This window comes from Eleutherodactylus coqui, chromosome 12 (assembly GCF_035609145.1).
Source record: "Eleutherodactylus coqui strain aEleCoq1 chromosome 12, aEleCoq1.hap1, whole genome shotgun sequence".
Classification (NCBI taxonomy): Eukaryota; Metazoa; Chordata; class Amphibia; order Anura; family Eleutherodactylidae; genus Eleutherodactylus; species Eleutherodactylus coqui.
The window spans coordinates 94,519,632-94,737,409 of record NC_089848.1 but is presented as its reverse complement, the minus strand read 5'-3'; the positions used below and the strand labels follow the sequence as shown (position 1 = coordinate 94,737,409).

Genomic DNA, 217,778 nt, shown 5'->3' with positions numbered 1-217,778 from the left:
TAGATAGATAGATAGATAGATAGATAGATAGATAGATAGATAGATAGATAGGAGATAGACAGATATGAGATAGATAGATAGACAGATATGAGATACATATGAGATAGATAGATAGATAGATATGAGATACATAGAGATAGATAGATATGAGATATAGAGATAGAAAGATATGAGATAGATAGATAGATATGGGATATATAGATAGATATGAGATAGATAGATAGATAGATATGAGATAGATAGATAGATATGAGAGAGATAGATAGATAGATAGATATGAGATAGGTAGATAGATAGATAGATAGATAGGAGATAGATAGATAGATATAAGATAGATAGATAGATAGATATGAGATAGATAGATAGATAGATAGATAGGAGATAGACAGATATGAGATAGATAGATAGACAGATATGAGATACATATGAGATAGATAGATAGATATGAGATACATAGAGATAGATAGATATGAGATATAGAGATAGATAGATATGAGATAGATAGATAGATAGATATGAGATAGATAGATAGATAGATAGATAGATAGATATGAGATAGATAGATAGATAGATAGATAGATAGATAGATAGATAGATAGATAGATATGAGATAGATAGATAGATATGGGATATATAGATAGATAGATATGAGATAGATAGATAGATAGATACATAGATAGATAGATATGAGATACATAGAGATAGATAGATATGAGATAGATAGATAGATATGAGATAGATAGATAGATATGGGATATATAGATAGATAGATATGAGATAGATAGATAGATATGAGATAGATAGATAGATAGATAGATAGATATGAGATAGATAGATAGATATGAGATAGATAGATAGATAGATAGATAGATAGATAGGAGATAGACAGATATGAGATAGATAGATAGACAGATATGAGATACATATGAGATAGATAGATAGATAGATACATAGATAGATAGATATGAGATACATAGAGATAGATAGATATGAGATAGATAGATAGATAGATATGAGATAGATAGATAGATAGATAGATATGAGATAGATAGATAGATAGATAGATAGATATGAGATAGATAGATAGATAGATATGGGATATATAGATAGATAGATATGAGATAGATAGATAGATAGATAGATATGAGATAGATAGATAGATATGAGATAGATAGATAGATATGAGATAGATAGATAGATAGATAGATAGATATGAGATAGATAGATAGATAGATATGAGAGAGATAGATAGATATGAGATAGGTAGATAGAAGATAGATAGATAGATAGATAGATAGGAGATAGATAGATAGATAGATAGATAGATAGATAGATAGATAGATAGATAGATAGATAGGAGATAGATAGATATGCTGCATGCATTCTCTGTATAGTGCTAAGGAATACATTGACACTATATAAATAGCAAATAATGCATTCTATATACTATGTACAGTTCACAATATCTGTGAACATAACTGAAGGTACTGCAATAACTTTGGGTGGAAATATGTTATAAATCAGTAAATAGTGCATAATAACAGCCTTTAGCTGAGTCTGAAGAGCCACGTGAAGCATAGAGAGGAAGCATCAAGGTGGGAAATCAGAGCCAAATATTTGTTGTAACTTGATAAAAAGAAGGAAACGTAAAGTTCACTCTTGCTTCTCAATACAGAAACTGACATGTTCCAGCATGGGGGAGAAATGCATAAGCTTTGATGCTTGTGTGTCATTCTTTGTGTTACTGACTACATCAGGTATCTCTGGCTATATTCTGTGCTGGGAAAAAGAATCGGGTCCGGCAGTGGCAGACCGAGTTTCCTTGGAGAGCACAAAGGAGATGACTCTGAGATCCATCCTCTGTCTATACAGAACATGTGATGTCCACTTTTAATTGCATCATAATCAGTAATGTTTAATAGGTTATTTGTAATCAGTGTAGAAGAAATAGTCCATAGTGGTCAGTCATTGCCCTAAAATCACCTACAAATAGGATTGTCTTCTGCTGGACACTTGCGACCCATTATTGTAGTAGAGCCTGAGCCCCTGGATGGTCCTCTGGTGGTCTGGCAGGTCAGTCCAACCCTGAAGTCTTGTACTCAAATATAGTTACTGTAAGACTTAATCTGTATGAGTAATCATTTTCTTCTGTTTTGCCACCCATGATCATGCATTATGCAAATCAATTCACCAAGTTTGAGGGTCACTTTTGGTAAATTAAAGGAATTCTTTAACAAAACTTGCATATTTAAAGAAGCCAGCACAGTAATTAGAACAGTTACAGGATTAACCCTTTCCAATCCAATTTGTATCCTTGTTTTCCTAGGGGGCTTACTCTTTTTCTGCCGTTATACAACAGCGCTATCTGCTGGCTAAAGCCAGTACTACATGAGGTGACACGTTGGATAGGCTCCGACAGCAGAGAGGCTGGCAATATACAGTAAGAGAACCCCGGCAGATGTCTTCCAACGTCGGAGCCGTACAACCTTAAACTATAATGTCTTTAGAGGTCAGACAGTGGATTGGAAAGGGTTGATTTATCTCTAGCGTTATATTCATTTATTTAAATAAGTCCAAAATTCTTTGCCGAGTAACTTCACAAATTAACTTTCATAGAGGCCAGAGCACCATTTTTCTGATACAGAGATCTAAACCTGCTGCTATCCTTCCCACAGCCTTAGGGCTCTTTTTCACACAGCCATATGTGTTTTTATGTTTTCTCGGCCATACCGTAAAATTGCATCAGCGGACATTTTTCCGCACTCATGGCCAACGTTTTCTCGTCCTTTCACACGACCGGGAGTGACGATTTTAGCGAAATAATATGTTGCACCCCGGAAAACCCTCGCTCTGTCAAAATCCTCGGGGTGCCTTCCAATGCCTATATAGAGACAGCTCTAAGCTTTTTGCAGTGTTGGACGTTGCTGAAATGCCTCCCCCTCTCTTTTTTGCCAGCTTCTATAGAAGTCTATGGGCCGGCCAATATACACGACCATCTGAGGCATTGGTTTACAATGCATTCATTCACACGGGCGATTATGCGGCGCATAAAAATGTTGCACCATTAAAAAAAAAACATACACGACCGAAATCTGTGCCTGCTATTATACGCTGGGTAAAAAGATAGTTCTGGTTCTATCTTTCGACCGATATACACTGTCGGCTCCCATAGACTCCTATGGGAGCTGGGGAAAAAAAGAGAGGGGGAGGAAGTTTAGCAGCATCCAACGCTGCAAAAAGCTTACAGCTGCCTCTATCTAGGCATCTGAAGTCATTCCGAGGATTTATGCCGAGCGAGAAATTTCAGGGCTGTGACGTATTTTTTCGCTAAAACATCGCACACAGCCGTGTGAATGGATGAGAAAATACTAATTAGGCTTGGGACTTGATCACAAAAAATCGTCTATGCTTGCAAATTCACGACGAGTCCGAGCGAACGTAAAAACACATACGCTCGTGTGAACGTGCCCGTAGAGTTATATTAAGAAAAAGTCTGATTGCTTATAGCCACCACAAGGGGGAGCTCACTGCAGATTTATACATCTCCCAATAAAGCCCATGCAATGAATGAGGTCAAATTCGGAGAGGAAGGGGATGTTTGGTCTGATAGACGGAGAAGTCTTAGGGCCCTTTTACACAAAATGATTATCATTCAATTTATGTACTGGAGGGTGCAAAAGTGAACGATAATTGTTAAATCTAAGGGCACCTTCACACGGGAGTATTTGTACGTGTTTTTTCGTGTGCGATACACAGAGAATATAATCTATTGATTTCAATGGATTGATTTGCAATGGAATCCAATGCATCAGATGGTAGTGTATATCGGCTGGCCGTGGAAACGGACGCCGATATACGCTCTTGTGAATAAGCCCTCCACTTCCATTCAGTGAACTTTGTGAAAGCAAAAGGAGGAAAAAAAGTTGGGATGACTGTGGGGTTTTTTAAACACTAACATGATCTCTGTACAGGGACCCCTTAGAGGGCTTATTCACATGACTGCATGCGTTTTCACATTCGGCCGTACGACCTGAAAAATCGCATGAATGAAGAATACGCTGCAGTGTGGAAATCCCTTGGTCGGCAGAAGTCCTTGGAATGACTGCTAATCCTTAAATAGAGGCGGCTGTCTTTTTTTCCCAGTGTTGGACGCAGCTAAACTCCCTCCCTCTCATTTTTTTTTCAGCTTTCATTGAAGTCAATATGAGCATCTCACTTACCTTAGCAAAGATAGGTCAAGAAGACCTATCTTTTGACGCAGTGTGTAAAATCGCTGACCAAAATAGTCAGTATGTGCTATTCTTCCCGGTGTGAATACATTGGAATCCAGTGCTACACATGGTCGCTACTTAGAAGTGTATATACGTTTGTGTGGACATTGGTTAAACATGTGCAGGATATTTAAATGTAATTTGCAGTGAAATAAATGACATAAGTAGTCTACTGCTCCACCGCCGCTGATGACTTGTGGCCGGTAGAGCATGCACAGACTCCTAACAATTTGTTCCATTTGGAACAGGGAGGATTTGTCATTTAGTTGGTTGCTGCTGTCTGGAGCCATTAGGTGAGAGGCAGGGGATGAATTGGCAGGTCTGTGCAGTGGGACAAGCAATTAGGAAAGAATCTCCTCACATTCCAGGCTGAACTCCTGTGGAATGGATGTCATCACAGATCAGAGGTCACTGCCCCGAGTCTGCACTGCAAAACAAGGCTTTCAAAGTAGAGGTAGAAGCACAGAAAGAAAGAAATATAGATGATAGATAGATATGAGATAGATAGATAGATAGATAGAGAGATAGATAGATATGAGATAGATAGATAGATAGATAGATAGATAGATAGATAGATAGATAGATAGATAGGAAATAGATAGGAGATAGATAGATATGGGATAGATAGGAGATAGATAGATAGATAGATAGATAGATAGATAGATAGATAGATAGATAGATAGATAGGAGATAGATAGATAGGAGATAGATAGATAGGAGATAGATAGATAGATAGATATGAGATAGATAGATAGATAGATAGATAGATAGATAGATAGATAGATAGATAGGAGATAGATAGGAGATAGATAGATAGATAGATAGATATGAGATAGATAGATAGATAGATAGGAGATAGATGGATAGATAGGAGATAGATAGATATATAATAGATAGATAGTTTAATTAAAATTAAAAAGCAAGGCCACTTTCACACGGGCATCAGCGTTTTTACGTTCCAAACGTTTGTGCGCTTATTCAGATGGCCCTGGCCCGGTGCATATACGCCGAGCCCACAAGGCCGTTGGGCAGGGGGAGACAGTTGAGCTCTGCTAAGCTGTCTCCCCCTTCGCTCCCCCTCGTCGGCTCTAAGAAGGGGAGGAGGCAGGGCAGGAGCTAGTGTGCTTAGCAACTAGCTTCGCCCTCACCCTGCCCCTTCCCTTTGCAAACAGCTTGAAAAAGGCTAGAGAGGGGGAGAGAAGGGGGAGGGAGTTTAGCAGTCACGCCGCTAAACTCCCTCCCACCTTCCTTCTCCGGCAGCTGTTATTGGCTCCCAAGGAAGGCCGTATTCCAGACAGGAAAGATAGTTCCAGGACTATCTTTCCTGCCCTGCGTAAAAGAGCCTGGTGCTAAATTTGGCTGGTCAGGCGCTTTTACGCCGCGGGAATATGCCCATGTGATCTGATGCATTGGAATCCAATGCATCAGATGGTAACGTATATCGTCCGGCCATGAAAATGGCAGCCGATATGCAGTAATGTGAGTAAAGCCTTAGCACGAGTGCAATTGAGCACAACCAAACCTCAAATTAAACGACCACAGAACATCATACAGATGTAGTAAAGTTAACTTGATATTTAACAAATTAAGAAACGTTCTGTCGAAGTTTATTTGCAATTTGAATAGCTTTTCAATTTAAGATAACAATAGCTTTTCAACAGCTAAAGATGAGATAACTTGCCACAAAAAGTTTTCACAGTCAATTTAAACTTTGCTTCATGTTGAAGCTGTGATACAGACTGCAGCGGAGGCCATCACAGCGCCCCCCAGCCCCCAAAGACCCTATACTCACCTCCAGATCCGCTGCTTCGCTCCCGCATGACATTACCGGTGCGCATGCGCAGTACAGTGCATGACGCGCCGGCAGCGTCATATGACACAGCCAGCAGTGGGCGGGGCGCATATTCACGTTATACTTCAGCTGTGCTACTGCCGAAGTATAGCGTGACGGGCAGCTTCCATTGACTACAATGGAAGCCGTCTGCGAGTATTCCCGCGGCAAATAGGACATGCCTCGGGTAATTTCACGCAGCGGAATTCTGCAGCGTGTACATTAAGCTATCAGTTTCAATAAAATCTAATAACTGCGGTGCAACGCCGCGGATTTCCGTCGCATTTCAGCGGCGGAAATCCGGCTGTGGGAATTAGCCCTCAGGGCTTATTTAGACAGGCGTATATCGGTCAGGGTTTCATGCCCAGCCGATATACGCTGTCCCTCTCTGCAAGGGGAAAAGGCGGGCCTGGCCAGGAGCTAGTGCACTGAGCTTCCACCGCCTTTACGCCCCTCACCAGTGTTTGCAATGGGAACTTAGCTCCATCCCCATCCCACCCTTCCATTGCAAGCAGTGGCGAGGGCAAGAGAGGGGGACGGGGTCTCAGTGCACTAGCTCCCGGCCACACTGTGTGGAGCACCTTGTGGAGCTACATGAATCATCATCCTCCTGGATTTCTTACCTCCCCTGTGATGTTGTGAGGCGCTGCAGTCAGCTCATCAGTGTTCCTACAACACAATCTCTAAGTTGTGCTACTGGATTTATTTTATGAGCTTGGTTCTGGTGCTGTATTTATGTACTAAGCTTGGTTCTGACTTTATGTACTGAGCTTGATTGTGGTGCTGTATTTATGCACTGACCTTCGTTCTAGCACTTTATTTATGTACCAAGCTTGGTTCTGGTGCTGTGTTTATGTACTCAGCTTGGTTCTGGTTCTGTGTTTATGTACTGAGCTTGGTTGTGGTGCTGTATTTATATTATGACCTTGGTATGGTACAGTATTTATTCATCGAGCTGTTCTGGTGTTGGTATGCGGCTTTCTTTCTGCTTTCTGCACAAGCAGAACACAGGGAGACTGCTTATGATGGAGGGGTGTGCCAAAAGAAAATTATGCCGAAGTTGACATCTCACTTAGGGCCGGCACTGCAACAACATCAGACGGCATCTGGGACATGCTCAGTACATGGCTGAAGCCAAGGACAGTGCACTTTGCTTCCCTATGATGCCATGGAGCTGGTTTGCAATAGCATATCCTTGCCTGTGGAATGTCAATCAAGCCAGGAGGGTTGTGAATGTGCTTGATTAGGGATTGAAAATGTGATGACAGGCTCCCTGCAGAGGGTTTGCGCTAGCATAGATATTGGGGCATGCAATAAATGATCGGAGATGGTTCCAGACTCTGCAACTTCCACCAAGTCTTGAATGGAGTGGGTATGTTTGCTAGGAAAGCGCTGCACCAGTTTATGTCCTATTGGCTCCACTCTACTTTTTCAGGCAGTCACATGACCTAAATCAGTTAACCATGCGGCCTCTAAAGAAAGCTAAGCAAAGCCAATGGGAGATGATGTCGCTGGCATTTCAGTGATCAGCGGAGATCACGGTGGTAGTGTTACGATCGTGTGGGCAAACTAAGCACGGGGCTCACTCAATCGTGAGCAATGAGAAAGAGGTGGATACACAACTGTTTCAGACAAACTTGCCCTGTGCTACCGGGGAGAATGACATGGCCCTACCTAAGCGGGGACATCGCCTCAATAAAAGGGCGGCCCAGCGGTCTTCGGAACTGAGCCTTAACTGATCCTAGGAACCACGCCATAGAACAGGAGACATACACATACCACATAACAGGGACTGAACAACAGGACACATAGAGCAGAGAACACAGCATACAGCAGGCAATCCCCTTTAGCCTGCAGCACATATACACCCAGCTCATGTCAGTCTGAAGCTGGTCTTGTACTGTTTGGATGTATCTGTTATGTTCCCACTTAGATCTGTGTCCTGTCCTTTTGCAGCATTCTGTTTGAACTGTGTCTGGTTCTGCTGGACTGCTGGTTAAGTGTAGGGACTAGCACTATAACCAGGAGCCATGAAGTGGCCTGCTAGCTTCCATGTTTTGTACAAAATATCAACTAATACCTGGTATTTACATTCAGCTTATCATCTGTTACTAGTAGTTGTATTTTGGATGCTGTATGCTGTGTTCTCTGCTCTGTGTCCTGTTGTTCTGTCCCTGTTATGTGGTGTGTGTATGTCTCCTGTTCTGTGGCGTGGTTCCTAGAATCAGCTAGGGCCTAGTTCCGAAGACTGCTGTGCTGCCCTTTTATTGAGGCGATGTGCCCGCTTAGGTAGGGCCATGTCATTCTCCCCAGTAGCACAGGGCAAGTTTGTCTGAAACAGTTGTGCATCCACCTCTTTCTCATTGGTCACGATTGTGTGGGCCCCGTGCTTAGCTTGCCCACACGATCGTAACAGGTAGGGCCTCTAACAATTGCACATTGGTGGCATGTCCTACCAGTAACTCACTGATGTCTGTGCGGAGCCAACTCTTATAAAAGTTTTGATTTTATTTATTCTATAGCTGTCTGAAAATCCAGAATATTTCATCAGGTCCTATTGATACAAGATTATTTCTACTGTGTTAGTAAGGCCTCATTCACAAGAGCGTTTTTAAGTGGCTATTTAGCTGCGATAAGACGACGGCTGAAAATCGCAACGATCTGAGGCATTGGATTCCAATGCATTCATTCACATAGGCCGATTTTTCATGCTAGATAGATCTTGGCCTGTCTTTTGATTAAAAACGCTGGAGAATCCCGTAGACTTCTATGAGAGCTAAAAAAAAGAGAGGGGGAGAAAGTTTACCTGCATCTCAGGAAAGAAGACAGCTGCTCCATTTAAGCATTAGAAGTCATTTTGAGGATTTTTGCCAACTGACGGAATTCTGCGCTGCAGCGTATTTTTCACACAATACGTCCCCGTGTGAATGGACGAGAAAACACTAATTAATCTTAGACTCAATTGCGGCTATTCTTCATTGATGCAATTTCCTTCCGCGATGAGGCTGGCATAAGAATGCATCGCCCGTGTGAATGAGGCCTAATACTGTTATTCATAACATAGCAAATTCCCTCACTTTATTCCCTGTGGGGGTCATAATATCATTTCCCAAAACACTGGGACTTATTTTATAGATCGAATTAAAGGGGTTTACCAGGGAAATACTATTGATGACCTTTTAATGAGAACTGTGCCTGCAGTTACAAACTGTAGCCATTACACAGGAGTCGGAGCAGCAGCCTTCACTCTGTACCTGCAATAACAATGGCGCCTGATGAACTGATCAGCCGGCGCCTGATGAACTGATCGCCGGGGACCTCTTTAAGCTGAAAACAGATACAACAGGGAAGATTCCTACTGAATGACAACAAGCAGAGATCTTGAGAAACTGATACAGAATGCATAGTGGACAATTGTACAACTTTTTATCACACAAATAACTTTTATTTACTAAAACACTAATACCCTTATAAACCCACAGCACTAGAAGGTATGGTTGGCACGTGATAATTGGCGCTTTCATCTCTTTCGACATATCTACATCACTTAGTGGCCATTCCCAGTTGTAAAAATTTATACTCTTCTACACTCCCTGTACATCCATTTAACTTGCCGCCCACACAGAAAACACTCACCTATCCAAGCCCTACAGCAAAGAATTCATGTGAGCATAAGGATGGGACCCACCCGAAAGCATATTTTCCTTTCTTAGCTTCCCCTTCAATGTAATGAATTAATAATACCCATATTCACATTCCAATCCTGTTTACCTACTGCTAACACGAGGCACGGAGGAGCAAGAGAGAAGCAGAACTAGAACTAGATTTGTCTGCAGTGCAGGGATTGTCAGGGTTTTCGCACCTTATAAAGTTATGACACTAGGCCAGTGATGGCGAACCTTTTAGAGACCGAGTGCCTAAACTGCAACCCAAAACCCACTTATTTATCGCAAAGTGCAAACACAGCAGGGGGCGGGGCTTATCACGACATATGATTTTGCCTCCGTCATTATAAAAAGGACAGGGCTGCTTCAAAATAGACAGTGTGCAGATTTTGACTGTGGAAGTGCTGTGGAATTTGCCACGTAAATTTCCGCTGAGGACATTCTGCAGCATTTCCGCCACGTTAAAACATACCCCAGCAGTAATAGTGACCCCCACAGTGGCTTCGATAGTAATAGTGACCCCCACAGTGGCCTTAGTAGTGATAGTGACCCCAACAGTGGCCTCAGTAGTAATAGTAACCCCAACAGTGGCCTCAGCACTAATAGTGACCCCCACAATGGGTTCAGCAGTATTAGTGATCCACACAGTGGTCTCCACAGTAATAGTGATCCCTACAGTAGCCTCAGTAGTAATAGTGACCCCCACAGTGGTCTTACCAGTAATATTGACTCCACAGTAGCCTCAGCAATAATAGGGACCCCCACAGTGGCCTCAGTAGTAATAGTGACCCTCACAGTGGTCTCAACAGTAATAGTGACCTCCACAGTTGTCTCAGCAGTAATACTGACCTTCACAGTAGCATTAGCAGTAATAGTGACCCCCACATTGGCCTCAGTAGGAATAGTGACCCCCACAGTGACCTCAGAAGTAATAGTGACCCCCTCAGTAGTAATAATGACTTCCCCAGTAGCTCCAGTAGTAATAGTGATTCCCACAGTGGTTATAGTAGTAATAGTGTCCCCCACAGCAGCCTCAGCAGTAATAGTGACCAACCCCCCACAGTATCCTGAGTAGTAATAGTGACCCCCACAGTGGCCCCAGTAGTAATAGTGTTCCCCACAGTGGTCTCAGTGGTAATAGTGACCCCCACAGTGGTCTCAGCAGTAATAGTGCCCTCCACAGTTGCCTCAGCAATAATACTGACCTTCACAGTAGCCTTAGCAGTAATAGTGACCCCCACATTGGCCTCAGTAGGAATAGTGACCCCCACAGTGGCCTCAGAAGTAATAGTGACCCCCTCAGTAGTAATAATGACTTCCCCAGTAGCTCCAGTAGTAATAGTGATTCCCACAGTGGTTATAGTAGTAATAGTGTCCCCCACAGCAGCCTCAGCAGTAATAGTGACCCCCCCCCACAGTATCCTGAGTAGTAATAGTGACCCCCACAGTGGCCCCAGTAGTAATAGTGTTCCCCACAGTGGTCTCAGTGGTAATAGTGACCCCCACAGTGGTCTCCGTAGTGATAGTGACCCCCACAGTGGTCTCCGTAGTGATAGTGACCCCCACAGTGGTCTCAGCAGTAATAGTGACCCCACAGTGGCCTCAGCAGTAATAGTGACCCCCACCATGGCCTCAACAGTAATATTGACCCCCACAGCAGCCCCAGTAGTAATAGTGACCCCCACAGTAGCCCAAACAGTAATAGTGACCCCCACAGCAGCCCCAGCAGTAATAGCGACCCCCACCCACAGCAACCCCAGTAGTAATAGTGACCCCCACCCCTCCACCCCCACAGCAGCCCCAGTAGTAATAGTGACCCCCACCCCTCCCCCCAACAGCAGCCCCAGTAGTAATAGTGACCCCCACAGTAGCCCCAGCAGTAATAGTGACCCCCCATAGCGGCCCCAGCAGTAATAAACCCCCCTGAAGCAGTCCCGGTAGTAATAGTGACCCCCTCAGCGCCCCCAGTAGTAATAACATTACTAATAGTATCCACTATATCAGCCCCAGTAGTAATAGTGCCCACCTGAGACCCATATACTTACCCCCTCCTCTTCGTCAGCTCCTCTGCTCGGGGTTGCTGGTGCTGATTCCAGGTGCACACTGTGACGTAAGTTTGTGCGTCCAGATACCTCCTCCCCTCTGCTCTCGAGAAACCAAGGAGGAGGTGTCAGGGGAAGAGGATCCCGGGTGCACACTGACGTCACAGTGTGCCCCTGGGATCAGCGCCGCTGAGTGAATACCGGCAGGGGAGCCGTGGCACCCCGGATGGTATTGGCTACTGTGGTGAGCAGCCGCCAGCATCCGTACCAGCAGGGAGGGCTCTGCATGCCGCCTCTGGCACGCGTGCCATAGGTTAACCACCACTGCACTAGGATATCATTGTATGATTGGTGGAGGTCTCTACTTTGGGACAATACAATCTTGAGAGTGCACTTATTTATCATGCACACTGGAACCCTAACCACCCGCTGTGCAATGAACTGTAGAGCAGTCCTATTCAAGGAATGCGGCCGGCTGCAATTCCCTATATAGTTGGCTGGACGAGAGTGCAGCTGTGCAAGTATAAATTAGAAGGTGATGCAGCGCTGAATCAGTGCTGTGACCCCCTTCATTTTCGGAAAAGGTGGTGGTCTAAGAGGTTGGATCCCCACAATCATAAAGTTATTGCATATCCAAGCAATAGAAAAATTCCAACACACTGAGGCCTTATTCACACGACTGTATATACACCTCTATTTAGCTGTGTCCAAAAATCAGACAAAAATCATGACCATCTGAAGCATTGAATTCGAATGTATTGATTCAGATGAACGACTTTTGGCTGCGTAAGAAAAAAAAAAAAAAATTAAAAAAAAAAAAAAAAAAAAAAAAAAAATCGCACTGCAAAATGGCATATCAGCGACCGTTTTCGGTTGCCAATTTTATATGCTGGGTCCAAAGATAGGTCTTGCTCTACCTTTGGCCGAAATACGCTGGAAGCTCCCATAGACTTCTATAGGAGCTGAAAAAAAAGGGATGGGGAGGGAGTTTAGCTGGGTCCAACACTAGGAAAAGATTACAGTTGGCTCTATTGAAGCATTAGTAGTCACTCTGAGAATTTCTACCGGTCAGGGATTTCCGTGCTGCAGCCTCCCGTGTTAAAAGCAGAAAATACTCGGATAAAGATCGGGACTTGATCGCGGCTATTCTTTATTCATGCAATTTTACGGCACGTATCAGTGACTGCAAAAATGGATACGGTCATGGGAAAGAGCCCTGACACATATTCTTTCTTGTGAACCCATATGTTACGCACAGTCACCTCAACCATGGGCATAAGGCCGGGCTCACAGGAACGGGTCACATTCTGCATGTGGATATTCACAGTGGAAGACCTGCGATCCATCACGGAAAGTAATTGCAAATCGTCTCGGAAGACGGTATACGTGAATGATGCACAGCATATCATCCGCACAGAAGAAAACTCGCAAACAGGGAATGACATTAGAACTATTTCTAATCAAGATCTATTTATCTCGTCCTTCACATTTTTCCAAAAATGTCTGACAAAACAAGGGGTCATAGTTGATAGGTCACAAATTTGGAGCAAGTGCCTAGTGACAGGGGCTGTGCCTGTGTGTAGCCCATCAGAGTTAATATAATTCTCACCAAAAACTGATGTATAACACTAATGTATGCACACATGAGCGTAACATTTTTGTGGAATGAACGATTTTTTTTTTTTGCGCCCTCATTGGCGTATTTTACTGCATTGTTTCCAATGTTCATTTGCGCGGAGGGAAAAAAATGCACCGATTGAAATGGCTAATTAGCATAATATGTTCCAGATGTGTCCTTTTTCATCTGCAATTGCACAGTGTTTCACGCACCTCCTAGCATATTTTGCATGCATTTGCGTATCCTCATTGACTTCTACAGGAACGCTTGGTGCGCAAATGTGCAGGAAAATAAAGCATGTTGCGTTTTTTTTTTTTTGCATGACCGAAATGCGCAGGAAAAATAGACGTATGTGAATGAACCCATTGAAATGAATGGGTTCTATTCTTTACATATTGCATATGCGAATTTACTGTGCGCCAATATGCCCATGTGACGCCGGCCTAAGTAAACATCCTATAAAGTGTGTACACAGAAATTGCCTCTTTCTCCCATCAGCATTTGGCGATGCGATAGACTTTGAACTAGAAGGAATAATACGCCCATGTGTCTGATCCTGGGATCTGTGGCTTCATCTCTGCTTCCAGCTCTGTCACAATGACATGTCCCGCAGCCAAACATTTCCAAAAAAATAAGAACACGTCGCTGTTAATTGCAAGGCTCGGGCTGGTTGGAATCTAAGTCTCTTCCCTGGCAGGAGCGGCGTTTTTGCAAGTGATTTTTTTTTTTTCAGCTATAAATCTATTTTCTTTTAAAACCTCCTTAATGAATGCTTGGCTGAGACGCTGTAACTATTGGCTCCGAAAATGAAATGGAAAGAATAAAATATACTATAAAACTCTACGGAAATGGAAAAGCGGTCCTAGCAACCGCGACTTAAGAAGTAAAACTTGTTTTCATGGTGTTGCATTATTTTAAGGGGGACTTTTTATGCACAGAGGGTTTGATCAACCTAAATGAAGTGGCAGCTATCTGGCGAGGTTCCCGGTGCTGAGACAACAGCCATCTTTAAGGTCTCGGACATTCCAGGCGGCGTAGAGCAGATTATGAGACGAAAAGTTTTTGATTCTTGACGGGAAGTTCTTTGGTGGTGATTTTTGGGCCACCCCAATGGTTCAGTCATGTTCATCTTGTCAGGTTAGTATCTAATGGACGGTTTATAGCCCAGATAAGAAGATGTAAGTTAGTGGGCTTTTAATCATTTTTTTGTCCCATTAGCGGTCCTTTACTTTTAAACATGGTTTCAACTACAAGTTGGTCCAAAGGTATGGAGATACCTGAGTAAATGAAAAACAGTGGTTGAGAATGTTCTCCTGCATGTGGTATGTTGCTAAGGCCTTGTTCACACAAGTGCTGTTTTCGCACATTAGAGGCGCATGAAAAGAGCGCTTCTATAAGAACTAATGGTTTCCTATAGAAGCGTTCACATGAAGGAATTGTAAACGTGTTAAATACTCGCACCAGTCAAAGATAGGACATGCGTGGCTACAATACCCGCATATAACGTCTGTGCTGCAAGAAAAGATAGGACCTGACCTATCTTTGGTGCGAGTTGCACAGGAGTATCCATAGACTCCTATGAGAGCTGGAGTCTATGGAAACTCCTCTGGAGGAAAACAGCAGGTCATTTAAAACCCTTCTGCCCAGAAGCACATTTTAATGTCCCGCTGTAAACTCCTGTTAGTCTCTGCGGGGATGAGGGGACTCACCGAGGGTTCCCTTAATTCTTACAGGGACTAACAGGAATTTACAATGGGACATTTAAAATGTGCTTCTGGGCAGCACGTTTTAACTGTCCTGCTGTAAGCAGTGGAGTATTCCTCCAGCCGCGCTGATGGGTGATTCCCCAGTAGCGGGGGGGCATTAGGGGACTCCCTCCACCTCTCTCCCCAAGAGATTTCCCTATACGGAGATTGACATCACCCCACAGATAGAAATCCAAGAAGGTTAGATCTGATGAGCACGGGGGCACTACTACCAGAACACAACACCCAATCTACTTCCCCGGAAACTGCTGATCCAAAAATTCATGGATATCATGTCCATAATGGGAGGAGGGCAACATCCTGCTGGAAGAACACTGGGAATGTGCCATCTACGTTACACAATGACAGGAACACCTCGTCACATAACAATTGCAAATACTTGGCAGCAGTAAGGTTACTGTTAGAGTTGAGCGAACGTACTCTGTCGAGCTTGATGCTCGTTCAAGCATTAGCGTACTCGTGGTGCTAGTTATTCGAACGAGCTTTTGACTCCTCCCCGCTGTGACATGCCTGTTTTGGCCCCTCCCCACCGCGACACAGCGCGCGTCATTTGAAAATTTTTGGCCTGGCAGGAAGGGGAAGGGGAAGGGGAAGGGGAAGGGGAAGGAGAAGGAGAAGGGGGGGGGGAGAGAGAGAAAGAGAAACACGAACCAAGAAAAAAAAAAGCTCGGGACTCGGCGTTCCACATACAAAAATGCTCGAGTCTCCCATTGTAGTCAATGGGGTTCGTTACTCGAGTAAAGCTCTCGAATTTTACGAAAAGCTCGACTCGAATAACGCGGACCCGAGCATTTGGATGCTCGCTCATCTCTAGTTACTGTGAATATGCTATTTTCGGACCCCACACACCTCACCACACCACACCAAGACTGGTGTACTAATTTTCGTGGAGGAATCTGTCCAATGCAGGTTTCTATTGGACCAGTAGTAAAGGTTTAGTTTGTCGAAATTTGGCAAGCAATTTTAGCAACTGTGCCATGACGGATGGGTGGTCTGTTAGGGTGACGACAGTTGAAATCCACTGAAATTACTCAGGGTCTGCACTCCCTGGAGATCAGCACAATCTCTGTCCTCTTCTCACATGTTAATCTCACAGCCATATTTTTTTCTGTAAGGCCTTATTCACATGCGGCTATGTAGTCATGAAAAAAAATGTCTGAAAAAGAGGGAGAGGGAGGGAGTTTACCTGCACTTGGAGACAAAGACAGCTGGCTCTATTTAAGCATTAGAAGTCCTTCCAAGCAGGGGCGTAACTATAGAGGGTGCAGGGGATGCGGTTGCACCCGGGCCCAGGAGCCTTAGGGGGCCCATAAGGCCTCTCTTCCCCATATAGGGAGCCCAGTACTATGAATAAAGCAGGGGCCCTGTTACAGGTTTTGCATTGGGGCCCAGAAGCTTCAGGCTATGTCTCTGTGGAGCATGGTTTAGGTATGGGTACGGGTACAGATACAGATAGAGGGGGGGCCCAGCTCACTTTTTTGCATCAGGGCCCCTGAGCCTTTAGTTACGCCCCTGATTCCAAGGATTTCTCCTGAACAACGGAATTAGGTACTGCAGCGTATTTTTCACGCGATACTTCCATATGAATGGACTAGAAAACGCTAATTAATCTCAGGACTCAATCGTGGCTATTCTTCATCAATGCAATTTTCAGCCGCAATGCGGCTAGCGTTAAATCGCAACGCTCATGTGAATGCGGCCTAACAAAGAGAAAACTGATAATAATGTCGCGACTAAAGGCATGTCACATTTAAGCTCAGATTTGGATTCCTCATCAAATTGTCTATCACATATAGATGTCACATGCACCCTTTCCCATTTACAAAATATAAACTTGCTTCCAAGATGGTGGCTTTCAAAATGGCCACCGTGTTAGACAATGCCCATCCCAGAAAAGCTCCCTTCCACATAGCAATATGCCACACACAGAATGGTGTTCCCAACCACAATTTTCCATTTATTCAAGTGTTTCCATACCTTTTGACCATCCTGTACAAAAGTTGAGGTCACACTTGTCAACTTTTAGAAACTGCCATCAGGGAGATCAGAGACGGTGGTTCATAAAGCACGCCTCTAAGTTTTTAGCTGGCCATCCCCCTTTCCACAGAGCTCATCCCCCCTTTTTTCCATGACACATTCGCATTTACAGCTCACAACCTGTGAAGAAAGGGCGCTAAAAGGAAGGGGGTTCCTGTAGACTCCCCATTCCGCAGCTAAATCCACTTTTCTCAGTGTCAGCCCTTTGTGCCCCACTACTCCCTCTCTGAGCACACAGTTAATAGTTTTACACTTCCTCTGCCCACGCTGTGGTACCTTCAAAAGCACTTAAGTGAATCCTCCTCTTCTGTCTCCTCTGATGTTCTGAGATGCCAGAATAGAGGAGACAGAGAAAGGGGAAGAGACAGGATTGGGGAGGAGAATTCAACAAGCTTCGAGGAAGTGAAGCAACACAAAAACCAACTATCTGTCAACCTTAATTAGGGTGGATTGGCACATCTAGGAGGTTGGTTGCCCAAATCGCTTCCCCCATCTTAAATCCACTGGTGCCAACATCACCCTTGGTGTCCAGAAGACTTGCAAACTCTTCCAGGAGTACAGGAAGTCCCCCCTTTTTCCCAGAGAGTTGGCAAGTATGCCTAAGATATGGGCTATTGCGCTAGCAGATATTAATATTGGCCAGTCCTAAGGCTAAATATGGTTGGTTTCCTCCAATCTTGGCCCTTAGTGGAGGACTGAGGCGATCAATCCCAGCCACCCTTAAACTGGTAAATACACGGGCACAGCTTTTAAGGCCATATGATCATCATGACATATATGTATGTCATCGTGTGAGATCACACCCGCCGGTGACACACCTGTACTATATGTCATTCTGGGACTCAAAGAGCATATTTATGACATATTCACAGGATATACCATAAAGGTTGTATATGTAGGGTCCTACTTCTGGGTTATAAATAGAAAAAAGGGGGTCCCTTGATCTCCAAGCCATGGAGGCCGCATAAAGAAGAGGACTTAACAGAGAAATCAACGTGTATATGTGCAGCTCTTCAAATTGAAATCCACATCAAAATCCCCATTTATGTGAACATAATCTAAGTCGGCATAGCTATGCAAAAATATAATATATGACAGCATGGTGGCTCACTGGTAACTTTATTCATGCACTGCCAATGGAAGCAGAAAAGGACTAGGGTGAATGGCACCTGTCGGCCAGACATTAAAGAACCGATTGTTTGTTTGACAGCCTCACCCCAGATAGTGTATCACGCTCTACTTGTAATATATCAACTCTTAGTACATTTCTAGATTTGGATATAATCGTTCATTAAGGTTCATGCACACTGCAATATAATGGATCCTTGTTTTAAAAAATACGTAATCGAGTACCACCCATGGACTGCTATGAGTCCATAATGTACTTGTGTGCCAGATTTATACTGAGAAACATGGAAAACTGTTGCATGTTCGAACACAAGCCATACTATGGAGGAAGAAGCAACCTGGGAAGAAGGCACCATATGGCGGCATAAAGATTTACATGGACATGGGGAGATTGAATGTTCCAACATAAAGGCTCCATGCATACGGCTTAACTTTTTGCTTAGACACTTAAAAGGACTTGCTTTAGTACAGCGATTGATATCATATTACTGGGTCATGCCAACGACGTCTTAATGTTTCTCTATGGAAAAGAAAGTTGCAAGGAAGTTTTTACAAGGTCATGTGTAGATGTAAAATGGTGCATATATCATGAAGCACTGGCTACATACAAAAGAACACTTTATGATTTCCTGTCAAGCTCGCAGTAGAAATAGCCTCATAAATTGTGTATATTACTGCATTAATTTTACTATGTTTTCATGCTTGGTCGCAGTCAGATCTGTGTGTACACAGGTGGGGTACGCTCTACATCGCTGGTCCTACACTGTGGCTTTACTTTCCAACATCACATCTTAGACTCTCGCATTGCTTCTCGCCTATTGTGGCTATATATATATATATATACCCTGTTTCCCTGAAAATAAGACATACCCTGAAAATAAGATATAGCAGGATTTTTGAGGATGCAGAATGCTTTTTCAGTATTTTTGAGGATGCTTGAAGCCCTACTTGAAGCCCTACTTCAAAATTGAGCCCTATTTACAGTTAATAAAAAAGGACAATATAAATAGTGTCCAGGCAGCTGTACATGTAAAAAAGTACTATTGGAGCAAAAAATATAAGACACTGTCTTATTTTCGGGGAAACAGTATGTATGTATATATATATATATATATATATATATATAAAATTGCAATTATTACCAATATCGCTGGAAAAGACAATTATTGTTTGTCTATTACTGCATTCAGTACCCATGCAGATCTATAATATGTGATTAATGGTTACTAATAGTATACTCGCTAAGGCACATTACTCGAGCGAGTAGTGCCTTAGCCGAGTATCTCCCCGCTCATCTCTAAAGATTCGGGGGCCGGCGCGGGTGACAGGTGAGTTGCGGCGGGGAGAGAGGGAGAGAGAGATCTCCCCTGCGTTCCTCCCCGCCGCTCCCTGCCGGTCCCCAAATCTTTAGAGATGAGCGGGGAGATACTCGGCTAAGGCACTACTCGCTCGAGTAGTGTGCCTTAGCGAGTATACTCGCTCATCTCTAGTTACTAACGATGGACCAACCCTGTATAGTCTGATCCTGTAGTCATGTGCTACTTCCAGTGGTATAGCTATAGGGGTTTCAGTAAAAGTGCTGCATCAATGGGCCACTTTAAAGACCCAGCAACGTTTCGAGCAGACCGCGGTCGGCAGCCATGAAGAGCAATAGGGGAGGGGGCCAAAGCTGAACTTTTTGCACCTGGGCCTTTAGCTGGCTATTCCTATCATTCTGTTCATCATTGTTGCTAACCAACAAAGGGTTTCTTTGTAGTCGGTAGTCAGGGAGACATATAGGTCTGCATGGTTGCTGTATACACAAAACAGCAGGATATTCCTTTCCAGATTATTTGCAAAGTTGAAGCATTATTTATGTTTTGAGCATTAGAGAAACTGTTGCAAAAGTCAACGTAACCCTTCAAGATGATAAAGTCCGACCCTTACAACATTTATTCTTTTTTTCTATAAAAGTTTGAAAATTTGCTTAAAATTTTTCTGGGTCTTTGTTGATTAAATGCTACTGTTTTTGTTAATCCCTAAGGCCTGAATGTCCACGACACGCGCTGATTTTATGTAGGAAATCCTGCACGGAATCCAGCACTGCCTGTGCACAGTGAGCCCTGCTTACCTGCATTTCCCCAGCAGTGGCGTCCGCGCGGATCCCTCCACTTCCGGGTTTGCTGTACCGTGCATGGTCCTCACAGCTCGCTGTCGGACATGCGCAGTAAAGTTTTTTTCTTTTTAAATCTCCTCCTTTCCCACCGATCCTTACTGTGCACTTTTTGTCCATCGCTGAGTTCAGCTCAGCTTAAAATCCGTCGGGACTGATAAGAGGGACCGCAGGCTGAGTTCTCTGCGGACAACGCTGATAACATTCTTTCAACAGCTTTCCTGCTGAAGAACAATAGCGATATATTTAGAGAACCGACCACCTGCTGTTCTCTAAAGACATACAAATGGAGCTAGTTAGCTAGTAATGGGCTGATTAACCCATTAGTACCTAATGCAAAATGATTGCTCAAAACTGCCAGTTTCTGACGAATTTTTAGCGATCACCTGTGTGTGTAAATGGGGTTTTAGGCGTAAGTATTTATCGGGGATCCAAGGTGGATGGTATAAAAAGTTATGCTGAACACTAGAAATGTGTCACATTCAATGACGGCAGCCGACAGCTGAAAATGCACCATTTTCTCTCCACCTTCAGAAACACAGAGGCATTAAGAACTGCTGCAAATTTCAGGTTTCTCTATTTCTCACTTTTATTTTCATAACTGTTTCATGTCATTTTATTTTGTCTTTTTATTCTTTTTTTGTAAGCACTGCATTTTTGCTTTAAAGTCTAAAATCTTTGATAGCTGCGGACCTTGTGGCTCTGACCCTAACCCTCCGGTGGTGTTAAACCTTTAGGTGCTGAAGAGCAGTGTGGGTGTTTGCAGGTCCTTTGGTGTTCTTCCGGGGTGTTGGACAAAATAATGCCCAACTGTTTACGCCTTAAGACTGGATTCACATTTGTATTTGCGCCATGTTTTTGCACTTCGGGCGTCGCATATTTGCTTGCGCACAGTATGTTTACGATACTTTTTACGCGTGCAAGTCGTGCACAATTGAATGCAAAAAAAAAATACACCAATGCCCTCAGCCATTGAAATGGCTAATTAATTTAATGAGTTCAAGATGTGTTCTTTCCCTGCGCTACTGCACAGGAAAATAGCGCATGCTGTGCTACACCCCAGAGGGATGACCCCGGACACTTCACGACTGTGTAGAGCTGGGTGGGATAAGTGTTGGCTTGCCACAGCGCCACTTACCAGGGTCTGGTCCCTGAGGGATAACATGTAGCCAAGGCCAGAGCAGGATTGCAGGTCACCTTCGACACCTCTAGGATAGGGAATGACAATAAACAGGTTGATGGGGGTAGTAGTTAGCACTTGTGACGCCATCGTTCCCACACACCGGTATGCTATGCGGCAGAGAAACGACACAGAGACTTGTGTATCGTACCTTGGGTCCCCAGGAACGGTTAGGGCGTGATATAACTTTACTTGAAGAAATAAACTTTTACAAACAGGTATTCAAGGCAATGCAGGTACAACTCTCTTTAAGTGACAGCAGACTAGAGTTTAGAGGTAGGGAGGATGCACGGGATGAAAACCGGTTCTACAGTCCACATTATCTGTACATTACCGCCCCGGGACTGGGAGCACTCTAGAGGAGGAAGGGGGTAGGGGTCACTCCACAAACACTCGGGCAGACAATTATTTACATGAAGGCTTAAACAATATCACCCGCGTGGGTGTGTCTGTGTGTCTCAGTAGCGTACCTCTGTGCTGTGATCCTGACTCTGGACGGCTGCACAGGAAAAGCCTGTAGTATGAATTGGTACCTGTATGGTGGGTTCCTCTACACAGAACTATTGGGAATTGCTCTCGCTCTCTAGGATCTTGGGACTTACTCTATTCACATCCAGATTACAATCACTACGGGATATCTCTCCTCTTCCTCCATCTTCATCTACATGGAAGCTGAAGGTGCTTCCATGTGGCTCTGTGTTAGCACTCAGGTAGCCATCAAGATGAAACTCGAAGTGAAGACTCCCTTTCCCACTCTCTAGCACTCCTATTTATACCTTCACTTATACCACATGACATTACAGACTGTTACATTTACAGGCAGGCTATGATTTTATTAGAGTTAAAGGGGTTGTCCCGCGCCGAAACAGTTTTTTTTTTTTTTAAATAGCCCCTCCGTTCGGCGCGAGACAAACCCGATGCAGGGATAAAAAAAACCAAAAACGGGTAGTACTTACCCGAATCCCCGCGCTCCGGTGACTTCTTACTTACCTTGTGAAGATGGCCGCCGGGATCTTCACCCTCGGTGGACCGCAGGTCTTCTGTGCGGTCCATTGCCGATTCCAGCCTCCTGATTGGCTGGAATCGGCACACGTGACGGGGCGGAGCTACGAGGAGCCGCTCTCTGGCACGAGCGGCCCCATTCAGAAGGGAGAAGACCGGACTGCGCAAGCGCGTCTAATCGGGAGATTAGACGCTGAAGATTAGACGGCACCATGGAGACGGGGACGCTAGCAACGGAACAGGTAAGTGAATAACTTCTGATAACTTCTGTATGGCTCATAATTAATGCACAATGTGCATTAATATGGCCATACAGAAGTGTATAACCCCACTTTGTTTCGCGGGACAACCCCTTTAACCTCTCAAGTGCCGCAGCTGTGCAACACACACACTGGATATGACAAGACAAGCTTTGCACAGTGCATCTACATAGGACAAAGATGTATGACATTTATGGAGGGGACCAGGATGGTGTTCTGGGCCACTACATGCTGCGATTCTTTTGTGTGATGGAACTGCGCTCTCCAAATACATACATGGGAACGAACCCATTGAAATCAAAGGGTTCTATTTTCTGATTATTGCACATGACAATTTTTTATGCTCAAATACATTCGTATGACTCCGGCCTTACCTTTCTTTATGTTCTGATGCAGGTATATAATGGTTTCATTTCGTGCCGTGATAATCACAGCCGCATAACGAAACAAAATCATGTCTGTTTATTTAAGCCCTGACCGGATTCACATGGCCATATACATATTTGCACATGCATTTGCGGTTTTTGTGGATCGGGCATTGCGAATATGTGTGCAGCATAAGGTTTACTGTACTTTTTGCGCATGCAAGTCGGGCACATTTGTGTGTGGAAAAAAAACATGCACCGATGCCCTTAGCCTGTGAAACGGCCAACTAGTATAATGAGTCTATGGGAGCTGCCAGCATATTCTGGCCAAAAGATAGGGCAAGACCTATCTTTTCCCGTGATCCCAAAATTCGGCAGCATATGTGCCATCTTTTCCATCCATCTGATTTTATGTGGCTAAACATCGCCCATCTGAACGAATGCATTGGAATGCAATGCTTCACATGGTCGTGATTTTTGGCCAACATTTTATCATGGCTAAGTAGCCACGATAAAAGGCTCGGGTGAATAAGACCTTACTATGTGAGCTGCCATATAGTGCCTTTATACAGTCCGATCTTACATAAGAATTTTCCCCTCTAGAAATATTGCTTCTAAGGCCGCTTTCACACGGGATACAAAATCGCGCATTTTTTGCTTGTGATGCAACAGCACTACAAGTCGCATATATGTGAAGCCCATGCTTTCCAATGGGTTTCTTCATATTAGCAATATTTTGCTATATAGCAAAAAAAAAAACGTAGAATATTGCCGGAATATGCCATATTTTGTAGCCCATGTTTCCCTAAGGACACTTTCTTTGTGTTGCATAGCACGAAAACGTAGACTTCGTGTGGCACGATGCAGCTTTTACAGTAGGAAGTCCTACCGTTTGAGCCCTAAAATAAGCCCTATCTGCCTTTAAAAGCAAAAAAACCCAATACATCACCTATCAGGCGCTGTCGCCTCCGGCACACTTCTGGCACACTTGCTTGTAGTTTTCAGCCAACGATTCCTGGTCAGAGGTTTAAAAACCCCATCTCCAGCAAGCACTGGCTGTGATTGGCTGAGCTGTGGCACTCAAGAACCAATCACAGCCAGCACTTCCTGGAGGTGGTGTTTTTGAACCTCTGACCAGGAAGCGTTGGCTAAAAACTACAAGCAAGTGTGCTGGAGTTACGGAGAAGAAGTGCGCTGGAGTGGACAGCGCCTGATAGGCGATGTATTGTTTGGTTTTTTTTTTAGTAGGTAGGGCTTATTTTCAGAGTAGGGCTTATATTTCAAGCACTCCTGAAAATCCCAACAAAAGAGCGACACAAAATCGTGATATTGCCGTGACAAAATGCAGCGGCATCCCACTGGTTCCTGAGCAGAAGGAAAAAGAGGTACAGCAAGAAATGACTCTACCCACATAGAACAGAGCAGAGGAGAAAGAGGTACAGCAAGAAATGACTCTACCCACAAAGAACAGAGGTGAGGAGAAAGGGGTATGGCAAGAAATGACTCTACCCACAAAGAACAGAGCAGAGGAGAAAGAGGTACAGCAAGAAATGACTCTACCCACAAAGAACAGAGCAGAGGAGAAAGAGGTACAGCAAGAAATTACTCTACCCACATAGAACAAAGCAGAGGAGAAAGAGGTTCAGCAAGAAATGACTACCCACAAAGAACAGAGCAGAGGAGAAAGAGGTACAGCAAGAAATGACTACCCACAAAGAACAGAGCAGAGGAGAAAGAGGTACAGCAAGAAATGACTCTACCCACAAAGAATTGTGTAGTAAGCACACAGAGTCCTCTTGAATGGAGAAAAAGAAATTTAGTTGTGAAAAAGAAAAGGAGAGTGGTGGTTGTGGGGGATTCCCTATTGAGAGGAACAGAGGCCGCTGTGTGCAGACGTGACATCTCATGAGAGGTGTGCTGTTTTCCAGGTGCACAAATCAAAGATGTGTCTGATAGGCTGTCAAGACTCTTCAGTCCTACAAAACACAACCCATTCCTACTAATACATGTAGGGACAAATGACACTGCAAAAAAGGACCTTGCAACTATCTGCAGAGACTTTGAAGACCTCAGAAAGAAGGTGAAGGAAATAGGGTACATGTAGTCTTCAAATCCATCCTCCCAGTGGATGGCCATGGAATAAGAAGATAGAATAGGATTCTAGAGGTGAACAATTGGCTACATCGTTGGTGCCGTCAGCAAAGATTTGGATTTCTAGAGCATGGAGTGAATCCCCTATGTGATGGACTGCTTGCCAGAGATAGGTTGCGCTTTACAAAAACAGGTAGACCTATATTTAGTGGGCGCCTTGCTTCACTCATTAGGAGAGCTTTAAACTAGAACAATATGGGAAGGGAAGAGAAAAGCCAGGTAAAAATCTACAGCTAATTAATACATTTGAGAACCTCGCTATTAGAAGTTGAAAGAAAGAACAAAGACTGAAAATTCAGAAGGAAAGTAGAGGAGCAAGAGACACCGATCACAAACTAAAAGGTTTCTACACAAATGCACAGAGCATGGGAAACAAACAAGGAGAATTGGAGCTCCTAACACAGGAAGAGAAATATGTCATAGGCATCACGGAAACTTGGTGGAATGATACACATGATTGGAATACAAGGCTTGAAGGATACAACTTATTTATAAGAAACAGACCTAAAAAAAGGGGGAGGAGGTGTTGCGTTGTATTTTAGGAAAACATTAATCTCCACAGAGATTCCAGCTTCCGAGCATGGGAGTTCTGTAGAAACTGTTTGGGTAAGAATACAAGGAGAGAACAACAGAAAGGACACCATTGTAGGCATTTACTATAGGCCGCCTGGACAAACAGAAGACATGGATGAACTCTTTCTACATCAGATGGCCGAGCTCTCAAAAAAGCATGACAGTGATCATGGAAGATTTTACCTATCCAGCAATTTGTTGGGAATCTCTCTCAGATAAAAGTAATGGATCCAACAAATTCTTATCCACTCTTGCTGACAACTTTATCTTCCAAAAGGTAGAAAAGAAAACAAGAGGATCTGCTATCTTGAACCTAATTCTTATCAACATGGAGGAAATGGTTGAGGAAGTAAGAGCGGCTGGGACCTTAGGAGGCAGTGATCATGCTATCCTTGAATTTTGGATAAAAAGGGGAGGAAGACCTGAGAAAACTCAGAACACAAGGTTGGATTTCAGAAAGGCAGTTTTTACTGAACTCAGAAAGAGTAGGAAAAATCCAAAGGCTGGATGTTCTTAAGGACAGAAATGTCCAAAAAGGTTGGGAAATATTGCGAAATGAGATTCTCAAAGCACAATCATTAACAATCCCTAAAAGAAGGAAGAATGCGAAGCATTTAAAGAGACCAGAATGGATGAACACAGAACTTCAACACATTAAAAACAAAGAAAAATATGTTTATCAAATGGAAAGAGGGGGGATATCTAAAGAAGAATATAATGCGGTCTGCAGAAACTGTAGAGTAAGTGTCAGAAAAGCTAAAGCTGATAATGAATTGAGGCTTGCATCAAAAGCCAAAAGCAATAAAAAAGGATTTTGGGGGTACGTCAAAAGCAAAAGAAAAGTCAAAGATGCTATAGGATGCTTAGAAGATAAAAATGGTGAATTGGTTAAGAATGATGTTGAGAAGGCCGAACTTTTAAATTCCTATTTTGTATTGGTTTTCTCTCAGAAAGTAGATGGAACATCAACTGATCTTTGCTGTGCTATTGGGGGAATAAAGGAATGCAGGATATCTATAAGCTGAGAGATGGTGAGGGAACACTTAGCTAACTTAAATGAATTCAAGTCTCAAGGTCCAGATGAATTACATCCTAGGATACTAAAGGAAGCAGCAGAAATAATTGCTGAGCCACTCACCAAAATCTTTGAAAATTCCTGGAGAACCGGAGAAGTCCCAGAAGATTGCAAAAGGGCAAATGTTGTCCCTATCTTCAAAAAAGGGAAGAAGGTGGATCCATGAAACTACAGGCCTGTGAGCCTGACTTCTATACCGGGAAAGATCTTTGAACAAATTATTAAACAGCATGTATGCAAATACTTGGATAAAAATGGAGTAATTAACCATAATCAGCATGGGTGTTACGGTATCCTACCCGATGATACGCCAGCCTGGGTTGCCCTAGAACTTACCCACAACCCCTGTCCCTGCCTACTTGCCTCCACTCCTGGCTAACCCCAGGCGGGCAACTGGGCGGCGGTCCCTACACTCGCTATGGACTGAGGAGGGACTCTGGCGTATCAAGATGACACAGGGTAGGATACCGACAGGAAGGGCAGATGAATAAACCAACAGGAAATATAAACAGACCGAGGCAGATGGATAACCTGGCAGATAACGCAAACAAGCTGAAACACAGGAGACTGTCAGAGGCAGGAAGCAAACGCTCAGAACAGAAACCAATAACTGGCCGTGAATGGACCTCACTGCCAGCCTTATAAACAGAAGCCCCCGCCCAGGGGCGGAGAGGAGGAGACGACACCTCCCAGCAGAATCTCAAGACAGGGACTCGTGCATAGCTGCACTCACAGACGCCTGTGCACACGCCGCCGCCCGGACCCACGAGCGCGCGTACCGCGCCGACCAACCACCCACGGCCCCGGCAGCCGCCGCATGGTAACAATGGGTCTGTAACAAACAAGTCATGCCAGACAAATCTAATTTCCTTCTATGACAGAATCACTGATTGGGTTGATCAGGGAAATTAGGTGGATATAGTATATCTTGACTTTAGTAAAGCATTTGACAAAGTATCTCATACTATACTTCTTGAAAAAAAATGACCAAATATGGGATTGACAAGGCAACTGTTAGGTGGATTCACAACTGGCTGAGTGATCGTACTCAAAGAGTGGTCATAAATGGCTGCACATCCAAGTGGAAGAATGTATCAAGTGGGGTACCACAAAGGCTCTGTCCTCGGCCCAGTGGTGTTCAACATTTCATAAATGATCTGGAGGAGGGAATTGATGGAAAACTGATCAATTTGCAGATGACACAAAGGTAGGAAAGATAGCTAACACTAGGGAAGAGAGATAGAGAGTATTCAAAAAGATCTAGAAAAGCTTGAACAGTGGGCGGCAACTAACAGAATGGTATTTAACAAAGGGAAATGCAAAGTTCTACATCTGGGAAAGAAAAATGCGTATACAGAATGGGAGGAATTGGGCTATGCAGCAGCACATGTGCAAAAGATTTGGGTATACTAATAGATCATAGACTGAACAAGGGTCAACAATGTGATGCAGCAGCCAAAAATGCAAACACAATTCTGGGATGTATTAAGAAAAGCATAGAGTCTACATCAAGTGAGATAATAATTCCCCTCTACTCTTCCTTAGTCAGACCTCATCTGGAATACTGTGTCCAGTTCTGGGCACCCCAATTTAAAAAAGACAGACAAATTGGAGCAAGTTCAGAGAAGAGTTACCAAGATGGTGAGCGGTCTGCAAATGAGGAACGGTAAAAGGATCTGGGAATGTTTAGCTTGTAAAAAAGAAGGCTGAGAGGAGACTTAATAGCTGTCTACAAATATCTGAAGGGCCGTCACAGTGCAGAGGGATCAGCCCTATTCTCATTTGCACAAGGAAAGACTAAAAATAATGGGATGAAACTGAAAGGGAAGAGACACAGATTGGATATTAGAAAAAACCTTCTGACATTGAGGGTGATCAAGGAGTGGAACAGGTTACCACGGGAAGTGGTGAGTTCTCCTTTAATAGAAGTCTTCAAACAAAGGCTGGCCAAATATCTGTCTGGGATGATTTACTGATCTGGAGGTCCCTTCCAACTCTACCATTCTATGAGAACACAGCTGCGATACCGCTGTGATTTTCTCGTGGAGATATCGCTGTCACCCGTGTGAAAGTGGCCTTAAGCAGAATCTCTCTACGGCATTCCAATGCAGCAGGGCACAGTTTTGTTTCTGTAGGATTATGTAAGTAATTTACAATTGTCTGTGGTCTATTAATGGGAAAACATATGGGAAAAAGTTACACAGTGCATGAAACTTCATTAAAAACCCATCCAGAAATGGGATACTTTACAATATTCCTTAATTGACTTCCTGCTTGGAAGTGCTGAAAGATTAACTGTGGAATTAAAATGTTAATTCCACTCAGCGGGGACCACACTGCAAATTTCATCAGCTTTTCCAGGAGGAATGTAGCTAGTCTGCTGGCTAGGTTACACAGGTTTTGCTAATGATGATGGTTCTACAGAGATCTGCTATAATAATCTAGGGGAAAAAAGTAAATATAGGAATATTAATACTATATTCATCTGTTTATACCACGAATAGCCACTCAGAACTACAAGACTTTGCCGGGACATAGATTCTAATAGGTGTTGAAATTGTTCTACAGGAATATTGGCCCATGTGGACAGGAAGCTTCTTGCAACTGCTGAAAATTAGACAGGTCTTGATATGCTCTGAACAGCTGACAGGAAGGGTTCATCGATTCATGCTGCTTGTGCCAAATTCTGATGCTTCCATTAGCACAGTGCAACAGAAATCTGGATTCATCTTATCTGGTGATGTTTTTCCACTGCTTAGTAATCCAATTTCTGCACTCTTTTACCCACTGGAGTCTTATATTTCTATTTCTCTTAGTCCTCCCTCACACACGTTTTTTTTTTTACAGCGCTAAACGCTGTACAACGCTCCCATTCATTTCAATGGGGCTGCTCAGACAATCGTCAAACTGCAGCATTTCCAATGCTGCTCCTTGACAGCGATGCATGTTCTGTCTTTGCCCGTTTTCGGCCCTGCCTCGCCCATTGAAATGAATGGGCAGTGGTTTCAGCGCTGCTGAAAACACGGCACAACTTGGTGCCGCATTTTGGGCAGCGCTAAACGCCCTAGTTACACTACCTGAGGGGGGAAAAAATCCATACTCACCTGTCAGGTGCCGCCAGGGACTCTCCGGACCTCCGTGCAGGGTGTCGGGCACTTGTCAAGCTGGCAGAGGATCTTTTGCTAGTGACAGAGATTAGAAATCCCCGCCTCCAGCGAGATTGCTCTGATTGGCTGAGTGCTGCTGAGTGACAGCCTGCTCAGCTAATCACAGCCAAAGTTGGATGCTCCAATTAATTGCACCTGCCAGGGGAGTATGGATTTTTTTTTTGCAGCATCCTTGGCTGCCTTTTTAGCTGTGCTAAAAACGCAGCCAAAACACTGGCATAACTCATGCCAACGCTGCTGAAACCGGGCTGAAAAAAAATCAACACAGAGAATTTCTAATGACATTTTCTCTGTGTGATTGTAACATTTATATAAGTAAATCAAAACAATATCAGAGCAAAAGGATCATTTATTGTGGAAAACTGAATCCTTGAAGGGAGGTTCTAGTACCCTGTTGTACCGCCTCTAGCTTGGATACAAGATGTGATATAGGCGGGCATGGAGGCTCTATTACCCTGTTGTACCTCCTCTAGCTTGGATACAAGATGTAATATGGGCGGGCATGGAGGCTCTAGTACCCTGTTGTACCTCCTGTAGCCTGGATACAAGATGTAATACGTGCCAGCATGGTGGCTCTAGTACCCTGTTGTACCACCTCTAGCTTGTACACAAGATGTGATACGGATGGGCATGGAGGCTCTAGTACCCTGTTGTACCACCTCTAGCTTGTATACAAAATGTGATACGCGCCAGCATGGTGGCTCTAGTACCTTGTTGTACTGCCTCTTGCTTGGATACAAGATGTGATACCGGTGGGCATGGAGGCTCTAGTACCCTGTTGGTCCACCTCTAGCTTGGAAAAAAGATGTAACATGGGCTGGCATGGAGGCTGTACTACCTTGTTGGTCTGCCTCTAGCTTGGATAAAAGATGTGATACGGGCGGGCATGAGGGCTCTAGTACCCTGCTGCACTACCTCTAGCTTGGATGCAAGATGTGATACGGGCGGGCATTGAGGCTCTAGGGCTCTAGTACTCTGTTGTACCATCTCTAGCTTGGATACAAGATGTGATACTGGTGGGTATGAAAGCTCTAGTACCCTGTTTTACCACCTCTAGCTTCAATAAAACATGTGAAGAGGGCAGGCATGAAGGCCCTAATATCTTTTTGGGCCGCCCTTAGCTTGGATACAAAATGGGATACAGGTTGGCATGGAGGCTTACAGGTTTCATATGGTATTCTGCGACATATCGGTCCACATTTGCTGTAACTGAGCCTTTAGATCGTGCAAACTTGTAGGCTGTTGAAGTTGGTGTCCCAGATGGTTCCATACATGTTTTATTGGTGAAAAATCTGGCAACCGGACAGCCATGAAAATGTGGGGTATTGTTGTGGGGACATTCCTGTGACCCCCTTGGGTGTGCACCCAAGTATTATCCTGCTGGAGGATGCCTCTTGGAAGCCGTCATGAGAGGAACACATGTGGCTGCAGGATGTCCTGAACATATTGCTGAGCTGTCATTGCCCCTTGTATTGCTACTAGGGGTGACCAACTGTTGTATGTAATGCCCACACAGACAATCACACCAGCAGTGGGGGAAGTGTGCCACTCCACAGCAAAGGCAGGATGGAGGCACCCACCTCTAGGCCTCCAGACATGAACACGGCAGTCATCAGTGTCCAAACTAAACCTGGATTAGTCGCTGAAGAAAACACAGTTTCCACTCCGGAGCAGACTAGTTTTGTTGTTCATGACATCACTGTAAACAGAGGAGTACGTAGGTAGGTATCAAAGGCCATACATATAATGGGTGCTGTAAGACCAAATGTCCTTCAGCCAAGCCCTTAGAAAGGGTTCCGACAGATATGGGCCTGTGATGATGGTGCCACCTGTCGCTGGATGGCAGACAATGAAACAGTTGGAGCTGCTTGTGTTTGTCAGAGGATCAGATGATCCTCTTTGTTGGTGGTTTATCAAGGGCGTCCTGAGACCTGTCGCCTTGTGTGCCTCACAGATCCACTGGTCCCAACACCTCCTAACAGTTTGGCCAGAAAGCCCAGGTGGTGGGCAGTTCATGGATACTACCATCCAGCTTCTCACATCCCAATACTACGCCCCTCTTAAACTCTGTTAACTGGATGAAATCTCTTCTCTGCGTCGTAGAGGCGTCTAGTGGTCAACAAGCTTTACACAAGCGGAAGAAGACAAGGAGCCTCTGAGAGCCTTTTATAGGCCAAGGGGGGGAACCACTTTTAAGGTCTCAGGTGACAAGACCGTTCATCTAATCACACCACAACTCTAATCATTTGTATATCTGCCTGAGATGGAACTGCATGCCGAGTTTGGCAGTAAAACAATAACTCCTTCTAGGTGCTTGATTTTTATTTTTGACAAAGAGTGGATTTGGCCGCACTTTGGTTTACTGAGCACCGCCAGTTTGGCAGAGGGATCCTTGACTTCCTTCTTTGATCCCTTTCGCTATTTACACCCACACGATCCTCCTTTTCAGTGGATGGCTTTCCTCAATCACACCATACTTGGTATACTTTGCAGACCATTCCACAAGAAAATTTCACAAGGTTGGCAGTGTATGAAATCCTGGCCCCGGCTAGTCTGGCACCGATGACCAGGCCTCGTTTGAAGTCATTCAGATCGTTCAAATTTCTCATTCTAATGTAGATTCATATTGAAACTGAGCCACGAAAAACCTGCTCACTTGATTTTATGTTGGACTCCGGAGTCTGTGTCTAATTTCCATACCGGGAAGTTTCAATCTACAATGGGCCAGGGTCTCTAAGACGTTCAGTGTATATATGTACATATATATTTATACACTATATCACACTGTAACTCAGCCTGGCATTGAGCAGATGTCTACAGTAAACACCAATTAGAAACCACACGGAAGCTTAAATTTTAAGTTCCTAGTAATGGATGGAACTAGGAAAACATTTCTGTTTGAGGAAATATAAACTGGTTATACAGCATATCATCCAAGTTCTGGGGAATATTGCTCTGATCCAACCGAGAATTGTGCCTTTAAGCAATATTGACAAGAAGAACCATATAGTGCATTCACATATAGAGATACATTTTCTGGAAAATCGGCAATTAAACAATACTTTCCTTTCCTCAGGGTATCATTGGGTGGCATGGAGGATATCTGCTGATGAAATAATATCTTATGGCACAGACATAGCATGCCTCATCAGCTTCCTGCACGGGTTATTGAGAGGTGCAGGGGTGGATCCAGGCTTCTAGAGGTCCATAGATCAATGAATTGTATGTGTGTGTATAGTGTGTACTTTCGCCTCATTTCTGTTGAATGATGGATTGATGAAAAGCTCATATACAAGGCTATATCTTAAATATTACAAACAGTAGTATCAATATTCCGAGAGTCTCTCTAACATGTAAATTACAAATAATATAATCAAGCCATGCCCAAATAATAGTGACATATAGTGCCTAATACACTGAATGACTGCAGCATTAGGAACAGCTGTCATGTGCCATCTTGTGATCAGTAACGCGGTACCACGTGGTGGCAGCATCAATATCTGCTCTCAGATGATGCCGACCTCTCCTCTGTTCTGCACAGCAGAAGACAACATTTGGAAGTCATGGATAAACATGGTGACTTGAGTGACTCTATTGGTGCCAGAGGTGTGGTGCTAGTAGTTTTGAAACAGTCACACTTGTTGGCCGTTCCTGAACCGCGGTATCAAGAGTGTACCAAGACTGGTTGAACCATGGACAGACATCTGACATAAGATCACACAGCGGCAGGCCATGTGTGGTTGATCCTAGAGGCGAGCGTTGGGTGGCATGTCTAATATCTCAGCAACAACGTGCTACAGAATTTGAATCACCAAAAGTACATAGGATGAATGAGATGGGAATACCGCAGATTATGAAATGGCCGGGATGAGGGTAACAGCTGAGCTCAGTTTCAATAACTCCCACAGTTTGTATAACTTCTATTGACTTATATAAGAGTTACGGAAACAGTGTAGCTTAGTGGGGTTTGGCTCTTTTTGTCATTCCGACCTTCCCTGGCTGGTGCAGGTCCAAGAGGTGGGACCTGCACCTATCAGACTCTTATACCTGGAGAGAGTCCAGCACATCAAGAATCACACGAAAAAGCTTTATTATGCAAACAGTATAAACCATACGTAGGTCTTAAAAATAGTTTTGAACGATAGCTCTTATTCATGGCATGTTGTGTTCTGCGGATATGCTCTAAAAGCCTGAGATGGAAATACTCCTTTAAATATAGATCAAGACTAGAACTCCCAAATACAAATCCAGAATAGATAAGACCCCCAAAACCAATATGATCAGACACCCTAAAAAATGCAAATTTCAGACCTCCTAGATAAATAAGACCTCCCAACACAATAACTTAAGGGCTGATGCCCATGGCCAGGTGGGATTCTGCCTGTGAAATATTGCAGTGGAATCTGATCTGGCGCCCCCCCAGAGACCCTATAGTCACCTCTCCGGATCTGCGGCATGAGTCCTGGCTGGCGAGCCAGCGCACATGTGCAGTGCAGTGCATGACGCGCCGGCGCTGACGTGATTTCCCATGATACTTCTGCTGTGCTCAGAGTGGAGGTATCTCGGGATGGATGGCTTCCATTGACTGCAATGGAAGCCGTCCGTCCGTTTTTCCGCACAAATAAGAACGTGCTGCTATTCTCCCCCGCGAGCAGAAAATTGCAGTTGATTTCCGCTCATGGGCGGGGGAGAATCGATTACCACAGCATGTCTATGGACGTTTTTTGCTGCGGAATTTGCGGCGGGTGTCTGGCTGTGAATTCCGCAGCGATAATCCGCCTGTGGGCATTAGCCCTGATACAGACCAGACTCTGCAGATATTCACCTCTCCTCAGTCCAGCAGCTCACAATCCTCTTTACTTCCATTCGTAGGATGTTGCCCAGGAGTGAAGAAGACTACAGGAATGAGGAGAGATGAGTAATAGTTAGGATGTGGAACTCAGGAAACCTGCATACTCTCCCAGAAGTTCAGGAGGGCTTCCTTTTATTTTGGGAGTCTCCTGGACACTCTGGGAAATTAGGGAAAGACGACAAGTATGATTATCATCACTTCTGAGCTATTCATTCACTGGTATATTGTGGATATTTGCCTCGAAAGTGTAAATTGCAAAGCAGAACTCCTGCCAGCTTCTAACCACTGTTCAATAATAAGCGACATGTGCTAATAGGAGTTATTTATTAATAAGTGATAATAACGGTGATTAGATAATGTTCCGTTTGGCACATTGTAAAAGGGAAAATCAGATTGTGATGTACAATAACCACATTCATATAATGCCGATAAAACATTCATATAACAAACTGATTGTAATTTCAAATTAACGTTCCCTTAGTTTTTGCTTACAAGACAATATTTTTGGTTCATGGGCCCACGGCATTTTTTTTTACCAAAAAGCAGATTGCATCCAAGCAGAGGGTATGCAGATTACAAGACCAACAAGTGGGGACAAAAAGAATACCAAGGCAAAGACTATTGGTACCAATTGGTGTTTTACACAGTTGTGCAAACTGCATGTTATATCTGAACTGGACGCCAAAACACCTCGTCTGGATCAGATATAATAGTTGTCCAACGGATTGGATGTACAATGGGGAACCAAAATAAACAGGAATCTACTTCTGGTGGGTTGGACGTTACTAGTAGAGACCTCTGTTACTACTGCATTTCCCCGAAAATAAGACAGTGTCTTATATTAATTTTTGTTCAAAAAGGTTTAACTTTTTTACATGTATAGCTGCCTGGACACTATTTAAATTGACTTTTTAAATTAACTGTTAGCAGGGCTTAGTTTTGGAGTAGGGCTTATATTTCAAGCATCCTCAAAAAGCCTGAAACATCATTTTGCATCCTCAACAATTCTGGAAAATCACGCTATGTCTTATTTTCAGGGTATGTCTTATTTTCAGGGAAACAGGGTAGATGAATGTCTGCGGAACTTGTCTGGGGTGGAATGACAGGCGGCCTTGTTGGGAAAGGTTGCATTTGGCTCCAGTGATTTTGTTTCAATAAGTTGTTCAGTCTTTCGTCTATTTTGTGATGGCCGATTCATACGAACAACGTGCAGCTATGACATTTTGTTTTCTTTTACACTGCTTGAAGCACTTGTAAGAAAAAAAAAATTGCATGGAGCGAAACCGGTTGAATAAGGAGGGTGAAGCAAGGGTGTCATGACGTTTTTTTGTCAAATTGTTTAACACTCAGCACTGTGTGGGCAAACAGGTGACTGGTCCTTCGATCATGACAACGCACCTGCCCACATAGCGCTCGCTGAGCGTTAAGCAATTTTTTAACAAAATGCCATGACTCCCTTGCTTCACCCTCTGTATTCACCCGATCTCGCCCTGTGCAACTTTTTTTATTTGAGCAGCGAAAAAGGAAACAAAATTTCACAGCTGCACGTTGTCCGTACGTACAGGAATGTATGGCAGAAGTGAAGGTTCACCAAAGATAACCCCACTTATTCATCGCCATACTGGCCAATGTTCAAAAATGACATCCGGAAGACTCCTTGGAACTGCTACAGAAGTATAATGCATGTATTCTAAATGGGACTAATCCTAGTGCTGATCCATGGCACTTCACACTGCACATCCATGGCACAAAACCTTCAAATTTGTAGTAAAATACGCATTGGATTTGCAATATTTGAAATATGCAAGCCATTAGACGAAATCGCCCAACCCCTTACACGCCGTTTTGATGCTGAAATGAAATGGTTTTGTAGCTTAACATCCCGGTGATCAGGAAGAGACACCCCCTTGAAGAAAATATTCATTTGACACTTACAAAACAGACCCACTTGATTCAGAACTGCAGTAAGGGTATCCAGGAAAGGGAACTTAATGAATTTTATAATTATCTTTTAGAGCAAAGTGCTTGTCATATAGACAACGGGTGAATAACACTGTGACGGTCAGTTGCTAACCGTCCACCTCCATGAATCAGGATACTTTATGAGAATCCTAAGAGAGTTACCAGCTGTCAATAGGAGCTGACCAGGGTGCTGATCTACAGTACCACCTGCCCTGACACCACACACCTCATAGTGATCACCCTCCTTGTCATGTTTAGAACATGTTGCATTCAACCTAAGGGTCTTTTTACGCCAATGATTTATCCTTCGCATGAGTGAACAAAGTCAGAGGTCGCTCGTTCACTCAGGCAGCCTGTTTATATCATTGACTCGTTCAAACGAGGAATCGTTCAGTCGTTCCCATTCACTGTATAGGTGGCTGAGAAAAACTGAAGGATCGGTATTTCAACCGAACGATTAGTGAACGAGCCAACGATGACTTTTATGTCTGCATAAAATGAACAAAAAACAGTTCATTTTGACTTGTTTGAACTTTTTTTTTTTTTTAGCAATCATCGTTCGTGTAAAAGGGCCTTAAACCAAGACTAATTGTATGTTAAATAATACTTCAATATTAATGTAACATGATTCCAAGACTTCATTCTATTATATACCATAAGAAATGATTGGTTTACATCAGAGCTCGTTGAACTGTGATGCAGGCCTCGCCGCTGAGGAACCCCAAAGTTCTTAATAAGCTATGACATGCGCCCCAGATTCTGCATAAACATACAACTTGTTTGCCATATCATTCTATTCTTCTATTCCATGTTAGGTAATCTATCATAGGTTGTTTTATGCATGTAGATATTCACCTGCACAGGAAATCCAAGTTATGAGTGTCACAGTTCACCAGCCATATTGGATCAGGACCAGGGTGACATCATGGTGTCAGCCTGGGGTCACACGGTCCACGTGCAGGAGCATGCTCAGCGTCATTCCAGCTATAGACGCCGACATGAGCACTTCTCTGCTGGTCTGTGAATGGATTGGTTGGCTGGGAGGGGGTGTGTCTCAGCCAGCCAATCAGTGCCTTTTTGTACTAATTAATTCAAGCTCCTCCTAATAGAGGATGCCGGTTATACTTCTGGTCTGTAGGTGTTTCTGGTCAAGTCGGCAGCTCCTGTCCTGTTACACTGTCAGATAAGCTTGTTTGGTGAAAGGATATCTAGGGTGCTTAACAGCTATTGGCCCTTTTACACAGGATGTGTCGTCTAAATGACTGCATGAGTACTGACATCATCACTAAGGTCGTTAGTGCTCATGCAGAGCAATAAGCATCCTGTGTAAATGGCCCATATGTCTGACTAATTGCTACTTCTGCATTGGTATTCCATCTGGTTCATTGTGTTTAACATCTATACTGCATATATTGTTACTAATTGTAGCAAACATTATCCCTGTTTTCCAACTAGGGAGAGTCAGGGTCATTCCAGGTCTCTGATGTGGGGTCACCCTCAGCAGGGTGAGTGCTCCACTTTTAGGTAGGGTCTAATCACATTAGTAGATTAGGGTCAGATTTCCCATCTCCCCACTCTTTGGTATACTTATAAATATTTTGTGTTCTCTGCATTAGTATATTGTGTGCATATCTGTCATTTTAGAAAGACAAATTACATCTAATGTAGACGAGGTGTTTTGCATCTGGCTTGTACATAACAATGTGTATGCGGGAACATATTTGTTACAAAAGAGCATGGGGAAATGAGGATTGTAAAAACTAGGAGGCCCAGTGTCTGACTTTATGGCACTGTGGTTGGTATTGTTATGGTGGCACTGTGAGACCTAAGGAGTTATCAGCAACACACAACCCCCACAATATCTACATATCACACTCTTGGCATGGATGTTGATCATGGGTGTCCAGGTATCCTTAAGGTTTGGTTAGTGAGTTCCAGAAAAGGTTTGAGAAGCCCTGGAGCCCTGGTGCCCATCAATCAACAAAGTAGGCAGATACATGTAACACTGCTATAACAAAATGTGATTAAATATTACAGGGCTATACAAACAACCAATAATCATGGATGCTACTAGGCGGGTATTGTTTATTAGTATTACATTATGAAAAATAATATATATTACTTTAAGTCCTATAATTTTCCCAACCTAAGAACAGAATTAGTGAAAGATATCACTGGACTGTGCACAGCTCATGGCTCAAAGGGTGGTTTAAAAAAAAACAAAAAAAAACATTTGTATAGTGCCAACTTATTTTGCAGTGCTTTCAAGTAATTGATTTATCACCCCCACCAAGCTGGATAAACATTTTACCAACCAAGGCTGAGTCAATCTTGAGCTGTCTCCCTAAACCATGTGGGAATTGAACTCGCAACCTTCTGGTCATGAGCAAGAGCTTAGGACTGCATTTCTGCTGCCATAACACTCTGCGCCACACAGGGTTCTAAAGGAGTGTTCCTGGGAAATACATTGAGTCCTCAGTATAGGTCATCAATCGTTGATTGTCTGGGGTCTGCCACTCGGGACCCTGGCTGATCAGTTGATTGGGTGCCCACTGTCAGCGCTGCTGTGAACAAGTGTACAGAACAGAAGCTGATGCTCTGACCCCAGTGTAGTGTCCAATGCTTGTAATTGCAGGCGCAGTTCTCAATAAAATCAATGAGAGCCATACCTGCAGTTACAAGCAGCGGCCACTACACTGGGGTTGGAGCAGCAGCTTTCGCTACGTCCCATGTGTATTGTGCTATTGACAGCAGGTGCTAATCAGCCAGGGTCCTGAGTAGTGAACCCCAGCCAATCAACTATTGATGACCTTTCCTGAGGACAGGACATTAATAGTATTAACTTAAAAAACCTCTTGAGGCTTTCACAGGAACGTTGTTTTGACGCTGAGTAGGTGCTTCAAAAGAAATAAATAATTAATTAATTAAATAATTAAAAAAAAAAATAAATGAAAAATCGCATCTAAAAGAGCCCATGGTTTCCTTAAGATAAACAATTTTTTGATGCGCCAAAAAATTTTTTTTCGCACATCAAAAGAGTGCAATAGGCACATTTTTTTGACCCCGAGATTTCTCTCCATCAAAAGAAAGGACATGCCCTATCTTTTGACGGCACAGTACCACTGGCTCCCATAGACTCTTATGGGAGTCGGCTAGCAAAGGGAGGGGGTGGGGTGGAGTGGTGAGAGAGGAGAGCGGCATACTCGCTTGTAGCAGCCACGATGCGCTCGCGGCTGCTATTCGTTCACCCAATTTTACACTCAGATAGCCATGCTGTTTTAGCGCGGCTATCTGATTGTTAAAACGACACACAGAATGCGCTTCTATAGAAACTAATGGGTTACTATAGAAGCGTTCACATGGACAATTGTTAGGCACGCGGAATCCGCACATCTAAGAGAGATAGGACATGGAATGCAAACTCGCATGTCAGCTCCGAGGTGCGTGCAAACATAGGACCTGTCCTATCTTTGCTGTGTGCTTTCCATACACTCCCATGGGAGCTGGAAAACACGCAGCATGCACTTCGGATTGTGTGAACGGCCTATTTCAGAGTAGTTCGAATTAGCCCGTTCACGCGATCTTTAGAGCAGTGTAGCCGCAAGTTATGCACCCGGCTACACTGCGGGCGGACAGCGCCCGTGTGAAAGAGCTGAGGGCTTTTTCAGATGAGCGCATGTGCATATACACTCACCACTATGGAGCGTATTTGAGCATGAGCAAGTCCAAAGATTTTTTTTTTATACTGTTCAAGTGTACAAAAAACTGCAGAAAGCTATGTCCTGCCCTATCTCTTCTCATATGTATAAAAACTACATGCAGGAAAGATAGGGCAACGCCTGTTTTTTCTCGCGCATAGCAATATTGCGCAAGAATCATGCTAGGGAAAACTAAAGCATTGAAATCAATGGCTTCCTTTCGTCATGTTTTGATCATACCTGTAAAATGATCCGAAAACACAGCTATCTGTTTAAGCTTTTGGGCTGTATGTGGCCTGTGTATGATGCGCGTATGCTTAATACGCAGTGCTAAAAAACCATTGCTTTCAATTGGGCCATTCGATGGCTCACTATTGGGCATGTAATAGGCACCAATATAGGGTACGGGGATTCAAAATACGAATATTACATGCATATTTTTGATAGAATGCATATTACATTTGTAAAAAATACACGCGTAGTATGTGGGGCCCTTAAGCTTTCCTGACATATCTGTTTTATTACAGAGTTGTGTTTCCTATAACATCAATTCTGTAACATTTTTTCTTAGTGCTCTACATTGTGCCGTTCCTCTATTCTCTCCGGAAATAAGTAAAATTGACAACTGGGTGTTACCATTCCACTTTACAAATGGATGTGTCCCCAGACAGTTAGACACTATGCAATCAGTGCTGACTGCATCTTTTGACAATGGGAACGATAACAGCCAGTTGTCAATTTATTCATAAATTTCTGTGATGAATAACAGGAATGATACACTGCAGAATTCTATAAAAACACGATCCAAAATTGCTGTTTCATGGGGAATACAAGTATTTACTAAAACAAACACGTCAGAAGAGTTGACCGGACCGCCTTAAGCTGCTGCAGGCATCTGGATGTAACAAAACTAAGACACTGACTAGTATGGGAATGTGTTGTGAGCTGCGATATGCAGAAGTCACTGTGTAGGAAGAGAGAGGAAGAGATGAATTGCTTCCATCATTTATTACCTGTGGTCCTATGTAATCTGCCTTCAGTTTTATAATACAGGTATTATCACTCATTGTAATCCTGCCTATGATGATGAGATGACTACTGACCCTGCCGAATGAATGATAGGTAAGAGCTGTCTGTGATTGGCTGAGCGCCTTAGCCAATCACAATCAGCTCTTACAGCAGTCGGGGATTTTAAATTCCCGCCTACTGATAGATCAGCACTACAGTGCCGGGGACAGCGGAGAGAAGACGCGGCTGAGCCCCGGCAGCTGAAGGGAGGTGAGTATGTACTTTTTTTTTGTTTATTACACTACTTTCACTGGATTTCAGGGAACGGCTTATATTTAAAGCCCTTCCCTGAAATCCAATGACAGGGAGCCTGCAGCAGGATCCTCTACCGCAGCTGTCATGTGTGACAGCTGCGGTAGTGAATTGAAGAATTCCCTACATCTGTCACAGATGTGGCAGGTGCAGCAGCAGGGAATTCTTTTTACTAGCGGGGATGAAGGAAACATCTGTCGCATGTGGCAGATGTGTTCTGCATCCCCGCGGGGGACACGACAGCGGCTGGAAGGTAAGTTTTTTATTTATTTTTTTTACACTAAAATTGTTTTTCAGGGAAGGGCTTATATGTAAAGCCCTTCCATGAAAAACAATTCAGGGGTGCCGGCAGACAATTGGCAGCAGCCGCGGCTCCATTGAAAAATGCTCGAGGCTCCTATTGACTTTAATGGGGTTTGTTACTCGAAACGAGCTCTGGAGCATTACAGAAAGCTCGGCTCGAGTAACGAGCACCCGAGCATTTTGGTGCTCGCTCATCTCTACTTTTTACCCCTAATAAAAAAAACAAAAAAAAGTCAATGAAAAAAAGATAAAATAAAAAATAGCCCTATATGTCATGGGGAGAAAAAAAAAACAAGAAAAAAAAAAATAGGACAGTAAAAACACCACATGGGTAAAAGGTGTCTGGTCCCTTAGGACCCAAACCCCCTGGTTCTTAAGGCGTTAAGAAGTCAGATGGCTACAATGGGACCTGGATGTGGGCAGATCAAAGAGATGGCGGCACCTACTGTCCCAGGACAGAATTTTGTCCCAAAATCGGAGGGCTGCTTTAATATCAGAATAGTTCTGGTCTGATATCATCATCTTCAGCGTAGGTTTTTTTGCAGTTTATAGCCAAATTTGTTTTTACATTTTCAAAAAGTTCCCTCTTGGTCTTTGACAGCATTAAAATAACAATTGTATTTCTAAACAGATTGTTGACAATTCAAAGCCCACCAGGATGATCAGTGTAGCCACAGGAATGCCTTCCCCCTAGCCTGACAAAGGGAGGCACATTGCATAATCAAGTTGAGTTTCCTTAACGAGGGGGATCCTAAGTCCAAACTGTGGAATTTCCTCTCTGGAAGACGTAAAATGAGTCACTGTTATAATGTCTAGGGGCTATAGCTGTGTTGTCCTGGTTTTAACCCTTCCAATAATCAGAAATCCAAACATGCCATACAAAGATCCCTCTTAATATACCAGGGATGTGTTTGTGTTTTCTTCTGCAGTCCAGAAAAATGTCTGTGGTTACGTAGACTACAACAAAAATGGAAAGGAAGCCAACTATCTACCCCCCCTCCACCTCATAATCATCTCCAGAATTGTATGCCTGGCAATTAAAGTCTTAAGAAGCAAGAACAACTCAGAGGATCCTCTAAGTGCAGCTTTATATCTAGTGGAGTCTCTTGCTTTTACAGATTAGGTGTGACCCTCTCTTTCCAGCGATTTAGAAAATTATTTCTACTGCAAATTCCAGCACAGTTGTATCACCGGGAATTGGTTTCCGGTTTATTAAAAGTTTCTGGTTGTGTTAAAGGTCAAAGGGAATTAAAGACAAGAGGATTGAATGAATGTAAACCTATCAAACTTCTAAGAAACTTATTTTTTCACAAATTGAAAATCTCTACTAAAACTTTCTTTTGCTAATGTCTTTATTTTATGATTATATATATACACATATATACATACACACACATTCAAGCAGAGCACAAGTATGACGACCCTCAAAAACGTCACCAACACGTCAAGCCATGGCACAATTATGCCCATAATGAACACCTATACCATCACCAAAACAAGGGTATACACCAAAAGACAGGAATGGGAATGCTGTCCCTAACCAACTTTGGCAGGGTGATCATGCCAATAGAGATGGCCCCACATCTCAAACCTATGGAACCTAGCCTGTTCCTAGATGGACAGAGAAGGACGTACTGCAGATGGAAATGCCAACAGAGCTGGAAAATAGGAACATAATGGATCGGTGTCCATAGCCACCCAAGACTCACCAAACAGGACATGGTTCTGGCGTCTGTACTCCAACAGACGGAGGGGATTTAGGCATCCACTGGTGGACGGAGGGGATTCAGGCAGGACATATACCTCAGATGTCCGACCACCATCAGATTGAAGGAACAGACAGGACTGGACTCAGAATTCTGATTATCACTTGATGGGTGGGACAAATAAGACAGGACTTAGAGCAAACATAGATAACAGCAGACATACAATGTCCATACAGCATGCATGCACACAGCAAAATAATTGGCACCCATGGAGGGAAGGGACCAGAATTAATTATACTATTGAATACTATTATGCACCAAAAATATTGCAGGTATTGTAGGATTACTGGAGAATCATCACTACATTACAGGCAGATGACATCGTGCTAAGAATTATTTCACTGTTAGGCTCTGTTCAAATTTGCATTGTGGTTTCCATTTCCAACAGAAACCATAATGTATAGCCAGATCTATTGTATGACAGATACCACCAGTGCCCAACAAACTCCACTGACTTTAGTCCCTTTCACACCCAAGGATTATCGCTCATCGTGCACTTTTCGTTTGAACGATGGATTTTACTTCACATAAAATCCATCATTCAGCTGCTGAAAGACTGAGCAAATACATTCAATTTGAATGTATTTTGCTTATCTTTCAATAGACTGCAGGATGTTCTCGCCGCGGCTAGTGTAAACACGCCGGAACAGTGGAATGTGCTAGCAGCTATTTGCACCACTGGGCGTGTGTTTAAACACACACTGGGCTCAGCAAACAACTCATGGAGGTGCTTTTACATGCAAATGAAGATGATAAAGTGTTAATGGCCATTAAGGCCATTTACACTTTATGCAAATACATTGCTAAATCTTTCAATCTTTTGAAAGATTATCTTTACATGTAAAAGGACCTTTATGGAGTCTATAATGTTTAACTGTGGTTTACATTGGCTTCATGGGTAAAATAACCCTGCATGCCTACTATTCTTCCCATCAAATCTGCCAGAATCTGCAATGGAGGCTCGATATCCAAAGTAGCCTAAAGGCCCTTTTACGCACATAGATAATCTTTCAAATGAAAGAAAGATTGAAATATGTAGTTATCTTTTTGCATAAAGTGTTAATGGCCATAAGCACTTTATCATCTTCATTTGCATGTAAAAGGACCTCCAGGAGTTGTTTGCAGAGCCCAGCATGTGTTTAAACACACACTTAGCTGTGCAAACAGCTGCCGGCCCATTCCATTGTTCTCCTCGTGTAAACATGCTACAGGGAGAATGTCCTGCAGTCTTTTGAATGATGAGCGAAATACATTCCAATGGTATGTATTTGCTCAGTCTTTCAGTGACCGTACGATAGATTTTAGGTGAACTAAAATCCATCATTCAAACAAATAGAGCACGGCTGCTCGTATTTATATGTAACGATTATTGCTCATTTTCGTCCGTGTGGATGAATTTTGAGATTTAATCGTTGCGTGTAAAAGGGCCTTTACTTGCCTTCTAGATCAGGATCACACAAAAGCAGGCACTTTGCGCTGTAACCAGCATCGTCACACTAGGCTTTGTAAGAAGTCATTTCAACACTTCTCTAAATCCTTCTAAGAAAATTGGTTTATAATCTTAAACATTTATGGCATATCCAAATGACATCTCTGAAACACGCATCTATCTCTAGAATGGGAGTCTATAGACCCCCCATACTGCTGGTCACTTGCATCTAGGCAAAAGAGGTGGTCACACATACATTGGCTTAGAGCTGACATACAAACGTATAGATTTATAAAATAGGAGAGATTTAAGAAGTAAAATGCTCCAGAATTCTGTCTCAAATGATGCCAAAAAAAGCCGCCATGCACCAAATTTGATATGTCTGTTAGACACTTTTTATGCCTCAACAGATAATTTGGCAAAGTGGCGAAGAAAAGGGGTGATGTCTAAGAGGAGTTATAAAATGCATCAGATTTGTGAATCACATGTATTATTATTATTGTGACCCAGAATATTGGATTAAGTAAGACAACCAAGAGGTGGCACAAGGAAAAGAATGGCTAGCGAAGTGCACCAAATTTATCATATAGTGTGCGACACTGCTAAATTTGGTGCAGTTTCCACCTTTCTGGTATCTACATTTAGGACTACAATATACAGTGGGGAAAAAAGTATTTAGTCAAATACCAATTGTACAAGTTCTCCCACTTAAAAAGATGAGTGGCGCCTGTAATTGACATCACAGGTAGACCTCAACTATGAGAGACGACACGAGAAAACACATCCAGAAAATCACATTGTCTGATTTTTAACTAATTTATTTGCAAATTATGGTGGAAAATAAGTATTTGGTCAATAACAAAAGTTCATCTCAATACTTTGTTATAAATCCTTTATTGGCAAACGTTTTCTGTAAGTCCTCACAAGGTTGGCACACACTGTTGCTGATATGTTGGCCCATTCCTCCATGCAGATCTCCATAAGAGCAGTGATGTTTTGGGGCTGTTGCTGGAGAACACGTGCTTTCAACTCCCTCCAAAGGTTTTCTATAGGGTTGAGATCTGGAGACTGGCTAGACCACTCCAGGACCTTAAAATGCTTCTTATGAAGCCACTCCTTTGTTGCCCTGGTGGTGTGCTTGGGATCATTGTCATGCTAAAAGACCCAGCCACGTTTTATCTTCAGTGCCCTTGCTGATGAAAGAAGGTTTGCACTCAAAATCTCACGATACATGGCCCCATTCATTCTTTCATGTATACAGGTCAGTTGTCCTGGTCCCTTTGCAGAGAAACAGCCCCAAAGCATGTTGTTGCCACCCCCATGCTTCACAGTAGGTATGGTGTTCTTTGGATGCAAATCAGCATGCTTTCTCCTCCAAACACGACAAGTTGTGTTTCTGCCAAACAGTTCTACTTTGGTTTCATCTGACCATATGACAGTCTCCCAATACTCTTCTGGATCCTCCAAATGCTCTCTAACAAACTTTAGTCAGCCCCGGACATGTACTGGCTTAAGCAGGTGGACACGTCTGGCACTGCAGGATCTGAGTCCCTGGCGGCGTAGTGTGTTACTGATGGTAGTCTTTGTTACGTTTCTCCCAGCTCTCTGCAGGTCATTCACTAGGTTCCCCCGTGTGATTCTGGGATTTTTGCTCACCGTTCTTGTGATCATTTTGACCCCATGGGGTGAGATCTTGCGTAGAGCACCAGATCCAGGGAGATTATCAGTGGTCTTGTATCTCTTCCATTTTCTAATTATTGCTCCCACAGTTGATTTCTTCACACCAAGCTGCTTGCCTATTGCAGATTCAGTCTTCCCAGTCTGGTGCAGGGCTAGAATTTATGTTTCTGGTGTCCTTCAACAGCTCTTTGGTCTCCACCATTGAGGAGTTTGGAGTGTGACTGCTCGAGGTTGTGGACAGGTGTCTTGTATACTGATAACAAGTTCAAACAGGTGCCATTACTACAGGTAATGAGTGGAGGACCGAGGAGCCTCTTAAAGAAAAAGTTACAGGTCTGTGAGACCCAGAAATCTTGCCTCTTTGTAGGTGACCAAATACTTATTTTCCACCATAATTTGCAAATAAATTTGTTAAAAATCAGACAATGTGATTTTCTGGATGTGTTTTCTCATGTTGTCTCTCATAGTTGAGGTCTACCTATGATGTCAATTACAGGCCTCTCTCATCTTTTTAAGTGGGAGAACTTGTACAATTGGTATCTGACTAAATACTTTTTTTCCCCACTGTATTTATAACAAACTCAAAGACTTACGTACTTATGTTATGAGCTGCATCAACTTTACCTGCAGAAACCCAACACTGTTTTACGTTGGTTTGAGGATGTGGATGTTCCGCGATTGGACCGGCTGCACATCTTCCCGACCTGAACCCTACTGAACATCTTGGGGATGAACTGGAACATCGGGTCAGGAAATATAAAATACCTCTGTGTTTCATAGAATTTGCCAGATGTTTGCAGGATGAAGGGAAACACCAACTGAAGTGTATCAGATGTTGGCAGAACGTATGCCACTAAAAGTATTCAATGTCATTAGGGCCAAAGGAGCCCCACCAGGCATAAACATATGGAAATAAATACTTCTTTTGATTCTTGCCCAAGTGTTCAGTTATTTTTGGTTTTGAAAAATTTTGAGCAAATTTTCCAGACTTGCAAATTTATACATTTAACTACATCATTGATCAGGGGCGTACCTAAAGGCTCAAGGGCCCTCATGCAAAATGTGAGCTGGGGCCCCCCCTCTATCTGTACCCGTACCCATACCTACACCATGCTGCACAGAGACATAACTTGAAGCTTCTGGGCCCCAATGCAAAACCTGTAACAGGGCCCCCAACTATAATGCTTTATTCATAGTACTGGGCTCTCTATATGGAGAAGAGAGGCCTTATGGGACCCCTAAGGCTCCTGGGCCCGGGTGCAACCGCATCCCCTGCACCCTCTATAGTTACGCCCCTGTCATTGATAAGTTTACCAACATTACTAAGGTTCGGTACATGTATATTTATAGTCCAGAATGGGATTCAATTTTAAAGTTTAACTGATCCCGTATCACAGAATCAAACCTCGTCCTTGGCACAAAATATATGACTCAGGTATGGAACTATAAGGCTGAGTTCACACGGGGTGGAATTGCCGCGGAATTTCCGTACAGACTTTCTGCACGGAAATTCCGCCAGAAATTTTTATCCCGGGATAAAGTAGCAAAGTGGACGAGATTTGCAAAAATCCTCTTTCTATGGGGAGAGATGACCGGCAAATGGCGCGAGTTTTGAAGCTGCATTTCTGCTACAGAAACCTTGCCGTATTTCCGTGCAGTCCCACTGCGGTCATTCCATGAGATTTCCACCCCGTGCGAACCCAGCCATAGAAAGGAGAGAGGCCGCAGCGAGCTGGTGATAAAATTGCTGGCAGAATTCTGCCCCGTGTGAACCCAGCCTATGAGGAAAGACAGCAGCAGCGGAATGCAGGCAGCGAAGCCACTTCAAAACCCGCGCTGAACGGCGCGAGTTTTAAAGCTGCATTTCTGCCATGGAAATCTTGCGGTATTTCCATGCAGTTACGCTGTGGTTACTCCAAGAGATTTCCGCAGGATTTCCACCCCGTGTGAACCTAGCCTGAAATGGCCATATGCGTGAGCCCTGAAGAAAAATTGTGAGTTAGTGACAGAAGGCTGCGCGTACAAACCTGAACGATAATACATTTTTGTAAATATAGGGACAAATATTGGCATTCATTGGATAACTAAATCCGGAAATCTCAGTTCACTACTAAATAGTTCATAATAATAAAATAACAATTTTCACTTCTGTTTTGAGACGATGAGTCAGAATAGAATAGCTGCCAAGTTGCCTTTTTTTTCTATTAATTATACTGCATTTGCACAGCCAGCCCATAGGGATACCGGCAGTGGCGGATTAAGGGGATCAAAGGCTTGGGACTGTTCACACAACTTGGGCCCCCCATGTCCACAGCGTGTGTGAAAATACCGTAATAGTCCCAACTAGAGATGAGCGAACGTACTCGGTTCGGGTGTTTTTGAACTCGAGCACCGCTTTTTCCGAGTAACTGGCTACTCGGACGAAAAGATTCGGGGGGCGCCGGGAGAGAAGAGAGAGTGAGCTCCCCCCAGTTCCCCACTGCTACCCCCCGCTCCACCACGCTGCCCCCGAATCTTTTTGTCCGAGTAGTGAGTTACTCGGAAAAAGCGGTGCTCGAGTTCAAAAACACCCGAACCGAGTAGGTTCGCTCATCTCTAGTCCCAACGTGATTGCCCCTAAGGGTATGTTCATATGGAACAGATTTGGTACTGATTTTGACATGGATCCAGAACAGAATTCATCCTTTCAATTCAAAGGGTGAAATCTGCTGTGGATCTGCTTGGAAATTTCCCCCAAATCTGCTATGTGTGAATATACGATTAGCGGATGCAATGGCAAATACTTGCTGATTCTCCAGCGCGGCGGAGGATCATTACTTTACCTGAAGTAATGGGAGATTTTTATTTTTTTTAAATGCTCCGCGTCCGTGAGTACCTTCGCGAAATTCGGCCCGATTTTGCGCTCAGCCGTGTGTAGGAAGCCTAAGGGTATTTTCACATGGTGGATTCTGTTACGGAATTTTCTGCGCTGAATCTGCCTGGAGAAACGCAGCAGGGATCATTGGCTGCTCTGCCACGAATATACATATGGATTTAGCCCTGTTATGGGGGTTAAAATAAACCACACACACAGCATCACTGTAATCATCATGGTCTGTATAATTACCTCTATACTGTCACTCAACAAAATCCACTATGCCAAGACCAACATTACCAATAATAACACTATATAAGGGCTAAATAATACCGCCACACCATGATCACATATTACCACCACATAATGGTTAATGCTATCATACTGTCACTGAATAAAGACCACTACAACACTCAATATTACCAATAATAACACTATATGAGGGCCAAATAATACCTCTAGTCTGTGACCACATAATGCTGCCATAGTGTTACTGAAAAAAAATCTATACAAAGATCAATTTTACACCACCCCCATACAGTGACCATATAGCAATATATGCAAGATCTATACAGGCACTTTGGGGATTGTATAAATTATTACAGCACAGTTATATCCAGTGATCACAGGTGACATCTCTTCTGACTGGAGTCGTTCACTTTCCCTTTTTCTTCATCTGACCCAGACAGTCATGATGACTTCTCCTAGTCAAAACATATCTCTGCAAAATTTGCAAAAAAGGGAGATGGAATAATATCTCCACAGTGCCACCTATTGGAAAACATATTACCCAGAGGAGCATTAATGGCCTTTTGAGTCTCCTCACTCACCATGTAGGTGCTCTGCCTAAGGAGAAAAGATAGCGTTTCTGACCCCCGCCCCAGGCCTCTCACTAGCAAAGCTAGCTTCCTACTGTACACTGATGAAGGGTAAACACAATGAAACAGCTGTCTGTACATGGAGTCTTGCTTTGCTTTTAATTCCCAGTCTTTGTTACAAGGCCTGTCTAAAGAGTCTAACTTTGGCTTGTAGGGATGCTGCCTTCCAATAGGTGGCACTGTGGAGGAATTATTCCCTCTCCCTTATTTGCATATTACCCAGAGGAGCATGAATGGCCTTTTGAGTCGCCTCACTCACCATCTAGGTGCTCTCCCTAAGGAGAAAAGATAGCGTTTCTGCAAAATTTAACACACAGATATCTTTAACTCCTCAATTTTCCAGGGACCTTGCTTAGTTTTACAACCTCCCACATAATCACGCCATCCATAGTGCCTCAGATAGTAGTAATGCCACCTGAAGTGACCCACACATTAACAGGTGCCACATAGTAAGTGCCACTTGTCATGTCCCACACAAAGTAAAAGTGCCCAAACTCAATTACAGTGCTCCTCTTATGCCATCATTCAGTAATAATGCCCCAAATAGGCCCCCACTCAGTAGTTATGCTCCATATAGGCCCCCACTCAATAATACCCCTCACAGGCACCCACTCAGTGATAATGCCTCATATAGCCCTGACAATCATTCAGACCATGAACTACATGGGATGGTGCAGCAGGTAATAGAGAAGGTGGAATACTAAGGTATTCCAAAGAGCTGGCACAAGGTACTTCTGCAGTGATGGCTCTCTGCAATGCTTCTCTTCTTCATGTAGATGGAAAGGCGATTGGCTGGTTGGACTAAGATGAAACAGATGGACAGGCAGGAAGTTGAGACTGCCAGCCAAATCACATTGTGACAATTACAGCCGCCTACATTATGCTGCAGAGCTGCATTCACAATTCTGCTTGTTGCTATTAGAAACAGGTGTAGCTGATGTCCTATAATGAAGAGAAAAACACAGACATTTTTTTTGTACTTCACATGATTGTATAACGCCTGTTGAAAAATGGCTAAACTTTCAAAAATCCCTACAGCAAGATTTGTTTAAACATTGTTTAGATGATACAACAGAATCGTAAATGCAGCTCTGGATGATAAAACAGACAAAGTCTGGCTGCACACGACCGGATCGAATTCTGCATGTGCGAGCCCGCAGCGGAATCCGTCTCTGACTGCTGCCGGTGACCCTGCATACCTGCTTTCCCCTGTATTGTGGATGACCGCAAATAAGACTAATTAGTCTTTTAATCCATGGAAAGGGTGTGTCGCACACGTGTGTGAACTGGCCTTGCATGCGCAAAAACTATAGTAATATATGCAGACACGCATATGCTGTTTTTATGGTATGGGTAGAGTACTTAATTTCCATTGAGAAAAATGTGAATGCTACATTGTCTTTGGAGAATGTTGTGCTCAGTTGGAGGCAGCACTTGGTGAAGGTCTGTGTTTTGGCGGTGCTGGGTTTGCAGCCTTGCTAACAAGTCTGGTGCTAGTTTTGGAGATGGTTCTATATCTTCTGGCTCAATGGGCATGTCACATTAGATGTGACGTGCTGAGTCGCACCTGTGGATAATTAGCATGCCTATTTAACCAGGCTGGTTGCTGAGCTGAACTGCTGTTAATAATGTCATGTCTAACCTGGATGCGCTGGATCTGTCACCCGCAGATCTCCTACAAATGTAAAAGAACAAAATGACAAAACAAGAAATAGAACCAAAATATGGGAAACACTGTCCCTTTATAACCAAAACTCAGCGAAGGACCCTGCCTGAAAGCAAGGCGATCGTCCTGATAAGGACGGCCCTGACTGCGGACCTCAGCCTCTAGTTGACCCTATGTGGGAAAGGGTAAGAACACAAGAATACCAAAACTGAAAAGAAAAAAAACACAGCACTTAGCTTTGAGATGCGGCAGGTAACTGAGCAATCCAGGACCAAGCTCTGAATGCAAGCTCAGCCAGGGAGAGACTAACAATCAACAGCAGTTCAACTCAGCATCCAGCCAGGTTAAATAGCCATGCTAATTACCCACAGGTGCGACTCAGCACCTAAAACCACACCCACTGAGCCAGAAGATGTAGAACCATCTCCAAAACCAGCATCAGACTTGTCAGCAAGGCTGCAAACCCAGCAACGTCGAAACAGTCTGTTTGTGTTGAAGAAGGTCCATGAAAATGATTTGGGTTAGTGAGGAAAACTAGAACAAACATAATACTGATTCCAAGCCCATCAAGTTCTGCTGCCTGTGTCCACCAGTGTAGGGGTGGACACAGGCAGTAGAGGACCCCTGGGCTACAACATTACATTATCTTTAAAGGTGTTATCCCAAATGAACTTTAATCACCTGTCCATAGGAAGAGTGATAAGAGTCTGATCAACAGTCAGGGATCTCAACGCTAAGACCATCATCAATTCCAAGTACTGGGTCCCGTGTCCTACTCACTGCGGAATCACTGCACCCCCTGCAGTGAGGAAGATATTGAATGGAGCGGCGGTAATGCATGCGCAGTGCCACTACACTTATCTTCAATGGGGCTGACAGAGATACCCAAGCACTTGAACTTGGCTATTTCTGTCAGTCACATTGAAATGAGTGCAAAGAATATACACATCTGCCGCTCCATTCACAATCCATATTACTATGGGTGGGTGCAGCGAGCCCACAGTGACGAGAAGAGAGGACATGGGGCCTCCATTCTCAAGATTGATGGAAATCTCAGCCATGAGCCCCCCACTGATTAGACTGGATAGATGCCAAAAGTGTATCTTGCAGATATTCTCTTAAAGCGGTTGTCCCGTGAAAGCAAGTGGGGTTAAGCACTTCTGTATGGCCATATTAATGCACTTTGTAATATACATCATGCATTAAATATTGGCCATACAGAAGTTATACACTTACCCCCTCCGGTGCTGGCGTCCCCGTCTCCATGGCGCTGACCAAAGCCGCCTTCTGCCTGGATTAGACGCGCTTAACCCCACTTGCTTTAGCGGGACAACCCCTTTAATAACTCAGCATAAAGCCCCTCCCTTATGTCTCCCTACCAATTTACCAGTAACTCAGGGCTATGAAATATATTAGCTCAGTCCTACATATGTAATAAAATAGAAAGTGTGAAGTAGTGACGATTTACCCCCTCTTACCTACTGAGCTCTTGTGCAACGGCACAGGTTACACACATGAGATGTTGCCCCTGTACCAGAGTATAGAGCAAGTAAATGAAGCAAATGATGCCAATGCAGTGGAAGGTTAACCCTTTCCAATCCAGTTTGTATCCTGGTTTTCCTAGGGGGCTTACTCTTTTTCTGCGGTTATACAATGGTGCTATATGCTGGCTAAAGCCAGTACTGCATGAGGTGACACATTGGATAGGCCCCGACAGCAGAGAGGCTGGCAATATACAGTAAGAGAACCCCAACGGACGTCTTCCAACATTGGAGCTGTACAGCCTCAAATCATAATGTCTTCAGACGTCAGACAGTGGATTGGAAAGGGTTAAAGGAGCAGTTCAAGAAAACAGAGCTGCACACACACACACACACTTGAACAATTTACTGTCGAAGAAAAGGTTCCTTTTGCAATTTGAGAAGTTGGGTCTTTTGGCAGAAATCATCTTTAAAGTCACTGCAATGAAAGGAAGAGAGCGTGTCATGTATTTACCGCACTCATTCGATTGTGGCCAGCTTACGGAGATGTATCTGGCAGTCGGTGGTCTGGAAGGTATTTGAAGGGTCTGACGAACTTCACTTAATCAAAATTGTTTTGGGAATAGCTAACTTTGTTTAGCCTTTTGCAAAGGACTATGATGTGTATGTCATCGTGTAACCATTGGCTGTGTTCAAAAAAATCTCAAAATTGGCTATAGCTGACAGTTCTATGTAGTTCACTGATCAGATCCTTCAATTAAAGGAAAAGTCCAGAGCGCTGGGAAGTGGGCGGATGAATGGAGTCTCCCATCCTAGAGACCTGTGGGAGTCCAGGGTACAGAGATATTTGTTTGTGGCTTGAATACCCTCTAAAGCAGAGGTTCCCAAACTTTTTTGCCACGTAGACCACTTGACGATGTTTTTGTTATCCGTAGACCCAGAGGCATAACTTGAAGCTTCTGGGCCCAAATGTAAAATCTGTAACAGGGCCCCCAACTATAATGCTTTCTTCATAGTACTGGGCTCCCTATATGGAGAGGAAAGGCCTTTTGGGCCCCTTAGGGCTTCTGGGCCCGGGTGCAACCGCATCCCCTACAGTTACGCCCTTGCGTAGACCCCCTGCCTGCCTAAGGCCGACTGTACACGACCGGGTCGATTCCGCATGTGGAATTTCTCAGCGGAATCCGACCCTGTGCCCAGCTGGCATCCACACGTACCTGCCATTTCTTCTTCTTTTCTGTATTGTGGATAGTCCGCAGAGCTCGTAGTACAGATTTTTTTAAAACCCCTGCTTTTGTCATTTGTGGAAGGGCCGGGGGTTGAATGGCTTCCATCGACTTTATTGGAAGCTGTTCATGCGGAATCTGCTTAAAAATAGAACATGCTGCAATGTTTCTTCCGTGAGCAGAAAATCGCATCTGATTTCCGCTCATGTGCAGGAAAAAGCATTTTTTAATATCATGTTATGGGCAGCCAGCCTAATTTTGAATTTTCCTTAATTTATTAACCCTTTCCAATCCACTGTCTGACCTCTGAAGACATTATGATTTAAGGCTGTACAGCTCAGATGTTGGTAGACGTCCGTCGGGGTTCTCTTACTGTATATTGCCAGCCTCTCTGCTGTCGGAGCCTATCCAACGTGTTACCTCATGCAGTACTGGCTTTAGCCAGCATATAGCGCCGTTGTATAATGGCAGAAAAAGAGTAAGCCCCCTAGGAAAACCAGGATACAAATTGGATTGGAAAGGGTCAAATGGGTTTTTCACAGCTGACTCAGTGCTGCTCACTTAGAGGCCTCGCTCAGACAAGTGCTCTTTTAGCACAGTATAGGCGCATGAAAAGATCGGGGCTATACTGCACTAAAGATGAATTAGCCCGTTCACACGATCAGAGGTGTGTGTTTTCCAGCTCCCATAGAAGTCTATGGAAAGCTTGCACCAAAGATAGGTCAGGTCCTTTCTTTTCTCGCAGCACGGACCTTAGATGCAACCTTGCAGTTGCATGTCCTATCTTCGTTAGGTGTGAGGATTTAGCGTGTGTAATATTCATTCATCTGAACAGTTCTATAGGAAACCATAGTTTCTTATAGAAACTCTCTTTTCACGCCCCTCTAATGTGCGAAAACGGCGCTGGTGTTAATGAGGCCTATAGTATTTTGTAGAGTGGACAATTGTAAAAAAAGAAAAGCGTGTATAATTTTTATTCAGATCTTTATTAAAAAGACACAAACTGCAAGTAAGTATTTGGATTTGGGACGAAACAAATCAGAACCTTACATAAAATGACTACACAAATAATGCTGTTAATCGGAGGGATGAGCCGGATGTTCGAATAGCAATTGGTCAATATTTGGCTTCACATTAGTGAGGTATAGTCCCAAATCTGCACGTCCAGTGATTTGCAATCAATTTCTTTTTTTTATAAGACGATTGGCGACCGCGCTTAAACCCTTTTCCACGAGGTATGAGGATGGAAAACTATCAAAAACTTTCTTGCAATAGTCCACAATGCAGGATAAGCAACAGGTACCCGCGATGCGAGGCTGCCTGTATGAGAACTTGTAAAAACGTGCACATGAACATAGCACATCACAAAGCAGATGGGTATAGTTCGCGCAAAATCTCTTGAGCTCTGGCGGATCACGTGAAAATGATACGCAGTAGAAACTTTATAGGTAAATTAGCTACTGCGCAGGTTTCTTTTGTCTATCGCCAGAGCCCAAGAAGTTTTGTGCAAACTCTACAAAAACTATTTTATGAAATATCAAAGAAGTAAGTAACCTCTATGTGTACAAGGGGGTGCTGATAAGTGTTTGGCTTTGCCTAAAAAGAAGCGGGATAGGAAGATGAAACTTCCGAACCTTTTCTTCCGAGAGAGGAGGTGCTCGCTAAGGACAATGCTCGCTCGAGTATTTGTCCTTAGCGAGTATGCTCACTCATCTCTACTCGCTACTATAGTCTCTAGCTGGTCTGGTCTTTGAAGATACACTCGCTGCTGCACTTCTCTCACGTTGGTTTGGCCTTCAGTGGAACACTTGGTTCATCTGTTATCAAAGGTAGCTCTTTCCGTGACATTATACAGCCAGATGATATTGTAGCGACATAAGATAAGCACTATAGTTTATTGCTTTAGTGGAAGAACACTATGCCCTCGGTGTTAAATCCTTGACTTCGGCGGCTTTAATGTGTTGAAGATGAATCAATATTCCGCATTTAATATCAATGTTTTATTTCGAATCGTAATTAAACTATCTTGATGGTTATCATTTTTACAATATCCTATTCTGCAGGTGTTTTCTTAAAGGAGCCATTCATTAATGAACTGTTCTGATAAAGAAACATCATGAGAACCCATACACACATATTGTTTGGGTCCATAATAGGGTACCGATGAGTGCTCTGGAGCCTTATGGAAACTTTGTCTCAAGTTTCAGGTAAGGTGATACTTCTAATGCATGCCATTTTATTGAAGTATTCAGAGAAGCGCCATACCAAAGCACATGCTATACTGTAATGCTATAGGTCTGTAAAGGCCATTTCACACTAATGTTTTTGCTTTCCGACTAGCTGTTCCATTGTGGGAGCAGCGAAACGGAAAAAAAGTTTCAATTTTCATGCCCATAGAAATGCATTGAAACCGTAGACCTTCAATTTCAATCCATTTTTCAATTTTCCATCTCCATTCCATTTTGTATGCTGGACCGAAAATGCAGACTACTGCTCTTTTGTTTCCAGTTCAAAAATCCGAACAAAAACGCATCAGTTTCTTTTTACATTGTAGACAATAGAAGAATGAAAAAATGGAAAGCGATTTTCATTTCCGTTTTTGTACGAAGTTCTACTTCTGAGGGCTCGGTCAGACAAGCGTGTTTTTTTTGCGTTCCTATGTGCAGGGAAAAACCACTGCTCGCAAAGGCAAAGTTTCATGTGCGCAGTGCATGAGACTTTGCCCATTCACTGGAGCAGCTGCGCTTGAAGAAGCACAGCTGCTCCACGAAGGTCCCCTCATCACTGAACACTGTGACAGCACTGTCAGTGTTCAGTCATGAGGAGACTGCCCACGGGAATGAAAGAATCCCCTGCCATCATCATTCCATTGCTTTCAATTGGGTGGTAGCAATGGGATAGCATTGTGGTCCACTGCCACAACTGTGACAGCTGTGGCAGGGGATTTTTTCATCCCTGCTGCAGTCCCCTCATCAGTGAACACTTTGACAGTGCTGTCACAGTGTTCAGTGATGAGGGGACTCCCCGCGGGAGATTAATGAAACCCTCCAGTGGGAGGACGCGCCTGAGTGGCAGAGAGGTGAGTATATAATTTTTGTATTTTTTTCACCAGCTATGGATGATTTTCAGGGAAGGGCTTATATTTAAAGTCCTTCCCAAAAGTCATCGCTGCAGGGGTTGCTTACAACCTACTGCTTTTAGTGGGGCCACAGCAGCGCTGACGTTCTGTTTCATCGTCGGTCTCGACATGCTGTGACAGATTTTCTATCAAGTCAGGTCTGGAGTAATGCAGACATAATTGGAAGAACCAGGACTGTGGTGGCAGGATATTTGGTATAGGAAGATATTTCTTTCCTTTGCCCCCAAAAGTAAATATTTTGAAACCAGGGGTTCCCAACTTCTGCTTAAATCTGAGCAATTGCAAGCCATTTCTTACGTAATCGACGTTTTTTCTTAATTTTCCAGAATTGCAGGAGACAGCGCAGTCTGTCTATCTTCCCAACTGAACCCTTACATTTACTGTCTGGAATCAGTGATATGAATCCATGTCTGGGTTTGGAGAGATGCCTACTGTTGCCAACTGCCATGGGGTGTGCCCAGCCAAGTACACATTTAAGTTTTGATCTTGTTTGGTTATACTAACACACACCTACACAGTTTTTCTCACACATGAACATGCATCCAACTGTCTGTGGTCTAATTCTATACAGAGACATCACTTTGTTAATACAGTCTCAGCTTGTAGTTTCTTAAAGACTGCCATATGCTATATGTAACCCTTTATGGTCCCCAACTGTGTACCCCGTATTTGCAATCCTTATGTTCTGACGTTTGTAGCCATGTAAATTATATAATATTTAAGGTTAAAGTGAAAAGTGTTTTTCATCCCCAAAATTACTTTCTATATGCCTTAAAAATGGGTTAAAAATAAAATGTAAATGTTTTTATATTATGGCGGTCATGCTAAAAAATGACCTTGGCACTCCAGTTTTGCACCTTTGTCATCTATGCTGATGTTTTCTGTCTACAAGCTGTAGTCAGCCTGTTGATGGAACGTCACAAGCTGCTGCATCCAATCAGAGACCTCAGTGAGCGACCACTGCTGCAGCAGTCTGTGTCATTCTGTTCACAGGCTGACTTACATCCTGAGGGTGGCTTTACACGAGGATGTAGCGCCGGCTCCATTGAATTAAATGGGAGAACATCGCGCTCCTCTGTCACAACTGTGCCAGAGGTTCGCGATTAGGGATGAGCGAGTATACTCGCTAAGGCACTACTCGCTCGAGTAATGTGCCTTAGCCGAGTATCGCCCTGCTCGTCCCTAAAGATTCGGGGGCCGCCGCAGCTGACAGGTGAGTTGCAGCGGGGAGCAGGGGAGAGCGGGCGGGAGAGAGGAAGAGAGAGATCTGCCCTCCGTTCCTGTCCGCTCTCCCCCGCAGCTCCCCGCCCCGCCCCGGCCCCCGAATCTTTCGGGACGAGCAGGGAGATACTCAGCTAAGGCACATTACTCGAGCGAGTAGTGCCTTAGCGAGTATACTCGCTCATCCCTATTCGTGATCTTCCCTGTATGTTGTCAATAGGGTCGGCACTGCTGCCACAGCTGCTGCAACAGCATCCAAGGGTTTCACAATCAAAAAACACCGGGGTCCTTTAATTTTCGCTGCAGGTGTTTTTCCGCATGTAAACTTCGCATATGTGACCACTGCTATTGAAAAGCATTGGTTCTATCTAGTGCAAACTTTATTACGCGTGAAAAAACGCACGTTAAAACGCCCGTGTGACTGAGCCCTTATGGTAGTTATATTCTTGTACATAGGAGCAGTATTATAGTAGTTATATTCTTGTACATAGGGGGCAGTATTATACTAGTTATATTCTTGTACATAGGGGGCAGTATTATAGTAGTTATATTCTTGTACATAGGGGGCAGTATTATTGTAGTTATATTCTTGTACATAGGAGCAGTATTATAGTAGTTATATTCTTGTACACAGGAGGCAGTATTATAGTAGTTATATTCTTGTACATAGGGGGCAGTATTATAGTAGTTATATTCTTGTACATAGGGAGCAGTATTATAGTAGTTATATTCTTGTACATAGGGGGCAGTATTATAGTAGTTATATTCTTGTACATAGGAGCAGTATTATAGTAGTTATATTCTTGTACATAGGAGCAGTATTATAGTAGTTATATTCTTGTACACAGGGGGCAGTATTATAGTAGTTATATTCTTGTACATAGGAGCAGTATTATAGTAGTTATATTCTTGTACATAGGGGGCAGTATTATAGTAGTTATATTCTTGTACATAGGATCAGTATTATAGTAGTTATATTCTTGTACATAGGAGCAGTATTATAGTAGTTATATTCTTGTACATAGGGGGCAGTATTATAGTAGTTATATTCTTGTACATAGGGAGCAGTATTATAGTAGTTATATTCTTGTACATAGGGGGCAGTATTATAGTAGTTATATTCTTGTACATAGGAGCAGTATTATAGTAGTTATATTCTTGTACATAGGAGCAGTATTATAGTAGTTATATTCTTGTACACAGGGGGCAGTATTATAGTAGTTATATTCTTGTACATAGGGAGCAGTATTATAGTAGTTATATTCTTGTACATAGGGGGCAGTATTATAGTAGTTATATTCTTGTACATAGGGAGCAGTATTATAGTAGTTATATTCTTGTACATAGGGGGCAGTATTATAGTAGTTATATTCTTGTACATAGGAGCAGTATTATAGTAGTTATATTCTTGTACATAGGAGCAGTATTATAGTAGTTATATTCTTGTACACAGGGGGCAGTATTATAGTAGTTATATTCTTGTACATAGGAGCAGTATTATAGTAGTTATATTCTTGTACATAGGGGGCAGTATTATAGTAGTTATATTCTTGTACATAGGATCAGTATTATAGTAGTTATATTCTTGTACATAGGAGCAGTATTATAGTAGTTATATTCTTGTACATAGGGGGCAGTATTATAGTAGTTATATTCTTGTACATAGGGAGCAGTATTATAGTAGTTATATTCTTGTACATAGGGGGCAGTATTATAGTAGTTATATTCTTGTACATAGGAGCAGTATTATAGTAGTTATATTCTTGTACATAGGAGCAGTATTATAGTAGTTATATTCTTGTACACAGGGGGCAGTATTATAGTAGTTATATTCTTGTACATAGGGAGCAGTATTATAGTAGTTATATTCCTGTACATAGGGGGCAGTATTATAGTAGTTATATTCTTGTACACAGGGGGCAGTATTATAGTAGTTATATTCTTGTACATAGGGAGCAGTATTATAGTAGTTATATTCTTGTACATAGGGGCAGTATTATAGAAGTTATATTCTTGTACATAGGGGGTAGTATTATAGTAATTATATTCTTGTACATAGGGGGCAGTATTATAGTAGTAATATTCTTGTACATAGGGGGCAGTATTACAGTAGTTACATTCATGTACATAGGGGCAGTATTATAGTAGTTATATTCTTGTACATAGGAGGCAGTATTATAGTAGTTATATTCTTGTACATAGGGGCAGTATTATAGTAGTTATATTCTTGTACATAGGGACAGTATTATAGTAGTTATATTCTTGTACATAGGGGGCAGTATTATAGTAGTTATATTCTTGTACATAGGATCAGTATTATAGTAGTTATATTCTTGTACATAGGAGCAGTATTATAGTAGTTATATTCTTGTACATAGGGGGCAGTATTATAGTAGTTATATTCTTGTACATAGGGAGCAGTATTATAGTAGTTATATTCTTGTACATAGGGGGCAGTATTATAGTAGTTATATTCTTGTACATAGGAGCAGTATTATAGTAGTTATATTCTTGTACATAGGAGCAGTATTATAGTAGTTATATTCTTGTACACAGGGGGCAGTATTATAGTAGTTATATTCTTGTACATAGGGAGCAGTATTATAGTAGTTATATTCCTGTACATAGGGGGCAGTATTATAGTAGTTATATTCTTGTACACAGGGGGCAGTATTATAGTAGTTATATTCTTGTACATAGGGAGCAGTATTATAGTAGTTATATTCTTGTACATAGGGGCAGTATTATAGAAGTTATATTCTTGTACATAGGGGGTAGTATTATAGTAATTATATTCTTGTACATAGGGGGCAGTATTATAGTAGTAATATTCTTGTACATAGGGGGCAGTATTACAGTAGTTACATTCATGTACATAGGGGCAGTATTATAGTAATTATATTCTTGTACATAGGAGGCAGTATTATAGTAGTTATATTCTTGTACATAGGAGCAGTATTATAGTAGTTATATTCTTGTACATAGGGGGCAGTATTATAGTAGTTATATTCTTGTACATAGGAGGACAGTATTATAGTAATTATATTCTTGTACATAGGAGGCAGTATTATAGTAGTTATATTCTTGTACATAGGGGGAAGTATTATAGTAGTTATATTCTTGTACATAGGAGGTAGTATTATGGTAGTTATATTCTTGTACATACGGGGCAGTATTATAGTAGTTATAGTCTTGTACATAGGGGGCAGTATTATAGTAGTTATATTCTTGTACATAGGAGGACAGTATTATAGTAATTATATTCTTGTACATTGGAGGCAGTATTATAGTAGTTATATTCTTGTACATAGGAGCAGTATTATAGTAGTTATACTCTGGTACATAGGAGCAGTATTGTAGTACTTATATTCTTGTATATAGGGGGCAGTATTTTAGTAGTTATATTCTTGCACATAGGGGGCAGTATTATAGTAGTTATACTCTGGTACATAGGAGCAGTATTGTAGTACTTATATTCTTGTATATAGGGGGCAGTATTTTAGTAGTTATATTCTTGCACATAGGGGGCAGTATTATAGTAGTTATATTCTTGTACACAGGGGCAGTATTATAGTAGTTATATTCTTGTACATAGGGGGGCAGTATTATAGTAGTTATATTCTTGTACATAGGGGCAGTATTATAGTAGTTATATTCTTGTACATAGGAGGCAGTATTATAGTAGTTATATTCTTGTACTTAGGGGGCAGTATTAAAGTAGTTATATTCCTGTACAAAGGGGCAGTATTATAGTAGTTATATTCCTGTACAAAGGGGCAGTATTATAGTAGTTATATTCTTGTACATAGGAGCAGTATTATAGTAGTTATATTCTTGTACATAGGGGACAGTATTATAGTAGTTATATTCTTGTACATAGGGGGAAGTATTTTAGTAGTTATATTCTTGTACATAGGGGGAAGTATTTTAGTAGTTATATTCTTGTACATAGGGGGTAGTATTATAGTAGTTATATTGTTGTATACAGGGGGCAGTATTATAGTAGTTATGTTCTTGTACATAGGAAGCAGCATTACAGTAGTTATATTCATGTACATAGGGGGCAGTACTATAGTAGTTATATTCTTGTACATAGGGGGCAGTATTATAGCAGTTATATTCTTATACATAGGGGCAGCATTATAGTAGTTATATGCTTGTACATAGGGGGCAGTATTAGAGTACTTATATTCTTGTATATAGGGAGCAGTATTATAGTAGTTATATTCTTGTACATAGGGGCAGTATTATAGTAGTTATATTCTTGTACATAGGGGTCAGTATTATAGTAGGTATATTCTTGTACATAGGGGGCAGTATTATAGTAGGTATATTCTTGTACATAGGGGGCAGTATTATAGTAGTTATATTCTTGTACATAGGGGGCAGTATTATAGTAGTTATATTCTTGTACATAGGGGGCAGTATTATAGTAGTTATATTCTTGTACATAGGGGCAGTATTATAGTAGTTATATACTTGTACATAGGAGGCAGCATTATAGTAGTTATATTCTTGTACATAGGGGGCAGTATTATAGTAGTTATATTCTTGTACAAAGGTGCAGTATTATAGTAGTTATATTCTTGTATATAGGAGGCAGTATTATAGTAGTTATATTTTTGTACATAGGGGGAGTATTATAGTAGTTATATTCTTGTACATAGGAGGCAGTATTATAGTTGTTACATTCTTGTACATAGGGGGGCAGTATTATAGTAGTTATATTCTTGTACATAGGAGGCAGTATTATAGTAGTTATATTCTTGTACAAAGGTGCAGTATTATAGTAGTTATATTCTTGTATATAGGAGGCAGTATTATAGTAGTTATATTCTTGTACATAGGGGCAGTATTATAGTAGTTATATTCTTGTATATAGGAGGCAGTATTATAGTAGTTATATTCTTGTACACAGGAGGCAGTATTATAGTAGTTATATTCTTGTACATAGAGGGAGTATTATAGTAGTTATATTCTTGTACATAGGAGGCAGTATTATAGTAGTTATATTCTTGTACATAGGGGGAAGTATTTTAGTAGTTATATTCTTGTACATAGGGGGAAGTATTTTAGTAGTTATATTCTTGTACATAGGGGGTAGTATTATAGTAGTTATATTGTTGTATACAGGGGGCAGTATTATAGTAGTTATGTTCTTGTACATAGGAAGCAGCATTACAGTAGTTATATTCATGTACATAGGGGGCAGTACTATAGTAGTTATATTCTTGTACATAGGGGGCAGTATTATAGCAGTTATATTCTTATACATAGGGGCAGCATTATAGTAGTTATATGCTTGTACATAGGGGGCAGTATTAGAGTACTTATATTCTTGTATATAGGGAGCAGTATTATAGTAGTTATATTCTTGTACATAGGGGCAGTATTATAGTAGTTATATTCTTGTACATAGGGGTCAGTATTATAGTAGGTATATTCTTGTACATAGGGGGCAGTATTATAGTAGGTATATTCTTGTACATAGGGGGCAGTATTATAGTAGTTATATTCTTGTACATAGGGGGCAGTATTATAGTAGTTATATTCTTGTACATAGGGGGCAGTATTATAGTAGTTATATTCTTGTACATAGGGGCAGTATTATAGTAGTTATATACTTGTACATAGGAGGCAGCATTATAGTAGTTATATTCTTGTACATAGGGGGCAGTATTATAGTAGGTATATTCTTGTACAAAGGTGCAGTATTATAGTAGTTATATTCTTGTATATAGGAGGCAGTATTATAGTAGTTATATTTTTGTACATAGGGGGAGTATTATAGTAGTTATATTCTTGTACATAGGAGGCAGTATTATAGTTGTTACATTCTTGTACATAGGGGGGCAGTATTATAGTAGTTATATTCTTGTACATAGGAGGCAGTATTATAGTAGTTATATTCTTGTACAAAGGTGCAGTATTATAGTAGTTATATTCTTGTATATAGGAGGCAGTATTATAGTAGTTATATTCTTGTACATAGGGGCAGTATTATAGTAGTTATATTCTTGTATATAGGAGGCAGTATTATAGTAGTTATATTCTTGTACACAGGAGGCAGTATTATAGTAGTTATATTCTTGTACATAGAGGGAGTATTATAGTAGTTATATTCTTGTACATAGGAGGCAGTATTATAGTAGTTATATTCTTGTACATAGGGGGCAGTATTATAGTAGTTATATTCTTGTACATAGGGGGCAGTATTATAGTAGTTATATCCTTGTACATAGTGGGTAGTATTATAGTAGTTATATTCTTGTACATAGGGGGCAGTATTATAGTAGTTATATTTTTGTATATAGGAGGCAGTATTATAGTAGTTATATTTTTGTACATAGGGGGAGTATGATAGTAGTTATATTCTTGTACATAGGAGGCAGTATTATAGTAGTTATATTCTTGTACATAGGGTACAGTATTATAGTAGTTATATTCTTGTACATAGGGGACAGTATTATAGCAGGTATATTCTTGTACATAGGGGGCAGTATTATAGTAGTTATATTCTTGTACATAGGAGGCAGTATTATAGTAGTTATATTCTTGTACATAGGAGGTAGTATTATAGTAGTTATATTCCTGTACATAGGGGCAGTTTCATAGCAGTTATATTCCTGTACATAGAGTGTAACATAATAGTAGTTATAATCTTGTAATTAGATTCTTGTACATTGAATATTTAAGTGAATAAATAATTTATAGGATATAAACATAATGTGTAAAAATATACTTTAAAGGGGTTGTCCCGCGCCGAAACGGTTTTTTTTTTTTTTCAACCCCCCCCCCGTTCGGCGCGAGACAACCCCGATGCAGGGACGTACAGACAGCTTACCGGAGCGCTTACCTTGATCCCCGCGCTCCGGTGACTTCTATACTTACCTGTGAAGATGGCCGCCGGGAACCTCTTGCTTCGTGGACCGCAGCTCTTCTGTGCGGTCCACTGCCGATTCCAGCCTCCTGATTGGCTGGAATCGGCACGTGACGGGGCGGAGCTACACGGAGCCGCTCTCTGGCACGAGCGGCTCCATAGAAGACTACAGAAGACCCGGACTGCGCAAGCGCGGCTAATTTGGCCATCGGAGGGCGAAAATTAGTCGGCTCCATGGGAACGAGGACGCTAACAACGGAGCAGGTAAGTAAAAAACTTTTTATAACTTCTGTATGGCTCATAATTAATGCACAATGTACATTACAAAGTGCATTATTATGGCCATACAGAAGTGTATAGACCCACTTGCTGCCTCGGGACAACCCCTTTAAGTATAAAGAAAAATCAAAACATAATTCAGTACTGTGAGATTTGTTCCACAAAATATATTATTTATTCTAATAAGTTGCCATAAATTGAAAGTAATATTTATCTTGATGCTAACTTTGATTCATACAAATTCACCTTCACTTTCAAATCATTTTTCCTTTTTTTCGTGCCTTCTAAGAGCTATAACTGTTTTTGTTTTACTTTGACATAGCCATATGAGGGATTGTAGTTTTGCGGGACAAATTGAATTTGTAAGGCCATCTGCACACAGGTGGATATTTGCTATGGAATCCGCGATCGGCGTCTGCACCGCGAATCTGCTGCAAATACCGCACATTACTTCCCATGTAAATCCGTTGCTATCTACATACAAGCGGTAACCAATTGTGATTTCTGCTCATGGAGGAAAAGTCGCAGCGTGCTTCATTTTAATGCAGGCTTCGTATGAACGGATTCCATTAAAGTCGTTGCCTAGCGACGGTGAAGTATGATTTTTTAAAAATCTGTACTGCGCATGTATGACGGTGAGCCGCTGGGTCCATCTGCAGTACGTAAAAGATGTTGACAGAGCAGGTGCTCGCGAACGCCGCTGCTGCCAGAGCTGATTCCGCTGCGGGATTTCGAATGCGAAATACGGCTCTGCAGGCAACCTAAATAGTACTACACCACTCAATGCACTGAGAAATTTTGGGGAAAATGGAAAATAAATGCAACTGGGCCATTGTTCTTTGCGCTTCGTTTTCACAGTAGTCATGGTGCAGTATAAGGGCTCAGTCACACGGGCGCATCCGGGCGCCGATGCGCCCGTCTTCCTGCACGAAGGAGTCGGCCGCACCTGCAGTGCGGACGACTCTCCACAGCGCCGGAAGAAAGAACACATGACCAACAATGGAGCCGTATATCGTCCAGCCATCTGAGCAGTCCCACCCTTCACTCCCCCTCACCGGCTCTCTGCCTCTCCTCTCCACACTGGTGTTTGCAATGGGAGGGGGTAGGACGGGGGTGGAGCTAAGCTCCGCTCTGTCCCCCCCCCACTCCCATTGCTGGCTGCGGACAAGGGGTGGGGAGTTGCTGGAGCTTAGCTTTGCCCCCATCGACTCCCATTGCAAACAGCCAGAGGGGAGGAGAGAGGCAGAGAGACGGTAAGGGGGAGGGAACTGCTCAGAGGAAAGCGTATATCAGCCGGCTGTGAAAACGCCGATGACAGCAGAAAATAATTGAAAAAAATGTCTTTGAAAAAAAAAGAGTAGTATAGTAAAAAAAAATTCAGAATACGTACGACTTTTTGATCGCTTTTTATTGTGTTTTTTTCTGGGGAACAGGGTGACTGAAAAAGTGCGTTTCTGGCGTTCTTTATTTTTCTTTTCAGACGATTTTCACCGTGCGGGGTAAATAATGTGCTGCTTTGATAGATCGGACTTTTACGGACGCGGCAATACGAAATATATATATTTATTTTATGATTTTATTTTTTTTTTACAATTAAAAAAACTTTATTGATACTTTACTTTTAAGCCCCCCTGGGGGACTACAACATGCAATGCTTTGATCGCTCCTGCAGTATGACGTAATGCTACAGCATTACGTCATACTGCAATTTGATAAGCAGCCTATCAAGTTACCCCACAGGGATGGCTTGATAGGCAGTCTCCTAAGGCAGCCCTGCCATGACACCTGCACGGCCCCTTCCGATCTCACCGCGGGTGGGGGTTGGGGGGGCCTGTACACTACTTCTCTCAGCCAAAGATGGCCCTTCCACCTCTGCTGTTACCTAAATCACCTCTGGTGAAGCCCCACCTGCTCCAGTCCACATCTGCTGCCAGGCTCTCTGCTCCTGCCTGGCAACCGGGTGAGTTTTCCCGCCGTTTTCTCCATCCAATCCATGGCTGGCATCACCTCGACCATCAATTGGCAGAATCTCCTTTTTTCCAAGTCCCCCTGACCCAGCAGTGCCCCCTACACTACCCACTCCTCACACTACCATCAATCTAAAGCACAGCCATATAATCTCGCTCCGTGATTCCACGGGGCTCTCAATCCTAATTGTCTCTCAAGCCTTACATTAGTGATGGTTTCACTGATGCCATGTTGCAAGAAAAAAATATCGCGGCACGCTCTATCCTTCTACGATGTGCAGTTTTTTTTTTAATCGCCCATATTATAGACGCTCCTTTTTATCACATCGCAACACACGAAACTTGCAATTTTCACGCCATTCAATGCATTTTTAACATTAGAAAGTTCTATTGACTTTCGCGATAAAAAATCGTGCGATTTTATCGTGGGCGGCAGCGGTGTGAGATTAGTCTCAAGAAAAAGCATAGCTGACGCTCACAAATTGTGGGAACAAACAAGCTATTTTGCCCCGATTTTCTCGTGACAAAATTTGCGATCGCCCGCGTGAAACTAGCTTAAGCCCTCACTGCACTGTTGGTCTGAGGCGAGCGTATTTGGGGCATATACTCATCTGAAGGAGCCCTGAGAGTTCATTCACACATGTATATAATTTCAGCACCCTTTTCACTGTTTTTGTATGTGCGTGTCACGTGCATTTTTGCTACATAGATGTGATTTTTTTTTATGTCTGTCTTGGATTCGCTTTTCACATGTACAAAAAAAAGCAATATGGTTCAAGTGATCCAAATTTTGTCATAACCAGCAGAAAACTGGGTGCACAAAGAAAAAAACTGGATGCTAATGCTTGTTGACTGCATCGGCGAATTAAATTTGTGAATACGGACCAACAATATAAGGACTTGTGTTATTGCGCACAGGAAAATCCCACCCACAAAACGCAGAGGATAGAACCCGTTGATTTCAATGGGTTCATTCACAGTCCTTTTTTCACGCCCCCGAAAAAAAACCCAAAATAGGATCTACTCGATTTTGTGGGTATTTGCGCATCAAAAAGCCCCATATATAGGTCTATGGCAGGTGCGCAAACATGCACATCAGCACACGTGGGTATGCACTAAACGCTGCACATACCTGCGACCACTTTCACCTTGATAGGCTAATTAGCCATTTAAATTAATGGGATCTATTCTCTGCTTATTCTGCATGCAAATACACTCGCAGATACGTCCCTGTGAGGCCACCCAAGCCCATCAATACGGCCGCCTGCGGACTGCGAATTCTCACAGCGGGATGCGAACCCGTGCCCCTGCAGAGACCTGCGGCTCACCCGCTCGTGGCGTCTTCCGTCTCTGCTATGCGCCGGCTCGCCAGCGCAAGCGCAGAGAGAAGCCGGCCTGTCAGCACTGACATTTCTCAGCGGGCCTCTGCGAGACCCGCACAGAAATAGGACATGCCGCAATTTGTTTTCCGCGTGAGGTTTCACGCAGACAAATCACGTCCGTCTGCCTGCGATTGCGTTATCTAATGCAACCCTATGGCAGTGGGCACAGGTGGAAATTCTGTGGGAAATCCAGCTGCAGAATTTCCGCCCGTGTGCTGGGGGCCTTTGTGTGTAATGTTTTTACTTCAACTTTATTGATGCTTTTGATGTTTATGTAGATGATAACGCCTAGACTCCCACGAGGCCAAAGAAGGTCCAACGTACTACTACATGGGTGCCTCCAATAAAATTGGTCTTTTACACGGAGCAATTAATCATTGGGGCAAGCAAAAGGATTGTCTGTTTTCAAACAACATCCATTTACAATCATAGATCACCATTTAAGGCCAAGTTCACACAAGCGTAAGCGCAAAAACGCACATGACTTTTTGCGCAATGAAGGTCGTGCCATTTTACTGTACTTTTTGCGCTGCCGGGGTGATTTAGAAGGGTGTGCAGCCTAATTAGTCCCGGTGTTTTCGTTTCCCTGCAAAAATGCGCAGCGTATTGCACAATTATGCGGGTACCGGGCACGTATTTACGCACCCGCCTATAGACTCCCATGGTGCCTTTGATACGCAAATGCCCTCCAAAATAGAACATGCTGTGGTTTTATTTTCCATGGGCAAAAGCGAAAGCGAGAATGAACCCACTGAAAGCGATAAGTTCTATTCTCGGCGCATTTTGCATGCAAACGCGCTCGCGTGAGTCCGCACTAAATGGTTTTGCCATCTTCAATCGTCGGCCGTGCTTGCACTGAACGATTACTGTTCATTTGCGTACAATTTCACCATTAGAGCTCCTTCACACGAATGTATGAACAAATGCGCACATGCTTCAGTGTAACGTATTCCCACTATGACCAAGTTTGCTTGCGTATTGGCGCATTTTAATATACTTTTTTTGCCAAAACCAAAAGTGGAACGTACAGAAGGTATGATGGAAAGATTTGCGTTTCTTCCCTATTGTGGACCCGCTACCGGTTTCGGCTCATAAAATACTGATGTAAAATACGCCCGTGTGAAGGAACCCTAATAGACATTTAAATCAGAGCGCGGGTATTTTTCCTGTCCATGTGAAGTAGCGGTTCTTGCACAAATACGCACAATATTTGCGCAGGCATATGTGCAGAAAACACTCCTTCAGGGCAAAAACACATGAGCGCATGCGCTGTGGAGCGTATTAGCACGTAAATCTGGATTTTTTTTGACTAATCAAACTCCGCACCACTGCGCACAAGTTTAGAAAAAAAACAGGAAGCAGGTCCTTATCTATGTTACTCACACGTAGTATTAACGAGTGAGAATTCCGATAGTGAATTCTCGCATACCGGGACTAAAAGACGCTCATGTGTTTAAGCTCTCACTGCGCTAATACGTTGCGCAGGAGTGAGAATTTTTGAGTTTATGCTCGTGTGTGGCCGCCATGGACGTATTCGCGTGCCCACTGTGCATAGAATAAAACCCATTGTGATTCAATGGGTTCATTCTCATTTTCGAGCGCACATCCCACACGAGCGAGAAAAAAATGCAGCATGCTATATTTTAGTGCATTTTTGCGCACCAATGATCCCAAAGGAGTCTATGGGGGTGGGAGGGGGTGTAAATGTGCTCCTGCTGTGATTTCGCATTACGTTGCCCAATTGTGAGGGAAAAAGAACACATCTGTTCCTGTCAGTGCAAAAAATACAGTAAAATGTGCAAAACTTGTGCAAAAGCGCGACATATACAACCCAAATACGTTGAGCTAACGTGTGCGTTTGTGCACATACGGCCATGTGAAGCCACGTTTAGGCCGATATAAACATACAAGAGTTGTGCGTCGCACGAATATGAACCCTATTCCATTGAATGGGGTCATACATATGAGCCATTTCTTTCCTGCATCACGGTGCAGGAAGAAAACACAGCATGTCCTATCTTTGGATGTTCCCTTGGGACACGTTGCATTGCATCGCCCATTGTTTTGAATGGCCCCGGCCAAACACCGCACGGCGTTCTAGGTGCACGCGAGTCTCACGGCTCAATATCGCACTCACACGTGTGAAACTATGCTTAGTGTGGTTTCACACAGACGCATTTGCAAGCGCAAAATCTGGTTCATTCTCATATTCGCACGCAGCATGTCCTGTTTTAGTGAATGTTTGCTCACCAAAGGCCCCGAGAACCCCACGATCGTGCAATACACCGCAAAGAACACCCCATGGACTAATTAGGCTAAATAGCCTTTTAACTCAGGACATGGCTGTGTCCCCCGCCCATGTAAATTGTTATGGTCAGTGTGAAAATTACAGAAAAGTGCACATATATGAGAACGAAGGGCGAAACGTGCGTTTTGGGGTGCAGGGATTTCCAGACCCTCGGTTACGTGGTAACACTTTACTATATGCATGACACTGAGATTGGTTGCGCCTATTGTAGCAGGATTTTCTTTGGGAACTTCTTGGATTTCTCTTGTAGTGATGCTGTATTTCCTTTATGTTCTGTTTTTTAAATGCTTTTATTATATTTTCCCAATAAACAATTTTTAATGATAAATTTCTGCAGTCCTGTCTTGGATATTTATTTTTTGGGTCTGTTATATTGGTTGATGTATAGGACTGAAATTTTTTGGTGGGACAATAGTTGTCTTCATATAGGATTCAGTGCTGCTAGGGTAGTCAAAATACTAACCACCTGTCTGTGAATGATGAGTAATTGTGTGATTTATAAGTGATGTCACTGAGCCTCTGAACTCCACCCCTGATCACATGATAGTGAAGTCATCACAAGTCCTAAAACATGCAGAGCTTGACTGCAGCTGTGTGCTAATAGGACCTGTGATGATGTCACCATGCATGTAGCAGAGCTGTGTGTGTTGTGCAGGTAGCGAAGTTGTGTGTGTGATGTGCGTGGAGCAAAGCTGTGTGTGTGACGTGCATGTAGCAGAGCTATGTGTGTCTGTGATGTGCATGTAGCAGTGCTGTGTGTCTGTGACATGCATGTAGCTGAGCTGTGTGTCTGTGACGTGCGTGTAGCAGAGCTGTGTGTGACGTACGAGTAGCAAAGCTGTGTGTGAGACATACATGTAGCAGAGCTGTGTGTGACGTGAATGTAGCAGAGCTGTGTGTCTGTGACATGCATGCAGCGGAGCTGTGTTTCTGATGTGTGTTATGCATGTAGCAGAGCGGTGTGTGTGTGAAGTGCATGTAGCTGAGCTGTGTGTGACGTGCATGTAGCAGAGCTGTGTATGTCTATGACATGCATGTAGCAGATCTGTGTGTGACATGCATGTAGCAGAGCTGTGTATGTGTGACGCGTGTGTAGCAGAGCTATGTGTGTCGTAGTGCCGTGTGTCTGTGATGTACGTGTAGCAAAGCTGTGTGAATGTGACATGTGTAGCAGAGCTGTGTGTTTCTGATGTGCGTGTAGCAGAGCTGTGTGTCTGTGTTGTTAATGTAGCAGAGCCGTGTGCCTGTGACAAGCATGTAGCAGAGCTGTGTGTGACCTGCATGTAGCAGATTTGTGTGTGTGTGATTTAAGTGTAGCAAAGCTGTGTGAGTGTGATGTGCGTGTAGCAGAGCTGTGTGTTTCTGATGTGCGTGTAGCAGAGCTGTGTGTCTGTGTTGTTAATGTAGCAGAGCTGTGTGCCTGTGATGAGCATGTAGCAGAGCTGTGTGTGACGTGCATGTAGCAGAGTTTAGTGTGTGTGATGTGCAATGTGTATGTACTAGAGATGTGTGTGTCTGTTACGAGCATGTAGCAGAGCTGTGTGTGTGACGTGCGTGTAGCAGAGCTGTGTATATCTGTGACATGTGTGTGGAAGAGCTGTGTGTGACGTATGTGTAGCAGAGCTGTGTATGTCTGTGACATGCGTGTAGCAGATCAGTGTGTGTGACATGCATGTAGCAGAGCTGTGCATGTGTGATGCGTTTGCAGTAGAGCTGTGTGTGTCGTGTGTGTAGTAGTGCTGTGTGTGTGTGATGTACACGTAGCAAAGCTGTGTGAGTGTTACGTGCATGTAGCAAAGCTGTGTGTTTCTGATGTGCATGTAGCAGAGCTGTGTGTCTGTGTGATTAATGTAGCAGAGCTGTGTGCCTGTGACGAGCACGTAGCAGAGCTCTGTGTGTGACATGCATGTAGCAGATCTGTGTGTGTGTGATTTACGTGTAGCAAAGCTGTGTGAGTGTTACGTGCATGTAGCAGAGCTGTGTGTTTCTGATGTGCGTGTAGCAGAGATGTGTGTCCGTGTGATTAATGTAGCAGAGCTGTGTGTCTGTGATGAGCACATAGCAGAGCTCTGTGTGTGACCTGCATGTAGCAGATCTGTGTGTGTGATTTACGTGTAGCAGAGCTGTGTGTGTGACGTGCATGTGGCAGAGCTGTGTGTTTCTGATGTGCATGTAGCAGAGCTATGTGTCTGTGTTGTTAATGTAGCAGAGCTGTGTGCCTGTGACGAGCATGTAGCAGAGCTGTGTGTGATGTGCATGTAGCAGAGCTTAGTGTGTGTGATGTGCAATGGGCATGTACTAGAGCTGTGTGTGTGTCTGTTACGTGCATGTAGTAGAGCTGTGTGTGTGACGTGCGTGTAGCAGAGCTGTGTATGTCTGTGACGTGTGTGGAAGAGCTGTGTGTGACGTATGTGTAGCAAAGTTGTGTGTGACTTACATGTAGCAGATCTGTGTGTGACGTGCGTATGGAAAAGCTGTGTCTGTGACATGCGTGTAGCAGAGCTGTGTGTGCCTGTGTGTCTTTGTTGCCAATATAGCAGAGCTGTGTGTGCCTGTGACGAGCATGTAGCAAAGCTGTGTGTCACATGCGTGTAGCAGAACTGTGTGTGTGACATGCATGTAGCTGAGCTGTGTATGAGATATACATGTAGCAGAGCTGTGTGTTTGACAGGCATGTTGCAAAGCTGTGTGTGTGATGTGCATTTAGCAGAGCAATGTGTGTGTGATGTGCATGTAGCAGAGCTGTGTGTGACGTGCATGCAGCAGAGTTGCGTGTGTTGTGCGTGTAGCCGAGCTGTCTATGCTGTGCATGCAGCAGAGCTGTTTGTGATGTGCATGTAGCAGAGTTGTGTGGGTGTGATGTGCGTGTAGCAGAGCCATGCATGTGTGACATGCATGTAGCAGAGCCGTGTGTGTCTGTGATGTGCATGTAGCAGAACTATCTATTATGTATCAAACACCCTAGAGGTGCAATGACGGTGACATGATCATAGGTCCTAAACCAGCAGTGCCAGACAGCAGCCGTATGCTTACAGGATCTGTGATGATGTCACCATCATGTGATCTATCACCGCGGCTCTGAGCTCTGCCCCTGATCATATGACGGTGACATCATCACAGGTCCTTCATACTTGTGCACTGAATGAGGGATTGCGGGCAGACGACATCCCCCAGATACCCCCATGGCTTCAGTTGCTATGGATACAGCAGTACTCAGTTTGTAGCTGGTCGTGAGGCAGCTGGACACCTGTGTGGAGACTCCAATAAATGACACCTCACAAATGTATACATGCATAGCTCGCGGTGCAGCTGAAGTCTGTAAATCTCATGCAGCTGATATGCGAAAACAATGAGCGAACATGTCTACTCAGCAAGTAGCTTAAATCCGTAAATCACATGCAGCTAATATGTGAAAGCAATGAGCCAACATGTCTCCCGAGTGAGCTGCTCAAGCATCTCATATGAGAGAAAAGTGAACTAACATCTCACCTCACCGAGCACATCAAGTTTGTGAAGTCAAAGCAGCTGCGCAGGCGTGAAGACCGTCGCAATCACTTCATTCATCGTGGAAACAATCTGAGAGATTTCTCCACATGTAACCTAATATTTGATTGTGTTTTCACTCTTCCACAGAGACCGTACGTAAATGCAGATTTGCTCACACCTCACATTTGCGGGGAGTTTAGCGGAACATGTGGTTTTTGTCAAGCTCAATGTCAAAACTCCAATCCGTTTCACTTTTTTTATATTAGTAAGTGGCGCTTACCAGTATATACATATATACAACACTGTGCTCAGTGCTGGTAATGTAGTATATACATATATACAACGCTGTGCTCAGTGCTGGTAGTGCAGTATATACATATATACAATGCTGTGCTCAGTGCTGGTAGGGCAGTATATACATATATACAATGCTGTGCTCAGTGCTGGTAGTGCAGTATATACATATATACAATGCTGTGCTCAGTGCTGGTAGGGCAGTATATACATATATACAACGCTGTGCTCAGTGCTGGTAGGGCAGTATATACATATACACAACGCTGTGCTCAGTGCTGGTAGTGCAGTATATACATATATACAACGCTGTGCTCAGTGCTGGTAGGGCAGTATATACATATATACAACGCTGTGCTCAGTGCTGGTAGTGCAGTATATACATATACACAACGCTGTGCTCAGTGCTGGTACAGCAGTATATACATATACACAATGCTGTGCTCAGTGCTGGTAGTGCAGTATATACATATATACAACACTGTGCTGAGTGCTGGTAGGGCAGTATACACATATATACAACGCTGTGCTCAGTGCTGGTACAGCAGTATATACATATACACAATGCTGTGCTGACTGCTGGTAGTGCAGTATATACATATACACAACGGTGTGCTCAGTGCTGGTAGTGCAGTATATATATATATATACACAACGCTGTGCTCAATGCTGGTAGTGCTGTATATACATATATACAACACTGTGCTCAGTGCTGGTAGTGCAGTATATACATATACACAACGCTGTGCTCAGTGCTGGTAGTGCAGTATATACATATACACAACGCTGTGCTCAGTACTGGTAGTGCAGTATATACATATATACAATGCTGTGCTCAGTACTGGTAGTGCAGTATATACATATATACAACGCTGTGCTCAGTGCTGGTAGTGCAGTATATATATATACACAACGGTGTGCTCAGTGCTGGTAGTGCAGTAGATACATATATACAATGCTGTGCTCAGTGCTGGTAGTGCAGTATATACATATATACAATGCTGTGCTCAGTGCTGGTAGTGCAGTATATACATATATACAACGGTGTGCTCAGTGCTGGAAGTGCAGTATATACATATATACAATGCTGTGCTCAGTGCTGGTAGTGCAGTATATACATATATACAATGCTGTGCTCAGTGCTGGTAGTGCAGTATATACATATATACAACGCTGTGCTCAGTGCTGGTAGTGCAGTATATACATATATACAATGCTGTGCTCAGTGCTGGTAGTGCAGTATATACATATATACAATGCTGTGCTCAGTGCTGGTAGGGCAGTATATACATATATACAACGCTGTGCTCAGTGCTGGTAGTGCAGTATATACATATACACAACGCTGTGCTCAATGCTGGTAGTGCAGTATATACATATATACAATGCTGTGCTCAGCGCTGGTAGTGCAGTATATATATATATACACAACACTGTACTCAGTGCTGGTAGTGCAGTATATACATATATACAATGCTGTGCTCAGTGCTGGTAGGGCAGTATATACATATATACAATGCTGTGCTCAGTGCTGGAAGTGCAGTATATACATATACACAACGCTGTGCTCAGTGCTGGTAGTGCAGTATATATATATATATACACAACGCTGTGCTCAATGCTGGTAGGGCAGTATATACATATATACAACGCTGTGCTCAATGCTGGTAGGGCAGTATATACATATACACAATGCTGTGCTCAGTGCTGGTAGTGCAGTATATACATATATACAATGCTGTGCTCAGTGCTGGTAGTGCAGTATATACATATATACAATGCTGTGCTCAGTGCTGGTAGGGCAGTATATACATATATACAACACTGTGCTCAGTGCTGGTAGTGCAGTATATACATATATACAATGCTGTGCTCAGCGCTGGTAGTGCAGTATATACATATATACAATGCTGTGCTCAGTGCTAGTAGTGCAGTATATACATATATACAATGCTGTGCTCAGTGCTGGTAGGGCAGTATATACATATATACAACGCTGTGCTCAGTGCTGGTAGTGCAGTATATACATATATACAATGCTGTGCTCAGTGCTGGTAGTGCAGTATATACATATACACAATGCTGTGCTCAGTGCTGGTAGTGCAGTATATACATATATACAATGCTGTGCTCAGCGCTGGTAGTGCAGTATATACATATACACACCCCAGTGTATATTGGTGCTGGCAGTGGAGTATATACATACATACACCCCGGTGTACTTTGTGCTAGCAATGCAGTATAAACATGCAGACACACTGGTGTATGTGATGTTTGGGATGTGGAGTATATACATACATACACTCTGGTGTACTCTGCAGGGCAGCATATATATATCCACATACACCATGCTATGTCTATATATATACCCTGTTTCCCTGAAAATAAGACATGCCGTGAAAATAAAACATAGCATGATTTTCCAGAATTTTAGAGGATGCAAAATGATTTTTCAGGCTTTTTGAGGATGCTTGAAATATAAGCCCTACTCCAAAATTAAGCCCTGCTAACAGTTAATTAAAAAAGTCAATTTAAATAGTGTCCAGGCAGCTATACATGTAAAACAGTTAAACCTTTTTTGAACAAAAATTAATATAAGAGACTGTCTTATTTTCGGGGAAACATGGTGTGTGTGTATGTGGAGTATATATACATATATATATATACACACACCCCGGTGTAGTTGGTGCTGGCAGCCCAGTATAAATATATATATATACATACATACATACACCCCGGTGTACTCGGTATGTGGAGTATATATATATACATACACCCCAGTGTACTCGTAGTGTGGAGTATATATATATATACATACACCCCGGTGTACTCGGTATGTGGAGTATATATATATACATACACACCGGTGTACTCGGTGCCCGGGATGTGGAGTGAGAGCAGCCGAGGAGGCGGCGGCGCTTTGTAGATGGGGAGGAATGCGGAAATGTACAAGCGCTGTGTCAAACTTTTGAAGAGGGGTCAAGTCACACTGAGCAGCGTGGGAAAAGGAGCAACAAAAAGGCTGCGGGAGAAAGCGGCGAGCAGAGAGGAGCGGCGGCGGGGACGGATCAGCGGCCATGGCACCGCCGCACACTGCTGCCCGCTGACTGTGGACACGGCGCCCCCTCTCCGGTGACCCTGCCCCCTGAGCGGATGGCGGAGCTGTGAGCGGCTACCTGTGTGGCCCGGCCGGGCTGTGCTGCAGGGACCATGTGAGGAGAGGAGCCCCAGGACGGACCTCACCTCCCCCGTGCCCACTGCTGCAGGTAATGTGCCCCGGGGGGCTCCCTGCCACCCTCCGCATGCCTCGCACTGCATTGTGCAGATGCCATGTGCTCTGGAAGCCTTTCTCATCCTGCTCAGCTCTCTATGGATGAAGAATGCCCACAACATCTGGATCAGCGCAGCGCAATAAGCAAGTTATTCCTAATTAACCCCTCATCGTCAATCAGTCCGCTAACGAATCAGCGGATTCCGACGGGACATTTAGACGCGCTTCGATCCCATAGACGGGGCGATTATCATTCACGGTCCAAAAAATTGCGCAGTCAGAGTGGGTGACTTTGCGAAGAAAGGATGAGAATATTCAGGATCGGAGCTAGGCGAGCACCGAGGGGGATGGCGAAGGGTTAACAGGTGCTTGAAAAGTTGTGTCCAAGATGTGAAGAAAACGAGTAATGTCGCGTGCGCAGAAAGAATGATATTCCATTGGAATCGGGCACAAAGAACACAGGGGGCTGCGTAGTCGTGCCCCCTCCTCGCTGGCATCGCGGCTGCTGGCGTTGGACTTTAGCGATGAGCATTTCTGTTAAGATTGAAAAAAAATGATACATTTTTAATTTTTTTTTAACTTTTGGAAAAGTAACCTGGGCACAAGAGAACCTTCTCCGACAAACCGCCATCGCAAGCGTAAATAGCGCGGGCTGCGTGGGCTATAAGCCGTGGAGACCTATACGGTTACAGCTAGGCGAATAAGAATTTTAGGGTTCCTTCGCGCGGGCGTACGGGTATTTTGCACTCGCCTTGGTGCAACTTTTTGCAAAGCGAACAATGCCTTTTTTTCGCACATGTTGGCAGATCTTTCCATACTTTTTCCGCCCACAGTTTATGTACATTTGCGCGCGGCAAAGAAAGACGCACCACTTGAAATGGCTATGAGTTCCAGATGTGTTCTTACACAGCGTATTACGCATCTCCTTGCGTATTGCGCGGGCGTTTGCGCACCCCCTCCATTGACTTCTATGGGGGCTCTTGGTGCAGAGAAGTAGAGCGTGCTAGGTTTTTGTTTACGCGACTGAAAAACGCACAAAATACGGTCATGTACGGGTTATAGCCTCTGCGCATTTCGTGCGTCGATTGCACGCGTGAAACACGCCCTTATGGAGGGGCCCTTATAATATCGTATATCAAAATTAATGGCGCAACTGAAGGGGGAATTTTGCTCATTTGCATATTAATGGTAGATGGGTGAGGAATTATTAATATTATGGGGGAGGGGTATGTCTTCGTTGCGCCTCCTGACTGTTTTTCGGACTGCAGCAATGCTTGTAGGTGTCCGCCGTAATAGTTTGATAGAAATGGCGCAATATTGTGGCCCCGTTAAATAGACACGTCATGACGTAAAGGGAATTGTATGTATATAGCATTTGGTATTTGTAAATATTATTATAATGTAGCGAGTTGTTGTTATGGTGTTTGCATGCATAGATGTAGCAGAGCTGAAGTTGTCATTCTACTACTCGGAGCTGGTGATTAGCTCTGTTGCATCGTTAATTACGCGATGGAACGACGCACCGCCGGGGCCGGTTGGGGACGTAGCCGCGGGTTGTACGATACAAAGTAGAATGGACAAGTGTGAGTTGGTGCCCGTGTTCACACGCGTTTCGCTGTGTCTTCCCTCCAGATAATGTGATCTCCTTGGGCTGGTGCTATCTATGTGCTGCTTCCTGCATCTCTCCGTCCAGCTGTGCGCAGCTGTGTCTGCAGCTGTCTTAGGGGGCTCCGGCTTCTTCGGACCATCCCAGTCCTAGGAAGCTCTGTCCACAGCTGGACTACAAGAAAGGAGGAGGAAGAGTGAATCTCGAGGCTCCTATCTCTTCCCTGGATCCCCCCCCTCCAAGGGTGATGATGACGATGGAGAAGGACGGCCTGGCAGATGAACAGTACGAGTGTGTGGCGGAGATCGGGGAGGGGGCATATGGCAAGGTGTTCAAGGCTCGGGACCTGAAGAATGGAGGACGTTTTGTTGCCCTGAAGCGGGTGCGAGTGCAGACTGGAGAGGAGGGGATGCCACTGTCCACCATCCGGGAGGTGGCGGTGCTACGACACCTAGAGACCTTTGAGCATCCTAATGTGGTCAGGTGAGATCAGGTCACGGGTCTTGACGTAACTCCCGTTATAGCCGGACGGAGCGGGGGCATTTATTATTATAGCCGGATGGAGCGGGGGCATTTATTATTATAGCCGGATGGAGCGGGGGCATTTATTATTATAGCCGGATGGAGCGGGGGCATTTATTATTATAGCCGGATGGAGCGGGGGCATTTATTATTTTGCGACAGGTTGATGTGACGATGCTGCCAAAACTTTCAGTTTTCGGCTTGATAGAGTTACGGATTTCGCATCATTAAGTTATTAATTTTTTTGAGTGACACCAATATGGACCCCACTACACCTATGCCACCCTTATTTCCCAGTTAGATCATCTCCTTCTGCACAGTTTGCCAGATTTGCCATTCAGGAGCAGGAAAAGCTGGGTGAAGACCCTTTAAGGGAGCCCCAGCTTTTCTAAATGAGCTGTTGGCATACTTTTTGAAGTCGGGATTCTGCTTAGTCTGATACAATTCTCCTGTGACCGTAGGCCTGCATGGCTGATCTGATTCCTATCATGCTCATCAATGACCACGTGAGGAGCAATATTCATATATATGGGATATAATGCCCCCTATAGCAAATGTTGAGAACATTAGAAGTCACCAGGGAACTCAGTGACCATATAAAAGTATGAGGCTGCAGGCTGAGTGCGTCTATACAGATCGCAAAGCGCAAAAGGGGCTCCTGATGTTCTTATAATTTATAGTAGGGGGCACGGTATTCTTCATAATATACACCTCAGATGCTGCACAACCTCTTTTCGAAGAGAAAAGGAAAACTTTCTAAGCAGCATTTATTAATTACCATCAAACAGATATGTACAACGAAGATTCACTGCATTGTAAGTGTATATTAAGATGTTCTGCAGCAGCTGAGGGGTGTAGTATGAGGTTCCGCAGCAGCTGAGGAATTTATTAAAAGCTTCTACAGAAGCAGAGTTGTGTATTCTGAGGTTCCGCAGCAGCTGAGGTGTCCATTATGATGTTCTGAAGCAGCTGAGGTATGTATTATGATATTCTGCAGCAGCTAAGGTGTTTATCATGATGTTCTGCAGCAGCTGAGATGTTTTATGAGGGTCTGCAGTTGCTGAAATATTTAATATGATGTTCTGCAGCAGCTAAGGTGTGTATTATGAGTTTCCTTAGCTGCTAAGGTATTTATTTAAAAAGTTGTGCAAAAGTTGTATTATGCAGTTCTGTAGCAGCTAAGGTTTGTGCGAGGTTCTGCAGCAGTTGAGGTGTCCATCATGAGGTTCTGCAGCAGCTGAAGTATATAGTATGAGGTTCTGCAGCAGCTGAGGTGTGTGTTGTGTTCTTTTGCAGTCGTTGAGGTGTTTATCATGATGTTCTGCAGCAGCTGGCATGTGTTATTAGGTTTTGTAGCGGCTGAGGTGCGTATCAAGAGGTTCTGCAGAAGCTTGGGCACAAACGTATAATACACGCCGCAGCTGCTGAAACCCCTTACCTTTCATACGTGTCAGTCAGATCAATGGCTGAACAGTGGAAGAAACTTCCTGTGATGTGTGATAGACTAGTTCTGCAGGAAGAGATAAGCAGCACCTATATAATGCCGCTTATCTCTGTATAATCATCAGACTTGACATCAGAATTTGAGGTTTATACGGATATTATTTACGACATGTCAGTGAAGACTCACGGACGTGGGATTAAAATATCAGACAATTTTCGCACCTTGAGGATTATTTCGCCCCGCAAGTCGATGCGCTGCGCAGTTTTCTTGGAGGATTTTGGCGCAGATTTCACCCATTTCATTACAATGGCCAAAATTCCCGCAGGAATTCCTCGGAAAAACAGAGCATGCTGGGGATGTGGCGATCTGTAACATGCAGCATGTGAACGGGGATGTGTAAAGCAGCGCTGCATTACGGATGGAACTACAACATACTCTGCTCTAACTCTGTGGCGCCCATTGGGCAGCACTGCCATCAGGTGTGCAATCGATTTCTCCAGCCATCATATATAAAGGTTTTGTTTTTACCTTCTTTATTGTACTATTAGCCCTGTAATTAGATAATTATGAGTCATAGCCACCCATCTGCTGGGAACAGGTCCATTCTTCATAACACGTGCAACTATGCAATAGCAGCCGAGGTTAGGTCGCCCCAGGGATACCCCAGGAATATAATGACAGGATGTAGATAATAAGCATATGGATGCAGTAGGCACGTGTTTCTTGGTTAATGAACTACAATATGATATGTAGCAAGCGAACTGTCAGTTCTTGACATTGATGGTTTGGAAGCAGGAAAAATGGGCATTTGTAAGGATCTGAGCGATTCTGACAGGGGTCCAAGTGGGATGTATTGGGGACTGGGTCAGGGCACCTCTAAAATAGCAGGTCTTGTAGTATTACCGATATATGGGGGTTTGTATCTACCAGAAATGGTCCAAGAAAGGACAACCGATGAACCGGCAACATAGTCATAGATGCCCAAATCCAAATCTTATTGAAGTGTGTGGAGTGTGAAGTGTAGCCCATCTTGTCTGATCCAACAGAAGAGTGAAAAAAAAGGCTGGAAAAGTTAGTGCTGGACACCCAGAAGTGTCCGACTTAAAAGGGTTGTCCGGCTACATCATGAAAATGACATGGTGCAGATGGCCTAAAATAGTAAATCAAGCAGGGCTTACCCATCCTCGGCACTGGCGATCTAGTGCGACAACCCGCTGGTCAGATGACTGCTGCCTTCCAATCAGAGGTTGAGACCTGATGGCCCGTTCTCCTGGCATTAGTGTTCACAGACTGGGCACCAGGATGGCCGGATTTCCAAAGGGTGACACTGATTGGCAGGCACAGGCACCTGATTCCGCTGTCAACGGGGTGAACAGCGGGTCTGCAGCTTTAGACTTGTTAGTCTACTTCATCTGCATTGACATTTTATTTTCATAAAGTAGCCAGGCAACCCATTTAAAGGGGTTTTCCAAGTCATTGGTGGCATGGATGGCAGTGCAGATGAGGGTGCAAAGTACAAACCCCCCTCCCCCCACAATACTAACCTTCCGCTAACACAATGCTTCCCCACCGCCACTCGTTGTGTTCCGGTGTGCAGCCAATAGAAATGTGGAAAAAAATAAAATATATATATATATATATATATATATATATATAGATTAGATTATAGATACCCATGCCATACACAAATGTTGCCAAGGACCCAACGGCCAGGATCAGAGCTAGATCCGATCCTGAGAGTTTAAAGGGAACCTGTCATCACCTATAAGGACTTATAGGAGCTTATGGCCTTATAGAACAGGGGCTAATGAGTCCAGGGATGTGCAGGTTATAATTGCCTGGCTTCCCAGTCCCTTGCTGTCTGTCCTGGAACCCGTCGGGCTTTCCATGCATTGGACTCATTTCTGCAGTCACTGTGCATGCACATCCATGATGTGTGTGCATCTCTGGACTCTTCGGCCCTGTCCTGTAAGCCCATAAACTTAGTTTATGGTGCTTATAGGTGATGCTCGTATCAATGGAAACTCCCAGGATCAGATCTAGCTCAGATCCTGGGCATTGCAGGTGGTCGGTAGTCACTACGGCATCTAAGCTGTTAGAGGGAGGGGGCTCCCTTTGTCATCCCATCAGTCTCCCTACCACACAATCACAGGGTGCTGAGTCCTAACAGTAGTCCCTCAAAGCTTCCATCTTAGCACTGTTATCACACCCTGCCAGGGGGTGTAAATGTTTAATGCTGACAGCACAGCACATTGCAATACAGAGTTACTGCAGTGTACTATATAACTGATCACATGGTAAAGTCCCCTCGTGTGACTAAAAAAGCAGCGTAAGGCTGCCTGTCCACAGGCGATAGTCCATTGCGTTATCCGCGGCGATAATCCGGCCACGGGTAACGCAGTGAACGCTTTCCATAGACTTACTATGAAAAGCGCAGTCCCGATGTCCACCAGTGGAGAATCATAGTGATTGTCCGCACGCGGGATTCGAAACGTGGCATGCTCACCGCGGAGACCTGACAGCTCTCCTCCCTGCTTCCCCGTGGTAGAATATCGCAAGCCGTGGACAGGGGGCCTAAGTAAAGTTTGATAAAAGTTTGGAAATCATATCTTAAAATGAAACAAAAAAATCCTATCTGAACTATTAACCCCTTCAGTGGCAGGTTTAGGTAGCCTTCAGCACCTTTCAACACTGATTTTTAGGAGATTTTCTGGGTGTGCCACTAAAGGGGTTAAAATATTGCGCTACTTAACCACATTGTGCCAGATTTGTGATTTTTATACACCTTGCCTTCTGAAAAAAATTGGATAAAAAGTAATCAGAAAGTCATATGTATCCTAAAATGGCACCAATCAAAACTACATCTCGTCACACAAAAAACAAGCCCTCATACTGCCCCACAGACAGAAAAATAAAAAAGTAAGGTCTCCTGTCCACGGGCGATATGTCACTGCGTTATCCGTGGCGATAATCTGGCCGCGGGTAACGCAGTGAACGCTTTCCATAGAAGAACTATGGAAAGCGCAGCCCGATGTTCACGAGCGGAGAATCATAGCGATTGTCCGCTCGCGGGATTCAAATCGCGGCCTGCTGCGATTTCCGCTGTGAGCCTATCTATCAAATAGGCTCACCACGGGGACCTGTCAGTTCTTCCCCCTGCTTCCCCGCGGCGGAATATCGCTAGCGATAATCCGCCTCGGCCATGGACAGGCAGCCTTATGGGTCTCAGAATATGGTGACGCAAAGCACATTTTATCTTTTTAACCCTTTCCAATCCAATTTGTATCCTGGTTTTCCTAAGGGGCTTACTCTTTTTCTGCCATTTATACAACGGCGCTATATACTGGCCAAAACCAGTACTGCATGAAGTGACATGTTGGATAGGCTCTGACAGCAGAGAGACTGGCAATATACAGTAAGAGAACCCCGACAGATGTCTTCCAAGATTAGAGCTGTACAGCCTTAAATCATAGTGTCTTCAGACGTCAGACAGTGGATTGGAAAGGGTTAAATCTTTTAAAAGTAGTTAAACATAAAAATGATAATATCGATGGATTATCATAAAATCTATCACGTGGTGTAGGATTCGGCATGGCATTTACATAGAGACAGGTATAAAAATAAAGACTACGCATAAAACAGGGCTGGGTCTCCACTGCAGCACACCAGATTTCCATACAACATCCATGCAATTGGGGTAGAATTGCAGCAACTTTTTCCCTATGATGAGACAAGGTTGCCAGAAATCCAACATGGTCAGATTCACAATGGTTCCTTGCAACTTTTTATTCCCTCGAGTCTCATGAATTGCCGTGGAGTCCAAGCCCAAGTCACATCATAATCTGATGTCACCAAGTGCAGTTACACCAATGCTAGATGGCATAGAATAGCGGGGGGTAGCGGGGAAGAGAGTGAGAGAGATCTGTCTCTCTCTCACCTCCGCCTCCCCCCCCCCCCCGAGCCTGCTCGGACAAGAATGCAGTTACTCGAGAAGAGCGAGGCTCGCTCGAGTAACTGACTTATCCAAGCGTGCTCACTCCTCTCTAATTAATAGCCATTTATATCGCGGTGTGTTCGTCTGCAAGCGCAAATAGTACAGTATAATATGCCGATAAATGCGCAAAAAAGACACAGTGCAAATACGTTGCGTTGAGTCGCGCGTAAAATCGCATATGCCTGCGTGAAGCCGCCATTAGTGACGCATTTCTGCTACAGTTTTTAGAGACAAAATTTGCGCAAAAATATCCAACATGAACTCCACCTTGTGAACATAGCCTAATGGAGACCAGTACTTGCCTGCGATAGACTTTTACGCTACCTCTTATTACTAAATTACTGGAAGGTTTTAGTATAGACACTAATTTGCCAATGAAAGACAAAGGGTTGCAGTGTAACTCCCCGCGCTGCGCTCTCCGGTCTTGTGAGAGTCCTGGTATCCCTGCATCGTCTGTCCCTCCGGTCTTGTGAGAGTCCTGTTATCCCTACATCGTCTGTCCCTCCGGTCTTGTGAGAGTCCTGTTATCCCTACATCGTCTGTCCCTCCGGTCTTGTGAGAGTCCTGTTATGCCTGCATCGTCTGCGCTCTCCGGTCTTGTGAGAGTCCTGTTATCCCTGCATCGTCTGTGCTCTCCGGTCTTGTGAGAGTCCTGTTATCCCTGCATCGTCTGCGCTCTCCGGTCTTGTGAGAGTCCTGTTATCCCTGCATCGTCTGCCCCTTTGGTCTTGTGAGAGTCCTGTTATCCCTGCATCGTCTGCGCTCTCCGGTCTTGTGAGAGTCCTGTTATCCCTGCATCGTCTGCGCTCTCCGGTCTTGTGAGAGTCCTGGTATCCCTGCATCATCTGCCCCTCCGGTCTTGTGAGAGTCCTGTTATCCCTACATCGTCTGTCCCTCCGGTCTTGTGAGAGTCCTGTTATGCCTGCATCGTCTGCGCTCTCCGGTCTTGTGAGAGTCCTGTTATCCCTGCATCGTCTGTGCTCTCCGGTCTTCTGAGAGTCCTGTTATCCCTGCATCGTCTGCGCTCTCCGGTCTTGTGAGAGTCCTGGTATCCCTGCATCATCTGCCCCTCCGGTCTTGTGAGAGTCCTGTTATCCCTACATCGTCTGTCCCTCCGGTCTTGTGAGAGTCCTGTTATCCCTGCATCGTCTGCGCTCTCCGGTCTTGTGAGAGTCCTGTTATGCCTGCATCGTCTGCGCTCTCCGGTCTTGTGAGAGTCCTGTTATCCCTGCATCGTCTGTGCTCTCCGGTCTTGTGAGAGTCCTGTTATCCCTGCATCGTCTGCCCCTTTGGTCTTGTGAGAGTCCTGTTATCCCTGCATCGTCTGCGCTCTCCGGTCTTGTGAGAGTCCTGTTATCCCTGCATCGTCTGCGCTCTCCGGTCTTGTGAGAGTCCTGTTATCCCTGCATCATCTGCGCTCTCCGGTCTTGTGAGAGTCCTGTTATCCCTGCATCGTCTGCACTCTCCGGTCTTGTGAGATTCCTGTTATCCCTGCATCATCTGCGCTCTCCGGTCTTGTGAGAGTCCTGTTATCCCTGCATCGCCTGTGCTCTCCGGTCTTGTGAGAGTCCTGTTATCCCTGCATCGACTGCCTCTCCGGTCTTGTGAGAGTCCTGTTATCCCTGCATCGTCTGCGCTCTCCGGTCTTGTGAGAGTCCTGTTATCCCTGCATCGTCTGCGCTCTCCGGTCTTGTGAGAGTCCTGTTATCCCTACATCGTCTGCGCTCTCCGGTCTTGTGAGAGTCCTGTTATCCCTGCATCGTCTGCGCTCTCTGGTCTTGTGAGAGTCCTGTTATCCCTGCATCGTCTGCCCCTCCGGTCTTGTGAGAGTCCTGTTATCCCTGCATCGTCTGCGCTCTCCGGTCTTGTGAGAGTCCTGTTATCCCTGCATCGCCTGTGCTCTCCGGTCTTGTGAGAGTCCTGTTATCCCTGCATCGTCTGAGCTCTCCGGTCTTGTGAGAGTCCTGTTATCCCTGCATCGACTGCCTCTCCGGTCTTGTGAGAGTCCTGTTATCCCTGCATCATCTGCGCTCTCTGATCTTGTGAGAGTCCTGTTATCCCTGCATCGTCTGCGCTCTCCGGTCTTGTGAGAGTCTTGTTATCCCTGCATCGTCTGCGCTCTCCGGTCTTGTGAGAGTCCTGTTATCCCTGCATCGTCTGCGCTCTCCGGTCTTGTGAGAGTCCTGTTATCCCTGCATCGTCTGTGCTCTCTGGTTTTGTGAGAGTCCTGTTATCCCTGCATCGTCTGCGCTCTCCGGTCTTGTGAGAGTCCTGTTATCCCTGCATCGTCTGCGCTCTCCGGTCTTGTGAGAGTCCTGTTATCCCTGCATCATCTGCGCTCTCCGGTCTTGTGAGAGTCCTGTTATCCCTGCATCATCTGCGCTCTCCGGTCTTGTGAGAGTCCTGTTATCCCTGCATAGTCTGCGCTCTCCGGTCTTGTGAGAGTCCTGTTATCCCTGCATCATCTGCGCTCTCCGGTCTTGTGAGAGTCCTGTTATCCCTGCATCGTCTGCCCCTCCGGTCTTGTGAGAGTCCTGTTATCCCTGCATCGTCTGCGCTCTCCGGTCTTGTGAGAGTCCTGTTATCCCTGCATCGTCTGCCCCTTTGGTCTTGTGAGAGTCCTGTTATCCCTGCATCGTCTGCACTCTCCGGTCTTGTGAGAGTCCTGTTATCCCTGCATCGTCTGCGCTCTCCGGTCTTGTGAGAGTCCTGTTATCCCTGCATCGCCTGTGCTCTCCGGTCTTGTGAGAGTCCTGTTATCCCTGCATCGACTGCCTCTCCGGTCTTGTGAGAGTCCTGTTATCCCTGCATCGTCTGCGCTCTCCGGTCTTGTGAGAGTCCTGTTATCCCTGCATCGTCTGCCCCTCCGGTCTTGTGAGAGTCCTGTTATCCCTGCATCGTCTGTGCTCTCTGGTTTTGTGAGAGTCCTGTTATCCCTGCATCATCTGCGCTCTCCGGTCTTGTGAGAGTCCTGTTATCCCTGCATCGTCTGCGCTCTCCGGTCTTGTGAGAGTCCTGTTATCCCTGCATCGTCTGCGCTCTCCGGTCTTGTGAGAGTCCTGTTATCCCTGCATCGTCTGCGCTCTCCGGTCTTGTGAGAGTCCTGTTATCCCTGCATCGTCTGCGCTCTCCGGTCTTGTGAGAGTCCTGTTATCCCTGCATCGTCTGCGCTCTCCGGTCTTGTGAGAGTCCTGTTATCCCTGCATCGTCTGCGCTCTCCGGTCTTGTGAGAGTCCTGTTATCCCTGCATCGTCTGCGCTCTCCGGTCTTGTGAGAGTCCTGTTATCCCTGCATCGTCTGCCCCTCCGGTCTTGTGAGAGTCCTGTTATCCCTGCATCGTCTGCGCTCTCCGGTCTTGTGAGAGTCCTGTTATCCCTGCATCGCCTGTGCTCTCCGGTCTTGTGAGAGTCCTGTTATCCCTGCATCGTCTGCGCTCTCCGGTCTTGTGAGAGTCCTGTTATCCCTGCATCGTCTGCCTCTCCGGTCTTGTGAGAGTCCTGTTATCCCTGCATCGTCTGAGCTCTCCGGTCTTGTGAGAGTCCTGTTATCCCTGCATCGACTGCCTCTCCGGTCTTGTGAGAGTCCTGTTATCCCTGCATCGTCTGCCCCTCCGGTCTTGTGAGAGTCCTGTTATCCCTGCATCGTCTGCGCTCTCCGGTCTTGTGAGAGTCCTGTTATCCCTGCATCGTCTGCGCTCTCCGGTCTTGTGAGAGTCCTGTTATCCCTGCATCATCTGCGCTCTCCGGTCTTGTGAGAGTCCTGTTATCCCTGCATCGTCTGCGCTCTCCCGTCTTGTGAGAGTCCTGTTATCCCTGCATTGTCTGTGCTCTCCGGTCTTGTGATAGTCCTGTTATCCCTGCATCGTCTGCACTCTCCGGTCTTGTGAGAGTCCTGTTATCCCTGCATTGTCTATGCTCTCCGATCTTGTGAGAGTCCTGTTATCCCTGCATCGTCTGTGCTCTCCGATCTTGTGAGAGTCCTGTTATCCCTGCATCATCTGCGCTCTCCGATCTTGTAAGAGTCCTGTAATTCCTGCATCGTCTGCGCTCTCCGGTCTTGTGAGAGTCCTGTTATCCCTGCATCGTCTGTCCCTCCGGTCTTGTGAGAGTCCTGTTATCCCTGCATCGCCTGCGCTCTCCGGTCTTGTGAGAGTCCTGTTATCCCTGCATCGTCTGCGCTCTCCGGTCTTGTGAGAGTCCTGTTATCCCTGCATCATCTGCGCTCTCCGGTCTTGTGAGAGTCCTGTTATCACTGCATCGCCTGCGCTCTCCGGTCTTGTGAGAGTCCTGTTATCCCTGCATCGTCTGCGCTCACCGGTCTTGTGAGAGTCCTGTTATCCCTGTATCGTCTGCGCTCTCCGGTCTTGTGAGAGTCCTGTTATCCCTGCATCGTCTGCGCTCACCGGTCTTGTGAGAGTCCTGTTATCCCTGTATCGTCTGCACTCTCCGGTCTTATGAGAGTCCTGTTATCCCTGCATCGTCTGCGCTCTCCGGTCTTGTGAGAGTCCTGTTATCCCTGCATCGTCTGCGCTCTCCGGTCTTGTGAGAGTCCTGTTATCCCTGCATCGTCTGCGCTCTCCGGTCTTGTGAGAGTCCTGTTATCCCTGCATCGTCTGCTCTCTCCGGTCTTGTGAGAGTCCTGTTATCCCTGCATCGTCTGCGCTCTCTGATCTTGTGAGAGTCCTGTTATCCCTGCATCGTCTGCCCTCTCCGGTCTTGTGAGAGTCCTGTTATCCCTGCATCGTCTGCCATTTCTATACAGTATTATGTTCTTCTGCATCAGTTCTTGTTCGCGGCCCGTTCAGTTTTATGATCCGTATGTATGTGTTGAGCAGTTTTCATTGTATGGCGGTTACTTCGCTAGCTTAAGTGGTGGTTTCCTATATCTGGCGGCACAAGTTATTTCATTCATGCGTTCATTCCTTTATTGGTACTTTATGCACTCGCTGTCATTTTATTGGATTATTTTATTGGCGCTCTGTGCACTTTCCCCCCCCCCTCCCAGTTTCAGTCTGTGGAGCGATACCTCTTCGTTTGGCTCTTTCCATATCTCACAGTTCTCTGCTTCTCACTCTCATGCACACGGGCGTACGCAATTTTGGCCAGTGTAAAAGCATCGTTTTCACTGCGTGTTTATGTACATTTTTGGCTGATGTCACTTTTCTTTTCCCACTGTCTCCTGGCAGCATGCATAAAAAGCACAGTGAATACACACGAAACTTCTTATTTAGGGTGGCCGCACTCTTGCGATATTTTCTCTCTTGTGCTGCGAGAGCACGAGAAAACTCTCGCCTCGCAGCGCAAGAAAGAGGCCGGTATAGAACCGGCATATCGCAAGTGGTTTCAATTTGGTCAGCGACAGCAGCGCTAGCCCCATTGAAAGCATAGGGAGAATGCCGCGGACTTCTGCCACAGCTGTGACAGCTGTGGCAGCTGTGGTAGAAGTCCGCGGCATTCTATTCTATTGCTTTCAATGGGATCGGCACTGCTGCCGATCCCATTGAAATCAATGCTTTCTGCCAAGCCCCGCAGAATGATTATCGGGGAAGGGCTTGAAACATAAGCCCTTCCCCGATAATCATCAATAAGTGTGTAAAAAAATAAAAACATTTATTACTCACCTCTCCTGCGCTCAGCCGCGTCCTCCTGCTGCATCCCCGGCATTGCTATGAAGCTCTTTCAGCAGTCGGGAATTTAAAAATCCCCGCCTCCTGAAAGGGCTGTGCAGATTGGCTGACGGCTCAGCCAATAGCAGCTACTCCTTAGCTATTGGTGGAGCACTCAGCCAATCACACATAGTTCTTAGCTATTCATTCACTGCTGAAAGAGCTTAATAGCAGTGCCGGGGAGCCAGCAGGAGGACGCGGCTGAGCGCAGGAGAGGTGAGTAATAATTTTTTAAATTTTTTTACACACTTATTGATGATTATCGGGAAAGGGCTTATATTTCAAGCCCTTCCTCGATAATCATTCTGCGGGGCTTGGCTGAAACCATTGCTTTCAATAGGATCGGCAGCAGTGCCGATCCCATTGAAAGCAATGTAATAGAATGCCGTAGACTTCCGCCACAGCTGTGACAGCTGTGGCAGAGGATTCCTTCATTCCCGCAGTCCTCGCAGCGGAGAAAAAATCGCCAGTGGGTGTCCACACTTACTGCGTTTTCACATGATCGCGTTGACTTTGCTGGACCAAAGCAATGGTGTTTATGCTGCCCGTGGTACGTCTGTAAAAAATTTGGACGTAATCCGGACAGAAAATATGCCAGTGTGCACGAGGCTTTAGCGACTTACCACCACAGGACATACAGTTTTTTCGTGGGTTACAGGGTTTATATGGAGCGTGATTGCGAGATGATCCTGCTCCATACAAGGCGGGTGCTGGCTCTCTGTGGTAGCAGGCACCTACCTGCAACAGCCGTGATCAGCGCTAATGCCGATTGTGGCTGTTAGCTATCTAAATGCCCCAATTGTTTTTTGGGGTCCCAATGTGATCGCAGGGCGCGACTCGTCTTTCATGACAGCCCTCTGGAGGCCCCCAGGGCTGCCATGAAGAAATACTTATCAATATGTGCCTGTGGCACGCCTTCATAGACTACCTGTCAAAATGTGGTATAATGTAATACTTGGGTATTACATTATAAGGTATGAGCTCGCATATTCAATTACAATATAGTGACTATAAAAAAGGTAACATTAAGAAAAAAAACGTTTTGGTAATTATTGGAAAAAAATGAAGGAAGTGGTAAAATAACATAAAAGCATATTTGGTATTGCTGCGTCCGTAAAAGTCCAATCTATCAAAGTAACACATTATTTATTGCACACGGTTAATGTCATCAGAAAACAAAAATACACAGAATTGCGCATTTCTGGTCACGTCGTCTCCAAGAAAAAAAAGATAAAAAGTGATAAGAAAAGTCACACAAACCCCAAAATGTTATCATTTAAAACTTGAGGACTTCCTGCAAAAAACAACAAGCCTTCATACAACTATATCCACTGAGAAATAAAAAAGTAATGGCTGTCAGAAGATGGCGGCAGAAAATAATTGTATCTTTTCTCCGAAGATATTTTATTTTTTAAATGTAGTACAGCAAAGGTAAAACTATATAAATGTAGTATTGCTGTAATCGTACTGACCCAAGAAATAAAGTTATCATGTCATTTTTGCGCCAATGTGTACACCGTGAAGACAAAGACCCCCAGACCCTGAAGAGAAGTAGGGTAAGGCGTAGATGCCTGTTATACAGGGATAGAGATACAATAGGATACTAGATCTTTACCAATCATGTTCAAGCAGGGTGGTACATATGTCTGCTTCTGAGGATTCAATCTTAGTTTATGACAAATGTTTATAACACATACCGTTGTATCTTACTTAGGGCTTATTCCGACGTGCATATATCGGCTGGGCGTGAAAACCGCTTCTGCCCTCTCTGTGCTCCTCGACACTATTTGCAATGGGAGGGGGGCGGAACTTAGCTCCACCCACATTCTGCCCTTCCCATTGCAAACAGTGATGAGGGGGCGGTAGCTCAGTGCACTGCTCCTGGCCCGACCTGCCTCCTCCCCTGCAGAGAAGGAGAGCGTATATCGGCCGGGCGTGAAAATATCCGGACCGCCTCCTACCCCTGCAGAGAGGGAGAGCGTATATCAGCCAGCCGATATATATACACGTCGGAGTAAGCCCTTAAGGAAATGTTTTTGGGAAAAGATGGAGGGGTGGAGGGAGAGAAGGAAAAAAAATGTGTGTGTGCGTATATATATATAATATATATATATATAATTAAAAAGGGGGGATGGATGGACCACTATAGGTTCACTCCACTTTATAAAAAGGTTTTACAGTAAATTATCCGGTACATTAAATGGTACCCTTGAAAAACTTGTTCCGCAAAAAAAAAAAAAAAAGTCCTCACAGTTATGTAAGCGGAAAACTAAAAAAAAGTTTTAAAAAGTGAAAAACTTAAATGAAAAACAAATAAATAAACAAAAAAATAAGTCCTTTAGGCCGCCTGCAGACGGGCGGAAATTCCGCGGTGGGATTTCCCGCGGAATATCCGTCCTATGCAGACGGCCGCGATTTGGCTGCGCGAAACCTCGCGCGGCAAACACATCGCGGCATTCTCTATTTCTGTGTGGGGCTCACAGAGCCCCACACAGAAACGTCACTCCCCGGGCCGCCGGCTCCGGTCTGCGCATGCGTCGGCTGCCCGGCAGCCGGCACATACATGAAAGAGCCGGGGCCGTGGGAGCAGGTGAGTGGCGCACTGCTCTCTGCACACGCTCGGGTTGGGTCCCACTTAAAGAGGTTTCCCCATCTAAGACATATCCACAGGCCAGAACTAGAGATAGGTGTGAGCCTCAGAGCTGGGTATGCCCTAAACATCCGGTTGATATGCCATAAAAGTCTCAGGTGGGAATACCCCTTTAGGGCTCCTACCCGCTTGTGTTTTTTTAACGCTGAGTTAACGCTGCGTTTTTTTAACGCATATGTCAATGGGGCTTTCTATTGTTAAAAATGCATTTTTACATTAGAAAGTCCCATTGACATTTGCGTAAAAAAAGACGCAATTGGGTAGGAGCCCTTAAAGGGATTCTCAGTTTTTTTCTTAAAAGCCAGAAATGCCAAAATACTGCTTGTATTGGCATGACAAAACGCGCTAAATTTCTTCAGGGCATAACTCAGTCCGCACTGAGAGGCTAACTCGGTGCCCATGGGTACCAATGTAAACAGGCTGCGGCATCCACAGCTTTTAAAGATGGACGCCCATAGCTGCTTTAATCTACAGGGACATGGTAATTACTGGGGGACATTCCCACTTAGTGTCGCAGTGATTTTATTTAGGAGACACATGATCACACATTAATTATTTGTCTTACATCGCCACAACCTCGAAGATTATGGAAATCTGTAACAATAATATTCACCGCCTTAGTTCAATATACAATGAATCGGCCAATAAGGAGTTGGACAAACTTCATTATTAAGTGATATGGCGGTATTATTTGTGCAGGTGCTTCCCATAAACGCACTCGCACGGACGGCTGCGGCAGCCCTGCTCCGGACACTTGCCCTTGAAATGACCATCTGTAAAACGCGATTACGTGGTTATATTCCTTTCCAAAAGCTGCAAGGTTGAAGTCCGTATCAGTGAGAGGAGAAGTGGGAGTTATGTGTTGTTGTAGACCCAGGAGGTCTCTTAGAGGTCTCTCCTGACGTCAGGCTGTGTTAGGTGTAAAACGTGCCGCTCACTGACATCCAGACCGCATAAAACTCTTACATTTCAGGGTTTTTAGCATATATTTATTGGAGCACCTCGGGGATACATTTTGTGGGTGTACGGAAGGATCTGGCTTCCATTTTTTTCATTGTTTTCCTTGATTTTTATTTGGGTTTCAGTTTAAAGTCGGCGTATTTGCGTACGTATTTGTACGTGCAAAATTTGCGCTCGCAATAAGCAGTGACTATAGCCCATTAATTTCATTGGGTTCGTTCACATACGCGTATTTTTTCTGCTCATTTCGGTCGCGCCAAAAAAATGCAACAGGTTCTATTTTCCTGCGCATTTGTGTACAGAAACTCTCAATAGAAGTCAATGGGGATGTGCAAATGCACGTAAAAACCGCTTGGAGATGCGTGAAAACACTGTGCAATTTTGCAGGAAAAAGGACGCATCTGGAACTCATTAGACTAATTAGTAGAGATGAGCGAGCTTACTCGTTAAGGCAAATTACTCGAGAGAGTATCGCCATTTTCGAGTACATGCCTGCTCGTCCGAAAAGAATCGGGGGCCGGCAGGTGTGAGCGGTGAGTTGCGGGAGTGAGCAGGGGGGAGAGAGAGAGCGATTTCCCCCCCCCCCCCCCCCCCTGCTCTTCCCCGCCGGCCCCCCAAATCTTTTCGGGCAAGCAGGCATGTACTCAAAAATGGCGACACTTGCTCGAGTAATTTGCCTTAACGAGTACGCTCGCTCATCTCTACTAATTAGCCATTTCATTTGGTGCATATTTTGTTGCCGTGTGTAACTGCACATGCCTTTGCGTGCGGAAAAAGTACAGTAAAATACGCCAATCCGTGCACAAAGAAGCATCGTCCATTCTGTAAATAGCTGCACGCATCTATGCATACGCCAATGTGACTCAGGCCTAAGTGTATGTTCACATGTGGCGGAATTGATGTGGATTTTCCGTATTGAGTGCCTCGTCAAAATCCGCACAAAATCTTTTCAATTGAAAGCGTGAAATCTGCTGCGGATCAAAATGCACATCAAAATCTACATCAAATGGTGCAAATTTTAACTCCGATTTTGGTGTAGATCCGCACCAATATCTGCAGTGCAAATGATGTTGCTTATCTCTGTGAAGATCGCAGATCTGACGTGAACGCACCCCAAAGGAGTTTCCAGGGCTTTAAAGTAATCCACTCTTGTAAACATTTATTTTTATTGTCCCAGTGGATCTAAAATGAAAAACGAAGCAAGTTTGCAGTAGGTCGTAATTAAATATATCCTATTTTGTTGTTTCTTTAGCTCCAATGCTGTGCGTCTCCATGGTAACAGACAACAAACAAAACCCTGAGTAGTCTGATTCCGCAGTCATACTTCCTTCTGTTTGCCCCATTTCTACTAGTTACATTTGGTAAGTTACGCGGAAGTAGGAGACCGATGACTGCAGGATCAGACTACACAAAGTTTGTTTATTGCCCGCAACCGTGGAGACCTATAGATCTGAAAAGGGGCTTTAGAAGCAAAACGAAAACGCAAAGTTGCTGAATTTCTTCATTTTAGATGTATTGTAACAGTAAGAAAAAATACATCTCATAGCGCATGTGCCGTTGTCAGTGTGGTGCAAGCGCGGTGATGATAGAATGCGTGACGTCTTCAGTGGACGGAGCTGGAGACGTCATCAAGGGTGGAAAGGGATGGCTTTCCAAGCACTGGTGGACCGCCCATCAGACGGTGCAGAGCTAATTTACATATGGTGCAGGATAAACATAACGGCTAATATCTGGACAGTGGAGTCATGCAGGACAGAAATAAAGGTATCAGTAGTAGATTAATGGGGGTCCGCCACTCAGTACTCCCACCGATCGGAAAATTCACCAGTTTGGTCCCCTTGTGAATTGAGCTGATTTTTCCCACGAAGCAGACCCACTGTAGTCAGGCTTGGAATAACAGGCAAAGTTCCCGTTGAAGTGAATGTGAGAGATCTGCAATACCAAGCCTGACCACTGCAGAAAAAACGGAGCTGTCTGCTTCCTACAGAAATTAGCTCAGTGTGTAAGCACATTGGCCCAGAAAACAGCTGATCAGTGAGGGTTCTAGGCAACAGACCCCCCCTGATCTACTATTAATGGTCTGTCCTGGGGATAGATGATCAATTGTTTAAAACTGGACAATCCCTTTCAGTATAACAATCAGTAGCAACATATACTCACATGTAAGTGGTCAGAGGGTTGATAACATGAAGAAAAGTTACTTTTTTCCCATCGGGGTCATTGGAGGTTGTACAGAGGGAAAGATGACAAAACTGAGTCTATATGCTGCGGACTTTTTCTGCAAAAAACTCTACATGTGGGGCAATGGAGACGTCAGAACAGAAGAGATGACGCTGGGGACAATTGGCCTGTACTGACATGTAAATGGCCTCTACAGTTTTCTAGAAATTAAGTATTTCTGAGAATGAAGTAAATTTCAGGAGGAACTGAGTGAAATAAAAGATCTGTTTCACTCATTAGAGGACATGATAAATTAATCATCTTAAAGGGAATTTCCACCATTAGATAAGCCCGTTGGCAGCACATACTAAGCACATTGTTTCATCTTTGGTATTTCTATTCAGAAATGTGTGATCTTTTTGTCAGGCTGAGACGTTCCCTTCAGATGTAGGAAATTCAAAAAAGTGCCCTTAGGGTATAACGGCTAACTTTGTACCATCCGTGGGCATCAAAACAAATACAATGTTCTCTCTTGAGAGTTGTATTGTTGATGTTGTTGTAAAGTCTTAAAGGCAAGCTCCTCTTTCTCCAATGAATCTAAAATAAAAAGTGAAGCAACTTCATTAATTAGTCTTACCGTAATTTAAAAAATTCTCATAGTTTTGTGTTTACAGCTCAAATGCAGACCACTTCGTCTCCATGGTAACAGACTACAAACAAGCCCTCTGTAGTCTGATCCTGCAGTCATATTGCTAGCTTTCTATCCTTTACTTGTACTTGGAATCTTACGCTTTATTAAAACATTACCCAACTCTTATAAATAACCGACACAGACACCAGTATTGGATAAATAAGGCCGCGGTGTTTATTAACGGGGTTACAAACCTTGGGGAGAAATGTTACCACTAATCACCATAACACTTCCTGTAAACTCTGTCTTACAGACACGAGTTTACCACCACCAAACTCTACCCAAGTTTACCCGCCTAATGCGGGCGACAATCCCCCATTAACTACACTGCGACAAACCTAAGGGTGCATTCACACGAACGTATATCGGCTCAGTTTTCATGCCGAGCCGATATACGTTGTCCTCGTGTGCAGAGGGGGGAGGATGGAAGAGCCAGAAGCAGGAACTGAGGCTCCCGCCCCCTCTCTGCCTCCTCTCCACCCCTCGGCACTATTTGCAATGAGAGGAGGCGGGGTGGGGCGGGGTTTAAGGTCCGGGAATTAACCCCGCCCCCGTCCCGCCTCTCCCCATTGCAAATAGTGCAGAGGGGCGGAGAGGAGGCAGAGAGGGGGCGGGAGCAGAGTTCCGTGCCCTGGCTCTTCTATCCTCCCCCCTCTGCACACGAGGACAACGTATATCGGCTCGGTGTGAAAACCGAGCCGATATACGTTCGTGTGACTTCACCCTAAGGGAGGGAGGGCGGGATGCTGCTTTCTTTGCAGATGATGATGGCCCCACATGTTTGCACCTCCATATCTCACTGCTGCTCCTCTCAGCCTGTTTCTCTGAGCCAATCACCAGCCACTGTCAGGCCAACAAATTCTGCCTGACAACCACAGGCATTTCCCGACAGTTTTCTTCAGCCAATCATGTGCTGCTGCCAGCCACTCCATCACTGGACAGAACTCACTCTCTTCCATCTCATCTGACCCTGTAATGACCTTTGTAACATATCTTGGCTAACCAGACAACCTCCGCCATAGAGAGTGACATATCATCCATCCATCATGTACCTAAAGCTCCCACGACGCTTTCCCTCCTAACTGTCCCTCAAGCCTTACATTAGTAATAAGCAGAGGACAGAAGGAGGGTAGTATGACTGCATGAGCAGACTACACAGGGTTTGTTTGCAGTCTGTTACTACGGAAACGGATAGGTCTGTATAGTAACTTTAAACACAATTTTTTTTTTGCACACCTATGCTGCACTAAAACTGCGCTTGTGTGAACAAGGCCTTATAGAGAACCTGTCAGGTATCTAATGGTACTACAATATAGTAACAAATTTTTACTGATTTCAGCAGTCTCTTATTTAGGGCTTATTCAGATGTGCGTATATCGGCCGGGTTTTCACGCCTGGGGGATATACGCTGTCCCTTTCTGCAGGGGGAGGAGGCGGGACGGGAGCAGTGAACTGAGCTCCCGCCCCTCATCCTTATTTGCAATGGGAGAGGGACAGTGTAAATTGACCGGGCGTGAAAACCCGGCCGATATACGAACATCTGAATAAGCCCTTATACTGATTGCTTGAAGAAAACTTTGGAAACCTTCCATTTCAAAGTTTGCAATGAGCCAGAGATGAGTCCACTGTTGCTCCAATTGTATTGAGGCTACCAACATGCTTTTGGTGTCATTTTAAAGCCAAGATTTTTACAGGACTGGAACTATACTCATTTGGAATAGGTTCAGGAATAATGAATTTGCAGCTGTCATTTCAGTCTGTGTGTGCAGAGCAGAGGGGTAGCATAGATTAATGATTCTCTTGTCTTTCGCTCTGTCCTAGGGAAGTGGTGGACTTTTCTTCATGTTATCACCATCACATCAATCAGAGAGCCTATTTCCTCTCTCATTGTCACTTATATGGGTCTTTTTCCCAGAAAAAAGAGTGAATAGATAAAGACTTACTCATGTAATCACTCCTCTACACCTTTCAACCGTGCAGATGCCGCAGTCATTGCTGACTATGGCATCTAAACATAATAGCATAGTTTGTTAGGTTGAAGATAGACATATGTCCATCTAGTTCAGCCTATTACCCCCCACAGTGTTGATCTAGAGAAAGGAAAAAAAACCAATGAGGCAGAAGCCAATTTTTGTCATTTAAAGGAAAATTCCTTTCCTACTCCAAGTCTGGCAATCAGAATAATCCCTGGATCACCGACCCTTCAGAAGTAATTAGTGACTCTAACATATAGTATTGTAATGCTGAAGAAAGGCGTCCGGGCCCTGGTATAAATTGTGGGAGAGATCCCCTGATATCTCTATACATAGTTATTAGGTTGCCCCCTCAGCCGTCTTTTTTCTAAACTAAATAACCCCAGTTTTTACTTTAGTTGCCCGTCTTTGTACCTGCTCAAGCTCTGATATGTTCTTCTTGAGTACTGCTGCCCAAAACTGTACACAATCATCCATGTGTGGTCTGAACAATGACTTTTAAAGAGGAAGAGCAATGTTCTCGTCATGTGCCTCTAGACCTCATTTGCTGCACCATGATACTATTTGCCTTGGCAGCAGCTGCCTGACACTGGTTGCTCTAGGAAGGCCTCATGTCCACGAACGTATCGGTAGAACGGTTGAATGGGGAGGGTTTTAAAGCTGTCCCCTCCCCATTGAGATGTAGTCCCTACAGTAGAACCTGTAGCCAACAGCAAAGTCAGCGCAGTTCTTCAGGAATCCAAAACCCTCCTTCCTACACTAACTCTGGAGCCACTGTTATCTCTGTTTATCTCCCTAATCTTCCTCTACCTTTCCTGTGTGGCACATGGTACAGGTACTATTTTAGAAAATGCTACTTTGGAGGCCCTTGCTCTAAGCTTACATTCTTGTTCCCTGAAATCATTTTAAGGACCTTCCACCTACCTCTAACTTTGTCATTTGTGACAATGTGCACCATGGCGGCTGGGTCCTCACCAACCCCTCCCAGTAATCTGTCAACCCGATCTGTAATGTATCAAACTCGAGCACCAGGAAGACAACGCACTGTTCGGCGTTCCCATTCTTTGTGCCAAATTGCCTTGTCAGTGCCCCTAATAATTGAGTCTCTCACTATCGGGACCTATCTAGCCTGCCCTGTGCTCTTATTCCCCTTTTTAATAGAGCAGACATCCCCCTGTCGGTCAGAGGGCATGTCATGCTGCAGCAGTGGTAATCCTGTAATGGCATCTCCCTCATCTGCCAACTTTGCAAACTTGTTGGGCTGTGCCGGTTCAGGACTAGCCTCCCCAAACACTGCATGCTGCGTGAATATACTAGTGGCTAAAGAGTATTACTCTCACAGACTGCCTAGCAGTATACATTTAGTTCTTTATGGACTCTGTAAGGATTTAGTTCAGCCACCTATTCCTTAATATTAAAGTGTCTTTGTTTTGAGCTCATATATGTCAATAAAGTATATAATTTTATATTATTCTCTTTTGAGAGGGTATAACCATTAGGCTATCTTTTTGCCTTCGGCAATTTTTTGGAATTTAAGCCTAAAAATCATTGCTGGATCGCTGGCTTGTCATAGCATATAAACATAGAAGGTGAAGTGCTAAACAAGAAGCCAGCGATCCAGCAGTGAAGTCTGCCTGTCTAAACACTCCAGCAGTGAAGTCTGCCTGTCTAAACACTCTGCACGAGCGCTAACAACCTTAGCAGTGACATCAGTGCTCTTGCAATTGTTTAGACAACCATCGTCCTGTCTAAATTGGACATTACGTAGCACTTATCTATAATACTTCTGCTCCTTCCCCGTTTGGAAAGGACGCAGGAAATTCCAAAAATGCAATTTATCACATCCAGATTGGGTAAACCCACCCTAAATTAATCACCTGTGTAATTTTTACAGCAAATTTTATAATTTTTCCCCTTACACAGGGCTATAAATATTGAAAAAATAAAAACAAAAACAAACCACACATAAATTAGTATCACCATAAATTTTACTATAAAATATTACATTATTTATCCAGTACATACCGCAAAAAAACTAAAAAAAGAAAATGCTAAAATAGCCATTCTCTGTTCATTTTGCTTCCCCACAACAGGACTAAAAAAATAATTAAAACGTCAAAATAGTATCGAGAAAAACGACAAAAAACAAGCCCTCATACAGTTCTGTCACAGAAAATGAGAATGCTTTGGTCTGGGAATGTGATGTCACAAAAAAAGTCTTTTCGTAATAAAATTTGATTATATTGTGCAAAAGTAGTAAAGCTTAATAAAACTTCCATAAATTTGGTGTTGTCGTAATTGTAGTGACTCGTAGGATAAAGTTACCACAATACTTATACCACAGGGTGAACGTCAGAAAAATAAATAAAAAAAGCCGATGGTGAAGTAACTTTTTTTTTCTATTGCCCCACGGGAAAAAAAATTACCGTATATACTTGAGTATTAGCCGAGTCAATAAGTTTTACCACAAAAAACTGGTAAAACCTATTGACTGGAGTATAAGCTAAGCTATACTCGAGTATATACTAGGTAAAGAAAAAATGCAATACTCACCTCCCAGCCTGCGTCTGTGTCCCCGGCGCGATGGTCTTCGCGGCGGTGTGGCAAGCTGCTTGAGAATTCTCCCCGCTGTCATCTTCCTGCTCGGCTTTGAATTCCCCCGCCGTCAGCGCTGTGTAAGTAAGCTCTGTGATTGGATTGAGCGCCAGTCCATTACAGCCGGCGCGCGATAAACCTATCACAGCCATTCAGTGATGTCATCCACTGAATGGCTGTGAATGATCGAGCGCCGATTGTGATTGGCTGGCCCTCAATCCAATCACAGCGCTTACCTACACAGCGCTGACGGCGGGGGAATTCAAAACTGAGCCGGGAGAAGACAGCAGGGAGAATTCTCAAGCAGCTTGCCACACCGCCGGGAAGACCATCGCGCTGGAACACAGACGCAGGCTGGGAGGCGAGTATTGGGTTTTTTTTTTTGTTTGTTTTTTTTAACCTCACTCGAGTATAAACCGAGGGAGGCTTTTTTAACATTAAAAAATGTGCTAAAAAACTGGGCTTATACTTGAGTATATATGGTAATAACAGTTATTCAATACATAATATGTACTCAATATGTACTAGGAAAAAAAAGACTAGGTCTCATACTGCAACACTTACGAAAAAATAAAAATGTTAAGACCACTGGAACGCAAAAAGGGAAAAGATTTACTAGTTCGGAAGGCTAAAATTAGTCAATAAGCGGTTAAAAATGCGCTTAAGGCGACTAAGTTCAGCGCCAAATATATTTTATGAGACTTCAATTCATAATGTGCAATTTTAAATAAATTGTCATTTTTGGGAAGTTTTTTTCAAATTTAATGTGACTGTTGAGGGGGTTAATATTCCTATATTTACCGGTCACCTTGCTTACCCCCGCCCCCTGCCACTGATTGCCAGGTCCCTCACTCTGCATACCTAGAGACCTGTCCATTGGTGGTGACACTGAGCAGTGAATGCATGTATATTAACCCTTTGCAATCCAATTTTGGATTCAGGGCTTCCTAGGGGGTTTTCTCTTTCTGCCATTATACAATGGCGCCACCTGCTGGCTAGAGCCAGTACTGTGGTATGGGACATGCTGGAGAGGCCCCCCGACAAAAGAGCGGCCAGTAATATACAGTAAGGATACTCTGCTGGACGTCTTCCGACATTTGAAACAGTACACCCTTCAATCAGAATGTCTTTAGACGTCAGACTTTGGATTGGAAAGGGTTAATGAGCCTTACTGCACTTATCTTTGTGGCTTGCTGTAAACTTTGAAATGCGAGTTTTCCAAAACTAATGATGTGATCGGTATCAGTTAGGACGGCTTCACACAAATATAATTTGCTACGCGCCGCGTGACAGTTGCACGGCATGCAGCAAGTACTTGCTACGGGACGCTGAGCGCTATGCACTGTCTTGGCGTGTATACACGTATGATACGCAGCAGGATAGAACATCCTGGGGTCTTCATTGCGCATGGATTTCATGCAGTATATCTGAGCGGCAACATGAGAGCCTATGGTAGATTGGTAAAGCATATCCCGCGCGCAGAACCCTCCTGTGGAATACAATGTAACTATAAGATGCTCGTATGAGGAGCGTACCATGGTGAACCGTATAAAAGGGCTCAGGAATCCAGTGGCAAGCAAACCAATTATGTTGAAATTTCCATAGTAATCATGGGTTATTTGCAGTAGTAAATCTTATATTGGAAATAACACATACGAGGATTGCCAGTGAGAAACTTTGTTGGAAATTCTTGTAAATCTATAGTCTTGGTAAATTGTGAAAATTAGGGGATGTTTACACAATATACGAATCCGACTCGTATATTACTACAAGATCTGCAGTTAAATCAGCATGTCTGGCGCTATACTGTAGTGCTCACTATCTGGGCACTATTAGACCTCCTTCGCATGGGCAACACGGCATTGCCGCGAGAATGTCGCAGCGATTTCGCATCGCTAGTATATGCAATATCGCTGCGGTTTCTCGCGGTGATACCGTGATTTTGTAGCAACCCATGTGGTATTTTTGAGGGGTTACAATATAAGCCCTACCCCGAAAATATGCCCTACATACAGGGGAAAAAAATGTATACATCACCTTAGAAGCGCTGTCCGGGGTTCCGCCGCTGTTTCTTCTCAAGTCAAAATTTGACTCGGAACAGCTCTTGAGTCAAAGAAGTGGGCCGTGCCGGCCCCCGTGCACAGCATGTAAACTGACAGCCCTCTTCCCATACACAAACATTGAGCTGCCAGTCAACAAGCTGTGGGCGGGGATACGCTGGTGCAGCCCACCTCTTTGAGTAAAACTTTAACCCCTTCCAATCCAATTTGTATCCTGGTTTTCCTATGGGGGAGGGGTTACTCTTTTTCTGCTGTTATACAACGGCGCTATATGCTGGCTAAAGCCAGTACTGCATGAGGTGACACGTTGGATAGACTCCGACAGCAGAGAGGCTGGCAATATACAGTAAGAGAACCCTGACGGATGTCTTCCAACATCGTAGCTGTACAGCCTTAAATCATAATGTCTTCAGAGGTCAGACAGTGGATTGGAACTGAAACGCCATGGCATTTCAGAATAACACATCTACATAGACACCGTTCAGTTCTTTCCTGGGTTCATGCTACCAGTGCCTTGGGCAGCACAAAGCCAGTGGCAGGTTCCCTTTAAATGCAGAGGTTTCATACTATTAATATAGTTGGTGGTCCAATTATTCCTGATTTTTTACGATCTCTGCTTGCTGTCATTGAATGAAATGATTAGTGTTTACATCCAGAAGATGACAACCTGCAAGCCACCAGGAGTTATCTGATCTAAACTGTTTCTCGCATCGATATGACTCGTATGGTTAAGGTCACACGTAGCATAAAAATATGCTACAAGCAAAGCTATTCATAACATCTGCATGTCTTACGAAATTGTTGCAGAATTGCACCGCATTACACCCTTCGCATCTGTAAAGAGTGCAATCTACCCAAATTTGCATCAAAATATGGGATTGATCTTGTGAACCATACACCTGAGGCCACCTGCACACGGGCGGAAATCCCGCGGCGGGATTTCCCGCGGGATTTCCGCCACTGAAAGCCTGCATAGGAGTGCATTACAATACACACTCCTATGCAGACGGCCGCGGTTTGACCGCGCGAAATGTCGCGCGGCAAACAAACCGCGGCATGTCCTATTTTTGTGCGGGGCTCTCAGAGTCTCGCACAGATATGTCACTCATCTGGCCGCCGGCTCCGGTCTGCGCATGCACATGAAAGAGCCGGGGCCGCCAGGCGCGGGTGAGTACGCGCTCGTCCCTGCAGGCGCTGGGGTCGGGTCCCGCGGCGAGAATTCTCGCCGCCGGATCCGACCCGCTCATCTGCAGGCGGCCTGAGTGGGTTATAATGTACTGCAGGTTGATGACTATGGAGCCCATGCTTCCTACCTATGGGCAGTGTCAGCTCTGGTTCATTATTAGTGGAAACTTCTGAAGCGTTTGTTCTTGTTCTCACAATTTCAGGATAAAGAGTCTTCACTTGGTAAACTTGAGCTTGTAAGACGCGCAGAAGAGCAGCGTACCATGGTGATCCTTATAAAAGTGCTCAGGAATCCAGTGGCAAGCAAACCAATTATGCTGAAATTTCCATAGTAATCATGGGTTATTTGCAGCAGTAAATCGTATATGAGAAATAACACATACGAGGTTTGCCAGAAAGAAACGTTCTTGAAAATTCTTGTAATTCTATAGTCTTGGTTAATTGTGAAAATTAGGGGATGTTTATACAATATACAAATCCGACTCGTATATTACTACCAGATCTGTACTGTGTTTCCCCGAAAATTAGACCCACCCCTATAATAAGTCCTACCTCGATTTTCGGGGAGGGATTGATATATAATTCACTTAGCAGGCGCCATTCGGGTCTCTTCCGCTGGGCTGCGGTGCTCCGGCAGGCTTCCATGTAGACCTCAATGCCGACGGAGCATCTCTTGTTGGTGACAGGGCTTGATTACCGCACCTCCAGCAATTGATTGCTCTGATTGGTTCAGGAGCGCCGCCTGAGCTAATCAGAGCCATCGCTTGATGAACCAATCACGGCCATTCATTGGATGACATCATTGAATGGCTGTGAATGGTTCATCAAGCGCCGGCTTTGATTGGCTCAAGCAGTGCTCCTGAGCCAATCAGAGCAATCAGTCCTCCTCCTGCGCCACTCTCCTTTCTGCACACTTTTGTCCTCTCTTGGATACTGCACTGTGAGTCTCGGCTACAGGTGGGGCAACTGCAGCATCTGACTCCCTCTGTCCCGCTGCTTCTCGGCCAGCTCCTGAAGCTGGCTCCATCAGTCCCACTGCTGCTACTCAGCCACGGCAAACCTCAGTCCTTCAGCCACATCAAACCACCACTCTAGCCAATCAGGATCTTGGGGGTGTTATCAGGGTGGATACAATCATTCACTATGTCTCCATCCATTCTTCTGGTGGAGACAAGATGCACCAGTACCAAGAACTTGCTCAAAGTTTTTATCTTCAAGACGATTCAAAGATTTCTAAGAATTCTGAGATTTAAGCTTTGCGGTTTCTGATTTACATTTTAGTTATTCAACTATTTTACTATATATATGCTTTTGTTTATTTAGTGATTTCACTCATCTAACCTTGCGGATCTAAATAAAGGCACAAATATTTAACTTAAATGGGCTACATCTCACAGCCAAGAAATAACTTACAGTTTTCAATGTTATTTTTGTTTCTTCCGTGATGAAATGATTAAGAAATACCTGTTTTCAAGTCGGAAAGATTTTCACTGTTGATCAGGGAAATCGGACAGAAATATCACCCATTCCTTTGTGTTTTCACATGGGCTCTATTTGTTCGCGGACGAATAGTCTGAGTAAAAAATATTGTGGCATGTACTATTCTTGTCTGATTCTCGGATGATAGTACATATTAACGCGCGATGTCTCAGCATACGGACGATCTGAGTTGCTCCTGAGACTGTCACACACAACTATGTATCTCCACTGGATATGACATAAAAGTCTAATAGATGCAGGTCCTATCTCTGGGAGCCATAACTATCTCTAGGTCGGGTCTCCAGCCCAGCTAAATGCCATGGCCAGTAGTGCTTAGGATTTATGAAAACATCCAAGTGAGCATCACTATGTGGTTTCTGAGCTACAGGAAGAGCATATGCTATGCTGTCTCCATAACTCTCATTGACTTCTATGAGAGTTCTAGATGCCTGCTCAGCTGTGGGTAGTGGGTGCCAGAAGTGGGACTCATATTTTCAGACTTTAATGGTATGTCTGGTAGATATGGATATACGCCATTAAAGGGAACCTGGCTGCATGAAGTATTGTTAGATATACTGATTCCAGTGGTCTGTCACTTATTGGTGCACTTACATAGAGATGCCACTGTGCCTCTGTGTAAGATCAGTCCCAATTATACCTGCAGCGGAATACGGCCCTGGGAGCAGCGGCATCTGCGCATACCTTGTACTTTCAGTTTTCATCTGTACTGCGGATGGTCCGCACGGCGCGCCTGCACACATTCCCAGTACAGATTTGACCGAGGTCTAGATGATAATGCAGATCCCGCTGCCTTTCCCCAATGTCGATTGCGGAATGGCTGCGGGACGGACGGAAGCCACCCACAATGGAAGCCATCCATACATAGCCTGCACAAAAATACAGTACACTGCGAGTTTTTTCCCAGTGAGCGGAAAATCTAAATTGACTCCGCAATGCAAATGCATCCCTGTGCATTCCGCCTTAAGGTGCCACTCACCTGCCCACCCACCCGCCATGATTAACCCTTTAGTCAGTGTACAATCTAATAGCCAGAGGTGTCAGTCACAGCAGGCAGCAGGGGCGAGAGGAGCCGCATGAATAATTGGGACTCATTTCTTGCCTGTAAGTGCTGCAAAATATCTGTTCCAAATATTAAAGCACTGCATGAGAACAATGGATGTACCCCCTAGAGACCTGGGGGATATTCATGAAGGACTTTACACTAGTTTATGGTGTAAAAAAAAGTTGCCGTTTGCGGCGTAAGTAGGAGTTTGCACAAACATTTGTGACTTCTCGCTGTCTGCAGCGCCGTCTGTAACTTTTTTTATTAATAGGGGCGTATGGCTTGTCATGAGGGAAAGTGGCTACTGCAGACCAACACATTTATTTATAATTTAAGCTAGAAACTGGCATAAATTATACAACAAATTAACCCCAGATTATCATGTATTAGAGGCATTGTGTGCCGGCAGAAGACCAGCGCTTGAAATGCCGATCTCAATAAATTCCCACCGCGTGCGTACCTCTCAGGGCACATGTGCCGCACGTTGAGAACTTGGGTTTTAGGCTGCCGCATGGTTTGCAGGATGTTGTAAAACAGCTGTTGTCTGCTGATGTCATCTACTTATATCTTGTCAGCATAGTGAAGTATTTGGTAAAGAAATCGGCAAATAAAAAATACTCTATTCCCATTATGTAGCAGATTTACATGCAATTCAATTTATTAAAGTCATGTGTTTAGTCACCCACACAACATTCTTCATAGTGTTCTCCAAGTCGCAGGGGAAGTCTGAAAATAGTTAACGTATGTAAAATAATAAGCTTCCTAACCATAATATCAGGAACATGTGTGCCCTGAAAACCAATGAAAGCAGGAAGTTCTGTGCCCAAGACCTTCAGTGCTGACAACCAATGATGAACAAGGGAATATTACAGGGCGGCTAAAAACCTCACAGACAACATCCCTTGGGTGGCGGATTTCTGCTCTGTAATTCCATGTGTAGATGCTAAATGCTCACTGCTGAAGCTGCAAATTATACAGAGTATATACACAGCAGAAAGGGTTTAAACCTGCATCGGACGGTCCGGAAATTTTAAAAATAGTTTTTTTGGGTACAAAGTTGCCAGAAAGGATATTGTTGGGCCTTAGAGCAGTCCGGAGGAGGATATAGAAAACCCAATGAATATCTAAAACTTCTGGCATATCATAGAGACATCAGTAATTGGGGGGTTCTGGCACTGAGATGGTGATCGATTGTTAAAATGATGGGGCAAGTGCTTTAATAGGCAATATGTTGTAGTAGTGTTATGGGGAGAATGTTGTTCATATATTACGGGCATTGAATGGAGACATTATGGCCATACACGTGACTTGTAGTGCCTAAGCCCCTACAAAATCAAGGTTCTTTCTACCTGTCACATCTGGTACGGCTAGTTTGCACAACCAGATATGATGAGATCAGGAGTCAAAGGCGGAGCTAAACCCATCGCTGGTTTTGCTGAACCTATTTTGGACTGACTAGTAATGGAAGAAACAAGTGTAATAAGATACAGAAGACTCCATGGATCAACTAGCCATTAACTGCTCCATAGTGGTCCCTCAAGCGGAACACCTGCCCTGAAAAAGGCAACCTCACTATAAAAGAGAGACACCTGCCCTGAAAAAGGCAACCCCACTACGAAAGAGGCAACCCCACAATGAAAGGAAACCAATGCAAGACAAAACTGATAACCCTAGATAACTAACACTAAATATACAGTCATATAGAACTAACTGACTAAGTACCATTAGACATTAGAGACTAAAAATCTGGACCAGTGTGACTGTTAATAAACAGTATAACGGGCGTTCATATATCAAGGGGCCGGTTTGTGTATGTTCCAACTACAGCTCATAGGTCAGATGAGTGATGAATGGCATGTGACATCTTCAGTCATTTCTGGGATTGTTGGATGCTGGATTAAAGGAATTTTTACTTTCACCCGATTTTTCTTGTCTTCCAGTGAAACGATAACCAATATTCTGGATTGCAGGTTCCTTTAAAAATAAAAACAAGAAAAAAAAAAAACTTGGGTAGTTCGTTCTACTTTATTGTCTGCTAAAATAAACTTTATTTAACTTGGTGATGTCTTTATTATGTAAAATATCCTAAGTTCCTCTATATTGATGTACACAATAGGAAGCCGCGGCTCAGAATTAGGAAGCAATCTTCTGAGCAGATTTCATTTCTGCAAATATGGTATTTCTATATAAAAACTTTATTTATGCATATCGGAAACTTAAGGTTAAAGGGGTATTCCGGTAAATAAAGCTTATTCCTTTAATTATAAGACAATCTTCGAATATACTTCCTGTATGAATTTTTCACGTTTTACGAGAAAAACGCATCACGCCTCTGTACTTGCGATTCTCACACGTGTTTTCCAGGCTGCACTGAGAAAAGATTCGTAACAAATTTGCGCGACTTGTCTGTAACTTCCTGTCGTGCGACTTGTTTCAGGGTTGCAATAGCCAAATTGCGGCAGGTTGAGGGCAAGGCACAGGTGCGTGCGACTAGGGGTGCTTTCACACCTGCAAGCGCAATATCGGTCCGAGAAACTCAGAATGTTATTGTGCTTGTAAAATTGGGATTCTGCATGTGAGTGCGATGCATTCTTGGCTTAAAAAACACATCGCCTCGCATCTATGTACTTGTGATTTTTACGCGCGTGAAAAGATCCCAAGTGCTTCCAATAGTTCTCAATAGTAAAAATCACACTTGCATGCAAATCGCATCGCATGCGAATACAATGCGATTTTTTTTTAAAGATCCAATAGCAAATAATAAGTGATTCCCTACGAAGAATCGCCTGAAAATAGAACATGCTACGATTCTTCCATCTCCCAGCATCACTGCGAGCGAAAAATTGCTCACATGAATAAACACATTGAAATTAGAGATGAGCGAGCACCCAAATGCTCGGGTCCGCATTATTAGAGTCGAGCTTTTCGTAAAATTCGAGAGCTCTACTCGAGTAACGAACCCCATTGACTGCAATGGGAGACTAGTAGAGATGAGCAAGCGTACTCGGAAAAGCACTACTCACTCAAGTAATGTGCTTTATCCGAGTATCGCTGTGCTCGGGTCTGAAGATTCGGGTGCTGCTGCGGCTGACAGGTGAGTCGCAGCGGGGAGCAGGGGAGAGCGGGCGGGAGAGAGGGAGAGAAAGATCTCCCCTCCGTTCTTCCCCGCTCTCCCCTGCAGCTCCCCGCTCCGTGCCGGCACCCGAATCTTCAGACCCGAGCACAGCGATACTCGGATAAAGCAAATTACTCGAGCGAGTAGTGCTTTTCCGAGTACGCTCGCTCATCCCTAGAGACTAGAGCATTTTTGTATGTGGGACGCTGGGTCCCGAGCTTTTTTTTTTTTTCTGGGGCGGGGTCAAACACGGCTTGATGCTCGTTCGAGTAACGAGCACCATCGAGTACGCTAATACTCGAACGAGCATCAAGCTCGGCAGAGTATGTCCGCTCAACTCTAATTGAAATCAATTAACACGTCCGAGTTCCATCCATATCGCTATTGGACTCAAGTCACGATGAAACTCGCCCATGTGAATGCACCCGTAGATTGATGTCTGTGGTGGGGAACGTCACATAGGAATTCCAACATGTGACCAAAATCCAAGCAGTTTGGGTTTTTTCTGCGACTATAAGGTTGCAGTCACGTTAGCTCGCAGGGCGCAACGCGACACCATTGATGATCATTACAGTGTGACACTGCAGTCTGTGGCGCGTGACAGATGTCGCCATGTCGTTTAAGCCTTATAGCCAATATCTGTGTTCTGCAAAGGCCAAATGTACACGGGCAGATTTGAATTGCGGAACCTGGAGCCGGCGCCCGCAGCAAATACCACCCATAGCATGCTATGCAAAGGTGATTCTTCATGCACACGAGCGGAAATTAATTGCGGTTTCCGCTTGCGGATGAGAAATCGCAGCATGCTCCATTTTCCTGCGATTCCCACACATTGACATTGCGGACGGGCCGCGGATTCCGCGAGTTTAAAAAGAAAAGAAAAGAAAGCTGGTCGAGCCGTGCGGACAATTTGCAGTACAGATGAAGATCGAGAAAAGCAGCTGTGCGCCAATGTCACTGCTGCCAGGGCCAGATTCCGCTTCGGAGTCCGGCTCTGCCGTGTGCTTGCGGCCTAACTGTGGCTCTTTAGCTATTGCAACACTACAATGCCCAGCATGCCATCACAGCCCTAGGTATACACTTTATTTGATCCGTTACAATCTTGTATGTTGAGTCATGTCTTGCTCTGTAAGACCGTTGCCCGTATGTCATCCCTGTTTGCTTGTTGTTTGGTTGTTAAGTGACTATCAAAATTAAAATCTCTCTATAGAAATATCTCTTGTGTTTTGTAGAGTGTCGTCCGTTGTCATGCGAGACACACGAGCCCCTGACATGCATGGACAGGCTCCGCTGGTGGGGAACAGCTCACCTCCGATGTAATACTTGTACTCTCATTAACTTCAAGATGGGAGTTCTTGTATTGCAGATAGCAGCAGGAAAAAATACGTACGGAACTGACAGATGATGTTGTCATAATGATTGCTAATCAGAACCATCATCCATGTTCTAATCTACATAACTTTGTTAACCCTTTCCAATCCAAATTGTATCCTGGTTTTCCTAGGGGGCTTACTATTTTTCTGCCATTATAAAACGGCACTATCTGCTGGCTAAAGCCAGTACTGCATGAGGTGACACGTTGGATAGGCTCTGACAGCAGAAAGGCTGGCAATATACAGTAAGAGAACCCCGACGGATGTCTTCCAACATCGGAGCTGTACAGCCTTAAATCATAATGTCTTCAGAGGTCACACAGTGGATTGGAAAGGGTTAATATTTTGTTCACATCACTTTTTTTTTTTTACTTCGTTTAGCATATATATCCAGAAAAGCTCCCAACTAGAGATGAGCGAGCATACTCGATAAGGCAAACTACTCGAGCGAGTAGTGCCTTATTCGAGTACCTGCCCGCTCGTTTCTAAAGATTCGGGTGCCGGCGCGGGGGACAGGTGAGTTGCGGCGGTGAGCGGGGGGGGGAGAGAGAGATCTCCCCTCTGTTCCTCCCCGCTCTCCCCCGCCGCTCCCCGCCCCCTGCCGGCACCCGTATCTTTAGAGACGAGCGGGCAGGTACTCGAATAAGGCACTACTCGCTCGAGTAGTTTGCCTTATCGAGCATGCTCGCTCATCTCTACTCCCAACGTATATATTAAATGTAGGCTGCGACAGCTGTCTTTATTTTTACGGACAGCATATAACACCATTGATTTGCATCGGTGTATTCAGATGATCGTTTGCTTAAAAAGAGCGTAGTATATCCTAAAGACCAAATTCACCCATTAAAGTCTATGGAGTCATGTAAAAACGTAACCTGCCTTCCAAGAGCCTGAACTTTCCATAGCTGATCCTCTTTATTTGCTGAGCAAGTTGTAACTTTAATAGGACAATTTAATGTATCATGCAATGTACTGAAAAAGTTTTAGGTGTTTTTAAACGGGTGAAGTGAAGAAAACAAAAAGCTACTACACCATTTATGAGGGGGTTTTCGTTTTATGGCGCTCACAGTCCAGTAACTAGGGCACTTTATTCTGCAGGGTGGAATAGAATGATTACGGTAATGCCAAACGTATACAGGCTTTGTTTTTGCAGGGTGAGCTTTAGTTTTTTTATTGGTAGCATTTTTTGGTGTTCCATCTTTTCGAACATTATTTATTCCGTTTTTTTTAGGAGACGGGATGCTTTAAGAAATGTAATTATGGCATTGCTTGTTCACATCGCAAGATTTGTACAAACATTGACATACCGATTTATGTTTACTTTTTTATTTCTTATTTGAAAAATTGAAAAAAGGGGTTTTTGGAACTTTTAAGATTTTTTATATTTAAATTTTTTACAAATTCCATTAAACATTTTTTTTTTTACATTTTTATTTAGTCCCAGTAGGGGCTTGAACTTGTAATCACTTGATCACTTATATTATATACTGCAGTACGTCTGTATTGCAGTATACAGTACTTTTCAATGTTGTGTAATAGATATTCATGCATAACAGCCCTGAGAGCCTTCACTATATCCTGGGCTGCCGTGATTGCGTTGCAGAAGGAAGGGAGGGGGTATTCAAAGGGGTATCAGAGAGCTCCCCTCTTCAGTGTTGACCACGGCATCTAAGCAGTTAAACGGCTGCGATGGAACATAGTCCAATTACAGCTTCTTCCTGCCAGGTATACAGGAGGTTCGGATATAACCCCCACAACCACATGATGTATACATATGTATGGCGATTGTGAAGGAGTTAATGGATACCTGATGAGCTGTTCATATCTGCAGACATGTTGGCCTATTGCATTAATATTGTGTTTATTGCTCTTAAGAGACCTGATGATTGCTGATTAATACATTTTCTGTTGTTTGAGGTTACTCTGTTTAATAAGACACCTCTCTGAGGTTGACACATTGGGTATTTCCCTACCTGTGAATTGCTGTTTTTATGTGTTTTTTTGTTGCCTTAGAGGGGAACTCCACCAAAATCTGGAGTTACTTTTAGTAGCTATTTATTATTGAACTCTCAGGATTTCCTTTGTTCACCTCTCATAATAATAGCTTCCACCACCATACCCCGAATATAACAATGGGCCACATTCGCCTGAAGAAAGGCCAAAAGGCTGTGTTTTTAAATGTTTAGGAAAGTACAGCAGATGGCTTTTTTCATAGTATGCTTTGCTAGGCTGAAATAAGACGAATGTCCATCTAGTTCAGCCTGTTTCCACCACCCCATTTTGATCCAGAGGAAGGCAGAAAAACCCCAATGAGGTAGAAGCCAATTTATCCCATTTTGGGGGAAAAAAATCCTTCCTGACTCCTTAATGGTAGTCATAATAATCCCTGGATCAACACTTTTCAGCTAAAAGTTCCTTCCTGACTCCAAGTCCGGCAGTCGGAGGATGCCCCTATCAGCAACCCATTCGGACTATTTAATGTCTATATCTTGTAATGTCATAGTGCTCTAAAAAGACTTCTAGTCCCCTCTTAAACTCCTCTATTGATTTTGCCATCACCACGTCCTTGGCAGAGAGTTCCATAATCTTACTGCTCTTACAGTGAAGAACCCTCTTCTGTACTGGTGATGAAACCTTCTTTCCTCTAAACGTAGAAGATGTCCTCTTGTTATCGTCACAGTCCTGGGTATAAACGGATCATGGGAGAGATACATATGCCACTGTATAGCTAAACAGTGACGTACGTTGGAGATTTCCATCAGAAGGACACATCGGAGAAAACTCCAAACATTGTCCCAAATATGGACCATCACCAAGCGTACAGGTGACACATCCAGATCTCCAACCTCTGGTGGAGGTCGAGGCATCAGCCAGGAAGTAATAGCTGAACATCTTCAAACATACCGTAAGTACATCCACCCCAGATAAGGTGCTGGATGGTTGCTGCCCCTGATCACTTTGCCCTTTTGGAGGGGTAGAGGGTGGGGGGGGGGTGGAAGGGGGCAGGGGGACATACAATATATTGAATAATTTTCATTATTTTTTTTTTGCTGGAGGAAATGTAAAAAAACAAAACATGTCACCGCTGTTTTTTGAGATTTCTTTCTGCAGTGTTCACCATGTGGTATGAATATTATGTTAACTCTATTCTACAGGTCATTACAATTACAACAACATCATATTTATATAGTTTTTTTTTACACTTACAATCAAAAGTTTTAGAACACCTCAATTTTTCCAGTTTTATTGATATTTCCACACTTTAATTTCTCAAATGTACTTTCATATGAAAGCATAGAACAAATAAATAAGATCAACAAAAATGATGGATTAACTTTGTTTCACCAAATTAAATCCACATTTTTGACTCTTCAGAGTAGCCATCTTTAGCTGATATAACAGCTTTACCCAATACAGAAGTGGGTTCCTTACTGTAAGAGCAGTGAGACTGTGCAACTCTCTGCCTGAGGATGTAGTGATGGCAAAATCCATAGAGGAGTTTAAGAGGGAATTAGACATTTTTCTAGAGCGCTACGATATTACAGGATATAGACATTAGGTGACCAGCGGGTTTGTTGATCATAAATGTTGATCCAGGGATTACTCTGGCTGCTATTATGGAGTCAGGAAGGAATTTTTTTCCTCCAAATGAGCTAAATTGGTTCGTTTTTTTTTTTTTTTTGCCTTCTTCTGGACCAACAAGGGGAGGGGGGATGAAACATACTAAAAGACAATTTCAAATCCCAACGTCACAGAAGAATTTGGAAATACAAGCTTATAACTATCCTTGATACTCTCAAGAATGGAATGAACCTCGGAGGGGGCTTTTTGCATCAGTGGAGAATATGAGAAATTTGAAGCAGAGATAACATGCTGGCCTGGTGCCCCCCCTAATACCAATTTAGAGACCATAAAACTTTCACATCTCTTATCAGTGGACTAATTAAGTATTTACTCCTCTGCTCATTCTGTCTGGTATTGTTTAAAGTGCAAATTAATCACACCACCTCTATGTCTTTTTTATAGGTATGTGTGTGTATATATATATATATATATATATATATATACCTCTTCGGATCTATTCCATTTAAGTCTGAGGAAGAACCCTGAGTAGGTCCGAAAGCTTGCTATAACATGATGTATTTTTGTTGGCCATTAAAACGCATCATGTCTACAGGACTACTTGGTTTCTCTTGCTGGGAACAATCACATTTTGCTCTACTGGCTAACACCGTACTAAATGTTTTCAGATAGTCAGAGAAGTGTTGCCGCCATTTTTGTTATCCATGACTGGAGGGTCGTTTTAATTTGGACAGTAGTGTAATTTGTGTAGATCTTTCTTTTATCTGTATTATGTATTTTTCAAATGAGTCTACTGAAATCCTAAAAGATTTCGGGGTTCAGTTGGCCCATTTTCACTATAAGCCATAAACATGTGATTCTGACATAGTCCCTTGAAGGGAATTATAGTGTTTAACGTAAGACACAAACTTCAATTTCTAACCTATAATCATCATGTAAATTACAATTGCGTTAATTGGCTACAGTTGCAGGCGGTTTTCTTTAGCCCTCTGTCGGTTGGAGCTTTACAATACATTGGTTGTTTACACAAGTGTTTTAATTCGGAAACAGATGGGTTTTTTTCCTTGCAAGGCTTGGTTGGGATAGGTGTAGTTGCCTAATTTCTCGTAGTTGGAACAGATTGAACCGGCTGCAATGTATGATGGGTGATAATTAAAGGAATAGCCAAATACTTCCTGTTTTGATGCATTAACCCTTTCCAATCCACTATCTGACGTCTAAAGACATTATGATTTAAAGCTGTACAGGTCCGATGTTTGAATGCGTCCGTCGGGGTTCTCTTACTGTATATTACCAGCCTCTCTGCTGTCGGAGCCTATCCAACGTGTCACCTCATGCACTACTGGCTTTAGCCAGCATATAGCGCCGTTGTAGAACAGCAGAAAAAGAGTAACCCCCCCATAGGAAAACCAGGATACAAATTGCATTGGACACTTTTGCACTGTTGTTAATAAGTATAACTTGACATTTCATGGCCCTGCTGCAAAATTAATTTCACTATACTGTACAGGGTCCGGACTCATCCCAGGTAGCCAAATTGTAAGAATTTTGTAACTGGTAACAAGCATGTATGGTTATTATCTGTAGAAGTTCCTAATTAGAGATGAGCGAACGTACTCGGATAAGCACTACTCGTCCGAGTAATGTGCTTTATCCGAGTACCTCCCCGCTCGTCCTGAAAGATTCGGGACGCGCTGCGGAGCGGGGAGCTGCAGGGGAGAGCGGGGAGGAACGGAGGGGAGATCTTTCTCTCCTTCTCTCCCGCCCCCTCTGCCCCGCTCCCCGCTGCGACTCACCTGTCAGCAGCGGAGCGCCCCGAATCTTTCAGGACGAGCGGCGAGATACTCGGATAAAGCACATTACTCGGACGAGTAGTGCTTATCCGAGTACATTCGCTCATCTCTATTCCTAATGTAAAACCAATAAAAGTTTAGGTTGTTCTCGAATTGGGCAAATCCTACATGTTAAAAGGGATCACCTGGTGGGGAAATCTGGTGTTCATTTTCCCTGCAGCACCACCACAGGAAAGATGAAGCATTACACCGTGAACATTCAAATCATTGTATTAGTTGTGTAATGCCGGATAGTTCAGGTCCTCCAGAGAGAGAAAGACAGTCTTTATAACCACTCTGCTCTTTGGCCAAGAGATGAGGATCTTAAACAGGGGACCCACTCTATTTCTGAGGACCCCAACATTAGCGGCAGTTGGGGAATAAAGTATGTAATAAAATAAAAACGTACATACGTGCATTGCTCCCCCGCCACCATTCACCGCTGCTCTGGTCTTCTATTTATATCGGCTGCAGCAGTTTCGTGGGTTTTTTAAACAGCCTATGGGAAGCTGACAAGGTCATCATCAGTGAAGTCCCGTAAACCTGCCTCGGGGCATCTATATCAGAAGCCCACGTGACAACTTTAGGGAACATCGCCCAGCAAATGCAGTGGCAGCGGACCAATGAAACAGCAGTTCGGCGCCATGCTAAGTATATTGCTTTTATATAGTTTTGACCATGGGGAGCCCAAGAGCAAGAGCCATACCCAAGGTCTTCACTGTATCCTCCAATGAACATAGAAACGGAATTGTGGCTGACGCCATAATGCAAGTGTGAATGGGCCCTAAGGGTTATTTTTTAATCTACATTGTACTCACTGGGGATTGACAGAAACAGACACTATTCCATTTGCATCCATTTGGGCTTCCATTTAATGGATCTGTTAAATCATAATGTGCATGTCTGGATGTAAAACTGGAGCTTAAAAAGGAAAAAAAACGGATCCATTAAAAACTGAGCATAACGAAAAAGAAGGCCGGTGTCACATCTGCGTCGGAACTTCCAGCCGGAGGTTCCGTCAAAGATCCAGTCCGAAGTACCAGAACTTGGGCGGAAAGTGGGCGGACTCCATTATAGTTAATGGGGTCTGTATGGTGCTGTTCGGTTCCATCCAGTGATTGAGGCTTTGGGTTTGGGGATTCCCCTCTGCTGCTCCCCGAATTGAGTAGGAAAGCGGAGCTCCGAGCGCAGATCTGAAACCACCCAAACTGATGAAAACAAAACCTAACTACCGTGTTTCCTTGAATATAAGACAGTGTCTTATATTAATTTTTGTTCAAAAAGGTTTAACTTTTTTACATGTATAGCTGCCTGGACACTATTTAAATTGACTTTTTTAATTAACTGTTAGCAGGGCTTAATTTTGGAGTAGGGCTTATATTTTAAGCATCCTCAAAAATCCTGAAACATCATTTTGCATCCTTAAAAATTCTGGAAAATCATGCTATGTCTTATTTTCAGGGTATGTCTTATTTTCAGGGAAACAGGGTATCCTTTTTCCAACTGAGCCATAAAAATTCTGCACTTTTTCACTTCCGTTTGCATAAGTTAGACATCCGTTTTTTACGTTTTTGAAAAGAGAAAAACACGGATAAATGTGCGCAATATATCTAGTAAGTAACTTTTTTTTATACTTTTTTTTTTAAACACTATTTCACAAGGAGGGAAACTTTACATGACAAATAGTTATTAGTTTCTTATAATACACCATTCCTCTTGATACATACTTGGTTTCAGGTATGGGGAATTCTTGTCAGTCATCGAGGGGCTTTCAGTCGTATTTTCCCTTTACCGGAGTGACTCAGAGTTTTTAGGATCGACTTGATGTGTCTTGGTATGTGACGTTAATTACTCAGATCTGGAGGAGGGATAGGTTGGCTGTGACTGTAGCAGGAAGCCATATGAGAAGCGTGTGACTTTCTGGTGGCTCTAAACATCCAGCATACTGTACGTATATCAGGCTTGTCACATACAGGAGGCTTTCTTTTCTCTTATGAGAATCTTGTACAATATCTGCAATGAATCATAGTAATCTGAAAGTTAATGTAACACCAGAGAAGAACAAAGGAGGTGAATCTCCCATGGACACCTAAAATTGATTTGCCTAAGTCTCGCGATGACGTCACTAGTTGGGTTGTCCAAGAATTAAAAAAAATAACAGCATAAAATGTATTAAAACCCCCCCAAAACATTACATATCTCCTCCATCCCTCCAGTGCCAGTGCTCCAGTGGTCCCTCTCTGGTCATGTTATGCAGAAGGAGTGGCGCGCCGTACTGGCACGTACCCATTGTAGCCTATCAGTCGTCTCAGCAATCAGTTCCTGCTGTACTTACTTACATCATCTCTGTGCCCAGTAATTGGCTGCAGCGGTTCCGTAAAAAGCTGAGGCATTCACTTGCTGTTCATCAGAACACGTGACTACTCAGCCAGTCACTAGCTTCAGCGATGATATTGCCACAAACAGCATGCGACCGCTGAGGCCAGCGATTTTCTATTTGATCTCGCTCACGACCTGAAGGTTGCGGGTTCAATCCCTGAGTGGTTCAGGTAGCCGACTTAACATTGACGCAGCCTTCCATCCTTCCAAGGTCGGTAAAAGTGAGTACCCAGCTTGCTGGGGGGTAAAGATGACTGGGGAAGGCAATATCAAACCACCCTGCAAAAACGCCCTAGGAGTCAGTCATAACTCGGTGCTTGCACCAGGGGACTTTACCTTTTACAGTGAACGGCACTGGACTGCTGAAGCTTCTTCTAGGCCAGGAGCGCCGGGGACCATGTTGCCTGCAGTGGAGCTTTGTGGGACATCTAGCCAGTGAGTATGGCATTTTTTATTTTTATTTTACCCACTTCCTGTCCATACATTATATTTTTGTTTTAAATCTCGGAAAACCCCTCTAAAAAAGCAGAGGTGAGTACTGTATTTTTTTCTTTTTACTTTTTAACATCTCCTACTATTACTGTAGTTATATATTTTTTTTTAAGTCTCAGAAAACCGCTTCTATTATTAATCGTTTTATGCTAATGCAAAAATTGTGTGCGCAATACGCAGAGAATATAACCCGTTGATTTTAATGGGTTCATTCTCATTTTCAATACTTTGCGCAAGAATTTCTCGCAAGCGTAAAAAAATAAGATCTTCTCTATCTTGTGTGCATTTGTGCACCAAAGGATTTATGAGAGGTGCACAAATGTGCGCGATGCAAACGAAAATGCACAAACGCACGTGAAATGAGAAATAAAATGCGCGATGCGCTGCACAATTCCATGAGAGGTAGAACACATTGGGACCTCGTTAGGCTAAATAGCCATTTAATCAGGACGCGGGTGCGTTGCGTGCACATATGAACATGTCCTGCATACGCAGAGAAGTACAGTACTATGCACAGACACGAATGCAAATAACCTTGCTCATAGCGTAAATACGTTGTCTCTGAAGTGTGTGCGTTTATACATACACTCTTCTGAAGGAGCCCTTAGGCTCGCGCGATACAAAGAGAATAGAACCCATTTATGTCAATGGGTTTGCTTACATTTCCGTATTTTAGAGCGCGCATTACAGTTGCACAAAAAGATAGAACATATTCTATCTTTCTGCGTATTTGTGCACCAAAGATCCCCATAGAAGTCAATGGAGGGTGTGCAAATTTGCACGCAGTACGCAAGGAGATGTGTGAAACACTGCAAAAAAGCTTTGTTCACTTACGCTCGTGTGAAGCCGGCATTAGGGAGCTGTATGACAGGCCCTTCCTAATGAAGAGTTGGTAGCTACTAGAGATGAGCGAGTATACTCGCCAAAGGCAATTGCTCGAGCGAGCATTGCCCTTAGCGAGTACCTGCCCGCTCGAAGCAAAAGGTTCGGGTGCCGGCGGCGGGCAGGGAGCTGCGGGGAAGAGCGGGGCGGAACGGAGGGGGGTTCTCTCTTTCCCTCTCTCCCCCCACCCCTCCCCCCGCTCCCTCCTGCTGACTGCCGCTACTCACCGCTCCCCTGTGCTGGCACCCGAACCTTTCGTCTCGAGCGGGGGAGATACTCGCTAAGGGCAATGCTCGCTCATCTCTAGTAGCTACCGTTGACTCTCAGCTACCGGTAGTAGCTTTATGATCATGAGCCACATTTCTAAGGGGGAAGTAAAAATCAATGTTGACTAACATCTTTAAAAGAACGTTCCTACCTTAGACATTATAGTATTTCCATAGAATGTGATGTAAATGTCTGATAGATATGGGTCTGCATAGTAACATAGTATGTTAGGCAAAATGAAGACAACGTCCATCTAGTTCAGCCTGTTCAGACTACATTGATATTCTATAACATAGTTACATTGTATGTTAGGTCGAAAAAAGACATATTCTAAGTCTATCTAGTCTATTACCCCCCAATGTTGATCCAGAGGAAGGTAAAAAAATAAACAATGAGGTAGAAGCTAATTTTTCACATTTAAGAGAAAATAATCCTTACCGACTCCAATCTGTCAATCTGAATAATAAGCTGAAAACAGACATATGTCCATCCAGTTCAGCCTATTACAACCACAGCGTTGATCCAGAGGAAGGCAAAAAACCCCAGTGAGGCAGAAGCCATTTTTCCTTATTTAAGGGAAAAAAATTCTTCCGGATTCCATGTCTGGCAATCAGAATATTTCTTGGATCACCGACCCTTCTGAAGTAATTAGTAACTAAAACTCGTAATAATGTATCGCTCAAGAAAGATGTCCAGGCCGCTCAAACTTTTTTATCGAGTTTGCAATCACCATGTCCTCTGGAACAATGTGCCATAGTCTCACTGCTCTTACAGTAAAGAACCCCCTTCTATGTCGGTGTATAAACCTTCTTGTCTTTTAGAAGTAGAGGGCGCCCCCTTGTTACAGTCACAGTCCTGGGTATAAATATATATGTGTTTACGTTTTATGCTTTGACGATCTATATCATGCTTTGTCCCCTCCCGCGGTACACTGAGGTCTATATATCAGCAAGTCCCTGTAAACTAAGGATTTTGGTTTCGGAAAAGTCTTCATAGAGAATCTTATAGCTATTTATTTATTTCCTTACCCAGGAAAACGCTAATTCCACATTCCCTCATAAATTTTCCTTTCGTGATCCAGAAAACTCACTTTCTGTTCCCTCATTTATTTATATGGGATTTGGGATCTCAGCTGTCCATAGTTATCTGCTAGATCTATTAATACCACATATGTAAAAATAATATCTGGCTTCTGATTCCCACTGATGAGAATGACGTTGATTCAAGATCTGTTTAATAAATTGTCCATCAAACCCGTGAGTCAGAATATGAGACTTGGTCCACAGAGATATCTATTGCATGTTGGTCAGCTGTATCTTCATGTAGTTTGTTGTATACCTATAATGACATTGCCATCTGTTTATAATTTATACTATAATTAAGGCATGACTTTAGTTAAAGAGGTTGTCCAATTGCTCGTGTGAGGCAGAGTGTTAAGGCAGCAGTATGCAGTACTAAGCTCTTGCTCATGACCTGAAGGTTGCAGGTTTAATCCCCACTGGTTCAGGTAGCCGACTCAAGGTCAACCCAACCTTCCAAGGTCAGTAAAATGAGTACCCAGCTTGGTGGGGGGTAATAAATTACCTGAAAGCGCTGCGGAATATGTTGGCGCTATACAAATAACAAGATTTTTTTTTTAAATTTATTTTGTTGGACAACATTGTCCCTTTAGCTCCAACTGTCTTAAAATAACAAAAAGTGCAGTACTTGCCCTTGTTCTGCACAGGGATCCAGCGCCACAGCCCAACCATCCACCTGTTGTGTTGTTGCTGATGATGTCATCGGAATCCACCTAACCGCTACAGCCAATCAGAGACCCCAACCAATCCCAAGAACTGAATCGATGGGGGGCTCTGTGGCCTCAGATTGTCAGGCAGCTGTCACCTGGGAGAATTGCGGGGCTGCAGTGCTGGATTCTCAGGGCTGATGATGGGTAAAGACATATTTGTTTTACTGTTATGATTTTAAAATGTCAATTTGTAACTGGACAAACCCTCTAATGCAATGCAGTACACTGCAGTATAAGGCCTCGGTCACACGGGCGATTTTCCGTGCGATTTTATAAAACCATTGCTTTGCAATGGTATCGGACACATGAGCGCTTTTTATGCGCTCGTCCGATAAATTATAGAACAGAAATCGCAGATCGCACCTATCTGCGATCTGCGATTCCTGTTCTCTTCTCTATATGCGCTCAATGGGGCCGGCAGCAGCAGCGCCGACCCCATTGAGAACATATACTAGACAAATCATTCTCCTCTGCCACAGCTGTAACAGCTGTGGCAGAGAAGAATGATGTTTGCCCATTGAATTCAATGGAGCCGGCAATACAGCCGGCTCCATTGAAACCAATGGGCTGCCGGCGATCACACGATGAATTTTTGGGAAGGGCTTAAAAATATATGGGTGAGTGAGTGCTGCCTCTGATTGGCTCAGCGCAGGGACCAATCAGGGGCAGCTCTCAGCTGATTGACAGCTGAGAGCTGCCCTTGATTGGTGAGGGCTGTGACCAATCAGAGGCAGCTCATTCAGCAGCGGGGGATTTTAAATCCCCGGCTGCTGAATACTACTCACAGCAGTTCAGGAGAACTGCCGGCCGCGGCTGAACTCCGTCTGCCGGGACAAGGTGAGTATATATTTTTTTAACTTTTTACACATTTCTGGATGAATTCAGGGAAGGGCTTATATTTTTAAGCCCTTCCCGAAAATTCATCCTGAGATCGCCCGCAGCCCATTGCTTTCAATGGAGCCGGCTGTATTGCCGGCTTCATTGAATTCAATGCGCTGGACAGCGCTGCACTGCTCCGCCCCGTTTCTAATGAAACGCGGCTAGGAGCAGATTTTTCGGCCCTGGTCACGCGATTTGCGGATGCGCATCCGTCATGCGATCCGCAAATCGCGGGAAAAAATGCCCGTGTGACCGAGGCCTAAAGCTGCATTCAAATAGCCCTATGGGATTTTGCACCCGAGAACTTGCAACAGGCAGCACACGGGCGCATGTCCGTGCGCTGTCTGATACTCACTACAGTGAACAATGTATGTCCGATTCTCGGCCGTGATACAAACCAGAATAGGACATGCTGCGATTCCTTTTTTCTTCGCAAGGACCATTGGCCTATGCGAAACCTTGCACATGTGAATAGTCTCAAAGCCTATAATGAGTGCTGTTCGTTAAATACATGGACAACACATAAATGAGAAATGTGCCCGTCTGAATGGGTCCTAACAGTAATTTTTAAAGGTGCCCCGATGGGATGTCGGGAGGTTAAACATATGGAATATGAGTTCTCTGACCCCGATCGTTACAACCAAATGTCAGCTATAGATGGCGCCTCTACTGTCAGTACTTCCCACACTTGGCGTAAATGTGCAACGGGGTATAGGAAGAGTTGAACTGCGGTCGAAATGTAACTTTAGTTGCTTCTTGCTTCTATAACCTAATTGCGATTTGAAGTCGCCGTGTAGCCCAAAGCCGGGCTTCGCACTCCTGCAAACAGCTTGCATGTCCATTCAGATGCTGAATTTCTTTTAATCTGAACTTTGCAGGCCTTTCCAGCATGTGAAGGGTTAAGTGCGCCTGCTTAGCTCCCCCAAAATGTAATTATTAGCTGTAAAGCGTCTTTTGTCTCTGCGGAGCGAGTAAAGCGATGGAAGGGACAGAAGTCTATGGTTATATATTTTTTTCAGCCCACATTTGATGTGGTCGTTTGCATACAGCTGCCGAGTAGACAGTTACCTTTGAAAAGAACATTTGGCTGGTTTAATTTGATTAGGCAAAACCACCTCAATCATTTGTGGACTAAAAGCGTTCTCATTTTCACTTGGCAGGAGGAGTTGGGAATGTACTGTTTGCCATGACATTACGCGGAGGAGCACTAAGGGGGACATAGCTAGGCGCTTAAAGGCACAATTACTCTTTAAAAGAAAAAAAAAAAGTTGCAAGATTTGCTGTTCATGTTTTCTGAAGGTGTCACCCCATGGCTTATAACCACAGGCTGTTGAAACATGTTGGGAGTTGTAGCCTCACTATAGTTGGAAAGCAGGTAGGTAGGTAGGTAGGTTGCATACCAATGAGGCAAGATTCACATATACCCTGTTTCCCTGAAAATAAGACATACCCTGAAAATAAGACCTAGCATGATTTTTCCAGAATTTTTGAGGATGCAAAATGATTTTCAGGCTTTTTGAGGATGCTTGAAATATAAGCCATACTCCAAAATTAAGCCCTGCTAAAAGTTAATTAAAAAAGTCAATTTAAATAGTGTCCAGGCAGCTATACATGTAAAAAAGTTAAACCTTTTTGAACAAAACTTAATATAAGACACTGTCTTATTTTCGGGGAAACACGGTAGTTGCATTTCTCTTATTGAAAAAAAATTGCTAGATAGTTGTTGCTTCTTTTTGCAGTGGAAAAGTGGTGCCGTCTTGCCGCCCCGGGTGAGCCCGGTCTGCAACCAGACATACACGGTTCAATGTTTCAGCCTGATAAGACAATTGTGCCACCACTCGGATAAGTGTTTGGTTCTCAGGCCCTTCTTTACTCACACCCAAACTGAAAGGGCCTCAGCTAGAAATGTTTGCACTCTCTGTGTAGGCATTTTAACTCTTCACTCCTTAGACAGCTGTAGATGTTTGTTCAATGTAATGTGGCCAAAAAATGGTGCGTTCAACCCGCAGATGGGGGGCTGTGCCATCCCTTTCTATGATTTCCTTGTATTTTGTAGGACAGGCTCTTCCTGACGTGATGGTTGCCCTTACTTTGATAGTTTTCTGCGGACCACACATGCTGTGGGTTTTCTGGAGCTTTAATATTATTTAGCTATCCTTACAATAAGTCATCAGTATCAGAACAGTGGGGTCCCAACTCCTGGTACCTCCACTGATCAGCTGATTGAAGTAGCTGTAACCTCTTCTAGACATAGTGCTGTATATGATGTAGTGGCTGTTTCTTGTATTGCAGCTCAGTCCCATTCACTCTAGAGTGAGAAACAGATAGACAAGCAATGCTGAACTTCCTACAGGGTGAAAAAAGCAGCCAACCTACCTAATGTTAGGTCATCAATATTAAAAGGGACACTGAGTCTATAGGTGAGCTCGTGCACAGTGGTCTGAAAAGAGACAAGTCTTCAAACTGTGCATGAACTTCACAGAGGGACACTATGGAAACTGGGCAGCAGGTGAATTAAAAAAAACACACTCTTAGGCTCCCTGTCATTATTCGGAACAGCAACATAACTTAGTTTATGGTGCTGTTCTGTGTTGACAGTGTCCCTTTATGGTTTGGAAAACCCCATTAAAGTATAACTAAACTTTTTAAAAACTTCTGACATTATATAGTTACATGTCACAAGGTGTGAATGGTGGGGTCCAGGTGTTAAGACCCCACCGATTACTAAAATTAACTCAATTGTCATGGCAAGTGATGCACGTAATTCGTAGGCTTTCTATAGAGCAGTGATGGAAACAACTGAACAGGTATAGCGCATAGACGAGTGCTTTGGCATGTTTGTCTTAGTGATCAGTGAGGGTCTCAGCTCCCAGACTCCACCGATTAAACATTCTGATGTGTCATTATGACATGTTTTGAAAAATAGTCACAGTCTAAGCAATGACCTGTAAAAACACAGTTAGTTAATTACAACTTACTGGTAGATGATCTGCAGCGTTTCCGCCATGTGGAAAAATATCCTATATGTTACATAAACCTACCCTTATAGTGTTTAGTTATTGCGCGGCGTGTAACAGCGATTGTGAAATAGTTGCACAATCACTTTTGTTATTCTTTATATTAAATAAGGTTAATGGCCAGCCTGGGGCAGCTGGAGGAGATTTCACTCCTCGTTCTCCCCCGCCCATTTCCATTCACTTTAGCAGTGGCCATTCAGTACCGAATGGCTGCTGTTTACACTGAACGATCATCGTTCAGGATTTTATGCAGCTTAAAATGGACATTCGTCCAGTGTAAATGGACCTTTACATGAGATGAACAGGTTATTAGTCTCGTATGTCTCCAATGTGGAAGCGATTTTGTCAGCTTTGGGCGTGACCTGGGCATGACCTGGGCGCTTCCTTTAGGTCAGCCCCGCCAACCCATACTTCCAGTGGAGACGTACTACACTTATACCCTTCCAAACTGGACACAAAATCCAATGCCTGGATCGGACGTCATTTGTTGTCCTAAAAGGACAGATATACACAATATTCTAACACTTAGAATACAAATATTTATAACCAAAAAGTGGAGGTATAGGAAATCTTACCATAACCTACTAATGCGATAAGATTTTGCCAAAAAGCGGAATACTCGCCCTGATGAAAACAACCCCACGCCAAGATCCTCGGTCTGCCCTTACTCTCCCTACTTGGATAACAGGGATAATGCTACTATAATAACTAACTGTAAACACAAACAGATGTTAAACAACTATGCAATGAACCAGATGAAATACCAATGCAGAAATAGCAATTAGTTAGGAAATAGCGGTTTTAACATTCCAAATATCCTTAACACCAAACAGACTTATCTGACAGTGGAAAAGGACTGGAGCCGTTGACTTGACCATAAACCTCTTTAGAATTGAAGTATAACCGGCATCTTCAATGAGGAGGAGCCAAAATAAATGTGTGCAGACAGGCACTGATTGGTCATCTAGGACTCGCTCCTCCCAGCCAACCATCTCCACGCCAGCAGAGAAGTGCTCAGGTTAGCGTCCAATGCCTAAATGACACCAAGCACACGCTGGTATGTGGATCATGTGGTTCAGAGCGAACGCAGTGACGCCACCCCGTTCCTGATCGGAGCTGGTGAGCTGTGATGGCAACATGTCATGCAGAAAAAAAGAAGCTGAGGCCACATGCTGTCTTGTGTTTGGAAGCGCCATAATTTCAGATATGATATAGATGAGATGTGTACATTGCTTCCTACAGCCTACTGAATAAAGTGTATGTAGGGAAGCATTTGTCCCCAAGCCGCCTCATTACATAAACACAGTGATGGAATTTTATATTACTAGCAGCTCCAGCCGTCTGTTGTTTTACCCTTACTACAAGCAAGCTCCACACAGATATTGCTATGTTCCAGGATATGCTAAATAGAAGACGGTAGCCAATAAAACAAGCAAAACTGAATAAAGACAAGTTTACAAACCACGGGGTCAAATTGTATTAGCAAACAAACCCCTGGTGACTCGGGTCACTGTGACACCATCTGCAAACAAACAGGAACTGTTTTGGAGGAGGCTCCCGAATTCTATGAACCAAAGTAAATGTTATAATAACCCAAATTTTGTAATAGAAATCTAGCATAGAAACACGCATACAGGTTATCGTACCATAAAGTGAAGGAATATGTGCACCTTTAACGTAATATTACAGGCAACACAAAGGCTGATTTACGGCTCGTTGCACCACCGTTTTGATTGTAGATCAACAAGTTGACCGGTGATTAAGTAGAAAATCATTGCACCAGTGTGGTTTAGCCCATGATCTGGGTGCAAATCTCAAATCAATTTGATCCCCAAATTTTGAAGAATTAAACTCAATCTAAGTTCAACTGACGAGATCCAAGATGACGGACTGGGCTGATAGTCTGATAGGCTTTTTCTGGATGGTGAAATTACACTCATGTTTGCTTCTGGCTTTTAATATCACTACTAGTAATTATTAGGAAATTATAGTACCGGTGTTTCTGGTGGCGCAATGCACCACACAGCTATGCTACATCCATTATGATCCCCACACACACACACACAGCTCTATTACATCCATCTTGATTCCCACACAAGACAAACACAGCTTGGCTCCTCCCATGGCAGTGACGTCACCACAGGTCCTTCAGCCCACCAGATTTCTGTGGTGGCGGCAGGTCAGTGTCTTCTCTCAGGACTGCTGAGTTGCGTCTGAGGTGATAACGGCTTAGTTCTATTCTCATTTTTGCCCTCCCCTTCCAAGAACCCTAACTGTGTTCTTCTGTCGGTCAGGCTCTGTGTTTTATATATACTGTAGGACCTTTGATGACGTTATCACGGAGCTAAGCGATTATGTCACCAGGGGCGGAGCATGAGAAGCACTCACATACATATTCACTGACAAGTGGTCGTTAGTAGTTTGATGAATGCTGGGAAGATGGCTATGAATGCTAGGAGGAGCACCTGGCTATCACCCATCACAGTGCATGATATATTTCTTCTAGGTTTCAACTTTGATCGTAGATCACTTGAACTTCATTTCACTGATCTAAGATGAAGAATTGTTGGTACAATGCATTTTGCTTAAACCAAGTTCTATAGCTGATCAAAGTTTAACTAAAACTGGTTCAACTACATGGTTGGCAGAAGCAACAGTACCAACAAGACCCCCTAACTCTTTTTACTTTTGTCATTTGCTTCCTTTGTGTTTTTCTTTGGAAAGCCATTGAAGTAATAAATGCCCAGCAGAGCTCTGCATCCTATCCATGATATTCTCATACTTCTTCTTTTGCTATACCTAGTCATACTGCACCCCTTTGTGCCTCAAACCCTGTATTAAACATATGTTTACAATCCCCCTTCTCTCCACACGACTTTTTTCTGCTTCGTTGTTACTCATGTTCCATTTGCCAATTGTAACATAGCATGAGTTAAAGGGGTTGTGTCAATTCAAACTATTGATGACCTATCCTCATCCATAACAGATCGGCATGGGTGCGATGCCCATGACCACCAGGGATCAGTTGTTTTCCCAGGTCAATGTCTTTGTGTACTGAGCCGTTTTAGAGCAGGAAGCAGGCAGCACCGTTCACTGCCGTGTGAACCTGCCCTTTGTGGGACAACCCCTTTTAAGCATCTGTTAGAGGTCCTGCAGGTCCTACTTCTCCCAAGAAGTGCCTCATTTGCCCATTAGGGCTTGTTCACATCATTCTTATACTCCATTTCGTCTGATTGTTCTGCTCTATTTTAGGAGCAGAGCAAGGAAACCAATGGGAGTGCTGGATCTGGCATATGCTGGAAACAATTACACCTGACTGATGCCATTGACTATAATAGAGTCCATCAGGTTTCTGTTAGAGTGTCCAGTATTTTACCTAAAAAGTAGTGCAGCTTACTGCACTATTTCTTACTGTAATTCAACGGAATCTGCAATGGAGGCTCCAAGCAGATTTTAACGAGCCCTCATAGAGATAATGAACCCTCCTCCTTCCAAGAGGAAAACACAGTGACACAATGTGGGATCCCCTATGTAGTGTATATCAACAATGCTTGACTGACCATCTTGACTTATAATGGGGTCCATTGCGTTCTGGCAGACTGGAGAGATGCTATTCATGCTTACAGCTTGCAAAGGCTTCTCTTGGGTTAGAAACAGAGAAGCAAGCTGAACCTCCCACAGGGTGTGAAAAGCAGCTACAGTTCCCAATATGAATAGGACTTAGCAAAACCTCAAAAATGAGCTAAAAAGGTAAATATATGCTGAAATTGGTAATGAAATACCTAACTAATCATATTGTGAAAGTGACAGAGGGTGGTATTATTGGCTAATCTTTTGATAGCTGCAAGGTTACTTCCAACTTTTTTCCCATAGGGATGCATTGAATTTTCGGCATAGTAAAAATTTTAACATGACTCCAAGAGAACATTGTCTTGACATGTAGTCCTATCCTCATCAAGGACAATATAAATCAGACCAAAAAAGACAGGCACAGGTTACAAATTTTTTGTTACTGTGACCACCGAATCCTCTAAACATGATCGTGTTACATTTGAGTGGGGTAGATAGTTGCAATTATTTAATTAATTTCAATTAAATGAAAATCCCATGTTATAGCACCTCACAGTTCACCGCATTGGTTAATTTTCCACGATGGACATGGATAATCCCTGGAACAGAAATGTTCTCATTATTCTGTTTACTTGTGGTAGTGAGGCTTAATACTGGTTACATGCATCCTCACATTCGTAAACTTCCTTTGATGTAGCAGTGTGACTCTGACGTCCTAGGCAGCGACTGATGAAATTAATGGTGTGATTCACTTCGGTATACCTTTCCACATAAGCAGTCTGTGCGGTTCAGATGTTTTTTTTCAAGCCTAATGATGCTCTCCTAGCTCCAGACTTATATAGCACCATTCATTCTGTGTTCATGATGCTCTTCATACAGGTTATGTATTAATAATAATATTTGGGTCAAGTGACAAAACTAAGTAGACCCTGTTGGATTTTGAGCTTGAAGAACCATGTCACGAAGACGTTTGCAAATTCAACAAAAATGTATGTTACTTATCGGGAACCATAAGCAATGACAACTTGAGAAGATACCTTAAAAAAAAACTTAAAGGGTTTATGCAATTGTAAACTGTTGATGGCTTATCCTCAGGATGGATCATCAATAGTAGATCAGTGGGGATCCATCACACAGAACCCACACCAATCAGCTGTTGGCCAGGCAGTGCACCCATGTACTGAATGGATTTCTGCAGGAAGCATACACCTCCGTCCGTACTGTAGTGGCCAGGATTGGTATTGCAGACCAAGTTCCCATTGGAATCAATGGGAACTTAGCCTGCAATACCAATCCTGGCCACTACAGCAGGAATAAAGCTGTCTACGTTTTGCAAAAATCATCTCCCTGCACAAGCTTACTAACTTTGGTGAACAGCTGCTCTATGGGGGTCCTGGATACATGACCCCATTGAACTACTCTTGATGGTCTATCCTAAGTATAGGCCATCAAAGGTTTATAACTGGACAACCCCATTAAAGTGAAGGTTCACCTTTAACTCCACTGTAGTTTATAGTTTACTACAAACAGAGCTTGTTCTACAGGAAAGGAACATTACAGTTTTGAACAAACTGAGTTTTTTCTACTTCAAATGGCTGTAACTCTGTCCCGAAGTTTACTGACATGCTGTTGGTGTGATTTAAAAGCCAAGAGGTATAGTTTTAAAATGGCACTAAAATAATTTTTGTAGCCTAGAACTGGAGCCGTTTGCGGAGGATTACTGAATTTAAAGCTCTCATGTCTGTGTCCAAAGCAGATGGGGGAGCAGCTTATGGCAAGCGGGCTAGAGAGAATGATCTTTGTGATTCTCATGTCTGTCCCCTTGTCCCAGTGGATGGTAACATGGACTTTTATTCATCGTATGACCTCCCCTCCCCTTATCAATTAGAGAACATATTTGCTCTCTGATTGTCACATGGGGTCTTTTTTCCCAGTAAAGAAGTGAAAAGATGGACACTTGCTCATCTAATCAATTTTGTGTCATTTAACCCTGGAGATGTCACAGTCATTGCTGGCCATGCCATCTAAATGTTTGTTTTTTCAAAAAACAAGGTTTCATACAGCTATAGCTACAGAGAAATAAAACTAAACTGGTCTCGGAATGTGGCGATACGCAAAAAGTCTGTTTGTAAAAAAAAGTTTTATATTGTGGGAAAGTAGTAAAACATAATAAAACCACTTTAAATATGGCGTTGTAATTGTAACAACTCATAAAATTAAGTTAACAGAATTTTTATACCACATGGTGAACGCTGCATACATAAATCCCCCAAAAAGCTTAAATAGTTTTTTTCCCCGTTATCTCCCAAGAAAAAAATAATAAAAGTTTTTCAATGCATCGTATGTATCTTTTAAATTGAGTCCTGTAGAATTTAGAACTTGTTGCACAAAATATAAGGTCGCATATAGCTACACTGACAAAAAAAAAACAAACGTATGTCCGCTACAACTTTGAAGAACTTAGGCCTCATGTCCACGGGGAAAATCAGATCCGCTGCAGATTCTCCATGGAGAATCTGCAGCGGGTCCCTCCTGCCCCGCGGACATGAGCGCCGAAAATAGCAATTTAAAAGAATTTACCTATCCGGCGCGGGCGACGAAGCTCTGCTCTTCCTCACGGCCGGATCTTCATTTTCGGCCGGCGGATGAATTCCTGACGCCGGCGGCACGTCGCCGGCACGTCGTCGACGTGCCGCGCGCATGCGCCGGGCACATCCGCCGAGCCGAAGCAAGGGAGATGCGGCCGTGAGGAAGAGCAGAGCTTCGCGGTCCGCTGCGGGTGAGTAAATGCTTTAAATTCCTATTTTAGGTCTCCCGCAGATCCGGACGGCTTCCATAGGCTTCAATAGAAGCCCGCGGGAGCCGTCCCCGCGGGAGACCCGCATGAAAATGGAGCATGGTCCAGATTTTTTCATGCTCCATTTTTTTTAAAATCACTTTTATTGACGATCCGCGGGTATTTATGTACCCGCGGGTGGTCAATGCATCCCTATGGGATGCGGATCCGCATGCAGGAAATCCGCTGCGGATCCTAAATCCTATTTTCCCCGTGGACATGAGCCCTTAACCCTCTCCAATCCACTGTCTGACGTCTAAAGACATTATGATTTAAGGCTGTACAGCTCCGATGTTGGGAGACATCCGTCGGGGCTCTCTTACTGTATATTACCAGCCTCTCTGCTGTCGGAGCCTATCCAATGTGTCACCTCATGCAGTACTGGCTTTAGCCAGCATATAGCGCTGTTGTATAATGGCAAAAAAAAGAGTAAGCCCCCTAGGAAAACTAGGATACAAATTGGATTGGAAAGGGTTAAAAGTACACTTATAACGACTGTGTCAAATATGCTAACATAAGAAAAACATTCAAAATCTACAGTAAAAAAGGGACAATTTCTGGAAGATTATTCCAATTTTAATGGAACTGTTTGAGAATTATACATCTTTGGACATGTTTCCATGAGCTGTGCCACCATTCTGGGATCATTAGAACAAAGTGGTGGTGCATGTGCATTATCAGAGACCTGTAGGTATCAGTAGGGTCGTAGCTCATGAACCTCCACCAGCGACCTCTTCAGCTAGAAGATGATAAAAGGTAAATCTCCACTTTATTTGCTCCAATGTTCACCTGTATATTACAAATAGCCTCAAGTAGCCATGGATGCTGTATGAGTTAATAGTGGTTGTAACTCAATTAACTACATCTATAGTGGTTAGTAGCTACCAAAAGTGGTCCAGAAAAGGAGAACTGATGAACCAGCAACAGCGTCATGGGTACCTAATGCTCATTGTTAAGCATGAGTAGTGAAAACTAGTCCCTCTGGTCCAATCCCACAATAGATTTGCCGAATTGCTGAAAAAATTAAAGGGAGTCGATTAGCTTGAATACTCTGTCCAAACTGCAGGCATCATGTTATAGAGCGGAAGGAGCTGAGAAGATTGATATAGTTTTAAGGGGAAAGATTCAGTATAACTAGTACTTTTTTCATTTAAATCTCTGCTCATTCTGAGCTAAACAGTCCAATGGGCGGAGCTATCAGTGATTGGCAGCCTTCCCTGTATGTACAGTCATACACAGCTGCCAATCACTGATAGGACCGCCCATTGGACTGTTCAGCTCAGAGTGAGCAGAGATTTAAATGAATAACATACAGGTTATATTACATCTGGTCACTTTTAGTAATGCATTAAAATCGCTTTTTACGGAATATTTTATTTGCAAAAGCAAAAAAAAGGTATACAGTTTGGGTTACATTTTGAAGACATCTTGTGCTTCCAAATGCAATACCTGGATTACAGGCGCCATCCATCATAGCGTAAACTCTTATTGCCCCCTGGAAAAAGAGGCTACAATTTATGTGCATAGTCTTACTGGGGGATCATTTTTTTTTCGGTATGCCTCTAGTTTTGCCAGTGTGCAAAATACCTGGCAAGAAAGGTGTTTTTTAGAATTTTAAAGTAAATGTAGGTCAACACAAAGGAATCATACAGCGGAGAATATTTTCCAGTGTTTATACTGCACTGTTGAGACCTGCCTGGTTCCTCAGCATTTGCATGTGTTAGGTTGTAGGCAGTTCTTCTGCATTCCATGTGTCGATTATCTAAATATGTTTAATGTGGGTTACTAACGGACAGTCGAATACCCATAAATAGCTACTTTCAGAAAAAGTTTTTTTTTTGATCAAACAACATCCATGATTTATTTTCTGTCATACAAATGATCACAGTGACCCTCCAAAAATGAGTTGTAGGCAGATGTGATGTCATTGGAAGTTGTTCCCATGACTTTTTGGAGGGTTTTGACCAGTCTGGAATTCGCTACATGGTTATTTAAGATAATTTTGGAGTTTGCTTGTGCGATTAGGGCAAACGGAGAACGACAGTGTGGTGGCTCAGTGGTTAGAGAGAGAGAGAGAGAGAGAGAAAAAAAAGCTCGGGACCTGGCGTCCCACATACAAAAATGGTCGGGTCTCCCATTGTAGTCAATGGGGTTCATTACTCGAGTAGAGCTCTCGAATTTTACGAAAAGCTTGACTCGAATAACGCGGACCCGAGCATTTGGGTGCTCGCTTATCTCTAATCATTAACTTTCTCTGCATTGGTCGCTCAGCATGCAGTGCCTCTCACTGGTCAGTCAAATGGGAGAATCCCTCCCTCATGTTATATAACAGCTGTCATTTAGGTGGTGCGTAACCCTAGACCCCTGAAGACGCCACTATATTGGCGAAACATGTTGGGGGGTTTCTATCATTCTTTTAGCTCAAACACACAGACCCGGCAATATTATATAGGTAGAGTCATTAGTCGGCAGCAGTGACCTGCTTCATATCTTATATAGCTACTAGCTATTTAGGAGAGCTCTATAAAACACATTATACGGCATATTGTCGCAGCCTTGATTGATGTATATTATAGGTAGCTTAGCACTCCCAGGTTTGTTGGGCAGGGGGTTGTATTTTTAATTTTCATGCCTCTTAGTATTTTAATTTAGTTCAATATAAGTTAGATTTTAATGGGTGGGTATTCAATCAGGTTGTTTCTTTTAGAAAGTCGCATACTTGGTTTGCAAGCTTTCTTACATTCAAGTTTCCAGCTTGGGGGGATTCCCAGCACTGATGACCTGGTCTCTCTCATAAATGTGCACAAGTTCAGCTCCCTCTACCCTTTCCCTTTTCAGCGGCTGTGTAGCATAACCACACCTACTCAGTACTACACAGCTATTTCTTTGTTTACCTCATCCTCTATCTCAATAGCTTCTGGTTGTCACAGATCGACATTCAAAATGACAATATTTCCCAATATACAGATGCAATATAATTGTTTCTTGTCCCACTTTTTTCATAAGTACAACCTATTGAGATCACAAGAATGCGATTTGCCTCCTAGTTTTCTTCTAGTACAACTGTTTTGTATGATATTTACAAAGTGTAATATCGAATTGAGATAGTTTTTCTTTTTTTTGCACAGGTTATTTGATGTATGTACCGTTTCACGGACTGATAGAGAGACGAAGCTTACACTGGTTTTTGAACACGTCGATCAAGATTTGACAACCTATTTGGATAAAGTGCCGGAGCCTGGAGTTCCTAATGAAACAATCAAGGTATTTATGACTATGCCATACGTGTCCAATAGTTCAGACTCTGATTGTCAAGCTTAGAAATTCAGTCTTCAAATAATCTAATATGGCATTTTAATTATTATTTATTTTAAAGCAATATTAATTCCAGTAGGCTGTGTAGATTAAAACAGGGTTTAAAACCCTCAACAACACATAACGTACATGAACGCCAAGGAGGTGGGAATGGACCGGGATCTCGCTCCATACATGGTGTGTTCCGGCTGATCGTGTCTGTTAATCTTTAAGTACCGCTGACAGTTCTGACAGCAGCATTTAAATGTCCCGATCCATATTTGGGTGTCGAGAACGGCCCTCCTCGTGATGAGATTGCAAGGTGCCATTATTGAGATATGCAAATAAGAGAGATGGAGCAATACCTCTGTAGTGCCACCTATTGGAAGGCAGTATTCCTGCAAGTCAATGTTAGACTCTTTATACAAGCCTTGTAACAGTGACTGGGAATTGAAATCCATATTGAGATATGCATGCACTGGCATTTTTGTTGACTCGTAATTGAAGAAAGATTGTATCTGAGAGATGTGTCTCAGGAAGCAGCAGTTGGTGAGAGCTTGTATGTCCGAGAGCAGAGCCGAATGTACACCAAACTTGAGGAATTGGTGAAAGTATGGTGCCATTGATTTGGATTGATAAGTTTGATGGGGGTGTTGAGTGCGATGGGGAAAGATGATGGGTTCAATTTTCTCCATTTGAGTTTTAGAGAGCGTGAGGAGAAGAAAGAGGATATGGCAGTTAGACATTTTGGGATTCTGGATAGCGAAGTAGATTTGAGTGTCATCTGCATAAGGTCGCGTGCAGACGGCCGGGTCGGATCCGGCTGCGAGGATTCTCGCAGCCGGACCCGAGCGCCTGCAGGGAACAGTGTGGAACTCACCCGCTCTCGCAGCTCCTGCTCTTTCATGTGCCGGCTGCCGGGCAGCCGGCGTATGCGCAGACTGGAGCCGGCGGCCGGTGAGTGACGTTTCTGTGCGGGGCTCTGCGAGCTCAGCACAGAATTAGAACATGCCGTGATTTGTTTGCTGCACGGGATTTCAAACCGCGGCCATCTGCATAGGATTGCGTATTGTAATGCAATCCTGTGCAGGCGTCCAGGGGCGGAAATTCTGCAGGGAATCCCGCCGCAGAATTTCCGCCCGTCTGCAGGCGGCCTTAAGCTGATATTGAAAGTCATTAGATGAGCTGTCCTAGGCTAAAGGTGTAGATGGAGAAGAATAGGGGTCCTATGACACAACCTTGGGGGACACCAATATAGAGAGTGCGAGGTAAGGATGTGGTGTGCGAGTGTGAGACACTAAGTATTCGGTCAGTGATGTATAAAGACATCAAGAAGAGGGCCCAGTTTGTGATGCCAAAGGAGGAGTTTGTAACAGTAGGGAGTGGTTGACTTGGTCGAAGGAAGAGGACATTCTGAGTTAGCTTGCCTTCACATGGGCGAATTCGCTTTTGCGCGCGCCTGAGTGCAACGACTTTAGTTTATGAACGAGGCTTTAGTGCACGCGCTTCGGCATATTTTATTGCACTTTTTGCGCTTGCAGGGCATGTTTTTTTTTGTGCACTGGATACAACCATGCCCCTGTTTAAACTAATGAGTTCCAGATATGTTCATTTTTTAGTGGAATTGCGTAGCATATTGCTCATCACCTTTTGCATTGTCTGCGCAGTTCAAATTTTGCGCACACGAATACACCAGTGTGTAGAAGCCTTCAATAGAGTGTTATTCCTCATTTGGGACCTTTATCAGTTAGCTAACGAGGAGAGCAGCTACAAAGGTAGTCACCCACACTGCAGAACCCAGCCTGCTATCTCCCTGATGTTAACGAGCACCATGTAATATTTATTTACCCCTGTGGGGGCGCAGCAGAGGAATTGATTACTGGCTCCCCTGCAGATCGCTGTAGTTCCTAGTAGCAAGATCCACTGTGATCAGTTTATTTTCGAGGGTCTCTTCTAAGAAAGATGCCCTGTCCAAATCGGACACCCCCTTTAAAAAATTGTTATGTCTAGGTCCGAGGCATGACAAAGAAAAAAATGTCTTTCTGTGCAATGCATACTAATAGACATGCCATGTAAGTTAGCGGCACACTCCCACGCAGTCTTCAAGACACTTAGAATCTCAGCAAAGGGGCAAACTCGCAGAAATGAATTTAAAAGTCACTTTTCTTTGCCAGGAAAAATATTCAGTGTATTAAATAAAACCTTTTTCCTGTCGGGATCTAAATATCCTGCCACATCAAGAGAGTCCCACGGGCATGAAATGGACTCTTATTGTAGCATTATGCTGGCCTTTTATATACATAATTAGGGGATTTTGCTGTGCCAGCCATTTGTAAAAAGCCAGGTTTAATCATTGCTCTGTGATAATCCCGACTCACTGCTTTTTCCCAAATATCAAACTCCTGTATAGGTTTGTATTGAGAATAAAATTCACTACTTTTATTTCCCATATTATTGTATTTAGTTTTTTTCTACATTGATATCCATAGCTGCTGTCAAAATTCTGCTGGTTACCATTGGAAACAGACTACAGTCTGGCTCCACCCTGCTGTCAGATGTGTGCCCATCATCACACAATGAAATCCACGTAAAAAAAAAATCAGATGCAGATTTCAGTGAAATGTTGTGCCTAAGGCCTCCTGTCCACAGGCGTAATTGAATTGCGGAACCTGCGTGTCTCATGCGAGCGTGCGATTCAACGTTCAATCAGCTCATAGAGAAGCATAGGGCATCCGCACTTAATTAAATACCCACAGATGTGATTTTTGCCGAATTGAGGTACGTGCTGGAAAAAAAATCACAGCATGCTCTATTTTAGTGCGGATGACGCACAGATTTATCTCTATGGGAGCTTACGATCTGCAGTGCATCCGCAAAAAGGCTGGGAGGTGGGATTTCGTTTTTCGCGCAAATTATCCGCTGTGCATCCGCGTGAAAAAACCCCACAATTTTTCGATCTCCCGAAAGAAATTAAAAAATCAATTTATCGATGACCCGCAGTGTATCCTCTGCAGAAATCCGCATTAAAAATCCATTCGCGCCGTCATGTCCACAACACGCGCAGATTTTTCGACTCCTTCCTGAGAGCCGTTCGACCGTGGAAGATTCCCTTTTCCTGTTCCCCGAACAGAACAGGAAAAGGGAACCCTGAATGCAGGTGTGAAACCACCCAAAGAGAAGAAAAATAACCATTTTTTTCCCTAGATACCGTGTTTCCCCAAAGATAAGACAGTGTCTTATATTAATTTTTGTTCAAAAAGGTTTAACTTTTTACATGTATAGCTGCCTGGACGCTATTTAAATTGACTTTTTTAATTAACTGTTACCAGGGCTTAATTTTGGAGTAGGGCTTATATTTCAAGCATCCTCAAAAAGCCTGAAAAATCATTTTGCATCTTCAAAAATTCTGGAAAATCATGCTATGTCTTATTTTCAGGGTATGTCTTATTTTCAGGGAAACAGGGTATTAAGTGATAAGAAAGTGACACAAGAAAGGTGATTTTTAAAACAGTGCATGAAAATTCACTTATGCAGTAAGACTGAAGAGTACCTGGGAGATACTTCCTCAATATACAGTAAATTGTAGATATAGAAGTACCATCAGTACTATTTACAGTTTTGTAAACTCCTCTTTCAAAGCTCCCATAGGTAAATCTTAACGAGACAATTCCCGAAGATAAGGATCATGTGGTCCCTGTAATTGGGTTCTGTAATTTCGCCATTTCTTGTGTGACAGCTGTGCATTTTACCACTTTCCAAGGTCCAATTACATATAGTCATATGATATCCTTCAGAAACTAGACCGCCACAATTAGTTGTCAGAATGGGAAAAGTCTGTTCACATTTTTTTTTTATCCTAGCCATAGTCTCATCCATTTACGTCTCTCATTACGGCTGTCTATGAAAGAACTCTTTGGGATGTGTGTAAAAAGTTTAGCTTTTTTTGTTCAGACTGTATTTTGTCTGTTCAGTTTTGTGTTCTTCTTTTCGGCCTGGTTTAAACATTACAACACTAGGGTAAAATTGTGGTCAAAACTAAAATCATAGAGGCCAAAATCAAAAGCAATCTTACGACTATTACAAAAAGTGCAACCATGTGGGAATTTTTGCTATGGCCACAAGTCACCATGTAGCCCGAGGCTTCGTAGTAGTTGATAGTTTCTAGTCTATATCTCGATTTCAGTTCCTTGGGACCCTGTCAAGGATTCTGTGAAAGAGGGTTACTAATTAATGATGAGCGAGCATTGCCCTTAGCGAGTATCTCCCCACTCGAGAGAAAAGGTTCGGCTGCCGGCGCGGGTGACAGGTGAGTTGCGGCAGTGAGCATGGGGAGCAGGGGGGGGGGGAGAGAGGAGAGATCTCCCCTCCATTCCGCCCCGCTCTCCCCCGCAGCTCCCTGCCTGCCGCCGGCAGCCGAACCTTTTTGCTCGAGCAGGCAGGTACTCGCTAAGGGCAATGCTCGCTCAAGCAATTGCCCTTAGCGAGAATGCTCGCTCATCACTATTACTAATTTAAGAGTTTGTGAAGGACATGTGAAGTGGCGGAGCACCCCAAGAAGGGATCTGCCGCAATGGGTGTATGGGGGGGGGTATTGCTGTGAGAAGGACTGGCTAGGCCAATAGCTGTCGTGAAAAGCATTGCCAACCTCAGAAATCTGCAAATTCAGTGGAGATGGAGCGTGATGTGACTGATAAACAGGTAGAGATGAAAAAAAAAAAAACAGGTTATGGCACATGAGTTACATGGGGAACAAACAAATGACTCAATCAAGGCTTGAACATGACTTACCTTTTTAGTAATAACAGCAAAATGCAACGCGTTTCAGGGCGTATGCCCCTTTAATAGACAATGCCGGACTGCGCACAGTTATGGCAGGGAATGGGCTAGTCAACTCACAAAACACAGCAGCCAGTATATGGGTGGTGCCTTTGAGCTTTTTGGAGTTCATACAGCTCTACATGCCCTACTCCCACTCTTGGAAAAGCACAAGAATAGGGCATGGTGCAATATTTTCTTCACACAGACCATCGCCCCTTCTGAATAGCCTCATTGTCTATTTTGGGTCCATGTGCTATTTTGGGCCCATGGGTCCAATGTGTGTAATACATAAACCGTAGGGAGCCCATTTATGGCCATATGAAAAGGGCCATTTAACACGGAACGACCCGTTGGGCGCTGAGTGCCAGACAGTCGGCGCAGCGATGATCGCTCCTATGCTTTTGAGTACATGGAGGCACAGGCCGCTCGTTGTGCATTTTTTATGCATGCTTAAACTTAACGACGCGCGATAAGGGAACAAATTATTGTCCGTCGTTAACTATTCCAGCTAACTGTATAGGAATATTTCAGGGGCTCTGTCGGGACACAGACGCTAGTTTTAAGGCCTAGAATATGACACAAATTAAGTGTAGCACCCCGGTTTCAAAACATTTATTTCCTATCCAACGGAATCACCACCAATCTGTTGAACAGCGACCCTGTTTCTCTGTCCCCTTTTAGCCACAAGTGCAAGATGATCTAATGTAAGGCTTGAGGGACAGTTAGGACTGAAAGCCTCATGGAATCTGGGGACTTTACGTTTAAATGGTTGGACTCTATGTTCCCTTCTAAGGATTGTCTTGCCGGCTAACGGTGTGTTAAAAGGTCATTACAGGGTTAGCTGGTGATGGATCTGATGGTGTTCTGCCCAGTGATGGAGTGGCCAGAAACAGCATTGGATTGGCTGTGAGTAAATAGCGGGAGCTCGCCTCGGTTGTCTGGCAGATGAGGTGGCCTGACAGCAGCTGATGATTGGCACAGGGGTACCAGCGGGAAGGTACAGAGATTATTTATGGAGCTGCTGAGTGGAGGAGCTGTCATCTTCTGTAAAGAAAGCAGCTTCCCGCCCTCCCTCCCTTAGGTGTGTTGCGGTGTAGTTAATGGGGGATTGTCATCCGCATAAACTTGGGGAGAGTTTGGTGGTAAACTTGTGTCTGTATGACAGAGTTTATATTGTAATGTTATGTTCATTCATTGGTTAAATTTATCCCCTTTGTTATTAACCCCGTTAATAAACACCGCGGCCTTTATTTATCCAAGATTGGTGTCCGTGTCTTTTATTTATAGAGGTTGGTAAGTTTTATTAAAGTATAAGATTCCATGTAGCAAGACCTTCCCTCTCCCCCACAAAACAATGGTGGGCTTCTTAAAAAAAAATAATAGTTTATGTGCATTAAAATCTAAAGTGGTGTAAAAAATCACATCAATAGACCAACAAATCAAAACTGTTGCATGAAAAGTAAAAATGCCTAAAGCGTGTCTGGTCCTAAAAGACCACAATTCTCCTGGATGTCAACCAGTTGACATATAAGATGGGCCACGGAAAAGTAATTGGGTACCACACTCTCATGAAAGCTGTCTAAAAGAAAATCTATCTTTATTACCCATAGCAACCATTGAAATTGGTTGCTGGGGTCAATAAAAGCAAATTTTCTTTTAGACAGCTTTCATAAGAGTGTGGTACCCAATTAGTTTTCCGTGGGCCATCTTTTATTTAAAATTCAGTGATTTTACAATAAAGTCATGGATTAGGTTAAAGTTCATATACCGCAGTCCTACAGTAATATATAGGAAATAAATTCACTGTCCCATTAAAGCCATCCACCTAATAACGCTCCTTCATTTCTTCCCCCTTGGATAAGATTGCTAGTATGCCTATCAGCTGCCAGTTCGGTCAGGTTTCCCGATAGTATGATAGCCTCCTTTACAAGTTTTGTAATGTCAGATTTCCGGAATTGGGACGGCAGCCAATTGTGGTCATTGAATTTTGTCTCAAACTGCCCCAGTAAACAATGTTTTGTATTGTATTGAGAGGGTGAAGTTCTCATTAGAGCTCAATGAAAGACGATGTAGAGTCAAGGGCATTGGAAGATGGGTGAGCGCGCAGGCGTGGACCTGGAAATGCACCGGTGTCCTTTGCACCCGTCTGGGTCATCTACTTTATCTGGGTAGGGAGTCCAGTTGAGGGATGTTTTTGACATATGTGCTAAGTATCATAACACAATAACAAGTAATTGCCAGCAATTAGGGCTCATTTACATCAGGGGGTTTGTTTTCCGCTCTACTGTTCCATACGAAAATCAGCAAAATATTGGTTCCATGTTACCATATATACTCGAGTATAAGCCTATTTTTTTAGCACATTGCTGAAAAAGCCCCCCTCGGCTTATACTTGAGTGAGGGAAGGGTTAATTTAAAAAAAAAAACAAACCTCCATACTCACCTCCCAGCCGGCGTCTGTGTCCCCGGCGGTGGTGCAGCAAGCTGCTTGAATTTCTGTGTTCCCGGCAGTGATGCGGCAAGTTGCTTGAACTCTCCCGGCTGTCCTCCCCCGCCATCCTCTCTGCTTGGCTCTTCCATCCCCCGCCGTCAATGCTTTGATTGGATCGAGCACCAGTCAATCACAGCCGGTGCGCAATCATTCACAGCCAATCAGTAAATGACTGGCGCTCGATCCAATCATAGCGCTTACTTACACAGCACTGACGGCGGGGGATTTCAAAGCCGAGCAGAGAGGACAGCGGGGAGAATTCTAAAGCAGCATGCCACACAGACACAGACGCCGGCTGGGAGGTGAGTATGGAGGGGTTTTTTTTATCCAGTATATACTCGAGTATAACTAGGCTTATACCCGAGTCAATAAGTTTTCCCAGTTTTTTGTGGTAAAACTTATTGACTCGGCTTATACTCGGGTATATACGGTACTTACCATTGACTTCAGGGGGATTTTCAGACCTTTAATAATGCTTAGTTCAGTGCCTTTCTTTTTGCTTTAAGGTTGTTTTTTTTAACGGAAAACTGCAGACTGCGGCGCCTTGTTTCTGCTCTGAAAAGGGAAACAAATGGAAATGTATTCACTGTGATCTGAAGTTTCTGTATATACCGTTAGTCTTGGCTGCCTGGTGGATTGCTTTGCATTTGGTTCCATTTTTGTTTTCTCTTTAACGGATCTGTTTTTACATAAGCATGCGCAGTACGAAAGAAAGAGAAGAAGGCGAAACGGATCTGTTTTTACATAAGCATGCGCAGTAGGGAAGAAAGACAGAAGAAGGCGAAACGGATCTGTTTTTACATACATAAGCATGCGCAGTAGGGAGGAAAGACAGAAGAAGGCGAAACGGATCTGTTCTTTTTTTTTTGTTTTTTTTAATGAGCATGTATAGAAGCAAAAAATGATAAAAAGGCGATACTTTAAAAATAGCACGAAATGCAACCAAATATATGAGATGGTTCATTTTTTTTTACAGGTCCGTAAAAAAAATGTAAGCTATGCTTTCCGTTTTGCATAGTTACTTAGTATGCAGGGCTGAATACAGACAAATGTCCATCCAGTTCAGTCTGTTTCCACCCCTTACTTATTGATCCAGAGGAAGGCAAAAAAAACCCCCAATGAGGCAGAAGCCAATTTACCCCATTTTGGGGTAAAAAATTATTGGCAGTTAGAATAATCCCTGGATCAACGTTTAAAGGTTCCTGCCTGACTGCAAGACCCGGATCAACAACCCTGCTGGTTATTTAATGTCTATATTCTGAAATGTTTTGTTTTGCTTTAATTCCATTTTTCTATCGGTTTCAATTTTAAAAGAAGCATCCGTTAAAAACAGAAAGCAAGATGCTGATATGATCGAACGCTTAGGGTTTATTCACACGAATGCATTTGCATGCGCAGTACGCTGTGAGTAGAACCCATTGATTTCAATGAGACCGTGCCTGCAGTTTCAAGCGCGGAGTCCTCCGCTCCGACCCCTGTGTATTTGTGGCACTGACAGCATGCGCCCGCTTAGCTGATCGGTTGGGGTCCCGAGCAACGGACCCCAGCCGATCAACTATTGATGACCTATTCTGATGATAGGTCGTCAATAGTATTTCCCTGGAAAACCCCTTTAACTTTAATGAGTTGTTTTTACTCATGCATTTTTCACAGACTCACAGGGTTAAAGCATGTATCACAGACCACAGAAGGACGTGCAATGTCCACTGTGCCCACAATGCCTCCATAAAAATAACTCAACACCCCAGTATCATATGGACAAGACATTTACATGCAAAAGTTAGCTATATTACCCCCTAGTGTTACCGCAGATCGATTATAACAGTACCAGCCTTGGGGCTCTTATAACCATGACCTTGGTTATGCCATAAAATCAGAGCAGTCCACGGCTCACCCAAAACTGACAGTATATACACTCATTGTCAAAAAAAAGTACCTAGAAGGAATTGTCAGAATCGAATAAAAACTCTATGTGTATGATTGTAAAGGTGCAATAATTGATTACAATATCAGAGGGAAAAAAAATTGTTGCAGAAAACTGAACCCTTGAACCTTCTGGAGGCATACAGGGTCTGTATGGTATCCTGCGGCATATCATATTTGCTGTAATGGAGCCTCTAGATCATGCAAACTCATAGGCTGTCGAAGTTGGCGTCCCAGATGGTCCCATACATGTTCTATTGGTGATAAATCTGGCAACCAGGCAGTCACGGAAGTGTGATAATGTTGTGGGGACGTTCCTGTGACCCTCTTTTGTGCGGCCGAGCATTATAATGCTGAAAAATACCTCTTGGAAGCCACCTTGAGAGGAACACGTGGCTGCAGGACGTCCTGAATATATCGTTGACACAGGAGCCGGTAACAATAGCGCCACTTCTCTTTGGATGGTGGACAGCAAAACAGTTGGAGCTGCTCGTGCTCGTCGGTCAATCAGATGATCTTCTCTACTGCTGGTGTGTCAACAGCCTCCCAAGCAAGGTCGCCTTGTGTGTGTGCCTAGCAGTCTGGGTAGAACGGCCCAGGTGACGGGCAATTCATCAGTATGACCATCCAGCTTCTTGCAATCAAATAATGCGCCTCCTCTCACATTCTGTTAACTGGCCGAAATCTCTTTGATTGCGTCGTAGTGGTCAACAAGCTCTACACAAGTGGAAGAAGAGGTCACTACACACATGGAGCCTCTGAGAGCCTTTTTACAGGCCAAGAGTGGAACCACTTTTAGGGCCTCCGGTGGCAAGACCGTTCATTTAATCACCACAACTCTAATCATTTGCATATCTGTCTGAGATGTAACTGCATGCCGAGTTTTGCAGCAAAGCGACAACTACTTCTAGGGGCGGGATGTTTTTGAGTGTAAGAACAGTTCTAGCACTACGAATTCTAGGCTTTTTTTCTTTTTGGCTGCCACTGTTGGTCTTCTTCAGCATACAGATGGCTTCAAGATCAAGGACACTGTAGTTTATGAAACACTGTAAGGGTTGTTCACCGGGTCCACAGGTCATTCATACATGGTCTAGTGATCAGGAAGACTCTAGAATTAAAGAAACTAAATTCACCATGTAGTGGCATTCTGACACGTGAAGCCATTAATCATCCATGTGGCCGACCTGACAGTTTATGTAACTTCACCAACTCTTTGATTGATGCAGTGAATTTTTGGGTTTTTCATATTCATGATAACATTATGCAACAGCTTGAGAGAATATTTATATCCATGTTACTCGGTATACATTAAATATTAAATACATTAAAGTAGCCCTCCAGTCAAGAGCTCAGACTTGATTTGTCAGTCACTACCTACAGGGGATGATTACCTGCTATTTATTTTTCCTCACATCTTCTTCCTTGGCTATTCTTTTGCTTAGCTTTATTAGAATAGCGCTGTGATCTGTGACTGGGGTTTAGCTACAGTGCTTAATCTGAAGTAGTCTGGGACACACCTCCTATCTCATCATCATTGGTTCAAGCTACAGAGGAGGCAGTCTGAACCAATGATGAGATAGGGGGTGTGTCTCAGACATTTTTTTTCCATTTCACTCCACTAAGAAACCTTTTAAAAGTTTTTCAGTATAATATATAGTACATTAAATAGTACCATTGAAGCCCTCAGATAGCTATGTCAAAGGATTGTCACCTAGCTTTACCATAAATAGAAATAGCAGTGGTCTAATAGAGGTGATAATAACTCAACAGAAGATGAAGACTCATGGACTATATTAATGAAGTTATGTGTTCAATTTTCCTGCAGCACCACCACAGGGGAAATGAAGCATTGCACAGTGTACATTCAAATTAATGGGTTGTCTTTGTAATGCAGGACAGGTCATCTCCATGGGATCCATAGAATAAATTATCGATTGTATGATTCTGGGACTCTTGCCAACCAAGAGAAAGAAGGGGTCATTTGCCCATTCATTGCTTAGACAGGCACAGCAGCCCATCCATACGATGGCTTTGACTGGTACTGAAGCTTTGCCCCATGATATGTGGGTCAATTCCCCACAAATTAAACCTATCCTAAGCATAAGTTCTGGAGAACCTCTTTAGGGATTTACTTACTAGGAGAAGCTGCCTCGAATAAAGTTCATACATTTTCTCCATGGTTTTGTGTGTTTATGAAGTAGGTTTTAGATGTTATTTGGGGTCTGCAGAAACTACAAAGGGGTTAAAACAACTTTGCTTTGGAGCAGTTGCTAAACCTTTCTCTCTGTGACTGCAAGGCATTGTTTTATCTCTTTAATCAGCAACCAGCTGGCTTGTCAATGAATAGCGCTGTGGGCCCCTGGCCACGTTTCATGTGAGGTCTTGGCTGGGTGGCCAAGCAGGCAGCTCGCATCCAGTGTCAGAGCTATTCAAGGCTATTGGCACAGCAGTGTCCCCATTAATTTCTGCTTGTCACATGCTGTCATGCAAGTTACACCAGAGAGGAAATGACCGTTAAAGAGAAAAAAAAGTTGCTCGGGCTCTTCCAAACATTATCTCTGAGGTTAGATGAGTGGAGACAATTAGCTTCTATCCAGTAACAGCTGCAGGAAAGGGGAGCCGAAGAACCAAGCCCCATGCAATAACGTACCTTTCCTGCCTGCCCGCCGCAGCTTCGGTTATCAACATCTGCCACATTGAAGTCCCTCAAACTACCAGTTAGAGAAGTGATATTCCATTTCCTGAAGCCACAGTTCATTCATTAAAGCCATGTGCGTTGGCCAACGGAACATCTGAAACACAATCATCATTTTCATATCTCTCATAGTATTTACGAAAACCGTTAGTCCAACTTAGGGATGCGTCGCAGTAAAGTCCACTCCACTAGTTATGTAATGGCCGGTAATGAAGGCATGTGATGTGTTATCCATGATGCCAAGTTTAACTGTGAAAAATACATACTGTATGACAAGTCCTCCGTTCTTTAAAAAGATAATTTAGTTTCGAAAGAAAAAACATTTTCAGATGCCCATTCCAGGATTGTGAGTCAATAGAGCGGTGTCACTCATTTGGGACATCAACTAGTTAAAATGGAAGTTTCCCCTCTGTGGAGGCCCAGGATAGTTCATTGCTGCAATGGACACTGTGCAATGCTTCATGTCTCCTGTGGTGGTGCTGTAGGGGAAATGAACACTTGCTACAAGGCAAGCTGACTGATTGCTGGGGGTCCCAGCAGAGAGGCACACTCATATTTACAACTTTTTTTTTGGGGGGGGGGGGGGGTTGAAGGACTCTTCTAATAAAATTGAGTTGATAAAGGAAGGATTTAATTATAAATTCCAGAGCGAGTGTCTGCTTTGAACAGCCTTTCTCTTTCTAGATAATAAGATATCAAGAAGAGATAATAGAGGAGAACTCATCTGATTGGAATCCCTTTATTAGCCCATGCAGAGAGCAAGTAGATCTGGAGGAGCTCTGATATATGTGCATTGCATAGATAAACATTAATTTCAATGGACACCACTCATTTTTCCTGTAGTGTTGATGCAGAAGAATTAACCATTGAAGGGAGCTGAACAGCTCCGGCAATCCCTTTATGCTAGAAAATATTGAAAATAAGTTGATCACATGAAGTCCCACTGCTGAGGCCAGCACCAATCAACTGTGATCTACAGAAATATTTGGTAGCAAGTGTTCAGTTTCCCTGTAGTGCCCCCACAGGAGAAATGAAGTATTAAATGGTTTCCATAAAAAATAATAGATTGTTCATGGAATGCACAGATAGGCAGGGTTGTACAAAGATGGTGGTGCTCTTAGTATCCATTCTCTGGCTAACTGTTGAAGGCCCTAAAAACAAAATAGACGATTGATTATTTTGCAGGAACGGATGAGGACTCGATGCACTAAGGATATTTGAAAAGTTTTAATATATCGGATTCTGCATCCGCAGAGATTTTTTTGAACAAAAGACCCTTTTACATCTCAGTAATCGGAGGCTGATTACCCACTGAAGAACAGTATGGTTGTTAGGCATTGTGTATCCCTAGCAACCCGACTGTCACTAATGTTTGTGTCAAAATTGGATTGACAAAGAACTGACTGCAGGTATGGGAAGTAGCAGTTAGTCAGTAGTTCAGTTACACCATTCACTGTCTCAGTCTGCTGTAGTAATCAGATTTTTAATAGAATAAACTCTCTAAAGGGTTGTCCTCTGGGTTCGGCTTCTGGAATCAAGGTCAAGCTTAGGTTTCCATTGTATCAGATACTTGACATTTTCTGGTGATTAGTAATTGCGATGATTTATTCATCTCCTTTTTTTCCGTTTACTTAGGACATGATGCATCAACTTCTTCAAGGATTGGACTTTCTCCATTCACACCGAGTAGTACATCGAGACCTCAAACCTCAGAACATTCTGGTCACTAGCAATGGACAGATAAAGTTAGCAGACTTTGGCCTTGCCAGGATCTACAGCTTTCAGATGGCACTTACGTCAGTGGTATGTTTTATATATATGCTATTAATGTATGTATTGTATGGAAAGGACACTGGCTACACTCCTGCCAGCTCAAGATTCACAATATTCTGCTTGAAACGTGGATGAGGATACATTTATATGAAGTGGAATTGGCGTGGAATTTCTCCAGCAGAAATTACGCACCAAAAATCCGTGTCAAATTTCACACCATTGGTGCGGATTGTGCTGCGGACCCGCAGCAGACCTCACCTTTTATAGGTGAGAAATCTACTCTACTGCATATCTTAAGGCCCATTTAGACACAACGATTATCGTGCAGTTTTCGTTAAGCCGTCGCTCATCGTTGTCTTTCAGCATGCTGAAAGACAACGATGAGCCTTATCAGGGATTCACAGCGGGATACAGCTGATGCTATTGTTTTCAGATGTATCCCGCTCCCTGATGACAGGCTGGGTATGAAGAACACAGCAGTTCAGCTGTGTTCTCCACACCCCACTCGGAGCGCTCGGCTGTAAAACAGTCGGGCGCTCCGAGCAGAGAACAGCTGGATGCAGAAGACAAGCGGCCTGGCTTGTCTTCTGCATCTTCCGGTCAGAGCGCAACTTTTGAGCGATCATCTTGTACTCTAACTGACATAACGATTATCACTCAAAAGTCGCTCAAAAGACATCTTGTGAGCGATAATCGTTGGTTCTAAATGGGCCTTTACCCTCTTCGGTTTGTGAATGCCATATACAAGATCACAGTAAATGATATGAGCGAGCTTCGCTCTTCTCAAGTAACTGCTTACTGGTCCGAACAGGCTCGGGGGTCGGCGGGGGTGAGCGGGGTGTAGCAGGGGGAGAATGAGAGAGATCTCTCTCTCTCTTCCCCCTGCTCCCTCCCCCTTCCCCGAGCCTGCTCGGACCAATAAGCAGTTACTCGAGAAGAGCGATACTCGCTCAAGTAACTGCTTTATCCGAGCGTGCTCGCTCATCTCTAATACTGATGCATAATTGTGATACATCTGGGGATTGTCATGGCCAATTGGGCAGCATTATTAGGGCATATGGACTGCCCACGAGGAGCAGCTCTCATTCTGAAAGACCAATAGAATTCATTGCAATGCCCGCATGTGATACTACATTTCCCCTATAGTGGCCGCTGTAGAGAAAACTGCAGCTTCACCTTTTCAAATCAGCTATTTGCTGGTGATCTTGGAGGTCAGATCTGCGACTCGCAGCTTATTTTGGTGGTAGTCCTTATGTCTTGCATGTTTTTGCGTTGTATTAACCAGAACCTGGACCTATTACTGCACTTTTTTCTATAGTTCAGAGTATCATATTTCCCGGTTGCCTCTTAGTCACTGGTACATTTCGAGTAATACACTTTATCAGAAATAGGACTTGCCATTTCTAGAATTACTAAGTCGGAAACTACCAGGCTGTCTGTCCTCCAGAATCGAACAGAAAATCATCTCAAGCCTTACAGTTCATGTTAGGTTTGAGCCTTAAGAATGTAAAACATGTAAGATCTGAACTACACAGATGATTTCCCTGCAGCACCAATACCTGAATCACATAGGGTCTGTTCACACGGTGCAGTAGGGATGTAGTTCTTTCCATATGGCAAACACCGCATGGGATGTTACAGCGAATTTCCGTTGTTCCGCAATATGCAAAGAATAGAACCCATTGATTTCAATTGGTTTGTTCTCATTTCCTTGCCACAGCCAAGCACATTGCTCTACTCAGTTTCCATCACTCCCATAGAAGTGAATGGGAGTTACAGAAAGAGCATAGCACAGCCTGTTACACTAGTTCCATAACTCGGGAGCTGTGGAAGCATGTAGCTTGTGCTGCCGTTTCCGCAACTCCTGACCATCCCTGGCCACTGCATGCAGCCTTACCAGGGAACTAAGTACTGCAGATTATCTATCAATCTAATATGGTATATCCGTGGATCTGTCGTAAAAGTCAGACATGGGAATACAGTTTAAGGTACTGTTGGACATATTGATTAACAGTTTATGAAATAAGACAAGTGAAGAGAGAGTTGTTTGATTTGGTCCAAATTGCGCCATTGTTTCCATTCACTGACAGCAAATAGTGATTTTGAAATCTATGAGGAACTGAAATGCAACATTTATTGCATAATTGCCTAAGCTGTAATTATAGAATCATGTAGCTTTATGTGCACAAGAATGGACAATTGCTTTAATGTGGCTTCCTGCCCATCAGTGAGTCTTCCTTGCTCATCAACCGCATTGAGAGGGATTATATTTAATTGTCTGAGTGCGCACAGCAGCCGCATTAGCATATTAGTTGTCCTTCGTTTTGCACTCTCCATACCAGTCAGCCTTTCATGAGACTTTTTATTGGTTGCAATTGTAATATATAAATGCAGTTGGAGTTCCATTTTTTTTGTTGCAGAGCTCCAAAGCCATTGAGTCATATGCTAAGATTCTGTCTGCCTATCACCACCATTAGGAGGAGCTCTGGAGCATACTACATGTTGCTTCCATTGAACTCAATAATAAATCTGTATGGAGTGAGCTCCCTCTAGTGTTTGCTACAAGAACATGTGATTTTATCATTTAACTCTTTAGAGCTACACATTGGATTAAAGGGGTTGTCCCGCGCCGAAACGGGGTTTTTTTTTTTTCAACCCCCCCCCCGTTCGGCGCGAGACAACCCCGATGCAGGGACCTAAAGAAAGCTTACCGGAGCGCTTACCTTAATCCCCGCGCTCCGGTGACTTCTATACTTACCGGTGAAGATGGCCGCCGGGATCCTCTTCCTCCGTGGACCGCAGCTCTTCTGTGCGGTCCATTGCCGATTCCAGCCTCCTGATTGGCTGGAATCGGCACGTGACGGGGCGGAGCTACACGGAGCCCCATAGAGAACAGGAGAAGACCTGGACTGCGCAAGCGCGGCTAATTTGGCCATCGGAGGGCGAAAATTAGTCGGCTCCATGGGAACGAGGACGCTAGCAACGGAGCAGGTAAGTATAAAACTTTTTATAACTTCTGTATGGCTCATAATTAATGCACAATGTACATTACAAAGTGCATTATTATGGCCATACAGAAGTGTATAGACCCACTTGCTGCCGCGGGACAACCCCTTTAAGAGCTCTGTGTAAGAAAATTGCATCCTGACTGCGTACTAAATGAATTTGCACTGGATTTTTGACCTGAAAACAAAAAAAACTCCCTCTATATAACACATTGGCAAGCAATTCTTTACCTGTCAGCTCCAATAAAGTAAAATGTTCAGTATTTTTCAGACATTACATATTTTTGCCTCGGTAAGTGTTCTGGCCCGTTGGCTTCCCTCACCTCCTCCTCCTGCCAGTCCACTTCTTCTGTGCAGCAGGCGCCGCATCATCCTTCCCTGTGCTAGTGCCGTCAATACCCAGCTTTTCCATCCCCAACCAATCCAACACACCAATCTACTGAGTAATAGGCTCTACGTAGTCCTGTCAGTCGTCTTTGATTCTTGGTTTGACCCGTTCATGTATACCCAGGTTTCCCAACTTCTTCTCTCTTGACCTTAGCTTGTACCTTGACCATGATTTATCTGTTGCCGCCTGCCCTGACCCTTTGCCTGTCCTGACCTCGGCTTGTGATATTGACTGCATTGTCAGCTTTAACTGCACCAGGACTACTGTTGGGGTAACGGTCCCTGCAGCTAAGACCAGATTGGCCAGATCCCTCAAAAAAGGGTGAAAACCAGAGGTCCCCTAAGTGCGCCCTCAGGAGTAGCCAACAGCCAAATCAGTCAGTAGCACGGTGGATACATATGCTCTTCGTGACAGTATGTATATAACGCAGTCAGACATTCTGTAACCGTGAGTACAGGGATACAGTCACAGCAAGACACCTTTTAACCCTCTCTTGACTGTCTGCATTTTGACGTAGACTTGCAAATACCAGAAGACTGAAATAGGGCAAGTTCTGTGCAGCGTATCAGTTCTTGTGGGAAAATATGCTCCAGTGAGTTATTGGCACCAGTGCTGGAATGTGGCATTTAAAAGCACCTTTTTACAGTGGGAAGGAATTACTGAAGAATAAACAATCCAGCAGTGCTAATCGGACCGCGGTAATCGCATAACCCAGAAGTCACTCATTGCCGGTTATTTTCATGCATTTATAATGTAAATGATTGAATTATCTATTAGGCTCCATTCACATCTGCATTACGCTTTTTACGCCAAGCGCTTCCGTGTTTTTTGCGTGAAGAATATTGTAGTCTGCAGTGCTATATTTGCTGCATAAACCTGACCGGGCTCCAGATAGCAACTAAAGTAGTTAAAAATGGGACCATAAAATATCCTTTTGCTCCTAAATTTTTAGATTTAGGGGCCAAAGTTGCCCAAGTGTCTTTTTGTTTTTTGCGTCTTGTTTTAAGTATGTGGTCCTACCACATGATGTAGATTTAAAGGGATTTTCCAGGACTAAACTGTTGATGTCGTATTTGGTTGCTGGTCAGTCCACAGTCTAGTGGAGTGTTGTGTAAACACTGCTGCTGGTGAGTCCACAGCGCAGTATAAGGGCACCTTCACACGGGCGTATTTGCGCGTGTATTTGCGTGCGTAATATGCAGATCATAGAGCTCATTGATTTCAATGGGTTAATTCTTATTCCCCGATTTTGCACACATATAGAAATAGAACATGCTGTATTTTTTTTTGGTGCATTTGTGCACTAAAGATCCCCATAGAAGTCTATGGGGGGGGGGGAGTGCGCAATAAGCAAGGGCATGTGTGAAATACTACGCAATTCAGATGGGAAAACATCTTGTTTTGTTTTTGTACCCGAGAAAATCCTATTCGCAAAATGGGGAGAATGGAACCTATTGATTTCAATGAGTTCATTCTCACTTCTTTTTTCGCGTCCGCTGTCATCACGGGCACTGCACATACCCACAATCACCGACACCCCATTAGGCTAATTAGGCTGCCTATCCACAGGCGATGACCTGCTGGTGATAAATCACCCATGGATCACGCTATGAAAAGCCTTCCATAGGCTAATTATGGAAAGCGCAGCCCGACATCTACGAGTGGAGAACCATAGCGATTCTCCGCTCGTGGGCTTAAAATCGCGGCATGCTGCGATTTTCCGCGATTATCCGCGGTGGGCCTATCAGTGCTCCCCCCTCCACCCCCGTAGCAGAATATCACTAGCGCTATTCCGTCCTGGCCGTGGATGGGCAGCCTTAGTCATTTAAATCAGGACGGGGTGATTCCCCCACCCATGTGAATGAGCGGTGCCTGCGCAAATATGTTCAGTTTACAAAAATATCTTTCAATAATCTTTACAAAAAATGGCGCAGGAGTTTTGCGATATACACTTGTCTGTTTAATCCCTTTAATAAGATTGATTTTTAATTTTATGACAAAAACCTTTCATTTGACTCCTTTGAATTTTCTGACTTTTTTTGTTAGCCTAAAGCCTTACGTAACAGATCTCATTATAAGTCCATTTTATCTGCCAGGATTTTTTGGGATCCGTCATAGCTGTCAGGGCTCCAGGAAATTCAAAGCAGAGTAATGCTACAATGTTGGCAACACCATTACAGAAGTAAGACAATATTAGTAGGACTTTGGGTTTACAGTTGCGTAATCGGAAACAATCCCATTGTTGGAATGGATCTAGTAATAACTCACAAAAGTGGGAGTAAAATAAAATTGACCGTCCGCTGAATACAGAGGTTATATCATCTACACATACATAACTAATTCTGCACATATGTATATTGATCAAGGGCTTACAGCAGATCAAAGGCATTTACATTACAGGAACCATGGCGGGAGTCCAACATTGTGATATTGAAAGAATGAAATTCCAGTGCCCCATGGGTGAATCGTACCTGATAATATTCCCTCCCAGGTCGACTGTTTTTTATTTCTGGAGGGCAGCTGCAGTCATTCGAAACAGTAAGAACGCCTATGTGTACTATTTTGTTGTTTCTAAACTTATGTGGACATATCAGTTTTTGATCTTCATTCAAACAGATAAAGGCAAAAACATCCAGATTTTTTTCCCCCACTCCTCGATGGAGAATGTTTTCAGCTATGCCATGTTTAAATGGTTTCCTGCTTTCACAACGCATTTCACATCCCTCCCACAATCAACATTTAGATTGGGGCTTTGATTTATACAGCCAAGAACTTTTCTGTTTACTATCCCCACCGATACTTAACTGTAGTAGACCGCAGCCACACCAGATACCTCAGACAGGACATGATTCCAGCATCTGACAACCCATTGGACGGAGGGAGTAGGGCATGGTTGAGGTGTCCAACAACCTGTTGGACATAGGGAACAGACAAGATAAGATTCAGGTGACCAACAACCTTTTGTCTGGAGGGAAAACAGACAGGACAGGACTTAGGCATCCGACAACCATTCGGATGAAGGGGGAACAGACAGGACTGAAACAAGGACAAAACTGGATCCAGATAGACAGAGATATGCATAGGAGAATAATCGGTGCCAATTTCGGGGCGGGGCTGGGATAAATAAATTTTCGTTATGGCTGATTGGCCAGCTAGGGAGAACTCCTCCCCTCAGTAGTTTTTGAAGCAGGGTAGAGAAGAAAGGAACATAAAAAACTTTGGAATTTCCAACAGAAGACACCTAAGGGACCTTCTGCAGTAACAGAAAGAACTGTAAGAATTCTGACAGATGACACCTGCAGTGACAGCAAAGAGATACTCATCGGTGCCCAGCAACGAATGACATCGACCATGCCCCAAAGGCCCGATCAGGCGTCGTGACTCCACCCCGGCTCCAGTTCTCGATTGCCGCCGGCACGTCACAAAACTTTTGTTTTCATTTTTAGGTGGAATTACTAGTATGTTTAGGGTTATTGTCATTTTATTCTGCATTCTATGATGTTGAGTTACCCAGGACCGGATGTAGCAAAGGAGTTCCGAACCATGACATTTCTATCACCATGCTTTGCTACCAAGTAACTCTGTATTTGCCTTGTCTGTCCAGAGCACATTGTTACAGAAGTCCTGCTGTTTTCCTTGATGCTCATGGGTAAACTTGAGTCTTTAGTTTCCTCCTGGCACCCCTTGGTAAACTCCTGTACTGGCATCAGTAGTGACGAGTCCTTGGATAGAACACACTTCACAAACAAAGAACAAACCAAGATGAATGCCTCTGGATTAAGGGTGCGTTTATGAAGGCCAATGTGGAGCTTCTCTGTTGCCATTTCTGTAAAATCACACCCAAAAAATTCAGTACTTATGGAAACTGCTCCAAAAAGGCAGCAGTTTTTGTAAATGCTTTTAGACATTTAGAATCTAATGGAAGACTCCACTTTTTTTCTGGCAAATTTATACAGAATGCAGAAGAAAAATCCTGTGCTTGCTTCCAAATAATAATCAAACTCGTAATGACCACTTGTCAGCCTTACCCAGAAAAAATTGAGCTAGGCAGTTGAAACTTCCACACTATTCTACATATTCCCCCAGGATGTCGATGCACTTGTGACGCCTATCCTGCAGCTTTTTAAATCCCTGCAAATAGAATTCTTCCGACTTCTGGTCAAACCAGTCATTTGCAGCATTAGTTGCCTCCAAAACACTCCCAAACCGTTATCCCTTTAGGTGTTTCTTGAGATTGGGGTACAGATGGTAGTCAGACAGAGCCAGGTCAGGTGAATAGGGTGGATGGGGCATCAGCTGAAAGCCTAAGGAGGTATTTTTGCAATCCTGGTACCTGCAGTGTGTGACGGTTCATTGTCCTGCAACAGGATGACATCTTTGGAGAGCTTTCCTCGACGTTTTACCATAATATTTTGCCTCAGCTTTGTCAATAACGAACAGTAATATGTTGCATTGATGGTTGAACCCTTTGGGAGGTCGTCTACGAGCAGAACTCTTATCCAAAAAATGGTTGCCATTTGCTTCTGCACTGACCTTTGCATACAGAACTTCTTTGGCCTGGGGGAACCACTGTGCCTCTATTAGACTGTTCTTTTGTCTCTAGATCATAACAGTAGATCCAGGTCTCATCACCAGTTTGTCCAGGAAATCTTATTTCTTGCAAAATGCTCCATAAACAGCCATCGATGTCTCCACACGTCTCCTCTTCTGTTCGGTTGTCAAAAGTTTCGGGATCCACTTGGCTGTAAACTTTCTAATTTTCAAGTTATTGTGAACAATGGCACCAACTCTCTCACTTGATATCCCCAGATATGTAGCAATACTTTTGGCTGATATTCGGCGGTCCTCCATGATCATGTCATGAATGGCTTTCACATTTGCAGGCAAGGAGACGGAGAGAGGCCTTCCACTGGGTTTCTCACTTTCAACATTGAAATGGACAGTTTTAAAATTTGCAACCCAACGTTTAACTGTTGCATAAGAAGTGCCACTGACACCCAAAGTTTGTGACATTTCATCATGGATCTGCTTCGCACCTTTCCCTTGGAGAAACAGAAACCTGATTATGGTTCTATGTTCTTCCACACTGAACGTCTTTGGAGATGCTGCCATGTTCACTTTGGACCAAAAAAAGAAAGATAAGTTAAAATCGTAGGTAGTTGATTTTTGCATCATTGAATATAGACAAACAGACAAGTACACCCTGCCATTTACAGCTTCCTAGCTCAATTTTTTCTGGGTAGGGCTCAGTACTTATCAGCACCCCAGGTGTTTCCTATACCCTGGGATTCCCCCTATGATGCTCTCCCTGGGTGTTGAAGACATCTTCAGGGATTCAGTGCTTTGGATAATTAAATACATATAAAGCCGACTTGGACCAGCGGTGTGGGCTCCTGTCCCCTGACGGGCGATCCGCACCAGGTGAGTCCTTTTCCAATCCACTAATCTACTATTGTTTGGAGCTCTATCTATATATTTACTTCCAACAGGATCAGGAAGCAGGGGATGCCCTGGAATGTCTAGCACAAGATTTTGGCAGACTGCTGTTCCAGGTCAGGCAAGATACACAATATTAGATAAGACAGAAGAAGACTATGCTAACAGAGTTGAAGAGACAGGACAAGGCAAGGCCACGGGAGAGCAGACAGGGCAATGCACTGCAAAGGAGCTCTGGCAGAAGACAGTCACATGAGCCAGCAGTATCGTGACTTGTATCCTGCCCTGGATATCAGTGGGGATGTAGACAACCTGAGTGGTCAGTGGGAGACAGGGAGGAAAGTTAGGACTACTGATGAATGTTATTACTTTGTACCACATTGCGCCCCACAATCTATAAACGTTGACATATCAAGGTGGATACATTACTTTTACAGAACACTAATGTTCCAGAGTATCCCCAAAAAATGTCTTAAAGGGTTTTCTTACTTTTTGTTTTTTTTTATTAAAGTGACCCTCTAGTTTCGGGACCACTTTCTCTCCCAGGACACAGTGGTATATTACCTGCGGTTGTTCTTCTGCAGCAGCAATTTTCTAACTACCACACTTACACTGTGTACTGCTCTTTGCGTCGGCCATCTTGAATGGTCAAAAACAGGGCTGGTGGATTGAATGGAAGGAAGAGAACAACAACGGCAGATAATATACCCCATCTGCCTCTGGCCCTAAGATAGAATTTTGTCCTGAAGCCAGGAAGTTGTTTTAATGCAAAAAATGTTAGAAAAAAAATACAACAAAACCTGTTAATAAAAACGATTCATGTAAGGCCGGCTGCACACGGCGCCCCCCAGAGACCCCCAAACTTACCTGCGGATCCAGCGTCCTTGCTCCCGCATGACGCTTCGGTGTGACGCGCCGCAGCGTCATGTGACACGCTGGCCACGTCACATGACACGCCCATCGCGTCATGACGCGGGGGCGGTAGGCGGAGACGCGATTTCACGCTATCTTCCGCTGTAGCAGAAGACTGCATTGACTGCAATGGAAGCCGTCCGCGTGTACACCCGTGGCAAATAGAGCGTGCCGCGGGTGAGGACGGGAGATTTCACGGGTGGAATTCAGCATCGTGAGCCCTGAGCTATTAGGTTCAATAGAACCTAATAGCTGCGGGCAACGCAGCGGATTTCCGGCGCGAATTACGCGGCGCAAATCCGTCTGTGGGAAGGAGGCCTAAGTCCATTTGTTGTGATGTGTCTCATAGGTGCTTATTTCTTGTATGGCAGCAAGAAGTGCAGCTCTGGAGGTAAATGGCGAATTTCTGTGTCTCTAGTATAAATACAAAAAATGTGAATACCTATAATACAAACACTGTGTTTGTTCTTCTGCCTCGCACAAATGAGCATGCCCTGCATGCGCAAAAAGTACAGCAAAATATGCCAATACGCACGCAAAATCGTCTCGTGCAAAGCGCAAATACGCTGCACTGAGGCACGAGCAAATACTAATACGCCTGTGTGAAGGTGGCATAAGAGTAAACTGATTGTTTTCATTTATTGACAGCAAGCAGAGATCTGCAAATGGTAAGGAAATAAAAAAAAAGGGCTGTTGCATCATTGGAATTGCTCATGTTTTTTGGTGCTTTTTGTGCCATTTTTCATGGTGTTGTCTACCAATGGAGGAGGCATGGTGACATGTTGGTCACACATTACCGTCAATAGGCTTCCATTTTATGGATGAGAGCGCCATCTAGAGGAGACTTGAGGCCGACTGAGTGAGGAGGGGAGCATTGCTTCTGAAATAAAATAGAAATGAATTAGTAAGTGACGTATGCATATCATTTATTTAATTGCCGTGTATTGTTAATCAAGTGGCCACCCTGTAAGGGCCTTTCACGTGTGAATTTGGCCACAAGACGCAATGCAACGCGTCAAAAATTTTGCACCAAAATCTGCACGCCTCTGTGCGAATTGTGATGCGGAATTAAAAATGGCTTAATTTTGCTGGCAATTTCACATCAAACTCTCCATGTAGACATGTGGGTTTTAGTGACGATGTTCGAAGCAGTAGCTTTAGCTGCGTGTTGTGGTGTGTCCTGCAGCCAAATTCTGGCCGCTCTAAGAGGACCCTAAAAGGCATCATATTAGCGTCATCTCACCCATAAAACTTACTTTACTAGCCGGCTGAGGGTGAAGAATCGATCCCTTCTAATGCCCTCTCTTTCCCTAACGAGCCCATATGCCTCCACGATTAGGTTTAGAGTTATCCCGTACTCTATGCAAGTCAGCAGAGAAGAGTCATCTAGCCGAGAAGAGTCACACTGATTGCTGAGCTGCTGAGCTAATCCTCTCTCTCTCGATAGACTGAATTGGAAGTGATTGATTTTTCATCCCCTGCCGGCCAGTGAAGTCTCTTTTAAAGGTAAGATCATAGTGACAGGTTCCCTACCGTTCTAGGGTATATCCACAAGTCATGGAAATGGTGCGGAAATTCCGCAACAAAATCCGCACTGAATTCTGTGGCAAAATTTACACAATTGGATCTTGTCACGGATCTGCAACAAACTTCACCCCTCCAATTAAAAGGGGTGAAATCTGCTGCACATCCGTGGCAAAAACCATGCCGCAATCTGCATCACATGGTACGGATTTTGATGTTGTTTTGGTGCAGATCTGTACCAAAATCTGCAGCTCAAAACACGCAACATGTGAACGCACCCTTAAAAGGTTATTCCCATCACACAGAGCATTGACATATCACTAGGATATGCCATCACTTTCTGATCAAAGGAGTCCGAATGCCATGACCCCCAACTATCCTGAGAATTAAAGGGTTGTGTTGCTTCTTTAGATGCTGTGTTTTAAAGTGACCCTCCAGTTTCGCCACAAAATTCTGCCCTAGGACCGGAAGGGGAGGAAATATATTACCTGCAGTTGTTCTCTGCCAGCCTTCCGATGCGCCGTTTCCAGGTCCTGTTTTTGACTGTCCAAAGTGGCTGACACAATCTTCAGACTACCTAATCCCAACAGGGCATTGGTAGTGTTCAACTACCAATGCATTCTACCTGCGGTGTTATTGGCCAGCACTGATCACATGAGCAGCCCTTGCCAATCAGAAAACAGTGCACAGTGTTCTTTAGGTAGGTAGAAAATTGCAGCAGCCATCTTGGACAACCAACATCAGGATCTGGAATCTCCAGATCAATGGGATGGTAGAGAAGAAGACCTGCAGATAAAATACCCCCTGGCCCCATCATAGGACAGAGTTTTGTTCTGTAAGGCTAGCTTCACATGAGCATGAGTGCTATGTTTTTGCAGAACGAACCGTGCTTTTTTTGCACATGCACCAGTGAATTTCCCGTGATTTTTGCATGCAAGGCTTGTACCGATGCTCCCAGTCATTGAAATACCTAATTAGTCTAATGAGTTCAAGATGCCTACCCAAAGTTTGCTATAAGTTCCTGCACAGCTGGCGGCAGGGATAACCGACTATGCAGGGATAACTTTGAAATGATTGCAGCGCTGCAACGCTCTCATTATCACGACCGGTGGGGGTCTTAGCACTTTTTTGGGCACGAACACCCCTTTAAGTCTGACGTCTGATGTGGTACTTGCATTAATACACGCAGTTTTGTCACAACCACCGGCACGTTTAACGACGCAGTTTGCGGGAATGATTTTTGGGAAAAGACTCCAGGTAGTAAAAAGGGGTTAATATTTTCTTGGCCACTTGAAGGAATCCGTTCTGCAGCGTTCCTTGGGAATTCTGGTCTAAAATCATTACAACTCTTGTTTATTATCACAGATCATAACCCGTGGGTTGGCATGGCTGAATTAGACTATGAAATGACTTGAAAAAGCAGCATTCATACACCGGGTTGTTCTACAAACCGCATTCTACATAGATGTGGAAAAAGGAGCGCTCACAACGGCAGCTTCTGCCAGGGCAGGAGGCGCACGACTACTCGGTGTTAAGACATTTGCAGACAGCCAATCCTCCGAGGCTTCCACTTCAGACACACAGACAGCCTTAGTTTACCCTGCGGACGTAAGGACATGGCAGCCCGGTCGGCCGGTGGCATGTGAGGTTTGGAACACAGAGCTTCAACTAAAATGTAAAACCAACAATGTCCCAAGTTTGTCCTGTTTGGTGTTTATGTGTGATGGCAAAGAACCGCAGCAGCCGGCCCCGATACAGAACGGACAGTCTATATACATTACCACATAGGATCTGTGCTGGCGAGTGTCGAGAAACCAGGAAATGAGACACTTAGGAAAAGAAAGTGTGAAAACGACATTCTTAGTGTCTAAGTGACTGACGTCTTACATAATGGACCTGGAGTGGGAAAACTAGTAGGACAGTAATGGTGGTAGTGTTGCTTCTAGTAACCAATCGGTTATGCGCCTTTAGGCCTCCTTCACATGAGCGTATATGTTTATATGTTCGCCCGTACATACCGTATATTCCCATTAATGAATTTTCGCCACGATCAACTCCCGATTGGAATTGGTGCCACTCACATTGGGCGCTGCTGCGTATATGTAAAAAAATATATATATACTGAAGTGATGGCAAGCAACAATCGGAATAAAAGGCTCGGAATGCCAATTAATGTTTAATCTGAGAGCTCAGTAACCCAACTAGCACAAGACCACTCGTTCCCTTGGGACACTATAGGGAGAATTTATGTGTTTATCAAAGAGAAGACACTCCCAGATCTTGTGTAGAAGTCTGGGCCCAGGAGAAATACATATCACACCAGCCTTATTGCAGTATCAGATGATTTCTAATTTATTCTAAGGTGTATGTGGTTTATATACCATAAATGACATCACAGGAAAAGTACATACCTCCAAGATTAATAGTAATACATGATAGGCTGAAACTAAAATGTTTCACATAAGTTACACCTTTTGAGGTGTTACTATAACATACAACGAAACCGTTATGAATTCAGTGAAAAGGAATGCAAGGGAGGCAGTCTGGAGACTCTTATTTTGTCTGTCTACCTGTACTGGTATAGAAAAGGTTTCATTTAACCCCTTCACTACTTATACTGGCATTATGCTATATCTTTCTAGTCTACAATCCAATAAAAGAATAATTAATTGATACATTGATCTACAATTTTCTTAACAGACACACAGCTATTCCCCATAACTTTTTTATACTTGTACATTTTTTAACTTGTGATCCTATGGGTGCGGTTTGCCACTGGTGGGCATCCGGCACAGGCATCCACTAACCCTTTGTAATCCAATTTTGGATTCAGGGTTTTCTAGGGGGCTTTCTGTTTCTGCCATTATACCATGGCGCCGTCTGCTGGCTAGAGCCAGTACTGCGGTATGGGACATGCTGGAGAGGCCTCCGACAACAGAGCAGCCAGTAATATACAGTAAGAATACCCTGCCGGACGTCTTCCGATATTGGAGCTGTACAGCCTTCAATCAGAATGTCTTCAGACGTCAGACAGTGGATTGGAAAGGGTTAAACCTGTAAATCGTGAGCTTTTCAATAGCTTTTCATGACATATCCATTAAAGGGGTACTTCTATTTGAGACTCTCATGGCATAGGGTACTTCCTCACTGCCGGGCGCTGCCAGCTGTCCCAACAAGTATTGCGCCTGTGCTTTTATATGGAATCTTATGCTCTATATTAATATCTAAACATATACCTGAAATGAAAACACTCAGACGCCAGCCTGGATCTGAAAGGCCGCGGTATTTATTTTAAACGGGGTTACCTTATAAATATTAATAACTCAAAAACCCAACATATATAACATGTAGACTGAGTCCTACATACTCAGATCTACACCAATAACCAATCTTTAATCCATCTTTATACCCGCAGGAGGCGGGCGGCATTCCCTAATTTAAACATGCTGCGACAAGTAGGAAGCTAAACAAGAGGAGAAACCATCTTGTGGTGCTGTATGAAAAAACTGAAGCCGCTGTCCTGTCAGCACCTCCTTATATCACCAATCAGTCCCACCAATCAGCTCTTGTTGCTAGGGCCCGAGCTTCACAGAAGAATCCCTCAGGCTTCTTCCCGCCATTTTCTTCAGACCAATCACCAGGGTTCCAACGTTTCCCCGGCGACCTCCAGAACCTTCCATCCCGCTCACAGCTGACCCTGCAGTGAACTCAAAGAACATCTATTAAAGACCTTCCTCATAAGCCAATACTCTAGTAATTAACGCCCAAAAGACCTTTTAAAACCATTTCCGCTCAGATTCCACGAGGCCTCAGTCCCTAATAGGCCTTCGGCCTTACATGGGAGCCATAATCGCTCACTGAATGCAGGCGGAGTGCACCAGAGATCTCTTTAGGCCGCCCACCTTCATTCAGAGTAAACAGGCAGTCGTCCATAGATGAAGGACTGCCTGTTTACACGGACCGATGGTCGTTTGGTTTCAGGTGAACTAAAAACCAAGTGACCCCGATAAGTTTCCACAGGAAGACAATTGCCTGTAATTTCTCCTTTGAGTGAGCACTCAGGCGACTATGTAAAAGTCGCCCATATGTACAGGATATGCCATGAATGTCTGATAGATGCGGGGCCCATCTTCGAAACCAACACTTTTCTCTATATTCTGGTGCCCCTGCCTGGCTGAATGCAATGGTTGTGGGTGATCAGTACTTATGGTAACAGTGAAGTGAGCTTTCCTATGCTGTTTTCTTAACCCTTTCCAATCCACTGTCTGAAGACATTATGATTTAAGGCTGCACAGCTCCGATGTTGGAAGACATCCGTCGGGGTTCTCTTACTGTATATTGCCAGCCTCTCTGCTGCCGGAGCCTATCCAACGTGTCACCTCATGCAGTACTGGCTTTAGCCAGCAGATAGTGCCGTTGTATAACGGCAGAAAAAGAGTAAGCCCCCTAGGAAAACCTGGATACAAATTGGATTGGAAAAGGTTAAAGGGGTTGTCCCGCGGCAGCAAGTGGGGTTATACACTTCTGTATGGCCATATTAATGCACTTTGTAATATACATCGTGCATTAAATATGAGCCATACAGAAGTTATTCACTTACCTGCTCCGTTGCTGGCGTCCCCGTCGCCATGGTGCCGTCTAATTTCAGCGTCTAATCTCCCGATTAGACGCGCTTGCGCAGAAGGGTCTTCTCCCTTCTCTTGGGTCTCAGCACGAACGGCGTTCTGGCTCCGCCCCCTTCTAAGCGTCATCGCGTAGCTCCGCCCCGTCACGTGTGCCGATTCCAGCCAATCAGGAGGCTGGAATCGGCAATGGACCACACAGAGCCCACGGTGCACCATGGGAGAAGACCCGCGGTACATCGTGGGTGAAGATCCCGGCGGCCATCTTGGCTGCAAAGAAGAAAGAAGCTGCAGAGACGGGATTCGGGTAAGTAAAATTATTTTTTTTTTTTTAGCACGTCCCTTGGGTTTGTCCCGCGCTGAACGGGGGGTCTATGGGGGGAAAAAAAGAGCCGTTTCGGCGCGGGACAACCCCTTTAAGCCTAAATTCACACGGCACGACATAAGGCCCTGAATCCCGCCCCCATATTGCGCTCCCCATCACGTGAAATCCCCATAAATGCTAGGCGGTTTCATGGGAAAATATCCTCGCATCACTTCGCTGTCACAGCCACGGTAGAGGATTCTCCCATTGAACACAATGGGGCTGTGATGCGAGATCACGCAGCTAGATAGATCATACCGCGATTTGTTTCCTCCATAGCATCATATCGCGGTGCCATGCAGGGAAAAAATTGCTAATGTGTATGACCCCATTCAAAAGAATGGGGTTCATATTTGTGCGCCTTGCAACGCCCAAATCTCGTGCGATTTTCCTCGGCCGTGTAAAGTTGTCCTAATTCCCATGGAACTCGATAGGAGTTATGCAAACAACATATCACAGCAAGCTACACAGTCTCCACCGCTCCTGGGTTACTGGAATTAGTATACTTTGGGAACTTTTCCCATTGATAGACTGGCTATTGAAAAAAGTTAAAAATGTCTGTTTTGTTTAGTTTACTGCATAAAAGTCATATGAAAGAATATTTGCCTTCTATATAGCATCCCCTAAAACACGTGAAATCAGCTGCGAACATCACCGAGGGGTTTTGATTTCCGTCTCTTTTCCCTCCGTAGGACGGCTATCTTTTGTCATCTCTCACTGCTGAATGGGACTTTGTATAAGTTTTCTAGGTGAAATTCCTGAGTGTTTTTTTTTCTGACTTTTCCACATTTGACCTGGCTTGGCCCGCTCCTGGCATCGTGCTTTGAAGCTGTCCTGAGCAGCGAGGTCTTTGGTATTTGCTCGTTGAAAACTGGGCCAGAAGATAAATGAAACCGACTCGGAGAAATATATTTGTGTAGGATTCCAGGATATGCTTTCTAGCTTCCATTTATCAACAATTGGCTATTAATGTCTGAGAAGTAACATTGGCATATTGTACTATTTTCCTTTGTATAGTTTGAGCCTGGCGTTCGAAAACAAGGGCTATGGCAGTAGGAAGTGTCCGTATAGTCATTAGCCAAGGAGGTCAGAAACATAAAAGAAATCCTCGCGAAATACTTGGCGGCCGTAAGAGCATAATACTCTCTTACGCAGCACTGCAAACAGTCCTACAGTAGTAGTAGGGTTTTCTGCCATTGATCTGGCTAAAGAGCAGCGTATGGCCTAAAGTCTATGATAGGATCTATCGCTTCTATGTCTAATCAATGAGAAAATGGACAGATTTATCAATTGCGTCTTAAGTGATCAACATCTATTAACCCTTTCCAATCCAGTTTGTATCCTGGTTTTCCTAGGGAGCTTACTCTTTTCGGTTGTTATACAACAGCGCTATCTGTTGGCTAAAGCCAGTACTGCATGAAGTGACATGTTGGATAGGCTTCGACAGCAGAGAGGCTGGCAATATACAGTAAGGGAACCCTGACGGACGTCCTCCTACTTTAGAGCTCTACAGCCCTAAATCATAATGTCTTCAGACGTCAGACAGTGGGTTGGAAAGGGTTAAAGGGTTTTCCCATTAAAGATATTTATCCCTTAGGGTTCATTCACATGGGCGTATTTAATACGCAAAGGATAGAATCCATTGAGTTCAATGGGTTCATTCATGTTTCCCGTTTTGGCACGCACAAAAAAATAGAACCTGCTCTATTTTGGGGGCATTTACACACCAAAGAGTCCCGTAGAAGTCTATGGGGGGATAGAAATTTGTGCATGCAATACATAATTACAATGTAAAACTGTGAGGAAAGAACACATCTGGATCTCATAGCCTTTTAAATCGGGCATAAGCCCGTATAAAGAAGCCTTTATCCACAAGATGGGGGGTAAATATCTAATTGCTGTGAGTCTGACTACTGGGACCCCCAGCAGTCGTGAAAATAGCTCATCCAGAATGCCCTATGTAAACGGAACAGTAGTACTCACGCGTGACCATCGCTCCATTCACTTCTCCGGGATGGAGGGGGATTGATGTGTTCTGCTATCTCACTCTGTCCCATAGAAGGGAATGGAGTTGTGGTCACACATGCTTTTTTGTGGCGTTTTGGGGGTTAAAAGCTTTTTTTTTTTCAAGATGCAGCAAACTTTGGCTATGCTTCTTTTTTTTCTTCCAGTTTCTGTCTTGGCTTCTGTATAGGAAGTATACATATATAAGTATAAATATAAGTGGGTAGAATACGGGCCCCGGGGTATTTATACAGATTGTGCTCATGTTGCACAAGTATGATCATAATATGTAAATACATCTTGAGAGGGTCCTAAAAACTGTCTTCTGTATTGTTCTTACTCTGTTGACGGCACATAAAAAGATGCTTTATTTTGTTCAGAAACCCCATTTACAAAAGTAGGGAATTCTTAGTTTATAGAGGAGGGAGTGCCTTTCAATCAGGACCCTCATCTATAAGCCAGAATAGCTGCAAAGAGCATTTAGGCCTCATGTCCACAGTGAAAATCAGGCCCGCCGCGGATTCTTCATGTAGAATCTGCAGCGGGTCCCTCCTTCCCCGCGGACATGAGGCCTAAAAATCAGAATAAACTCACCTGCTCCGGACGATGCAGATCTTCCTTCCTTCGCGGCCAGATCTTCTTTCTTCGGCCTGGCGGATGTGCTCGGCACGCCGGCGCCGTGCACATCCGCTGGGCCGAAGAAAGAAGATCCGTACGCGAAGAAGGGAAGAACCGCATTGTCCAGAGCAGGTGAGTTTAATTCTGGTGCGGGTCTCCCGCGGATCCAGACGGCTTCCATAGGCTTCAATAGAAGCCTGCGGGAGCCGTCCACGCGGGAGACCCGCACTAAAGTGGAGCATGTCCATTTTTTTTCCCGCGCGCGGATCCACGCCTGACGAGAAAAATGACATCCACAGGTATTTAACTACCTGCGGGTGTGCAATGCATCCCTATGAGGCGCGGATCCGCGTGCGGGAAAAACGCTGCGGATTTTAAATTAGAATTATGCCGTGGACAGGAGGCCTCAGTGTTCAAAAGGATCCAGTACTTTAATGCATTTGAGAATGTGGATGGGGCTTTGGAGTTTTGCAAAGCATGACTTATTTAGGGCTCATTCACACAAGGGAATTGGTGCAGTTAACTTACACACGCAAAAAAAACGCAACTATTAGAACAAATGGTTTCCTATGGAAACGTTCAGATGAAGGAATTTTAGCCATGCAAAAAAATTTGCACCTAAAAAGATAGGATATCAGTGACTGAAATTCAGCAACTGAAATTACCTGCTGCGCGGACATAGAAGACTCCTATGGGAAACTATGCGAGCTGGCCGGCAAAAGGAGATGAAGGGATTCCCTGGCAGTGGGATAGAGGAGTTTCCCTGCAGGGGAGAACAAGGGATTCCCCCGCAGCGGAACCCCTCCATCCCCGCTGCGGGGGAATCCCTTCTTCTCCCCTGCAGGAAAACCGCTCCATCCCTGCTTCGATGAAGTGAGTCCCCAGCGATTAAGGGAAGCCCTGGGGGAACAACTTTCATCCCTGCCGCGGGGCTTCCCTTCACTGAAGAGAGAGAGATGAAAGGAAGCCCGGGGTGACCCCCTTCATCTCCATGGGGGTTCCCTTCATTGTGGGGACTCCCTGGGGCTTCCTTTCATCAATATGCAGTAAGAGTGAGAAAAAAATGTCACTACAAAAACCGTCTATGCGTGCCTGATCGAGAATTGTGCCATCAAATGACCCTGTGAATGGAGCGTCAGTGCACAAGCTTGTTCACTTCTATGAGACAGGCGATGAGATCGATGCACTTGGCCATCTCCCTCCATCCCATAAAAGTGAATGGAGCAGTAAGGGATAAATGTCTTTGGGGGTAATACCTCTATAAAGGGATTGTACCAGAATTGCAAATTATCGACTATTCACAGGATTGGGGATAACTTGTTAATCAGTGGGGGCCTCACCGCTGGGACCTCAAGAACGGGGAACCCCGTGCCGCACTCTGCATATCCACTGCGGGATCGCTTTTCAACCTACAGCGATGTCAGAATGTATGGATCGCTGGCCAAGTATACGCGGTCAGTGCACACTCCATTCATTTCAATGGGGCTAACGAAAATACCACATACCAGGCATTTGTGCACCTCCCATAGACTTCTATGGGGCACTTGGTGCGCAAATACACAGGAAAATAGAACAGGTCCTATTTTTCCGTGTGCGCAAGAAATGCACAAGCAAAAAAAGGAAATGAGAACGATGGGTTCCATAAATATAATTTCTGTATTGAAGTTATAGTCTGAGGCTTCAAAGTTATAGAATTACTTCCCCTTGTATACAAGCCCTAAAGTCTGACTTATCCTCCTTTATACAGTTGGATACTGGTTTGTGATTTTTACGGTGCTTGGTTTGATACGGTATTACAGCTACAGAGGAATGCAAATAAATGTATATATTATGTAACTATTTTCAATAGAAGTCAATGGACAGACAGATCCAAATGTGTGCCGAACATTTGTGTAGTATCATTCTAGGAGGTTTTCCTACTATAGTTTCACGTTTCTTGCAGTGTAGGGTATTGCGCCGCACATTAGCATGAAAGAGGTTAACTGTGTGTTATGTCATACAGAACTGGCCGAGCCGCCTCGTCCTTTCACAGCGCTGGGCCCCGAAACAATTGATTACGCATGACAGACCTTGGAAAGCAACGAGTCTGTCTCCGCATCTTCCAAATGAAGCGTACACATCTCTATTACATCGTGAAATGAGGGGCCTGTGAGAAAAAAAATTAGCAAAGTGTTTTTTTTCTTCTTCTTTTTACATAGCATTTTTTTTTTTTTACTAGCTATTTCCTATCCCAGCTGCAGGAAATGTTCTGTATTTTTCTGTATTAATACTGGGCCACAAATGGCAGCAAGCCAAAAAGTAAAGCGACAGATAAGGAGGGGGGGAATGGCATCTGGACATTAAAGCTTTAAAAAGTCCTAGAAAGAAGAAAAAAAAAAAAAACTAAAAAATTACGGCATGGATCTGGAATTTTCCAACTAACGATGTACGGATGTGGTAGGGCAAGAGAAAAAGAGCCAAACTGAGCTTGCTTTGTTCAGGGCAAGAGGCCCCTTTTGCATTCCATTTCACTGTGTATATGAGACTCCACTTGTGCAGCGCATAGAACTGCCCTGTTGTTACAGCGTGCCCTCCATTCCACCGCAGCGATTGTGTTTGCACTTTTCATGAGGTCAGTGTTTTATGACAATGCGGTTGCCTTACATATTCGGGATTCTGCTGCAGTTTACGTCTGTACCGTCGTTCCAAAAATTCCTAATTGGTCAAGGAGAAGGCAAATGCTAAACATTAAATATTTTCTTCGGGTTAGAGAACGCAAACTTTTCATTTGGCTTTTAGTTTTTCAAAATTGGTGCAAAGTTTATTCAATGTGCGCCAGGACTTACGTATGTACGTGAATGCGGAGCAAGTACTATATATTTCCGTCCGTGCAGCAAAAATCAAGTGTGAGCATTTCCTACACACAACTGTCTTATACGATGAGTATGCTTAAAGGGGATGTCTTTTTTTGCCCAAAAAACTGGCTTGGTGTGCAGTAGTGGCATAAGGCAAGATATAATCACCTACCATGCTCCCCCGCCTCTTCTGTTCCACATGTGGCTCGTCCTCACTTGTCTTTACTTCAGGGTGCAGGAAGATGGTGATGATGTCACTGCCACCATGGTTATGTAACCACCATAGCCAATCGCTGGCTCCCTTCAGCCGATGATTAGCTGCAGTGGTCACATGACCTGGAATCTTGCTGCTGCACCCAGAAGTGAGTACCGCGTGTGTGCAGAATGAAATGCAGGGAAGTTGAGTCTTTCTTCTTTTTCATACTACTACTACTGCACACTGGGACAGTTTTTTAGGATAAAAAAATCTTCCCAGATAACACCTTTAAGTGGTTCTTCCTATTTTACACGAAGCCTTTAGATGGCAACCAGTGGTCAACATAAGGTTCAGCTTCTCGGAGATATTTGGTGATGTCGCAAGAAGTAGTAGTGCCTGCCTAGATGCAGAGGAAATGTAGCATTATCATACTCACTAACAGTCGGGGGTTTCTTCAGCTCACCGTCAATGCGTGACATCCTCGACATCACCGACTGACATCACCCATTGATAATGAGTGGAGGAGGCCATCCCGCTGATTCAAAGCGCCAGGAGCCGAGGCTAATAGAGGTCGGTATGGGGTAACAGGGTGTACAAGGAAAATAATAGGTGCCACAAAACCAGTGGCCACGGCTGCAAAACTATGTGACCGGCACTGCTGATCAGAGGAAACAACAGATCCTTTTGGGGTCCAAAAAATTGTGACTTTTGGCAACTAAACCTTACAAAATGGCCATTCAAATATTAATGGCCTTGCAGATAATTTATTAATAGGCTTGGTCAGCTAGAATGTTGCTTTCTCCTTTCTGGCTCCTAAAGAGGAACTGTCACACTTCTGTGGCTGCCTGATCCCCAAATTGATTACCAAAAGAACATATATAGGACCATTTGGGACACCAACTTCGACAGTCTGCGAGTTTGCATGATCCAGAAGGTCAATTACAGCAAATGTAGAGCAATATGCTGTAGGATGTCATATGGAACCTGTATGCCTTCATGCCCACCTGTATCACATCTTGGATCCAAGCTAGAGGCGGTACAACAGGGTACTAGAGCCTCCATTCCCTCGTATCACATCTTGTATCGAAGCTAAAGGCGGTACAACAGGGTACTAGAGCCTCCATGCCCACCTGTATCACATCTTGTATCCAAGCCAGAGGCGGTACAACAGGGTACTAGTGCCTCCATACCCACCCGTATCACATCTTGTATCCAAGCTACAGACGGCCCAACAGGGTACTAGAGCCTCCATGCCCACCCGTATCACATCTTGTATCCAAGCTACAGACGGCCCAACAGGGTACTAGAACCTCCCTTAAAGGGGTCAGCTTTACACAATAAATGATGCTTTGGCTCTGATATTGTAATCACTTTCTTATATCAACGTTAAAGTCACACATATAAAGTTTAATTTGATTCCAACAACAAATTCTAGGTGCTTGATATTTTTTGGACAATTTAGTGTACAAACAAAGCATGTCCATGTTTGGCACAGCTTGGCACTATTTGAGCATTTCCTGGACATATGTATTATATGACCACTGTGTAGCTTTGTGTAGGCAAATGTCACAGAAAATTTGCCATTGATGCTCATAGCAACACAGACCTACCCCAACTTGAAGTACATATGCCCATCCAATTCAGCCTATTTCCCTACTAGAAAGGGAAATCTGAATAAACACATTAAATCAATGGGTTCTATCCTCTGCATGTTGTACATATAAACTTTACGCGGGCTAATACGCTCATGTGTAGGAGCCCTTAGGTAGGGTTGTGTTAGAGCACAGTTTAGGGTTTCCGTCTCTCTGCTCCGTTTTTGGAGAACAGAAACTGAAATAAAACGGGGAAAAAATTGATCCATTTTTTCCCCCATTGATCTCAATGGGGTTTCAAAGAATTGGAAAGCAAATGGAAAGGCTTCAATTTACTTCCGTTCCGTTAGATTTCCCTTCGGATGTAGCGCAGTCTACAACGTTATTTTTCTACACAAAAGAAAAACTGGAAACCTGCCGGAATGGAAGCAAACAGAAGCCTTTCCTTTTGTTTTCTGTTGTTTTGAAACCCCATTGGAATCAATGGGAAAAAAAACATTGTATTCGCTTTTTTTTCAGTTTTCTCTTCTCCAAAAATGAAGCAAAAAGACATAAACTGCGAACTGAGCCCCAACAGTGGTGTGAAAGCAGCCCTCTGGACCATTGGCTAGATTGGATACCATTGTACCCAGTTCTCCGCTGTGAACAGGACTAGATGTATACAGATTTAGGCTTCATGTCCACGGGGAAAATCAGGCCCGCTACGGATTCTCCATGGAGAATCCATAACGGGTCCCTCCTACCCGCGGACCTGAGGGCTGAAAATAAGAATAAACTTACCCGCAGCGGACCGTGCAGGTCTTCTCTTCTTCGCGGCCGGATCTTTTTTCTTCGGCCGGCGGATGTGCTCAGCAGGCCGGCTGAGTGCCGCGCGCATGCGCTGAGCACATCCGCTGGTCCGAAGAAAGAAGATCCTGCCGCGAAGGAAGGAAGATCTGCATCGTCCAGAGCAGGTGAGTTTAATTCAGGCGTGGGTCTCCTGCGGATCCGGACGGCTTCCATAGGCTTCAATAGAAGCCTGCGGGAGACCCGCACCTAAATGGAGCATGTTCATTTTTTTTTCATGCCCCATGATTTTTTAAATTCACTTTTATTGACCATCCGCAGGTATTTATCTACCCACGGGTGGTCAATGCATCCCTATGGGGTGCGGATCCGTGTGCGGGTGATCCGCTGCGGATTTAAAATCTTCTTTTCCCCGTGGACATGAGGCCTTAGTTCTGTGGATATAAAGCTGTTCATATTCGTTGTTGGCAAACATATGGTTACATGTGTTACTGTCTATGGCACCGCTCATGGAACTCTTACATTTCCCAAAAATGAGCCGTGTGTGTGTTGGTGCAATGGAAAAGGTCGTGTTTCCCTGTTATATAGGTAATAAGGCGGCTGTTAACAAGCAAGAGCAGGAGGCTGTAATGAATAAATAAACCCAACACTCAAGGTCATAGTGGCAACAGCAAAGGGATTCTGAAAGCTGCCGTGCAGAGCTTTTCACCCTGCTTTTCCCACCCAGGGGGCTGTAAACATTGGCGAATGGCCACCAGACTATACAGACCCGCTCTGTGTTCCCAGCTTGTACTGTAAATGTGTTCAGCTTAACTCCTTCCACCCTGCTGAAAGCATCAAGTACTGCCCAGCGTACCGAGAGCCCGCGGATGGTGTTAACGGAAATCCGAGGCACGTCCCCATGTTATCCCGCGTCAAAAGCGATTGCCGCTGACCGGAAGAAGTCAATGGAATTCAGTAGCATAAAGATAGTCTTGTTCGGGAGCCCGAAATGCGTAAGCTTGTCACTGTTGTGCGCTGACATTTGTGGACTGGGAGGAATGTATAGAATGTTGTCACAGAGATCCGCTGCTCCCTGCCATATGATGATCACAAGCGGTGCTTGTCTTATCTGCCTGTCCTTGTCACCGCTAGTGTCACTAGATATATCAAATACGGCCTCTTGTCCGTCGCTTGGACACCATGTGTATTATTGTTCGGGTTTTTGGGGGGTTTTTTTGCAATCCCTTAGAAGGGATTCTGCGGTTTTATGTAATAAAAGTTTTGCCCTGGCATAATGAAGGTCGGCTGTTTTAGTATTCAGTAAAATCTGGAAATCCGGTATGCGACAAAGGCAGTGTCAGTAGTAGGTCCCCTGAGGGTCAATGGGGGCAGGTAAATATGGGCAATAGGGTTATAACTAGAGTTGAGCGAACATACTCTGGCGAGCTTGTTACTCGTTCGAGTATTAGCGTACTCGATGGTGCTCGTTACTCGAACGAGCATCAAATCGTGTTCGATCCCGCCCCAGGTTTTGGCTCCTCCCTGCTGTGATGTGCCTGTTTTGGCCCCTCCCTGCCACGGCGCAGCGTGCGCCATTTGAAAATTTTTGGTCTGGTGGGGAAGGGGGAGAGAGAGAAAGAGAGAGAGAAAAAGAAAGAGAGAGAGAGAAAAAGAGAGAGAGAAAAAGAGAAAGAGAAGGAGAGAGAGAAAGAGGAGGAGAGAGAGAGGAGGAGAGAGAAGGAGAGAGAGAGAGAGACGAACCAAGAAAAAGCTCGAGACCCTGCGTTCCACATACAAAAATGCTCGAGTCTCCCATTGTAGCCAATGGGCTTCGTTACTCAAGTAGAGCTCTCAAATTTTACGAAAAGCTCGACTCGAATAACACGGACCCGAGCATTTGGGCGCTCGCTCATTTCTAGTTGTAACCTTTTTTTTTACAAACTCATATTCCTGCCCCCTAATTTGATGTACTTTTGCCTAAAGACAAAGAATGTAATTGCTGTTTTGATATTTTTTCAGAAAAGGTCACCCCCAAATCATATAATTGGATAAATGGATGTATAGAGATTCTATATACCCTAATGATATTTTCGGGGTGACCTTTACAGAAAAAATATGCTCGTGCAGCTGAGCGCAGTCGCACCCACGGCAGTGTGAGTAAGTCTTAGTATGCACAGAGCTTCAGTTGATGCTACAAGCAGGATAATGGCTGGGTACTATAGATTGTCCGTAGAAGTGTATGTTATACAGCTTCTTAGGGCCCCTTCTCACAAGCCTATAGCCAAAAATGCTTGTGTAAGTGCAATTCATTTGCGCCGTGAACGACGCGCTTCTGCGTACGTTTTGGCCTATATTACTTTACGCACTTGCAGGGCGAGTTCACATGGGCGCAGGGTGCAGCCCCACCGTGATTTTAAAGGCTGTTTAGCCTAACGAGTTTCAGATGTGTTCTTTCTCCCGCGGAATTGTGCATGCATTTGCGTACATATTGAATTGCACTTCTACGCGTACCTTTGGTCCACAAATGCTCACAAAGATAGAGCATGCTGCTTTCCTGCGTTCTATTCTCTGCATATTGCGCACGCACATTTTGTATGTGTAAATACGCTTGTGTGAAGGGGCCCTTATAAAGACCCCAAATGGCATATACACCCCTACATATTGCTCTGCCTGTGTCAGTCTTTATTGTAAAAACTATTGTCCGGGTTTAGAAAAACATGGCTGCTTTCTTAAAAAAAAGCAAAAAACACAGTACTACACCTAACGCCGAGCTAGCATGACGTACCTCATGTGACAGTCTCGTACGCCTGGCATGCAGCAAGTACGCGATGACGTGTACTTGCTGCGTGCCTCCAATCTTCATGCACTATCTCAGCATGTATGCTCGTAATACGCGCCAAGATGGTGCATGCTGCGATTTGTTTGCCAATTTGGTGCGAGTGGCCTGTTAGAAATCATTGGGCTATTGGCATTGTGTGTCGCGTGGGGGAAAATTGCGCATGCGACACCCATGTGAGTTCGGCCTAACAGAGTTATTGCAGCTCAATCCCATTCACTTCAATAGAATTGAGCTGCAATACCAGACACAACCTGTGGACAAGTATAGCACTGTTTCTGGAAAAAGCACAATGGACAATCCTTTTAATTTTAGCCATTCATCAGAAATTTAACGAGCAACCATGGATGTAATTAGTCTAGGAAGACAATGCATGAGAACAGGATATTCCATGTATTATTTTCAGGAAGAACAGTTCATGACTTGGATCAGCAATGGAGTAATGTAAAACGCAGCCCTGACAAATATTTAATAGAAAAAAAAAACTAAATCGGTAAAGATCCATCACTTATACTAAACCAGAGGCTTAAGAAAAAATATACACAGAGGAGCCGTACGGATGAAGCCAATGACGTGAATGTCATCGGTAATCTCATGACAATGGCGCCTGTTCAGGGGTGGAATATAGTAAGCGGCATGCCGGGATGCTTCTAGATGAACTGATTCCTCACCGCTAGTTTGTTCGCTGTTGTTCAGCCTGTTTAGACAGGCAGATGCATCGTTGGCTCGTTCAAACGAGATTCATTCAGTCTCTCGCATTTGCCGCATAAGCGAATGAAAAGAATGGAATTATTATTGTTTACACCGAACAATAAGCGAACGAGCCAATGATCGTTATTATGCCTGCAGAAAATGAACGCCGAACAAAAAAGTTAGTTGTTCAGTCGTTGGCTCATGTTTAAACCGAACGATTACTGTTCACTTTCGCTCATTTGATCGATAATCGTTGCATTTAAAAGAACCCTAAGTTGATGTTTTGGAAGCAGGAAAAAGGGTAAAGTGCAAAGATCTGAGCGTCTTTGACAAGAACCAGATTGTGATCTGTAGTTGACTGGGCCAGGGAATCTCCAAAACGCCAGGTCTTGTAGGGTGTTCCCGGTATGTAGTGGTTGGTACCGACCAAGAGTGACTCAAGGAAAAAGAAGGAGAATTGTGAACTGAAAAAAATAATATGAATTAAACACTACTTATATCTACTGAAAATCATGAAAAAAATACACCTAAAAACACAAAAACTAAATTTCACATAACGTAAAGATATGGCATGGGAATTCTGGGATGCAAAAACAGAAACAAATCTGCTGTGCCCTGAAGGGACAGCTACTAGAGATGAGCGAGCATACTCGGTAAGGCGCTATACTCGAGAGAGCATCTCCTTTTTCAAGTACCTGCTGGTTCGTCCCTGAAGATTCCGCGGGGGTCGGGGGCGGCGCGGGGCAGTGAGGGGGAGGAGAGTGAGAGAGATCCCTCTCTCTCTCCCTCCCGATCCCCTCTGCAACCCCCTGTTCACCCCCCCCCCCCCCCCCGAATCTTCTTGGATGAGCCAGCAGGTACTCGAAAAAGGCGATGCTCTCTCGAGTATATCGCCTTACCGAGTATGCTCGCTCATCTCTAACAGCTACCACACTGACACCTGTTGTCTGATATACGGACGGCTCACACATTGGCATGCATTTGTTTGTCCGTATTACAGGCAAGAATTAGGACAAGAATAGGAGATTTGGTCCGTGTGAACAAACAGCAGTGTGCAGAACCCCACAGGCTATAATGGGTCCGTGTATTAATGCATCTCTACTTTTCTATTCTTCAGTGTAAGGCTCGGCTCTCATCAACATTCCATTTTCTTGTTCCATCACTGAAGAAGGAAAGCGGAATGCTATATCTGTCCTATAATAAAAACAAATGGCGCCAGACGGACCTCATTGACTCTAACGGGGTCTGCCCAGCTTCTGTCCTTCAACATTTTTCTGGACAAAATAACCTGCGCCATTTTCTCCTGGACCTTTGGGCTGGATCTATGTCAGAGGCTCTAAACTGAGCCACCGACACAGATGTTAACCTAACCTTAGGCCAAAGACTCGCAGCCAAATTTTTGGGTCATATATGGCCCCATTATAGTCTATGAGGCTATTTACATGCACGATTTTTCACACGGACTGATGATCACAGGAAAAAAAATTTGACCATGTAGAGGCCATGCAGATGGGACAGCACAAAGATGGGTGTCCCTGTACTGACCGGTGCAAAGTGCGCCTGAGTTTCTTGGGCCCAACTCATATAATAGACTTATGTCTGTGGCCTTTTTTTTAGAGGCGCCATAGTTAGTAAACGCTATATCCATCTTCAGATCCTTGTTTTTCATTGTTTCAATGCAAATTAAGGTTTTTGTGCAGCAACTTTGCAATCAGTCCTTTTGTCTACAGTTAGTAGGTAGACTTGTTAGAGAAGGGAACAGATAGAAAGAATGTGACTGCAGGATCAGACTACAAAAAAGTTAAATTGTAGTCTGTTGCCATGGTGATGCATAGGTCTGCACTGGAGCTGTAGACACAAAACAATAGGAACATTTTAATCAGGCCCTTTGTAACGTTGCTTCAACTTTCATTTTAGAAACATTGGAACGATAAAAAAAATGTTGTGAAAGTAGACATAACCTTTAAATTAACTAGAGGGGCCACTACTTCATCACACATCTACTGCCATAATCATCATTCTGTGAATTATTTAGCACATCCCTTGTCCTATCCCCATAGGCCGAGGTTATACTGTAGACTGGTTTCCTTTCCTGCACAGGTAATGTATGAGTCGGTGACTAATCGTTCTCCCCAAACATCGCCATTAGGGAATGCTCAGTATGTTCTTTAACATTCCTGGGTATGGATGCAGAAAAAAACGTGTCCCCAGGTGTCCTCGCACCCCCTGGATCCTGGCCGGAGATATTAGGAACTGCCAAGCAGACAGAATCCACCTCAAAGACTAAAGAAGCCTGTTCTCTCAGCGCAGCCAACCATGTGTTTTCCTTCAGAAGTTGGAAATACAGAGCTCAGTGTCTAAGTGCTTTCATCACCATTGATCGACTGTACAAGAGCTGAAGCAGCTGCTTCATCTAACCTCCAACCCCTGGCCACATGTCCCTTTGGGCCAATGGCTGTCATTGGTCTAAAGTACACTACGGAAATCAGTAAAATGTAAATGTGTGTACAGGATTAGAAATAACATGACTGTTTTCCTATAGAAATAGCGCCACGATTGTCCACAGGTTGTGTCTAGTATTGCAGCTCAACTCCATTGAAGTAAATGGAACTGGGATGCAATACCAAACACAACCTGTAGTCAATGTGGTGATCTGTTCTTGGCAGCAAATGTATTCTGTTTCCTAGGGAGTTATGTCAACGTGTCTTCTATCAACGCCACTATTTAAAGGCTACGAAAACCTTTTGTGGTGGCAAATGTTTTTTCACTTAAATACATGTATTTTGGACTGACAGTTTTTGCAATCGAGTTTAATTAAATGTTTTGTATAGTTTGTCTTCTGCAGCTTCTTTATATCACTATATATAGAAACTGCAGTCTAAGGGCGAGCACCCACTGGCGTTTTTTTACCTGCGTTTTGCGTTTTGCGTTTTTCCTGCACAGGCATAGAGATAACATGTGTTCCTGTCCACTGGCGTTTTTTTTGCGTTGCGTTTGCGTTTTTAACATAGGAACTGTCAGTTGCATATGTGTCCTTATTTTTCTCAATGGAAAAGCCGCGAAAACGCCGCGAAAAACGCACGGAAAAATCGCGGGAAACGCTGCGTTTTTTCCCCGCGGAAAACGCAAACGCCAGTGGGTGCTCGCCCTAAGGGCTGATGCCCATGATCGGATTTATGCCGCGTTCCCCACGGCAGAATAACTCAGCTATTAGGTTCTATTGAACCTAATAGCTCAGTCCTCACATGCGGGATTCTGCCACAGATTTACGCCACGGGAAAAAAATCACGGCATGTTCTATTTTACTGCGTTTTTCCACGGCGGGAGGTCTCCATTAAAATAGTATTAGTGGAGCCCGCGAAAAAACGCAGTAAAAAGCGTTTTAAAATAAGCACACAATAAATGAGATCAAATACCAATGCAGACATAGCAATGAGTCAGACGATAGATATTAGAACACCCCAAATATATGTAACACCAAACAGACTTATATGGTAGTGGAACAGGACAGGAGCAGTCGACTTGACCAGAAACCCATAACCAGCATTCTCCAAATACAGACAGATTGGCCTAGGGTACACACTTCCCAGCCAACTAGTCCATCCACACACCAGCAGAGAAATGCTCATGTCTGTGTTCAATGACACTCAGCATGTGCCGACATGTGGATCTCTAGGGCCTAGTTGATGTTGTGAAATCACCCCGGTCCCAATCCAACACGTCCGGTGAGCTGTAGAGATGAGCGAGCACCCAAATGCTCGGGTCCGCGTTATTCGAGTCGAGCTTTTCGTAAAATTCGAGAGCTCTACTCGAGTAACGAACCCCATTGACAACAGTTGTTTCAAGTTGTTTTTTTTTTTTTTCTTGGTTCGTGTTTCTCTCTTCCCCTTCCTGCCAGACAAAAATTTTTCCAATGGTGCGCGCTGCGGTGGGGAGGGGCCAAAACAGGTACGTCACAACGGGGAGGAGCCAAAAGCTGGGGCGCGGTCAAACACGGCTTGATGCTCATTCGAGTAACGAGCACCATCGAGTACGCTAATACTCGACAGAGTACGTTCGCTCAACTCTAGTGAGCTGTAACACAGTGGCTCACCACTCCAGAGATCACTCTACATACCGAGTGGAGAGAGAAGCAAGACTGAGCACGTGCGACCACCATGGAACATTTACTTAGGTGCATGCAGAATAGAAACAGCAGGTGGTGCTATTCTTATATTAGTCCTAAAATGTTAAGAAGTATAAATACAAAAAATGTTTAGAATTGTGGGCGGGATTTAACTAACAACTATTCTTCATGGAACAACCCTAGTAAGTATTGAAATAAACAAAGAATTATAAAAAGCGTGTATCACAGGTTAACGTTAATTTGCATCGGTCAGGTTATACCGGGCAGTGTTATACATCAGTGTATTTAAACAACTTTAAAAGTAGCTACTGTGAAGTAGTCCTCCCCTCGGGCTCCTCTTGCCTTGTATAGTCCTATGGAGCTTTTCAAGATGAAGGTACTAAACGCCGACTGATTTATGATGCTTTATACAGAAGGCCATCTGATTATTGCTCTTTGAAACACGCTCGCAGTTCATACGTCTTTCTGCACAACAACGGGGTCACTTGAGGATGTGTTTTCACCAGCGGCTCTTTTTAATGTGTGAAGAGAAATACTGAGAATTACTTTCTGTTACATCCTCCAGCCTGCATCTTCCTAGAAACAGCAACATTTCTGCCTTTTAATAGCACATTTCATAGAAAGTGAAAGAACCTTTTCTGAATGTGTTTCCACTGGAGGAACAAAAAGTACCAGTAACTGAGTGTAAAAATAACTGAAACACAAAGTGCCCAGGTGGCACAGTCATGGGGCATCAGTGGCTCTACTTCCCTTTGGTTGGCGCAATAAGTCTGTTATGTTTAAAATTTACATTTCATAGAAAGTGAAAGAAGCCTTTTCTGAATGTGTTTCCACTGGAGGAAAAAGAAGTGCCAGTAACTGAGCGTAAAAATAACTGAAGCACAAAGTGCCCAGACGGCGCAATCATGTGGCATCAGTGGCTCTACGTCTCTTGGGTTGGCGCAATAAGTCTGTTGCGTTTTAAATTTGTTGGCAGGTAGTAGGTTTAGGTGATTGTATTTAGGTCAGGAATAGATATTCAGCGTAAAGTCAAGAAAAGGCCCACTGCCACTTTAACCCTTTCCAATCCACTGTCTGACGTCTAAAGACATTATGATTTAAGGCTGTACAGCTCCGATGTTGAAAGACATCCATCAGGGTTCTCTTACTGTTTATTGCCAGCCTCTCTGCTGTCAAAGCCTATCCAATGTGTCACCTCATGCAGTACTGGGTTTAGCCAGCAGATAGCGCCATTGTTAACAGCAGAAAAAGAGTAAGCCCCCCAGGAAAACCAGGATACAAATTGGATTGGAAAGGGTTAACCATAAATAATAATTTAGAGTTTTATAGCGCCAACATGTAATGCAGCACGTCATATTTGCATTCCACTCACCCAGCCTGCAGTTCTAGTCTGGTAGCAGTAGTGCAGTCTGCGACTGCTGTCCTTTTTCCCCTGGTGTCTCCATGCACAGTCCTGTACACAACGCAGATGCTGAGAGGTGAGATAAGTGGTCACAGACTAAGAAGTGGCTGCTGGCGCTGATCAGAAAGTACAGGCTGGGTGCGTGGAACGCGAGTAGGGATGCTGGCCAGCCCCAGGCCAATAGAGTGAGGGGGGGGTGCTATTACTACTGGGACTACTAAGCGGGTCACTTATTACATCTTGGGCCAATTTAGGGGACACTATTATTACGGGGGCCACTATGGAGGGCACTATTGCTACTACGGCCACCAATATAGGAGACACTTACTACTGGGGCCACTGTAGTGGTCACTATTACCGCTGGAGCCATTATGGGAGGTCACTATCACTACTGTGGCCACTATGGGTGACCCTATTATTTCTAGGATCACTATGGGGGTCACTATTGGGGCACTGTTACTACTGGGGCCACTATGGGGGTCACTTTTATCATTTAGGTGACTATGAGGGTCACTTTTATTACTGTGTCACTATGGGGGTTACTATTATTACTGTGGCCATTATGGGGGCATTATTACTTCTACGGCCACTATGCAAGCACTATTAATACTGGGGCTACTGTTGGGGCCTCTATTACTACTGGGACCACTATGGGGGCAATATTACTACTGCGGCCAATATGGCGGTAAGTATTACTATACAGTCTTAGGGCACTCTCACACATGCGCTTATTCTAACACTTTCAATGCGGCCTCGCAGACATGTGCTCGTTCGCTGCGTTTTCTGACACCACAATTTTGGAGCGTTGTCTGCTCTATTTTACTGCATTTAGCGCACCTCATCACCCATCACAATGATGGGGTGCGCCAAAACCTGTTGGACACAGGAATCTGTGCCCGAAAATGTAATAAGGGAAGATGAGATAATTGAACGATGTAGATGAGGGTAGACATGTATGACTATGTAGCATTGGGGAGGGGGGGACTTGAATTTACTGTAATTCTATATAATACTACTTTTACAATGTAGTTTGTGGCACTTTTTGGGACTATATGTGATCAGACTAAAGTCTCTCATTTCTTTTGTAACAGAGAGGTTTTCCCACTTACATACTTATAAAATTCTCAGCTGCCTTGTGCCTCCATTAGGGGTCTGATCTGGCATCAACTCCCATTCATGTCAATGACAATATATTGCCCCCTAGTGGTTGTGGTTGGCAGTTGCCTTGGCCCCAAACTGCTCTGTACTAAAACTGAGCAGCATTCAAAGGAATGAATGGAGCTTGGCTGCAATACCAAACACAGGATATGGGCAAGAGGGGTCTTGTTTCTGGTATGAAGTAGATATTTTTTTCCAATCTAGTAAACCCCATTACAGGGGTATTCCAGGACTTTAACTATGGATGACCTATCCAGGACTTTAACTATGGATGACCTATCTTCAGGATAGGTCATCAATAATTGATCAATAGGGGCCCGCCACTCAGGATTCCCACCGATCAACTGATCGTTCAGCCTGCTGTTAGTGCAGCGGGCCAGACCTCATCGGTGCTGGTCAGAGCCAAAAGTGTAATGACCAACTTCACTCCCATTAGGGCTTTATTCACACAAGCGTTTTTACGCGGGCATTTAGCCATGTTTTCACGCCCGGCCAAATATCGCGACCATCTGAGGCATTGGATTCCAATGCATTTGTTCATGTTTGCGATTTTGCGGTGCGAACAATCGCCCTGTGGAGAAAAATGGAGGGGGAGGGAGTTACCCTGCGTACAACAAAAGAAGACAGCGTTACCTAATTAGGCATTTAATTGCCATTCCAAGCATGTATTCCGGTTGTTGCTTGCAATCGGTTCAGCGTGTTTTTTTTACCTGCATGCTTCAGCGCACGGTGTGAACAGCTATAAATATGTTCGCCGTACGGCGATCTTTTCACCCACCTTTACTGCGTTAAAACCACGCTTGTGTGAGTGAGGCCTTAGGGTGTACCTGGCCTTAGCCAAAAAGAAGAAACACTTCAAAGTACTCTCCTTCTGGCAGTGGCAATCACATTTGGCGCAGCACTAGAAATTGATCATCTTTTTTTTTTTTGCACACACTTTTTTACAGTTATGAGAATTTTCAATAAAGTCTGTATTAAAAGAGAGTTTAAATATGGGTATATCTATAGGTACATCTAGGCTGTTCTTTCTGCAGGAAACGTCAAGCCACAGTGACCTGCCATTGCAGAAGTTACTAGAAGCAACGCTAACATACTGTAGCTTTATAGTAATTAAGCTTTAGGGGGTATTAGTGCCTTGGTGGAGTCAAGAGTGGCGGGGGGTGACGCCCCCTGTACATGATTGGATGGACAGGACCCTGCCGTATAGTCCTGGAAGGCCACTAAAGGTTTCAGAAAAGCGCATAGAGCAGCCCCCCTGCAGCAGGTCGAAGGGGCTTCCTTGCTAGGGACCCAGAAGCCACAACCCCCTTGATTATGAAACGGCTGCTTCTCGGCCGCCGCCGCAGCGGATACCTGTCTGAGGGAAGTCGCCTCACTTAGCTGCAACCCCGATTCAGCCATTCCTGCAGGTTGCAGGACCTTTACCTATTCTGCCAATCAGGAGCTGGGGTTGTGGCAGGGGCGTTTTCCCTGTCAAACCCCTAGCTTCCGGTGGCGTCAAGGTACACTAATACCGGCTTAGGGTATGCTTATGCTGAGAAAACTAAAAAGATCCATCAAGTTTTCCCATAACACATGTACATTCTATCGTTTGGAATAATTGGTGGCATCAGACCAGTTAAATGAGACCGCTTAATTCCTTGTAATTCCAAGATCATTGCTGCTGTCAGTGAATGAAACTTTTTTTTTGACATCCGTTTTCAGTTGACGATTTTATATGCAGCGTCCAAAGATAGGTTTTGCCCTATCTTTGACCGAGATACACTGGAAGCTCCCCTAGACTCCAATGGGAGCTGAAAAAAAATGAGGGAAGGGGGTTTAGCTGCGTCCAACACAGGGAAAAGATTACAGCTGTCTCTCTTTAAGCATTCATAGTCACTCCGAGGATTTTCTGCTGATCAAGGGATATCCGCGCTGCAGTGTATTTTTTTGCCAATACACTGCAGCCGCCCTTGTGAACGGCAGAAAATACGCTGCTAAAGATCGGGCCTTGATTGCGTCAATTCTTCATGTATGCGATTTTTTTTTTTAGTGCATGCGGCGGAAGGAAATTAATGCATACGGCCGTGTGAAAAAGGCCTCAGGGCTCTTTCACACGGGCGCTGTGATTTTTGGCCGGCTGCATCACGGCTGCAGCGCTGCCAAAAATCACATGAACGAGAAGTCATGGCTGCATCGCCCGTTTAAGCGCCCGTTCAGAGGGCCTGGGTGCTGCGAGTATACGCCAAGCTCAGGATGCCGTCGGGCAGGGAGAGAGAGTTTAGCTCTGCTAATCTCCCGCCCCCTCCATTTGCCACCAGCCAGCAAAGGGCATAAAGAGGATGGAGTTTAGCTGTTAAACTCCCTCCCACCTCCTTTTTCCGGCGGCTCTTAAAGACTCCCATAGGTCCAGACCTATCTTTTTCGGACGTTTTTTTTTTATGCACCAGAAAATTGCCTATCTGAACTGATGCATTGGAATCCATTGCATCAGATGGTCGCAATTTTTGGGTGTTTTAAAATGTTTTTTTTTTGCCGCTGCTAAATAGTGGCATATACACGCTTGTGTGAATAAGTCCTTAGGGCGGCTTTACATAAGCGTATGCGCAAATGCACATGCTTCAGCGCTACTTATTATTGCTATGAATGAGGTTGCTTTGTGCATGTATTGGCACATTTTAATGCACCTTTTGCGCATGCAGGGTGCCCAGCAGACAAACATGATCTAAATGGCTATGTAGTTTAATGAGGTCCAGATGCGTTCTTCCCTACATGGAATTGCTCAGCGTATTGCGCATTTGTGCACCCCCCATAGACTTCTATAGGAACGTTTGCTGCACAAATGCGCAGAAAAATAGAGCATGTCCTATTCTTTTGCGTGCGCAAAAATGGAAAATGTGTATGAGCCCAACGATATCAATGCGTTCTATTTTTGCATATTGCGTGCGCAAATCCTCCTGTGTGAAGGAGCCCTAAGGGCGCTATTACACGGCAAGATAAATTGGAATGGACATACAGCCAGCAGTGCCATAGCAATCGTATCTTGTTCGTTTACCGTACATTTACACCCAACAGTAATTGGGTAGTATTCATCGCCCATTGCATCATATTCGCGACTCCAGTCAACCCGTCTTCCTATTCAGCAAAACACGAAAAGATTTGCAGCAGATAAACAATGATTTCCGGGACAAAGATTCAATCAGCAATAATCTAACGATTTATCACTGATTGTTCGCCCCTTGCAAGCGTTCACACCTAACAATTTATCATGTAAACCACTCAATCTAATGATTATTCGCACACTAATCATGTGTAAATAGGCGCTAAGAAGTAGGGCTGGTCCAAAGCGGACAACTTCTTTAATGCCGCCGAAGATAATCTATCGATTGAGCTGGATTCCTGTTAGGTAAGTGCTGCAGGAAGGATTAATCTGCTGTAACGTGTCTGCGGAGAAGGTCTCACCAGTCCTCTGCTGGAAGATCTCTATGTATTCTTATCTACTGACTTGAGAGAAAGCCGGCAAATATTTGTTTGGTTCCCATAGTGAGGGCGGAAGGGGGGTTGTAAACGGTTTTTAGTGACATCCAAAGTGCATTGGGCTTTGTCAGGAGAATATCAGGGGACACAGCGACCTCTTTGGCCATCTATGCTTATTTGCAATATGATCTTGTAGTGGGGCGGATACAGTGTAACATTTTTATTTGATGTGGTTTTTTTTTATCTTAAAGGGCTTTGCCATAGAAATACTATTGATGACTTGATAAGTCATCAGTAGTTGATCAGCTGGGGTCCGCTATTCAGGACCCTGGCCGATCAGTTGATCAGGTGCTAGCTGTAAGCTCTGCAATACGCCGGGTCTGCAATTACAAGCAACAGCCACTACATAGCGCTTAGACTATGTGCTGCCGCTCTGTACGCCTGTGTGCAGGCACTCGATCAGTTGATCGTCCAGGCTCCTGAGCAGCAGACCTCAGCCAATTAACTATTTTCATGGAAAACCTATTTAAAGGGGTTGTGCGGAGATCGTATCCTCTCTTCATATGCATGTATATAAACGTCATAAAGTACAGGATGCCCTCTATGTCCCAGTAAGTGGACCTAAATCTGAACTGAAAAGAGCTGTATGTGAAAAAGTAACGTCAAAGACCACAACACCCGGCGCGGGCTCATTCAGACGAGCGTGTTTAGGTGCATACATAGGTGCGCACAAAACCGCACGCCTGTTTAGAACCATTGGTTTCCTATGATTTGCTCACATGTCTGTGTCTTACAGGTGTGCAAATGCACGCACCTGCAAAAGATAGGACATGTGTGCACCGCATAGGTCCGTGGTGTAAATATTCCCCACGGGGAGTCCCCTTGTCCGTGAACACTGTTACAACACTGTCACAGTGTTCAGTAATGATAGCATTCCCAGCGGGGAGTAAAGAATCCCCTGCTACGGCTGTGACAGCTGTGGCAGAGAATCACGATGTTCTCCCATTGCTTTCAATGCGGCCGCCGCTGTTGCCGGCGACCCCATTGAAAGCAATGGGATGCAGGCAATCACTGCAGTAATTTTCAGGGAAGGGCTTTAAATATAAGCCCTTCCCTGAAAATCATCACTAGCATGTATAAAAAAAGATATACTCACCTCTCCGCCGCTGTCAGGGCTCGGAGCGTCTAGCCGCTTGGTCCCCAGCAGTGTACTGAATCTCTTTCAGCGGGGATTTAAAATCTTCTCCCATTGATTTCAATGGGGCCAGCGATGCTGCCCAAAGCACCATTGTAAACGTGGAAGCCCCTGGATGCGAGGTGTTTTCATTTGAAAACAACCTGGCATTCCTGTTGGAGTTCCCTTCATTGAATGGCTGTGATTGGTTCATCAAGTGCTGACTTTGGTTGGCTGAGCGCTACGGCACTCAGCCAATCAGAGGCAGCGCCTTCTGCAAGCGGGGATTTTCCAATCCCTCACCTTAAGAGATACCTGAAAACAAGTGACGTAGACTGGCAAAAGACGTGGCGGCGGAACTGACAGTGCTTCTTCGGTGATGTACGTGTTTTTATGCAGCTAGGGCTTATTTTAGGGCTTTGGCAGTAGGATTTCCTACTGTAAAGGTTGCATCACACCGCATGAAAACCGCAATTACGTGTGATGCGATGCAACACAAAGAAAGGGTCCATAGGGAAACATGGGCTACCAAATATCGCATATCGTGGCTGTATAGAGCATGTCACGACTTTGCAGTCTCGCAATGTCGTTGGTTACAAAACAAACGCTCATATGGAAAAACCCATAGGGAAGAGGGGTGAAACTATCCTTATACTAATCTAATATTCTTCGTAGATTTGAGGGGGATTGGTCATTTTGGTCATTCACTCAGACTTCTGCGCTTCATCCACCTTCACCACTGCGTGAGGGAAAAGGACCCATTTTGGTCGCCATTATGCGCTGACGGCGTCATTTTTTGCTCCGTAGATTATTACCCCTTGGACTCACATTGATAGATATCATTGTACGTTGACGAGTGATATGGCTCTTTTCCTTTAGGTACTGTTTGTAGGTATTATCCTTAGCCATAACCCTCCTTTCCTTGTATTTCAGGTGGTGACATTATGGTACAGAGCCCCCGAGGTCCTCCTGCAGTCCAGCTACGCCACGCCGGTCGATCTTTGGAGCGTTGGATGTATATTTGCAGAAATGTTTCGTCGAAAGTAAGAATAATGTATAATGTCATGGTAAACCCACAATTGTCCTAAATCTAAGCCCTTACACCCTTACCGTACCACGGCCAGGGTGATGCATCTCATAGGGAGCCTTAGCGTGGCAGCAGAGCCACCTGTGGGCCACCATAGGGCTTCGGAGGCACGCGGAGACGATATCAGTATATATTGTGTATGTCATTATCTATATCTGATTTACTGATAAGTTCTGTTGGACCCGACGGATGTTTTCTCAGCGTCGGCAGTTTGACTGACAGCCGTTGGAAGACTCAGTAACAGAATTAATCTGCGGTCGGCTGTTACTGTAACAGTGGGGACCTGGCAGAGCGAGTGTGGTTTTCTTCCCAGCGTTCATCCTTGCCAGGCGTCCAGTACTGGCACAATGCTGTGGTGAGATCAGCCGGTGACAATCGAGAGGGAAACACGAGGAAGTCTGTGACTGCGAACGTTGGCTTTGTGTGAAGTACACGTGGGGCGGCGGTGGGACTGGAAGATTTACGCTGCATTATTGAGGTTAAGAAACATCAGGAAATTAAGATTTACTGCGTCTTCTCAGAAGCGGAGACCTAAGACTGCAAAAGACATTACTGAAACAGTTTAACTAACAGTTAGGTAAATCACATATGGATTCATTATACTTAGCGATGCAGAACATTCATGTAATTGGGCACTAGCCTAAGAGATTTTGGGGTATTAGTACTTTACTTTGTGTTCCAGTATAGCACCAGATCAGAGACCTCTTGCGTTTATTTAGAGAGCCGAGTCTATAAAGACAGTGGTGCCTACTTATTAAGTCCTGGATGCCAGCATTATGGTGTCCAAAATCGTTATTTTGGCAAACGTACAAAAACTGTGACTTTTCAGACATTTACTCCGCATTTTCCAAAAAGTGGTTGAGGTCCAGCTTTAGAAGATAGGACTGTGTGTAGGTGTCTAAGTGAACCCTTACCTGTTTTTCGCACTTATTACTAATAATTATAAACAAACGCAATCTGTCTAAACTAATAACAGACACACAGTTGACCTGAAGAGGGCTATGGAGACAAGGCATCCCAGAAATATTGATAAACTTAAACACATCTGTGAAGACAAATGGTCCAGAATTCTTCCTCAACATTATGCAAATCTTATTTGCAGCTACCGGAAACATTTCAAGGGGATCTACAGATTCTTACATTCAAGTATTACGTTTTCTTGCTACACTATGGATGTTTACAGTAGAATTGTTTGTGTGTTATTAGTTAGATTGTGTTTCTCTATAATTGTGACTTAACCCTTTCCAATCCACTGTCTGACATCTAAAGACATTATGATTTAAGGCTGTACAGCGCCGATGTTGGAAGACGTCCGTTGGGGTTCTGCTACTGTATATTGCCAGCCTCTCTGTTGTCGGAGCCTATCCAACGTGTCACCTCATGCAGTACTGGCTTTAGCCAGCAGATAGGGCCGTTTTATAATGGCAGAAAAAGAGTAAGCCCCCTAGGAAAACCAGGATACAAATTGGATTGGAAAGGGTTAAGCCTCATGTCCACGGCACGCACGGAATCCAGCCCTGCCCGCGGCCGTTGAGCCCTGTTTACCGGCATTTTCCAGGCAGCGGCGTTTTCACGGATCCCTCCACTTTCGGGTTTGCTGTACTGCGCATGGTCATCACGGCTCGCTGTCGGACATTCGTAGTACAGTTTTGGTTTTTTAAGTCTCCTGCTTTCCCACAAATCCACGGCACGTCAGCTACGGGTGTGCCGTAGATCGGACGGCTTCCATTGATTTCAATAGAAGCCGTCCGTGCGGGAACTGCACAATAATGGTCCGCAAATCAAATCTGCATGTTTTAATTTGCGGACGCCCGTACATCTCTATAGGCAGCTTGGTTTGCGGATCTCCTGCGTGGGTGTCCCGTGCGGATTCCGCATCAAATTTTCTTGTGGACATTTGACAACAGTCAAACCACATTTTATTAGTAATAAATGCAGAAATCTAAGAAATTCTAAAGGGGTCACTTACTTTTTTTGTAACTGTAAACTATTATTGCTCTTTAATATAAGCTTGGTTTCCGAGATCTCAGGTCTATTGAATTGTAGAGTACATTATAAACTGCACGAAACTCTTAAATCTGCACTTAAACCACTTTATACTAGTGACTTGTGAAGAGTCAAGTGGGCGTTTCCGCTCTACGGTCTGGTGTCCAACCCCTTCCCTCCAGTTTTGGAAAAAAAAAACAAAAAAAAAACAGACAGGTACATGTGTGGGAAGATCATCAGGTCATGTAAGGTGGCAATTTAGTGGTGGTAAAACAACCTGACCGGCTTTCTTTAAATAGTCCATATTCTGCAATCTTATTCTATCTGTTTCCCACAATTCTATTTCCTGTTGCCGAATTCAGTTTTAGATGTGCTCACATTGACTTGTGTAGAGAAAAGCTGGTCCTCTAACTCTAGGTTGCCATGGCCTATTGCCTGTCAAGCCATCCCTATGTTGCCATATAATTTAATACTATGGTATTACATTACTCTGCATGAGTGATAAACGATAGTAAGTTCAAGTCCCCTAAGGGGACTAAAAAAGAAAAATGTAAAAATAAGTAAAATAAACTTTTATTAATTAAAAAAAAATAAATAAAAGGAAGTAAAAGTTAATCATAAAAAAAAACGTTTCCTACATTTATATTAAAAAAATCAACAAAATAAAAATCTACAACATTACACTAACACATCATCTGTCCCGCACAGTGAACATCGTCAGAAAAAAATACACAACACCAGATTTGTGCATTTTTTGTGGCACTCCATCTCCAAGAAAAAAATTGATAAAAAGCGATTAAAATTTGTATGTACTCCAAAATATAATAGAAACTACAGGACATCCTGCAAAATACGAGCCCTCACATAACTATGTAGACGGCAGAAAAGTTTTTAAAAAGTTACTTCGATGAGAAGATGGCAAAAATGCATTTTTTTTCCATTTCACTCCACTTCGAAAGTTTTTTTTAAAGTTGAGCAGTACATAATTTGATACATTAAATACTATCATTGAAAAATACAACTCAGACAGCTGTGCCAATTTATAAATAAATGAGTTAGGGAAGGAGAAACCAGAAATTAAAAAAAAGGGTACTTCTTAAAGGGTTAAAACTAGTATAGTCCAACCTGTGGCCTGCTGTACAATTCCCTGCATGCTCTTACAGCTTGCAGTTGCCTAGGCATCCTCAGAATTGGGATTCCTCAACATCTGGGCTGGACTATACTAGCCTGCAGCTTTCTGGGCATGCTGAGAATTGTAGTCCATCAATAGCTGGAGATCCACTGGTGGGAGACCACATTACTCAGGAAACCAATGGAGCTGCTGTTAATGTGACTTTAAAATAGAGGGATCTATTAATGACCCAAAAGCACAGTCTCACTGCGGGACATTAGCTGTAAATAGTGTCATCATGGAACTTCTTGACTTTCCGGGCCAGCTGGTTAAACATTCAGTTTCCCAGAGTGCCCCAGAAACAATTGCTTTATCTGATATCCTCCTATTTTCTGTATACAGCCTACGGTTCTCAATGATTGTTGATTGCAGTTCTACTATAAAGACATTTAAAGGGTTGGTAGTAAAACCCGAAGTTTGGTAATAACACCCTGTGGGTAGCTGAAATCTTGTAAGAAACGCAATATTATGAATAAGGACATATACAGCCAAAGGGGATTCATTTTACAAAGACATCCCCTGTCCATACACCCTATTATAAGATATGGACATCATAGAAGGGGGGCGCTGTACTTAGGACGCCTCAATGGACGAGAAAAAGCTGCTATGTAAGAGTGGTGCCCACTCCTTTGGACCTACTATGTCCATGCATTACATGGTTGACCAGCATTTAATGCTACATCTCCCTGCAGGGAAACTATATGCCCTGTGCTGTCAGAGATCCGTCCTACGAAGGCTGTATTCATGAGATGACCTCTTAGAGCAGTTAGCTAACCCTAAACTTTTATCACCTATCCACAGGATAGGTGATACATTTTTGATTACAAGCGGTCCAACATCTGGGACCCCCAGAGCTGATTGGAGTATTGGTGCACATGCATGAGCACCGTTGCATTCACCCTCTATGATGATAGAGAAGGAATGCAGTTCCATATAAGTGAATTGGATGGTGGTCACGCATGCCACACCTTCGCTGCAATCACTAGGGGTACTGAGGGATTTAAAGGGGTTGTCTCGAGGAAGCAGTGAAATTTTTTTTTGCCCAGTCCCCCTTATTAAGCATACATTACTAATCACCCATGTAAATGACTTTTCTAGCCGGTTTCTACTTACAGTTCCAGCGTTTCAGCAACTTATAAAAAGTTTCCCCAAGATGGCCGCCGGCTCTTTTCCCGTCGCTTGCTGTAGCCCGACGTGCGCGCTCCCGAGACGCTACCAGCTGTGTCTCCCTGACAACCAGACGCCCCGCACCCGCCGACCGGACCCCGGGATTGAACGCGGCCGACCAGTCACCCACCGCCAGGCAGCAGGTAACCGGCGCTAGGCCCCGGCTCCCCCGCGCTAGGCCCCGGCTCCCCCGCGCTAGGCCCCGGCTCCACAGCGGTAGGCCCCGGCGGCCCAGCGGTAGGCCCCGGGGCCCAGCGGTAGGCTCCGGGGCCCAGCGGTAGGCTCCGAGGCCACAGCGGTAGGCCCCGGGACCCAGCGCTAGGCTCTGGGGCCACAGCGCTAGGCTCCGGGGCCACAGCGGTAGGCCCCGGGGCCCAGCGGTAGGCTCCGGGGCCACAGCGGTAGGCTCTGGGGCCTAGCGGTAGGCTGCGGGGCCACAGCGGTAGGCTCCGGGGCCACAGCGGTAAGCTCTGGGGCCACAGCGGTAGGCCCCGGGGCCACAGCGGTAGGCTCCGGGGCCACAGCGGCAGTCTGTCACGCGTCACTCCCGTCAGTCTGTCACCCATCACTTACCTGGGCGGCTCTGCTGGGTAGCTGGGCGGCTCTGCACCTTCCTCTAAGAGAGGATGGTAGCAGAATGGCCGCTCCAGCGCGCTCCCGAGAAGATACAGCTCGTCTGCGCATGCGCAGAAGAGCTGTAGCGGCGAGCACACTGAAGCGGCTCGTGCTCAGAGCAGAAGACCGGACTGCGCAAGCGCGTCTAAAAAAGCAAGCCGCCAGCGAATTTAGACGGAACCATGGAGACAAGGACGCTAGCAACGGAGCAGGTAAGTAAATAACTTCTGTATGGCCGCCTGCAGACGAGCGGGTCGGATCCGGCAGCGAGAATTCTCGCCGCGCGATCCGACCCGAGCGCCTGCAGGGACGAGCGCGTACTCACCCGCGCCTGGCGGCCCCGGCTCTTTCATGTGCCGGCTGCCGCGCACCCGGCACATGCGCAGACCGGAGCCGGCGGCCGGGTGAGTGCGTGCCCCGCAGAAAATTAGAACATGCTGCGGTTTGTTTGCCGCGCGAGATTTTGCGCGGCCAAACCGCGGCCGTCTGCATAGGAGTGCGTATTTTAATGCACTCCTATGCAAACTTTCAGCGGCGGAAATCCCGCGGGAAATCCCGCGGCGGGATTTCCGCTCGTGTGCAGGCGGCCTATGGCTCATAATTAATGCACGATGTATATTACAAAGTGCATTAATATGGCCATACAGAAGTGTATAACCCCACTTGATTTCGCGAGACAACCCCTTTAATTCTTGTGATCCCTGGTAATACCAGCAACTATACACTTATCACCTATCCTGTATTTGGTGGCATAACCCCTTTTAGGTTTTTACAAAATTGTCCAGTTTTACATGTTTCAGGGTGTAAGTCTACTTTTCTGCTTTCGCACAACAATTATCACTCACTTTTGGATGAATTTTGAGCGATAATCGTTGCGTGTAAATGGGCCTTAAGATTAACAAAATAATCATATAAACATGATACCTTTTAATGACTAACAAAATGATGATAACTGTTGAAGCTTTTCGGGGCTACTTGGACCTCTTCATCAGGCTGATGTAACAAAATATATCTTACACTACCTGATGAAGAGATCCAAGTATCCCCTAAAGTTTGAACTGTTATCATTACTCCCTCCTGTTATAAACTCTCTCCTTCTTTGGCATCACAAACCTGTTCTTTTCCCGGATCTCCTTGTACCTCACTGACCGAACATTTAGTGTCTCCCATTCACACACCACATCCTCACCCTCTCTCTATTGGTGTACCCCAAGGCTCCGTACTAGGACCCATCCACACCCATGATCTAGGACAGCCCATACAAACCTATGGCTTTCAGTACCACCTTTTCGTTGACATCACTCAAATCTACCTTTTTGGACCCAATGTTACCTCTCTTCTATCTAGAATCCCAGAGTGTCTATCGGCAATATCCTCTTTCTTCTTTTCTCGCTTCCTAAAACTTAACATGGAAAAAAACAGAACTCATCCCCTATCCCGGCGTTATTATCAGTCACACTCAATGGCTCCACACTTTTACCAGTTCCAGAAATCTGTTATTTTGGTATTATATTTGACTCTGTCCTCTCCTGCAAACCGCACATACAAGCCCTCACCACCTCACGCTGAAAAAATCTTCCAAATACAATGTTTCCTCAATCCCGAGTCACGAAAAATGCTAGTGTGTGCCCTCAACATGTCCCGTCTAGACTACTGCAACATTCTCCCATCCAATGCCCTTGCACCTCTCCAATCCTTTCTCAACTTTGCTTCTTGGCTTATTCACCTGTTTCCGCATTACTCTCTTGTCTCTCCTCGCTGCCTGTTACCCAGAGAATCCGGTTCAAGTTATTATCAATGACATACAAGGCTATCAACAACATGTCTCCCCATACATCTCTGATTTAATCCCCCAATACCTCCCCATTCGGAACCTCCAGTCTTTGCAAGACCTCCTCCACTGCTGTCCCCTTGTTTGCTCCTCACATAATCGTCCCCAGGATTTCTCTCTTGCTTCACCTATACTCTGGAACTTGCTACCTCAACCCATCAGGATCTCTACCACCTGGGAAAGCATCAAAGGGAACCTGGAAACCTAGTTCTTCAGACAAGCCTACAATCTACAGTAACCCTGCGGCCACCACAACATGAGCACCTTCTAGCCCACCTCTTGTCTCCTTCCTGTTCCCCTGTACTCTGTAAGCTCTGGCGGGAAGGGTTCTCTCTCCCTCTTAACTAGTTTTTTTAGTTATTTACCTAATTAGTTATTAGTTTACTAATTTGTTATTACCTACTTTATATATGTAATGTGGCGATATATATAGTAGTATTTGCTGCTTATATGTGGTTTAAGGCCTCCTGCACACGGGCGGGACAAACCCCACATGTTGGATTCCCACAGCAGAGTTCGTCCTGGTGCCCGGCCAGTGACCCCTGCGTACCTGTCCGGCGGCTCTGCACAGCTCTGCGGATGTGCCCTACGGCACTCTGTCACCCATGCGCATTAGCCACTGGCGCTCTGGAGTGACGCGTATCCCGCGATACTTCTGCAGTGCTCACTGTGGAAGTGCCGCGGGACGGCCGGCTTTCATTGACTGCAATAGAAGCCGTCTGTGCGTAACTCGCACAAAATCACAGCATGCTGCGATTTATTCTCCGCGAACGGAAAATCGCAATCTATTTAAGCTCCTGGAGATGAAATGGCGTTTTTCCATTGAATACTGTGAGCTGTATTTGCTGCGGAGTCTGGAGGCTGATGCCCGCTTCGGGCTCCGCAATGCAAATACGCCCGTGTGCAGGTGGCCTAACCCATTCTTCAGCTGTACAGCGCCTTGGAATTTATGGCGCTTTAAAAATAAATAAGATTATTTTATTTCCCTTAGGCCGCCTGCAGACGGGTGGGTCGGATCTGGCGGCGAGGATTCTCGCTGCGGGACCTGACCCGAGCGCCTGCAGGGACAAGCGCGTACTCACCCGCGCCCGCCGGCTCCGGCTGTTTGATGTGCTGGCTTGCCGTGCAGCCGGTGCATGCGCAGACCGGAGCCGGCGGCGGGTGAGTGACATTTCTGTGCGGTTTGTTTGCCGCGCGATATTTCGTTTGTTAACGCAATCCTATGCAGGCTTCCAGCGGCGGAAATTCCGCTCGTGTGCAGGCGGCCTTGCTGACAGCAATAATTGTTCTACCGGCTAACACGGTACCAACATGTCTCTTTTTCATCTCCCGCACCCAACACTCTATGGCAATAGGATGCTGTCGGCAAACGCTTCTGTGATGTGAGGGGAAGTTGTGGTTTAGATTGACAGGCGCAAGACTTTCAATAGCCTGGAAATGATAAAAGGGGTATTTATAGCATGTAAGAAGTGAATGTTTCCATCGCAGTAGATTACCATCGAGCCTCCATTTCATCATGAGGATGTTTTTTTTCTTTTTTGAACAAGTTCCGCGCTCACAGACCCTCCACTTCTAGCAGAAAAGACCTTTTTGGATTTTTTGCACCCAAGTGAAAATACTTATTTTATACTTAAGAAAGGACAAGACCTAGAGTTCAGCGCCTCTTATCACCTGGACAGTTCTAGATACTTAACCAGTGTATCCTCCATTGGGAGAATTAACCCTTTCCAATCCACTGTCTGAAGACATTATGATTTAAGGCTGTACAGCTCCGATGTTGGAAGGAGTCCGTCGGGGTTCTCTTACTGTATATTGCCAGCCTCTCTGCTGTCGGAGCCTATCCAACGTGTCACCTCATGCAGTACTGGCTTAAGCCAGCAGATAGCGCCATTGTATAATGGCAGAAATAGTAAGCCCCCTAGGAAAACCAGGATACAAATTGGATTGGAAAGGGTTAAGGGGATCACAGAGATCAACAGAAGGCATTTCTACTTGGAGGTGACTGTGAAGCCAATCATTTACCACTAGGGGGTATTTCCTATTGGATGATCACAAATAACCTATTAGATCTTACAGATGATACATCCTGTGTGTAAAATTATAACAAAGATCACAATGCAATTAACCCTTTAAGGACATGGTTTATTTTGGCTTGAGGATATGGCATATTTTTAAGGTTTCACTTCACTTCATTCCAACAGCCAGAACTTTTTAAAAATTGTTTATTTAGGTTTTGTTTTTTGTTTTTAAATTGATTACAGTTTGAGTATATATTTTTAAACAGATCGCTCCTACTAGAAAACCATTTTTAGATTGCAGCCGCCCACTAATTAAGTGGTTTTCTGGGCAAATCAGGATAAGTCATTAATAGCTAATCACCAGGGACTTGCCACTCTGGATCCCCAGCAATCAGCTGATCCTTCTGCCCACTGTCATTGTAGCGGGCCAGACAACATCATTGGGGTTGGAGGTGGAAGCGTTATAGAGAGCTTCTCTCCCATTGAAATCAATGGGAGCGCTGCCTCCTATGACGCTTCAGCCTCCAACCCCGATGACGACTTTTGGCCCCACCACACTGACAGCAGGCCGGGTGATCAGTGGTAGGTTCTTGGCGATTAACTATTGATGACCGATTTTGAGAATAGGTCATCAAAAGGATTTTCCAAGAAAACCCCTTTAACTAATAAACACAAGTCCAGCCTCGCAATCAGCTATTACCTCCAAGAGAAAGTGCAGGTAATGTACTATTAAATAATGATCAGTCAGATGAATGGGTGGCCATGTAATACACAGTTACGTTGGTTCTCTTCTGTTCCATCCATATGGCCAGTGATAATAAAAGATTGAACATTTAAATCACTGAGAGCGTTTTTTTTTTATGACAGTCACTAATGGGCTTCTGATGCATGAGCATGTTTACAGCGACAGCTGGACTCCTCCTCTATTTAGCTCCAATCTCAGCTGTTGAACCACCTGGATGCTGCGGTCGAAAGTGGTTTACAGAGGGAGGACCTCCCCGCACGATGCATCAATACGTTGCTATGACTTCCAGATGCCTGACAGTGACCTCCAGTTCTGTCATCTGTGGTAGCCCATTAGACCCTGCCAAATGTAGGGTTTAATAGGTTTGTAAAATACACTGTAAGGCCTTAGTCACACGGGCGTTTTTTCGCGCGATTTGCGGATCGCATGACGGATGCGCATCCGCAAATCGCGTGACCGGGGCCCAAAAATCGCCCGAAAAATCTGCTCCTAGCCGCATTTCATTAGAAACAGACCGGAGCTGTCCAGCGCATTGAACTCAATGGAGCCGGCAATACAGCTGACTCCATTGAAAGCAATGCGCTGCGGGCGAGCGCAGGATGAATTGTCGGGAAGGGCTTAAATATATAAGCCCTTCCCTGCAATTCATCCAGAAATGCGTAAAAAATATATATATATATATATATATATATATATATATATATACTCACCTTGTCCCGGCAGACGGAGTTCAGCGCGGCTGGCCTGCAGTCGGTGTGAAGGGGGTGTGAGTCAGACTGAGCCAATCAGAGACAGGTCACACTCACACCCATTCATGAATTCATGAATGGGTGTGAGTGAGACCTGCCTCTGATTGGCTCAGCGTTGAGTATATATATTTTTTTTATTTTTACATTTTTCTGGATGAATTGCAGGGAAGGGCTTATATATTTAAGCCCTTCCCGACAATTCATCCTGCGCTCGCCGGCAGCCCATTGCTTTCAATGGGCAAACATCTGTTACAGCTGTGGCAGAGAAGAATGATTTGTCTAGTGTATGCTCTCAATGGGGTCGGCGCTGCTGCCGCCGGCCCCATTGAGCGCATATAGAGAAGAACAGGAATCGCAGATCACTGATAGGTGCGATTTCTGTTCTATAATTTATCGGACGAGCGCATAAAAAGCGCTCATGTGTCCGATACCATTGCAAAGCAATGGTTTTTAAAAATCGCCAGACGCATGCGCAAATCACGCGTAAAAACGCCCGTCTGACTAAGGCCTAATACTGCAGTATTGCATTGTATTCTATTAGCAATCAAAGTGAAGGAAGTTCAAGTACCGTAATGGGCTATAAATATAAATGCGTAAAAAGTTTAATAAAAAAAAAGTTTAAAAAGATAAAAATAGGAAATTTTTGAACGCCACCTCCTCTATGAAAAAAAAGAAAAAGAAAACCCACAAAATTGATATTACTGCTATCATAGTGACCCCTTCCCTTCAAAAAAATCTCATTATTTAACCTGCTTGGTGAATGCCATTAAAAAAAACAAAAAAAAACATGGTCAAAATTGCAAATTTTGTTAATGGACCTCCATCGGCAGAAATTTCTGCAACAAATCTGCCATGTGTGAATGTACCATGCAGAAATAAATAAATATGGAAAATTATGTAATATACACTATATGAGAACTGCTCTTTAAATGCCAAGCTGGACCACTACAGTGGGATTGGAGCTGGCAGAAATTGGCTGCATGCCCAAGTGCAACGGCCGTGCAAGAAGCTGATCAGCAGGAGTCATAAGCGTCGCCCCCACCCCCACCCCCCCGCCCCACCATTCTGATGTTGATGGTCTACCTTAGGGATAAGCCAACAATATTATACAACTGGGCAATGCCTTTACTAGTACACAGGCTGATAATTATTATTTTTCACCATTCTTATTCTATGGATTTTACACCGGCAGGTATAGTTAACCCTTATGTGTCCCCAGGTAGATGTTATCCAATATAATACTAAATAAACCCAGGATGTCTCCAGCCTCCGCAGCAACATCAACATTTTCACTGTCTGTTCCTACCACATCACCAGATGGTCTCAATCAGTACATATTTGACCGAGAGCCGTACAGCGGGTGTTCATTGAGTCTTTGGATTATTATCAAGAAGCTGTTATATCAACATACGGCACATTTCCAGTTTCTGGAAGGAAAGATATCATGGAGATAAAGCAATGGTTGGACATGACAGAAAGGACTACCTGGTGGCGTGAGAATATTTTGTTGGACTGGTTCCATTGAAGAAGATCAAAGGGGAAAAAATGACGACACGTTGCCTCGTCGCTCGAGAACTGAAATGAACATGCATGAAAATCTTCACATGAACCTTTGCCAAGGCTTCACAAGTGATACAACATCTGCGAACGTATCCCAATTCCAGAGACTCATAATTCGCTTGTGGTTTTGTGCCTAGTTAAATCACCCTCTGAGAAGATCTCCGAGATTCCCGGTGATATCACAGCTGTCAAGCCTTGGTTAACTTGCCAACTCTATTACCATGTCAATCAAAGACAGACAGTTTGCCGGGTTTCATTGGAGGCTTCTAAATACACCATTTGCTATACTAACGAGGGAGCGAGATACAGATCTCGAAGCCCAGATATATCAAATATCTACACTTCTTGATGTAAGCAAGTGTATATATCTGCGGCATATCTAGAATACATGGTGCCCCTTAGACCACCTGTATACGGATTCTGCATGTAGATTCACACAGCGGATCCCATGCTCGGACCGCGGCTGGCAATCCCGCATACCCGTTTCTTCTGTACTGCGGATGACCGCTGGTGCTCGCCGCCTGTCATGCGCAGTACAGATTGTTCGTTTTTCCCACACAGTCGCTAGGCAATGACGCGGGTAACCAATGCGGATGGGCTACGGGTCGGACGGCTCCCATTGACTCCAATTGAAGCTGTCTGCGCGGAGTCCGCACTAAAATAGAGCATGCTGAGATTTTTTTTGCTCCGCTTGCGGAAATCGCAATTCGTGTCCACGAATGTGAAGGAAAAAGCGAGTTTACATTGCATCCTTTGAACGGTATTTGCTGCAGATCCTACGAGCAGATAACGACCGCAGATTCCGCAGCAGAAATCCATTCGTGTGCGGCCCAATTAACCCCCCCCCCCCATTTTGTTTGCTGTAAACAAGTACTTTTACTTGAGCAGCGACCAAAGGATGGATATTAGTGGCATATAACAGATGTTCTGTATAATGTACAAACTACAAAGTATGCACAAAAATATCAATACTCAAGTGCAAACACTGACGGTTTTTCATCCCTTAACCCTTTGTAATCCAATTTTGGATTCAGGGTTTCCTAGGGGGCTTTCTCATTCTGCCATTATACAATGGTGCCATCTGCTGGTTAGAGCCAGTACTGCAGTATGGGACATGCTGGAGAGGCCCCCGACAACAGAGCGGCCAGTAATCTACAGTAACAATACCCTGCTGGACGTCTTCCGACATCAGAGCTGTACAGCCTTCAATCAGAATGTCTTTAGACGTCAGACAGTGGATTGGAAAGGGTTAAAGGGATTTTCCAATACTGAAAAAAGGCTAAAGGAAAGGCTCCTTAAATGGCTCCCTTATTCCCCACTGCTGTGATCATGTGCCTATCAGGACTCTCAGCATACCTATTTGTTGTCATTTCTTTATTCTCTGCATACCTGTCTGTTTGCCTTAAGTCCTTCCATAGTCTTCAGTCCAGTTTCCAAGTCTGGTACTCTGGGCTAGTCCCCTGGGTCCTCACTGAAATTAAATCTTGCCATGTGCAAGCAGTGGGGTCGCCCTTCTCGGGGCCGGTGCTCCGCTTCCTGGCGGGTTCAGTCGGGGAGGTTCCGTTCTGTTCAGTACTATTATTACCGCCTGTTATTTGCCCGATACTGTGTTCAAAATTTTTAGTCCTCCATATAGACGCTGTCCAGATTGCTCCAGCATCCTGCTCTGTTTAGTGGGGTCCGCAGTTCTGAACAGACATTACAGATATGCCTTATTTAGTTCTTCGGGCACGAAAAACCCTGTTAATGACCCGGTCTGTTTGGGACTTGATGGCAGACTAGACTTTTTGCCTCTATATATTTATTTTCCAATTGCCATGACTCTATGAGGCCTCGTTTAATGCAACAATAATTGTATTTTTGGCGCCGTTTTAGGGTACATCTAAACATCTGTGTGATTTATAGAATTTTTGGGGGGGCGCAGATGCACAGAAAAGGATTATTTTGTTATTGATTTTCCTTTTTTATATATGCCATGTGGGTGCCTAATATGTGTTTATTCAATATATACGCAAGAAAATGTATTTTAATCTACATAATTGTTTTTGTAATTTCTTCGGCAAACTAGTTTTACTTATATTTTTTTAATCCCATTATGAGATTACTATTTAGGATGTTTGTTTTATCTTTAGAATGTATTTGCATAGTTCTGTATGCTAATACAGTATGACCTTTGTCACTATCCACAGGCTGTTGGTAGGGCAATGCTTAGTGTGCTCTAACAGTAGGCTGAGAGCATAGGCAGCCCTGGTGTCCCTTGTAGGTCCCGAGACCGGACTACACAGGGGTTTCCCACTCCACAATCGCATCACCAGAAAACTGGGCGACCCTATTAAAGGGTGGTTTCCCCCTAAACATGCCACTGTTGACCATGGTGATCAAAGAGTTAAATGGCCTCCATGGAAAATTCCTCCAATCCCACTTTTTAACCGTTTCCAATCCACTGTCTGACCTCTGAGGATATTATGATTTAAGGATGTACAGCTCCGATGTTGGAAGGAGTCCGTCAGGGTTCTCTTACTTTATATTGCCAGCCTCTCTGCTGTCGGAGCCTATCCAACATGTCACTTCATGCAGTACTGGCTTTAGCCAGCAGATAGCGCCGTTGTATAACGGCAAAAAGAGTAAGCCCCCTAGGAAAACCAGGATACAAATTGGATTAGAAAGGGTTAAAGTAGGAGTTAGGCTGTCATTCGGCAGCCAAGAACGCACTCCAGGGTAACACAGGAGACACCCATGCAGAAAATAGTTTACAGCTTCATAAAAACACAACATCGTAGAATACAAAGCTGGGGCTAGATGGTGATCTAATACGACTACGACATGACTAGAGATGAGTGAGCATACTCGATAAGGCAAACTACTCCATCGAGTAGTGCCTTATTTGAGGACCTGCCCGCTCGCCTCTAAAGATTCGGGTGCCGGCAGGGGGCGGGGAAGAGCAGGGAGGAACGGAGGGGAGATCTCTCTCTCCCTCTCTCCCCCCCTGCTCACCGCCGCAACTCACCTGTCACCCACGCAGGCAGCCGAATCTTTAGAGACGAGCGGGCAGGTACTCGAATAAGGCACTACTCGATCGGGTAGTTTGCCTTATCGAGTATGCTCGCTCATCTCTAGACATGACAGTCACAGAAAATCCAACTCTGTTGCATTTTGGTCACAAATCACTTGTGACGTTTTCCACCATGGGCATCAATGTAAGTAACGTGTGACTGCAAGTTTCCTGCAATTTGGTGGTGTTTTTAACAGCTCACTCACAGCTCTGAAACAGTCATGTCACAGCAAATTGCAGACAAGTCACGCAAATATCATGCAACACGTGTAGCCCTAGCCTGAGGCATATTTACTGTCATTAAGCAGTTAAATAGTTACCAACAGTTTTGGCTTTACCAGTTGGTGAAGGGCAAACCATAATGCACAAAACTTTTTAAAACTTCCTACAAGAGCTGAAATATGGGTCATATACTTTCCTGAAAACTGGTTTACATTCTTCTCGGGAGCCAGATAGCCATGTGCTTAGATTGATTTCTGTCAATTACTCTGGAGGTTCTCTGGCTATGGAAACATGGGTCAACTGGCCACATTTCACCAATCCATGCCCACTCAACGGTAGCTATTGGGTAACCACAGGTGGACGGCACTTTGGCCGTGTGTGGTGCCAGGCCATTTAAAAACTCAATTTGCAGGTTCCTCTGTTCCGCAATCCATAGTATGTTGTCCATCCCTGGTCTTAGGTAGTTAACAGAGCTCTTTGTGGTGGGAAGAAATGTACATGATGAACGTTCCTGGGTCTATACTATAGGATCTTTCTGAATGTTTATAGATTACAGATTTCTTGACTAATTGATGACAGTTTCCCTGCTCTTTTTTTCCAGACCTTTGTTTCGTGGAAACTCTGATGTGGATCAGCTAGAGAAGATATTTGAGTAAGTTGCAGAACACCAATAATAGGATAATTGGGCCAGGCTAAGAAAAAAATATGTCCGCCTTAATGGCCCCCATTATTACATATTGGTCATACTGAATGGAGTCAATGACTTACAGGGTTGCACTAGAGAAACTTTTATTCTTATGTTTTTTTTAAATTGTATATCCTTTATTCCATTTGATGTACATGATTAGAGTTATGCTCTGTGACGGGTTACTGTGCAGGGAGAGGGAGGAAGGAGGGGGTACGCTGATTACTTACTTACTTTCAGTAGTGTGATGCTGTGTTGTCTGACTCCAGATATTTAATAGCAGCGTATCTTTCATTTCTCATTGACGATAGTGAAATGACTGTTGTCTCTTCTCAGAGGCTGAAAAGTGCTTTCTACAACTGGAAACGTAGATTTTTTTTTAATATAAAGAGGGACTCATTTATCAAAACTATCTAAAAGTGCATCTAACTGTCTTTACTATTGGCAGCAATGTTGCACTACTTGAACTTGTAGTCCCACAGGGCACCTTTGTCACTATTGTAAAGTAGCTTTTAGAGATGAGTGAGCGTACTCATTAAGGAAAGATACTCGAGCGAGTATCGTCCTTTTCGAGTACCTGCCTGCTCGCCCGCAAAGATTCGGGTGCCGGCGTGGGTGAGCGCTGTGTTGTGGGAGTGAGCAGGGGGCGGGAGAGAGAGAGATAGAGATCTCCCTCCCGTTCCCCCCGCTCTTCCCCGCCACTCCCCACCAGCACCCGAATCTTTGCGGGCGAGCAGGCAGGTACTCGGTAAGGACGATACTCGCTGGAGTATCTGTCCTTACCGAGTACGCTCGCTCATCCCTAGTAGCTTTATAGTAAACACTATGGATATAAGGACTTGAACCCGGGAGCTCTTTCTCCCAGAGCTGCAGCTCTCCTTGCTGAGCCATCCAGGCCTTTGGACAAGCTCCCCTGCATACCTTGACCTTGTTTCCAGATCTTACTATCCTGCCCCAGTTCTAACTCCGCATGTTCCTGATAAGGGCTTCCTATAAAAGTCTGGCCCTGACACACCTTCCATGCGTGATTATTCTGCTCCACAGCATTGGTCAAGCGCCACTTCTGCCTGCCCTTCTGCTATTGCAACAAGACCTCCTGATACGACCCCCTGGCTTCCCTTCTGACTACGCTACTCACCTCATCCATCTGTACTGCAAACAGAGACCCTCCCATTGCTGACCCCTGGCTTCCCTTCTGACTACGCTACCCACCTCATCCATCTGTACTGCACACAGAGACCTCCTGTTGCTGACTCCTGGCTTCCCTTTTGACTATGCCACCTGCCTTATCCGTCCGTACTGCAAACTGAGACCTCCCATTGTTAACTTCTGGCTCTTTTCTAACCACTCTCCAGACCTGCGGCTATTACACCTGAGGCTCCAATCCCTGTGCCTTAAGCCACTACATTAGATCTGATTGGAAGAATTTCCATCAGAAGAATGCTTGCAAATGACACAGAATAGTTTTTTACTCTTTCACAGAGTATAGATAGTCTTAATAAACAAGGCCCCTGAGTTATAAAATAAACACAAAAAAATTTATAATAAAACATTTTACATAAAATCATGATTTAACAAATAGATATTGTTGTGATAGATCCCTTTAAAGAGAATGTCTCATGTATGTCATTTTAGTGTCATGCATTAAGATAAATACTGGTACAGATTTGCTATCGAAAATGTGACAGTTTTCTGGCAGATTTTGTGCAAAAAATACTTTTGAACATGCTTTGGACAATATCTATTATGTGCTTTAGACACTCTTCAGACACTTTTATTGTTGTTCCCGACAAAGGAGTGGTCCTTTGTTGCAAAGTAAGCGTGGCTTAAATGCAGTGAGTGCTCTGCTCCAAAAATTGCACCAAAAAATAATGTAATTTTTGTTGTAAAATAAGCACTATAAAGTTAGACTAGACATTCTACATAGATCATTCAGCAGAGGCGCTGTGATAAACTGGCACATTTTCAGACTGCCTAGTCTAGGTTTGCACTGTCTAATTATCACGCAGTATTAGTAAATCTGTCCCCGTGTGTTTATTCTGTTTCTTAAACGTTGTAGCAATTTATTTTATTATTTATAAAATTTCTCTGGAGGCGGCGAAATTGGAGTTAAAGACTTCCTTCTTCTATTATCTATGAAGACAGTATAGCAAGGTCTGCGGTTTTTCTTTATATTCATTTTTATTCTAATATTGCTCTTTTGCAATTAAAGGAAGTGAAAATGAAATAAGGTACTAAATAAGGACTTTAGACATCAATAAGTAATGGAACAACCAAGAAGTCACCCATAGGCAAAGGCACAAGATAAATCAGAAGTAAGTCGTCAATATAACAGATGCACTAACTTTTGATCAGGTTTTTCTGTAAACCAGTGGGGATAATTTTTGCTAAAGAAATTAAGTCAAAATAATGTTAATTAAAAATATAAAACTTTAGTATATAACGTCAGGAACTTCAATGCAATCTATTTTTAATCATAAGGAATTTCTGTACATTATCTGTAATTTCATACAAAACTAATGCAGTATCTGTACCTGGGATTCCTGAGTTTTCTACTTTAAATGAAAATGGTCAAAAAATATAACAGATGCACTTACCTAAACATAGCACAACTTCCTGCTCTCATATGAAACAGTGGTCTGGCCAGGGCCTAAAAAGAAAGGAAAAAAGGGAAGAACGGAAGGAAGTGGGAAAAAAGAGAGGCTGTCCTCTTGCAGAGCTGAGGACCTGGGGAAATAATGCAGGGTTTGTGCTTTATGGCAGCTGCAATGCGTGGAAGTCGATTGACATAGAAGTGTCATATTATTATTATTACAGTCTCCAGGAAGTAATAGAGTATATCAGACATCAGGGAGTGGCAAGCCGAACATTATCCAGGCCTCAAGCAGTACAATAAAGCTGTCATTATCTTGCCATCTTTTAATGATAGAGGATTCTGCACATTCTGTACCAACCTATACGGCAAAGCTGACTGCAGAAAACAGTGTCATCCTATTGTATGTGCTGTAGTGGCTGTACAAAAACTGGGCTATTTCATGATATGTTTATGTGCATAATAACAAAAAGAAAATCTGAAAAATACGCTGCTCAAAAAATTAAAGAAACACTTAAATCACACATCACATAATTAAGACCATGGCATCTTCAGACTTTTTCGCGTCTGTCACATGTTCTTATTGTCTGTATCCACTTTTTGGGGGCTTTTCTTCCTTGTTGGCTCTCCAGCGCTCCTCTTATAACGTTCATTTGCATCAAAGCAGGTGAATCTGATTCACAATGGTTTCTTTTCTAACTGGACAGGTTGATATTCCTGAAGTTGGGGTTATACTTTGATGCTTAAATGTTTCCGGCATTTGTTTGAGACGCCAAAAATGTAAAAAAAATATGGTTTATAATGAAATCTTGATGGAACTTTCTGACATTCCCTTTAAGATGTGTTTTAAAAGTAATTTCCCAACCATTAAACGGTGGCCCGCATATTTCTCCAGAGCATTTACCTCCCCCTAGTGGTGACTTTATGAAAATGTTTTCTCACAAATTATTTTAAAATGATGGAGCTGCAATTATGAATTTACCAAACTTGATTTGCAACAATCTGCATGAAATGTTGATAAATGTGCGCTTAGGTTGGAGTGATAGTATTACACCCCAGGCATTAAGTACAGAATGAATTCTATGCATTGTGTATATATTGTTGACATTGTGGAATGCTGGATTTCCTTATGTTCAGACATGGGAGACCCGCAGTAATAGAGGATGGGTTCTGCTGGTATTTCGTCCTCTGCCTGTATTCCCTCATGGTATCTCTGTGTTTTATCTGCAGTGTGATTGGGCTTCCAGAAGAAGAGTCGTGGCCGAGTGAAGTGGCCGTTCCACAAAGTTCATTTCATGACAGACAGCCACAACGCATAGAAGACATTGTTCTGGACATTGATGAACTAGGCAAAGATTTACTTCTGGTCAGTCAATTCATAAAAAAGTAGTGCTTCTGATGGTGTGAGAATATGGTTATTTGTTACGATGGCTGCAGACGAACATATAACATAACATAGTCACATAGTATGTTAGGCTGAATGAAGGCAATGTCCATGCAGTTCAGCCTATTTCAACCCCCTAGTTGATCCAGAGGAAGGCAAAAACCCCCAAGAGGCATAAGCCAATTAGGCCATTTGGGGTAAAAATCCTTGCCGACTCCATAATGGCAATCAGACTAATCCCTGGATCAACCTGACTGTAAGACCCGGAACTACAAACCCGCTGGTCACCTAATGTCTATATCCTGTAATGTCCTTCCGCTCTAGAAAGACATCAAGGCCCCTTCTTAAATTCCTCTATGGATTTTGCCATCACCACATCCTCAGGCAGAGAGTTCCACATTCTCACTGCTCTTACAGTAAAGAACCCCCTTCTGTGTTGGCGATGAAACCTGCTTTCTTCTAGACGTAGAGGATGCCTCCTTGTTACCGTCGCAGTCCTGGGTATAAACAGATCATGGGAGAGATCCTTGTATCGTCCCCTCATGTATTTATACAAAGTTATTGGGTCGCCCCTTAACCATCTTTTTTCCAGGGTAAATAATCCTAATTTTGATAGCCCCTCCGGGTATTCCAGTCCTCTCATTCCGTTTGCAGTGTTTTGCACCTATTCTTGCATATTGCTTGCACATTTATGCACCTCCTATAGAGTTTTATAGGGTCTTCCGGTGCGCAAATATGCAGGAAAATAGAGCAGGTCCTAATTTTTTGCGCACGCAAGAAATGCATGTGCAAAGAAAGTAAATGAGAACGAACCCATTGAAATGAATGAGTTAAATTCTCTGCATTTTGCACACGCAATTTTTGTGTGCACAAAAAGGCGCGAAAATACATCCGCCTGAGGCCGCCCTAAAGTGTAATTGGGCTTTTCAAAAACTTTTGACACGTCCCACAAACATAATAACAATACTAAAACTGAGCAACAAGCGCGCGTCTCAACTGCATATACTGCGAAACGTCCGCTGTACAACTTGATATCTGTTCCTTATATCGGCAACGGAGGGAATGGAGCCATCAGGATTAAGCAGCCAGAAAATATCCTGCATCTTGAAATGAATCTAAAATTGAGTCATCATACCCATACAACTCAGGGAGCGCACGGTTGTGCCACAGAGGAGTCTCACTGATTATATTAGTGAACTCAAGTCAGTTTTAATTACCATCAGTCCTATTGATTTTAATGGGAGTAAAGCCGTCTATTACACTTCCGACCCAGGCCACCAATGATGATATTCGGCCCTGCTGCACTGACAGCTGGAGGAATAGTTGATTGGTGGGGATCCTAAGCGGTTGACTCTCACCAATCAACTACTGATGACCTACACAGAAGATAGGTCATCAATAGTACAAATCCAGAATACCCCTTTAAAAAATGCACATATTTATAGTTAACCCATATGGTTAGGCTCTTCATCCCAATTATGCAGGATCCACCACCTCAAGTGAAAATCGCTGGCTGCCAGGTACTCGAGCAATTGGACCAGCATAGGGTTTTCTTGATGGTACAACTCCTGCAGATAATGGCGATTACTTTTTCTAGTGTCCAGTTGCTTTTGAGAATACTTTAATCTTGAGCAAACAATTCTAAGTGGTCTTATCAAGTCCATAGCGTGGAGCTTGTAGATTGGATCATTGACGTTTGCAGCCAGTCCTGTCCATCATAGGCCAACTGTGAATGGGAGTTCACACGGTAGGCAAACCAGCTCTCAATATAGGGAAAGCTTCCTAACTCTATTGGAAGCCCTTATGAAAAGCTGAGATGACATGTAAGTTACGCCCCATTCAGACAGCCATAAAGTGACTGAATTGTAGGATTTGTATTACAACCAGCTTGACTACAGGGCAAATGACCCAAACTAAGAGCATCAGAGACTCCTATGATGCGGTTAGCTCAAGTCCTAAGACCTGTGGTCATGTCAGGACTGACGGCCTTAACCCTTTCCAATCCACTGTCTGACCTCTGAAGACATTATGTTTTAAAGCTGTACAGCTCTGATGTTGGAAGACGTCCGTCGGGGTTCTCTTACTGTATATTGCCAGCCTCTCTGCTGTCAGAGCCTATCCAACGTGTCACCTCATGCAGTACTGGCTTTAGCCAGCATATAGGGCCATTGTATAATGGCAGAAAAAGAGTAAGCCCCCTAGGAAAACCAGGATACAAATTGGATTGGAAGGGGTTAATAGGGATGCTAAAATCAAGTCACATTATGGCCACCTGAATTGGGTCTTATGGATAGAAGCTAATCCTCACATCATGTAACAACTGCATTCTGATGCCTGTGACATTGTACAGGTCCTGGTGGCTAAGGTCTTCTCTGTATTCTGTTTTTTTTGCAGAAATGCTTGAGATTCATTCCGGAAAAGCGCATAACAGCGTTCGCCGCCCTGTCACATCCTTACTTTGACGATTTACAGACAAGCAAAGACAGCTTGGATCATCACAGGGTGTGCGGGCCAAGGGAGGCAGATGAGACGATGGCCGAAGCCAAGAGTCCTTGAGTCATGCTCATACAAATGGACAACATAACGTTGCCGGGGGGCTCATTGGAAGCCATTGACATGCAGCAATCAATTCGCTAAGGGACTCTGTTTACTTAATTGAAATCAATGCAAGCCCAGTACAGCTTTACCAGTTAATGTTTTGAATTGTGTTCCTTTTTGTATTGTCTGTTGCTGGATTGTTGCCAGTGTAAAGCTGCTGAGCAATGATGCTGCCTTTAATTTAACCTTGAGGCTGTCTGTCTGGTATAGGTTAATCCAGTCACTGCCACCCCATGATGGACTTTCATTTTACCAGCTGCTAAACATAGATTTTTTTAAATGCTTTTTTATTAAAACCTACCCCGTACCTACAGAAGGGGGCAGCCATTTAGCGGGCCGAATGTATATTTGCCATTGGTATTACCAGTAAGGCACCTGATCCTAGGTGATGCCAGTGAAAAGTAATATCTCAGGTGGAACTGCCAGTGAAGGGGACCTCTCAACACATTTAGAAGTTCTCACAAAATTCCAATATAGTTATCTTTTAAATTTGCTGCTAATTCCCTATTGGCTGCAGTGGTGACACGTTCTACTGTTGACCGGCAACACAGAAATGAGGCATAATTTAAAAGGTAAGTATATAGGGATTTTTGGGGATCAACATAGAAATGTATTATTTTATGGGTTATTAAAAACTAGTTTCCCGCTCACCAAGTGGGATAGTGAAAAGTGTAGAAAGCTGAGATATGGCGAGCTATTTGGCGGAGTCCTTAAAGTGACACTCTGGTCCTGGACAAGCAAGGATGGCTGTTTTTTTTTCTGGGTCTTACTGGTGGTCTATACTTAGTATAAATCATCAATATCAGATCAGGGTGGGTTTGACTCTTACACCCCATTTACACTGACAGATGATCGCTCAAACGATAGTTTGAGTGACAGTTTTGAGCGATCATCTTTGCATACTCTATAGTAGCTAAGTAGCTGCAATAGAGCTATGCAGGCGGAGCGGGACACCACCGCTATTTCTCGATGAGCAATACAACTGTTTAGCATAAGCAAACAGCTGTAGTGATCTCCAGGCTTACTGCCCGTGCCCCGCTGTGAATTAACAGTGGGACACAGGCAGAGAGAATCTTATCAGCACAGCTGATCACTCAATTCAAGAAAGTATCACGTGATTACACATTCCCGCCCACCGCATCATCCGGCGCGTCACGTGCTGTACTGTGCATGCGCGGCGGCTCGCCACAGCAGATCCGGAGAGGTGAGTATGGGGTCTTTGGGGGGGGGGGGAGGCGTGACGGACTCTGCTGCGATAGTCTGCTGGCGGAGACCGTCTTGACTGTGGGCATGAGGCCTTAGCTGTAGAGATGAGCGAGTAGTGCCTTAGCTGAGTATCTCCCCGCTCGTCTCTTCAGGGGCCGGCGGGGAGAGCTAGGAGGAACGGAGGGGGGATCTCTCTCTCCCTCTCTCCCCCCCCCCCCCCCCCCCCCCCCGCTCCCTGCCGCAACTCACCTGTCACCCGCGCCGGTCCCCAAATCTTTACTCGAGCGAGTAGTGCCTTAGCCGAGTATCTCCCCGCTCATCTCTAATGTGCCTTAGCGAGTATACTCGCTCATCTTTACTTACCTCCCCCATGTGACATTTTGTCGCCTTATTAACAATACCCAGGCTTTGGTTATTGGTGATTTTCATTATTTGACTAACATATATTCCTTCCACATCGTGGGCAGGAACTCTGCACAGCAATAATGACTCCAATGCATAAGAACCCACCAAACAGCTCCTCATATTCCAGCTTTCTGGACTCCGACAGGAAATTAACTCCAGCGAAACCTAGACTTCCCGGTCTTGAATGGCATTGGACTTTCGTACTCGTTGCGCCCACAATATGGCTGCCCTTATAGTGAGCATTGATCTGTACACATTAATTGTTAGCTGTAACTGTAAATGTTCAGGGTAAATGTATTAGTGACATTTGAGAACCTGGCCAGTCTTCAGAATATGGTACACAGGGCATGAAGTGTTTCCAGCGGTCAGAAGTTGGAACACTTGGTACAAGGCAGTTTTTAGCAAACGTTCATTTTTGGTGCATTTCTTTTTTTTTTTTGTATTTTATGTATTACTCCGATCCGTAAAGAGTTTTATAGAACATATATCTGACGGGAGGCACCGTGCATTTCTCTATTTAGTTTGTTTCTATTTTTTTAAGGCTGAATGAGAAGTGTATTGAAATGAGCAATAAATAAAGATATTTAACCAATTTGCAATCGGTACAAATGGAGGGCAGATGTCCTTCTACGTGACTTACTGCGCTGCTCTTCACAATGCCCATGGTAAAGGAGGACAAAGACAAGACAAGCTCCTCACTACACAAGTCCCATCGCGGAGACACCAACCCTTGGAGAGAGCGGGTAACGCACAGAGCTATAGGCAACGGTCTTTGTCTGGTGCTGTGTCATGCTGCCCATAGAAGTCTATGAAGAGGAGGAGGGAGCTGCTGGAGGAAGACTGAGTTACACAGAGACATGGCTGCAGCTTCTAGCAAGTGTTTTCTCTTACCTTACTGCTGAATTCAAATATACATG

At 44.0% G+C, this 217,778-nt stretch overlaps 1 protein-coding gene across 1 annotated transcript; it reads left to right on the top strand.

Annotated features, from left to right (window-relative positions):
• Positions 1 to 79,307: 79,307 nt before the first annotated feature.
• Positions 79,308 to 217,453, top strand: CDK6 (cyclin dependent kinase 6). The gene is made up of 8 exons (XM_066585728.1): positions 79,308 to 79,620; positions 81,258 to 81,714; positions 138,814 to 138,949; positions 152,542 to 152,709; positions 192,721 to 192,830; positions 208,592 to 208,642; positions 212,499 to 212,634; positions 215,047 to 217,453. Exons 2-8 carry the CDS (start codon positions 81,479 to 81,481, stop codon positions 215,206 to 215,208), a joined length of 999 nt encoding a protein of 332 aa, XP_066441825.1. The 5' UTR covers positions 79,308 to 79,620; positions 81,258 to 81,478; the 3' UTR covers positions 215,209 to 217,453.
• Positions 217,454 to 217,778: the final 325 nt, after the last annotated feature.

Coding starts and splice junctions, on each gene's coding strand:
- CDK6 (XM_066585728.1), top strand. CDS start 81,479: ATGATGACGATGGAGAAGGACGGCCTGGCAGATGAACAGTACGAGTGT. Junction 152,710..192,720: donor AGATGGCACTTACGTCAGTG/GTATGTTTTATA, acceptor CTTGTATTTCAG/GTGGTGACATTATGGTACAG. Junction 192,831..208,591: donor GCAGAAATGTTTCGTCGAAA/GTAAGAATAATG, acceptor CTTTTTTTCCAG/ACCTTTGTTTCGTGGAAACT.